At 47.9% G+C, this 245,978-nt stretch overlaps 2 protein-coding genes, 2 long non-coding RNA genes and 1 pseudogene across 5 annotated transcripts; 2 read left to right on the forward strand and 3 right to left on the reverse strand.

Annotated features, from left to right (window-relative positions):
* Nucleotides 1–16,316: 16,316 nt before the first annotated feature.
* LOC141060225 (uncharacterized) lies at nucleotides 16,317–146,145 on the reverse strand. 2 transcript variants are annotated; one of them, XR_012222683.1, is made up of 2 exons: nucleotides 146,026–146,145; nucleotides 16,317–16,377 (listed from the first exon to the last, which is right to left on the reverse strand). It is a non-coding gene; the product is annotated as an uncharacterized lncRNA (long non-coding RNA). The 2 variants fall into 2 exon arrangements; XR_012222682.1 differs by lacking the exon at nucleotides 146,026–146,145 and adding an exon at nucleotides 16,461–16,584.
* LOC141060249 (uncharacterized) lies at nucleotides 51,588–57,308 on the forward strand (annotated as a pseudogene).
* On the reverse strand, nucleotides 133,477–135,482 carry LOC141060250 (uncharacterized). The gene has a single exon (XM_073556477.1). The coding sequence runs from the start codon at nucleotides 135,480–135,482 to the stop codon at nucleotides 133,614–133,616; it is 1,869 nt and encodes a 622-aa protein (XP_073412578.1). The 3' UTR covers nucleotides 133,477–133,613.
* A 153-nt stretch (nucleotides 146,146–146,298) lies between the features above and the next one.
* Nucleotides 146,299–210,782, forward strand: LOC141060290 (uncharacterized). The gene is given in 8 exon segments (XM_073556506.1): nucleotides 146,299–146,310; nucleotides 158,170–158,319; nucleotides 158,449–158,628; nucleotides 158,711–158,834; nucleotides 158,918–159,015; nucleotides 159,214–159,304; nucleotides 169,669–171,011; nucleotides 209,271–210,782. Coding segments are annotated over 8 exon segments (3,075 nt in total). The 3' UTR covers nucleotides 210,348–210,782.
* On the reverse strand, nucleotides 205,584–206,240 carry LOC141060226 (uncharacterized). Its single transcript, XR_012222684.1, has 3 exons — nucleotides 206,143–206,240; nucleotides 205,997–206,057; nucleotides 205,584–205,635 (listed from the first exon to the last, which is right to left on the reverse strand). It is a non-coding gene; the product is annotated as an uncharacterized lncRNA (long non-coding RNA).
* Nucleotides 210,783–245,978: the final 35,196 nt, after the last annotated feature.

The raw sequence follows: 245,978 nt of genomic DNA on the forward strand, positions 1-245,978 counted from the left end.
ACAGCCCCACACACAGCCCCGCCCCAGAACACAAGAATCTCATTAACTAAAAACTACAAATAAAGATTAAACAACCACAAGATGGATTTCATCACCAGGTATCAATGTAATCAGTATAACGGCGCTGACCTGACAGTGTCTGTAGGTTACTGAGCACAATCCTGCTGACAGGTTCCCTTTAACTTTAGCCCTTAGGCATTTGGAAGAGGCGATGGAGAGATTTTTGTTAAGACTATCAGGGAGTTACAGACTTACATAAGTGAGACAAGCCGATGCCACCACAAACTATCATACAGAATGAAGAGGCAGAAAAAGACAGAGTAAAAACTTATTTCACATCCCCAACAACAATGTACAGTAAATATGAGGGGAGAACACTAAACCAGAGTTGCATTCATTTCTGTGAACTATTTGAGCTACTGTGAGTCCTGACCAAAAGAGTAGAGAAACTATTAGTTCTCCTCATTTGAGGAAAGATTGTGCAGTAATCTGAATTCTGTAGGATGGAAAACATAATGGAATTTATGATGTGCAGTGAATCCATGACACCAGGGCTGGAGCCAACACATCTCCTGCAGGAGGGAATAAATGTATATTGCAGCCATCAGCCACGCACAGCTTAGAGATCTATCATGGCACAGGTGGAATGTTTGTCCTGTAGATTATCACAATCCTCCTTGAAGTTAGTTGGTTTTAATACAAATTGAAAAGTCAGGATAAAGGGAAACTCTGCTGTTATTGTACAGAAATTCACACTTGGCCTCACTGCACATTTACTGTTGATCATAAAAGGGAAGTTTGGCCAGAAAGACTGGACCTGGTCTTGTAGGGAGTGTGGAGAAGGTGACTTGACAGACAGACTTGACTGAAGGAAGAAGGGACGGTTTGTACACTATAGACGGATATTGGCAATTACAGAAGGGAAACAGCTGGGGAAGATAGAAAAGGAGTGCAATACCTAGATTTGACCACAAGATGGCAGGGGGAGCGTAGTTCAGGACTTGACAGCAGCTTAGGGCTTTAGAAACCACTTAGTCATGAGGGCGGGGAGATAAGAACCCAGGAGGGAAATTCCCGAGGAAGGGGATAAATAGGACAGGACAGGGTTCCAGGCTAGGCTAGTCCCGGGAGGAGCTCAGGAGGAGAAGACTCAGTATGGAGGACTGACGATGGTGGAGAGCTCGACCAGGGGACTGACAGGAAGAGACAGTCAGGAGGGTGGCCCTGACACAAAGAACCGCAGGACAGACAAGGCCCAAGGGGTACAGATTGGACGACGACTTCGGACTGGTGAAGCGCTGGCGGTAGATAGGCCTAGGGCAGCCCCAGCGAAAGATCTGCGAGGAACGTCACTACGACAGAAGGTGAAGGTGCCTGGGCCTGAATACAGAGAGCTGTAAAGGAGCTGCGGTGTATGGCTACATTCGTCAGGACGGCCAATAAACTCGGACCTGTTGCAACCAAAATCTGCCTCCGTCTGGTGTCTGTGTCATCTGGTCACGGTAAGCAGTGGACCACCCCCCAATCCAGGCCATTACAACATTTGGCGTAGTCGGCAGGATCGCCGCTGCCAATACTCTACCTTCAGCGGCAGACCTGTGGCAGAAATACCTAAAAGGACTTGAATTGCTCACCTGTGGATTACAAATTTGAGATTTCGTTCCGGATCATTGCCTGTCGTCAGAACCGGGGCGGTACAAAAACCGGACAAAATGGCTGTGATATTCCAGTATCAGGAAGAGGCGCAGGTGTTTGCAGCTGTACTGGACAATCTGGGGTAACATCAAATCTGCCCCCTCATGCTGGACCCAGGAAGATGGGTAGAGAAGCCGACCACCGCCCCACCCAAGAGCGGGAGTGGCCCAGGTTGGAAGACCGGCTGCGGCTGTTTGGCGCCATTCGACTGCTGTACACCGGATGGGATGCGACGTTGCAGCTGCTGCGGTCTGGGACGCCTGGAGTGGCGGTGGCGTCAAGAGGTCAAATCTCGTCGGGAGACCTGCCCCTGGGAGCCACTGACAGCACATCGGTTGGAGAAGAGGAGCGACTGCGGGCCCTGCTGGAGCAGCCGCCGAAGACATCGCCTGGGAGCCTCCCCGCGGGACCGACGAGCCTGGAGGCTAGCCCTGCCGGATGGCGGGGTGAAGATCGGAGGCTGCGGGAGGAGCTGCGGGGTGGCCTGCTGGAGGCCACGGCAACAGGGAAGGTGAGAGAGGGCTCTGCGGCCTCTGCTGGGCCGAGCGACGCCTCTGCCCGTGTCCCCGGAACCCACCTGTGGCCATCCCTGCCACGTTCCACCGAGAGTTGGTGGCCTATCCACCGAAGCCTGCCGCCACTCCGGCTCCGTCTGCGACTCCGGTTGCGGCCTGCCCCGCGGCCGCGTCCACTTCACTCCCGGAGCTGGCTGCGGCCCACTTGTTGGGCTCTGTGGCCTATCCACCGTGACCCACGGCTGACCCTGCCTGCCGCCCGGCCCCAGCAGCTGCTGGGCCGCCGTAATCTGTGGCCGTCTCTGCCCCGCTCTCGTACCCAGCCGCGTCCCACCCACCGGACTCCACGGCCTACCACGGACCCGCCATATGGGTTGCAGAGGTCATAGAGAAGAAGGCTTGAGAGTGGGAGATCTGGAGCCTGCTCCACGAAAAAGGAGGCGGGCATGGCGGCTTCCCGATCCACTGGGCGGCTCGTGTATACCAACCTGGAGAAGGGATACGGGTTCATTCGAGACATCGCAACCGGCCAAAAGGTATATCTTAACGTGACTTCCATCCGTCACGGCCGGGCTTTGCGGGAGGGGGACTTGGTGTCATACTATAAAGAGTACTGTCCCCGCGGCTATTATGCGGTAGCCGTGATCGTCGAACCCGAAGGCCACGAGCCCCCGTAAAAAAAGGGACCCCCAAAGACACTCCCAGCATCCCGGGAGCTCCACGACTGTGGAGCCCCCTACTATCGGCATAACACCGGCTATCAGGAGATGGTCCCGACTACCGGGAATTCGATGCACCGTTGTGCAGTCCTAGAGGACAGTTTCGTGTTCCAGAGAAGGAAAATGTTTTCATGTTTTGTTGTTTATTGTTTTCTCCTGAACTAGCAGGGATGCCGGGGAGAAAGTGCTAACGTTAAAGGAAGGGAGAGTATTCCTGTTCTGTTTTAAAATGTTGTGTTGAAAGAAAAAAAGGAAAAAAAGAAAAGGGGTTACTCCCGTTGAGTAACTCAGGCTGGTTTCACACTTGTGCTTTTTTTTTTCCCTATATTTTACATGGGGTGCGCTTAAGTGCGCATACACATGCGTTTGTACGCGTTTGTATGCGCATGCATTTTTTTGTAGTGTGCGCTCAGGCGCACAAAATGCATCCTGTTGCATTTTTTGTGCGTCTGACTTGCCCCCAAAAAACGCATGCGCACGCAATGTGTTTTTTTACAGCAAAACACCCATTGTAGACTATGGGTGCGCATACGTGCGCATTGTAATGCGCAGGTATGAGCAAAAAAACGCACCGAAACCCGCGAAAAAACGCACACAACGCATGATGCGTTTTTCCATGCATTTGTGTGGGCAAAAAAACGCGCAGCAAAAAAACGCAAGTGTGAAAGTAGCCTCATACTGTTATTAACCCCTTTCCTTCATTGGATGTAATATTCCGTCCATGTAGCCTGGGCCCTAAGTACCATGGACGGAATATTACGTCATGCCCTTTAATGCGACATCGCGACTTAAGTCGCGGTGATCGCATTAAAATGCAGACGCCATCTAACCTCAGGATAGATGGCCTCAGCATCCCGGGCAGTCTCCACCCTGGCCTGCCCCTCTGTGAGCTGTGATTGGCTGTTCAATTCAGAACAGCCAATCACAGCGATTCTCTTTGTTTCAGCCAATCAGATTGGCTGAAACAGGAACCTAGGCCAGGATCGAGTACCGATGTACTCAATCCTAGGACCGGTGCCTGGAAACACCAGGCACCGGAGAAAAGCACCCAGAGTGGCGCGATCGCCGATCTAATCGATCGCGCCAATCGCAGCGCACAGCGATGCAATAGCGCCGCTGTGCCCTGCCGGTACCAGCCCGGATCGGTGCTGTAATAGCACCGATCCTAGGCCAGAGACTAGGACAGGCCCAGCAGGGCCTGCAGGAAGTGGTTGGCGCGATCGATTAGCCACAGGGCACAGCTGCGGTCACGCTGTGACCGCTCTGTGCCCTGCTGATGACCTGGCCATGACCTGCCTAGGAACGGAGCTGTGAGCTCCAATCCTAGGCAGTTACCATGGTCACCAGGCAGAGCAGGGATTGGTGGGATCGATGTAATCATTCGATCCCACCAATGACAGGTCACAGCAGCGACGTGACCGCTCTGTGACCTGCCCCTGACCTGCCTCTGACCTGTCCGACCTGTCTGCAGGGGTCCTCACTCTAGCTGAGGATTCCTGCAGAGAGGTTGGATGCAGCAAGAGCTCCTGTGCTGGGTATTGTGGTGCCACAGCTTGTAGCATCACAATCCCTGCAGAAGAAAGAAGAAAGAAAACTACAACTGTAAGTGTTAATTGATCCCTTATCCCCTGCCCAATCTATCTTCACCCCCCCAATCTATCTTCATCCCCCATACCCCCTCCTGGATGCAGTTAAAATGACGCAGTTTTGGGGCCGGGTCCTCCACATGGGTATCCTGAAGAAGCCTGAAATTCAGAAATATTGGACTGTTGATATTTTATACAACAATCCAGTGTTCCGAATGGTCATGGTCCGGACGCGTTTTCAGGCCATCCACAAGTTTCTGCATTATAACGATAATGCACAGTGTCCCGCACGAGATGACCCCAACTTTGAACGTCTGTTCAAAGTTCGGCCTGTCATCGAACACTTCAACAAAAAGTTTGCTGAAGTGTACGTGCCCCAAAGGAACATCTGCGTGGATGAGTCCTTGGTCCATTTTAAGGGCAGGCTCAGATTCCGTCAATACCTGCCCAGTAAGAGGGCCAGGTACGGAATCAAACTCTATAAGCTGTGTGAGAGTACCTCAGGGTACACCCAAAGGTTTAGAGTGTACAAAGGAAAGGACACCAGGATTGAACCCCCTGAGTGTCCTCCTGACCTGGGAATGAGTGGGAAAATTGTGTGGGATTTGGTGCACCCACTGCTGGATAAAGGTTATCACCTCTACACTGATAACTTTTATACCAGTGTCCCACTCTACAAAGCCCTCTTTGCGTGAGGTACCGCAGTTTGCAGTACTGTCCGCAAAAATCAGAGAGGCCTCCCGAAGACACTACTTGGGCAGATGCTCCGAAAAGGTGAGAGCAGGGCCCAATGTAGCGACCACCTGCTGGTGGTCAAGTACAAGGACAAGAGGGATGTCCATCTCTTGACCACCATACACAGTGATGGCAGCGCCCTCAGCACTGTACGGGGTACCTCTACACAGGTCCGCAAACCTGAATGTGTGCTGGGGTACAATAAAAACATGGGGGGCGTTGATCGCTCCGATCAACTCCTCCAACCGTACAATGCTTTGAGAAAGGCCAAGGCGTGGTACAAAAAGCTGGCCGTGCACATCGTCCAATTGGCAATGCTCAACGCATTCCTATTGTCACAATGTGCATGCCCCAGTGATACGTCGTACCTTGAGTTCCAGGAGGTAGTGGTTAAGGCCCTGATGTTTGGCACTCTGGAAGGAGCGGGCCCCAGTACTTCTGGAACTGAAGGTGCTCGTATTGTACCAGGTCAGCATTTCCCGGGGGAGGTCCCGCAAACTGGAAAAAGAGGTAAATCGCAAAAAAGGTGCCGAGTGTGTTACAAAAACGGAATACGCAAGGACACCATTTATCAATGCGTCACCTGCCCCGAAAAACCTGGCCTGTGTATGAAGGATTGCTTCAAAAAGTACCACACCTCAATGAACTACTAAATTACTTTACCGGAAACATTAGATTAGTTGGTGCACATCTAGATAAGTTCCTTGGGGGTCTAGTTTCCAAAAAAGTGTCACTTGTGGGTTTTTTTTACTGTTTAGTCACATCAGGGGCTCTGCAAATGGAAAATGACGCCCGCAGACCATTCCATCTAAGTCTGCATTCCAAAACGTCACTCCCTTCCGATCCCCGACGTGTGCCTAAACAGTTTTTTCCCACATATGGGGTACCAGCGTACTCAGGACAAATTGGACAACAACTTTTGGGGTCCAATTTCTCCTGTTACGCTTGGGAAAATTAAAAATTGGGGACTAAACGATCATTTTTGTGGGCACAAAAACGGTAATTAGACCTACCGGTAATTGTGTTTCCAGGAATCCATCCTGACAGCACGATGGAGGACGTCCTTCTTATCCACATTGGGACAGGAAACCACGAGAGCTCAAAAGGACCCTCCCCTCGCCATCCTTCAGTGATTTCTCAAAGTAACACATCTGGATAGATGCAAGAAGGTTTTTATTCAACAAATTTCCACATACACATGTTACATCACAATAGTACGGATGAATATCTTAGGGAGGGAACTAACAGTGCTGTCAGGATGGATTCCTGGAAACACAATTACCGGTAGGTCTAATTACCGTTTTCCAGGTCACCACCTGACAGCACGATGGAGTAGTACCAAAGGAGACTGATCCTAGGGTGGGACTACTGCGTGGAGTACCTTTCTGCCAAATGCCAATTGTGCGGATACCACATCTAATTTATAGTGTCTAGAGATGGTACTCAGACTGGACCAGTATGCGGCCCTACAGATTTGTTCCGCCGAGGCTCCCCCCCTCTCTGCCCATGACGTGGCCATGGCCCTGGTTGAGTGGGCTTTAAGGTTCCCTGGGGGATTCTGCCCCTGTGTGCTATAGGCTAGACTAATTGTGGACTTAATCCATCTTGCCATTGTGGATTTAGCTGCTTTCCTCCCTTTATTCGGACCACTGTACTGAATGAAGAGATTATTATCCTTTCTCCAAGGCCTGGTTGCGTCTAGGTACCTGAGAACCGACTCCCTGACGTCTAGGCTATGGTAGGCGCTCTCTTTTTTATTCTTAGGGAACTGACAGAATGAAGGGAGTACTACCTCTTGATTCATGCTTGAATCTGAGACCACCTTTGGAAGGAAAGCCGGGTCAAGTCTTAAGATTAATCTATCGTCAAACACCTGAAGATACGGGTCCTGGATAGACAGGGCCTGAAGTTCTCCTAGCCTCTTTGCTGACGTGATCGCTACCAGAAATGCTGTTCTGATCGAGAGATTACCAATCCCTATGTCTGCCACTAGCTGGAATGGGTGCTTACATAGCGCATTGAGGACTAGGTTAAGGTCCCAGGGGGGAACCGACTTCCTTATTAAGGGCTTCAGCCTCTGAACCGCCCTGGAGAAACAGGCTACCCAGGGGTGTGCTGATAGGGAGCAGTCATAGAACACACTAAGGGCCGCGATCTGTACTCTTAGCGTTCTGGGTCTAAGACCCTTTTTGAACCCTGCCTGCAAGAAGTCCAGAATCTTTGGGATATTGGGGCAGTCAGTCTCAACTGTCGTCTCTCCACAGAAGCTGCAGAATCTTTTCCAGATCTTGTTGTATATTGCGGCGGTTACCGGTTTTCTATTCGCCTGCAGGGTAGAGATGACGTCGTCTGATAGGCCTCTTGATCTTAAGACCTGCCGCTCAGGATCCAGGCCGACAATTGAAGTGCCTCTGGCTTCTGGTGCCAAACCGGGCCCTGGCGGAGGAGGTCCCTTCTTTCTGGAAGAAGAATGGGTTCTTCTTCTGCCATTTTCCTGAGCAAGGGGAACCAACTCCTCTTTGGCCAGAATGGCACTATTAGTATGACTCTGGCTTTGTCTTCGTTGATCTTCCTGAGAGTCCGCGGTATGAGAGCGAGAGGCGGGAAGGCGTATAACAGGCCCCTGCTCCATGATTGGGACAGAGCGTCGATTCCTGCCGAGTTCCCTAGAGGGTTCAGAGAGTATAAGTTCTCGCTGTTCAGCTCCCATTCCGTTGTGACTACTCTTCTCCTGCTGAGAAAGTCTGCCACCTGGTTTTTGTCGTCCTCTAGGTGCACTGCTGAGATCGAAATGGTGTTCTTTTCTGCCCATCTGAAGATCTGTTCGGCTAGGTGCTGTAGTCCTGGGTGTCTTGGACCGCCTCGGTGATGGAGGAAAGCTACTGTCGTGGTATTGTCTGATAGTACTTTGACATGCCTGTTTCTCACCAGTGACTGGGCCGACGATAATACTTTCCATACCGCATGAAGCTCCCTGAAGATGGAGGACTCCTTGCTGTCCTCTCGACCCCATCGTCACTGGTAGTATCTTCCTTGGACATGTCCGCCCCAACCCTGCTGGCTTGCGTCTGTGGTAATTATGACCTCCGGGAATTGGATCCATGAGACACCGGTGCGTAGATTCTTTGGAACAGTCCACCAGAAAAGGGAATTTCTGACCCGGTGAGACAATCGGATCTTTCTGTCCAACGAGCTTTGTCTTCTGTCCCAGGAAGATAGAACTGCCCGTTGTAGATCTCGAGAGTGGAACTGGCTCCACCTGATGCAGGGAATACAGGATGTCATCAGGCCTAGAATTTTCATGGCCTCCCTGATAGAGACCCGCTGTCCTGCGAACTGGCGAATCCTTTCCTTCATGCTGGTCTGTTTTCCCTCTGGAAGGTAAGACATTCTTTCTTCTGAGTCTAATATTACTCCCAGGAATTTTATTCTTGGCTTGGGCATTAGATCTGATTTTTGCCAGTTTATAATCCAGCCCAAGCTCTGCAGCATGGAAATCAAAGACTGACAGTCGAGCCTGAGCCGGGCCACTGAATCTGCTATGATGAGGAAATCATCTAGGTAAGGGACCACCGTGATATTTCTGATTCTTAGGTAAACCACTACCTCTGCCATCAGCTTCGTAAAGACCCTTGGGGCTGATGCTAGACCGAAGGGGAGGCAGCGGAACTGATAATGGTAGATCCTGCCCCCTTTCCTCACTGCAAACCTGAGATACTTTTGATGGTCTGGATGGATGGGGACATGGTAATATGCACTCTTTAAATCTAGAGTACACATTACCACCCCCTTCCCTAGGAGGGGAATTGTAGATTTTATTGATTCCATCTTGAATCTTTTGTATCTTAGCCACCTGTTTAGGGGTTTGAGATTTATTATAGTTCTGGATTCTCCTGACGGCTTCTTTATTGAGAAAAGGCTCGAGTAGTGCCCTCTGCCTTCCTCTCGCGCGGGTACTGGGATGACTGCAGCCGTTGTCAGGAGGTCCTGAATGTCCCGCCACATGGGGGAGGCAGAATGGAGGTGGGAGCTGGTTATCAGAAATCGGCCTGGAGAGAGGGAGTCGAACTCTATCCTGTACCCCTGCGAGATCACCTGTAGCATCCAGGGGCTGCTGGAAATTTGCTGCCACTCTCCTAGGAACCCGAGCAATCGCCCCCCTACTCTGGTGGCGTAATTTCCTTCGGGAGTTTGACCCGGAGAAGATGGAGTCCCTATTCCTGCCCCTGCTCTCTCCCCCTTTGGGGTAGCTCCATCTTCCAGTTTTCCCCTTCCCTCTGTAGTCCGTTCTTTGGTTAAAACGGGGCCTACGAAAGGGCTGATATTTTTTACGTTTCTCTTCTGGGAAACCTTTTTTCTCTTCAGAGGTTTTCTCGAAAATATCATCGAGCACAGGCCCGAACACCTTGCCTCCCGAAAATGTGATTGAGCAGAGCTTATTTTTGGATTGTATATCCCCCGACCAGCTTTTTAGCCAGATGGCTCTCCTGGCCGCGTTAGTCAGGGACTGATTCCTGGCCGTAAATCTGACGGTCTCCGCTGAGGCATCAGCTAGAAACCCGGTGGCTAATTTTAACAGGGGAAGGGATTTTAGAATAGCCTCCCTTGGGGTTCTATCTGTAAGGTGCTCCTCTAAGTCATCTATCCACAGGTGCATTGAACGCACTACAGACGCTGCTGCTATATTAGCCCGTATGACCGCGGCCAAACTTTCCCAGGCTCTCTTTAAGAGGCCGTCTGCCTTCCGGTCCATGGGCTCATTCAGATTGGAAGAGTCCTCAAAGGGAATGACTGTCTTTTTAGACACCTTTGCAACTGGGATATCTATTTTTGGGATTTCCTCCCAGACCTTGACCTCCTCTGGGTCGAATGGTAGGCGCAGTTTAAAGTCTCTAGGGACCGTGAGTCTCTTCTCCGCCTCTTCCCATTCCTCCAGGATCATCGCTCGTATATGCGTATTTACTGGGAATACCATTGAGGTTTGCGATCGCAGCCGCCCAAACATCTCGTCCTGTACCGATAGAGTCTCTGGGGGTTCCTCAATCTGCATAGTGTGTCTTACCGCACCCAGCAGTTCGTCCGTATCCCCGGATGAAAAGAGATATCTCTTCCCCTTCTCTGTGGGTTCTCTCATCTCCTCCACTTCTAGTCCTGATTCGGACGGGTCCTCCTCCGACGAGGAGTCCGACTCCCTTGGCCTTTTACCGGATACCTGGGGGATCGGCTGCGGAGTTTGGGGGCATCTCAGGCCTGATACTGAAGCCTGTACCTCTTACCTTATAATGGATCTCATGTTAGCCATGATAGTGGCTTGCTCATCCCCCACTATGCGTTTGGTGCATGCGTCACATAAGGGCTTATGCCATGTGTCCTTTAGTTTTTTGGCACAGATTGGGCACTTTTTCTCCTTTTTCATAGACTCCTTCTTCTCTGCTGGGGTCCCCTAAAATACACAGAATATGTGTCCTGTGGGATCTGCCTACTTAGGGTCCTGCAGTAACCTTTGCTGAGGTACTCACGTGACCCTGGCCATCAGACCCCGTCTCGGTTCTCGCCTGATCCTCCATCTCTGTGCAGGAACAGCTGTGTGGGCCCACCTGCCGCTAGTCAGTGCACCTGAATTGGTGCGCGCGATGTCCGACCTGCTCCGATTCCTCCTGGAGGGGCGTCGCCTGTCGGCTTCCAGCTCCGGGAGCGCGCGGTTCAGTTTGAATCGCCGTGACTGAACCGCCACCCGGAAGTACTGCAGACACCCGGGCCCGTCCCCCGGAAGTGACGCGGCCCCAGGAAGCAATCAGGCCAGCCGGAGAGACCGGAAGTGACGTGGACCCCGCGACCCGGAAGTGGCGCCAGGGCCTGTGACGCCGCCGCCCGGAGCGGCGCGGTCCCCCCCAAGCCAGCCCCCTCACCTGTGGCTCCGATGCCTCGGTGGTCTGCAAAGATGCCCTGCGGCGGTGATATGGTGTCGGGACCGCTTACTAGATGCGGCTCTGTAGAGGCGGCCCGGCAGAGGGACATCAGAGGCGACGCCTGGAGTCGAGAGCCACCTCAGGGGAAGCGACTCCGGCTCCCAGGAGCAGCGCTACGCTGGGTCTGCTGAGGGACCCTCAGGTGGGTGTCAGCCTGCAGAATTCTTGAGCCGGGAAGGGAAAGGCTGGGCCCCCCGAAATCACCATCTGCTCGGAATGGTCGGATTTCTCCCGTCGTTCCTATCCGCAGTGGGACAGGAAAAATACTGAATGATGGCGAGGGGAGGGTCCTTTTGAGCTCTCGTGGTTTCCTGTCCCAATGTGGATAAGAAGGACCTCCTCCATCGTGCTGTCAGGTGGTGACCTGAAAATAGGATTTTTTATTTTCACGCCTGGGCAGTATAAACTTTAGTGAAACACTTGGGGGTTCAAGTTCTCACCACATATCTAGATAAGTTCCTTAGGGGGTCTGGTTTCCAAAATAGGGTCACTTGAGGGGGGTTTCTACTGTTTAACCATATTAGGGGCTCTTCAAATGGAACATGACGCCCGCAGACCATTCCATCAAAGTCTGCATTCCAAAGTGTCACTACTTCCCTTCTGAGCCCCAACGTGTGCCCAAACAGTAGTTTTCTACCACATATGGGGTACCAGCATACTCAGGACAAATTGGACAACTTTTGGGGTCTAATTTCTCCTGTTACGCTCTGGAAAATTAAAAATTGGTGACTAAACAATCATTTTTGTGGGTACAAAATAGGATTTTTTATTTTCACGCCTGGGCAGTATAAACTTTAGTGAAACACTTGGGGGTTCAAAGTTCTCACCACATATCTAGATAAGTTCCTTAGGGGGTCTAGTTTCCAAAATGGGGTCACTTGTGGGGGGTTTCCACTGTTTGGGCAAATTGGACAACAACTTATGGGGTCCAATTTCCCCTGCTACCTTTGGGAGAATAAAAAATTGGGGACTAAACGATCATGTTTGTGGAAAAAATATGATTTTTTATTTTCACGCCCGGGCGTTATAAACTCCTGTGAAGCCCTAGGGGGTTCAAGGTGCTCACCACACATCTAGATAAGTTTCTTAGGGGGTCTAGTTTCCAAAATGGGGTCACTTGTGGGGAGTTTCCACTGTTTGGGCACATTGGGGGCTCGTCAAACGCAACATGGCGTCCAATCTCAATTCCAGCCAGTTTTAGGTTGAAAAAGTCAAATGGCACTGCTTTCCTTCCGAGCCCTGCCGTGCGCCCAAACAGTGGTCCTCCCCCACATATAGGGTATCAGCGTACACAGGACAAATTGGACAACAACTTATGGGGTCCAATTTCTCCTGCTACCTTTGGGAGAATAAAAAATTGGGGACTAAACGATCATGTTTGTGGAAAAATATGATGTTTTATTTTCAAACCCGGGCATTATAAACTCCTGTGAAGTCCTAGGGAGTTCAAGGTGCTCACCACACATCTAGATAAGTTCCTTAGGGGGTCTAGTTTCCAAAATGGGGTCACTTGTGGGGGGTTTCCACTGTTTGGGCACATTGGGGGGTCGTCAAATGCAACATGGCGTCCAATCTGAATTCCAGCCAATTTTAGGTTGAAAAAGTCAAATGGCACTGCTTCCCTTCCGAGCCCTGCCGTGGGCCCAAACAGTGGTCCCCCCACATATAGGGTACCAGCATAATCAGGACAAATTGGACAACAACTTTTGTGGTCCAATTTCTCCTGTTACCCTTGGGAAAATTAAAAAACTTGTTGCTAACTAATAATTTTTGTGACTAAAAAGTTAAATGTTAATTTTTTCCTTCCATGTTGCTTTTGCTCCTGTGAAGCGCCTGAAGGGTTAATAATCTTCTTGAATGTAGTTTTGAGTAGCTTGAGGGGTGCAGTTTTTAGAATGGTGTCACTTTTGGGTATTTTCTGCCATATAGACCCCTCAAAGTGACTTCAAATGTGAGGTGGTCTCTAAAAAAAATGGTTTTGTAAATTTTGTTGTAAAAATGAGAAATAGCTGGTCAACTGTTAACCCTTATAAGTTCCTGACAAAAAAAATTTTAGTTCCAAAATTGTGCTGATGTAAACTAGACACGTGGGAAATGTTATTTATTAACTATTTTGTGTCACGTAACTCTCTGGTTTAAGGGCATAAAAATTTAAAGTATGAAAATCGCAAAATTTTCGCCATATTTCCGTTTTTTTCATAAATAAACGCAAGTTATAGCAAAGAAATTTTACCACTAACATGAAGTAAAATATGTCATGAGAAAACAATGTCAGAATCGCCTAGAATTATTGAAGCGTTCCAGAGTTATTACCTCATAAAGGGACAGTGGTCAGAATTGTAAAAATTGGCCCGGGAGTTAACGTGCAAACCACCCTTGGTAGTGAAGGGGTTAAAGTAGAGGTTACGGTATGCTAACAAGTTGATTTAATGTGTAGTATTAACCCAAAAAGTCCACCAATGCTGCAATGGCACTTCCTTAACAATGTACATAAACCAAGAAGACAGTGTTTAGACTGACTCCTAATGAAGAGAACCATAAATGGATAACAAATAATTTTATTTAGCCTATTAAAATACATAAAATGCTACCTGTATTTATTGCAAACAAACATACCCCAGGGGAATGGCACAATGCAGGAACACAAAAACCTCAAAAGATGTTCATAAAATTCCCTTGAGCATACCATATATAAAGTAGAATAATAAACAGGTCAATTTACATATGGAGAGAGGGCCCAAAAAGTCTTATTATTACTTGCCAACGGCATTAAATTACTAAAGTGCCCTTTTTCCTATAATTGACCATATGTAATAAAGTTATACCGCAATAAATATATTGCAAATCGCATAAGTGCCAATGATTTAAGAGAGGTGTACTTACTAAAGGGAAAAGAGGTGATTGCAGCCCGCAGTGCTGACCCCGCGCCCCAACGTGCGTTTCGCCCGCTTGCTTCTTCTACATACTACACTTAATGTGTAGTATGTATAAAAATGTGTAACAGGTCCCGGGTACAGGGTAGGATAAAACCGCCGACCATGACTCTTTTTAATTTGATGGACAAAGAGATGGAAGATATTGAGCCAGACAGTCGTCCGTCAGTCAGGTCCCCGACACCACGGACACCCCAAAAGGATGGGCGGGCACTAGCGATGGCCTGGTAGGCAAAAGGCCTCGGTCATGGTGTTCCGGACAGTAGAGGGTAACAGAAGGGGAGAGCAGTGGGAGGTACACGCCGTAGAGTAGTCCAGGTGGACCTCGCCAACCTGAAAGAAGTTGTCACGTGGCGTGCGCGCCGGCGGGTAGCAGTAGGCTGCTCGGAGCATGGTGCTCCTGGTTTGGTTCAGCCCCCCCGCGTGTGGCGGGTTTGACCCAACAACCGGTCCGACAACAGACGGTGTACAAGCTTCAGGACAACGTAGGTAGGGAGTACGATTGTCGGGGATGACAATACACAAAGGAAGGGGGAGTGTGGGGAAGGTGACTTGACGGACAGACATGACTGAAGGAAGAAGGGACGGTTTGTGCACTATAGACGGATAATGGCAATGACAGAAGGGAAACAGCTGGGGAAGATAGGAGTGCAATACCTAGATTTGACCACAAGATGGCAGGGGGGAGCGTAGTTCAGGACTTGACAGCAGCTTAGGGCTTTAGAAACCATTTAGTCATGGGGGCGGGGAGATAGGAACCCAGGAGGGAAATTCCCGAGCAAGGGGATAAATAGGACAGGACAGGGTTCCAGGCTAGGCTAGTCCCGGGAGGAGCTCAGGAGGAGAAGACTCAGTACGGAGGACTGACGACGGTGGAGAGCTCGACCAGGGGACTGACAGGAAGAGACAGTCAGGGGGGTGGCCCTGACACAAAGAACCGCAGGACAGATGAGGACGACGACCTCGGACTGGTGAAGCGCTGGCGGTAGATAGGCCTAGGGCAGCCCCAGTGAAAGATCCGCGAGGAACGTCACTACGACAGAAGGAAGGTGAAGGTACCCGGGCCTGAATATGGAGAGCTGTAAGGCAGCTGCGGTGTATAGCTATGGTCGTCCGGAGGACGGCCAATAAACTCGGACCTATTGCAACCAAAATCTGCCTCCGTCTGGTGTCTGTGTCGTCTGGTCGCGGTAAGCAGTGGACCACCCCCCAATCCGGGCCATTACTACAGGACCATGAGACATTCAGCAGCACAGAAGGGAGAGAAGATTCAGCCGATAAGATCTCAGGGATCTAGGAAGCCAACAGCATCATTACCCTCCGCTTTCTCTTACAGGCCCATCATAATACTTTTCTTCAAGTGATTTTCTAACTTGTCAGCACATTCTACGTACGCTGTCATTTGGCTTTATAGTTACAGATCTGGGCAGGTAACGGTCAGCGTCTCCTAATCCCAGGGGGTAGGTGGATCTTCTAGGTGACAAGTTCTATAGAAAAGGGCTTTCAATGCCCAAAGTCATTTGAACAGTTTTGGGTGGAGGAGAATGTTGTGGCCTAGAGCAGAGTTCCCCAACTCCAGTCCTCAAGGCCCACCAACAGGTCATGTGTTCAGGATTTCCTTAGTATTGCCCAGGTGATAATTGCATCACCTGTACAATACAAGGGAAATCCTGAAAACATGATCTGTTGGTGGGCCTTGAGGACTGGAGTTGGGGAACCCTGGCCTAGAGGCAAAATAGTGATCATGGTAATACGGCCGGACTACACCACCGATAAAGCAGCCACAGCCGGTGACTGAGAGGAATCTGTGACTTCTCTGCATTCAGTGGTTACTACTCACCTGGGTAGTCATATGTGGGAATCTCCTCTTTACACCGCTCATCACCCCTCACATATGTCTCTGTAGTATTAATATGGGTCAGATCTTCACCCTGAAACAAATATTGTGAGTCACAGACAGATGGAGAAGTCCCATCTATGATCAGCTCTAATCCTGCCATCTCCACCGCTCTCATTACACAAGTATAAAACAGATAATACCGGTGGATAAAACAAGACTGAGCACAAGACCTTCACAGCCATCTACACATCATAGGGGAGATCTCCTGACACCTTCTCTCCATCTACCTGATGATCCTGAGGAGCACTGGGATCTTCTTGGATACAGTCCTGTGGTAGAAGAGGACGGGGACATCTCTCTGGTGTTGTCCTCTTACTGGATAGATCTGGAGGAAACACATACAGGGACTGAATTCATTCTCTACATACAGATAATTATAGGCCGTGTGTATTTAGTCCTGTCTATTACCTGGAGATGTGAGGGGCTGGGGAACCTCCATTATGACGTTCTTGTACAGTTCTCTGTGTCCTTCTAAATACTCCCACTCCTCCATGGAGAAATAGACAGCGACATCCTGACACCTTAAAGGAACCTGACACATACAATGATACCGTCATCCCCCGATCCCTTCATAGTGTTACTGTATAATGTCCCAGCATTCCCAGCAGTGTCACCTCTCCAGTCAGCAGCTCAATCATCTTGTAGATGAGTTCTAGGATCTTCTGGTCATTGATGTCCTCATGGATCAGGGGGTGAGGTGGAGGCCCCGTGATTGGGCTCAGGGGTCTTCCACATCCCTCAGACACAGGGTCCTGACAGCGATCACTAGAGGTCTTCTTCACCACTGTGTAATCCTGGTTATGGAGAGACACATTAATAAATCTCACTACAGACATTCCCAGAGTCCTCACCTCTCCAGTTCTGTCCATCCGTTATTCCCATAGATAAGAATGATGTAATGTGACGTCATCAGAATCTCTCACCTCTCCAGTGAGACGGAAGAGGATCTGTAGGGTGAGGTGTAACATCCTCTCCGCCATCTTGTCTCTGTCCATATCCATCCTTGATGGGTAAATCAGGAGAATTCTCTTCTGTAGAAGATCTTCACTGAGAGGATCCGATATTGTAGAGACCTGAATGAGAAGAAGATGATCCGATGTAACATCATAAGAATCCTGTGTAATAATACAATTACTGGAGATAATAAGGGAAACATATGAGGAGATTTATTATCTTACAGGGTTTAGTTTTCTTCCCTGACATCTACTAATAAAACCTATATATTTAGGCCACAGACAACAAGCAGTTTCCTCCTCGGAGTCGGCAGCTGAACACGTTCCTCATAGACTCATCTTCCATAACGCTAATTCTCGTCTCATTACCGACACTGGAATCGGCATTAGCAATACTGCAGGAGATATTCATTACACGCGACATGAGAAATAACTCCTTCATGATGAGAACGACATCTTCATCTCCTACTGCGGCTCTAGAGACAGATGTGGCCAGAGTCGGTCACTGCCTCCATCCCCACCGGCTGTCTATATGAAGGTTTCCCGTCTTCCCCGCACTGGAATCTTCTCTCACGTTAGATCTCAGCTCTGAGTCACACACAGAAGTTTGAGGCTTTTCTGGAAGAACAGGACAGGAGAGATCTGAGGCCGATGTCTCCATGTACAGGGTTTCCCCTCGGGATAAGAGGCTTTTCTATCCCTTTCCCCCAATTAGAGGGGACACCTGTGGATATCGGGGTCTTTACCGGCTGCAGTCCTGGGGGGATTTACTCGGTAACGTGGACGTTGGACAAACGTCACCATCAATTCCCATCAGAGTGAAGGAACATCGCTCCTCTATTCAGCTCTATGGATCCAGGATGAAATCCACTGCGGCCCCTGCAAGAAAAGAGCGAAGTCTGGTGAGACCCCCGAGGCCGGAGATTTCTACAGCTGCTCTGTGTGCACAGGACCTGTGATGAGGTCACAGGAGGGGAGGAGTCAGGGGTCACATGACCAGGGGCCTCAGTGTGTGCAGGACTCTGCTGTGCTGGTTATCACTTCTTATTTTTAGGCTATGTGCACACGGTGCGGATTCTGCTGTGGAATTTTCCGCGCAGATTTTGCTAAATCTGCCGGTAAAATGGCCTGCGTTTTACCTGCAGTTTTAGTGCAGCTTTAGTGCAGATTTCTATAATGGAGCAGGTGGAAAACTGCAATAAAACCGCACAAAAGAAGCGACATGCTGCTTCTTTTAGGCCATGTGCAGATGATGCAGATATCCAGCGGATCCGCAGTGTGATGTACAGTACAATGTAAATCAATTGAAAAAAAAACGCTGTGCAGACGCTGCGGATTTTTCCGCGCGGTTTTCTTGTGGTTCAAAATATGCAGCATGTCACTTCTTTTGTGCGGTTTTCCTGCTGCTCCATTCTCCAAATCATTTGACCTGCGGATTTCTTCAATTCTGGGCGGAAAAATCCGCAGGGCAAAAAAGTACGTGTGCACTTAGCCTTATTCCGCACCAAATCTGCGCGGAAAAACCTGCAGCATGTGCAGAGCGTTTTTTGTTTTACATAGCCTTAAATGGTACTGTACATCACGTGCAGTTCTGCAGGGCCAAATCTGCTGCAGAACTGCACCGAATCTGCACTGTGTGCACAGGGCCTTACATGGACACTCAGGGCCATTGACCGGGTAGACACTGGCCCGGCACCGAGTAACCGCACAGCCCTGAGAGGGTGTTCCAGAACAACTAAGAACTTTTTAAAGATTTCACATAGAAAAGACCGCTCTCTCTGACTGCTCCTTTACTGTATCTTTTGCTGGTTCCTCCTCTCACCAACCCCTTACTGTTGGGGTCCCCCAAGGATCGGTTCTAGGCCCCCCTCCTCTTCTCCTTGTACACTGCCCCTATTGGTCAAACAATCAGTAGATTTGGTTTCCAGTACCATCTCTATGCTGATGACACCCAATTATACGCTTCTTCTTCTGACATCACGCCAGCCTTTCTAGAAAACACCAGCGATTGTCTAAACGCTGCGTCCAATATCATGTCCTCACTATATCTGAAACTGAACCTGTCAAAGACTGAACTCCTTGTGTTTCCTCCCGCTACTAATGTACCTATACCCGACATTGCCATTTCCGTGTGTGGTTCCACTATTACTCCCCAGCAACATGCCCGCTGTCTTGGGGTCATACTTGACTCCGAGCTTTGATTCACCCCCCACATTCGATCACTGGCTCGCTTTTGTCATCTGCACCACAAAAACATTTCTAGAATTCGACCTTTTCTTACCTTTGAGTCTGCAAAAACTCTTCATTCATTCTCGTCTGGACTATTGTAACTCCCTTCTAATCTGTCTCCCTCTTACCAAACACTCCCTCCTCCAATCTGTCTTGAATGCTGCAGCCAGGATCATATTCCTCCCCATTCGTTACACCGATGCCTCTACATTGTTCCAGTCATTACACTGGCTACCCTTCCACTCCAGAATCCAGTACAAACTTATTACCCTCACCCACAAAGCCCTCCATGGCTCAGCACCACCCTACATCTCCTCCCTTATTTCAGTATACCACCCTACCCGCACCCTCTGTTCTGCTGATGACCTGAGGTTAGCATCCTCAATAATCAGAACCTCCCACATCCCAGGTCAATATGATTAGTCCCCAATCCCCACAATTTTAAGCGTGCCCTGAAAACGCATTTATTCAGACTGGCCTATCGCCTCAACACATTAAACTAATCTATCCCTATGTGGCACAGCCAAAAGTTTTACCATAACCAGGTTCCCCGCATCATATTCCCACATGCTTTATGCCTCCATCAGCCCTCTGTGTCTGTACTGTTACACACTTAACATTATGGCTGGTCCATACAATCAGAGCAACTGTTACCACCCACCTCTCGTGTCTCCCTCTTTCCTCATAGACTGTAAGCTTGCGAGCAGGGCCCTCGTTCCTCTTGGTATCTGTTATGATCTATGTGATTATTGTTATGCTGTAATGTCTATTGTCTGTACAGGTCCCGTCCGAAATGTAAAGTGCTGCGGAATATGCCGGCGCTAGAGTTGAGCGAAACGAGTCGAAAAAATTCAAAAGTCGCCGACTTTTGGCAAAGTCGGGTTTCATGAAACGAAACCCGACCCTAGGATGAGGTCGGCCACGAGGTCGGTGACTTACGCGCCAAAGTCGCGTTTCAAAAGTTTGTTTTGCGCTCTTTTTCAGCCAATCAGGATCCACGGACACTGTGGGCAACGTGATGACATAGGCACGGGTCACCACCATCTTTCAGAAGGGCATGCAAGTGATTGGCTTGCTTTGGTGGGCGTCACAGGGGGTATAAAAGGGCGTGCACGTCGACCGCCATCTTACTTCTGCCGATCTTAGTATAGGCAGAGGTTGCTGCTGATTCTGTAGGGAGAGCGTTAGGCAGGGAAGAAGACAAAAAAACTGCTTCTGCTGCTAGCGATTTGGCCTGCACAACACACAAGTCACTGTGCAGTGCAAGGGGAGGCTATATTGTGGTGTATCAGTGGTGTTGGTTGTTGGGCTGCCTTCTAAGGCTTCCTGACACGCTGGCATTGCTGTTTACCCACTGCTCCGCAAACTGCTTTTTTAAAAGCAATCCAATCTCCCTTATCCTCTCGTCACTTTGGTCACAGGCAGCTGTGCCATCGAGCGTGTCACATAGCGCTCAGATATCAGTGGGCCTCACACAATCCACAAGTGTCCAGTGTCCAAAAGTGTACGCAGAGATTCAAAATCTCCATTATCCTCTCGTCACTTTGGTCACAGGCAGCTGTGCCATCGAGCTTGTCACATAGCGCTCAGATATCAGTGGGCCGCACACAATCCACAAGTGTCCAGTGTCCAAAAGTGTACGCAGAGATTCAAAATCTCCATTATCCTCTCGTCACTTTGGTCACAGGCAGCTGTGCCATCGAGCGTGTCACATAGCGCTCAGATATCAGTGGGCCGCACACAATCCACAAGTGTCCACTGTCCACAAGTGTACGCAGAGATTCAAAATCTCCATTATCCTCTCGTCACTTTGGTCACAGGCAGCTGTGCCATCGAGCGTGTCACATAGTGCTCAGATATCAGTGGGCCGCACACAATCCACAAGTGTCCACTGTCCACAAGTGTACGCAGAGATTCAAAATCTCCATTATCCTCTCGTCACTTTGGTCACAGGCAGCTGTGCCATCGAGCGTGTCACATAGCGCTCAGATATCAGTGGGCCGCACACAATCCACAAGTGTCCAGTGTCCAAAAGTGTACGCAGAGATTCAAAATCTCCATTATCCTCTCGTCACTTTGGTCACAGGCAGCTGTGCCATCGAGCGTGTCACATAGCGCTCAGATATCAGTGGGCCGCACACAATCCACAAGTGTCCACTGTCCACAAGTGTACGCAGAGATTCAAAATCTCCATTATCCTCTCGTCACTTTGGTCACAGGCAGCTGTGCCATCGAGCGTGTCACATAGCGCTCAGATATCAGTGGGCCGCACACAATCCACAAGTGTCCACTGTCCACAAGTGTACGCAGAGATTCAAAATCTCCATTATCCTCTCGTCACTTTGGTCACAGGCAGCTGTGCCATCGAGCGTGTCACATAGCGCTCAGATATCAGTGGGCCGCACACAATCCACAAGTGTCCACTGTCCACAAGTGTGTGCAGAAATTCTAAAACTCCCCTGTCCTATAGACACCTTGTACCTTGTTTTACATTACTATATAGTTTGTTGGATTTTGTCTACATTTCTAACAAAAATGAGGAAGGCTGGTGGAAGAGGCCGTGGAATTGGGCGGGGGTTGGCAGCTGGTAATGATGGTGTTGGTGGTGGATCTGATGGTAGTGGCAAGAGCAAAATAGGACCAAATGCAGGAGGTGCTGACCCTGCGTCATCGTCTGTCTACATAAGGCCTCGAACGCTTAGTTTTCTAGGAGTTGGCAAACCGCTTTTAAAGGCAGAGCATCAGGAAAAAGTTTTGTCTTACATTGCTGACTCAGCCTCCAGCTCTATCGCCTCCTCTTCTTCAGTTGTAAAAAGTAAAAGCACTGAGTCGTCATTGGAGGCTCATGTTCATGAATCACACCTTTCCTTGTGTCCTTCACCCCAACCAAGATTGAAGGATGACGCAGGCCATACTACTGATTACTCCATGGAGCTGTTTTCACATACCATGCCTGGATTATCAAGTCAAATGGTGAATTACCCAGGCCAAGATGAATCTGACATGGAGTGCACTGATGCACAGCCGCTGATGGATGATTCTGCTGGTACATTCACTCAGAGCACTACATTGTCCTCGCAGTGTACAGAGCCAGATTTTGACCCTGATGAGACTCAGGTGCCCCTTCCCGCACACTATACCACCATACACGGTGACACAGAGAAAGGTGCACATGACATAGAAGAGGAGGTGATGGATGACCCAGTTGTTGACCCAGATTGGCATCCATTGGGGGAAGAGGGTGCTGCTTCCAATAGCTCAGATGAGGAGCATCCACAGCAGACATCGACATCGCAACAGCTGTTATCTGGCAGGCCCGGAGCACTCCAAAGACAGGTTCCAAACATCAAAAGAGTTGCTGGACAGCTTGTCCAGAGCGTCAAAAGATCACAGCGTGCTAGGCCGCAAAATGTCTGCCAAAGTAGGAAGAGTGCAGTGTGGCAGTTTTTTGAACAAAATCCTCATGATCAGGCCAAGGTTATCTGTAAGAAGTGCGCAAAGACCTTTAGCCGAGGGAAAAATCTGAAAAATTTGAATACCAGTTGCATGCTTAGACATTTAACCAGCATGCACTTGCAAGCGTGGACACAACACCAAACCTCAAGTGCCACATGTGCAACTGATCACAACGAAGGTAGTCAGCAACGCTACATTGTTTCCCCCACTGTAAGCCCACCGGTTAGCACAGCAGCAAATGTTGAGGTGTCGTTGCAAGGCCACAGCAGTCAGGGAATCCCACTGTTATATCAACGAAAGACTGATTCTAGGCCATCAGAAAGAACACCAACTCCATCACCATCATCAACCCTCTCTCAGTCCGCCCTGTCCACCGCTACTTCCACCATATGCAGCTCTCAAGTCCAGCTCACCCTCCCAGACACTATGAGTAGGTCAAGAAAGTACTCAGTCTCTCATCCGCGTACACTGGGTTTGAACGCCCACATTGCCAAACTAATCTCGTTTGAGATGATGCCCTTTCGGTTGGTGGAAAGCACAGCTTTCCGCGAACTCATGGCCTATGCAGTACCACGCTATGACCTACCCAGTCGCCACTTCTTCTCTCGCAAAGCCATCCCAGCCCTCCACCATCATGTGAAAGACCGCATTGTCCATGCACTCAAGCAGTCAGTGAGCGGAAAGGTGCACCTCACAACTGATGCATGGTCCAGTCGGCATGGCCAGGGCCGTTACGTGTCCATCACTGCGCACTGGGTTAATGTGGTGGATGCAGGGTCCACAGGGGACAGCGGTGGTGGGACAGTGCTGCCTAGCCCACGGTCTAGGAAACAGTTGGCTGTAGGCGTTCGACCCTCCTCCTCCTCCAGAAGCGACAGCTCGTCCACAGAGCGCAGTCGTACGAGCACTCCATCTGCAGCTGCCACTGTTGCACACGATGTGTCCCCCTATCGAGCAGCTAGTGGAAAGCGTCAGCAGGCTGTGTTGCAGATGATGTGTTTGGGCGACAGACACACCGCCGAGGTGCTGGCCGAGTACTTGAAGCGACAAACTGAGTCATGGCTGGGCAGTGTACATCTTGAGGCAGGCAAGGTAGTTAGTGATAACGGCCGTAATTTTGTGGCAGCCATAGCCCTTTCAAAACTCAAAACTTGCTTGGCTCACACCTTGAACCTGGTGGTGCAGTGCTTCCTCAAAAATTATCCGGAGTTAACAGCCCTGCTCCAGAAGGTGCGAAGACTGTGCGCGCACATCCGCCGGTCGCCTGTACACTCCGTTCGTATGCAGAAGCTGCAGCGATTGCTCCACCTTCCCAACCACCGCCTCATTATCGACATTGCAACAAGGTGGAACTCCACCCTGCACATGGTGGAGCGGCTGTGCGAGCAGAGGCAGGCCATAATGCATTTGTGGGAAGATACACGGCCAGGCACTTTGAGAGCAGACATGGAGTTGACAGGCGTGCAGTGGTCGAAGCTGAAAGACCTTTGTAAAGTCCTTCAGTGTTTTGAGGAATGCACACGGCTGGTAAGCGCAGACGACGCCATCCTAAGCATGAGCATCCCACTTATGCGTCTGCTCATGCAAACTTTGACGCACCTTAAGGAGCAGGCGTCTGCAGCCAATGTTGATGAGGAGGAAGAGGAGGAGGGAATCCTTGATGACATTCAGCCATTGTCTGCTCAGGGACCTCTCCTGGACGAGGTGGAGGAAGAAGAGGAGGAGGAGGAGGAGGATGATGGGGATGATTACTTAGGGGAGGAGGATGCATCTCGTGGGGCAAGTGAAAATGTTGGCGTGGCAAGGTCTGGTACAGGGTTTGTGCGTGACTGGAGGGATGTGGATTTGCCAGAAAGTGCTCCTCCACCCAGCACTCGCAGTGCATCATTGACACCGGGAACATTGGCCCACATGTCAGATTATGCCTTGCGGATCCTAAAAAGGGACCCCCGCATTGCCAAAATGATGAACGATGACGACTACTGGTTGGCCAGCATCCTGGATCCACGCTATAAAGGCAAATTACAAAACATCATGCCACAGGAGAACCTTGACCTAATATTGGCTAATAAACAAGCAACTCTGGTAAATCGGTTGCTTGAGGCAGTCCCAGCACACAGCAGCGGTGATGGTTCTCACACGAGCCGTACGGGCCGGGGGCAGCTTGGCAGAGGTGTTCGTTGTGCACACAGCAGAAGTGGCGTAGGAGACAGGGGTTTCATGACAATGTTGTGGACTGATTTTTCAAATACCGCTCACACAACTGGTAATACTGCATCGATGGAAAGTGACAGGAGACAGCAGTTGTCAACTATGGTTACAAACTACTTTTCCTCCCATATCAATGTTCTCCCACACAGGTCATTCCCCTTTGACTATTGGGCCGCTAAACTGGACACCTGGCCTGAATTGGCCCAATATGCCTTACAGGAGCTCGCTTGCCCAGCTGCAAGTGTGCTATCGGAAAGAGTCTTCAGTGCTGCTGAATCAATCCTGACAGAAAAAAGGACCCGTCTGTCAACCCAAAATGTGGATGATCTAACCTTCATTAAAATGAACCACGCATGGGTTTCCAAGGATTTTGTCCCACCTTCCCCTGATGACACATAGGGTGACAGAAAAATGGCTTGCTTTGGTCCACCTCTTCCTGGTACTTCACCTATTTCGCCTTTTGCATCAGTTGAATGTCCAACATCAACATATGCCACTTTCTAAAACTCCCTAACTGTGCTGCCTCCCCCCCCATGGCCGGGGTCACCACCTAGCTCACGACACCGTGCGAGTGCCGTTGCCCTGGACAGGTGGGTAGGCCGACTCTTGGGCGCGGGCACTGGCACAGGGTCCCTCATAGTGCAATCAAGTGTCTCTGACGGTGGTGGTGCACACCCGCCGTCAGACACACCGCTGTACTATGAGGGGCCCAGTGCCAGTACCGACGCCCACGAGTGGGCCCCCCTTGCTTGGCCAGGGCCCCAGCATTTGCAATCTTTACCTCTCCCTGCTCCTCCACTGTGTAATCTGGGCCGTCAAATCCATACTGTGCCTGACACCGTCTGAGCCTGCCTCCTGATGTATAGACATATATTTTGAATGTGTACGCTATCCATACATGTTATCCGGGGATACGTTACCCCTTCTAAACTTTGTGCAATGACGTGCAATCCATACTGGGCCTAACACCGTCTGAGCCTGCCTCATGCTGTATAGACATATATTTTGAATGTGTACGCTATCCATACATGTTATCCGGGGATACGGTACCCCTTCTAACCTTTGTGCAATGACGTGCAATCCATACTGGGCCTAACACCGTCAGAGCCTGCCTCATGCTGTATAGACATATATTTTGAATGTGTACGCTATCCATACATGTTATCCAGGGATACGGTACCCTTTCTAACCTTTGTGCAATGACGTGCAATCCATACTGGGCCTAACACCGTCTGAGCCTGCCTCATGCTGTATAGACATATATTTTGAATGTGTACGCTATCCATACATGTTATCCAGGGATACGGTACCCTTTCTAACCTTTGTGCAATGACGTGCAATCCATACTGGGCCTAACACCGTCTGAGCCTGCCTCATGCTGTATAGACATATATTTTGAATGTGTACGCTATCCATACATGTTATCCGGGGATACGGTACCCCTTCTAACCTTTGTGCAATGACGTGCAATCCATACTGGGCCTAACACCGTCTGAGCCTGCCTCATGCTGTATAGACATATATTTTGAATGTGTACGCTATCCATACATGTTATCCAGGGATACGGTACCCTTTCTAACCTTTGTGCAATGACGTGCAATCCATACTGGGCCTAACACCGTCTGAGCCTGCCTCATGCTGTATAGACATATATTTTGAATGTGTACGCTATCCATACATGTTATCCAGGGATACGGTACCCTTTCTAACCTTTGTGCAATGACGTGCAATCCATACTGGGCCTAACACCGTCTGAGCCTGCCTCATGCTGTATAGACATATATTTTGAATGTGTACGCTATCCATACATGTTATCCGGGGATACGGTACCCCTTCTAACCTTTGTGCAATGACGTGCAATCCATACTGGGCCTAACACCGTCTGAGCCTGCCTCATGCTGTATAGACATATATTTTGAATGTGTACGCTATCCATACATGTTATCCAGGGATACGGTACCCTTTCTAACCTTTGTGCAATGACGTGCAATCCATACTGGGCCTAACACCGTCTGAGCCTGCCTCATGCTGTATAGACATATATTTTGAATGTGTACGCTATCCATACATGTTATCCAGGGATACGGTACCCTTTCCAACCTTTGTGCAATGACGTGCAATCCATACTGGGCCTAACACCGTCTGAGCCTGCCTCATGCTGTATAGACATATATTTTGAATGTGTACGCTATCCATACATGTTATCCAGGGATACGGTACCCTTTCTAACCTTTGTGCAATGACGTGCAATCCATACTGGGCCTAACACCGTCTGAGCCTGCCTCATGCTGTATAGACATATATTTTGAATGTGTACGCTATCCATACATGTTATCCGGGGATACGGTACCCCTTCTAACCTTTGTGCAATGACGTGCAATCCATACTGGGCCTAACACCGTCTGAGCCTGCCTCATGCTGTATAGACATATATTTTGAATGTGTACGCTATCCATACATGTTATCCAGGGATACGGTACCCTTTCTAACCTTTGTGCAATGACGTGCAATCCATACTGGGCCTAACACCGTCTGAGCCTGCCTCATGCTGTATAGACATATATTTTGAATGTGTACGCTATCCATACATGTTATCCAGGGATACGGTACCCTTTCCAACCTTTGTGCAATGACGTGCAATCCATACTGGGCCTAACACCATCTGAGCCTGCCTCATGCTGTATAGACATATATTTTGAATGTGTACGCTATCCATACATGTTATCCGGGGATACGGTACCCCTTCTAACCTTTGTGCAATGACGTGCAATCCATACTGGGCCTAACACCGTCTGAGCCTGCCTCATGCTGTATAGACATATATTTTGAATGTGTACGCTATCCATACATGTTATCCGGGGATACGGTACCCCTTCTAACCTTTGTGCAATGACGTGCAATCCATACTGGGCCTAACACCGTCTGAGCCTGCCTCATGCTGTATAGACATATATTTTGAATGTGTACGCTATCCATACATGTTATCCGGGGATACGGTACCCCTTCTAACCTTTGTGCAATGACGTGCAATCCATACTGGGCCTAACACCGTCTGAGCCTGCCTCATGCTGTATAGACATATATTTTGAATGTGTACGCTATCCATACATGTTATCCAGGGATACGGTACCCTTTCTAACCTTTGTGCAATGACGTGCAATCCATACTGGGCCTAACACCGTCTGAGCCTGCCTCATGCTGTATAGACATATATTTTGAATGTGTACGCTATCCATACATGTTATCCAGGGATACGGTACCCTTTCTAACCTTTGTGCAATGACGTGCAATCCATACTGGGCTTAACACCGTCTGAGCCTGCCTCATGCTGTATAGACATATATTTTGAATGTGTACGCTATCCATACATGTTATCCGGGGATACGGTACCCCTTCTAACCTTTGTGCAATGACGTGCAATCCATACTGGGCCTAACACCGTCTGAGCCTGCCTCATGCTGTATAGACATATATTTTGAATGTGTACGCTATCCATACATGTTATCCGGGGATACGGTACCCCTTCTAACCTTTGTGCAATGACGTGCAATCCATACTGGGCCTAACACCGTCTGAGCCTGCCTCATGCTGTATAGACATATATTTTGAATGTGTACGCTATCCATACATGTTATCCAGGGATACGGTACCCTTTCTAACCTTTGTGCAATCACGTGCAATCCATACTGGGCCTAACACCGTCTGAGCCTGCCTCATGCTGTATAGACATATATTTTGAATGTGTACGCTATCCATACATGTTATCCGGGGATACGGTACCCCTTCTAACCTTTGTGCAATGACGTGCAATCCATACTGGGCCTAACACCGTCTGAGCCTTCCTCATGCTGTATAGACATATATTTTGAATGTGCACGCTATCCATACATGTTATCCAGGGATACGGTACCCTTTCTAACCTTTGTGCAATGACGTGCAATCCATACTGGGCCTAACACCGTCTGAGCCTGCCTCATGCTGTATAGACATATATTTTGAATGTGTACGCTATCCATACATGTTATCCAGGGATACGGTACCCTTTCTAACCTTTGTGCATTGACGTGCAATCCATACTGGGCCTAACACCGTCTGAGCCTGCCTCATGCTGTATAGACATATATTTTGAATGTGTACGCTATCCATACATGTTATCCGGGGATACGGTACCCCTTCTAACCTTTGTGCAATGACGTGCAATCCATACTGGGCCTAACACCGTCTGAGCCTGCCTCACGCTGTATAGACATATATTTTGAATGTGTACGCTATCCATACATGTTATCCGGGGATACGGTACCCCTTCTAACCTTTGTGCAATGACGTGCAATCCATACTGGGCCTAACACCGTCTGAGCCTGCCTCATGCTGTATAGACATATATTTTGAATGTGTACGCTATCCATACATGTTATCCAGGGATACGGTACCCTTTCTAACCTTTGTGCAATGACGTGCAATCCATACTGGGCCTAACACCGTCTGAGCCTGCCTCATGCTGTATAGACATATATTTTGAATGTGTACGCTATCCATACATGTTATTCAGGGATACGGTACCCTTTCTAACCTTTGTGCAATGACGTGCAACCCATACTGGGCCTAACACCATCTGAGCCTGCCTCATGCTGTATAGACATATATTTTGAATGTGTACGCTATCCATACATGTTATCCGGGGATACGGTACCCCTTCTAACCTTTGTGCAATGACGTGCAATCCATACTGGGCCTAACACCGTCTGAGCCTGCCTCATGCTGTATAGACATATATTTTGAATGTGTACGCTATCCATACATGTTATCCGGGGATACGGTACCCCTTCTAACCTTTGTGCAATGACTTGCAATCCATACTGGGCCTAACACCGTCTGAGCCTGCCTCATGCTGTATAGACATATATTTTGAATGTGTGCGCTATCCATACATGTTATCCAGGGATACGGTACCCTTTCTAACCTTTGTGCAATGACGTGCAATCCATACTGGGCCTAACACCGTCTGAGCCTGCCTCATGCTGTATAGACATATATTTTGAATGTGTACGCTATCCATACATGTTATCCAGGGATACGGTACCCTTTCTAACCTTTGTGCAATGACGTGCAATCCATACTGGGCCTAACACCGTCTGAGCCTGCCTCATGCTGTATAGACATATATTTTGAATGTGTACGCTATCCATACATGTTATCCGGGGATACGGTACCCCTTCTAACCTTTGTGCAATGACGTGCAATCCATACTGGGCCTAACACCGTCTGAGCCTGCCTCATGCTGTATAGACATATATTTTGAATGTGTACGCTATCCATACATGTTATCCGGGGATACGGTACCCCTTCTAACCTTTGTGCAATGACGTGCAATCCATACTGGGCCTAACACCGTCAGAGCCTGCCTCATGCTGTATAGACATATATTTTGAATGTGTACGCTATCCATACATGTTATCCAGGGATACGGTACCCTTTCTAACCTTTGTGCAATGACGTGCAATCCATACTGGGCCTAACACCGTCTGAGCCTGCCTCATGCTGTATAGACATATATTTTGAATGTGTACGCTATCCATACATGTTATCCAGGGATACGGTACCCTTTCTAACCTTTGTGCAATGACGTGCAATCCATACTGGGCCTAACACCGTCTGAGCCTGCCTCATGCTGTATAGACATATATTTTGAATGTGTACGCTATCCATACATGTTATCCGGGGATACGGTACCCCTTCTAACCTTTGTGCAATGACGTGCAATCCATACTGGGCCTAACACCGTCTGAGCCTGCCTCATGCTGTATAGACATATATTTTGAATGTGTACGCTATCCATACATGTTATCCAGGGATACGGTACCCTTTCTAACCTTTGTGCAATGACGTGCAATCCATACTGGGCCTAACACCGTCTGAGCCTGCCTCATGCTGTATAGACATATATTTTGAATGTGTACGCTATCCATACATGTTATCCAGGGATACGGTACCCTTTCTAACCTTTGTGCAATGACGTGCAATCCATACTGGGCCTAACACCGTCTGAGCCTGCCTCATGCTGTATAGACATATATTTTGAATGTGTACGCTATCCATACATGTTATCCGGGGATACGGTACCCCTTCTAACCTTTGTGCAATGACGTGCAATCCATACTGGGCCTAACACCGTCTGAGCCTGCCTCATGCTGTATAGACATATATTTTGAATGTGTACGCTATCCATACATGTTATCCAGGGATACGGTACCCTTTCTAACCTTTGTGCAATGACGTGCAATCCATACTGGGCCTAACACCGTCTGAGCCTGCCTCATGCTGTATAGACATATATTTTGAATGTGTACGCTATCCATACATGTTATCCAGGGATACGGTACCCTTTCCAACCTTTGTGCAATGACGTGCAATCCATACTGGGCCTAACACCGTCTGAGCCTGCCTCATGCTGTATAGACATATATTTTGAATGTGTACGCTATCCATACATGTTATCCAGGGATACGGTACCCTTTCTAACCTTTGTGCAATGACGTGCAATCCATACTGGGCCTAACACCGTCTGAGCCTGCCTCATGCTGTATAGACATATATTTTGAATGTGTACGCTATCCATACATGTTATCCGGGGATACGGTACCCCTTCTAACCTTTGTGCAATGACGTGCAATCCATACTGGGCCTAACACCGTCTGAGCCTGCCTCATGCTGTATAGACATATATTTTGAATGTGTACGCTATCCATACATGTTATCCAGGGATACGGTACCCTTTCTAACCTTTGTGCAATGACGTGCAATCCATACTGGGCCTAACACCGTCTGAGCCTGCCTCATGCTGTATAGACATATATTTTGAATGTGTACGCTATCCATACATGTTATCCAGGGATACGGTACCCTTTCCAACCTTTGTGCAATGACGTGCAATCCATACTGGGCCTAACACCATCTGAGCCTGCCTCATGCTGTATAGACATATATTTTGAATGTGTACGCTATCCATACATGTTATCCGGGGATACGGTACCCCTTCTAACCTTTGTGCAATGACGTGCAATCCATACTGGGCCTAACACCGTCTGAGCCTGCCTCATGCTGTATAGACATATATTTTGAATGTGTACGCTATCCATACATGTTATCCGGGGATACGGTACCCCTTCTAACCTTTGTGCAATGACGTGCAATCCATACTGGGCCTAACACCGTCTGAGCCTGCCTCATGCTGTATAGACATATATTTTGAATGTGTACGCTATCCATACATGTTATCCGGGGATACGGTACCCCTTCTAACCTTTGTGCAATGACGTGCAATCCATACTGGGCCTAACACCGTCTGAGCCTGCCTCATGCTGTATAGACATATATTTTGAATGTGTACGCTATCCATACATGTTATCCAGGGATACGGTACCCTTTCTAACCTTTGTGCAATGACGTGCAATCCATACTGGGCCTAACACCGTCTGAGCCTGCCTCATGCTGTATAGACATATATTTTGAATGTGTACGCTATCCATACATGTTATCCAGGGATACGGTACCCTTTCTAACCTTTGTGCAATGACGTGCAATCCATACTGGGCTTAACACCGTCTGAGCCTGCCTCATGCTGTATAGACATATATTTTGAATGTGTACGCTATCCATACATGTTATCCGGGGATACGGTACCCCTTCTAACCTTTGTGCAATGACGTGCAATCCATACTGGGCCTAACACCGTCTGAGCCTGCCTCATGCTGTATAGACATATATTTTGAATGTGTACGCTATCCATACATGTTATCCGGGGATACGGTACCCCTTCTAACCTTTGTGCAATGACGTGCAATCCATACTGGGCCTAACACCGTCTGAGCCTGCCTCATGCTGTATAGACATATATTTTGAATGTGTACGCTATCCATACATGTTATCCAGGGATACGGTACCCTTTCTAACCTTTGTGCAATCACGTGCAATCCATACTGGGCCTAACACCGTCTGAGCCTGCCTCATGCTGTATAGACATATATTTTGAATGTGTACGCTATCCATACATGTTATCCGGGGATACGGTACCCCTTCTAACCTTTGTGCAATGACGTGCAATCCATACTGGGCCTAACACCGTCTGAGCCTTCCTCATGCTGTATAGACATATATTTTGAATGTGCACGCTATCCATACATGTTATCCAGGGATACGGTACCCTTTCTAACCTTTGTGCAATGACGTGCAATCCATACTGGGCCTAACACCGTCTGAGCCTGCCTCATGCTGTATAGACATATATTTTGAATGTGTACGCTATCCATACATGTTATCCAGGGATACGGTACCCTTTCTAACCTTTGTGCATTGACGTGCAATCCATACTGGGCCTAACACCGTCTGAGCCTGCCTCATGCTGTATAGACATATATTTTGAATGTGTACGCTATCCATACATGTTATCCGGGGATACGGTACCCCTTCTAACCTTTGTGCAATGACGTGCAATCCATACTGGGCCTAACACCGTCTGAGCCTGCCTCACGCTGTATAGACATATATTTTGAATGTGTACGCTATCCATACATGTTATCCGGGGATACGGTACCCCTTCTAACCTTTGTGCAATGACGTGCAATCCATACTGGGCCTAACACTGTCTGAGCCTGCCTCATGCTGTATAGACATATATTTTGAATGTGTACGCTATCCATACATGTTATCCAGGGATACGGTACCCTTTCTAACCTTTGTGCAATGACGTGCAATCCATACTGGGCCTAACACCGTCTGAGCCTGCCTCATGCTGTATAGACATATATTTTGAATGTGTACGCTATCCATACATGTTATTCAGGGATACGGTACCCTTTCTAACCTTTGTGCAATGACGTGCAATCCATACTGGGCCTAACACCATCTGAGCCTGCCTCATGCTGTATAGACATATATTTTGAATGTGTACGCTATCCATACATGTTATCCGGGGATACGGTACCCCTTCTAACCTTTGTGCAATGACGTGCAATCCATACTGGGCCTAACACCGTCTGAGCCTGCCTCATGCTGTATAGACATATATTTTGAATGTGTACGCTATCCATACATGTTATCCGGGGATACGGTACCCCTTCTAACCTTTGTGCAATGACTTGCAATCCATACTGGGCCTAACACCGTCTGAGCCTGCCTCATGCTGTATAGACATATATTTTGAATGTGTGCGCTATCCATACATGTTATCCAGGGATACGGTACCCTTTCTAACCTTTGTGCAATGACGTGCAATCCATACTGGGCCTAACACCGTCTGAGCCTGCCTCATGCTGTATAGACATATATTTTGAATGTGTACGCTATCCATACATGTTATCCAGGGATACGGTACCCTTTCTAACCTTTGTGCAATGACGTGCAATCCATACTGGGCCTAACACCGTCTGAGCCTGCCTCATGCTGTATAGACATATATTTTGAATGTGTACGCTATCCATACATGTTATCCGGGGATACGGTACCCCTTCTAACCTTTGTGCAATGACGTGCAATCCATACTGGGCCTAACACCGTCTGAGCCTGCCTCATGCTGTATAGACATATATTTTGAATGTGTACGCTATCCATACATGTTATCCGGGGATACGGTACCCCTTCTAACCTTTGTGCAATGACGTGCAATCCATACTGGGCCTAACACCGTCTGAGCCTGCCTCATGCTGTATAGACATATATTTTGAATGTGTACGCTATCCATACATGTTATCCAGGGATACGGTACCCCTTCTAACCTTTGTGCAATGACGTGCAATCCATACTGGGCCTAACACCGTCTGAGCCTGCCTCATGCTGTATAGACATATATTTTGAATGTGTACGCTATCCATACATGTTATCCGGGGATACGGTACCCCTTCTAACCTTTGTGCAATGACGTGCAATCCATACTGGGCCTAACACCGTCTGAGCCTGCCTCATGCTGTATAGACATATATTTTGAATGTGTACACTATCCATACATGTTATCCGGGGATACGGTACCCCTTCTAACCTTTGTGCAATGACGTGCAATCCATACTGGGCCTAACACCGTCTGAGCCTGCCTCATGCTGTATAGACATATATTTTGAATGTGTACGCTATCCATACATGTTATCCGGGGATACGGTACCCCTTCTAACCTTTGTGCAATGACGTGCAATCCATACTGGGCCTAACACCGTCTGAGCCTGCCTCATGCTGTATAGACATATATTTTGAATGTGTACGCTATCCATACATGTTATCCGGGGATACGGTACCCTTTCTAACCTTTGTGCAATGACGTGCAATCCATACTGGGCCTAACACCGTCTGAGCCTGCCTCATGCTGTATAGACATATATTTTGAATGTGTACGGTATCCATACATGTTATCCAGGGATACGGTACCCTTTCTAACCTTTGTGCAATGACGTGCAATCCATACTGGGCCTAACACCATCTGAGCCTGCCTCATGCTGTATAGACATATATTTTGAATGTGTACGCTATCCATACATGTTATCCAGGGATACGGTACCCTTTCTAACCTTTGTGCAATCACGTGCAATCCATACTGGGCGTGAGAACGGCTGGCGAGCTGTTAAGCAAGCTACAGCACCTGTCCAGACAAGTACAGGGATTCCCTAGCGAGGAGACTTATTTGATTGTTTTCTATGTTGGGACAGCAATTTTTGGGGAGCACTATACTCTGGGGAATGATAGATGGGGCCCACCATACACTGGAACATTCCAAAGGTGGACATCAGACACTGGAGCAGCATTTACAGGGCCCATTATACACTAGAGCATTAGAAATGGGGCCCATAATGTTTGGAGCATTATTTGGGCCCATAAGACAGTGGAGCTTCATCCATGGGGACCAACATATACTGTAGCATTATGTGGAGCTCATCATATACTGTTTCAAACATTATATGGGACCAATGATTCTGTATGGAGAAATAGATGGGCCTCGTCATGAGATGTAAAAAGTGAGGTATTTTTCATTGTACTATACCGCTATTTCTCTGCCGTATCGGAGCATGATGAGTTGTGGTATGTGTTAAAGGGGCGCTCTTTCGCCCAGGGCACATGAAAACCTGCAGCCAGCCCTCCCCCCCACAAATTTAGCCAAATAACCCCCATTTTTCAGTGCGTAACTTGTATTATGAAGTTAATTAAGGTTGACAAGCTTAAGTAAGAAGAATTGATGCTTTTGGCATTCAAATGGGCACTGTAGGTGTGTTTCCTGTCCTCCTCTCACTGCCGACTTTTATTCCCCATTGACTTACATTGGGTTTCGTGTTTCGGGACGACCCCGACTTTTCCCTATAATCGGACGATCTTGCTCGACCCGACTTTTGGAAAAGTCGGGTTTCACGAAACGAAACGCGACCCTAAAAAAGCAAAAGTCGCTCAACTCTAGTCGGCGCTATAGAATTTTTTTTTTTTTTATTATTATTTTTTATTATTATTATTATTATTATTATTATTAAAAGAGACGATTGTTTAAAGTAGCAGAGAAACTCTTCCCTTTGATCGAGGAGAATAAGGTTAATATGAGATTTATTCACAATTTGGACAGAATAACTTAGATTTCTCAGATGTGAATAATAAAATAGAGGATGGTAGAATAATAACCAGCACCTATAAAAACCTGCAGCCATCAATATGTCCCTTCATTCTAATAATGCGCACCTGGAACATACTAACAGAGGCCGACCATACAGCCGGTATCTGAGGCTGAGAACAATGAATAGTAGAGAAGAAGGTTTCCTACAACAAGCGAATGACCTGACAGACGACTTATTACACAGAGGTTATCCGCCAACATTATTACACTGTGCTAGAGCGATGGAGGAACCCATGTGGGTCTAGTTACAAGATCCAGGAAGAAGAGCAGAAAAAAGGACGAGATAATAAAAGGTTTATTGTTACTTTTACACCTAATCCCAATATGAATGTAATAAAATCAGCGATAAACAGGAATTGGCATTTGTGAGGAGATAAAGATTTAGCCGTAGCAGCAAAGAACAACCCTCGATTGCTTCTAGAAGAAGCGGTGACTTAGATGACTTATCGCTACAGGAAAGATTCCAGGAGAAGAACAATAAAGTCACCTGGTTACATGGAAGACGCCCAAGAGGCCATTTCCATTGTGGGGATCGCTCCTTCTGTCATCTCCATCTTACAGGAGAAATCTGAGGATCGGGGCGATGACGGTAGATAAACTAATCACGGGCCGCACAGAGCAAGCGCTTTATGTCATATACTGCCCAGGACGATTCTTATATTGCCCAGACTATTAGACCGCGGCACATCAGGCTCAGAGAACATTTCCATTCAGTCACACAGGGAAAGGATCTGTGACATTAATGATATAAGAGAGGTCCATAATGCAGACCCCAATGTGCTGAGATCTGCAGGAATTGAGCCCGCTGATTATCCCGTACAAGGCGGTGACCAGAATAGATTACTACTAACAAGAGAAGCAGCATGGATTGTGGATTGCGATGCACAAGTTCCCCTTGGCCTCAGTGATACATTGAATATGTCTGTGTGGCTGTGATCTATGTTATATTTCTTTACATTTTTTGTATTAATCATCTCACTGTACTCACTGTAAATGTTTTACACTTCTCAGTTAACCATTCCCTAACCCTTGTTAAAAGGAAGTGGTGTAACCCCCTGACAAGCATGGACCGGTAGAAGCCCTAAGCAAGTGCAAAACGGCCGTAGTCCGTCAGGCTCTCCCATCTGTATAGCTCCCTGCTACCTGCACGCCGCACTCTAATATGGTTTGATGTCACGTTTCACCATGGAATAAAATTGTAAGAAGGATCTGGGTGACAATTCTTTCAATTCCTTATGATTACTCTTATACGTATACACAATGGTGATGAATGGAAGACCGCATTCAATACACCGGAGGGGCATATTGAAAATTTGGTGATGCCATTCAGATTAAACAATGCTCCGGCAGTCTTTGAAAATGTCATTTTTTTTCTCCCCGATGGGTAGATTTGCGGTAGTTTACCTGGATGATATATTGAGTTACTCACGTCCTCTGCAGGAGCATCATGAGCCTGTCAGACAGCTGGAGTGGGAAAAACATTACCCAGCAATCCCTTTTTGATATTTTGAAGACCTCCATCATTGAACAATGTCCTAGCACCAGCAAACATAAAAGAGAAGAAGGAAGATTTGCTAAAAATCGCCTGTACCGAATAAAATCATTACATGCAATCTGAAAACTTGCCTCTGTTCTCACTCGATCTGCCATGGTCTCTCTGAATTCACCCTTATTTCTACTGGTGAAATTTCCCGATCAAAACTCCCATGTCATGTTCCATCAGTTATGTCACATACGTGATTATATGCTCATACCAGAAATTATATGTGGGAAGGACGACCCGACCCCTCCACAAAAGGCTGAACTCACACCGTTCCAATACTCCATAGGGTTTTCTCCAACATGGGCTTTCACGTCACTGCACCATCAAACACAAGAAAGATTCCACACAACTGAAAATATTCCCCACAGAGGAGATTCCCCCACAGGTTCAGAATCGCATTGGACAACTACATCGGAAAGAAATCTTCTGGATTTATAAACTAAACCCCCTTACTCCAAATGGCCTCAGTGAGATTACAGATGTTACAGAGGCTCCTGCTGCACCAGCCTGGGATCAGTCAGATCATCGCCGGATCACCGAACACCTCCTGTGACCCGGCTCCACCAGCTCTGCCGATCCCCCCTGGGTTTACTGAATTCAGACTGTGGGACAGAACCCCATTTGACACATTAACTTTTGCCCTATTTTTCTTCTGAAACTTTGGGGTGCGTCTTATAGTCCGAAAGATACAGTATATCTTTATTCATTCTTTTAGGTGACCTCACTTCATTCATAGGCACTTTATAATATAATTATTGTATGCAAGTGTGTTCTGTTTTCATGAACTATAATTTATCTTTGTGTGACGGACTTTCTCATGAACTTTGACATTTTGTGCTTTGTTGGTGTTTTTTCATTCCAGAGACATACTGATAGGGAATTTAGATTGTGAGCCCCATTGGGGACAGCAATGATAATGTGTGCAAACTGTAAAGCGCTGCGGAATATGTTGGCGCTATATAAATAAAAAGATTATTGTTATTAATATTATAAAGACTGCATATAAAACGTTCCAAGCTTCACATGTTTATCCACTATCAGGTTTCGTCCTGAGGAAGACGTCCTGCGTGACTGTGAAACGCGTTGACTTTGAAAACCTATTTGAATAAACGTTTTTAATGAAAATCTCCATCTCCGATCGTCTCCATCAGCAGCGCAGGTACAGACACATTATACCCGGATGAGCTCTTCTGCTCGGTCTTTGGCCCCGGGTCCTGCAGCAGCTGATTTATGCATTGAGCATGGTGTAAAGGCACCGCTCCATTAGGTGAGTGTAATACTCCCCTACTCTCATTACATCTGGTTATCAGGTAAGACCCTATTTTTCGCTTGTTTGTTCCTCAGTATCTCGACTACAAGAAATCTCTGTAACACTTTCAGGTTACTTGGATAAAACCAATGAAGGGACTGCTGGGACCGTAACGGGGTCCATCTGAGACCCCAATGCAGAAGCCAAATGTCCTGAGAACTGGACCTGCTGGACCACAAATTGTCATTTCTCCAGGATACCAAATACATAGTTGTCACGTAGAACCTGGAGAACCTGTCTGACATGCTCAGCATGCTCCTCCAGAGGACGGGAGTAACTCACTATATCATCCAGGAAAATTACCACAAATCTACCAATCAGTGAGAAAAATATAATTACTGACATTGTCACAGACTGCCGGAGCATTGGTTACCCCGAATGGCAGCATCAGGTTGGGTTTTCTTACAACGAATATTGGATTTATGTTGGGGCCCCCTGTCCCTGACAGCCGGTGTCGTTTCCCCTACAGAGGATAATCCACAAGGGCACTGAGGAGCGAGACTCGGGCGAGTTTCTCCCAAGTGTGACCCCGGCCTCAGCCAGACTCGGAAGGGGGAAATAACCGAGATTTGGGCATTTTAGCTCCTGGTGTGGAGTCGATAGCACAATCATATGCCGCCATATAGTAGACGGCCGGTAACCGGTGATAATTCCCTCCTGTGTGGGGTCTATTTCCCTCCAGAGAAATCACACGTTACATTCCACACATAACACTGTGTAGAGAAGGCGGCGCGGGGTAATTGAGCCAGTAGTGAGGGGCGAATAATGGCGGGAATGTCACTGAGGAGAAGGCTCCATGGAGCGTCTTCACTCCGGATATCATGTGACCCCTGACTCCTCCCCTCCTGTGACCTCATCACAGGTCCTGTGTACAGAGCAGCCATATATGTGGAGTGCGGCTCTGCAGGTTAGTGATGGGCAGTCCGGCTCTTCTGGCTCCTTTCCCCACTTTTCTCCCTCCTGTCCCTTCACTATAAAGCCTGGGCCTCATTATACAGCTGTACAGGGGTCTAGTGAAGGCTTTTTAGCCCTTTCCTCAGACTGTAGCTCCTGAGCACAGGCCCTCACTCCTGTCCCTTCACTATAAAGCCTGGGCCTCATTATACAGCTGTACAGGGGTCTAGTGAAGGCTTTTTATCCCTTTCCTCAGACTGTAGCTCCTGGGAACAGGCCCTCACTCCTGTCCCTTCACTATAAAGCCTGGGCCTCGTTATACAGCTGTACAGGGGTCTAGTGAAGGCTTTTTAGCCCTTTCCTCAGACTGTAGCTCCTGGGCACAGGCCCTCACTCCTGTCCCTTCACTATAAAGCCTGGCCTCATTATACAGCTGTACAGGGGTCTAGTGAAGGCTTTTTAGCCCTTTCCTCAGACTGTAGCTCCTGGGCACAGGCCCTCACTCCTGTCCCTTCACTATAAAGCCTGGGCCTCATTATACAGCTGTACAGGGGTCTAGTGAAGGCTTTTTAGCCCTTTCCTCAGACTGTAGCTCCTGAGCACAGGCCCTCACTCCTGTCCCTTCACTATAAAGCCTGGCCTCATTATACAGCTGTACAGGGGTCTAGTGAAGGCTTTTTAGCCCTTTCCTCAGACTGTAGCTCCTGGGAACAGGCCCTCACTCCTGTCCCTTCACTATAAAGCCTGGGCCTCATTATACAGCTGTACAGGGGTCTAGTGAAGGCTTTTTAGCCCTTTCCTCAGACTGTAGCTCCTGGGCACAGGCCCTCACTCCTGTCCCTTCACTATAAAGCCTGGGCCTCATTATACAGCTGTACAGGGGTCTAGTGAAGGCTTTTTAGCCCTTTCCTCAGACTGTAGCTCCTGAGCACAGGCCCTCACTCCTGTCCCTTCACTATAAAGCCTGGCCTCATTATACAGCTGTACAGGGGTCTAGTGAAGGCTTTTTAGCCCTTTCCTCAGACTGTAGCTCCTGGGCACAGGCCCTCACTCCTGTCCCTTCACTATAAAGCCTGGGCCTCATTATACAGCTGTACAGGGGTCTAGTGAAGGGTTTTTAGCCCTTTCCTCAGACTGTAGCTCCTGGGAACAGGCCCTCACTCCTGTCCCTTCACTATAAAGCCTCGGCCTCATTATACAGCTGTACAGGGGTCTAGTGAAGGCTTTTTAGCCCTTTCCTCAGTCTGTAGCTCCTCGGTTCAGGCCCTCACTCCTGTCCCTTCACTATAAAGCCTGGGCCTCATTATACAGCTGTACAGGGGTCTAGTGAAGGCTTTGTAGCCCTTTCCTCAGACTGTAGTTCCTGGGCACAGGCCCTCACTCCTGTCCCTTCACTATAAAGCCTGGGCCTCATTATACAGCTGTACAGGGGTCTAGTGAAGGCTTTTTAGCCCTTTTCTCAGACTGTAGCTTCTGGGAACAGGCCCTCACTCCTGTCCCTTCACTATAAACCCTGGGCCTCATTATACAGCTGTACAGGGGTCTAGCGAAGGCTTTTTAGTCCTTTCCTCAGACTGTAGCTCCTGGGAACAGACCCTCACTCCTGTCCCTTCACTATAAAGCCTGGGCCTCATTATACAGCTCTACAGGGGTCTAGTGAAGGCTTTTTAGCCCTTTCCTCAGACTGTAGTTCCTGGGCACAGGCCCTCACTCCTGTCCCTTCACTATAAAGCCTGGGCCTCATTATACAGCTCTACAGGGGTCTAGTGAAGGCTTTTTAGCCCTTTCCTCAGTCTGTAGCTCCTGGGAACAGGCCCTCCTGTTATGATTGAGTCACCGTAGGAGGCAAAAAACAGAAATTCTAGCTAAGTCCAGAAAACCAGAGAGGTTGGCAGCTATCGGATTGCAGACCCCTGATCCTATCACAACAACTAGCAGTAGCCGTGGGGGGTTCCTACGATGCCCTAGACCCCTCGATCACAGCTGGAGAAATAAATAGGCCTAAAGAAAGAAAGGGGAAATCAAAACTGCCCCAGAGCAGACCCCAAAGCAGTAGGCAGCCCCCAACATATAATGACGGTGAAGCAAGATGAAAACACCAACACAGACAGAAAGATAGACTGAGCAAAGACGGGGCCCAAAACTACCTAGATAGGAAAGGACAGGAAGGCTGCTGTCTGCAAGCAGTAAAAAACCCTATGAAAATAAGAGCCAACAGACTGACAGTGAAAAAGACCCTGAAGACGCTAGGCTTCAAAAAGCTATGTCAGTACTCAGGAATATTCTGAAGACAGAGCAACAGGCAAAAGGAGATTCAGCTCATCCCAGCAGGGAATGGCAGAATCCAAAAAAGCAAGGAAAACAAACACAAAACATAAATGCAAACAGGCAAAGCAGAAACTTAGCTTTAGGGAAGCAGGAATCAGACTGGTGTCCTAGGAGTCCACAGAGAAATCACCCGCAGGGCAGGAGGGCGTCGGCAGCCTTATATCCAGTCAGTGACTCCACTCAGCCAGTCATCCTCATTAGACTCAGGTGCCTGATAATCAGGCTCATTACCTTCCTTTACCAGAATAGGGAGTTCCCCAGACCTCAGTGAAGAAGGGGAAAATGAACTCACAACACCCTCCCTCCTGTCCCTTCATTATAAAGCTTGGGCCTCATTATACAGCTGTACAGGGGTCTAGTGAAGGCTTTTTAGCCCTTTCCTCAGACTGTAGCTTCTAGGTTCAGCCCCTCACTCCTGTCCCTTCACTATAAAGCCTGGGCCTCAGTATACAGCTGTACAGGGGTCTAGAGAAGGCTTTTTAGCCCTTTCCTCAGACTGTAGCTCCTGGGAACAAGCCTCACTCCTGTCCCTTCACTATAAAGTCTGTGGGTCGCCCTCACACCCAGGGCAGCGGGGTACCCGGTACCGGGCCGGTGTCAGGGGGATGTGTCACAGCAACAGTGACCCGGTCCGTGGCCCTGGGGGCCCAATATCAATGGCGGTGATGTTAATACTATAGTTTGTATGGATAGTTTGTGACGCCACCCGTGGTGTTTGGCAAGTAAGATTTTGAGCCAACGCTGCGTGCAGATCCACTGAGACTGATGGTGTGGTGCAGCAAAGATGGTGTAGCTCCCCACAGGTGGAGCTGTAGTCCCAGGGCAGTGTAGGTGCAATGGATGAGGAGAGGCGCAGAATGGTATAGATGCTGGTACCCAGATTTAGCAGTGCTGAAGGTGTTAGCGGCGAATGAATGGAGGACACCAGGACTTGAAGTTTCAAAGCTTTACTCACAGTTCTTGGTAACCACTGGTGCCTGCCTCCGTGCCGTGTCCTCTGGGGTAGAGACTCAATCAACCTCCCGGGCAAGTCAGGGTTCTCCTCTCCAACACTCCGCCAACATGTGCCTTTCCTGAACGACTCCTCTATTGCACCTTTTAGTGTGAAGAACTCCAGTACAGTGGTTACTCTGAAGTTCCTCCTGTCAGATGTTCCTAGAACCTTACTTGTATGACAGACAACTGTAGCCTGATCAGGGACCTCCTGGATCCCGGCTCTCTATCCGTGTTGCTGTTGTGTCCCAAGTCTTAAATGGGAGTAGTGCATTTACAGCCAACTACTCCACCGGTGTCTGCTGCAGAACCATAAGTGTCCATACAACCTCGGGGACCGGGCCCCGGCCTTGCGCTGAGAACCTATAGGCAGGGTTCCTCTTCCAACCCACAACTCCTCTCTGTTCTCCTACTACTTCGTTCTGCGCTGTTCCTTCTCTCTCTTATGGATGCTTAGGTTGCAGTTCTACGTCTTTCTCCTTCTCTTCTCTTTCCCGTGCCAGCTGGCTCAGATCACTGAGGCAGCTGCAGCACTCTTTCTAAACTGAACTCAAACTGAACTCAAAACTAACTTCAGAACTGAACTCCTCTCGCCTGACCTCCTGTCAGACTGACCTGCAATTCTAAACCTTCCCACTCTTTTATATGGATCTCCACTCCACCCACCTCCCAGCACATCACGTGTTAAGAAGCAAGGAATCACCAGAGGTGCTCTGCTACCCTCTAAGCATGAGCCGCAATGTGATCAGTGCTGAACTATCCTGTGTGTGGGATGCAGGTGTGTAGTGTGGAAAGGAGTTCCCAGCTTACCTAGGCAGTGGGGCACTACAGCTTAGGAGAAGGTGCAGTACCTCTGTGGCGACTGAGCCTCAGGGGCGCCTCACCTGGACCTCATTATACAGCTGTACAGGGGTCTAGTGAAGGCTTTTAGCCCTTTCCTCAGTCTGTAGATCCTGGGCACAGGCCCTCATTTCTGTCCCTTCACTATAAAGCCTGGGCCTCATTATACAGCTGTACAGAGGTCTAGTGAAGGCTTTTTTGCCCTTTCCTCAGACTGTAGCTTCTGAGATCAGCCCCTCACTCCTGTCCCTTCACTATAAAGCCTGGGCCTCATTATACAGCTGTACAGGGGTCTAGTGAAGGCTTTTTAGCCCTTTCCTCAGACTGTAGCTCCTGGGAACAGGCCCTCACTCCTGTCCCTTCACTATAAAGCCTGGGCCTCATTATACAGCTGTACAGGGGTCTAGTGAAGGCTTTTTCGCCCTTTCCTCAGACTGTAGCTTCTGAGATCAGCCCCTCACTCCTGTCCCTTCACTATAAAGCCTGAGCCTCATTATACTGCTGTACAGGGGTCTAGTGAAGGCTTTTTAGCCCTTTCCTCAGACTGTAGCTCCTGGGCACAGGCCCTCACTCCTGTCCCTTCACTATAAAGCCTGGGCCTCATTATACAGCTGTACAGGGGTCTAGTGAAGGCTTTTTAGCCCTTTCCTCAGACTGTAGCTCCTGGTCACCATGTGATCTCACCATAACCCTAACAAGCTAATTAAGGTGTGAAATCTTGGTCAAAATTATCTCAGTACACAAATCTCCAAGGGTGCCCAAAGTTTTGCATCGCCCCTTTTTCCTTTTTAGCAATTATGAAAGTGTAAAAATGTCTATATATGTATTTTTTATTAGTATTTTTGCCTAAAATGCAAAGGTTTTGTGTCATCTTAGAGGTTCGGCCTTTTAGAGATCATTTCATCTTCATCTTACTACTGCTCACAATAACAGTCATTTCGACCAGGGGCGCCCACACTTTTACATGCCGCTGTCAATGCTTCATCCCGCTGGTGCTCAATATTTAATAGGGTCTTACTATTAAACTTAATGAAAAGTTTGGTGAATGTCTTTGAGCTGTTATTACTAGAGATGAGCGAATATCGTCGGAGAAGTTGTTATTGGCTAATATCGCTTACCGAATAGCTGCATCGGGACCCCGGATCCCTGGAGCGCTCCCGATAATCAGCTGCATGTGTTGCCCTCCATGCAGGTGCTGTGACTATCACACAGCGTGACACATGCAGCTGATTATCGGGAGCGCTCCAGCACACTGAGTCCTGGACACACTGAGGCCCCTGATCATGTGACCCCTGACTCCTCCCCTCCTGTGACCTCATCACAGGTCCTGTGTGCACACAGAGCAGTCATATATGTGGCAGACACTCCTGGATCTTCTGCTTTCTGGGCCGGTTCCTCCTGTGAGTCCTATTAACCCTTTCTCTCCCTGTATTCTCCTTTCTGACAGGACAATATCTGAATTCGGATAGTGTGACAGGAATTTAAGCAATGTGGAAGGAAAAAATGACAATTTTACTTTTTTTCTCACAAAAAAGTGACTTTAGCCCCAAAATTGGCAGCGTAACAAATCCTTATTTCCCCCACTGTAGTTTGTAGACTCCATATACAGATCCCTTAAGTGCAAAAAGAGCTGAATTCCCCACTTAAGTTATTGCATTTTGGAAATTGCACCTCACTGGGAATTTATCTACAGGTAAAGGCACATGTTGTGAACTTATTTTCTGGTCTGCCTCTGGTTTCTGGTGAAGGAGCTGGTTGTGTTGACAGAGGAGTCGTGAGTTCTCTTTCCGGGCTCCCTCTGCTAGTGGCAGGAGGTAATGAAGCTGATCTAATTAACAGAGACCTGCCACCTGATAATGAGGATGAGGATTGGACATCTGGAGTCTCAGACTGGATTTAAGACAGCCGACTCCCTCTTCCCATGCTGGTGAATTTTTCCTGCCTCCTGAGGTTCTAGTTTCCAGTTCAGTTCCTGCCTTCTCAAGCTAAGTGTTCTCTGCTATTGTTCACACTTGATTTGGTTTGGTCTGTTCAGTTTTTGTGTGGTTAGCCAGCCCCGGCTGGGGCTGTGCTGAATTTCCATTCCTATGTCACTGCATGTGCCAGTTTGCTTTTTGTCCCTTATTAGATTGGCCTTTTTTTTGCTCTGTTCTCAGAATATGCTGATATAGTGGGAGAAGTCTAATGACTTCAAGGTTTTTTGCTATCAGAAGTGTTGGACATTTTTGCATGTTTTTTTTGGCGTGATTGCAGACAGTATCTTTCCTTTCCTGTCCTGTCTAGTTAGTTTTGGCCCCATCGTTTGCTCAGTCTATTTTCCTACCTGTGTTTGTGCTTTCATCTTGTCTCACCATCAATACATGTGTGGGGGCTGTCTATTCCTTTGGGGTCTGCTCTGGGGCAGTTTAGATTTCCCCTTGTCTTGCTTTAGGCTTAATTAGTCCTCCGCCTGTGACGAGGCATCTAGAATCATCGTAGGTACGCTCCGTGGCTACTTCTAGTTGTGTGGTTAGGATCAGGGGTCTGCAATCCGCTTAGTTACCAACCTCTCTGGTTTTCTGTGACTTAGCTTGGTTTTGTTTTCCTCCTTGGTGACGCAATCATAACAGGCACAATTTTGTCTGCATGGGGGTTGTGCTCAAAGCCCAACATCGTGTGATCCTCCAAAGAAATGCCACTCCACACCATTACTGACCCACTGCCAAACCGGTCATGCTAAAGGATGTTGCAAGCAGCAGATCACTCTCCATGGCATCTCCAGACTCTGTCACGTCTGTCACATATGCTCAGTGTGAACCTGCTTTTATCTGTGAAGAGCACAGGGCACCAGTGGCAAATTTGCCAATCCTGGTGTTCTCTGGCAAATGCCAAGTGCCCTGTACGGTGTTGGGCTGTGAGCACAACCCCCATCTGTGGACGTCGGGCACTCAGACCATCCTAATGGAGTCAGTTTCTAACCGTTTGTGCAGACACATGAACATTTGTGGCCTGCTGAAGATCATTTTGCAGGGCTCTGGCAGTGCTCCTCCTCTTCCTCCTTGCACAAAGGTGGAGGTAGTGGTCCTGCTGCTGGGTTGTTGCCCTCATACGGCCCCCTCCACATCTCCTGGTGTACTGGCCTGTCTCCTGGTAGCGCCTCCAGCCTCTGGACACTGCGCTGACAGACACAGCAAACCTTCTTGCCACAGCTCGCATTGATGTGCCATCCTGGATAAGGTGCACTACCTGAGCCACTGGTGTCGGTTTTAGAGTCTGTCTCATGCTACTACGAGTATGAAAGCACAACCAACATTCAAAAGTGACCAAAACATCAGCCAGAAAGCATTGGTACTGAGATGCGGTCCCCACCTGCAGAACCACTCCTTTATTTAGGGTGTCTTGATAATTACCAATAATTTCCATCTGTTGTCTATTCCATTTGCACAACAGCATGTGAAATTGATTGTCAGTCAGTGTTGCTTCCTAAGTGGACAGTTTGATTTCACAGAAGTTTGATTTACTTGGAGTTATATTCTGTTGTTTAAGTGTTCCCTTTATTTTTTTGAACAGTGTATATAGATAGAGGGAGAGATTTTTTTTCTTTACGTTGGAGGGTCCAATTCCAGCTATTGCTGTGGGATCTGTGATTTCTATCTACTCCACTGTGTACAGGATAATAGAGTATAATAAAGTAGTTATGGACGTGACGTAACTAACATTGTGCAGTGACTCTGCTTTCCATATAGTGACGGATATTTCTTGTTGCTGAAACTGATATTTTTTTTTCACTTTAAACCTTTTTTAAACCCCTCTGATCAGTGCGATCATACAACATACAAGCCTCTGATGGCTCCGGTGATGCCCTGTACTACTGTAGTGCCGTGTATCATCACTGCCTGTCAGTGTAATACTAACGGCCCTATACACATGAGATCAGAGTTGGCTGATCGGTCATTTTGCAGACGGCGATCTCTCCCGACTCCCCCATACACACAAATATTCCAGCTTTCCTGTGGTCTGTATGAGAGAGTCGCCTCCAGACTCCTCTAGAGGAGGATTATCTACAGGAAGAACAAACGGATTATCCTCTGAAATTCAGGATGTCAGATCCTTCTCTGCCCTGACATCATCTGTCGGGAGGCCCCCAAATACATTATATGGTCGGCCAAACCCCCCGAAATCAGTGCTTTCATGGAACTTTAGCCTAATGTGTATGGGGGCGTTATAAGGTAACTTATTGGACGCTGCCTCTGGCCCGGCCTAATAGACCTTCATACATTGCAGCCCAGACCCCATTATTAGACATGTAAGTATCGGAGTAACTAGGCCGCCCCATACTATCGAGTACTTGGGGGCGGGGGGCATTCAGCCGAACTCTGTCACACCTTCTTAGATGCCATGTTTGCTTTTCACAGCAGCAAGTGGTTAAACTGCCAGGGTTTTTGTTGCAGCCTCATCTGTGCCGTCCCTGCGGTGTACATCTATGTTCTGGGGCCCAAAAAGATTAATTTATTTTTAATAAATGTTTAACATGTTAAAAATTATAAAATGTGTCTTCTGCTTTTTGCATATAAGAATTGTTGGAGCCAATTTTCTTTAGAAACATTTTAATATCGGCTTTTTCTGGAGTTTTCCTTGTAATATAGGAAAGCCTAAGGCCAGAAATAAACCCCATAAATCACTGTACATGGAGACTTTGGCATCAGATCATTTCTGTCCGTTGTGTTTTTGGAAACTAAAAATCTTTTCTAAAAACCTCAAACTTCTGTGTGTGACTCAGAGCTGAGATCTAACGTGAGAGAAGATTCCAGTGCGGGGAAGACGGGGAACCTTCATATAGACGGCCGGTGGGGATGGAGGCAGTGACCGACTCTGGCCAAATCTGTCTCTAGAGCCGCAGTAGAAGATGAAGATGTCGTCCTCATCATGAAGGAGTTATTTCTCATGTCGCGTGTAATGAATATCTCCTGCAGTATTGCTAATGCCGATTTCCGTGTCGGTAATGAGAGGAGAATTAGCGTTATGGAAGATGAGTCTATGAGGAACATGTTCAGCTGCCGACTCCGAGGAGGAAACTGCTTGTTGTCTGGGGCCTAAATATATAGGTTTTATTAGTAGATGTCAGGGAAGAAAACTAAACCCTGTAAGATAATAAATCTCCTCATATGTTTCCCTTATTATCTCCAGTAATTGTATTATTACACCGGATTCTTATGATGTTACATCGGATCATCTTCTTCTCATTCAGGTCTCTACAATATCGGATCCTCACAGTGAAGATCTTCTACAGAAGAGAATTTTCCTGATTTACCCATCAAGGATGGATATGGACAGAGACAAGATGGCGGAGAGGATGTTACACCTCACCCTAGAGATCCTCTTCCGTCTCACTGGAGAGGTGAGAGATTCTGATGACGTCACATTCCATCATTCTTATCTATGGGAATAACAGATGGACAGAACTGGAGAGGTGAGGACTCTGGAAATGTCTGGAGTGAGATTTATTAATGTGTCTCTCCATAACCAGGATTACACAGTGGTGAAGAAGACCTCTAGTGATCGCTGTCAGGACCCTGTGTCTGAGGGATGGGGAAGACCCCTGAGCCCAATCACGGGGCCTCCACGTCACCCCCTGATCCATGAGGACATCAATGACCAGAAGATCCTAGAAATCATCTACAAGATGATTGAGCTGCTGACTGGAGAGGTGACACTGCTGGGAATGCTGGGACATTATACAGTAACACTATGAAGGGATCGGGGGGATGACGGTATCATTGTATGTGTCAGGTTCCTATAAGGTGTCAGGATGTCGCTGTCTATTTCTCCATGGAGGAGTGGGAGTATTTAGAAGGACACAAAGATCTGTACAATGATGTCATAATGGAGGTTCCCCAGCCCCTCACATCACCAGGTAATAGACAGGACTAAATACACACGGCCTATAATTATCTGTATGTAGAGAATGAATTCAGTCCCTGTATGTGTTTCCCCCAGATCTATCCAGTAAGAGGACAACACCAGAGAGATGTCCCCATCCTCTTCTTCCACAGGACTGTAAACAAGAAGATCCCAGTGCTCCTCAGGATCATCAGGTAGATGGAGAGAAGGTGTCAGGAGATCTCCCCTATGATGTGTAGACGGCTGTGAAGGTCTTGTGCTCAGTCTTGTTTTATCCACCAGTATTATATGTTTTATACTTGTGTAATGAGAACGGTGGAGATGGCAGGATTAGAGCTGATCATAGATGGGACTTCTCCATCTGTCGGTGACTTTTACAATATTTGTTTCAGGGTGAAGATCTGACCCATATTAACACTACAGAGACATATGTGAGGGGTGATGAGTGGTGTAAAGAGGAGATTCCCACATATGACTACCCGGGTGAGTAGTAACCACTGAATGCAGAGAAGTCACAGATTCCTCTCAGTCACCGGCTGTGGCTGCTTTATCGGTGGTGTAGTCCGGCCGTATTACCATGATCACCATTTTGCCTCTAGACCACAACATTCTCCTCCACCCAAAACTGTTCAAATGACTTTGGGCATTGAAAGCCCTTTTCTATAGAACGTACAACCTGGAGGATCCACCTACCCCCTGGGATTAGTGTGAGGGTGATCCCTTAAGGCGAGATCTATATGATTGCTTGTACCTGACCCAATATAGGCTGAGTGTGCATTTACAGTCACAGCGAACACAGAGTTAGATGTCTACTCCTTTCTCAGTAAAGGCTTGCACACAACTGAAGTGTATTCTCAAGACAAAGAGACAGGAGATGGATGTCACACAATCTCCTGAGTAGCCAGTGTCAGTCTATGATAGGTCCATTTCAGCTTCACTTCCATATATGGTATCCAGTATCTCAGCTTCTGCATTCCAAGGATTCCTTCCAGGGTGTTGTCTGACGACATAGACGCCATCTTGGTACACCATATGTAATAATAATAATAATAATCTTTATTTATATAGCGCCAACATATTCCGCAGCGCTTTACAGTTTATCACTTTCAAAACACAAGTCATAAGTTACGTTAACAATACAATAATTAAAGCAAAATAGGACGACCCTGCTGGTGAGAGCTTACAATCTACAATGAGGTGGGGGAGATACAGTGTACAGGTGTGTATTTACAATGAAGGTCCAGCCTTCTTGAGGGAGTGAGAGATGGATGGAGATAGTGAATGGGCTACACACGCACACTTACACATAGAATGACTTTGATTAATGAACGTAATAGGCCGCTCTGAACAAATGTGTTTTGAGGAAACGCCTGAAACTATGCAAATTGTGGATAGTCCTAATTTCTTGGGGTAGAGCATTCCAGAGGATAGGAGCAGCGCGGGAGAAGTCTTGGAGTCGGGAGTGGGAGGTTAAGGATTAGTGCAGAGGTTAGTCGAAAGTCGTTTGCAGAGCGCAGCGGTCGGTTAGGCCGATGGACAGAAATAAGGGAGGAGATGTAGGGGGGTGCCGCACTGTGGAGAGCTTTGTGGGTGAGAACAAGTACTTTGAATTGGATACTATAATGAATCGGCAGCCAATGTAAGGACTGGCAAAGAGCGAACGCGTCCGAGTGCCGATTAGTCAGATAGATGACCCTGGCTGCTGCATTAAGTATGGACTGGAGAGGGGATAGTCAAGTGACGGGGAGGCCAATTAATAGAGCGTTGCAGTAATCCAGGCGGGAGTGGATCACTGCTACAGTGAGGGTTTTTGTTGTTTCCATTGTGAGAAAAGGGCGGATTCTAGAGGAAGAGGAGATGACGTGGCACCAGAGAACAAAACACTGAAGGTGTGGTCAGAGAGATAGGAAGAGAACTAGGAGAGAGCAGTGTCCTTAATGCCTAGTGACTGGAGCATAGAGAGTAGGAGATGGTGGTCAACAGTGTCGAAAGCTGCAGACAGGTCGAGAAGAATGAGCAGAGAGTGGTCACCATTACATTTTGCTGTCAGAAGGTCATTGGTCAGTTTGATGAGTACAGTTTCAGTCGAATGTAAGCGGCGGAAGCTGGACTGTGAAGGGTCTAGGAGGGAGTGAGTGGAGAGGTAATGGGTAAGGCGGCAGTAGACTAGGTGCTCCAAGAGTTTAGAGATGAAGGGGAGATTGGAGACTGGTCTGTAGTTGTTTGTGCAGGATGGGTCGAGAGTGGGTTTCTTTAATAATGGAGTAACAATGGCGTGTTTGAAGGAGGATTGGAAAATGCCCGAGGAGAGGGAGAGATTAAAGATTGTAGTTAGGTGGGTTGTGACGACTGGAGCTGTGAACTGACTTATATAAGGGTTAATAATTGATTTCATTAGCCATTCTCTCCTTCACATTAGGAGACGCTGACCGTTACCTGCCCAGATCTGTAACTATAAAGCCAAATGACAGCGTACGTAGAATGTGCTGACAAGATAGAAAATCACTTGGAGAAAAATCTTATGCTGGGCCTGTAAGAGAAAGCGGAGGGTAATGATGCTGTTGGCTTCCTAGATCCCTGAGATCTTATCGGATGAATCTTCTCTCCCTTCTGTGCTGCTGAATGTCTCATGGTCCCTACAAGACCAGGTCCAGTCTTTCTGGCCAAACTTCCCTTTTATGAGCGACACCAGTAAATGTGCAGTGAGGCCAAGTGTGAATTTCTGTCCAATAACAGCAGAGTTTCCCTTTATCCTGACTTTTCAATTTGTATTAAAACCAACTAACTTCAAGGAGGATTGTGATAATCTCCAGGACAAACATTCCACCTGTGCCATGATAGATCTCTAAGCTGTGCGTGGCTGAGGGCTGTAATATACATTTATTCCCGCCTGCAGGAGATGTGTTGGCTCCAGCCCTGGTGTCATGGAGTCACTCCACATCATAAATTACATTGTTTTCCAACCTAAGGAATTCAGATTACTGCACAATCTCTCCTGAAATGGGGAGCAATATTATTTTCTCTAATCTTCTGGTCAGGATCCATAGTAGCTCCAATGGTCCACCATAAATGAGGGCAACTCTGGTTTACTGTTGTTTAATCTGTATTTGTAGTTTGAAGTTAATGAGATTCTCGTTCTCTCAGGCGGGGCTGTGGGTGGGGCTGTGGGAGGGGCTTTATGAAGTGTGCTGATTACATATTCATCTGTATTGGCTTATGACAGGTCGCTGATCCCTCACTGACCTGCCCCCATTATTACATAATGCATATAATAGCATTGATATTATTGGTGACATGCCTATAATATTGTGGCTATTATGAGGCTTAGAAAAAAAATTACAGACAGCAAAATGACACGGCGATGGCGGCGCCTGCGCAGTAGCCTCTATCTCTTACTTATAGATGCTACTGCGCAGTTGCCGCCATCGAAGGTGACATTTTGCTGGATGTCGTTTTTTTTCTAAGCCTCACAATAACATATTGTGCCCAGCTTGTGTCTCTGGAGACCTCCCCCCACCTACCCCCGGAAATTGTTAAGTCAGCTCTACTCAAATGTGTCTGTCACTAAATAAACCAAATGCTTGAATGTCAAAACAGTTCAAAAACGTGGTTCTGTGTGGAAGATTGTAAAGCCGTCATGGAGGCATAAGGCTGGCAGTGATGGGCATTGTGGGTAATAATAGCGGGGATCATGCCTCATTCCTCTCTAGGAACATACACGACATCTTCTCTGGGGGTTCTTTCTTGTTTCAGCTACTGGGATGAGTGCAATAAAATGTCGCTCAGTGAGTCTTCTGACATCTTCACATTCTAAAGGATTGGCGGGGACAAAATTATCAAAAACAAGATTTTCAGTGACCTTTTCCTGATAATCAAGGAAAGTATCTGCATTTCCGGCTTTTTTGTATAACACAAAAGAATTATATGTGGCCACCTGAAACAAATACATGACTAACTTTTTATACCAGATATATGATTTTCTTGATACCTGGTATGGCTGTAGAACCTGATCTGCAAGGTCCACCCCCCCATATATTTGTTGTAGTCCATGACAGACACAGGTTTTGGAGTAGTGGATCCCTGTTGGTCTGCAGTGGCCCTTGTGGCATCTGTGTGGATCGAGCTCAGGATAAAAATATCTTTTTTATACTTATACTTAAGGACAAGCAGCTCTCCATTGTGTAAAGCCCCTGACTGCCCCTTTCAGAACTCTTTGCTGAGCAATGATTGTGGAAACCCCTGACGGTTTTTGTGAATGGTCCCACAAGCCCCTATGTTATGTTCAACTAGACTTTTAAATAGAGGTATGCTGGTGTAGTAGTTGTCAACATACAGATTGTAGCCTTTTTGTAGAAATGGAGTTATCAGCTCCCAAACGATTTTTCCAGATGTCTCCAGATAAGTAGGGCGTGGCTTGAACAGGGCTGTTGGACCAATAGGACTGAATGCTCATTTTTTAACAAGCCCCATAGCAAATGTAAGTCCTAAAAATGCTTTCATTTCTAGGACATTAGTTGGTTCCATAAATTTGACCTAGCATAATAGGATCGTGGATTCTGGCTGATGAATTGGGACATATATGAATTTGTAGGACAATATCCTCTAGCAAGCTATCTGTCAGAAACAAATTAAAAAAATAATTGGTCCAAAATTTTCCACCTCCACATTTATACCAGGAATGGCATTAAAATTAGGGCTGAATGGAGTAGCCGAATCCGAAGCCTCCCATCTGGGAAATGCTACAGCAAGAGGCAAAGCCCCTTGGACATTGGTGTGCGCCAATTCACGAGCACTAGGGACAGCGCTAGTACTGGGCATTGTTCCCTGAGTTGGAGACATTTCACCAGAAGCGCTATTTGTCCTTCTTGTTGTACTGGTCCTTGTGTGTGAGGATGGACCAGAATCACTGCTCATTTCTGAGCTATCACTGTCGCTGCTACTAAAGGCCTCGTAATCCACATCACCATCTGACACTGCACTTTCTTCACTGTCAGAACATAAAAGTGCATAAGCCTCCTCTGCGCTATAATACTGACCGGCCATTTTATTCGTTTTTATTTATTTATTTTTTTCCGGAAAAAGAGAACTCTGACATGACTGATGTGACATGACCCAATTATTGGGGAGACAATTGAGAAAAGCCTAATTCTTTATCCTAATCCTAACTTTAGCCTAACAGTAACCCTAACTATAGCATTAACTCTATCCTGCCTTATCTGTTTTTCTATTGACAAATGATGGACCTGAGTGGGGACTTGTTTTTTCTGAGATGAGAATTGGTATTATTTTTGCCTACATAACATTGATTGGTTTCTTTTTATTTGATATTTGGGAGGCAGAATGAACAAACAGTTGAACACCACACACTACTGGTTCATCCAACAAGGTTTTCTATTAGATGGTGAACTGTCATTGTCTTGGTAAATAATTAAAGTTTTTTACATAGCTTGCCATTTTTATGGACAGTTTAAGTAGAAATGTTCAAAAATATAAAACTCAAGGATATTTTATTAAAAAATAACAATTGTTTTTTATCTTAGCAGATGACTGTACCAGGAGATCAGAGGGACAGCTGACATCTTCAAGTTTTAAATCTGATGATCTTGAGATCCTACAAGATACAACTGAAGTGAATGCCAGTACTCCAGATATACCATCATCCATTCACAGCAAAGATCTGTCATCTGATCCTATGAAACAGGTCCCATCTTCTGATTCATTACTGACTACTAAGGAAAATCAAAGTCACAAAAGAGGCAATAAAAAACAAACTGCTCCTAAAGCAAAGAAGTCATTTTCATGTTCAGAATGTGGGAAATGTTTTAACAAGAAATCTCATTTTGTTACACACCAGAGAACTCACACAGGGGAGAAACCTTTTTCATGTTCTGAATGTGGGAAATGTTTTCACTGGAAATCACAATTGGTTTATCACCATAGAACTCACACAGGGGAGAAGCCTTTTTCCTGTTCAGAATGTGGGAAATGTTTTAACCAGAAATCAGATTTGGTTTATCACCATAGAACTCACACAGGGGAGAAGCCTTTTTCCTGTTCAGAATGTGGGAAATGTTTTGCACATAAATCACATTTTGTTAATCACCAGAGAACACACACAGGGGAGAAACCTTTTTCGTGTTCTGAATGTGGGAAATGTTTTAGCCAGAAAGCGATTCTTGTTAGACATCAGAGCATTCACATGGGGGAGAAGCTTTTTTCCTGTTCAGAATGTGGGAAATGTTTTAATCGGAAATCAGATTTGGTTAATCACCATAGAACTCACACAGGGGAGAAGCCTTTTTCTTGTTCAGAATGTGGGAAATGTTTTAACCTGAAATCACAATTGGTTAATCACCAAAGAACTCATACAGGGGAGAAACCTTTTTCATGTTCAGAATGTGGGAAAACTTTTAACCAGAAATGTCATCTTATTAGTCACCAGAGAACTCACGCAGGGGAGAAGCCTTTTTCCTGTTCAGAATGTGGGAAATGTTTTAACTGGAATTCACAATTGGTTAATCACCAAAGAACTCACACAGGAGAGAAGCCTTTTTCATGTTCAGAATGTGGGAAATGTTTTAACCAAAAAGGGAATCTTGATGAACACCAAAGAACTCACACAGGAGAGAAGCCTTTTTCATGTTCAGAATGTGGGAAATGTTTTAACCATAAAGGGAATTTTGTTAAGCACCAAAGAACTCACACAGGAGAGAAGCCTGTTTGATGTTCAGAATGTGGGAAATGTTTTAAATGGAAAATAGATCTTGATCGCCATCAAAGAACGCACACAGGGGAGAAGCCTTTTTCCTGTTCAGAATGTGAGAAATGTTTTAACCGGAAAGCTCTTCTTGTTAGACATCAGAGCAGTCACACAGAGTAGAAGCCATTTTCATTTTCTTCATGTGGGAAATATTTTCCTTTAAAATCAACTGTGAATAAACATCAGAGACGTCACATAGGGGAGAAGTCTTTTTTATGTTCATAGTGTTGGAATAGTTTTAACCAAAATTGAATCTTCTTAAATGGGTTGTCTCTTGTCATTCCTCATGTTTGCTGACAAAAGGATAAAACTAAGCTTTATTAATTCCAAATGTAAAACTGTACCCAAAATTCACCCCCTGAAGATTAGTTAATAGGTGACTAATAGAAAAAACATGTACCCCACATCTCAGTATATAGGTAGAGGTGACGTATACACACTCACTCTCCAAGCCTCTCATTTCTATGGGTTTCATCGTCCTCACCAAAGGCGACTCATCAGGAGACTATTTAATATTGACCTATATTCAAGTGAGACTAGACAAAAAAACTAAAATCATGTGTCATGTTATCCGAAACAGTCAGAAAACTAGACCCATATTGGCAGATCGCAGACCTCAAACTATATACTGTGTAAGTTTATAAGCCCCTCCAGTGTCAGGAATCGATAGTATGTGAAAATACAGTATAATTCTTGTGTTTTTCTCCTATAGGGACTGCCCTAGTTTGGTAATGTAACTGCTGTTAATTAGTAGTGCAGACAAATTGTCCTAGACTAAACTCAGTCTTCAGACGGCCCAATATGTACCACTCAGGGAAAACTTACCTGCTCCAAAGATCATTAGCAGCTTCTAACTAATGGCCATGCTGCGGTCTGTCAGGGAATGAGTGCAATATCGGTATAAAGACTAGGGATATGTGCAGTCATAATGTCTGGGAGATCTGTGCCATTATTTAGTATGAAGATGGAAATTATCTCTGACAGTTAAGTGTTCCCTGAGTGGTATATACGGTATTTTCACATACTATCTATTCCTGACACTGGAGGGGCTTATAAACTTACACAGTATATAGTCTGAGGTCTGGGGTCGCCCAATATGGGGCTAGTTTTCTGACTGTTTCGGATAACATGATACATGATTTTAGGGTTTTCTTCGTCTAGTCCCGCTTGAATATAGTTCAGTATTAAATAGTCTCCTGATGAATGAATGATGAATCCAATGAATATTTATTTCTCTTAAGTAGCGGCACACGTGACCGCTGACAGCAGCAGGAAGCCGGGGGCTGACACTGCGCGCTACTGAAGAGCAATGAATAGTCACCCCGATCTCCAATGAACAGTCCCGGTAAGTACTCCGGCAGCTGTGCTCTGCTTGTGAGCAACGCATGACGTCCCTGCCATGTGCTGCTTACAAGCATAAAGCAGTTGCTGACACCGGAGCAGGATGCAGCGAGGGAGCGCCAGGTAGGTAAGTGTAATTTTATTTTTTAAAGTTTTCTGATGGTGCCATGCATACTAGGATGGGGGCGGGGGCCAATCATACCAGGACGAGATGGGGGCCCTGCATATTAATATAGGGATGAGAGCGATCATTCCTGCCAGGATAAGGATGAGGGATCCATGCATACCAGGATAGGGATGAGGGGGCCTTGTGTATCAGGATGGGGGTGAGACGACCATATATACCAGGATAAGGGATACTAAGTACAGAATTGACCACATTTTTTTGCTTTAACCTCTTTACTCCCAAGGGTGGTTTGCATGTTAATGCCCGGGCCAATTTTTACAATTCTGACCACTGTCCCTTTATGAGGTAATAACTGTGGAATGCTTCCATGGATCCCGGTGATTCTGACATTGTTTTCTCGTGACATATTGTACTTCATGTTAGTGGTAAAATTTCATTCATATAACTTGCGTTTATTTGTGAAAAAAACAGAAATTTGACGAAAATTTTGAAAATTTCGCAATTTTCCAACTTTTAATTTTTATGCTCTTAAATCACAGAGATACGGCACTCAAAAAACTTAAGTAATATTTCCCACATGTTTACTTTACATCAACACAATTTGGGAACCAAATTTTTTTTGTTAGGAAGTTATAAGGGTTAAAAGTTGACCAGCGATTTCTCATTTTCACAACACCATTTTATTTTTACAGACCACATCACATTTTAAGTCACTTTGAGGGTCTATATGATAGAAAATACCTAAAAGTGACACCATTCTAAAAATTGCACCCCTCAAGGTGCTCAAAACCAGATTCAAGAAATTTATTAACCTTTCAGGTGCTTCACAGGAATTTTTTAAATGCTTAAAAAAAATGAACATTTAACTTTTTTCACAAAAAAAATTGCTTCAGGTTCAATTTTTTTATTTTACCAAAGGTAACAGTAGAAATTGAACTGGAAAAGTTATTTTGCAATTTGTCCTGAGTAAGCTGATACCTGATATGTGGGGGGGAACCACTCTTTTGGCTCATGGCAGAGCTCGGAAGGGAAGGAGCGCCGTTTGACTTTTTCTCTGCAAAATTGGCTGGAATTCATATCGGACGCCATATCAAGTTTGGAAAGCCCCTTATGTGCCTAAACAGTGGAAACTCCCCACAAGTGACCCTATTTTGGAAACTAGACACCCACAAGGAACTTATCTAGATATGTGGTGAGCACTTTGAACCCCCAAGGGCTTCGCATAAGTTTATAACGTACAGCCGTACAATTAAAAAATATTTTTTCCACAAAAATGATCTTTTCACCCCCAATTGTTATTTTCCCAAAAGTAACAGGACCCCAAAAGTTATTGTGCAATTTGTCGTGAGTACGCTGATACCCCAAATGTGGGGGTAAACCACTATTTGGGCGCAAGGAAGAGCTCGGAAGGGAAGCAGCGCCATTTGACTTTTTTGGCTGGAATTGAGATCAGACACCATGTTGTTTGGAGAGCATCTGATGTGTCTAAACAGTTGAAACCCCCAATTCTAACTCCAACCCTAACCCCAACACACCCCTAACCCTAATCTCAGCCTTAGCCCTAACGGGAAAATGGAAATTGTCATGATCCCACCGCTGCCACCAACATGTGACAATCCCACCGCTGACACCAATATGTCAGCAGGCAGAGTGATGCGACGCACTGCCAGCACACGGCTATCACAGGCACAGTGGGGGCTTATCTTAGTTATCCCGCCACTGGCACCATGTGACAAAAATATACAGCAAGCTAATCTTGCCCTAGAACTTTATCGCAGGGGGGTTATTTTGGATGCCCCACTGTTGTGAGTTCATTTTCCCCTTCACCGTCGATGTCTGATGAACTCCCTCTTCTGGTGAAGGAAGGTAGTGAGGCTGATTACCAAACACCTGATCTGGTAGATGATGACTGGGTAACAGGAAATTCTGACTGGATATAAGGCAGCCGACGCCCTTCTAAGTCGCTGGTGATTTCTCTGCTGGATTCTTGGAGACCAGTCTGATTCCTGCTTCCCAAAGATAAGTTTTTGCTCTGCTATTTAACTTATTAGTTTTGTTTTCCTTGTTTTTTGGAGTTCAGCCATCCCCGGTCGGGGGTGTGCCGAGTTCCATTTTTGTCTCTGATCAGTTTGTCTCTTTGCTCTGTCTTCAGAATTTACCTGAGGGCTGATATAGTCTTTTTGAAGTCCTAGCGACTTCAGGGCCTGTTTTTCCTATCAGACGGTTGGGACATTTTTTGGTAGGGTTTTTTACGGATTGCAGACAGCAGCTTTTCTTTCCTGTCCTTTTTAGTTAGCTTGGGCCCCATCGTTTGCTCAATCTATCTTTATATCTGTGTTAGTGTTTTCATCTTGCTTCACCATCATTATATGTTGGGGGCTGCCTATTGCTTTGGGGTCTGCTCTGGGGCAGTTTAGATTTCCCCTTTCTTTAGGCCTATTTAGTTCTCCGGCTGTGATCGAGGGGTCTAGGGCATCGTAGGAACCCCCCACGGCTACTGTTAGTTGTTGTGGATAGGATCAGGGGTCTGCAATCCGATAGCTACCAACCTCTCTGGTTTTCTGGACTTAGCTTGTATTTTTGTTTTTTCCTCCTTCGGTGACTCATTCATAACACACCTCTGCGGGCGCCTATCCCTTTGAGGGGTATTGATACTACTCCTTTGGCGCAGAATAAACCTCAGTTTTGGACCCAGGTGGTAATGCGTGTCGCCCCAGACCATCAAGAGAATTGCAGATTTTTGGTGTTGCATAATTTGCATGATACCATTGTTCTGGGGTTTCCCTGGTTGCAAATCCATAATCCAGTTTTGGATTGGAAATCTGTGTCTGTGGTGAGTTGGGGTTGTCGGTGTGCCCTTAGTGATGCTCCTGTTTTCTCCACCTCTCCCCAGTCGCATGATGTTCCTGACTATTTGGCTGACTTTTATGATGTATTTAGTGAGAATGAGTCTGCGTCTTTGCCTCCTCATAGGAGTTATGACTGTGCAATTGAGCTGAGCCCTGGGTGTAAATTTCCCAAGGGTCGACTTTTCAATTTATCTGTACCCGAGCACGAGGCTATGCGATCCTATATTAAGGAGTCGTTGGAGAAGGGTCATATTAGACCATCCTCTTCACCCTTAGGTGCTGGGTTTTTTTTCGTGGCTAAGAAAGATGGGTCATTAAGGCCTTGTATTGACTATCGTTCCCTCAACAAAATTATTGTTAAATATCAGTATCTGTGTAAAATAATGCGTATTCTTGTAAAATACTCAGGACTAGTTACCAGATAAAAATGTAGTAGGTTTATTTGGATTCTTCCATCAAAGAAAAGATTATTACAGAAAAACATAAAAATAGGTGAAAGAGAGATTGTCCATTAGTTCATAGCAAAAGCTTGTCACCTTCTTTCCTGGAACTCTGAAAAGACATGTGTCCTGTAGTGCGTAGCTTCTCTGGATGTGAGTTGGATTAACATACCAGCTGTTCAGTTATGTCCGTGCAGAGATGACATCTTGCGTCTGTGTTTCATGTTGGTGAGGGAAGGAACGAGCGACCGCTACAGTTAGCCATGAATTATATACGTCTCTTGAAGCACGTGATCCAGGTATATATGGAGTTGTCCTGTACCATGAGCCAAGCTTACAAAAATAGCCTATGTCGTGTCAGCTAAAGCAATGTACAGAACTGAGTCTTATATGAAATTAACGGATTATTAATATTTAACAGCCCGTAAGAGGGAATAGTGGTGACTCTGCCATCTTTCTCTGTACATTCCCGGCATGTCGTCTGTAGGATCTGTAATCTCCATCTCTTGTTAGGATGGTTCCTCCTTTACACTATATGGGCTGTGCTGTATTCCTGGGATATCCCATATAGCACTGGCGGCACTTTATATCTCCTATCTGTACTCCAGGGATGTAATGCGCTGTCAGCTCTTTATTCTCTCACTATTTATACCCTTTGCTCTGTGTCCTCTCATTATATAAGCTATTCATCTATAAGTGCACAGGATCTATTCCCCTTATACACTGATATCCAGTGATAGATCTACAATCCGTCTCCATATATCTATGTATGGATTTATCTTATCTATATATATAAAACTGAATATATATATGTATGTGTGTGTGTGTGTGTGTATCACCAACCAATCACGAAGCATCTTTCATTTCACCAGAGCTGTTAAAAAGAAGCTGAGCTGTGATTGGTTGCTATGAGCAACAGTTTTTCCACTTGACAACACCTCAGCAGACACTGACATGGTGGGAGAAATCTAGCATCCCCGGGAACATAAGCTCCAGCCATTGTCTGCCCCCAGACAGGAGCACAGAGCACATGACACAAATGAATCCCCCCCTCCCATGGATCATTGGTATGGAAGTTAGGGCAAATCCACTCAGCGTTTTGGTACTGACTCCAGGCCTTTCTTAAAGGGATCTCCTGTACGGAAGTTAGGGCAAATCCCTCAGCGCTCTGATTCTGACCCCAGGGTTCTATTAAAGGGATCATTAGTATGCAAGTCAGGGCAAATCCACTCAGCGCTATGGTTCTGACGCCAGGCCTCTCTTAAAGGGATCCCCAGTATGGAAGTTAGGATCGTTCCACTCAGAGCTCTGGCACTGACCACAGGCTGACGAGATGATGTGGGATATTAGGGGTAATAGTCCGGTGGCTCTGGCTGACGAGATGATGTGGGATATTAGGGGTAGTAGTCCGGTGGCTCTGACTGACGAGATGATGTGGGATATTAGGGGTAGTAGTCCGGTGGCTCTGGCTGATTAGGGGTAATAGTCTGGTGGCTCTGGCTGATTAGGGGTAGTAGTCCGGTGGCTCTGGCTGATTAGGGGTAGTAGTCCGGTGGCTCTGGCTGATGGGATGATGTGGGATATTAGGAGCAGTAGTCCGGTGGCTCTGGCTGACGGGATGATGTGGGATATTAGGGGTAGTAGTCCGGTGGCTCTGGCTGACGAGATGATGTGGGATATTAGTGGTAGTAGTCCGGTGGCTCTGGCTGATGGGATGATGTGGGATATTAGGGGTAGTAGTCCGGTGGCTCTGGCTGATGGGATGATGTGGGATATTAGGGGTAGTAGTCCGGTGGCTCTGGCTGACGGGATGATGTGGGATATTAGGGGTAGTAGTCCGGTGGCTGACGGGATGATGTGGGATATTAGGGGTAGTAGTCCGGTGGCTCTGGCTGACGGGATGATGGGTGATATTAGGGGTAGTAGACCGGTGGCTCTGGCTGCTGGGGTGATGTGGGATATTAGGGGTAGTAGTCCGGTGGCTCTGGCTGAGGGGATGATGTGGGATATTAGGGGTAGTAGTCCGGTGGCTCTGGCTGATGGGATGATGTGGGATATTAGGGGTAGTAGTCTGGTGGCTCTGGCTGAGGGGATAATGTGGGATATTAGGGGTAGTAGTCCGGTGGCTCTGGCTGATGGGATGATGTGGGATATTAGGGGTAGTAGTCCGGTGGCTCTGGCTGACGGGATGATGTGGGATATTAGGGGTAGTAGTCCGGTGGCTCTGGCTGACGGGATGATGTGGGATATTAGGGGTAGTAGTCCGGTGGCTCTGGCTGAGGGGATGATGTGGGATATTAGGGATAGTAGTCCGGTGGCTCTGGCTGATGGGATGATGTGGGATATTAGGGGTAGTAGTCTGGTGGCTCTGGCTGAGGGGATGATGTGGGATATTAGGGGTAGTAGTCCGGTGGCTCTGGCTGAGGGGATAATGTGGGATATTAGGGGTAGTAGTCCGGTGGCTCTGGCTGATGGGATGATGTGGGATATTAGGGGTAGTAGTCTGGTGGCTCTGGCTGACGGGATGATGTGGGATATTAGGGGTAGTAGTCCGGTGGCTCTGGCTGACAGGATGATGTGGGATATTAGTGGTAGTAGTCCGGTAGCTCTGGCTGACGGGATGATGAGGTATATTAGGGGTAGTAGTCCGGTGGCTCTGGCTGACGGGATGATGTGGGATATTAGGGGTAGTAGTCCGGTGGCTCTGGCTGACGGGATGATGTGGGACATTAGGGGTAGTAGTCCGGTGGCTCTGGCTGCTGGGGTGATGTGGGATATTAGGGGTAGTAGTCCGGTGGCTCTGGCTGAGGGGATGATGTGGGATATTAGGGGTAGTAGTCCGGTGGCTCTGGCTGATGGGATGATGTGGGATATTAGGGGTAGTAGTCTGGTGGCTCTGGCTGAGGGGATGATGTGGGATATTAGGGGTAGTAGTCCGGTGGCTCTGGCTGATGGGATGATGTGGGATATTAGGGGTAGTCCGGTGGCTCTGGCTGAGGGGATAATGTGGGATATTAGGGGTAGTAGTCCGGTGGCTCTGGCTGACGGGATGATGTGGGATATTAGGGGTAGTAGTCCGGTGGCTCTGGCTGATGGGATGATGTGGGATATTAGGGGTAGTAGTCTGGTGGCTCTGGCTGAGGGGATGATGTGGGATATTAGGGGTAGTAGTCCGGTGGCTCTGGCTGACGGGATGATGTGGGATATTAGGGGTAGTCCGGTGGCTCTGGCTGAGGGGATAATGTGGGATATTAGGGGTAGTAGTCCGGTGGCTCTGGCTGACGGGATGATGTGGGATATTAGGGGTAGTAGTCTGGTGGCTCTGGCTGACAGGATGATGTGGGATATTAGTGGTAGTAGTCCGGTAGCTCTGGCTGACGGGATGATGAGGTATATTAGGGGTAGTAGTCCGGTGGCTCTGGCTGACGGGATGATGTGGGATATTAGGGGTAGTAGTCCGGTGGCTCTGGCTGACGGGATGATGTGGGACATTAGGGGTAGTAGTCCGGTGGCTCTGGCTGCTGGGGTGATGTGGGAGATTAGGGGTAGTAGTCCGGTGGCTCTGGCTGAGGGGATGATGTGGGATATTAGGGGTAGTAGTCCGGTGGCTCTGGCTGATGGGATGATGTGGGATATTAGGGGTAGTAGTCTGGTGGCTCTGGCTGAGGGGATGATGTGGGATATTAGGGGTAGTAGTCCGGTGGCTCTGGCTGAGGGGATAATGTGGGATATTAGGGGTAGTAGTCCGGTGGCTCTGGCTGATGGGATGATGTGGGATATTAGGGGTAGTAGTATGGTGGCTCTGGCTGACGGGATGATGTGGGATATTAGGGGTAGTAGTCCGGTGGCTCTGGCTGAGGGGATAATGTGGGATATTAGGGGTAGTAGTCCGGTGGCTCTGGCTGATGGGATGATGTGGGATATTAGGGGTAGTAGTCCGGTGGCTCTGGCTGATGGAATGACGTGGGATATTAGGGGTAGTAGTCCGGTAGTTCTGGCTGATGGGATTATGTGGGATATTAGGGGTAGTAGTACGGTGGCTCTGGCTGTTGGGATGATGTGGGATATTAGGGGTAGTAGTCCGGTGGCTCTGGCTGATGGGATTATGTGGGATATTAGGGGTAGTAGTCCGGTGGCTCTGGCTGTTGGGATGATGTGGGATATTAGGGGTAGTAGTCCGGTGGCTCTGGCTGACGAGATGATGTGGGATATTAGGGGTAGTAGTCCTGTGGCTCTGGCTGACGGGATGATGAGGGATATTAGGGGTAGTAGTCCGGTGGCTCTGGCTGACGGGATGATGTGGGATATTAGGGGTAGTAGTCCGGTGGCTCTGGCTGATGGAATGACGTGGGATATTAGGGGTAGTAGTCCGGTAGTTCTGGCTGACGAGATGATGAGGGATATTAGCGGTAGCTGTCCGGTGGCTCTGGCTGACGGGATGATGTGGGATATTAGGGGTAGTAGTCCGGTGGCTCTGGCTGACGGGATGATGTGGGATATTAGGGGTAGTAGTCCGGTGGCTCTGGCTGATGGGATGATGTGGGATATTAGGGGTAGTAGTCCGGTGGCTCTGGCTGATGGGATGATGTGGGATATTAGTGGTAGTAGTCCGGTGGCTCTGGCTGACGGGATGATGTGGGATATTAGGGGTAGTAGTCTGGTGGCTCTGGCTGACGGGATGATATGGGATATTAGGGGTAGTAGTCCGATGGCTCTGGCTGATGGGATGATGTGGGATATTAGGGGTAGTAGTCTGTTAGCTCTGGCTGACGGGATGATGTGGGATATTAGGGGTAGTAGTCCGGTGGCTCTGGCTGACGGGATGACGTGGGATATTAGGGGTAGTAGTCCGGTAGCTCTGGCTGACGGGATGATGTGGGATATTAGGGGTAGTAGTCTGGTGGCTCTGGCTGACGGGATGATATGGGATATTAGGGGTAGTAGTCCGATGGCTCTGGCTGATGGGATGATGTGGGATATTAGGGGTAGTAGTCTGGTGGCTCTGGCTGACGGGATGATGTGGGATATTACGGGTAGTAGTCCGGTGGCTCTGGCTGACGAGATGATGAGGGATATTAGGAGTAGTAGTCTGGTGGCTCTGGCTGACGAGATGATGAGGGATATTAGGGGTAGCTGTCCGGTGGCTCTGGCTGACGGGATGATGTGGGATATTAGGGGTAGTAGTCCGGTAGCTCTGGCTGACGGGATGATGAGGGATATTAGGGGTAGTAGTCCGATGGCTCTGGCTGATGGGATGATGTGGGATATTAGGGGTAGTAGTCTGGTGGCTCTGGCTGACGGGATGATGTGGGATATTAGGGGTAGTAGTCCGGTGGCTCTGGCTGACGAGATGATGAGGGATATTAGGGGTAGTAGTCTGGTGGCTCTGGCTGACGGGATGATGTGGGATATTAGTGGTAGTAGTCCGGTAGCTCTGGCTGACGGGATGATGAGGTATATTAGGGGTAGTAGTCCGGTGGCTCTGGCTGACGGGATGATGTGGGATATTAGGGGTAGTAGTCTGGTGGCTCTGGCTGACGGGATGATGTGGGATATTAGGGGTAGTAGTCCGGTGGCTCTGGCTGTTGAGATGATGTGGGATATTAGGGGGAGTAGTCCGGTGGCTCTGGCTGATGGGATGATGTGGGATATTAGGGGTAATAGTCCGGTGGCTCTGGCTGACGGGATGATGTGGGATATTAGGGGTAGTAGTCCGGTGGCTCTGGCTGAGGGGATGATGTGGGATATTAGTGGTAGTAGTCCGGTGGCTCTGGCTGACGGGATGATGTGGGATATTAGTGGTAGTAGTCCGGTAGCTCTGGCTGACGGGATGATGTGGGATATTAGGGGTAGTAGTCCGGTGGCTCTGGCTGACGGGATGATGTGGGATATTAGGGGTAGTAGTCTGGTGGCTCTGGCTGACGGGATGATGTGGGATATTAGGGGGAGTAGTCCGGTGGCTCTGGCTGAGGGGATGATGTGGGATATTAGTGGTAGTAATCCGGTGGCTCTGGCTGACGGGATGATGTGGGATATTAGTGGTAGTAGTCCGGTAGCTCTGGCTGACGGGATGATGTGGGATATTAGGGGTAGTAGTCCGGTGGCTCTGGCTGACGGGATGATGTGGGATATTAGGGGTAGTAATCTGGTGGCTTTGGATGACGGGATGATGTGGGATATTAGGGGGAGTAGTCCGGTGGCTCTGGCTGATGGGATGATGTGGGATATTAGGGGTAGTAGTCCGGTGGCTCTGGCTGATGGGATGATGTGGGATATTAGGGGTAGTAGTCCGGTGGCTCTGGCTGACGGGATGATGTGGGATATTAGGGGTAGTAGTCTGGTGGCTCTGGCTGACGGGATGATGTGGGATATTAGGGGTAGTAGTCCGGTGGCTCTGGCTGACGGGATGATGTGGGATATTAGTGGTAGTAGTCTGGTGGCTCTGGCTGACGGGATGATGTGGGATATTAGGGGTAGTAGTCCGGTGGCTCTGGCTGACGGGATGATGTGGGATATTAGGGGTAGTAGTCTGGTGGCTCTGGCTGACGGGATGATGTGGGATATTAGAGGTAGTAGTTGTCCGGTGGCTCTGGCTGACGGGATGATGTGGGATATTAGGGGTAGTAGTCCGGTGGATCTGGCTGATGGGATGATGTGGGATATTAGGGGTAGTAATCTGGTGGCTCTGGCTGACGGGATGATGTGGGATATTAGTGGTAGTAGTCCGGTAGCTCTGGCTGACGGGATGATGAGGGATATTAGGGGTAGTAATCTGGTGTCTCTGGCTGACGGGATGATGTGGGATATTAGGGGTAGTAGTCCGGTGGCTCTGGCTGACGGGATGATGTGGGATATTAGGGGTAGTAGTCCGGTGGCTCTGGCTGACGGGATGATGTGGGATATTAGGGGTAGTAGTCTGGTGGCTCTGGCTGACGGGATGATGTGGGATATTAGTGGTAGTAGTCCGGTGGCTCTGGCTGACGGGATGATGTGGGATATTAGGGGTAGTAGTCCGGTGGCTCTGGCTGACGGGATGATGTGGGATATTAGGGGTAGTAGTCCGGTGGCTCTGGCTGACGGGATGATGTGGGATATTAGGGGTAGTAGTCCGGTGGCTCTGGCTGATGGGATGATGTGGGATATTAGGGGTAGTAGTCCGGTGGCTCTGGCTGACGGGATGATGTGGGATATTAGGGGTAGTAGTCTGGTGGCTCTGGCTGACGGGATGATGTGGGATATTAGTGGTAGTAGTCCGGTAGCTCTGGCTGACTGGATGATGAGGGATATTAGGGGTAGTAGTCCGGTGGCTCTGGCTGACGGGATGATGTGGGATATTAGGGGTAGTAGTCTGGTGGCTCTGGCTGACGGGATGATGTGGGATATTAGGGGTAGTAGTCCGGTGGCTCTGGCTGATGGGATGATGTGGGATATTAGGGATAGTAGTCCGGTGGCTCTGGCTGAGGGGATGATGTGGGATATTAGGGGTAGTAGTCCGGTGGCTCTGGCTGATGGGATGATGTGGGATATTAGTGGTAGTAGTCCGGTGGCTCTGGCTGATGGGATGATGTGGGATATTAGGGGTAGTAGTCTGGTGGCTCTGGCTGACGGGATGATGTGGGATATTAGGGGTAGTAGTCCGGTGGCTCTGGCTGATGGGATGATGTGGGATATTAGGGATAGTAGTCCGGTGGCTCTGGCTGAGGGGATGATGTGGGATATTAGGGGTAGTAGTCCGGTGGCTCTGGCTGATGGGATGATGTGGGATATTAGTGGTAGTAGTCCGGTGGCTCTGGCTGATGGGATGATGTGGGATATTAGGGATAGTAGTCCGGTGGCTCTGGCTGACGGGATGATGTGGGATATTAGGGGTAGTAGTCTGGTGGCTCTGGCTGATGGGATGATGTGGGATATTAGGGGGAGTAGTCCGGTGGCTCTGGCTGAGGGGATGATGTGGGATATTAGGGATAGTAGTCCGGTGGCTCTGGCTGAGGGGATGATGTGGGATATTAGGGATAGTAGTCCGGTGGCTCTGGCTGATGGGATGATGTGGGATATTAGGGATAGTAGTCTGGTGGCTCTGGCTGATGGGATGATGTGGGATATTAGGGGTAGTAGTCTGGTGGCTCTGGCTGATGGGATGATGTGGGATATTAGGGGTAGTAGTCCGGTGGCTCTGGCTGATGGGATGATGTGGGATATTAGGGATAGTAGTCCGGTGGCTCTGGCTGAGGGGATGATGTGGGATATTAGGGGTAGTAGTCCGGTGGCTCTGGCTGATGGGATGATGTGAGATATTAGTGGTAGTAGTCCGGTGGCTCTGGCTGATGGGATGATGTGGGATATTAGGGGTAGTAGTCCGGTGGCTCTGGCTGACGGGATGATGTGGGATATTAGGGGTAGTAGTCTGGTGGCTCTGGCTGACGGGATGATGTGGGATATTAGGGGTAGTAGTCCGGTGGCTCTGGCTGATGGGATGATGTGGGATATTAGGGGTAGTAGTCCGGTGGCTCTGGCTGATGGGATGATGTGGGATATTAGGGATAGTAGTCCGGTGGCTCTGGCTGAGGGGATGATGTGGGATATTAGGGGTAGTAGTCCGGTGGCTCTGGCTGATGGGATGATGTGGGATATTAGTGGTAGTAGTCCGGTGGCTCTGGCTGATGGGATGATGTGGGATATTAGGGATAGTAGTCCGGTGGCTCTGGCTGATGGGATGATGAGGGATATTAGGGGTAGTAGTCTGGTGGCTCTGGCTGACGGGATGATGTGGGATATTAGTGGTAGTAGTCCGGTGGCTCTGGCTGACGGGATGATGAGGGATATTAGGGGTAGTAATCTGGTGGCTCTGGCTGACGGGATGATGTGGGATATTAGTGGTAGTAGTCCGGTAGCTCTGGCTGACGGGATGATGTGGGATATTAGTGGTAGTAGTCCGGTAGCTCTGGCTGACGGGATGATGAGGGATATTAGGGGTAGTAATCTGGTGGCTCTGGCTGACGGGATGATGTGGGATATTAGGGGTAGTAGTCCGGTGGCTCTGGCTGACGGGATGATGTGGGATATTAGGGGTAGTAGTCCGGTGGCTCTGGCTGACGGGATGATGTGGGATATTAGGGGTAGTAGTCTGGTGGCTCTGGCTGACGGGATGATGTGGGATATTAGTGGTAGTAGTCCGGTGGCTCTGGCTGACGGGATGATGAGGGATATTAGGGGTAGTAATCTGGTGGCTCTGGCTGACGGGATGATGTGGGATATTAGGGGTAGTAGTCCGGTGGCTCTGGCTGACGGGATGATGTGGGATATTAGTGGTAGTAGTCCGGTAGCTCTGGCTGACGGGATGATGAGGGATATTAGGGGTAGTAATCTGGTGGCTCTGGCTGACGGGATGATGTGGGATATTAGGGGTAGTAGTCCGGTGGCTCTGGCTGACGGGATGATGTGGGATATTAGGGGTAGTAGTCCGGTGGCTCTGGCTGACGGGATGATGTGGGATATTAGGGGTAGTAGTCTGGTGGCTCTGGCTGACGGGATGATGTGGGATATTAGTGGTAGTAGTCTGGTGGCTCTGGCTGACGGGATGATGTGGGATATTAGGGGTAGTAGTCCGGTGGCTCTGGCTGATGGGATGATGTGGGATATTAGGGGTAGTAGTCCGGTGGCTCTGGCTGACGGGATGATGTGGGATATTAGGGGTAGTAGTCTGGTGGCTCTGGCTGACGGGATGATGTGGGATATTAGTGGTAGTAGTCCGGTAGCTCTGGCTGACTGGATGATGAGGGATATTAGGGGTAGTAGTCTGGTGGCTCTGGCTGACGGGATGATGTGGGATATTAGGGGTAGTAGTCCGGTGGCTCTGGCTGATGGGATGATGTGGGATATTAGGGATAGTAGTCCGGTGGCTCTGGCTGAGGGGATGATGTGGGATATTAGGGGTAGTAGTCCGGTGGCTCTGGCTGATGGGATGATGTGGGATATTAGTGGTAGTAGTCCGGTGGCTCTGGCTGATGGGATGATGAGGGATATTAGGGGTAGTAGTCCGGTGGCTCTGGCTGACGGGATGATGTGGGATATTAGTGGTAGTAGTCCGGTAGCTCTGGCTGACGGGATGATGAGGGATATTAGGGGTAGTAGTCTGGTGGCTCTGGCTGACGGGATGATGTGGGATATTAGGGGTAGTAGTCCGGTGGCTCTGGCTGATGGGATGATGAGGGATATTAGGGGTAGTAGTCTGGTGGCTCTGGCTGAGGGGATGATGTGGGATATTAGGGGTAGTAGTCCGGTGGCTCTGGCTGATGGGATGATGAGGGATATTAGGGGTAGTAGTCTGGTGGCTCTGGCTGACGGGATGATGTGGGATATTAGTGGTAGTAGTCCGGTAGCTCTGGCTGACGGGATGATGAGGGATATTAGGGGTAGTAGTCTGGTGGCTCTGGCTGACGGGATGATGTGGGATATTAGGGGTAGTAGTCCGGTGGCTCTGGCTGATGGGATGATGAGGGATATTAGGGGTAGTAGTCTGGTGGCTCTGGCTGAGGGGATGATGTGGGATATTAGGGGTAGTAGTCCGGTGGCTCTGGCTGACGGGATGATGTGGGATATTAGGGGTAGTAGTCCGGTGGCTCTGGCTGACGGGATGATGTGAGATATTAGTGGTAGTAGTCCGGTGGCTCTGGCTGATGGGATGATGTGGGATATTAGTGGTAGTAGTCCGGTGGCTCTGGCTGACGGGATGATGTGGGATATTAGGGGTAGTAGTCCGGTGGCTCTGGCTGACGGGATGATGTGGGATATTAGTGGTAGTAGTCCGGTGGCTCTGGCTGACAGGATGATGTGGGATATTAGGGGTAGTAGTCCGGTGGCTCTGGCTGATGGGATGATGTGGGATATTAGGGATAGCAGTCCGGTGGCTCTGGCTGATGGGATGATGTGGGATATTAGGGGTAGTAGTCCGGTAGCTCTGGCTGACGGGATGATGAGGGATATTAGGGGTAGTAGTCTGGTGGCTCTGGCTGACTGGATGATGTGGGATATTAGGGGTAGTAGTCCGGTGGCTCTGGCTGACGGGATGATGTGGGATATTAGGGGTAGTAGTCTGGTGGCTCTGGCTGATGGGATGATGTGGGATATTAGGGGTAGTAGTCAGGTGGCTCTGGCTGAGGGGATGATGTGGGATATTAGGGGTAGTAGTCCGGTGGCTCTGGCTGACAGGAGGATGTGGAGTATTAGGAGTAGTAGTCCGGTGGCTCTGGCTGACGGGATGATGTGGGATATTAGTGGTAGTAGTCCGGTGGCTCTGGCTGATGGGATGATGTGGGATATTAGGGATAGTAGTCCGGTGGCTCTGTCTGATGGGATGATGAGGGATATTAGGGGTAGTAGTCTGGTGGCTCTGGCTGACGGGATGATGTGGGATATTAGTGGTAGTAGTCCGGTGGCTCTGGCTGATGGGATAATGTGGGATATTAGGGGTAGTAGTCCGGTGGCTCTGGCTGACGGGATGATGTGGGATATTAGGGGTAGTCCGGTGGCTCTGGCTGATGGGATAATGTGGGATATTAGGGGTAGTAGTCCGGTGGCTCTGGCTGATGGGATGATGAGGGATATTAGGGGTAGTAGTCTGGTGGCTCTGGCTGAGGGGATGATGTGGGATATTAGGGGTAGTAGTCCGGTGGCTCTGGCTGACGGGATGATGTGGGATATTAGGGGTAGTAGTCCGGTGGCTCTGGCTGACGGGATGATGTGAGATATTAGTGGTAGTAGTCCGGTAGCTCTGGCTGATGGGATGATGTGGGATATTAGTGGTAGTATTCCGGTGGCTCTGGCTGAGGGGATGATGTGGGATATTAGGGGTAGTAGTCAGGTGGCTCTGGCTGACGGGATGATGAGGGATATTAGGGGTAGTAGTCCGGTGGCTCTGGCTGACGGGATGATGTGGGATATTAGGGGGAGTAGTCCGGTGGCTCTGGCTGACGGGATGATGAGGGATATTAGGGGTAGTAGTCCAGTGGCTCTGGCTGACGGTATGATGTGCGATATTAGGGGTAGTAGTCTGGTGGCTCTGGCTGACGGGATGATGTGGGATATTAGGGGTAGTAGTCCGGTGGCTCTGGCTGACGGGATGATGAGGGATATTAGGGGTAGTAGTCCGGTGGCTCTGGCTGACGGGATGATGTGGGATATTAGGGGGAGTAGTCCGGTGGCTCTGGCTGACGGGATGATGAGGGATATTAGGGGTAGTAGTCCAGTGGCTCTGGCTTGTCGGGATCCCTCAGATTACTCTTTCATCTGAAGGACCGATGTTCTTAGGTGTGAAGCATCATATGTCTCTAATTAAATCAGCTCCGTCGAGAAGAACTACACAGACACCAGCTGTATAATACCACTCGGGATGCCTGCCAAGACGCCTCTGGCTTATCAGTTAGGCTTCCGTCTTTTATAGTAAAGAATTTAAACATTTTACAGACATGCGCAGTACAAATGATTTTACAACTTGTTTTCGACAAAGAAAGTCATTTAGGCGAAAAAGCAGAGGTATTTGACCTTGGTTCACAAGGGAGATGTCTGAGACATCTCCTCGAAGAACAGATAAGGTTTTAAACAAGAGAATGCAACATAGACAGAACTCAATTTAACTCCTTCAGTTCCTATCATTCCCCCCTTTGACATCTTCATTTTCCACAATCTGGAACACTGGATCCTGCAACAACAGCGGATAGTGGCTCGTTCACCAGGTACTATCCCAGGCCGACGGGTTGCCCAAGGGAGACAGGTCTTCTACCTTCTCCATCCCCCAGATACTGAAGCCACGTCCATCATTGCAAGAGTACGCTCCTTCATGCCAGAAATGAGATGTCAATCTAGGACTCAAAGGAATAATAGTTAAATTCTTGTTGTTTACAGTCAAACTTCCTTATCTATTTCTACATCTTTTCTTGCATACAGAGATACACCAAAAAACAAGTTTCAATAGCACATATATTACGAAGATACAGACAACAATGATTTTGGACAGCAACGGTGGTGTTCAATATATCCAATATATCCCATATTTGGTCATCTAAGTAATCTGTAGCTCTAACTAATTTATCCCACATTTGAGTAATCATAGGATAAATAAAAATAGAGCTGACAATTTTATTAGCCACACTCATCTGCACTATATGTGGTCTCCCAGAGAGGCGAGGTGTATTGTCAGCAGCTCTTTTGTACAACGTGTGTTTAGGTATGCTTTGAGTATTCAACTGGTCATTCGGAATAACAAAGGTAGCTGGAGTCAAACGACCCAGAGTACAAGCACCTTTTACCCCTACTGGCAACCATTTATATGCATTGTCTCCACATACCCAGAACATGTCACTAGGTAGGTCCCATAGGGCTGAATGTTGTAATACCAGTCTATGAACTAAATCTATGAACGCAGATACATTCTGAAGCATACACCAATTTGGAAGTTGTCCTAAAGGGCTACAATACCCTACATCGGGATTTCCACAGGTGGGAGTTCCTTTCTCATATCCAGATGACTCGTTGCAAGGTATATTACCTGAAATATTAAAACAAGTTTCATTATTGCCCTGGGGAAATAAATTGGAATACTCCCAGGACGTGTTATGCAACCTTCTTTCTAGCAGTATTGGTTTGAAGGCATCAGTAGAGTGGGAAGTTACATTAAAACTAACTTGTAGGCCATACATTGGAATTTGCCCCAGGTAGGTTAATCGAGTTCTATTCCTGGGTACCCAAGCCCCCCCTTTATATGCCAGATATTGAAGGTATGTATTACTTCCTGAAAGATTACCCTGCCACCAAGGGTATCCTACCCATCCCACAATAGGTATTCCAACAGTTGTGTTCCATAACTTCACATTTTTTGTGGCATTATTAGCAAGTGTATCAGAACAACTGGTCCAGGCAAATAATTCCTCGGGTGGCACAGGAATAACAAGGAACGGAATACTAGTGGCCGATATTGGTGAATGTGTGCAGATCCAGCAATCTGCTGGAGACTGAGTGTCTTTTGACCAATCATTTAGTATTTTTTCATGATGTTGTATAAACTTATTATTCAAGGACATTGGAGAATTTAGATTGTCCCACGCAGCTACCATTATTACAGATAATGCAACAAAACCAAACCAAAACATTATGCACTCTTATGCTTTGTTAATTCCTGTGGCTAGTTTGCAATGCGATGCGTGGATCCAGGTTGGTCGTCCTTCCAACTTAACAGAAGTAGGCGTTGTCAGGAGTACTTGGTAAGGTCCTTGATATCGGGGTTCAAGGGTCTTTCTGGAGTGTTTCTTGACATATACGTAATCACCAGGTTGTAGACAATGAGTTCCTTCCACACTATCTGGATCTGGAATGGAAGAGAAAACTAGAGAATGCATTTGAGTTAAATGCTTTTGCAACTGGATTACATAACTTGTCAAATTATCCACATTGAGTGTTAAGACCTGTGGGTAGTACAACCCTGTGTTCGGTGGTCTTCCAAACAGTATCTCGAAGGGTGACAGTTTAGTTTTCCCCGTGGGTGTGTACCTTACTGAGAATAATGCTAATGGGAGACACTCTGGCCATGGTTTATGGGTTTGTTCCATGGTTTTCTGTATTTTCAATTTTAGTGTCCCGTTCATTCTCTCTACCTTCCCTGAACTCTGTGGGTGGTAGGGTGTATGAAATGCTTGTTCTACACCTATCATTTGCATTACATTTTGCATTACCTCAGCAGTGAAATGTGTGCCTCTGTCTGATTCAATTGTTTCAGGGACACCGAATCGTGGTACTAGTTCCATCACCAGTTTCTTTGCAGTGGCTCGAGCTGTAGCCGTTTTCACCGGGTAGGCCTCTGGCCATCCAGAGAAGAGATCTACACATACTAGGATATTTGCATACACTCCTACCTTGGTAGCTGTATGTCGTCAATCTGCCGTCTCTGAAACGGGTAGAGAGGCCTAGGTGTCGCTTTCTTAGGGACTTTTACTGTTTTACCTGGGTTGTGCTGTGCACAGATGAGGCATGATTGTACAAGTTTCGCGGCTGCGCAACTGAAGCCAGGAGCGATCCAGAAGGCATCTACCATGGCACACATGTGACTTTTTGAGGTGTGATTGGGGCCATGTGCTGCTTGCGCATGATTGGGAACAGGGACTTTGGTGGGCACATTTTATCCTTATTCTCCCATACTCCATTTGAGTTCAGCTCAGCTCCCAGTCTCCCTCGGTGTACCTTCTCTGTTTGGGCAGCCTTTTGCTGGAGGGATTTCAGGACATCTAGACCCAATGTGGCTGGAATACGCTGACTCCCCGCCACCGTCCACTGCTCTCTCTAGGCCGCCTTGTGCTATTTTAGCAGCCTCGTTCGCCCTTCTATTGCCCTCTACCTCCACGGAGTCACCTTTGTGTGTGCTTTTACCTTGACAATGCCAACCTGGACTGGTAACATCAATGCCTCCATCAATTGTTTCACCAGCTCTGCATTTTTAATGGGCTTCGAATCTGTGAAAATATTAGCGACTTTACCTGCAGCGGCTCTACACGCCTCAGTGAGTGCCTTCAACTCTGCCTCCTGCGCCGACATGTGAGGAGAGAGTGGTTCCGCTCGGATTACCTCATGTGAGGATACTACTGCATATCCACTGTAGAATCGTCCATCCTGGTGGTATCTGGGGCCATCTACAAAAAAGAAACTCAAAGTCTGCATTAGGAACAGGTTTTTCATGAATGTGTGCAAACCCAACTGTCTCCTGACTCATCAGTTCTATGCAGACATGTTCATGCGTCAAGTCAAAGTATCCTTCCTCACTTGCCAATACGGTCACCAATTCCCCCTTTTCTGAATCCACAGGCAGGAGGGTGGCTGGATTCAGAACGTTACATCTTTTGAGGAGTGACATACTCAGGAATTAGTAGAGCACACTCAAGTCGGAGCTGTCTGGCCATAGACAGATGTTTTGGTTGAACTTGTAGGAGTATGGCATGGATGACATGTGGGGAATAGATTGTCAAAAGAAACGTCAGTGTCATCTCACATGCCTTCCCTATTACGTCTCCACTTTTTTCCTTGTGCTCCAGCATACATGACAGGTCGTTTTATTGTCCTTGTTTGCTCAATTTCTTTAGCTACCTTAAGGAGGTCTTTCGGATCTACATGTCTCCATTCAGGTCTGGCTGTCTGTACTGCGTCTCGTAAGTCTTTGTTCATACCGTCAATGAATGCATCCACCAGTATTCTAACATCAAGTGGGTTTATGCAAATGTACCCCATGTCTGCCCATTTCAGCTGTAACCGTCCAAGGTATATCTCTACTCTCTCTCCTCTTTGCTGTGTCACATTAGTCAGGAGTACAGACTGCTCTGATTGTTCCACTGCAGCCCATTGTCTTAGTGACTCACAGTACGTCTCCCCAGATTGTGCAGATTTATCATCCATGCCCCAAGCCTGATTCTTTGTCACATCTGTGTGTCTTAATTATATGATCTAGTGCGTCACCTGCCTTTAAACTCACCAACCTCTCTAGGTCTGCCCAGGTACACTTATATGTCTGCTGTACTTCCTTTATGTGTCTGTAAAACGGGAATGGTTGGTCTTCAGGGGCAGGCAGCTGCTTCAGCAAAGCTAGCTGGTCAGAGGGGCTCCAGGGATAATACACCTGTATCTTTCTTATTCTAGTCACACTTCTAGGTCCTGATGGGGTTGGTCGTCTGATGTCTACTGTCAGCTTACTCCTCAAGGGCCAATGTCCCACTACCCACTATCCACACTATTATGTCAGCTTCTTATGATCTTGTCTGGATAGGATTTAGTGCAATTCTCTTAGGTCAGTAGCACAGGTCACACAAGTAGCTATTCAGTCTGGATTTGTCTGAGTCTGACCACAGTGTTTACAAGTCCATCTGTTTTGTCTGGGTCTCTGGTTACACTTTGTCAATCAAACATTCATAATACACCTTCCATACTGCTGCACATTCTCAAGCATCATTTATTCACTTGCTATTTTCTTCCCTTGTCTGTGCCTTTTTGTACATCCAAACATTCACACTCTGGTATTTTTGCCTTTTTCAATATTTGTCCCACTTGTTTTACTGCTTCCTTCCTTCTCTGTCTCTTGTAATTTGACACAATTTGCTATACAAATCAATCACACAACTAGAAGCAGGTTCAAACACATTAATGACCAAGCAATCACTTACAATTCCCTTCTAAATTAGGCACCATATCTTACTTTTAACTTCCAATCTTCAATTAAGTACTGTTGCTTTAAAATGCACAAATCTTTCAGCGTGTACCTTACGGATAGAATTACAGAGAATTTTGAGCACAGCTCACACTCAGCAGAGATAAGAGCGAAGGGAGAAGAAACTGCGCAGCGGTATCATTCCCCCCTCCCATCAGAATGCAGCGCCGTCCTTCACAGAATTCTGTAGTTCTTTAGACTTATCAAAATCAATTTCTACAAAGAAACTCAAAATCACGGGATTTCACTGTAAGGGCAGATAACTGTATAATGAGATTAACCATGCCTTGCCCTTTTTCTGGCCAAATGCATTCAGGAAACTTTACAATGTAATGCCACATATAACACGAACTATATCATTACTCAATTCATTCAGTCTCAGATGTAGATTTGAAATATCTATAACGCATCTGTCCGGGATTCCACCACAACTAGAAAGGTCACAAATCTCTTGACACAAAAATGATGTGTGATGATTCATTCATACGTGCTCATTCACTGATTTTTTTTTTTTTTTACTCAATTACTCATCTCTCATCTTATTCAGAGGTTCTCATAGACATATATACAAGGATTCACACAGCCTGCCTATCTTGCACTTTATCAATACAAAAATGGTGGGGGGAACAAGAGGCGCAATAGTGCCCTATCACTAGTGACACTAGAAGTATGAGCGGTATAATACAGTTCCACTCACCTATTCCAGTTGTGTAACCCACAACTGGCTTGAGAGCATATCACAGAATCAGCTGCTGCAGGACCTCCACCAACCACTCGCACATGGAAAAACCTTCAGAAAGTTGTGGGAAGCAGGGTGTGTTGCAGTCCGCGCTGCCGAGATACTACTACCTTCCTGAGGAAGGTGCCAGGAAGGGCGCCGAAACGCGTAGGAGGAAATAAAGGAGTACACTGCTACAACATCTTGCATCCCAGGTGATTTGTGAATCTCGGCAGCGCGGACTGCAACACACCCTGCTTCCCACAACTTTCTGAAGGTATCTTGCACTTTGGATTTGATTAATACTTTTTCCAGGTTCTTTGCTGCACTACTTCCATATCTATCCTCAATTATATCACATAACCGATTTCCTTCTTCAGGTGTCTTTCCCTGACTGTTCCCCATCTTATCTTTTATTCTTATCCTGTCTCTCTTGTTGTCTTCCTGTTAGTCCCCTGCCTTAGGTGGTGTATTGGGTAAGCTCAAGACTAGGCTCTACTATACCTCGTTACCTTCTTCCTAAGGTGCTAACAGGCTAAATGGAGTGTCTGTTCCTCGGTGTACTACGTGTTTCGTGTACTTATATGCTATGTAGCATCCGAACAGAAATACTCCCACAACACACAGGATTGTAAATAAAGTGTCCATCTACTGGGGTTCTTCAGTCATATCCTGTCACAGGCTCATTTCACGGTCCTGTGCTCATTCGGTCACACTCTTATCTGTCACAAGGTTTATTCGTAAAGGGTGTTGATTTAAGCTTAGGCGGTGACCTCCCCGAAAGGACGCTGTCACATGGCCCAGTTAGGCAATATCACCACTCTTTGAACGAATACCTACAGTGCAGCTTATTTTTCTACTTTCCACAACCTTTCAAATCAAAGTAGCCATTCAACAACCTCCTCTATTCCTAGTGCGGAACCGTCTATTGTGAAAAACTTGTCCGTCCGGGCTGCGCAGTATGAACTGTTCACCCAGCCTTATATTCCGTAATGTCAGACCTCTCCCATTTTGATTTGCATCAGCTCTTTTTCTAAAAATAGCTGTGCACACACAGAACCTACAGTAACCTCTCATTCGAGCAGAAATTACATATGCGTGTCACACCCGATTTCCTCAGAGTTCTTATATGGACCTGATTTTACAGCCCCCTCCTCTACTAGATTCCCCTTTATACGGACCTTAGTTATAATGATAGATTATGAAGAGCAGAGAAGAGAAAAATTGATCTCTTACCTGGCCAGGTGTTTAGGTCTGCTGTTCACAATTTCATCAGTAACTGGAGTGGTCTGTAGATCGGGTAGTCTTGGAGAGGTGCCTATATCAGGTCCCTGTTCGGGCACCAGGAAACTGTCGGGATCCCTCAGATTACTCTTTCATCTGAAGGACCGATGTTCTTAGGTGTGAAGCATCATATGTCTCTAATTAAATCAGCTCCGTCGAGAAGAACTACACAGACACCAGCTGTATAATACCACTCGGGATGCCTCCAAGACGCCTCTGGCTTATCAGTTAGGCTTCCGTCTTTTATAGTAAAGAATTTAAACATTTTACAGACATGCGCAGTACAAATGATTTTACAACTTGTTTTCGACAAAGAAAGTCATTTAGGCGAAAAAGCAGAGGTATTTGACCTTGGTTCACAAGGGAGATGTCTGAGACATCTCCTCGAAGAACAGATAAGGTTTTAAACAAGAGAATGCAACATAGACAGAACTCAATTTAACTCCTTCAGTTCCTATCAGGCTGACGGTATGATGTGCGATATTAAGGGTAGTAGTCCGGTGGCTCTGGCTGACGGGATGATGTGGGATATTAGGGGTAGTAGTCCGGTGGCTCTGGCTGACGGGATGATGAGGGATATTAGGGGTAGTAATCCGGTGGCTCTGGCTGACGGGATGATGTGGGATATTAGGGGGAGTAGTCCGGTGGCTCTGGCTGACGGGATGATGAGGGATATTAGGGGTAGTAGTCCAGTGGCTCTGGCTGACGGTATGATGTGCGATATTAGGGGTAGTAGTCTGGTGGCTCTGGCTGATGGGATGATGTGGGATATTAGGGGTAGTAGTCCGGTGGCTCTGGCTGCCGGGATGATGTGGGAAATTAGGGGTAGTAGTCTGGTGGCTCTGGCTGACGGGATGATGTGGGATATTAGGGGTAGTAGTCTGGTGGCTCTGGCTGACGGGATGATGTGGGATATTAGGGGTAGTAGTCCGGTGGCTCTGGCTGATGGGATGATGTGGGAAATTAGGGGTAGTAGTCCGGTGGCTCTGGCTGATGGGATGATGTGGGATATTAGCGGTAGTAGTCCGGTGGCTCTGGCTGTTGGGATGATGTGGGATATTAGGGGGAGTAGTCCGGTGGCTCTGGCTGATGGGATGATGTGAGATATTAGGGGTAATAGTCCGGTGGCTCTGGCTGTTGGGATGATGAGGGATATTAGGGGGAGTAGTCCGGTGGCTCTGGCTGATGGGATTATGTGGGATATTAGGGGTAATAGTCCGATGGCACTGGCTGACGGGATGATGTGGGATATTAGGGGGAGTAGTCCGGTAGCTCTGGCTGATGTGGGATATTAGTGGTAGTAGTCCGGTGGCTCTGGCTGACGGGATGATGTGGGATATTAGGGGTAGTAGTCCGGTGGCTCTGGCTAATGGGAAGATGTGGGATATTAGGGGTAGTAGTCCGATGGCTCTGGCTGATGGGATGATGTGGGATATTAGGGGTAGTAATCCGGTGGCTCTGGCTGATGGGATGATGTGGGATATTAGGGGTAGCAGTCCGGTGGCTCTGGCTGATGGGATGATGTGGGATATTAGGGGTAGCAGTCCGGTGGCTCTGGCTGACGGGATGATGTGGGATATTAGGGGTAGTAGTCCGGTAGCTCTGGCTGATGTGGGATATTAGTGGTAGTAGTCCGGTGGCTCTGGCTGACGGGATGATGTGGGATATTAGGGGTAGTAGTCCGGTGGCTCTGGCTGATGGGAAGATGTGGGATATTAGGGGGAGTAGTCCGGTGGCTCTGGCTGACGGGATGATGTGGGATATTAGGGGTAGTATTCCGGTGGCTCTGGCTGATGGGATGATGTGGGATATTAGGGTAGTAGTCCGGTGGCTCTGGCTGATGGGATGATGTGGGATATTAGGGGTAGTAGTCCGGTGGCTCTGGCTGACGAGATGATGTGGGATATTTGGCGTAGTAGTCCGGTGGCTCTGGCTGACGAGATGATGTGGGATATTAGGGGTAGTAGTCCGGTGGCTCTGGCTGACGGGATGATGAGGGATATTAGGGGTAGTAGTCCGGTGGCTCTGGCTGACGAGATGATGTGGGATATTAGGGGTAGTAGTCCGGTGGCTCTGGCTGACGGGATGATGAGGGATATTAGGGGTAGTAGTCCGGTGGCTCTGGCTGACGGGATGATGTGGGATATTAGGGGTAGTAGTCTGGTAGCTCTGGCAGACGGGATGATGAGGGATATTAGGGGTAGTAGTCCGGTAGTTCTGGCTGACGGGATGATGTGGGATATTAGGGGTAGTATTCCGGTGGCTCTGGCTGATGGGATAATGTGGGATATTAGGGGTAGTAGTCCGGTAGTTCTGGCTGACGGGATGATGTGGAATATTAGTGGTAGTAGTCCGGTGGCTCTGGCTGATGGGATGATGTGGGATATTAGGGGTAGTAGTCCGGTGGCTCTGGCTGATGGAATGACGTGGGATATTAGGGGTAGTAGTCCGGTAGTTCTGGCAGACGGGATGATGAGGGATATTAGGGGTAGCTGTCCGGGGGCTCTGGCTGACGGGTTGATGTGGGATATTAGGGGTAGTAGTCTGGTGGCTCTGGCTGACGGGATGATGTGGGATATTACGGGTAGTAGTCCGGTGGCTCTGACTGACGGGATGATGTGGGATATTAGGGGTAGTAGTCCGGTGGCTCTGGCTGATTAGGGGTAGTAGTCCGGTGGCTCTGGCTGACGAGATGATGTTGGAAATTAGGGGTAGTAGTCCGGTGGCTCTGGCTGACGGGATAATGTGGGATATTAGGGGTAGTAGTCTGGTAGCTCTGGCTGACGGGATGATGAGGGATATTAGGGGTAGTAGTCCGGTGGCTCTGGCTGATGGGATGATGTGGGATATTAGTGGTAGTAGTCCGGTAGTTCTGGCTGACGGGATGATGAGGGATATTAGGGGTAGTAGTCCGGTGGCTCTAGCTGACGGGATGATGTGGGATATTAGGGGTAGTAGTCCGGTGGCTCTGGCTGACGGAATGATGAGGGATATTAGGGGTAGTAGTCTGGTGGCTCTGGCTGATGGGATGATGTGGGATATTAGGGGTAGTAGTCTGGTGGCTCTGGCTGACGGGATAATGTGGGATATTAGGGGTAGTAGTCCGGTGGCTCTGGCTGATGGGATGATGTGGGGTATTAGGGGTAGTAGTCCGGTGGCTCTGGCTGATGGGATGTGGGATATTAGGGGTAGTAGTCTGGTGGCTCTGGCTGACGGGATGATGAGGGATATTAGGGGTAGTAGTCTGATGATTCTGGCGGACGAGATGATGAGGGATATTAGGGTAGTAGTCCGGTGGCTCTGGCTGACGAGTTGATGTGGGATATTAGGGTTAGTAGTCCGGTGGCTCTGACTGACGAGATGATGTGGGATATTAGGGGTAGTAGTCCGGTGGCTCTGACTGACGAGATGATGTGGGATATTAGGGGTAGTAGTCCAGTGGCTGTGACGGGATGATGTGGGATATTAGGGGTAGTAGTCCGGTGGCTCTGGCTGATTAGGGGTAGTAGTCTGGTGGCTCTGGCTGATTAGGGGTAGCAGTCCGGTGGCTCTGGCTGATTAGGGGTAGTAGTCCGGTGGCTCTGGCTGATGGGATGATGTGGGATATTAGGGGTAGTAGTCCGGTGGCTCTGGCTGATGGGATGATGTGGGATATTAGGGGTAGTAGTCTGGTGGCTCTGGCTGATGGGATGATGTGGGATATTAGGGGTAGTAATCTGGTGGCTCTGGCTGACGGGATGATGTGGGATATTAGAGGTAGTAGTCCGGTGGCTCTGGCTGACGGGATGATGAGGGATATTAGGGATAGTAGTCCGGTGGCTCTGGCTGACGGGATGATGTGGAATATTAGGGGTAGTAGTCCGGTGGCTCTGGCTGATGGGATGATGTGGGATATTAGGGGTAGTAGTCTGGTGGCTCTGGCTGATGGGATGATGTGGGATATTAGGGGTAGTAGTCTGGTGGCTCTGGCTGACGGGATGATGTGGGATATTAGAGGTAGTAGTCCGGTGGCTCTGGCTGACGGGATGATGAGGGATATTAGGGATAGTAGTCCGGTGGCTCTGGCTGACAGGAGGATGTGGGATATTAGAGGTAGTAGTCCGGTGGCTCTGGCTGACGGGATGATGTGGGATATTAGGGATAGTAGTCCGGTGGCTCTGACTGACAGGAGGATGTGGGATATTAGGGGTAGTAGTCCGGTGGCTCTGGCTGACGGGATGATGAGGGATATTAGGGATAGTAGTCCGGTGGCTCTGACTGACGGGAGGATGTGGGATATTAGGGGTAGTAGTCCGGTGGCTCTGGCTGACGGGATGATGAGGGATATTAGGGGTAGTAGTCCGGTGGCTCTGGCTGACGGGATGATGTGGGATATTAGGGGTAGTTGTCCGGTGGCTCTGACTGACAGGAGGATGTGGGATATTAGGGGTATTAGTCCGGTGGCTCTGGCTGACGGGATGATGTGGGATATTAGTGGTAGTCCAGTGGCTCTGGCTGACGGGATGATGAGGGATATTAGGGGTAGTAGTCCGATGGCTCTGGCTGATGGGATGATGTGGGATATTAGGGGTAGTAGTCTGGTGGCTCTGGCTGACGGGATGATGAGGGATATTAGGGGTAGTAGTCCGGTGGCTCTGGCTGACGGGATGATGAGGGATATTAGGGGTAGTAGTCCGATGGCTCTGGCTGATGGGATGATGTGGGATATTAGGGATAGTAGTCTGGTGGCTCTGGCTGACGGGATGATGTGGGATATTAGTGGTAGTAGTCCGGTAGCTCTGGCTGACGGGATGATGAGGGATATTAGGGGTAGTAGTCCGGTGGCTCTGGCTGACGAGATGATGTGGGAAATTAGGGGTAGTAGTCCGGTGGCTCTGGCTGATGGGATGATGTGAGATATTAGTGGTAGTAGTCCGGTAGTTCTGGCTGACGGGATGATGTGAGATATTAGTGGTAGTAGTCCGGTAGTTCTGGCTGACGGGATGATGTGGGATATTAGAGGTAGTCCGGTGGCTCTGGCTGACGAGATGATGTGGGATATTAGGGGTAGTTGTCCAGTGGCTCTGGCTGACGGGATGATGTGGGATATTAGGAGTAGTAGTCCGGTGGCTCTGGCTGACGGGATGATTTGGGATATTAGGGGTAGTAGTCTGGTGGCTCTGGCTGACGGGATGATGTGGGATATTAGTGGTAGTAGTCTGGTGGCTCTGGCTGACGGGATGATGTGGGATATTAGTGGTAGTAGTCCGGTAGCTCTGGCTGACGGGATGATGAGGGATATTAGGGGTAGTAGTCCGGTGGCTCTGGCTGACGGGATGATGTGCGATATTAGGGGAAATAGTCCGGTGGCTCTGGCTAATGGGATGATGAGGGATATTAGGGGTAGTAGTCTGGTGGCTCTGGCTGATGGGATGATGTGGGATATTAGGGGTAGTAGTCCGGTGGCTCTGGCTGATGGGATGATGAGGGATATTAGGGGTAGTAGTCTGGTGGCTCTGGCTGATGGGATGATGTGGGATATTAGGGGTAGTAGTCCGGTGGCTCTGGCTGAGGGGATGATGTGGGATATTAGGGGTAGTAGTCCGGTGGCTATGGCTGACGGGATGATGAGGGATATTCGGGGTAGTAGTCCGGTGCCTCTGGCTGACGGGATGATGTGGGATATTAGGGGTAGTAGTCTGGTGGCTCTGGCTGACGGGATGATGAGGGATATTCGGGGTAGTAGTCCGGTGGCTCTGGCTGACGGGATGATGTGGGATATTAGGGGGAGTAGTCCAGTGGCTCTGGCTGACGGTATGATGTGCGATATTAGGGGTAGTAGTCCGGTGGCTCTGGCTGATGGGATGATGTGGGATATTAGGGGTAGTAGTCCGGTGGCTCTGGCTGACGGGATGATGTGGGAAATTAGGGGTAGTAGTCCGGTGGCTCTGGCTGATGGGATGATGTGGGATATTAGGGGGAGTAGTCCGGTGGCTCTGGCTGATGGGATTATGTGGGATATTAGGGGTAATAGTCCGATGGCTCTGGCTGATGGGATGATGTGGGATATTATTGGGAGTAGTCCGGTAGCTCTGGCTGATGTGGGATATTAGTGGTAGTAGTCCGGTGGCTCTGGCTGATGGGATGATGTGGGATATTAGGGGGAGTAGTCCGGTGGCTCTGGCTGATGGGATGATGTGGGACATTAGGGGTAGTAGTCCGGTGGCTCTGGCTGATGTGAGATATTAGGGGTAGTAATCCGGTGGCTCTGGCTGATGGGATGATGTGGGATATTAGGGGTAGTAGTCCGGTGGCTCTGGCTGACGGGATGATGTGGGATATTAGGGGTAGTAATCCGGTAGCTCTGGCTGATGGGATGATGTGGGAAATTAGGGGTAGTAGTCCGGTGGCTCTGGCTGATGGGATGATGTGGGATATTAGGGGTAGTAGTCCGGTGGCTCTGGCTGTTGGGATGATGTGGGATATTAGGGGTAGTAGTCCGGTGGCTCTGGCTGATGGGATGATGTGAGATATTAGGGGTAATAGTCCGGTGGCTCTGGCTGTTGGGATGATGAGGGATATTAGGGGGAGTAGTCCGGTGGCTCTGGCTGATGGGATTATGTGGGATATTAGGGGTAATAGTCCGATGGCTCTGGCTGACGGGATGATGTGGGATATTATTGGGAGTAGTCCGGTAGCTCTGGCTGATGTGGGATATTAGTGGTAGTAGTCCGGTGGCTCTGGCTGATGGGATGATGTGGGACATTAGGGGTAGTAGTCCGGTGGCTGTGGCTGACGGGATGATGTGGGATATTAGGGGTAGTAGTCCGGTGGCTCTGGCTGATGGGATGATGTGGGATATTAGGGGTAGTAGTCCGGTGGCTCTGGCTGATGGGATCATGTGGGATATTAGGGGTAGTAGTCCGGTGGCTCTGGCTGTTGGGATGATGTGGGATATTAGGGGGAGTAGTCCGGTGGCTCTTGTTGATGGGATGATGTGGGATATTAGGGGTAGTAGTCCGGTGGCTCTGGCTGTTGGGATGATGTGGGATATTAGGGGTAGTAGTCTGGTAGCTCTTGCTGATGGGATGATGTGGGATATTAGGGGTAGTAGTCCGGTGGCTCTGGCTGTTGGGATGATGTGGGATATTAGTGGTAGTAGTCTGGTAGCTCTGGCTGACGGGATGATGAGGGATATTAGGGGTAGTAGTCCGGTGGCTCTGGCTGATGGGATGATGTGGGATATTAGTGGTAGTAGTCCGGTAGTTCTGGCTGACGGGATGATGAGGGATATTAGGGTTAGTAGTCCGGTGGCTCTGGCTGACGGGATGATGTGGGATATTAGGGGTAGTATTCTGGTGGCTCTGGCTGACGGGATAATGTGGGATATTAGGGGTAGTAGTCCAGTGGCTCTGGCTGATGGGATGATGTGGGGAATTAGGGGTAGTAGTCCAGTGGCTCTGGCTGATGGGATGATGTGGGGTATTAGGGGTAGTAGTCCGGTGGCTCTGGCTGATGGGATGATGAGGGATATTAGGGGTAGTAGTCCGGTGGCTCTGGCTGACGGAATGATGAGGGATATTAGGGATAGTAGTCTGGTGGCTCTGGCTGATGGGATGATGTGGGATATTAGGGGTAGTAGTCTGATGGCTCTGGCTGACGGAATGATGAGGGATATTAGGGATAGTAGTCTGGTGGCTCTGGCTGATGGGATGATGTGGGATATTAGGGGTAGTAGTCTGATGGCTCTGGCTGACGGGATAATGTGGGATATTAGGGGTAGTAGTCCAGTGGCTCTGGCTGATGGGATGATGTGGGGTATTAGGGGTAGTAGTCCGGTGGCTCTGGCTGACGGAATGATGAGGGATATTAGGGATAGTAGTCTGGTGGCTCTGGCTGACGGAATGATGAGGGATATTAGGGATAGTAGTCTGGTGGCTCTGGCTGACGGAATGATGAGGGATATTAGGGATAGTAGTCTGGTGGCTCTGGCTGATGGGATGATGTGGGATATTAGGGGTAGTAGTCTGATGGCTCTGGCTGACGGGATAATGTGGGATATTAGGGGTAGTAGTCCAGTGGCTCTGGCTGATGGGATGATGTGGGGTATTAGGGGTAGTAGTCCGGTGGCTCTGACTGACGGGATGATGTGGGATATTAGGGGTAGTAGTCCGGTGGCTCTGGCTGATTAGGGGTAGTAGTCCGGTGGCTCTGGCTGACGAGATGATGTGGGAAATTAGGGGTAGTAGTCCGGTGGCTCTGGCTGACGGGATAATGTGGGATATTAGGGGTAGTAGTCTGGTAGCTCTGGCTGACGGGATGATGAGGGATATTAGGGGTAGTAGTCCGGTGGCTCTGGCTGATTAGGGGTAGTAGTCCGGTGGCTCTGGCTGACGAGATGATGTGGGAAATTAGGGGTAGTAGTCCGGTGGCTCTGGCTGACGGGATAATGTGGGATATTAGGGGTAGTAGTCTGGTAGCTCTGGCTGACGGGATGATGAGGGATATTAGGGGTAGTAGTCCGGTGGCTCTGGCTGATGGGATGATGTGGGATATTAGTGGTAGTAGTCCGGTAGTTCTGGCTGACGGGATGATGTGGGATATTAGGGGTAGTAGTCCGGTGGCTCTGGCTGATGGGATGATGTGGGATATTAGGGGTAGTAGTCCGGTGGCTCTGGCTGACGGGATGATGTGGGATATTAGGGGTAGTAGTCCGGTGGCTCTGGCTGATGGGATGATGTGGGATATTAGTGGTAGTAGTCCGGTAGTTCTGGCTGACGGGATGATGTGGGATATTAGGGGTAGTAGTCCGGTGGCTCTGGCTGATGGGATGATGTGGGATATTAGTGGTAGTAGTCCGGTAGTTCTGGCTGACGGGATGATGAGGGATATTAGGGGTAGTAGTCCGGTGGCTCTGGCTGATGGGATGATGTGGGATATTAGGGGTAGTAGTCCGGTGGCTCTGGCTGACGGGATGATGTGGGATATTAGGGGTAGTAGTCCGGTGGCTCTGGCTGACGGGATGATGTGGGATATTAGGGGTAGTAGTCTGGTGGCTCTGGCTGATGGGATAATGTGGGATATTAGGGGTAGTAGTCCAGTGGCTCTGGCTGATGGGATGATGTGGGGTATTAGGGGTAGTAGTCCAGTGGCTCTGGCTGATGGGATGATGTGGGGTATTAGGGGTAGTAGTCCGGTGGCTCTGGCTGATGGGATGATGAGGGATATTAGGGGTAGTAGTCCGGTGGCTCTGGCTGACGGAATGATGAGGGATATTAGGGGTAGTAGTCTGGTGGCTCTGGCTGATGGGATGATGTGGGATATTAGGGGTAGTACTCTGGTGGCTCTGGCTGACGGGATAATGTGGGATATTAGGGGTAGTAGTCCAGTGGCTCTGGCTGATGGGATGATGTGGGGTATTAGGGGTAGTAGTCCAGTGGCTCTGGCTGATGGGATGATGTGGGGTATTAGGGGTAGTAGTCCGGTGGCTCTGGCTGATGGGATGATGTGGGATATTAGGGGTAGTAGTCCGGTGGCTCTGGCTGATGGGATGATGTGGGATGTTAGGGGTAGTAGTCCAGTGGCTCTGGCTGATGGGATGATGTGGGGTATTAGGGGTAGTAGTCCGGTGGCTCTGGCTGACGGAATGATGAGGGATATTAGGGGTAGTAGTCTGGTGGCTCTGGCTGATGGAATGATGTGGGATATTAGGGGTAGTAGTCCGGTGGCTCTGGCTGATGGGATGATGTGAGATATTAGGGGTAGTAGTCCGGTGGCTCTGGCTGACGGGATGATGAGGGATATTAGGGGTAGTAGTCTGGTGGCTCTGGCTGATGGGATGATGTGGGATATTAGGGGTAGTAGTCTGGTGGTTCTGGCTGATGGGATAATGTGGGATATTAGGGGTAGTAGTCCGGTATCTCTGGCTGATGGGATGTGGGATATTAGGGGTAGTAGTCTGGTGGCTGTGGCTGATGGGATGATGTGGGATATTAGTGGTAGTAGTCTGGTGGCTCTGGCTGATGGGATGATGTGGGATATTAGGGTAGTAGTCCGGTGGCTCTGGCTGACAAGATGATGTGGGATATTAGGGGTAGTAGTCCAGTGGCTGTGACGGGATGATGTGGGATATTAGGGGTAGTAGTCCGGTGGCTCTGGCTGATTAGGGGTAGTAGTCTGGTGGCTCTGGCTGATTAGGGGTAGTAGTCCGGTGGCTCTGGCTGATTAGGGGTAGTAGTCCGGTGGCTCTGGCTGATGGGATGATGTGGGATATTAGGAGCAGTAGTCCGGTGGCTCTGGCTGACGGGATGATGTGGGATATTAGGGGTAGTAGTCCGGTGGCTCTGTCTGACGAGATGATGTGGGATATTAGGGGTAGTAGTCCGGTGGCTCTGGCTGACGGGATGATGTGGGATATTAGGGGTAGAAGTCCGGTGGCTCTGGCTGATGGGATGATGTGCGATATTAGGGGTAGTAGTCCGGCGGCTCTGACTGACGGGATGATGTGGGATATTAGGGGTAGTAGTCCGGTGGCTCTGGCTGATGGGATGATGTGGGATATTAGGGGTAGTAGTCTGGTGGCTCTGGCTGACGGGATGATGTGGGATATTAGAGGTAGTAGTCCGGTGGCTCTGGCTGACGGGATGATGAGGGATATTAGGGGTAGTAGTCCGGTGGCTCTGGCTGACGGGATGATGAGGGATATTAGGGGTAGTAGTCCGATGGCTCTGGCTGATGGGATGATGTGGTATATTAGGGGTAGTAGTCTGGTGGCTCTGGCTGACGGGATGATGTGGGATATTAGTGGTAGTAGTCTGGTGGCTCTGGCTGACGGGATGATGAGGGATATTAGGGGTAGTAGTCCGGTGGCTCTGGCTGATGGGATGATGAGGGATATTAGGGGTAGTAGTCTGGTGGCTCTGGCTGATGGGATGATGTGGGATATTAGGGGTAGTAGTCCGGTGGCTCTGGCTGACGGGATGATGTGGGATATTAGTGGTAGTAGTCTGGTGGCTCTGGCTGACGGGATGATGTGGGATATTAGTGGTAGTAGTCCGGTAGCTCTGGCTGACGGGATGATGAGGGATATTAGGGGTAGTAGTCCGGTGGCTCTGGCTGATGGGATGATGAGGGATATTAGGGGTAGTAGTCTGGTGGCTCTGGCTGATGGGATGATGTGGGATATTAGGGGTAGTAGTCCGGTGGCTCTGGCTGATGGGATGATGAGGGATATTAGGGGTAGTAGTCTGGTGGCTCTGGCTGATGGGATGATGTGGGATATTAGGGGTAGTAGTCCGGTGGCTCTGGCTGAGGGGATGATGTGGGATATTAGGGGTAGTAGTCCGGTGGCTCTGGCTGACGGGATGATGAGGGATATTCGGGGTAGTAGTCCGGTGCCTCTGGCTGACGGGATGATGTGGGATATTAGGGGTAGTAGTCTGGTGGCTCTGGCTGACGGGATGATGAGGGATATTCGGGGTAGTAGTCCGGTGGCTCTGGCTGACGGGATGATGTGGGATATTAGGGGGAGTAGTCCAGTGGCTCTGGCTGACGGTATGATGTGCGATATTAGGGGTAGTAGTCCGGTGGCTCTGGCTGATGGGATGATGTGGGATATTAGGGGTAGTAGTCCGGTGGCTCTGGCTGACGGGATGATGTGGGAAATTAGGGGTAGTAGTCCGGTGGCTCTGGCTGATGGGATGATGTGGGATATTAGGGGGAGTAGTCCGGTGGCTCTGGCTGATGGGATTATGTGGGATATTAGGGGTAATAGTCCGGTGGCTCTGGCTGACGGGATGATGTGGGATATTAGGGATAGTAGTCCGGTGGCTCTGGCTGACGGGATGATGTGGGATATTATTGGGAGTAGTCCGGTAGCTCTGGCTGATGTGGGATATTAGTGGTAGTAGTCCGGTGGCTCTGGCTGATGGGATGATGTGGGACATTAGGGGTAGTAGTCCGGTGGCTGTGGCTGACGGGATGATGTGGGAAATTAGGGGTAGTAGTCCGGTGGCTCTGGCTGATGGGATGATGTGGGATATTAGGGGTAGTAGTCCGGTGGCTCTGGCTGATGGGATGATGTGGGATATTAGGGGTAGTAGTCCGGTGGCTCTGGCTGTTGGGATGATGTGGGATATTAGGGGGAGTAGTCCGGTGGCTCTGGCTGTTGGGATGATGTGGGATATTAGGGGTAGTAGTCTGGTAGCTCTTGCTGATGGGATGATGTGGGATATTAGGGGTAGTAGTCCGGTGGCTCTGGCTGTTGGGATGATGTGGGATATTAGTGGTAGTAGTCTGGTAGCTCTGGCTGACGGGATGATGAGGGATATTAGGGGTAGTAGTCCGGTGGCTCTGGCTGATGGGATGATGTGGGATATTAGTGGTAGTAGTCCGGTAGTTCTGGCTGACGGGATGATGAGGGATATTAGGGTTAGTAGTCCGGTGGCTCTGGCTGACGGGATGATGTGGGATATTAGGGGTAGTATTCTGGTGGCTCTGGCTGACGGGATAATGTGGGATATTAGGGGTAGTAGTCCAGTGGCTCTGGCTGATGGGATGATGTGGGGTATTAGGGGTAGTAGTCCGGTGGCTCTGGCTGATGGGATGATGAGGGATATTAGGGGTAGTAGTCCGGTGGCTCTGGCTGACGGAATGATGAGGGATATTAGGGATAGTAGTCTGGTGGCTCTGGCTGATGGGATGATGTGGGATATTAGGGGTAGTAGTCTGGTGGCTCTGGCTGACGGGATAATGTGGGATATTAGGGGTAGTAGTCCAGTGGCTCTGGCTGATGGGATGATGTGGGGTATTAGGGGTAGTAGTCCGGTGGCTCTGACTGACGGGATGATGTGGGATATTAGGGGTAGTAGTCCGGTGGCTCTGGCTGATTAGGGGTAGTAGTCCGGTGGCTCTGGCTGACGAGATGATGTGGGAAATTAGGGGTAGTAGTCCGGTGGCTCTGGCTGACGGGATAATGTGGGATATTAGGGGTAGTAGTCTGGTAGCTCTGGCTGACGGGATGATGAGGGATATTAGGGGTAGTAGTCCGGTGGCTCTGGCTGATTAGGGGTAGTAGTCCGGTGGCTCTGGCTGACGAGATGATGTGGGAAATTAGGGGTAGTAGTCCGGTGGCTCTGGCTGACGGGATAATGTGGGATATTAGGGGTAGTAGTCTGGTAGCTCTGGATGACGGGATGATGAGGGATATTAGGGGTAGTAGTCCGGTGGCTCTGGCTGATGGGATGATGTGGGATATTAGTGGTAGTAGTCCGGTAGTTCTGGCTGACGGGATGATGAGGGATATTAGGGGTAGTAGTCCGGTGGCTCTGGCTGACGGGATGATGTGGGATATTAGGGGTAGTAGTCTGGTGGCTCTGGCTGATGGGATAATGTGGGATATTAGGGGTAGTAGTCCAGTGGCTCTGGCTGATGGGATGATGTGGGGTATTAGGGGTAGTAGTCCAGTGGCTCTGGCTGATGGGATGATGTGGGGTATTAGGGGTAGTAGTCCGGTGGCTCTGGCTGATGGGATGATGAGGGATATTAGGGGTAGTAGTCCGGTGGCTCTGGCTGACGGAATGATGAGGGATATTAGGGGTAGTAGTCTGGTGGCTCTGGCTGATGGGATGATGTGGGATATTAGGGGTAGTACTCTGGTGGCTCTGGCTGACGGGATAATGTGGGATATTAGGGGTAGTAGTCCAGTGGCTCTGGCTGATGGGATGATGTGGGGTATTAGGGGTAGTAGTCCAGTGGCTCTGGCTGATGGGATGATGTGGGGTATTAGGGGTAGTAGTCCGGTGGCTCTGGCTGATGGGATGATGTGGGATATTAGGGGTAGTAGTCCGGTGGCTCTGGCTGATGGGATGATGTGGGATGTTAGGGGTAGTAGTCCAGTGGCTCTGGCTGATGGGATGATGTGGGGTATTAGGGGTAGTAGTCCGGTGGCTCTGGCTGACGGAATGATGAGGGATATTAGGGGTAGTAGTCTGGTGGCTCTGGCTGATGGAATGATGTGGGATATTAGGGGTAGTAGTCCGGTGGCTCTGGCTGATGGGATGATGTGAGATATTAGGGGTAGTAGTCCGGTGGCTCTGGCTGACGGGATGATGAGGGATATTAGGGGTAGTAGTCTGGTGGCTCTGGCTGATGGGATGATGTGGGATATTAGGGGTAGTAGTCTGGTGGTTCTGGCTGATGGGATAATGTGGGATATTAGGGGTAGTAGTCCGGTATCTCTGGCTGATGGGATGTGGGATATTAGGGGTAGTAGTCTGGTGGCTGTGGCTGATGGGATGATGTGGGATATTAGTGGTAGTAGTCTGGTGGCTCTGGCTGATGGGATGATGTGGGATATTAGGGTAGTAGTCCGGTGGCTCTGGCTGACAAGATGATGTGGGATATTAGGGGTAGTAGTCCAGTGGCTGTGACGGGATGATGTGGGATATTAGGGGTAGTAGTCCGGTGGCTCTGGCTGATTAGGGGTAGTAGTCTGGTGGCTCTGGCTGATTAGGGGTAGTAGTCCGGTGGCTCTGGCTGATTAGGGGTAGTAGTCCGGTGGCTCTGGCTGATGGGATGAAGTGGGATATTAGGAGCAGTAGTCCGGTGGCTCTGGCTGACGGGATGATGTGGGATATTAGGGGTAGTAGTCCGGTGGCTCTGTCTGACGAGATGATGTGGGATATTAGGGGTAGTAGTCCGGTGGCTCTGGCTGACGGGATGATGTGGGATATTAGGGGTAGAAGTCCGGTGGCTCTGGCTGATGGGATGATGTGCGATATTAGGGGTAGTAGTCCGGCGGCTCTGACTGACGGGATGATGTGGGATATTAGGGGTAGTAGTCCGGTGGCTCTGGCTGATGGGATGATGTGGGATATTAGGGGTAGTAGTCTGGTGGCTCTGGCTGACGGGATGATGTGGGATATTAGAGGTAGTAGTCCGGTGGCTCTGGCTGACGGGATGATGAGGGATATTAGGGGTAGTAGTCCGGTGGCTCTGGCTGACGGGATGATGAGGGATATTAGGGGTAGTAGTCCGATGGCTCTGGCTGATGGGATGATGTGGGATATTAGGGGTAGTAGTCTGGTGGCTCTGGCTGACGGGATGATGTGGGATATTAGTGGTAGTAGTCTGGTGGCTCTGGCTGACGGGATGATGTGGGATATTAGTGGTAGTAGTCTGGTGGCTCTGGCTGACGGGATGATGTGGGATATTAGTGGTAGTAGTCCGGTAGCTCTGGCTGACGGGATGATGAGGGATATTAGGGGTAGTAGTCCGGTGGCTCTGGCTGACGGGATGATGTGCGATATTAGGGGTAATAGTCCGGTGGCTCTGGCTGATGGGATGATGAGGGATATTAGGGGTAGTAGTCTGGTGGCTCTGGCTGATGGGATGATGTGGGATATTAGGGGTAGTAGTCCGGTGGCTCTGGCTGATGGGATGATGAGGGATATTAGGGGTAGTAGTCTGGTGGCTCTGGCTGATGGGATGATGTGGGATATTAGGGGTAGTAGTCCGGTGGCTCTGGCTGAGGGGATGATGTGGGATATTAGGGGTAGTAGTCCGGTGGCTCTGGCTGACGGGATGATGAGGGATATTCGGGGTAGTAGTCCGGTGCCTCTGGCTGACGGGATGATGTGGGATATTAGGGGTAGTAGTCTGGTGGCTCTGGCTGACGGGATGATGAGGGATATTCGGGGTAGTAGTCCGGTGGCTCTGGCTGACGGGATGATGTGGGATATTAGGGGGAGTAGTCCAGTGGCTCTGGCTGACGGTATGATGTGCGATATTAGGGGTAGTAGTCCGGTGGCTCTGGCTGATGGGATGATGTGGGATATTAGGGGTAGTAGTCCGGTGGCTCTGGCTGACGGGATGATGTGGGAAATTAGGGGTAGTAGTCCGGTGGCTCTGGCTGATGGGATGATGTGGGATATTAGGGGGAGTAGTCCGGTGGCTCTGGCTGATGGGATTATGTGGGATATTAGGGGTAATAGTCCGATGGCTCTGGCTGACGGGATGATGTGGGATATTATTGGGAGTAGTCCGGTAGCTCTGGCTGATGTGGGATATTAGTGGTAGTAGTCCGGTGGCTCTGGCTGATGGGATGATGTGGGATATTAGGGGGAGTAGTCCGGTGGCTCTGGCTGATGGGATGATGTGGGACATTAGGGGTAGTAGTCCGGTGGCTCTGGCTGTTGGGATGATGTGGGATATTAGTGGTAGTAGTCTGGTAGCTCTGGCTGACGGGATGATGAGGGATATTAGGGGTAGTAGTCCGGTGGCTCTGGCTGATGGGATGATGTGGGATATTAGTGGTAGTAGTCCGGTAGTTCTGGCTGACGGGATGATGAGGGATATTAGGGTTAGTAGTCCGGTGGCTCTGGCTGACGGGATGATGTGGGATATTAGGGGTAGTATTCTGGTGGCTCTGGCTGACGGGATAATGTGGGATATTAGGGGTAGTAGTCCAGTGGATCTGGCTGATGGGATGATGTGGGGTATTAGGGGTAGTAGTCCAGTGGCTCTGGCTGATGGGATGATGTGGGGTATTAGGGGTAGTAGTCCGGTGGCTCTGGCTGATGGGATGATGAGGGATATTAGGGGTAGTAGTCCGGTGGCTCTGGCTGACGGAATGATGAGGGATATTAGGGATAGTAGTCTGGTGGCTCTGGCTGATGGGATGATGTGGGATATTAGGGGTAGTAGTCTGGTGGCTCTGGCTGACGGGATAATGTGGGATATTAGGGGTAGTAGTCCAGTGGCTCTGGCTGATGGGATGATGTGGGGTATTAGGGGTAGTAGTCCGGTGGCTCTGACTGACGGGATGATGTGGGATATTAGGGGTAGTAGTCCGGTGGCTCTGGCTGATTAGGGGTAGTAGTCCGGTGGCTCTGGCTGACGAGATGATGTGGGAAATTAGGGGTAGTAGTCCGGTGGCTCTGGCTGACGGGATAATGTGGGATATTAGGGGTAGTAGTCTGGTAGCTCTGGCTGACGGGATGATGAGGGATATTAGGGGTAGTAGTCCGGTGGCTCTGGCTGATTAGGGGTAGTAGTCCGGTGGCTCTGGCTGACGAGATGATGTGGGAAATTAGGGGTAGTAGTCCGGTGGCTCTGGCTGACGGGATAATGTGGGATATTAGGGGTAGTAGTCTGGTAGCTCTGGCTGACGGGATGATGAGGGATATTAGGGGTAGTAGTCCGGTGGCTCTGGCTGATGGGATGATGTGGGATATTAGTGGTAGTAGTCCGGTAGTTCTGGCTGACGGGATGATGAGGGATATTAGGGGTAGTAGTCCGGTGGCTCTGGCTGACGGGATGATGTGGGATATTAGGGGTAGTAGTCTGGTGGCTCTGGCTGATGGGATAATGTGGGATATTAGGGGTAGTAGTCCAGTGGCTCTGGCTGATGGGATGATGTGGGGTATTAGGGGTAGTAGTCCAGTGGCTCTGGCTGATGGGATGATGTGGGGTATTAGGGGTAGTAGTCCGGTGGCTCTGGCTGATGGGATGATGAGGGATATTAGGGGTAGTAGTCCGGTGGCTCTGGCTGACGGAATGATGAGGGATATTAGGGGTAGTAGTCTGGTGGCTCTGGCTGATGGGATGATGTGGGATATTAGGGGTAGTACTCTGGTGGCTCTGGCTGACGGGATAATGTGGGATATTAGGGGTAGTAGTCCAGTGGCTCTGGCTGATGGGATGATGTGGGGTATTAGGGGTAGTAGTCCAGTGGCTCTGGCTGATGGGATGATGTGGGATACTAGGGGTAGTAGTCCGGTGGCTCTGGCTGATGGGATGATGTGGGGTATTAGGGGTAGTACTCTGGTGGCTCTGGCTGACGGGATAATGTGGGATATTAGGGGTAGTAGTCCAGTGGCTCTGGCTGATGGGATGATGTGGGGTATTAGGGGTAGTAGTCCGGTGGCTCTGGCTGATGGGATGATGTGGGGTATTAGGGGTAGTAGTCCGGTGGCTCTGGCTGATGGGATGATGTGGGATATTAGGGGTAGTACTCTGGTGGCTCTGGCTGACGGGATAATGTGGGATATTAGGGGTAGTAGTCCAGTGGCTCTGGCTGATGGGATGATGTGGGGTATTAGGGGTAGTAGTCCGGTGGCTCTGGCTGATGGGATGATGTGGGATACTAGGGGTAGTAGTCCGGTGGCTCTGGCTGATGGGATGATGTGGGGTATTAGGGGTAGTAGTCCGGTGGCTCTGGCTGATGGGATGATGTGGGGTATTAGGGGTAGCAGTCCGGTGGCTCTGGCTGACGGAATGATGAGGGATATTAGGGGTAGTAGTCTGGTGGCTCTGGCTGATGGAATGATGTGGGATATTAGGGGTAGTAGTCCGGTGGCTCTGGCTGATGGGATGATGTGGGGTATTAGGGGTAGTAGTCCAGTGGCTCTGGCTGATGGGATGATGTGGGGTATTAGGGGTAGTAGTCCGGTGGCTCTGGCTGATGGGATGATGTGGGATATTAGGGGTAGTAGTCCGGTGGCTCTGGCTGATGGGATGATGTGGGGTATTAGGGGTAGTAGTCCGGTGGCTCTGGCTGATGGGATGATGTGGGATGTTAGGGGTAGTAGTCCAGTGGCTCTGGCTGATGGGATGATGTGGGGTATTAGGGGTAGTAGTCTGGTGGCTCTGGCTGATGGAATGATGTGGGATATTAGGGGTAGTAGTCCGGTGGCTCTGGCTGATGGGATGATGTGAGATATTAGGGGTAGTAGTCCGGTGGCTCTGGCTGACGGGATGATGAGGGATATTAGGGGTAGTAGTCTGGTGGCTCTGGCTGATGGGATGATGTGGGATATTAGGGGTAGTAGTCTGGTGGTTCTGGCTGATGGGATAATGTGGGATATTAGGGGTAGTAGTCCGGTATCTCTGGCTGATGGGATGTGGGATATTAGGGGTAGTAGTCTGGTGGCTGTGGCTGATGGGATGATGTGGGATATTAGTGGTAGTAGTCTGGTGGCTCTGGCTAATGGGATGATGTGGGATATTAGGGTAGTAGTCCGGTGGCTCTGGCTGACAAGATGATGTGGGATATTAGGGGTAGTAGTCCAGTGGCTGTGACGGGATGATGTGGGATATTAGGGGTAGTAGTCCGGTGGCTCTGGCTGATTAGGGGTAGTAGTCTGGTGGCTCTGGCTGATTAGGGGTAGTAGTCCGGTGGCTCTGGCTGATTAGGGGTAGTAGTCCGGTGGCTCTGGCTGATGGGATGATGTGGGATATTAGGAGCAGTAGTCCGGTGGCTCTGGCTGACGGGATGATGTGGGATATTAGGGGTAGTAGTCCGGTGGCTCTGTCTGACGAGATGATGTGGGATATTAGGGGTAGTAGTCCGGTGGCTCTGGCTGACGGGATGATGTGGGATATTAGGGGTAGAAGTCCGGTGGCTCTGGCTGATGGGATGATGTGCGATATTAGGGGTAGTAGTCCGGCGGCTCTGACTGACGGGATGATGTGGGATATTAGGGGTAGTAGTCCGGTGGCTCTGGCTGATGGGATGATGTGGGATATTAGGGGTAGTAGTCTGGTGGCTCTGGCTGACGGGATGATGTGGGATATTAGAGGTAGTAGTCCGGTGGCTCTGGCTGACGGGATGATGAGGGATATTAGGGGTAGTAGTCCGGTGGCTCTGGCTGACGGGATGATGAGGGATATTAGGGGTAGTAGTCCGATGGCTCTGGCTGATGGGATGATGTGGGATATTAGGGGTAGTAGTCTGGTGGCTCTGGCTGACGGGATGATGTGGGATATTAGTGGTAGTAGTCTGGTGGCTCTGGCTGACGGGATGATGTGGGATATTAGTGGTAGTAGTCTGGTGGCTCTGGCTGACGGGATGATGTGGGATATTAGTGGTAGTAGTCCGGTAGCTCTGGCTGACGGGATGATGAGGGATATTAGGGGTAGTAGTCCGGTGGCTCTGGCTGACGGGATGATGTGCGATATTAGGGGTAATAGTCCGGTGGCTCTGGCTGATGGGATGATGAGGGATATTAGGGGTAGTAGTCTGGTGGCTCTGGCTGATGGGATGATGTGGGATATTAGGGGTAGTAGTCCGGTGGCTCTGGCTGATGGGATGATGAGGGATATTAGGGGTAGTAGTCTGGTGGCTCTGGCTGATGGGATGATGTGGGATATTAGGGGTAGTAGTCCGGTGGCTCTGGCTGAGGGGATGATGTGGGATATTAGGGGTAGTAGTCCGGTGGCTCTGGCTGACGGGATGATGAGGGATATTCGGGGTAGTAGTCCGGTGCCTCTGGCTGACGGGATGATGTGGGATATTAGGGGTAGTAGTCTGGTGGCTCTGGCTGACGGGATGATGAGGGATATTCGGGGTAGTAGTCCGGTGGCTCTGGCTGACGGGATGATGTGGGATATTAGGGGGAGTAGTCCAGTGGCTCTGGCTGACGGTATGATGTGCGATATTAGGGGTAGTAGTCCGGTGGCTCTGGCTGATGGGATGATGTGGGATATTAGGGGTAGTAGTCCGGTGGCTCTGGCTGACGGGATGATGTGGGAAATTAGGGGTAGTAGTCCGGTGGCTCTGGCTGATGGGATGATGTGGGATATTAGGGGGAGTAGTCCGGTGGCTCTGGCTGATGGGATTATGTGGGATATTAGGGGTAATAGTCCGATGGCTCTGGCTGACGGGATGATGTGGGATATTATTGGGAGTAGTCCGGTAGCTCTGGCTGATGTGGGATATTAGGGGTAGTAGTCCGGTGGCTCTGGCTGATGGGATGATGTGGGATATTAGGGGTAGTAATCCGGTAGCTCTGGCTGATGGGATGATGTGGGAAATTAGGGGTAGTAGTCCGGTGGCTCTGGCTGTTGGGATGATGTGGGATATTAGGGGTAGTAGTCCGGTGGCTCTGGCTGTTGGGATGATGTGGGATATTAGGGGTAGTAGTCCGGTGGCTCTGGCTGATGGGATGATGTGATATATTTTGGGTAATAGTCCGGTGGCTCTGGCTGTTGGGATGATGAGGGATATTAGGGGGAGTAGTCCGGTGGCTCTGGCTGATGGGATTATGTGGGATATTAGGGGTAATAGTCCGATGGCTCTGGCTGACGGGATGATGTGGGATATTAGGGGGAGTAGTCCGGTGGCTCTGGCTGATGGGATGATGTGGGATATTAGGGGGAGTAGTCCGGTGGCTCTGGCTGATGGGATGATGTGGGACATTATGGGTAGTAGTCCGGTGGCTGTGGCTGACGGGATGATGTGGGAAATTAGGGGTAGTAGTCCGGTGGCTCTGGCTGATGGGATGATGTGGGATATTAGGGGTAGTAGTCCGGTGGCTCTGGCTGTTGGGATGATGTGGGATATTAGGGGGTGTAGTCCGGTGGCTCTGGCTGTTGGGATGATGTGGGATATTAGGGGTAGTAGTCTGGTAGCTCTTGCTGATGGGATGATGTGGGATATTAGGGGTAGTAGTCCGGTGGCTCTGGCTGTTGGGATGATGTGGGATATTAGTGGTAGTAGTCTGGTAGCTCTGGCTGACGGGATGATGAGGGATATTAGGGGTAGTAGTCCGGTGGCTCTGGCTGATGGGATGATGTGGGATATTAGTGGTAGTAGTCCGGTAGTTCTGGCTGACGGGATGATGAGGGATATTAGGGTTAGTAGTCCGGTGGCTCTGGCTGACGGGATGATGTGGGATATTAGGGGTAGTATTCTGGTGGCTCTGGCTGACGGGATAATGTGGGATATTAGGGGTAGTAGTCCAGTGGCTCTGGCTGATGGGATGATGTGGGGTATTAGGGGTAGTAGTCCAGTGGCTCTGGCTGATGGGATGATGTGGGGTATTAGGGGTAGTAGTCCGGTGGCTCTGGCTGATGGGATGATGAGGGATATTAGGGGTAGTAGTCCGGTGGCTCTGGCTGACGGAATGATGAGGGATATTAGGGATAGTAGTCTGGTGGCTCTGGCTGATGGGATGATGTGGGATATTAGGGGTAGTAGTCTGGTGGCTCTGGCTGACGGGATAATGTGGGATATTAGGGGTAGTAGTCCAGTGGCTCTGGCTGATGGGATGATGTGGGGTATTAGGGGTAGTAGTCCGGTGGCTCTGACTGACGGGATGATGTGGGATATTAGGGGTAGTAGTCCGGTGGCTCTGGCTGATTAGGGGTAGTAGTCCGGTGGCTCTGGCTGACGAGATGATGTGGGAAATTAGGGGTAGTAGTCCGGTGGCTCTGGCTGACGGGATAATGTGGGATATTAGGGGTAGTAGTCTGGTAGCTCTGGCTGACGGGATGATGAGGGATATTAGGGGTAGTAGTCCGGTGGCTCTGGCTGATTAGGGGTAGTAGTCCGGTGGCTCTGGCTGACGAGATGATGTGGGAAATTAGGGGTAGTAGTCCGGTGGCTCTGGCTGACGGGATAATGTGGGATATTAGGGGTAGTAGTCTGGTAGCTCTGGCTGACGGGATGATGTGGGATATTAGGGGTAGTAGTCCGGTGGCTCTGGCTGATGGGATGATGTGGGATATTAGTGGTAGTAGTCCGGTAGTTCTGGCTGACGGGATGATGAGGGATATTAGGGGTAGTAGTCCGGTGGCTCTGGCTGACGGGATGATGTGGGATATTAGGGGTAGTAGTCTGGTGGCTCTGGCTGATGGGATAATGTGGGATATTAGGGGTAGTAGTCCAGTGGCTCTGGCTGATGGGATGATGTGGGGTATTAGGGGTAGTAGTCCAGTGGCTCTGGCTGATGGGATGATGTGGGGTATTAGGGGTAGTAGTCCGGTGGCTCTGGCTGATGGGATGATGAGGGATATTAGGGGTAGTAGTCCGGTGGCTCTGGCTGACGGAATGATGAGGGATATTAGTGGTAGTAGTCTGGTGGCTCTGGCTGATGGGATGATGTGGGATATTAGGGGTAGTACTCTGGTGGCTCTGGCTGACGGGATAATGTGGGATATTAGGGGTAGTAGTCCAGTGGCTCTGGCTGATGGGATGATGTGGGGTATTAGGGGTAGTAGTCCAGTGGCTCTGGCTGATGGGATGATGTGGGGTATTAGGGGTAGTAGTCCGGTGGCTCTGGCTGATGGGATGATGTGGGATATTAGGGGTAGTAGTCCGGTGGCTCTGGCTGATGGGATGATGTGGGATGTTAGGGGTAGTAGTCCAGTGGCTCTGGCTGATGGGATGATGTGGGGTATTAGGGGTAGTAGTCCGGTGGCTCTGGCTGACGGAATGATGAGGGATATTAGGGGTAGTAGTCTGGTGGCTCTGGCTGATGGAATGATGTGGGATATTAGGGGTAGTAGTCCGGTGGCTCTGGCTGATGGGATGATGTGAGATATTAGGGGTAGTAGTCCGGTGGCTCTGGCTGACGGGATGATGAGGGATATTAGGGGTAGTAGTCTGGTGGCTCTGGCTGATGGGATGATGTGGGATATTAGGGGTAGTAGTCTGGTGGTTCTGGCTGATGGGATAATGTGGGATATTAGGGGTAGTAGTCCGGTATCTCTGGCTGATGGGATGTGGGATATTAGGGGTAGTAGTCTGGTGGCTCTGGCTGATGGGATGATGTGGGATATTAGTGGTAGTAGTCTGGTGGCTCTGGCTGATGGGATGATGTGGGATATTAGGGTAGTAGTCCGGTGGCTCTGGCTGACAAGATGATGTGGGATATTAGGGGTAGTAGTCCAGTGGCTGTGATGGGATGATGTGGGATATTAGGGGTAGTAGTCCGGTGGCTCTGGCTGATTAGGGGTAGTAGTCTGGTGGCTCTGGCTGATTAGGGGTAGTAGTCCGGTGGCTCTGGCTGATTAGGGGTAGTAGTCCGGTGGCTCTGGCTGATGGGATGAAGTGGGATATTAGGAGCAGTAGTCCGGTGGCTCTGGCTGACGGGATGATGTGGGATATTAGGGGTAGTAGTCCGGTGGCTCTGTCTGACGAGATGATGTGGGATATTAGGGGTAGTAGTCCGGTGGCTCTGGCTGACGGGATGATGTGGGATATTAGGGGTAGAAGTCCGGTGGCTCTGGCTGATGGGATGATGTGCGATATTAGGGGTAGTAGTCCGGCGGCTCTGACTGACGGGATGATGTGGGATATTAGGGGTAGTAGTCCGGTGGCTCTGGCTGATGGGATGATGTGGGATATTAGGGGTAGTAGTCTGGTGGCTCTGGCTGACGGGATGATGTGGGATATTAGAGGTAGTAGTCCGGTGGCTCTGGCTGACGGGATGATGAGGGATATTAGGGGTAGTAGTCCGGTGGCTCTGGCTGACGGGATGATGAGGGATATTAGGGGTAGTAGTCCGATGGCTCTGGCTGATGGGATGATGTGGGATATTAGGGGTAGTAGTCTGGTGGCTCTGGCTGACGGGATGATGTGGGATATTACGGGTAGTAGTCCGGTAGCTCTGGCTGACGGGATGATGAGGGATATTAGGGGTAGTAGTCCGGTGGCTCTGGCTGATTAGGGGTAGTAGTCCGGTGGCTCTGGCTGACGAGATGATGTGGGATATTAGGGGTAGTAGTCCGGTGGCTCTGGCTGACGAGATGATGTGGGATATTAGGGGTAGTAGTCCGGTGGCTCTGGCTGACGGGATGATGTGGGATATTAGGGGTAGTAGTCCGGTGGCTCTGGCTGACGAGATGATGTGGGATATTAGGGGTAGTAGTCTGGTAGCTCTGGCTGACGGGATGATGAGGGATATTAGTGGTAGTAGTCCGGTAGTTCTGGCTGACGGGATGATGACGGATATTAGGGGTAATAGTCCGGTGGCTCTGGCTGACGGGATGATGTGGGATATTAGGGGTAGTAGTCCGGTGGCTCTGGCTGACGGGATGATGTGGGATATTAGGGGTAGTAGTCTGGTGGCTCTGGCTGACGGGATGATGAGGGATATTAGGGGTAGTAGTCCGGTGGCTCTGGCTGATGGGATGATGTGGGATATTAGTGGTAGTAGTCCGGTAGTTCTGGCTGACGGGATGATGTGGGATATTAGGGGGAGTAGTCCGGTGGCTCTGGCTGACGGGATGGTGTGGGATATTAGGGGTAGTAGTCTGGTGGCTCTGGGTGACGGGATGATGAGGGATATTAGGGGTAGTAGTCCGGTGGCTCTGGCTGATGGGATGATGAGGGATATTAGTGGTAGTAGTCCGGTAGTTCTGGCTGACGGGATGATGTGGGATATTAGGGGGAGTAGTCCGGTGGCTCTGGCTGACGGGATGATGTGGGATATTAGGGGTAGTAGTCCGGTGGCTCTGGCTGACGGGATGATGTGGGATATTAGGGGTAGTAGTCTGGTGGCTCTGGCTGACGGGATGATGAGGGATATTAGGGGTAGTAGTCCGGTGGCTCTGGCTGATGGGATGATGTGGGATATTAGGGGTAGTAGTCCGGTGGCTCTGGCTGATGGGATGATGTGGGATATTAGGGGTAGTAGTCCGGTGGCTCTGGCTGACTGGATGATGAGGGATATTAGGGGTAGTAGTCTGGTGGCTCTTGCTGATGGGATGATGTGGGATATTAGGGGTAGTAGTCCGGTGGCTCTGGCTGATGGGATGATGTGGGATATTAGGGGTAGTAGTCCGGTGGCTCTGGCTGACGGGATAATGTGGGATATTAGGGGTAGTAGTCCGGTGGCTCTGGCTGATGGGATGATGTGGGATATTAGGGGTAGTAGTCCGGTGGCTCTGGCTGACTGGTTGATGTGGGATATTAGGGGTAGTAGTCCGGTGGTTCTGGCTGATGGGATGATGTGGGATATTAGGGGTAGTAGTCTGGTGGCTCTGGCTGACGGGATGATGTGGGATATTAGGGGTAGAAGTCCGGTGGCTCTGGCTGACGGTATGATGTGCGATATTAGGGGTAGTAGTCCGGCGGCTCTGACTGACGGGATGATGTGGGATATTAGGGGTAGTAGTCCGGTGGCTCTGACTGACGGGATGATGTGGGATATTAGGGGTAGAAGTCCGGTGGCTCTGGCTGATGGGATGATGAGGGATATTAGGGGTAGTAGTCCGATGGCTCTGGCTGATGGGATGATGTGGGATATTAGGGGTAGAAGTCCGGTGGCTCTGGCTGATGGGATGATGTGGGATATTAGGGGTAGTAGTCCGGTGGCTCTGGCTGATGGGATGATGTGGGATATTAGGGGTAGTAGTCTGGTGGCTCTGGCTGACGGGATGATGTGGGATATTACGGGTAGTAGTCCGGTAGCTCTGGCTGACGGGATGATGAGGGATATTAGGGGTAGTAGTCCGGTTGCTCTGGCTGACGGGATGATGTGGGATATTAGGGGTAGTAGTCTGGTGGCTCTGGCTGATGGGATGATGTGGGATATTAGGGGTAGTAGTCTGGTGGCTCTGGCTGACGGGATGATGTGGGATATTACGGGTAGTAGTCCGGTAGCTCTGGCTGACGGGATGATGAGGGATATTAGGGGTAGTAGTCCGGTTGCTCTGGCTGACGGGATGATGTGGGATATTAGGGGTAGTAGTCCGGCGGATCTGACTGACGGGATGATGTGGGATATTAGGGGTAGTAGTCCGGTGGCTCTGGCTGATGGGATGATGTGGGATATTAGTGGTAGTAGTCTGGTGGCTCTGGCTGACGGGATGATGTGGGATATTAGAGGTAGTAGTCCAGTGGCTCTGGCTGACGGGATGATGAGGGATATTAGGGGTAGTAGTCCGATGGCTCTGGCTGATGGGATGATGTGGGATATTAGGGGTAGTAGTCTGGTGGCTCTGGCTGACGGGATGATGTGGGATATTACGGGTAGTAGTCCGGTAGCTCTGGCTGACGGGATGATGAGGGATATTAGGGGTAGTAGTCCGGTTGCTCTGGCTGACGGGATGATGTGGGATATTAGGGGGTAGTAGTCCGGTGGCTCTGGCTGATTAGGGGTAGTAGTCCGGTGGCTCTGACTGACGAGATGATGTGGGAAATTAGGGGTAGTAGTCCGGTTGCTCTGGCTGACGGGATGATGTGGGATATTAGGGGTAGTAGTCTGGTAGCTCTGGCTGATGGGATGATGAGGGATATTAGGGGTAGTAGTCTGGTGGCTCTGGCTGATGGGATGATGTGGGATATTAGGGGTAGTAGTCTGGTGGCTCTGGCTGATGGGATGATGTGGGATATTAGGGGTAGTAGTCCGGTGGCTCTGGCTGACGGGATGATGTGGGATATTAGGGGTAGTAGTCTGGTGGCTCTGGCTGACGGGATAATGTGGGATATTAGGGGTAGTAGTCCGGTTGCTCTGGCTGACGGGATGATGTGAGATATTAGGGGTAGTAGTCTGGTAGCTCTGGCTGATGGGATGATGAGGGATATTAGGGGTAGTAGTCTGGTGGCTCTGGCTGATGGGATGATGTGGGATATTAGGGGTAGTAGTCTGGTGGCTCTGGCTGATGGGATGATGAGGGATATTAGGGGTAGTAGTCTGGTGGCTCTGGCTGATGGGATGATGAGGGATATTAGGGGTAGTAGTCCGGTGGCTCTGGCTGATGGGATGATGTGGGATATTAGGGGTAGTAGTCTGGTGGCTCTGGCTGACGGGATAATGTGGGATATTAGGGGTAGTAGTCCGGTGGCTCTGACGGGATGATGTGGGATATTAGGGGTAGTAGTCCGGATGCTCTTGCTGACGGGATGATGTGGGATATTAGTGGTAGTAGTCCGGTGGCTCTGGCTGATGGGATGATGTGGGATATTAGGGGTAGTAGTCCGGTGGCTCTGGCTGACGGGATGATGTGGGATATTAGGGGTAGTAGTCCGGTGGCTCTGGCTGATGGGATGATGTGGGATATTAGGGGTAGTAGTCCGGTGGCTCTAGCTGACGGGATGATATGGGATATTAGGGGTAGTAGTCCGGTGGCTCTGGCTGATGGGATGATGTGGGATATTAGGGGTAGTATTTCGGTAGCTCTGGCTGACGGGATGATGTGGGATATTAGGGGTAGTAGTCCGGTGGCTCTGACGGGATGATGTGGGATATTAGGGGTAGTAGTACGGTGGCTCTGGCTGATGGGATGATGTGGGATATTAGGGGTAGTATTTCGGTAGCTCTGGCTGATGGGATGATGTGGGATATTAGGGGAAGTAGTCCGGTGGCTCTGACGGGATGATGTGGGATATTAGGGGTAGTAGTACGGTGGCTCTGGCTGACGGGTTGATGTGAGATATTAGGGGTAGTATTCTGATGGCTCTGGTTGACGGGATGATGTGGGATATTAGGGGTAGTAGTCCGGTGGTTCTGGCTGACGGGACGATGTGGGATATTAGGGGTAGTAGTCCGGTGGCTCTGGCTGATGGGATGATGAGGGATATTAGGGGTAGTAGTCCGGTGGTTCTGGCTGACGGGACGATGTGGGATATTAGGGGTAGTAGTCCGGTGGCTCTGGCTGACGGGATGATGTGGGATATTAGAGGTAGTAGTTGTCCGGTGGCTCTGGCTGACGGTATGATGTGGGATATTAGCGGTAGTAGTTGTTCGGTGGCTCTGGCTGACGGGATGATGTGGGATATTAGAGGTAGTAGAACGGTGGCGCTGGCTGACGGGATGATGTGGGATATTAGGGGTAGTAGTCCGGTGGCTCTGGCTGATGGGATGATGTGGGATATTAGGGGTAGTAGTACGGTGGCTCTGGCTGACGGGATGATGTGGGATATTAGGGGTAGTAGTACGGTGGCTCTGGCTGATGGGATGATGTGGGATATTAGTAGTAGTAGTCCGGCGGCTCTGGCTGACAGGATGATGTGGGATATTAGGGGTAGTAGTCCGGTGGCTCTGGCTGATGGGATGATGTGGGATATTAGTGGTAGTAGTCCGGTGGCTCTGGCTGACGGGATGATGTGGGATATTAGTGGTAGTAGTCCGGTGGCTCTGGCTGATGGGATGATGTGGGATATTAGGGGTAGTAGTCCGGTGGCTCTGGCTGATGGGATGATGTGGGATATTAGGGGTAGTAGTCCGGTGGCTCTGGCTCACGGGATGATGTGGGATATTAGTGGTAGTAGTCCGGTGGCTCTGGCTGATGGGATGATGTGGGATATTAGGGGTAGTAGTCCGGTGGTTCTGGCTGACGGGACGATGTGGGATATTAGGGGTAGTTGTCCGGTGGCTCTGGCTGATGGGATGATGTGGGATATTAGGGGTAGTAGTCCGGTGGCTCTGGCTCACGGGATGATGTGGGATATTAGTGGTAGTAGTCCGGTGGCTCTGGCTGATGGGATGATGTGGGATATTAGGGGTAGTAGTCCGGTGGTTCTGGCTGACGGGACGATGTGGGATATTAGGGGTAGTAGTCCGGTGGCTCTGGCTGACGGTATGATGTGGGATATTAGGGTAGTTGTCCGGTGGCTCTGGCTGACGGGATGATGTTGGATATTAGAGGTAGTAGAACGGTGGCTCTGGCTGACGGGATGATGTGGGATATTAGGGGTAGTAGTCCGGTGGCTCTGGCTGACGGGATGATGTGGGATATTAGGGGTAGTAGTCCGGTGGCTCTGGCTGACGGGATGATGTGGGATATTAGGGGTAGTAGTCCGGTGGCTCTGGCTGACGGGATGATGTGGGATATTAGGGGTAGTAGTCCGGTGGCTCTGGCTGACGGGATGATGTGGGATATTAGGGGTAGTAGTCCGGTGGCTCTGGCTGATGGGATGATGTGGGATATTAGGGGTAGTAGTCCGGCGGCTCTGGCTGACAGGATGATGTGGGATATTAGGGGTAGTAGTCCGGTGGCTCTGGCTGACGGGATGATGTGGGATATTAGGGGTAGTAGTCCAGTGGCTCTGGCTAATGGGATGATGTGGGATATTAGTGGTAGTAGTCTGGTGGCTCTGGCTGACGGGATGATGTGGGATATTAGTGGTAGTAGTCCAGTGGCTCTGGCTGATGGGATGATGTGGGATATTAGGGGTAGTTGTCCGGTGGCTCTGGCTGACGGTATGATGTGCGATATTAGGGGTAGTAGTCCGTCGGCTCTGACTGACTAGATGATGTGGGATATTAGGGGTAGTAGTCCGGTGGCTCTGGCTGACGGGATGATGTGGGATATTAGTGGAAGTCCGGTGGCTCTGGCTGACGGGATGATGTGGGATATTAGGGGTAGTAGTCTGGTGGCTCTGGCTGACGGGATGATGTGGGATATTAGTGGAAGTCCGGTGGCTCTGGCTGACGAGATGATGTGGGATATTAGTGGTAGTCCGGTGGCTCTGGCTGACGAGATGATGTGGGATATTAGTGGTAGCCCGGTGGCTCTGGCTGACGGGATGATGTGGGATATTAGGGTAGTAGTCTGGTGGCTCTGGCTGACGGTATGATGTGCGATATTAGGGGTAGTAGTCCGGTGGCTGTGGCTGACGGGATGATGTGGGATATTAGGAGTAGTAGTCCGGTGGCTCTGGCTGATGCGATGATGTGGGATATTAGTGGTAGTAGTCCGGTGGCTCTGGCTGACGGGATGATGTGGGATATTAGGAGTAGTAGTCCGGTGGCTCTGGCTGATGGGATGATGTGGGATATTAGTGGTAGTAGTCCGGTGGCTCTGGCTGACGGGATGATGTGGGATATTAGGAGTAGTAGTCCGGTGGCTCTGGCTGATGCGATGATGTGGGATATTAGTGGTAGTAGTCTGGTGGCTCTGGCTGACAGGATGATGTGGGATATTAGAGGTAGTCCGGTGGCTCTGGCTGACGAGATGATGTGGGATATTAGGGGTAGTTGTCCGGTGGCTCTGGCTGACGGGATGATGTGGGATATTAGGAGTAGTAGTCCGGTGGATCTGGCTGACGGGATGATGTGGGATATTAGAGGTAGTAGAACGGTGGCTCTGGCTGACGGGATGATGTGGGATATTATTGGGAGTAGTCCGGTAGCTCTGGCTGATGTGGGATATTAGTGGTAGTAGTCCGGTGGCTCTGGCTGATGGGATGATGTGGGATATTAGGGGGAGTAGTCCGGTGGCTCTGGCTGATGGGATGATGTGGGACCTTAGGGGTAGTAGTCCGGTGGCTCTGGCTGATGTGAGATATTAGGGGTAGTAATCCCGTGGCTCTGGCTGATGGGATGATGTGGGATATTAGGGGTAGTAATCCGGTAGCTCTGGCTGATGGGATGATGTGGGAAATTAGGGGTAGTAGTCCGGTGGCTCTGGCTGTTGGGATGATGTGGGATATTAGGGGTAGTAGTCCGGTGGCTCTGACTGATGGGATGATGTGAGATATTAGGGGTAATAGTCCGGTGGCTCTGGCTGTTGGGATGATGAGGGATATTAGGGGGAGTAGTCCGGTGGCTCTGGCTGATGGGATTATGTGGGATATTAGGGGTAATAGTCCGATGGCTCTGGCTGACGGGATGATGTGGGATATTATTGGGAGTAGTCCGGTAGCTCTGGCTGATGTGGGATATTAGTGGTAGTAGTCCGGTGGCTCTGGCTGATGGGATGATGTGGGATATTAGGGGGAGTAGTCCGGTGGCTCTGGCTGATGGGATGATGTGGGACATTAGGGGTAGTAGTCCGGTGGCTGTGGCTGACGGGATGATGTGGGAAATTAGGGGTAGTAGTCCGGTGGCTCTGGCTGATGGGATGATGTGGGATATTAGGGGTAGTAGTCCGGTGGCTCTGGCTGATGGGATGATGTGGGATATTAGGGGTAGTAGTCCGGTGGCTCTGGCTGTTGGGATGATGTGGGATATTAGGGGGAGTAGTCCGGTGGCTCTGGCTGTTGGGATGATGTGGGATATTAGGGGTAGTAGTCTGGTAGCTCTTGCTGATGGGATGATGTGGGATATTAGGGGTAGTAGTCCGGTGGCTCTGGCTGTTGGGATGATGTGGGATATTAGTGGTAGTAGTCTGGTAGCTCTGGCTGACGGGATGATGAGGGATATTAGGGGTAGTAGTCCGGTGGCTCTGGCTGATGGGATGATGTGGGATATTAGTGGTAGTAGTCCGGTAGTTCTGGCTGACGGGATGATGAGGGATATTAGGGTTAGTAGTCCGGTGGCTCTGGCTGACGGGATGATGTGGGATATTAGGGGTAGTATTCTGGTGGCTCTGGCTGACGGGATAATGTGGGATATTAGGGGTAGTAGTCCAGTGGCTCTGGCTGATGGGATGATGTGGGGTATTAGGGGTAGTAGTCCAGTGGCTCTGGCTGATGGGATGATGTGGGGTATTAGGGGTAGTAGTCCGGTGGCTCTGGCTGATGGGATGATGAGGGATATTAGGGGTAGTAGTCCGGTGGCTCTGGCTGACGGAATGATGAGGGATATTAGGGATAGTAGTCTGGTGGCTCTGGCTGATGGGATGATGTGGGATATTAGGGGTAGTAGTCTGGTGGCTCTGGCTGACGGGATAATGTGGGATATTAGGGGTAGTAGTCCAGTGGCTCTGGCTGATGGGATGATGTGGGGTATTAGGGGTAGTAGTCCGGTGGCTCTGACTGACGGGATGATGTGGGATATTAGGGGTAGTAGTCCGGTGGCTCTGGCTGATTAGGGGTAGTAGTCCGGTGGCTCTGGCTGACGAGATGATGTGGGAAATTAGGGGTAGTAGTCCGGTGGCTCTGGCTGACGGGATAATGTGGGATATTAGGGGTAGTAGTCTGGTAGCTCTGGCTGACGAGATGATGTGGGATATTAGGGGTAGTAGTCCGGTGGCTCTGGCTGATGGGATGATGTGGGATATTAGTGGTAGTAGTCCGGTAGTTCTGGCTGACGGGATGATGAGGGATATTAGGGGTAGTAGTCCGGTGGCTCTGGCTGACGGGATGATGTGGGATATTAGGGGTAGTAGTCTGGTGGCTCTGGCTGATGGGATAATGTGGGATATTAGGGGTAGTAGTCCAGTGGCTCTGGCTGATGGGATGATGTGGGGTATTAGGGGTAGTAGTCCAGTGGCTCTGGCTGATGGGATGATGTGGGGTATTAGGGGTAGTAGTCCGGTGGCTCTGGCTGATGGGATGATGAGGGATATTAGGGGTAGTAGTCCGGTGGCTCTGGCTGACGGAATGATGAGGGATATTAGGGGGAGTAGTCTGGTGGCTCTGGCTGATGGGATGATGTGGGATATTAGGGGTAGTACTCTGGTGGCTCTGGCTGACGGGATAATGTGGGATATTAGGGGTAGTAGTCCAGTGGCTCTGGCTGATGGGATGATGTGGGGTATTAGGGGTAGTAGTCCAGTGGCTCTGGCTGATGGGATGATGTGGGGTATTAGGGGTAGTAGTCCGGTGGCTCTGGCTGATGGGATGATGTGGGATATTAGGGGTAGTAGTCCGGTGGCTCTGGCTGATGGGATGATGTGGGATGTTAGGGGTAGTAGTCCAGTGGCTCTGGCTGATGGGATGATGTGGGGTATTAGGGGTAGTAGTCCGGTGGCTCTGGCTGACGGAATGATGAGGGATATTAGGGGTAGTAGTCTGGTGGCTCTGGCTGATGGAATGATGTGGGATATTAGGGGTAGTAGTCCGGTGGCTCTGGCTGATGGGATGATGTGAGATATTAGGGGTAGTAGTCCGGTGGCTCTGGCTGATTAGGGGTAGTAGTCCGGTGGCTCTGGCTGACGAGATGATGTGGGAAATTAGGGGTAGTAGTCCGGTGGCTCTGGCTGACGGGATAATGTGGGATATTAGGGGTAGTAGTCTGGTAGCTCTGGCTGACGGGATGATGAGGGATATTAGGGGTAGTAGTCCGGTGGCTCTGGCTGATTAGGGGTAGTAGTCCGGTGGCTCTGGCTGACGAGATGATGTGGGAAATTAGGGGTAGTAGTCCGGTGGCTCTGGCTGACGGGATAATGTGGGATATTAGGGGTAGTAGTCTGGTAGCTCTGGCTGACGAGATGATGTGGGATATTAGGGGTAGTAGTCCGGTGGCTCTGGCTGATGGGATGATGTGGGATATTAGTGGTAGTAGTCCGGTAGTTCTGGCTGACGGGATGATGAGGGATATTAGGGGTAGTAGTCCGGTGGCTCTGGCTGACGGGATGATGTGGGATATTAGGGGTAGTAGTCTGGTGGCTCTGGCTGATGGGATAATGTGGGATATTAGGGGTAGTAGTCCAGTGGCTCTGGCTGATGGGATGATGTGGGGTATTAGGGGTAGTAGTCCAGTGGCTCTGGCTGATGGGATGATGTGGGGTATTAGGGGTAGTAGTCCGGTGGCTCTGGCTGATGGGATGATGAGGGATATTAGGGGTAGTAGTCCGGTGGCTCTGGCTGACGGAATGATGAGGGATATTAGGGGGAGTAGTCTGGTGGCTCTGGCTGATGGGATGATGTGGGATATTAGGGGTAGTACTCTGGTGGCTCTGGCTGACGGGATAATGTGGGATATTAGGGGTAGTAGTCCAGTGGCTCTGGCTGATGGGATGATGTGGGGTATTAGGGGTAGTAGTCCAGTGGCTCTGGCTGATGGGATGATGTGGGGTATTAGGGGTAGTAGTCCGGTGGCTCTGGCTGATGGGATGATGTGGGATATTAGGGGTAGTAGTCCGGTGGCTCTGGCTGATGGGATGATGTGGGATGTTAGGGGTAGTAGTCCAGTGGCTCTGGCTGATGGGATGATGTGGGGTATTAGGGGTAGTAGTCCGGTGGCTCTGGCTGACGGAATGATGAGGGATATTAGGGGTAGTAGTCTGGTGGCTCTGGCTGATGGAATGATGTGGGATATTAGGGGTAGTAGTCCGGTGGCTCTGGCTGATGGGATGATGTGAGATATTAGGGGTAGTAGTCCGGTGGCTCTGGCTGACGGGATGATGAGGGATATTAGGGGTAGTAGTCTGGTGGCTCTGGCTGATGGGATGATGTGGGATATTAGGGGTAGTAGTCTGGTGGTTCTGGCTGATGGGATAATGTGGGATATTAGGGGTAGTAGTCCGGTATCTCTGGCTGATGGGATGTGGGATATTAGGGGTAGTAGTCTGGTGGCTCTGGCTGATGGGATGATGTGGGATATTAGTGGTAGTAGTCTGGTGGCTCTGGCTGATGGGATGATGTGGGATATTAGGGTAGTAGTCCGGTGGCTCTGGCTGACAAGATGATGTGGGATATTAGGGGTAGTAGTCCAGTGGCTGTGACGGGATGATGTGGGATATTAGGGGTAGTAGTCCGGTGGCTCTGGCTGATTAGGGGTAGTAGTCTGGTGGCTCTGGCTGATTAGGGGTAGTAGTCCGGTGGCTCTGGCTGATTAGGGGTAGTAGTCCGGTGGCTCTGGCTGATGGGATGATGTGGGATATTAGGAGCAGTAGTCCGGTGGCTCTGGCTGACGGGATGATGTGGGATATTAGGGGTAGTAGTCCGGTGGCTCTGTCTGACGAGATGATGTGGGATATTAGGGGTAGTAGTCCGGTGGCTCTGGCTGACGGGATGATGTGGGATATTAGGGGTAGAAGTCCGGTGGCTCTGGCTGACGGGATGATGTGCGATATTAGGGGTAGTAGTCCGGCGGCTCTGACTGACGGGATGATGTGGGATATTAGGGGTAGTAGTCCGGTGGCTCTGGCTGATGGGATGATGTGGGATATTAGGGGTAGTAGTCTGGTGGCTCTGGCTGATGGGATGATGTGGGATATTATGGGTAGTAGTACGGTGGCTCTGGCTGACAGGATGATGTGGGATATTAGGGGTAGTAGTCCGGTGGCTCTGGCTGACGGGATGATGAGGGATATTAGGGGTAGTAGTCCGGTGGCTCTGGCTGACGGGATGATGAGGGATATTAGGGGTAGTAGTCCGATGGCTCTGGCTGATGGGATGATGTGGGATATTAGGGGTAGTAGTCTGGTGGCTCTGGCTGACGGGATGATGTGGGATATTACGGGTAGTAGTCCGGTAGCTCTGGCTGACGGGATGATGAGGGATATTAGGGGTAGTAGTCCGGTGGCTCTGGCTGATTAGGGGTAGTAGTCCGGTGGCTCTGGCTGACGAGATGATGTGGGATATTAGGGGTAGTAGTCCGGTGGCTCTGGCTGACGAGATGATGTGGGATATTAGGGGTAGTAGTCCGGTGGCTCTGGCTGACGGGATGATGTGGGATATTAGGGGTAGTAGTCCGGTGGCTCTGGCTGACGAGATGATGTGGGATATTAGGGGTAGTAGTCTGGTAGCTCTGGCTGACGGGATGATGAGGGATATTAGTGGTAGTAGTCCGGTAGTTCTGGCTGACGGGATGATGACGGATATTAGGGGTAATAGTCCGGTGGCTCTGGCTGACGGGATGATGTGGGATATTAGGGGTAGTAGTCCGGTGGCTCTGGCTGACGGGATGATGTGGGATATTAGGGGTAGTAGTCTGGTGGCTCTGGCTGACGGGATGATGAGGGATATTAGGGGTAGTAGTCCGGTGGCTCTGGCTGATGGGATGATGTGGGATATTAGTGGTAGTAGTCCGGTAGTTCTGGCTGACGGAATGATGTGGGATATTAGGGGGAGTAGTCCGGTGGCTCTGGCTGACGGGATGGTGTGGGATATTAGGGGTAGTAGTCTGGTGGCTCTGGGTGACGGGATGATGAGGGATATTAGGGGTAGTAGTCCGGTGGCTCTGGCTGATGGGATGATGAGGGATATTAGTGGTAGTAGTCCAGTAGCTCTGGCTGACGGGATGATGTGGGATATTAGGGGGAGTAGTCCGGTGGCTCTGGCTGACGGGATGATGTGGGATATTAGGGGTAGTAGTCCGGTGGCTCTGGCTGACGGGATGATGTGGGATATTAGGGGTAGTAGTCTGGTGGCTCTGGCTGACGGGATGATGAGGGATATTAGGGGTAGTAGTCCGGTGGCTCTGGCTGATGGGATGATGTGGGATATTAGGGGTAGTAGTCCGGTGGCTCTGGCTGATGGGATGATGTGGGATATTAGGGGTAGTAGTCCGGTGGCTCTGGCTGACTGGATGATGAGGGATATTAGGGGTAGTAGTCTGGTGGCTCTGGCTGATGGGATGATGTGGGATATTAGGGGTAGTAGTCCGGTGGCTCTGGCTGACTGGATGATGTGGGATATTAGGGGTAGTAGTCTGGTGGCTCTGGCTGACGGGATGATGTGGGATATTAGGGGTAGAAGTCCGGTGGCTCTGGCTGACGGTATGATGTGCGATATTAGGGGTAGTAGTCCGGCGGCTCTGACTGACGGGATGATGTGGGATATTAGGGGTAGTAGTCCGGTGGCTCTGGCTGATGGGATGATGTGGGATATTAGTGGTAGTAGTCCGGTGGCTCTGACTGACGGGATGATGTGGGATATTAGGGGTAGTAGTCCGGTGGCTCTGGCTGATGGGATGATGAGGGATATTAGGGGTAGTAGTCCGGTGGCTCTGGCTGACGGGATGATGTGGGATATTAGGGGTAGTAGTCCGATGGCTCTGGCTGATGGGATGATGTGGGATATTAGGGGTAGAAGTCCGGTGGCTCTGGCTGATGGGATGATGTGGGATATTAGGGGTAGTAGTCCGGTGGCTCTGGCTGATGGGATGATGTGGGATATTAGGGGTAGTAGTCTGGTGGCTCTGGCTGACGGGATGATGTGGGATATTACGGGTAGTAGTCCGGTAGCTCTGGCTGACGGGATGATGAGGGATATTAGGGGTAGTAGTCCGGTGGCTCTGGCTGACGGGATGATGTGAGATATTAGGGGTAGTAGTCCGGTTGCTCTGGCTGACGGGATGATGTGGGATATTAGGGGTAGTAGTCTGGTGGCTCTGGCTGATGGGATGATGTGGGATATTAGGGGTAGTAGTCTGGTGGCTCTGGCTGACGGGATGATGTGGGATATTACGGGTAGTAGTCCGGTAGCTCTGGCTGACGGGATGATGAGGGATATTAGGGGTAGTAGTCCGGTTGCTCTGGCTGATGGGATGATGTGGGATATTAGGGGTAGTAGTCCGGCGGCTCTGACTGACGGGATGATGTGGGATATTAGGGGTAGTAGTCCGGTGGCTCTGGCTGATGGGATGATGTGGGATATTAGTGGTAGTAGTCTGGTGGCTCTGGCTGACGGGATGATGTGGGATATTAGAGGTAGTAGTCCAGTGGCTCTGGCTGACGGGATGATGAGGGATATTAGGGGTAGTAGTCCGATGGCTCTGGCTGATGGGATGATGTGGGATATTAGGGGTAGTAGTCCGGTTGCTCTGGCTGACGGGATGATGTGGGATATTAGGGGTAGTAGTCTGGTAGCTCTGGCTGATGGGATGATGAGGGATATTAGGGGTAGTAGTCTGGTGGCTCTGGCTGATGGGATGATGTGGGATATTAGGGGTAGTAGTCTGGTGGCTCTGGCTGATGGGATGATGTGGGATATTAGGGGTAGTAGTCCGGTGGCTCTGGCTGACGGGATGATGTGGGATATTAGGGGTAGTAGTCTGGTGGCTCTGGCTGACGGGATAATGTGGGATATTAGGGGTAGTAGTCCGGTTGCTCTGGCTGACGGGATGATGTGGGATATTAGGGGTAGTAGTCTGGTAGCTCTGGCTGATGGGATGATGAGGGATATTAGGGGTAGTAGTCTGGTGGCTCTGGCTGATGGGATGATGTGGGATATTAGGGGTAGTAGTCTGGTGGCTCTGGCTGATGGGATGATGTGGGATATTAGGGGTAGTAGTCCGGTGGCTCTGGCTGACGGGATGATGTGGGATATTAGGGGTAGTAGTCTGGTGGCTCTGGCTGACGGGATAATGTGGGATATTAGGGGTAGTAGTCCGGTTGCTCTGGCTGACGGGATGATGTGAGATATTAGTGGTAGTAGTCTGGTAGCTCTGGCTGATGGGATGATGAGGGATATTAGGGGTAGTAGTCTGGTGGCTCTGGCTGATGGGATGATGTGGGATATTAGGGGTAGTAGTCTGGTGGCTCTGGCTGATGGGATGATGAGGGATATTAGGGGTAGTAGTCTGGTGGCTCTGGCTGATGGGATGATGAGGGATATTAGGGGTAGTAGTCCGGTGGCTCTGGCTGATGGGATGATGTGGGATATTAGGGGTAGTAGTCTGGTGGCTCTGGCTGACGGGATAATGTGGGATATTAGGGGTAGTAGTCCGGTGGCTCTGACGGGATGATGTGGGATATTAGGGGTAGTAGTCCGGATGCTCTTGCTGACGGGATGATGTGGGATATTAGTGGTAGTAGTCCGGTGGCTCTGGCTGATGGGATGATGTGGGATATTAGGGGTAGTAGTCCGGTGGCTCTGGCTGACGGGATGATGTGGGATATTAGGGGTAGTAGTCCGGTGGCTCTGGCTGATGGGATGATGTGGGATATTAGGGGTAGTAGTCCGGTGGCTCTGGCTGACGGGATGATATGGGATATTAGGGGTAGTAGTCCGGTGGCTCTGGCTGATGGGATGATGTGGGATATTAGGGGTAGTATTTCGGTAGCTCTGGCTGACGGGATGATGTGGGATATTAGGGGTAGTAGTCCGGTGGCTCTGACGGGATGATGTGGGATATTAGGGGTAGTAGTACGGTGGCTCTGGCTGATGGGATGATGTGGGATATTAGGGGTAGTATTTCGGTAGCTCTGGCTGATGGGATGATGTGGGATATTAGGGGAAGTAGTCCGGTGGCTCTGACGGGATGATGTGGGATATTAGGGGTAGTAGTACGGTGGCTCTGGCTGACGGGTTGATGTGAGATATTAGGGGTAGTATTCTGATGGCTCTGGTTGATGGGATGATGTGGGATATTAGTGGTAGTATTCCGGTGGCTCTGGCTGATGGGATGATGAGGGATATTAGGGGTAGTAGTCCGGTGGTTCTGGCTGACGGGACGATGTGGGATATTAGGGGTAGTAGTCCGGTGGCTCTGGCTGACGGGATGATGTGGGATATTAGAGGTAGTAGTTGTCCGGTGGCTCTGGCTGACGGTATGATGTGGGATATTAGCGGTAGTAGTTGTTCGGTGGCTCTGGCTGACGGGATGATGTGGGATATTAGAGGTAGTAGAACGGTGGCGCTGGCTGACGGGATGATGTGGGATATTAGGGGTAGTAGTCCGGTGGCTCTGGCTGATGGGATGATGTGGGATATTAGGGGTAGTAGTACGGTGGCTCTGGCTGATGGGATGATGTGGGATATTAGGAGTAGTAGTCCGGCGGCTCTGGCTGACAGGATGATGTGGGATATTAGGGGTAGTAGTCCGGTGGCTCTGGCTGATGGGATGATGTGGGATATTAGTGGTAGTAGTCCGGTGGCTCTGGCTGACGGGATGATGTGGGATATTAGTGGTAGTAGTCCGGTGGCTCTGGCTGATGGGATGATGTGGGATATTAGGGGTAGTAGTCCGGTGGCTCTGGCTGATGGGATGATGTGGGATATTAGGGGTAGTAGTCCGGTGGCTCTGGCTCACGGGATGATGTGGGATATTAGTGGTAGTAGTCCGGTGGCTCTGGCTGATGGGATGATGTGGGATATTAGGGGTAGTAGTCCGGTGGTTCTGGCTGACGGGACGATGTGGGATATTAGGGGTAGTTGTCCGGTGGCTCTGGCTGATGGGATGATGTGGGATATTAGGGGTAGTAGTCCGGTGGCTCTGGCTCACGGGATGATGTGGGATATTAGTGGTAGTAGTCCGGTGGCTCTGGCTGATGGGATGATGTGGGATATTAGGGGTAGTAGTCCGGTGGTTCTGGCTGACGGGACGATGTGGGATATTAGGGGTAGTAGTCCGGTGGCTCTGGCTGACGGTATGATGTGGGATATTAGGGTAGTTGTCCGGTGGCTCTGGCTGACGGGATGATGTTGGATATTAGAGGTAGTAGAACGGTGGCTCTGGCTGACGGGATGATGTGGGATATTAGGGGTAGTAGTCCGGTGGCTCTGGCTGACGGGATGATGTGGGATATTAGGGGTAGTAGTCCGGTGGCTCTGGCTGACGGGATGATGTGGGATATTAGGGGTAGTAGTCCGGTGGCTCTGGCTGATGGGATGATGTGGGATATTAGGGGTAGTAGTCCGGCGGCTCTGGCTGACAGGATGATGTGGGATATTAGGGGTAGTAGTCCAGTGGCTCTGGCTAATGGGATGATGTGGGATATTAGTGGTAGTAGTCTGGTGGCTCTGGCTGACGGGATGATGTGGGATATTAGTGGTAGTAGTCCAGTGGCTCTGGCTGATGGGATGATGTGGGATATTAGGGGTAGTTGTCCGGTGGCTCTGGCTGACGGTATGATGTGCGATATTAGGGGTAGTAGTCCGTCGGCTCTGACTGACTAGATGATGTGGGATATTAGGGGTAGTAGTCCGGTGGCTCTGGCTGACGGGATGATGTGGGATATTAGTGGAAGTCCGGTGGCTCTGGCTGACGGGATGATGTGGGATATTAGGGGTAGTAGTCTGGTGGCTCTGGCTGACGGGATGATGTGGGATATTAGTGGAAGTCCGGTGGCTCTGGCTGACGAGATGATGTGGGATATTAGTGGTAGCCCGGTGGCTCTGGCTGACGGGATGATGTGGGATATTAGGGTAGTAGTCTGGTGGCTCTGGCTGACGGTATGATGTGCGATATTAGGGGTAGTAGTCCGGTGGCTCTGGCTGACGGGATGATGTGGGATATTAGGAGTAGTAGTCCGGTGGCTCTGGCTGATGCGATGATGTGGGATATTAGTGGTAGTAGTCCGGTGGCTCTGGCTGATGGGATGATGTGGGATATTAGTGGTAGTAGTCCGGTGGCTCTGGCTGACGGGATGATGTGGGATATTAGGAGTAGTAGTCCGGTGGCTCTGGCTGATGCGATGATGTGGGATATTAGTGGTAGTAGTCTGGTGGCTCTGGCTGATAGGATGATGTGGGATATTAGAGGTAGTCCGGTGGCTCTGGCTGACGAGATGATGTGGGATATTAGGGGTAGTTGTCCGGTGGCTCTGGCTGACGGGATGATGTGGGATATTAGGAGTAGTAGTCCGGTGGATCTGGCTGACGGGATGATGTGGGATATTAGAGGTAGTAGAACGGTGGCTCTGGCTGACGGGATGACGTGGGATATTAGGCATAGTAGTCCGGCGGCTCTGGCTGACAGGATGATGTGGGATATTACGGGTAGTAGTCCGGTGGCTCTGGCTGATGGGATAATGTGGTATATTAGGGGTAGTAGTCCGGTGGCTCTGGCTGACGGGATGATGTGGGATATTAGGGGTAGTAGTCCAGTGGCTCTGGCTGACGGGATGATGTGAGATATTAGGGGTAGTAGTCCGGTGGCTCTGGCTGATGGGATGATGAGGGATATTAGGGGTAGTAGTCCGGTGGCTCTGGCTGATGGGAAGATGTGGGATATTAGGGGTAGTAGTCCGGTGGCTCTGGCTGACGGGATGATGTGGGATATTAGTGGTAGTAGTCTGGTGGGTCTGGCTGACGGGATGATGTGGGATATTAGGGGTAGTAGTCCGGTGGCTCTGGCTGACGGGATGATGTGGGATATTAGTGGTAGTAGTCTGGTGGCTCTGGCTGACGGGATGATGTGGGATATTAGGGGTAGTAGTCCGGTGGCTCTGGCTGATGGGATGATGTGGGATATTAGGGGTAGTAGTCCAGTGGCTCTGGCTGATGGGATGATGTGGGATATTAGGGGTAGTTGTCCGGTGGCTCTGGCTGACGGTATGATGTGCGATATTAGGGGTAGTAGTCCGTCGGCTCTGACTGACTAGATGATGTGGGATATTAGGGGTAGTAGTCCGGTGGCTCTGGCTGACGGGATGATGTGGGATATTAGTGGAAGTCCGGTGGCTCTGGCTGACGGGATGATGTGGGATATTAGGGGTAGTAGTCTGGTGGCTCTGGCTGACGGGATGATGTGGGATATTAGTGGAAGTCCGGTGGCTCTGGCTGACGAGATGATGTGGGATATTAGTGGTGGTCCGGTGGCTCTGGCTGACGGGATGATGTGGGATATTAGGGTAGTAGTCTGGTGGCTCTGGCTGACGGTATGATGTGCGATATTAGGGGTAGTAGTCCGGTGGCTCTGGCTGACGGGATGATGTGGGATATTAGGGTAGTAGTCTGGTGGCTCTGGCTGACGGTATGATGTGCGATATTAGGGGTAGTAGTCCGGTGGCTCTGGCTGACGGGATGATGTGGGATATTAGGAGTAGTAGTCCGGTGGCTCTGGCTGATGCGATGATGTGGGATATTAGGGGTAGTAGTCTGGTGGCTCTGGCTGACAGGATGATGTGGGATATTAGGGGTAGTAGTCTGGTGGCTCTGGCTGACAGGATGATGTGGGATATTAGGGGTAGTAGTCCGGTGGCTCTGGCTGACGGGATGATGTGGGATATTAGGAGTAGTAGTCCGGTGGCTCTGGCTGACGGGATGATGTGGGATATTAGGGGTAGTAGTCCGGTGGCTCTGGCTGACGGGATGATGTGGGATATTAGGAGTAGTAGTCCGGTGGCTCTGGCTGACGGGATGATGTGGGATATTAGTGGTAGTAGTCTGGTGGCTCTGGCTGACAGGATGATGTGGGATATTAGTGGTAGTAGTCTGGTGGCTCTGGCTGACAGGATGATGTGGGATATTAGTGGTAGTAGTCCGGTGGCTCTGGCTGACGGGATGATGTGGGATATTAGGGGTAGTAGTCCGGTGGCTCTGGCTGACGGGATGATGTGGGATATTAGGAGTAGTAGTCCGGTGGCTCTGGCTGACGCGATGATGTGGGATATTAGTGGTAGTAGTCTGGTGGCTCTGGCTGACAGGATGATGTGGGATATTAGGGGTAGTAGTCCGGTGGCTCTGGCTGACAGGATGATGTGGGATATTAGAGGTAGTCCGGTGGCTCTGGCTGACGAGATGATGTGGGATATTAGGGGTAGTAGTCCGGTGGCTCTGGCTGACGGTATGATGTGCGATATTAGGGGTAGTAGTCCGTCGGCTCTGACTGACTAGATGATGTGGGATATTAGGGGTAGTAGTCCGGTGGCTCTGGCTGACGGGATGATGTGGGATATTAGTGGAAGTCCGGTGGCTCTGGCTGACGGGATGATGTGGGATATTAGGGGTAGTAGTCTGGTGGCTCTGGCTGACGGTATGATGTGCGATATTAGGGGTAGTAGTCCGTCGGCTCTGACTGACTAGATGATGTGGGATATTAGGGGTAGTAGTCCGGTGGCTCTGGCTGACGGGATGATGTGGGATATTAGGGGTAGTAGTCCGGTGGCTCTGGCTGACGGGATGATGTGGGATATTAGGGGTAGTAGTCTGGTGGCTCTGGCTGACGGGATGATGTGGGATATTAGGGGTAGTAGTCTGGTGGCTCTGGCTGACGGTATGATGTGCGATATTAGGGGTAGTAGTCCGTCGGCTCTGACTGACTAGATGATGTGGGATATTAGGGGTAGTAGTCCGGTGGCTCTGGCTGACGGGATGATGTGGGATATTAGGGGTAGTAGTCCGGTGGCTCTGGCTGACGGGATGATGTGGGATATTAGGGGTAGTAGTCTGGTGGCTCTGGCTGACGGGATGATGTGGGATATTAGTGGAAGTCCGGTGGCTCTGGCTGACGAGATGATGTGGGATATTAGTGGTGGTCCGGTGGCTCTGGCTGACGGGATGATGTGGGATATTAGGGTAGTAGTCTGGTGGCTCTGGCTGACGGTATGATGTGCGATATTAGGGGTAGTAGTCCGGTGGCTCTGGCTGACGGGATGATGTGGGATATTAGGAGTAGTAGTCCGGTGGCTCTGGCTGATGCGATGATGTGGGATATTAGTGGTAGTAGTCTGGTGGCTCTGGCTGACAGGATGATGTGGGATATTAGGGGTAGTAGTCTGGTGGCTCTGGCTGACAGGATGATGTGGGATATTAGGGGTAGTAGTCCGGTGGCTCTGGCTGACGGGATGATGTGGGATATTAGGAGTAGTAGTCCGGTGGCTCTGGCTGACGGGATGATGTGGGATATTAGTGGTAGTAGTCTGGTGGCTCTGGCTGACGGGATGATGTGGGATATTAGGGGTAGTAGTCCGGTGGCTCTGGCTGACGGGATGATGTGGGATATTAGGAGTAGTAGTCCGGTGGCTCTGGCTGACGGGATGATGTGGGATATTAGTGGTAGTAGTCTGGTGGCTCTGGCTGACAGGATGATGTGGGATATTAGGGGTAGTAGTCTGGTGGCTCTGGCTGACAGGATGATGTGGGATATTAGGGGTAGTAGTCCGGTGGCTCTGGCTGATGCGATGATGTGGGATATTAGTGGTAGTAGTCTGGTGGCTCTGGCTGACAGGATGATGTGGGATATTAGGAGTAGTAGTCCGGTGGCTCTGGCTGACGCGATGATGTGGGATATTAGTGGTAGTAGTCTGGTGGCTCTGGCTGACAGGATGATGTGGGATATTAGGGGTAGTAGTCTGGTGGCTCTGGCTGACAGGATGATGTGGGATATTAGAGGTAGTCCGGTGGCTCTGGCTGACGAGATGATGTGGGATATTAGGGGTAGTTGTCCGGTGGCTCTGGCTGACGGGATGATGTGGGATATTAGGAGTAGTAGTCCGGTGGATCTGGCTGACGGGATGATGTGGGATATTACGGGTAGTAGTCCGGTGGCTCTGGCTGATGGGATAATGTGGTATATTAGGGGTAGTAGTCCGGTGGCTCTGGCTGACGGGATGATGTGGGATATTAGGGGTAGTAGTCCAGTGGCTCTGGCTGACGGGATGATGTGAGATATTAGGGGTAGTAGTCCGGTGGCTCTGGCTGATGGGATGATGAGGGATATTAGGGGTAGTAGTCCGGTGGCTCTGGCTGATGGGAAGATGTGGGATATTAGGGGTAGTAGTCCGGTGGCTCTGGCTGACGGGATGATGTGGGATATTAGTGGTAGTAGTCTGGTGGCTCTGGCTGACGGGATGATGTGGGATATTAGGGGTAGTAGTCCGGTGGCTCTGGCTGACGGGATGATGTGGGATATTAGTGGTAGTAGTCTGGTGGCTCTGGCTGACGGGATGATGTGGGATATTAGGGGTAGTAGTCCGGTGGCTCTGGCTGATGGGATGATGTGGGATATTAGGGGTAGTAGTCTGGTGGCTCTGGCTGACGGGATGATGTGGGATATTAGGGGTAGTAGTCCGGTGGCTCTGGCTGACGGGATGATGTGGGATATTAGGGGTAGTAGTCCAGTGGCTCTGGCTGACGGGATGATGTGAGATATTAGGGGTAGTAGTCCGGTGGCTCTGGCTGATGGGATGATGAGGGATATTAGGGGTAGTAGTCCGGTGGCTCTGGCTGATGGGAAGATGTGGGATATTAGGGGTAGTAGTCCGGTGGCTCTGGCTGACGGGATGATGTGGGATATTAGTGGTAGTAGTCTGGTGGCTCTGGCTGACGGGATGATGTGGGATATTAGGGGTAGTAGTCCGGTGGCTCTGGCTGACGGGATGATGTGGGATATTAGTGGTAGTAGTCTGGTGGCTCTGGCTGACGGGATGATGTGGGATATTAGGGGTAGTAGTCCGGTGGCTCTGGCTGACGGGATGATGTGGGATATTAGTGGTAGTAGTCTGGTGGCTCTGGCTGACGGGATGATGTGGGATATTAGGGGTAGTAGTCCGGTGGCTCTGGCTGACGGGATGATGTGGGATATTAGGGGGAGTAGTCCGGTGGCTCTGGCTGATGGGATGATGTGGGATATTAGGGGTAGTAGTCCGGTGGCTCTGGCTGATGGGATGATGTGGGATATAAGGGGTAGTAGTCCGGTGGCTCTGGCTGACGGGATGATGTGGGATATTAGGGGTAGTAGTCCGATGGCTCTGGCTGACGGGATGATGTGGGATATTAGGGGTAGTAGTTGGCTCTGGCTGATGGGATGATGTGGGATATTAGGGGTAGTAGTCCGGTGGCTCTGGCTGACAGGATGATGAGGGATATTAGGGGTAGTAGTCCGGTGGCTCTGACTGATGGGATGATGTTGGATATTAGGGGTAGTAGTCCGGTGGCTCTGGCTGACGGGATGATGTGGGATATAAGGGGTAGTAGTCCGGTGGCTCTGGCTGACGGGATGATGTGGGATATTAGGGGTAGTAGTCTGGTGGCTCTGGGTGATGGGATGATGTGGGATATTAGGGGTAGTAGTCCGATGGCTCTGGCTGATGGGATGATGTGGGATATTAGTGGTAGTAGTCCGGTAGCTCTGGCTGACGGGATGATGTGGGATATTAGGGGTAGTAGTCCGGTGGCTCTGGCTGACGGGATGATGTGGGATATTAGTGGTAGTAGTCCGGTGGCTCTGGCTGATGGGATGATGTGGGATATTAGGGGTAGTAGTCCGGTGGCTCTGGCTGACGGGATGATGTGGGATATTAGGGGTAGTAGTCCGATGGCTCTGGCTGACGGGATGATGTGGGATATTAGGGGTAGTAGTCCGGTGGCTCTGGCTGATGGGATGATGTGGGATATTAGGGGTAGGAGTCCGGTGGCTCTGGCTGATGGGATGATGTGGGATATTAGGGGTAGTAGTCCGGTGGCTCTGGCTGACAGGATGATGAGGGATATTAGGGGTAGTAGTCCGGTGGCTCTGACTGATGGGATGATGTGGGATATTAGGGGTAGTAGTCCGGTGGCTCTGGTTGATGGGATGATGTGGGATATAAGTGGTAGTAGTCCGGTGGCTCTGGCTGACGGGATGATGTGGGATATTAGGGGTAGTAGTCTGGTGGCTCTGGCTGACAGGATGATGTGGGATATTAGGGGTAGTAGTCCGGTGGCTCTGGCTGATGGGATGATGTGGGATATAAGGGGTAGTAGTCCGGTGGCTCTGGCTGACGGGATGATGTGGGATATTAGGGGTAGTAGTCTGGTGGCTCTGGCTGACAGGATGATGTGGTATATTAGGGGTAGTAGTCCGGTGGCTCTGGCTGATGGGATGATGTGGGATATTAGGGGTAGTAGTCCGGTGGCTCTGGCTGATGGGATGATGTGGGATATTAGGGGTAGTAGTCCGGTGGCTCTGGCTGACGGGATGATGTGGGATATTAGGGGTAGTAGTCCGGTGGCTCTGGCTGACGGGATGATGTGGGATATTAGGGGTAGAAGTCCGGTGGCTCTGGCTGATGGGATGATGTGCGATATTAGGGGTAGTAGTCCGGCGGCTCTGACTGACGGGATGATGTGGGATATTAGGGGTAGTAGTCCGGTGGCTCTGGCTGATGGGATGATGTGGGATATTAGGGGTAGTAGTCTGGTGGCTCTGACTGATGGGATGGTGTGGGATATTAGGGGTAGTAGTCCGGTGGCTCTGGCTGACAGGATGATGTGGGATATTAGGGGTAGTAGTCCGGTGGCTCTGGCTGATGGGATGATGTGGGATATTAGGGGTAGTAGTCCGGTGGCTCTGGCTGATGGGATGATGTGGGATATTAGGGGTAGTAGTCCGGTGGCTCTGGCTGACGGGATGATGTGGGATATTAGGGGTAGTAGTCCGGTGGCTCTGGCTGACGGGATGATGTGGGATATTAGGGGTAGTAGTCCGGTGGCTCTGGCTGACGGGATGATGTGGGATATTAGGGGTAGTAGTCCGGTGGCTCTGGTTGACGGGATGATGTGGGATATTAGGGGTTAGGATTAGATACGCAGCTCAGCAGTCAGTATCACACAGGATAGGATTAGATACACAGCTGAGCAGTCAGTATCACACAGGATAGGATTAGATACACGGCTCAGCAGTCAGTATCACACAGGAAGGGATTAGATACACAGCTCAGCAGTCAGTATCACACAGGATAGGATTAGATACAGAGCTCAACAGTCAGTATCACACAGGAGAGGATTAGACACATGGCTCAGCAGTCAGTATCACACAGGATAGGATTAGATACACAGCTCAGCAGTCAGTATCACACAGGAGAGGATTAGATACACAGCTCAGCAGTCAGTATCACACAGGATAGGATTAGATACACGGCTCAGCAGTCAGTATCACACAGGAGAGGATTAGATACACAGCTCAGCAGTCAGTATCACACAGGATAGGATTAGACACACGGCTCAGCAGTCAGTATCACACAGGATAGGATTAGATGCACGGCTCAGCACAGTATCACACAGGATAGGATTAGATGCACAGCTCAGCAGTCAGTATCACACAGAATTGGATTAGACACACGGCTCAGCAGACAGTATGACACAGGATAGGATTAGATACACGGCTCAGCAGTCAGTATCACACAGGATGGGATTAGATGCACGGCTCAGCGCACAGTATCACACAGGATAGGATTAGATGCACGGCTCAGCACACAGTATCACACAGGAGAGGATTAGATACACGGCTCAGCAGTCAGTATCACACAGGATAGGATTAGATGCACGGCTCAGCACACAGTATCACACAGGATAGCATTAGATACACGGCTCAGCAGTCAGTATCACACAGGATAGGATTAGATACACGGCTCTGCAGTCAGTATCACACAGGAGAGGATTAGATACATGGCTCAGCAGTCAGTATCACACAAGATAGGATTAGACACATGGCTCAGCAGTCAGTATCACACAGGATAGGATTAGATGCACGGCTCAGCAGTCAGTATCACACAGGATAGGATTAGATACACAGCTCAGCAGTCAGTATCACACAGGATAGGATTAGATACACAGCTCAGCAGTCAGTATCACACAGGATAGGATTAGATACATGGCTCAGCAGTCAGTATCACACAGGATAGGATTAGATGCACGGTTTTTATGTGTAATATAATCATTATAATTTGTTATAACTAACCACAGTTGGTTACTATGCCCGGGCAGCGCCGCGCTTTTCAGCTAGTACTCAATAAATATGGTGCACTTAATCTCATTTGCACCTTTAGGCTGTGCCCACGTTGCGTTTTTGAAGTGTTGTTGCCGGATCAGACACTTCACAAACACTTAAAATAAGCATCCCATTCATTTTAATGCATTTTGGCCTTTTTGTGCCAATTGATGCATTTTTTTCCGCATAGGAAACGCTTAGCGGCTAAAAACGCAGCATGCACATTATTTTCCACATAAGTCCGCGTTTTTAGCCATTTCCTGAGTCCAGAAGACGTGCGGAAAAAACTGCATCAAAAACGTGCGTTTTCTGGGAAGGAGTCCAGTTTTGTGTCAGGTTTTAAATGCTAATGTGGGCACACAGCCTGATACTGACACTGTCTTAGGATACATGTTACTGTATGATGGCACTTCTGCACATAGCCACTAGGTGGAGCTACATTTGACATTTGCATGAATTTTTATATCTACACATGGTTTACACAAATTATATTTTCTTGTGGTAACGCTATACTATTTACCATTAGAAGCTGAGTATTTCTGTAATTGTATGTATACTGTACATGATTGATTACCACTTCTGTCTCTGTAAAAACAATCCCCTTTCTGACATTGGGTGTAAATGTACTTCCTCCCTTCGATGTGGGCTCCGGCGGTGAGCCGACATCTTTTCCGGCACATGTCAGCTGTTTTGAACAGCTGCCATTTGCCCCTAACAGCCTCTGACAGCGGCACTTCCAGCAAGATTTCCGGAAATGCCGCCCATCGGTGACCCCATCACATGATCATAGGTCACCGATGGGTTGGCATGATAACCAGAGGTCTCCAGCAGACCTCTATGCTTGTCACTGCTGGAATGCTATGAGCGCCGCCCGCTAGCCAAAACCACATGGATCAGAGATCGTCCTGCTGAACTCCTGCTCTCCTTTTAACATGTTCAAAACACTACTCAGACAACGCAGGGTGAGGGTAAAACAGTGTGGGCAATGCTTTATTGTACAACAAAACAAGCAGATAACACATAGAACAGTCCCAGGAAAATACCCAAGATGGGGCACATTACAGAGTCTCATGCTTCTGCTGACTCGCTGCGATAATGGCAGCTGTGACTTCAGATCTTCCAGGGTCGCTACTCCACCTGTGGCACACACAGAGAGGAGGTAACAACAAGCGTAGGAAGATGACAGTCCATTGAGTCCATACAAGGTGCAAAGCCACTTGATCTAAAGATCACAATCTGGCTTCTCCGAACATATCCATGGTTCAGTGATGGTGAATGGAGCAGATCTGTATTCTTCCAACCGAGGCTGAAAACCCCTAGGTTGTTTCCCATAGAATGATAGATCCGTGTCCCTTGTGATGATGTTGTGGCTGCTGTCCTGTCTCTTGTCCTTTGGATGTATAGATGTCTTGGCAGAATCTCTCTGGCTGTTTCTCTCTCAGTCTCTTTATACAGAGGCATGCAACCTATTTTTAGACTTAACAAGTGTCCCTCATTCAGTGTTTACATAAAGGGTAAGAATGGAGATGAGATTATTGCATTACTTGATTATTTAAGCTATTTGCATAGTTTTTCCCTCTCTGCTTTATAAGTCAACAAACTGGCTCCATAACACAAGGCATAATTAGCATATCAGCAAACATCACTAGTGATCAAGGATAAGCGCACAATAAAAGTCAATATTACCGGCTTACACAAGCAAAAGTCTGTTTTGTTGACCAACCAGAAATCAACACTTAAATTTAAAGCCAACATACAGATAACATTCTATTATTCTTCATTTGCTAAAAAATAGTCATCTGGTTAATTAAGATACAATGGTGTATGTCTTCACAATGCCAAAAGTAAAAAAGTTTTTAAAAATATTAAAAGAATATAAAAGTTCAAATCACCCCCCTTTCAAAATAAAACAATTAAAAAAATCAAACATACACATATTTGTTATAGCAGCGTTCAGAATCGCCCGACCTATCACTATAAAAAAGAATTAACCCGATCGCTAAATGGCGTAATGAGAAAAAAGGTCAAAACGCCAGAATTACTTTTCTTGGTCACAACAACATTAAAATTCAGTAAAGGACGACCAAAAGATCGTATCTGCACCAAAATGGTATCCATTAAAAAATTCAGCTTGACACGAAAAATAAGCCTTCACCCAACCCGAGATCATGAAAAATGGAGAAGCGATGGATATCGGAAAATGGCGCAATTCTTTCATACTTTACCTAATAAAGAGGAGTTATTTTTACTGATACAGTGGGTATGGAAAGTATTCAGACCCCTTTAAATTTTTCACTCTTTGTTTCATTGCAGCCATTTGGTAAATTCAAAATCATATTACCTATTCCTGACACTGGAGTGGCTTATAAACTTCCAAAGTATCGCTTGAATATAGGTCAATATTAAATAGTCTCTTGATGAGTCGCCTTTGGTGAGGACGATGAAACCCATACAAATGAAACGCTTGGAGAGTGAGTGTGTATAAGTCACCTCACCCTATATACTGAGATGTGGGGTACATGTTTTTTCTATTAGTCACCTTCTGACTAATCTTCAAGGGGTGAATTATGGGTATAGCTTTATATTTGGAATTAATAAGGTTTAGTTTTATCCTTTTGTCAGCAAACATGAGGAATGACAAGAGACAACCCATTTAAGAAGATTCAATTTTGGTTAAAACTATTCCAACATTATGAATATAAAAAAAGTCTTCTCCCCTATGTGACGTCTCTGATGTTTATTAACAGTTGATTTCCAAGTAAAATATTTCCCACATTAAGAAAATGAAAATGGCTTCTCCTCTGTGTGACTGCTCTGATGGCGATCAAGAAGCGCTTTCTGGTTAAAAAATTTCCCACATTAACAGGAAAAAGGCTTCTCCTCTGTGTGGGTTCTCTGGTGCTTAACATAATTTGATTTCCTGCTAAAACATTTCCCACATTCTGAACATGAAAAAGGCTTCTCTCCTGTGTGAGTTCTTTGGTGTTCATCAAGATTACCTTTCTGGTTAAAACATTTCCCACATTCTAAACATGAAAAAGGCTTCTCCCCTGTGTGGATTCTCTGGTGCTTAACACAATCTGATTTACTGTTAAAACATTTCCCACATTCTAAACATGAAAAAGGCTTCTCTCCTGTGTGAGTTCTATGGTGTTCATCAAGACTCCCTTTCTGGTTAAAACATTTCCCACATTCTAAACATGAAAAAGGCTTCTCCCCTGTGTGGATTCTCTGGTGCTTAGCACAATCTGATTTACTGTTAAAACATTTCCCACATTCTAAACATGAAAAAGGCTTCTCCCCTGTGTGAGTTCTCTGGTGCTTAACACAATCTGATTTCCTGCTAAAACATTTCCCACATTCTGAACATGAAAAAGGCTTCTCCCCTGTGTGAGTTTTATGGTGTTTATCCAGACTCCCTTTCTGGTTAAAACATTTCCCACATTCTAAACATGAAAAAGGCTTCTCTCCTGTGTGGATTCTCTGGTGCGTAACACAATCTGATTTATTGTTAAAACATTTCCCACATTCTAAACATGAAAAAGGCTTTTCTCCTGTGTGGATTTTCTGGTGCTTAACACAAGCTGATTTACTGATAAAACATTTCCCACATTCTGAACATGAAACAGGCTTCTCCCCTGTGTGAGTTCTATGGTGTTTATCCAGACTCCCTTTCTGGTTAAAACATTTCCCACATTCTGAACAGGAAAAAGGCTTCTCCCCTGTGTGAGTTCTCTGGTGCTTAACACAAACTGATTTATTGATAAAACATTTCCCACATTCTGAACATGAAAAAGGCTTCTCTCCTGTGTGAGTTCTCTGGTGCGTAACACAATCTGATTTAATGTTAAAACATTTCCCACATTCTGAACAGGAAAAAGGCTTCTCTCCTGTGTGAGTTCTTTGGTGGGTTACAAAATATGATTTATGTGCAAAACATTTCCCACATTCTGAACAGGAAAACGGCTTCTCCCCTGTGTGAGTTCTCTGGTGCTTAACACAAACTGATTTATTGATAAAACATTTCCCACATTCTGAACAGGAAAAAGGCTTCTCTCCTGTGTGAGTTCTTTGGTGGGTTACAAAATATGATTTATGTGCAAAACATTTCCCACATTCTGAACAGGAAAAAGGCTTCTCCCCTGTGTGAGTTCTTTGGTGGGTAACAAAATGTGATTTATGTGCAAAACATTTCCCACATTCTAAACATGAAAAAGGCTTCTTCTCTCCTGTGTGGATTCTCTGGTGCTTAACACAAGCTGATTTATTGATAAAACATTTCCCATATTCTGAACATGAAACAGGCTTCTCCCCTGTGTGAGTTCTATGGTGTTCATCAAGACTCCCTTTACGATTAAAACATTTCCCACATTCTGAACATGAAAAAGGCTTCTCCCCTGTGTGAATTCTCTGGTGGTTAACAAAATGTGATTTCCATGTAAAATATTTACCACATTCTGAACATGAAAATGACTTCTTTGCTTTAGGAGCAGTTTGTTTTGTAATGTCTCTTTTGTGACTTTGGTTTCCCTTAGTAGTCAGTAATGAATCAGAAGATGGGACCTGTTTCATAGGATCAGATGACAGATCTTTGCTGTGAATGGATGATGATGTGTCTGGAGTAACAGCAATCACTTCAGTTGTATCTTGTAGGATCTCAAGATCATCAGATTTAAAAATTGAAGATGTCAGCTGTCCCTCTGATCTCCTTGTACAGTCATCTAACATAAAAAGCAATTTTTTTAAATAAAATATCCTTGAGTTTTATATTTTTCAACACTTCTACTTAAAAAATGGCAAGCAATGTAAAAAAATTTATTTACCAAGACAATGACAGTTCACAGTCTAATTGAAAACCTTGTTGGATGAACCAGTAGTGTGTGGTGTTCAACTGTTTATTCATTCTGCCTCCCAAATCTTCTATAATAATAAATGCGCTAAGCAGCTTCCGGGTTGTAACAACTTCCGTCCAGTTGTAACTGGTGACGTCACAGCACACCTCTTGCCATGTTAACCCTCAACACACCACTCCTCCTCAACACACACTCCTCTCACCTTTCACCATCTCCACTCACGTCCACTCACTTTTTCACTCCACATACGACCCTTTCTCTAACTCCGTCTCTCATACTCACGCCGTCATCGCCGCTGCTCCACGATCCCCGACATCATCTTCCGCCGGCACCATCCTGGATCCAGACGTCGTCCACGCCGGCGACATGTTCTTGCGGCGACGCCATCTTGAGTATCGCGAAATCCCGCAATCCAGACAGATTTATTATTACCTCTCAGTGTCTTCGGGACAGCAGTGGTTTTATCTTTAAATTGGATTAATTTGTAATTTAATCTTTTCTAGATGTTTCTTGGCTTCGGATAGTGTTTGAGAATGATTTGGTACAATATTTGTGGTATGTCCTGATGAAGGGGTCACCTGAACCCCCCAAACACGTAGAACCACGTTAACACCTCTACAATTTCTGGAATTCTTCTTGCGGCAGCGCGGGGATGATCCTTCCTTCCAATCTAAGTATATAAGCACTGACAGTGTAGCAGGCATAGCCCAATGGGACTTGTAGTACACACAGCCCCGCAGACCGCCCAATGACCCCCGCACAGCCCCGACATATGCCTAATGACCCCCGCACAGCCCGGCAGACCGCCCAATGACCCCCCACACACACACACAGGCCCATACACGCACACAGTCACCACCCACACACATACACAAGCACACAGTCACCGCCCACACACCGCCCACACTCCGCCCCCACTCTTCCCCCCTCCCGATCTGCAACGTTTCATCCACAGCAAAAACGCAGATCTTTTTTAGATCTGCGGTTGTGCTCCGGATATGCCCGACTTAATGCAAGTCAATGGGTGCAGAAACGCTGCAGATCCGCACAAAGAATTGACATTAATCCGCAGCGTTTCCACGCAGATTTTTCTGCAGCATGTGCACAGCGCTTTTCAATTTATTCACTTTCATGGTACTGTACAACGCAGCTTATTCTGCTGCGCACCCGCAGGGCCAAATCTACTGCAGAATCCGCAACGTGTGCACACACCCTTAGCATGCCTGTACTTAGCAATATTATAGTGAGAAGAACCCACTTAATTTGCGGTGTCTCCTGGAACACAATCTGGGCACTATGTGCTGGGTAATAAAATGGCAAATGTGTAATTTTCACTCTCCAACATCCACTGTGTGTTAATTTCTGGAAAGTGGCTGTGGAGTCAAAATATTCACTCCTCCTAAGGATTATAACCCTCAGTGAATTAATTAATAACATGGAATCACTTTATGGGGATTTCTACTATTCTGGTTTTCTGTTATTTAGTCATATTAGGGCTTCTGCATATGGTGTGTCCAATCTCATCTGGGATCTGTTCCTGCTGTCCAGCTGGAGTAATCTGCTCCCTACTTCAGCCAATTGGAAAGTACCACACCCTACTAAAGCGCAAAGCACATGGCCGGAATCTGCCAGATACAGCGCTGTTCTCCTCTGGTTCAGTCCTCTGTGCTCAACTTGTGGCTTGTGTATTTATCCCCTGCTGTGACCGTGGCCCGTTTACTGACTACTCTTGTGTCTTCTGATTCTGTATTCTGTCCTTCTGGTTCTGACCCAGCTACCTGACTATTCTTCTTGCCACCTAACACCACAGAATAGCAGGTAACACCATGGTCCAAGCCTAGGGGTCCCAGTGTAAGTCCAGATCCATGTAATGGTGTTAAAGGGCGATGAGCAAGGCAATCCTTGGGATATGGAAAGCAGAGAAGATAGAGCCAAGCATGTTCATGGTGGACATCTTTTGAGCTGCCAGTTGACCATGAACAGTGCTCCCAATACATTGTGTCTGCAAACTATTCCAGCTAGATCTGCATTCAAATAGCTAAATGGCGCTCCTTCCCTTCTGAACACTGCCATGTGCCCAGACAGTAGTGTACAACCGTATATAGGGTATAGTGCGAAGCTGGAAAATAATTTGTAAGATCCATTTGTTTTCTATTATCCTCTGTGAATAATTTATCACCACATAAAGTGACACACGTCAGATATTAATAATGGGGCCTGATTAGGAACACAAAACTGGGTGCGGGAAGAGGTTAAATCAGATGATTTTGGACACTACTGTAATCAAACACTGTGACTATAGACAATAACATCTACTGAAATGATCCAACTCCACAGTCTCCATCAGTAATAAATGAGCAGCTAGTGGTGAAACCTCTCTGGGGTAATTAGAGTATGGGGCTCGGAGACTTCACAATCTAAACTATCGTAAGCTCCAATATTTTCTGTCAGATGAGATTCAAGAAGAAATAATATATATTTATAGAGAACTGTGTATAAGGCCGGTTTCACACGTCCTGATATTTCCGGTACCGGAGATGTCCATGTGTGTAATACTTGTGGCACACATGTGACAACCATGTGCAGCATCAGTGCAATAAGCGCTGTTCCCCGGCGGCGGGTGCTGAAGACGCTCGGGGAGAATGATGAGAGTTATACAAAAGTCAGAATGATGACAGCAGGTGGCGGCTTTTGGGACTATTACTCCCATCAACCTACACCTGCTGCTAAGAACAGTGACAGCAGGAGCGGATGATGGGAGTATTCCTCACCCGCCGCCTGCGCTATAACTAAATAAATGAATGAAACAAATGGCGTGGGTTCCCCTGTATTTTCTATAACCAAAGAAAAAAATGAATGATGCTTTGAGAAAGAACAAGATACTGTTCGAAACGCGTTGCTTGTTACACACAACCATGTGATTCTCTTTTACTGGATCTTTTGGACTTGCTTTTATTCACAATAAATTGGAATTTTGGAAGCTGGATTTTTTTTCCCTCTTTTTTGCTTATTTTCTATAACCAGTCTTTCAAAACTCACATCTGGGGCCTGCAACCCTCAGCTGTCAGCTTCAGCAAGGCTGGCTATCAAGAATAGAGGGGTCCCCACTCTGTTTTTTAATCATTTAAATAATTTAAAAAAAAAAACAGCATGGGGACCCCCCATTTTTGACAACCAGCCTTGCTAAAGCTGACAACTGGGGGCTGGTATTCTCAGGCTAGTAAGGGGCCATGGATATTGACCCCCCAGCCTAAAAATAGCAGCCCGCAGCTGCCCAGAAAAGGCACATCTATTAGATGCTCCAATTCTGGCGCTTTGCCCGGCTTTTCTCACTTGCCCTTTAGTGACGGCAAGTGGGGTTCATATTTGTGGGGTTGATGTCACCCTTGTATTGTCAGGTGACATAAAAAAAAACTTTATTCTGGCTGTGTCTTTATTTACCATATAACTATAGAATTAGTAATGTATGGGTGTCTTAAAGACAGCGCTCCATTACGTGGGATTAGTAATGGAGAGGTGTCTATAAGACCCCTATCCATTCCTAATCCTATAGTTATATGGTAAATAAAGACACAGCCAGAATAAAGTCTTTTATTAGAAATAAAACAAAACACAGGGCAAGTGTGAAGAGCCGGGCAGAGCGTTGGAATTGGCGCATCTAATAGGTGTGCCATTTTTGGGCAGCTGTGGGCTGGTTATTGTTTAACCCCTTTGGTGACAATCCGACCAGTGACGCCTATGTGGCATCATAAATAGATCTCCCTCCTGTGGGTCGGGTGACCGGGTTCAATCAAAGGTCACCCGACCCGCCGTTACAGGGAGACCTAGACTCGGGGATACGATCACTCCTGGTGACCTTTTAGTCACCCCCCTCACATCTGATTGGAGCTAGCGTCCATGTGACGCTAGCTGTCCAATCAGATATGGAGGGGCAGAGTAAAACGATGGCCTCAGCTTCATCCCGTTTGTGGAAGCTGAGGAGTGAGGTGACTGACAGCTGCCCTGCCCCGTGATCAGCGCCGCCGCCACTGACATACAATACACACCTCTTCTTCCCCACTGCCTGTTTCCATCCCCTCAACCTCCGCTAACTACACCCTGCACTCCTGATTAACCCCTGCCCCCTGATCAACCCCTGCACCCCTGATCATCTCCCCTGCTGCTGCAGGCTCCTCAGCCCCTTCTTCCTGTGCCTGACAGCCCCCTCCTGGCCCCCCCCGTGATCACCCCTCAGCCCCCGATTAACCCCTGCCCCCCTGATCAACCCCTGCACCCCTGATCATCTCCCCTGCTGCTGCAGGCTCCTCAGACTCTTCCTCCTGTGCCTGACAGCCCCCTCCTGGCCCCCCCCGTGATCACCCCTCAGCCCCCGATTAACCCCTGCCCCCCTGATCAACCCCTGCCCCCATGATCAACCCCTGCTGCTACATATCCACTTCAATCTCATCAGCCCCTTTCTGCCCCCGGTGATCATCCCCCTGCTGCTGCTGCAGCTCCCTCCTGCCCCCCCGCGCTCCTGACAGCTCCTTCCTGCCCCCCCACGTGCCTGACAGCCCCCTCCTGACAGCCCCCTCCTGATAGCCGCCTCCTGCAGTTAAGTTTCAACAAACACTCGCAAATACACACGTGCACTATAATAAACCTTTTTTTTACGCACGCACACACACATAATGTCCCGCTCATCCCAGTCATCAAGGGTCTACTCAATTGAGGAGTCATATGACATTATTGCCTCCGAAACTGATAGTGAGGGACATGACCCCACTTTTCTCTATTCCTCCCACTCTTCCTCCTCCAGCGACACAGACTTACCACCACCAAGATGTCACAGGACAAAAAATCGTCTGGAGCCCAGGGAGGAAGAGACGGAGGCCGGGGTAGGAGACCCACAGCCAAATGTGAGTTTCCCCCAACCTAGTGCTAGTCAGGCCCAACCTAGCACTAGTGCCCCCTCCTGGACCCCTGTCCCTGAGAATTTTGCTCCACGGATTCCTGATTTCATTCCCCAATCAGGAATCCAGTTTGAGACTGCCAACTTCAGGGAAATAGACTTTTTCAAAGTCTATTTCTCGGAGTCAATCGTCAGTCTCATGGTGGAGCAAACAAACTTGTATGCCCAGCAATTTTTGGCGGAACACCCAATTTTTTCATTCTCTACTTGGAGTCCCATTGACTCTGTAGAAATGATGAAATATTGGGTACTGGTCCTGAACATGGGGATTGTGAAGAAACCAGAAATTCGTTAATACTGGAGTACTGATATTTTATATCAAACTCCAGTATTTGGCATGGTTATGAGTCGCAGACGTTCTGAGGCGATTCCTAAATTTCTTCATTTCAGGGACAATACTCACAGCCTTCCCCGCGATGACCCAAATTTTGAAAGACTGTTCAAAATTTGGCCGGTCATCGAACACTTCAGCAACAAGTTTGCTGAAGTGTACATTCCCCAAAGGGAAATTTCTGTGGCTGAATCCCTCATCCACTTCAAATGGAGGCTTCAGTTCTGTCAGTACCTGCCCAGCAAAAGGGCGAGGTACGGGATAAAACTCTACAAGCTGTGCGAGAGTACCTCAGGGTACACGCTCAGCTTTAGAGTTTACCAAGGGAAGGACACCAGGATCCAGCCCCCAGAATGTCCACCTGCTCTGGGGGTGAGTGGGAAAATAGTGTGGGATTTGGGCCACCCTCTGCTTGATAAAGGTGGCCATCTGTACGTTGATAACTTTTATACAAGCATCGCACTATTTCAATCCCTCTCTGCCAGAGCCACCGTCGCTTGCGGTACCGTGCGCAGAAGCCGGAGGGGTCTCCCTTTGTCACTAATTGAGCAGCCTCTCCCAAAGGGTGAGAGCTGAGCCCAATGTAGCGGCAACATGCTTGTGGTCAAGTTCAAAGACAAAAGAGAGGTCTTTCTCTTGAAATTCCATGGTCCCGGCACCACGGCCACCACCGTTCGAGGTACCACAGACCAGGTCCACAAACCGGACTGTGCCCTGGGGTACAACAAACACATGGGGGGAGTTGATCTTTCTGATAAAGTCCTCCAGCCCTATCGTGCCATGAGGAGCGCAAAAGTGTGGTATAAAAAACTGGCTGTGCACATCGTACAAACGGCACTGTATAACGCATGCGTGCTATCACGATGTGCAGGCCAGACCAACAACACCTTCCTTCAGTTCCAGGAGGCGGTGATAAAGGCCATGATTTTTGGAGAGGAGGACGGAGCGTGCCCCAGCACCCCTGGAACTCAAGTTTCCCGTGTGGTACCAGGACAACATGCTCCCACTAAGGGGAGAACAAAAATAAAGGTGCCGGGTGTGCTATAAAAGGGGGATAAGAAGGGAAACTCGTTTCCAATGTGAAACGTGTCCTGACAAACCTGGACTGTGTTCGAATGAATGCTTCAGAATTCATCACACGTCCGGGGACTAAACACATCCTGACACTCCACTACAGAACTCACCCACACCAGGCTGACATACACTACACCACACACCACAACCTGACATACACTACACCACACACCAACCTGACATACACTACACCACACACCAACCTGACATACACTACACCACACACCGACCTGACGTACACTACACCACACACCCAACCTGACATACACTACACCACACACCAACCTGACATACACTACACCACACACCAACCTGACATACACTACACCACACACCAACCTGACATACACTACCCAACACACCAACCTGACATACACTACACCACACACCGACCTGACGTACACTACACCACACACCCAACCTGACGTACACTACACCACACACCCAACCTGACGTACACTACACTACACACCGACCTGACATACACTACACCACACACAGACCTGACATACACACCACATACAGACCTGACATACAAAACACCATACACACAGACCTGACATACACAACACCACACACACCAACCTGACGTACAATACATCACACACCGACCTGACATACACTACACCACACACAGACCTGACATACACACCACATACAGACCTGACATACACAACACCATACACACAGACCTGACATACACTACAACACACACAGACCTGACATACACTACACCACACACACCAACCTGACATACACTACACCACACACAGACCTGACATACACACCACATACAGACCTGACATACACAACACCATACACACAGACCTGACATACACAACACCACACACACCGACCTGACATACACTACACCACACACAGACCTGACATACACAACACCACACACCGACCTGACATACACTACACCACACACAGACCTGACATACACAACACCATACACACAGACCTGACATACACAACACCACACACCAACCTGACATACACAACACCACACACCCCAACCTGACATACACTACACCACACACACCAACCTGACATACACAACACCACACACAGACCTGACATACACTACACCACACACCCCAACCTGACGTACACTACACCACACACCGACCTGACATACACTACACCACACACACCATCCTGACGTACACTACACCACACACAGACTTGACATACACAACACCATTCACACCAACCGGACAAAGTGTGTCAGGTTGTTGTGTGAGGCGTAGTGTACGTCAGGTTGGTGTGTGTGGTGTAGTGTATGTCAGGTTGATGTGGGTGGTGTAATAAACACCACACACCAATCTGACATATACTACACTACACACACTAATCTGACGTACACTACATACTTTCCATACGCGACACGTTGTCCGCTAACGATTGGAGCTAATTTTCCCTTCAAAAAGTCAAATGGCGCTCCTTCCCTTCCGAGCCCTGCCGTGCGCCCAAACAGTGGTTTATGACCACATATGAGGTATCGGTGTACTCAGGAGAAATTGCCCAACAAATTTTAGGATCCATTTTATCCTGCTGCCCATGTGAAAATGAAAAAATGAGGCTAAAAGAACATTTTTGTTGGAAAAATTAAAATGTCCATTTTTTCCTTCCACATTGCTTTAGTTCCTGTGAGGCACCTGAAGGGTTAATAATCTACTTGAATGTGGTTTTGAGCACCTTGAGGGGTGCAGTTTTTGGAATGGTGTCACTTTTGGGTGTTTTCTGTCATATTGACCCCTCAAAGTGACTTCAAATGTGAGGTGGTCATCACTAAGAAAAAATGGTGATGTAAAAATGAGAAATCGCTGGTCAACTTTTAAACCTTATAACTTCCTAACAAAATTTTTTTTTTCCCAAAATTGTGCTGATGTAAAGTAAACATTTGGAAAATGTTATTTATTAACTATTTTATGTCACATAACTCTCTGGTTTAATAGAAAATTCAAAATTTGAAAATTGTGAAACTTTCAAAATTTTCACCAAATATCCAATTTTTTCACAAATAACCGCAAAAATTATTGACCTAAATTTACCACTAACATGAAGCCCAATAGGTGATGAAAAAAATCTCAGAATCGCTAGGATCTGTTGAAGCGTTCCTGAGTTATTACCTCATACAGGGACACTGGTCAGAATTGCTAAAAAAAGGCCCGGTCATTAAGGTCAAAATAGGCTGGGTCAGACTTATATAAGTCAGTTCACATATGGTGTACCAAGATGGCGTCTGTGTCTTCAGACAACACCCTGGAAGAAATCCTTGGAATGCAGAAGCTGAGATACTGGATACCATATATGGAAGTGAAGCTGAAATGGACCTATCATAGACTGACACTGGCTACTCAGAAGATTGTGTGACACCCATTTTCTGTCACTTTGTCTTGAGAATAAACATCAGTTGTGTGCAAGCCTTTGCTGAGAAAGGAGTAGACATCTAACTCTGTGCTCGGTGTGACTCTTTAAGCGTGCACTCGGCCTATATTGGGTCAGGTACAAGCAATCATATAGATCTCGCTTTAAGGGATCACCCTCACACTAATCCCAGGGGGTAGGTGGATCCTCCAGGTTGTAAGTTATATAGAAAAGGGCTTTCAATGCCCAAAGTCATTTGAACAGTATTGGGTGGAGGAGAATGTTGTGTGTTGTGAGTTCATTTTTCCCTTCGTCACTGAGGTCTGGTGAACTCCCTATTCTGGTAAAGGAAGGTAATGAGCCTGATTATCAGGCACCTGAGCCTAATGAGGATGACTGGCTGAGTGGAGTCACGGACTGGATATAAGGCTGCCGACGCCCTTCTGCCCTGCGGGTGATTTCTCTGTGGACTTCTAGGACACCAGTCTGATTCCTGCTCCTCTAAAGCTAAGTTTTCTGCTTTGCCTGTTAGCATTTGTGTTTTGTTTTTGTTTGCCTTGCTTTTCTGGATTCTGCCATTCCCTGCTGGGGTGAGCTGAATCTCCTTTTGCCGGTTGCTCTGTCTTCAGAATATTCCTGAGTACTGACATAGCTTTTTTGAAGCCTAGCGTCTTCAGGGCCTTTTTCACTGTCAGTCTGTTGGCTCTTATTTTCATAGGGTTTTTCACAGATTGCAGACAGCAGCCTTCCTGTCCTTTCCTATCTAGTTAGCTTGGGCCCCGTCTTTGCTCAGTCTATCTTTCTGTCTGTGTTAGTGTTTTCATCTTGCTTCACCGTCATTATATGTTGGGGGCTGCCTATTGCTTTGGGGTCTGCTCTGGGGCAGTTTAGATTTCCCCTTTCTTTCTTTAGGCCTATTTAATTCTCCGACTGTGATCGAGGGGTCTAGGGCATTGTAGGAACCCCCCACGGCTACTGTTAGTTGTTGTGGATAGGATCAGGGGTCTGTAATCCGATAGCTGCCAACCTCTCTGGTTTTCTGTACTTAGCTAGCATTTCTGTTTTTGCCTCCTACGGTGACTCAATCATAACAGTTGTGGTCTAGAGGCAAAATGGTGATCATGGTTTTACGGCCGGACTACACCACCGATAAAGCATCCACAGCCGGTGACTGAGAGGAATCTGTGACTTCTCTGCATTCAGTGGTTACTACTCACCTGGGTAGTCATATGTGGGAATCTCCTCTTTACACCGCTCATCATCTCTCACATATGTCTCTGTAGTATTAATATGGGTCAGATCTTCACCCTGAAACACATATTGTAAAAGTCACAGACAGATGGAGAAGTCCCATCTATGATCAGCTCTAATCCTGCCATCTCCACCGCTCTCATTACACAAGTATAAAACACATAATACTGGTGGATAAAACAAGACTGAGCACAAGACCTTCACAGCCGTCTACACATCATAGGGGGATCTCCTGACACCTTCTCTCCATCTACCTGATGATCCTGAGGAGCACTGGGATCTTCTTGGTTACAGTCCTGTGGGAGAAGAGGACGGGGACATCTCTCTGGTGTAGTCCTCTTACTGGATAGATCTGGAGGAAACACATACAGGGACTGAATTCATTCTCTACATACAGATAATTATAGGCCGTGTGTATTTAGTCCTGTCTATTACCTGGTGATGTGAGGGGCTGGGGAACCTCCATTATGACGTTCTTGTACAGATCTCTGTGTCCTTCTAAATACTCCCACTACTCCATGGAGAAATAGACAGCGACATCCTGACACCTTATAGGAACCTGACACATACAATGATACCGTCATCCCCCCGATCCCTTCATAGTGTTACTGTATAATGTCCCAGCATTCCCAGCAGTGTCACCTCTCCTGTCAGCAGCTCAATCATCTTGTAGATGAGTTCTAGGATCTTGTGCTCATTGATGTCCTCATGGATCAGGGGGTAAGGTGGAGGCCCCTTGATTGGGCTCAGGGGTCTTCCACATCCCTCAGACACAGGGTCCTGACAGCGATCACTAGAGGTCTTCTTCACCACTGTGTAATCCTGGTTATGGAGAGACACATTAATAAATCTCACTCCAGACATTTCCAGAGTCCTCACCTCTCCAGTTCTGTCCATCTGTTATTCCCATAGATAAGAATGATGTAATGTGACGTCATCAGAATCTCTCACCTCTCCAGTGAGACGGAAGAGGATCTCTAGGGTGAGGTGTAACATCCTCTCCGCCATCTTGTCTCTGTCCATATCCATCCTTGATGGGTAAATCAGGAAAATTCTCTTCTGTAGAAGATCTTCACTGAGAGGATCCGATATTGTAGACACCTGAATGAGAAGAAGATGATCCGATGTAACATCATAAGAATCCTGTGTAATAATACAATTACTGGAGATAATAAGGGAAACATATGAGATTTATTATCTTACAGGGTTTAGTTTTCTTCCCTGACATCTACTAATAAAACCTATATATTTAGGCCACAGACAACAAGCAGTTTCCTCCTCAGAGTCGGCAGCTGAACACGTTCCTCATAGACTCATCTTCCATAACGCTAATTCTCGTCTCATTACCGACACTGGAATCGGCATTAGCAATACTGCAGGAGATATTCATTACACGCGACATGAGAAATAACTCCTTCATGATGAGGACGACATCTTCATCTTCTACTGCGGCTCTAGAGACAGATTTGGCCAGAGTCGGTCACTGCCTCCATCCCCACCGGCCGTCTATATGAAGGTTTCCCGTCTTCCCCGCACTGGAATCTTCTATCACGTTAGATCTCAGCTCTGAGTCACACACAGAAGTTTGAGGCTTTTATAGAAGATTTTTTGTTTCCACAAACACAACGGACAGAAATGATCTGATCCCAAAGTCTCCATGTACAGTGATTTATGGGGTTTATTTCTGGCCTTAGGCTTTCCTATATTACAAGAAAAACTCCAGAAAAAGCCGATATTAAAATGTTTCTAAAGAAAATTGGCTCCAACAATTCTTGCAAGAAGAAAGAAAATATACAAAAAGCAGAAGACACATTTTATAATTTTTAACATGTTGAACATTTATTAAAAAGAAATGAATCTTTTTGTGCCCCAGAACATAGATGTACACCGCAGGGACGGCACAGATGAGGCTTCAACAAAAACCCTGACAGTTTAACCACTTGCTGCTGTGAAAAGCAAACATGACATCTAAGAAGGTGTGACAGAGTTTGGCTGAATGCCCCCCGCCCCCAAGTACTCGATAGTATGGGGCGGCCTAGTTACTCTGATACTTACATGCCTAATAATGGTGTCTGGGCTGCAATGTATGAAGGTCTATTAGGCCGGGCCAGAGGCAGCGTCCAATAAGTTACCTTATAACGCCCCCATACACATTACACTAAAGTTCCATGAAAGCACTGATTTCGGGGGGTTTGGCCGACCATATAATGCATTTGGGGGCCTCCCAACAGATGATGTCAGGGCAGAGAAGGATCTGACATCCTGAATTTCAGAGGATAATCCGTTTGTTCTTCCTGTAGATAATCCTCCTCTAGAGGAGTCTGGAGGCGACTCTCTCATACAGACCACAGGAAAGCTGGAATATTTGTGTGTATGGGTGAGTCGGGAGAGATCGCCGTCTGCCAAATGACCGTTCAGCCAACTCTGATCTCATGTGTATGGGGCGTTAGTATTACACTGACAGGCAGTGATGATACACGGCACTACAGTAGTACAGGGCATCACCGGAGCCATCAGAGGCTTGTATGTTGTGTGATCGCACTGATCAGAGGGGTTTAAAAAAGGTTTAAAGTGAAAAAAAAATCACAGTTTCAGCAACAAGAAATATCCATCACTATATGGAAAGCAGAGTCACTGCACAATGTTAGTTACATCACGTCCATAACTACTTTATTATACTCGATCATCCAAAAAGCAACAGGAAGCCATGTCTAAAATATAGCAATCTTTATTGAAATATAGTTAAAAAAGTTTTATGTAAAACTGACAATACGGGTATTAAAGTGCGGGCACTACAAAAAATCACCACATCAAGAGGAAAACCGCACAAAAATATCCAAAATTTACATATGCAAAAAATGCTTGAATGGTTGCAAAATAAACAAGTGTTTATACATGGGACTTGTGACTTATTTCAATAAATTCCAGTGCATCTCAAAACAAATTTTTTATAAGTCAAAAAACTGCAAATGTGCAAAAATATAAAAAGGATTGAAGCATTGTATAATCAGCATATGAGTGTCTTTAAAAATGTGACAAAATAAGCAATCCAAAAGTATGCAGATTTGCATGAATGAGAATATACAATTAGGGGATCATATAGCCAGTGTGTGCCTGTGCAAAGTAAGGCAGCAAAAAACCCCTAAGAAGCATTTCCAAGCAGAAGGTAAGTATAAAATAAGACAATATGATCAGTGCATTTTACCTCAGGGTGCGGGCAGGAGGACCCCGACGCGCGTTTCGTGGCAGCTTTATCAAGGCACCCTCAATAAAGGAGTGGTTTTGCAGATGGGGACCACAGACCACATCTCAGTACCAATGCTTTCTGGCTGATGTTTTGGTCACTTTTGAATGTTGGCTGTGCTTTCATACTCGTGGTAACATGAGACGGACTCTACAACCCACACAAGTGGCTCAGGTAGTGCAGCTCATCCAGGATGGCACATCAATGCGAGCTGTGGCAAGAAGGTTTGCTGTGTCTGTCAGCGTAGTGTCCAGAGGCTGGAGGCGCTACCAGGAGACAGGCCAGTACACAAGGAGATGTGGAGGGGGTCGTATGAAGGCATCAACCCAGCTGCAGGACCGCTACCTCCACCTTTGTGCAAGGAGGAACAGGAGGAGCACTGCCAGAGACCTGCAAAATAACCTCCAGCAGGCCACAAATGTTCATGTGTCTGCACAAACGGGTAGAAACTGACTCCATTAGGATGGTCTGAGGGCCCGACGTCCACAGATGGGGGTTGCGCTCGCAGCCCAACACCGTACACGACGCTTGGCATTTGCCACAGAACACCAGGATTGGCAAATTCACCACTGGCGCCCTGTGCTCTTCACAGATGGAAGCAGGTTCACACTGAGCACATGTGACAGACGTGACAGAGTCTGGAGACGCCGTGGAGAGCGATCTGCTGCCTGCAACATCCTTCAGCATGACCGGTTTGGCAGTGGTCAGTAATGGTGTGGGGTGGCATTTCTTTGGAGGCCACACGATGTTGGGCTGTGAGCACAACCCCCATGGAGACACAATTGTGCTTTACCTGGAGATAAATTCCCAGTGGGGGCAATTTCCAAAATGCAATAACTTAAGTGGGGAATTCAGCTCTTTTCACACTTAAGGGATCTGTATATGGAGTCTACAAACTACAGTGGGGAAATAAGGATTTGTTACGCTGACAATTTTGGGGTAAAGTCACATTTTTGTGAGGAAATAAAGTAAAATTGTCATTTTTTCCTTCCACATTGCTTATATTCCTGTCACACTATCCGAATTCAGATATTGTCCTGTCAGAAAGGAGAATACAGGGAGCGAAAGGGTTAATAGGACTCAAAGGAGGAAGCGGCCCAGAAAGCAGAAGATCCAGGAGTGTCTGCCACATATATGACTGCTCTGTGTGCACAGGACCTGTGATGAGGTCACAGGAGGGGAGGAGTCAGGGGTCACATGATCAGGGGCCTCAGTGTGTGCAGGACTCAGTGTGCTGGAGCGCTCCCGATAATCAGCTGCGTGTGTCGCGCTGTGTGATAGTCACAGCACCTGCATGGAGGGCGACACATGCAGCTGATTATCGGGAGCGCTCCAGGGATCCGGGGTCCCGATGCAGCTATTCGGTAAGTGATATTAGCCAATAACAACTTCTCCGACGATATTCGCTCATCTCTAGTAATAACAGCTCAAAGAAATTCACCGAACTTTTCATTAAGTTTAATAGTAAGACCCTATTAAATATTGAGCACCAGCGGGACGAAGCATTGACAGCGGCATGTAAAAGTGTGGGCGCCCCTGGTCAAAATGACCGTTATTGTGAGCAGTAGTAAGATGAAGATGAAATGATCTCTAAAAGGCCGAACCTCTAAGATCACACATGGCCTTTGTATTTTAGGCAAAAATAATAAAATATTTATATATAGACTATTTTACAATTTCATAATTGCAAAAAGGAAAAAGGGGCGATGCAAAACTTTGGGCACCCTGGGAGATTTGTGTACTGAGATAATTTTGATCAAGATTTTACATCTTAATTAGCTTGTTAGGGTTATGGTGAGATCACATGGTGACCAGGAGCTACAGTCTGAGGAAAGGGCTAAAAAGCCTTCACTACACCCCTGTACAGCTGTATAATGAGGCCCAGGCTTTATAGTGAAGGGACAGGAGTGAGGGCCTGTTCCCAGGAGCTACAGTCTGAGGAAAGGGCTAAAAAGCCTTCACTAGACCCCTGTACAGCTGTATAATGAGGCCCAGGATTTATAGTGAAGGGACAGGAGTGAGGGCCTGTGCCCAGGAGCTACAGTCTGAGGAAAGAGTTAAAAAGCCTTCACTAGACCCCTGTACAGCTGTATGATGAGGCAAAGGCTTTATAGTGAAGGGACAGGAGTGAGGGCCTGTGCCCAGGAGCTACAGTCTGAGGAAAGGGCTAAAAAGCCTTCACTAGACCCCTGTACAGCTGTATAATGAGGCAAAGGCTTTATAGTGAAGGGACAGGAGTGAGGGCCTGTTCCCAGGAGCTACAGTCTGAGGAAAGGGCTAAAAAGCCTTCACTAGACCCCTGTACAGCTGTATAATGAGGCCCAGGATTTATAGTGAAGGGACAGGAGTGAGGGCCTGTGCCCAGGAGCTACAGTCTGAGGAAAGAGTTAAAAAGCCTTCACTAGACCCCTGTACAGCTGTATAATGAGGCAAAGGCTTTATAGTGAAGGGACAGGAGTGAGGGCCTGTGCCCAGGAGCTACAGTCTGAGGAAAGGGCTAAAATGCCTTCACTAGACCCCTGTACAGCTGTATAATGAGGCAAAGGCTTTATAGTAAAGGGACAGGAGTGAGGGCCTGTTCCCAGGAGCTACTGTTTGAGGAAAGGGCTAAAAAGCCTTCACTAGACCCCTGTACAGCTGTATAATGAGGCCCAGGATTTATAGTGAAGGGACAGGAGGGAGGGCCTGTGCCCAGGAGCTACAGTCTGAGGAAAGGGCTAAAAAGCCTTCACTAGACCCCTGTACAGCTGTATAATGAGGCCCAGGCTTTATAGTGAAGGGACAGGAGGGAGGGCCTGTGCCCAGGAGCTACAGTCTGAGGAAAGGGCTAAAAAGCCATCACTAGACCCCTGTACAGCTGTATAATGAGGCCCAGGCTTTATAGTGAAGGGACAGGAGTGAGGGTCTGTGCCCAGGAGCTACAGTCTGAGGAAAGGGCTAAAAAGCCTTCACTAGACCCCTGTACAGCTGTATAATGAGGCCCAGGCTTTATAGTGAAGGGACAGGAGTGAGAAAAGTGGGGAAAGGAGGAAGAAGAGCCGGACTGCCCATCACTAACCTGCAGAGCCGCACTCCACATATATGGCTGCTCTGTGCACAGGACCTGTGATGGGGTCACAGGAGGGAGGAGTCAGGGGTCACATGATCTCCGGAGTGCAGACCTCCATGGAGCCTTCTCCTCAGTCAGTGACATTCCCGCCATTATTCGCCCCTCACTACTGGCACAATTACCCCGCGCCGCCTTCTCTACACAGTGTTATGTGTGGAATGTGACGTGTGATTTCTCTGGAGGGAAATAGACCCCACACAGGAGGGAATTCTCACCAGTTACCGGCCATCTACTATATGGCGGCATATGATTGTGCTATCGACTCCACACCAGGAGCTAAAATGCCCAAATCTCTAATGTAACCGCTATAAGAGAAGATATAACAAATTTCCCCTAAACTCACACAGCGGAGGAGGCCTCACTTGGAGCAATGTGACTCGCGCACAGAAAATCTATTCCCGGTTCTGTGATAAGTTATCGGCCGACAGGAAGAAGAAAGGTCTGAATTACAGCCCAGACTGGAGGAGAAACTGCAGGAGTGAGAATTGGCCAATCAGCGCTCTTCACCCCTATACTTATCTACACAAATACAAGATATGAAATGACAACTAGACGCCATTCTCACCACCAGAACGGAGAGGCGCTAACTTGGAGTAAAGCCGCGTTTTATCACCATGCCAATAAGCCTAATAAGATGCCGCTCGTAAGCTCAGAATGAGAGAGTCACTGCATATAATCTCCTCTATAAAAGACCCTAAGGGTCAGACCTCAGCCCACCCCGATGTCATGTATAGCACTTATAATGAATACCCCCAGAGTTTGTATTCCCCCCACAATCACCCCCCTCACTACTGGAGTCATTCCTTCACACACTACATCTACCTAACCTGACTGAGTCCGCGGCACAACAACTCCATTTACACATCTCTGAGGAGGAAATAGTTTCATCAATCAAAAAACTAAAAAGAGGAAAGGCCCCGGGGCCGGATGGTCTTACAGCAATATATGATAAAAAATGCAGCGATGTGCTGACACCACATATAAAAACCTCTGTAATTCACTACTAAATGGCTCACAGCTGCCCCCTGAGTTCTACGTGGCGCATGTAACCGTAATCCCTAATCCTAAGAAAGATCATCTCACCACAAATTATAGACCTATATCCCTCTTATACATTGACTTCAAAATCTTTACATCCATTGTGACTAACAGGATCAATAAAATCCTCCCTCACCTCATCCATCGGGGTCAGGTTGGTTTTATACCAGCGCGACAGGCCCCAGATAATATTAGGAGAGCGTTAAATATTATTCATACAACTAATGTACAGCGAAAGCGACTTCTCCTGCTTGCATTAGATATTGAGATGGCTTTCGATTCGGCGTCCTGGACATATCTCTTTACGGTTCTATCGGAAGTCGGATTCTCCCCTAAACTTATAAAGTGCCTCCAATTGTTATATGATAGCCCTATCGCTTATGTAAAACTCCCGTCACCACATCCCCCTCCAATTAATATTCAGAGGGTACCAGGCAGGGCGGTCCTCTATCTCCGGATCTTTTTGCACTTGCAATGGAACCCATTGTGGAAGCAATAAGGAGAGATCAGAATATCCTGGGCCCTGAGAATATGGGAGACCAATATAAAGTCAGCCTCTTTGCGGATGATCTCCTGCTAACATTAATAAGTCCCCACACTACACTCCCTCACTTGTTTTCCCTCCTTCACAAATTTGAGAAGATCTCAGGGTTAAAGATTAACATTGATAAATCCGAAGCATTATTTGTAAATTTTCCTAAGAGCAAACTAATATAGCCTCCCATTTTGGGTTTATACACAAAGAACATTATCTAACATATCTGGGTATCAACTTAACAGCCAACAGGTCACCTCTGTTTAGGTGGAATTACACTCCACTGATCCAAAACTTCCAGAGGGACCTGGATAGATGGGCTTCCTCAAAGTTATCCTGGCTCGGCAGAACACATGCACTAAAAATGGTGTCACTGCCTCGCTTCTTATATCTATTTAGGTCCCTCCCAATTATGGTACCAGCCAGAACGTTCACTCATCTACACTCTGTGATGTCTAAGTTTCTTTGGCTAGGAAAACAACCCAGAATTGTGCAAAAACTTATGTTCCATCACAGAAAAGAAGGGGGTTTATCCCTCCCTAATTTTACACTTTATTACAAGTCGGCACAGATTGCTCCATTAATAAGTGCGTGTTCATATCCCAATAGTCCGAGATGGGTTATTCTGGAATCATTTCTCTCCAAACCATTCTCTTTATCAGGCCTAATGTGGACCACAGACCGACTTCCACGGGGGGTTAATGAATGTGGCTCTTTTTACTGTCCACTCGTTGCTTCTTTGGAGGAAAGTTTAAATATAACTTACAATCAAGCCCTTCTCCCCTGACAGCTATATTACAAAACCCCATGTTCCCGCCAGGCCTTGAGACACAAATGTTTTCTTGGTGGAAGCTGAAAGGTATTCATATACTTAAACATTTGTGTTCCCCATTTAATATCTTACTTGACAGACAGGAATTTGTTCAAAAATTTGAACCTCCAGTTAGGGAGGTAATGCGACTGAACCAGATCTTCCACTTTGCAAAGCAGATCCTCCCGAGCGGTACTACTCTCAGGGCAACCAGTTTTGAAAATAAATGTCTAAATGACCCTTTGGGCAGGGGAACGATCTCATTGATCTACTGTGCTAGAAATTCTCCACAAAATGATAAAAAATTGAAGTATATGTTACAATGGGAGGAGGATTTGGGGTTTGAACAGTCAATTGATGAATGGTATCGTAGCTGTGACACCCTATCAGAAGGTAGTCACCAGACTTCCCTTGTGGAGACCTCCTTAAAACTATTGCACAGAGTCTATTATGTACAGGAAAAAATTCACAGCATTTTTCCTAAAATCTCGGGAGACTGTTTTGGGGCTGTGGAATATCTGGTGACATGAGACATATTTGATGGTCTTGTACGGTGGTTTCTGAGCTTTGGGAGAAGGTGAAGTGTCTGATAGCACAGATGTATGGTGGACCGGTTGTTCTGGAATCTTCTACCCTTTTACTGGGAACCAGGCCTTCCCGGCTTCCAAAAAGCTTTCAGAACCTGGTAAACTACTTATGTAGTAGTTTACCCTGTTCCCTCCTTCCAAATATTATTCTGAATCTGCACCCTACTATTCATTTGTCTCCACATCCTTCATGCACATGATAACTGTACTTGATACTTGTCTATTGCACTTAAACACACGGGCTGATGACCGGATCATGCAGCTTTATATGAAAATCCCTATTATAATTGCCAGACCTGAATTAACAAGCATTTCTCACCTACTGTGTCCCCCCATTTCCTTGTAGATTGTAAGCTTGCGAGCAGGGACCTCACTCCTAATGTCACTGTTTGAATTGTCTTAACTTGTATTGAATTTTTTGTCTGTACATGTCCCCGCTTAATTGTAAAATGCTGCGGAATATGTTGGCACTATATAAATAAAAATTATTATTATTATTATTATTATTATTATTATTATTATATGTATGGCCACTAAAATCCACATTGCGGCAAAGTGGAAGTCGCCCTCACTGTCAATATCTATGGTGAAAGAGAAGATGAACGACATTATGTTATTCTCATTTGTGGCCCCAGCGTTTCTTGTAGAATAAATCCCTTTCTCACACAGTCCTGTAGTAATGACTTTGTTCTCACATTTTGTAGGAGGGTTCGTCTGACTCCATCTTATGTTATCAGTATAAGTGCGAGAGATGAGAGACCGACGACCGCAGTTTTACCGTGTGTGTCCAGCGTCAGTTCTACAGTGTGAGATATGTGGGGTCTGTGACCGAAGCTGGGGTTATACGGGTGTATACAGCATACACAGAGGGGTCTGTGACCAAAGCTGGGGGTATACGGGTGTATACAGCATACACAGAGGGGTCTGCGACTAAAGCTGGGAGTACACAGAGGGGTCCACACAAACGCGGCTCCGCTCCGTACACCTCGTACACACACAGCGCTGATCGGTACATCTCGTACACACACGGCTCCACAACTCCGTACACCTCGCGCACACGCGGCTCCACCACTCCGTACACCTCGCGCACACGCGGCTCCGCTCCGTACACCTCGTACACACATGGCTCCGCTCCGTACACCTCGCACACACAGAGCTTCGCTCCGTACACCTCGCACACACAGAGCTCTGCTCCGTATACCTCGCACACACAGAGCTCCGCTCCGTACACCTCGTACACACAGAGCTCCGCTCCGTTCACCTCGTACACACGCGGCTCCGCTCCGTTCACCTCGTACACACGCGGCTCCGCTCCGTACACCTCGTACACACGCGGCTTCGCTCCGTACACCTCGTACACACGCGACTCCGCTCTGTACACCTCGTACACACACGGCTCCGCTCCGTACACCTCGTACACATGCGGCTCCGCTCCGTACACCTCGTACACACGCGGCTCCGCTCTGTACACCTCGTACACACACGGCTCCGCTCCGTACACCTCGTACACACAGGGCTCCGCTCCGTACACCTCGTACACAGACGGCTCCGCTCCGTACACCTCGTACACGCGCGGCTCCGCTCCGTACATCTCATACACGCGCGGCTCTGCTCCGTACACCTCGTACACAGACGGCTCCGCTACGTACACCTCGTACACACACGGCTCCGCTACGTACACCTCGTACACACACGGCTCCGCTACGTACACCTCGTACACACATTGCTCCGCTCCGTACACCTCGTACACACACGGCTCCGCTCCGTAGACCTTGTACACACACGGCTCCGCTCCGTACACCTCGTACACACACGGCTCCGCTCCGTAGACCTTGTACACACGCGGCTCCTCTCCGTACACCTCGTACACACACGGCTCCGCTCCGTAGACCTTGTACACACACAGCTCCGCTCCGTACACCTCGTACACACACGGCTCCTCTCCGTACACCTCGTACACACACGGCTCCGCTCCGTACACCTCGTACACACACGGCTCCGCTCCGTAGACCTTGTACACACGCGGCTCCGCTCCGTACACCTCGTACACACACGGCTCCGCTCCGTACACCTCGTACACACACGGCTCCGCTCCGTACACCTCGTACACACACGGCTCCGCTCCGTAGACCTCGTACACACGCAGCTCCGCTCCGTACACCTCGTACACACACAGCTCCGCTCCGTAGACCTCGTACACACACGCGGCTCCGCTCCGTACACCTCGTACACACACGGCTCCTCTCCGTACACCTCGTACACACACGCGGCTCCGCTCCGTTCACCTCGTACACACGCGGCTCTGCTACATCCACCCTGTAAACCCCTCCTGACCCCACACAGAAACTTCCCCTCATCCAGCACCATGACAACCAGCACAGCAGAGTCCTGCACACACTGAGGCCCCTGATCATGTGACCCCTGACTCCTCCCCTCCTGTGACCTCATCACAGGTCCTGTGCGCACAGAGCAGTCATATATGTGGTGGACACTCCTGGACCTTCTGCTTTCTGGGCCGGTTCCTCCTGTGAGTCCTATTAACCCTTTCGCCCCCTTTGTTATTCTTTCCTTAGTTTCCCTGTCTCTGTGTTTCGGGTCGTTGTTCTGTTCGAAGACCCAGCCTCAACCCATCTTCAATGCTGTTACTGAGAGAAGGAGGTTGTTGGCCAAAATCTCCCGGTACATGACCCCATCCATCCTTTCTTCAATACATTGCAGTTGTCCTGTCCCCTTTACAGAAAATCCCCCCCAAAGTATGATGTTTCCCCCACTGTGTTCTTGGGGTTGTACCCATATATTACATATAGATAGAAGATTCCAGTGCGGGGAAGACGGGAAACCTTCATATAGACGGCCGGTGGGGATGGAGGCAGTGACCGACTCTGGCCACATCTGTCTCTAGAGCCGCAGTAGAAGATGAAGATGTCGTCCTCATCATGAAGGAGTTATTTCTCATGTCGCGTGTAATGAATATCTCCTGCAGTATTGCTAATGCCGATTCCAGTGTCGGTAATGAGACGAGAATTAGCGTTATGGAAGATGAGTCTATGAGGAACGTGTTCAGCTGCCGACTCCGAGGAGGAAACTGCTTGTTGTCTGGGGCCTAAATATATAGGTTTTATTAGTAGATGTCAGGGAAGAAAACTAAACCCTGTAAGATAATAAATCTCCTCATATGTTTCCCTTATTATCTCCAGTAAGTGTATTATTACACAGGATTCTTATGATGTTACATCGGATCATCTTCTCATTCAGGTCTCTACAATATCGGATCCTCTCAGTGAAGATCTTCTACAGAAGAGAATTTTCCTGATTTACCCATCAAGGATGGATATGGACAGAGACAAGATGGCGGAGAGGATGTTACACCTCACCCTAGAGATCCTCTTCCGTCTCACTGGAGAGGTGAGAGATTCTGATGACATCACATTACATCATTCTTATCTATGGGAATAACAGATGGACAGAACTGGAGAGGTGAGGACTCTGGGAATGTCTGGAGTGAGATTTATTAATGTGTCTCTCCATAACCAGGATTACACAGTGGTGAAGAAGACCTCTAGTGATCGCTGTCAGGACCCTGTGTCTGAGGGATGGGGAAGACCCCTGAGCCCAATCACGGGGCCTCCACCTTACCCCCTGATCCATGAGGACATCAATGACCAGAAGATCCTAGAACTCATCTACAAGATGATTGAGCTGCTGACTGGAGAGGTGACACTGCTGGGAATGCTGGGAAATTATACAGTAATGCTATGAAGGGATCAGGGGATGACGGTATCATTGTATGTGTCAGGTTCCTATAAGGTGTCAGGATGTCGCTGTCTATTTCTCCATGGAGGAGTGGGAGTATGTAGAAGGACACAGAGAGCTGTACAAGAACGTCATAATGGAGGTTCCCCAGCCCCTCACATCACCAGGTAATAGACAGGACTAAATACACACGGCCTATAATTATCTGTATGTAGAGAATGAATTCAGTCCCTGTATGTGTTTCCTCCAGATCTATCCAGTAAGAGGACAACACCAGAGAGATGTCCCCGTCCTCTTCTTCTACAGGACTGTAACCAAGAAGATCCCAGTGCTCCTCAGGATCTTCAGGTAGATGGAGAGAAGGTGTCAGGAGATCTCCCCTATGATGTGTAGATGGCTGTGAAGGTCTTGTGCTCAGTCTTGTTTTATCCCCCAGTATTATATGTTTTATACTTGTGTGATGAGAACGGTGGAGATGGCAGGATTAGAGCTGATCATAGATGGGACTTCTCCATCTGTCGGTGACTTTTACAATATTTGTTTCAGGGTGAAAATCTGACCCATATTAATACTACAGAGACATATGTGAGGGGTGATGAGCGGTGTAAAGAGGAGATTCCCACATATGACTACCCAGGTGAGTAGTAACCACTGAATGCAGAGAAGTCACAGATTCCTCTCAGTCACCGGCTGTGGCTGCTTTATCGGTGGTGTAGTCCGGCCGTATTACCATGATCACCATTTTGCCTCTAGATCACAACATTCTCCTCCACCCAAAACTGTTCAAATGACTTTGGGCATTGAAAGCCCTTTTCTATAGAACTTACAACCTGGAGGATCCACATACCCCCTGGGATTAGTGTGAGGGTGATCCCTTAAAGCAAGATCTATATGATTGTTTGTACCTGACCCAATATAGGCCGAGTGCGCGCTTCAAGAGTCACAGCGAACACAGAGTTAGATGTCTACTCTTTTCTCAGCAAAGGCTTGCACACAACTGAAGTTTATTCTCAAGACAAAGAGACAGGAAATGGGTGTCACACAATCTTCTGAGTAGCCAGTGTCAGTCTATGATAGGTCCATTTCAGCTTCACTTCCATATATGGTATCCAGTATCTCAGCTTCTGCATTCCAAGGATTCCTTCCAGGGTGTTGCCTGAAGACACGGACGCCATCTTGGTATAGAACTGACTTAGGCTAGTTTCACACTAGCGTTTCACTGACCTGCGTCGGTCTGCGCACGGCCGCCGCTAAGCTCCAACCCAGGCCGCGCCTCCTCCCGGCCGCTCCACCTATGGGCGCAAGACGCTGCATGTGACCTGCGTACCCTATCTTTAGCATTGGGTACGCAGGCCGTGCGCAGGTATGCGTTTGCTGGCGCATGCGTCCTTTTAAGGGTGCGCCGCGCGCACCAAAATGCCACATGATCCAGGATAGGGCCAAGTCTGTGATGCCAAGAAATGAGAGAATCTGTAGCAGAAGGGACTGGTCCATGGTGTCGAAGGCAGAGGACAGAGTAGTGTCGCTTGCTCTTGGCAGTTAGTAAGTCGTAAGTGACTTTAGTTAGGGCAGTTTCAGTTGAGTGATGCGGTCGGAAGCCAGATTGTAACCGGTCAAAGAGGGAAAAGGAGGAGAGGTGGGAAGACAGTTCAAGATATACATGCTGTTCCAGTAGTTTTGAGGCGTAAGGGAGGAGAGATGTTGGGCGATAGTTAGACACAGAGGATGGGTCAAGGAGGGGCTTTTTGAGGATGGGTGTGATTGAGGCATGTTTGAAGGATGAGGGAAAGACACCGTTTCTGTCCAATAACAGCAGAGTTTCCCTTTATCCTGACTTTTCAATTTGTATTAAAACCAACTAACTTCAAGGAGGATTGTGATAATCTCCAGGACAAACATTCCACCTGTGCCCTGATAGATCTCTAAGCTGTGCGTGGCTGAGGGCTGTAATATACATTTATTCCCGCCTGCAGGAGATGTGTTGGCTCCAGCCCTGGTGTCATGGATTCACTCCATGTCATGAATTACATTGTTTCTGATCCTAAGGAATTCAGATTACTGCACAATCTCTCCTGAAATGGGGAGCAATATTATTTTCTCTAATCTTCTGCTCAGGATCCATAGTAGCTCCAATGGTCCACCATAAATGAGGGCAACTCTGGTTTACTGTTGTGTAATCTGTATTTGTAGTTTTCAGTTAATGAGATTCTCGTGCTCTGGGGCGGGACTGTGGGTGGGGCTGTGGGCGGGGCTTTATGTGGTGCGCTGATTACATATTCCTCTGTATCGGCCTATGACTGGTCGCTGATCCCTCACTGACCTGCCCCCATTATTACATAATGCATATAATAGCATTGATATTATTGGTGATAATGCCTATAATATTGTGGCTATTGTGAGGCTTAGAAAAAAAATCACATCCAGCAAAATGTCACCAGCGGCCCCTGTGCAGTAGCCTCTATCTCTTACTTATAGATGCTACTGTGCAGGAGCCGCCATCGCCGGTGACATTTTGCTGGATTTCATTTTTTTCTAAATCTCAAAATAGCCACGAGTCTAAACAGTGGAAATCCCCCAACAAGTGACCCCATTTTGAAATCTAACCCCCCCCCCCAAGGAAATGTGTGGTGGGCACTTTGAACAACCAAGTTCTTCACAGAAGTTAATTACGTAGAGCCATGAAAATAAAAAATCATATTTTTTCCACAAAAAATGATCTTTTTGCCCTCCATTTTTTTTTCAAAGTGTATCAGGAGAAATCGGATCCCAAAAGTTGTTGTGAAATTCAGCCTGAGTATGCTGACACCCCATATGTGGGGGTAAACCACTGTTTGGGTGCATGGCAGAGCTCCGAAGGGAATGAGAGCAATATTGGAGGCAGATTTTGCTGGAAGTGTTTGTGGGTGACATGTCACATTGTCAGAGCCCTTGAGGTGCCAGAACAGCATAAGCCCCAAAAGTGACTGCATTTTACCAAATACTTCCCTGAATGAATTCTTCTCGTGGTGCAGTGAGCATACTGACCCCACAGCTGTTCCATAGAAAATTATACCATTGGGCAGTGAAGAAGAAATAATTACATTTTTACCACTAAAATATTGTTTTACCCCAGATTTTACATTGGAAAATAGGTAGATAGGTAAATGGTCACTACACCCATAGATGAATTCACAGAGGGGGGTCATTTCCCAAATGGGGTCACTTCAGGGGGGATTCTGCTGTTATGGTACTTTGGAGAGCCGCTAAGTGCCAGAACAACAGAATCCCCCCTAAAGTGACCCCGTTTTGGAAATGACACCCCTCTGGGAATTCATCTATGGACAGGGGGTGGCACGGTGGCTCACCAAGGACAACATCTGTAAGGAGTTTGTATGTTCTCCCCGTGTTTGCGTGGGTTTCCTCCTGGTCTCCGGTTTCCTCCCACATTCTAAAGACATACTGATAGGGAATTTAGATTGTGAGCCCCATCGGGGACAGTGATGATAATGTGTGCAAACTGTAAAGCGCTGCGGAATATGTTAGCACTATATAAAAATAAAGATTATTATTATAGTGACCACTTTCACTACATGGATGATTTCCAGAAACACATAGTGGAAGTTTCAGAGCAAAAATTGCAAAAATGTCATTGTAGTGCCCAATATATTGTGCCCAGCTTGTGTCTCTGGAGACCTCCCCCCACCTACCCCCGGAAATTGTTAAGTCAGCTCTACTCAAATGTGTCTGTCACTAAATAATCCAAATGCTTGAATGTCAAAAGAGTTCAAAAACGCGGTTCTGTGTGGAAGATTGTAAAGCCGTCATGGAGGCATAAGGCTGGCAGTGATGGGCATTGTGGGTAATAATAGCGGGTATCATGCCTCATTCCTCTCTAGGAGCATACACGACATCTTCTCTGGGGTTCTTTCTTGTCTCAGTTACTGGGATGAGTGCAATAAAATGTCGCTCAGTGAGTCTTCTGATATCTTCACATTCTAAAGGATTGGTGGGGACAACATTGTCAGAAACAAGATTTTCAGTGACCTTTTCCTGATAATCAAGGAAAGTATCTGCATTTCCGGCTTTGTTGTATAACACAAAAGAATTATATGTGGCCACCTGAAACAAATACATGACTAACTTTTTATACCAGATCTATGATTTTCTTGATACCTGGTATGGCTGTAGATCCTGATCTGCAAGGTCCACACCCCATATATTTGTTGTAGTCAGTGACAGACACAGGTTTTGGAGTAGTGGATCCCTGTTGGTCTGCAGTGGCCCTTGTGGCATCTGTGGGGATCGAGCTCAGGATAAAAATACTAAAGCCCTCGAAATCCGCATCTCCATCTGACCCTGCACTTTCTTCGCTGTCAGAACATAAAAGTGCATAAGGCTACTTTCACACTTGCGTTTTTTTGCTGCGCGTTTTTTGCGCACACAAACGCATGAAAAAATGCATCATGCGTTTGAGTGCGTTTTTTTGCAGGTTTTGGTGCATTTTATAGAAAAAAAACGCATGAGTTTTTTTGCGCATAGGTGCGCATTGCAATGAGCACGTATACGCACCCATAGACTTTAATAGATGTTTTGCTGTAAAAAAGCGCATTGCGTGCGTATGCGTTTTTTGGGGGCAAGTCGGACGCACAAAAAAATGTAACAGGATGCATTTTGTGCGCCCGAGCGCACACTGCAAAAAAACGCGTGCGCATATGTATGCACACCCATGTTAAAGTATAGGGGAAAAAACATATGCGTTTTTTTTGGGCTAAAAAGCAACGCAGCAATGCAAGTGTGAAACCAGCCTGAGCCTCCTCTGCACTATAATACTGACGGGCCATTTTATTCATTTTTATTTTTTTTTACCGGAAATAGAAAACTACGACGTGATTGACGTGACCAAATTATTGGGGAAGCAATTGAGAAAAGCCTAATTCTTTAGCCCCAACACTGACCCTAACTCTAGCACTAACCCTAACCTGCCTTATCTGTATTGTTACTTTATAGCACAATCGCTGACTGACACAGCTGTTCCCAGCAGCACTTGTAACACTGTTTCTCCTCTAATCTCTCACTGACAGGAGATCTGAGGAGAAGCAGCGGTTTTTATGGGGTAGATCGCCCGGGAAAGTTCACTGCTACAACAAACTCTCCAATGATTTGTCTCATTGGCTGGTGTGACGCTGACATCATCAGGACCTGAACCAATCAGGTCTCGATGAGGTCAGGGGTCACAGGAAGCGTTGTGCGCCAGAATCCCCTCTTTATAAGCAGGGCCAGTTTTAGGCAAAGTGGGGCCCTAGGCAAAGTGTAAAATGGGGCCCAAATGCTGACAGATGGCACATCACAGAGAAGCATTTTGGTTGTAGTTACATTCGCTGAGTTCAGGACGCTAAATGAGTGTGATCGTCAATATAGAAATCGTTCCACACTTGTTTCCCGGCCTCTTTCCACCATCTGAGAAAGAATGATGGGGACAGAACAATCACTATTAGATCAATCTGTCCCCAGACAGTATCATGTATGGCATCAAGCCGCACATCTACAGTTTACACCGGCGATTTGCTGCTGAGAACAATGGTTTTTGTTCCGGCTTAAACAATCCAATCACTCGATGAATATGCAGCATTTTGCTTGTTTAGTATAATACACCCCATAGTCCGCCATATATTATAATGTGCACCACAGTCTTCCATATTGTAAAATGCACACCCCATAGTCCTCCATATAGTATAATACACTCCCCATAGTCCTCCATATAGTATAATACACTCCCCATAGTCCTCCATATAGTATAATACACTCCCCATAGTCCTCCATATAGTATAATACACTCCTCATAGTCCTCCATATAGTATAATACACTCCCCATAGTCCTCCATATAGTATAATACACTCCCCATAGTCCTCCATATAGTATAATACACTCCCCATAGTCCTCCATATAGTATAATACACTCCCCATAGTCCTCCATATAGTATAATACACTCCCCATAGTCCTCCATATAGTATAATACACTCCCCATAGTCCTCCATATAGTATAATACACTCCTCATAGTCCTCCATATAGTATAATACACTCCTCATAGTCCTCCATATAGTATAATACACTGCTCAGTCCTCCTCAGTCCTCATAGTGCCCCATATAGTATAATACACCACCATAGTCATCTATGTAGTACAATTCACTTCCATAGTATAATGCACCCCATAGTTCTTCATATAGCATAATGTATTCCCCATAGTCCTTGATACAGTGTAATGCAGCCCACATATAGTATAATGCAGCCACCCCATAGAGCATAATGCAGCCACCCCACAGAGTATAATGTAACCCCCCATAGAAAAAAAATGCAATCACCCCTCATAGAATATAAATAGAATACAGCACCCCATAGAATATAATGTAGCCCCAAATAGAATATAATACAGCCCACCTCCCCATAGAATATAATGTAGGTCCTTCAAAGAGTATGATGCCATCCTCCCTCATAAAATCTAATACAACCCCAATAGAATATAATGTAGCCCCCCATAGAATATAAAACAGCCCTCCTCCATATAGTATATAATGTAGCCCCCCATAGTATATAACACAGCTTCCCCATAGATTAAAATATACCGCCCATAGTATATAACACAGCCTCCCCCCATAGAATATAATATACCCCCAATAGTATATAACCCAGTCCACATATATAACCCAGCCCACATATATAACCCAGCCCACATAGTGTATAGCATAGGCCTCATAGTATATAGCACAGCCCGCATAGTATATAGCACAGCCCGCATAGTATATAGCACTGCCCATATAGCACAGCCCTCATAGTATATAGAACAGCCTGCATAGTATATAGCAAATCCCCCATAGTATATAGCACAGCCAGCATAGTATATAGCACAGCCCGCATAGTATGTAACAGCCCGCATAGTATATAGCACAGCCCACATCTTCCCCCCCCGAGAATGGCCCCAAAGTCCAGTAGTCACTGTTATAGTAAAAAAAACACTATCCTCACCTCTCATGCCTGCGCTGCTCCTGGCTCTTGTCTCAGCAGCTGCCGATGCGCTGCCTGGCACACAGTGAGTGCGCGATGACATCATCGCGCACCCGCAGTGTGAGGCAGAGCGGGGAATGATGGGAGAGGGAGCATCAGCTAACACTCTCTCCTCCAGCATTGCTTAGAACTGTACCAACAGATGCCGGTATAGTTCAGTGTGGTGGTGGAGGGGGGTCAGTGCTGGCAGCTGGCGGGCTCCCCTGCCTCACAGGCCCCATTGCGTCTGTGTGATGTGCTGCTAGCTGGGGGCCCCTGGGGGAACGGGGGCCCTAGGCAGATGCCTGGTCTGCCTGCCCCTAACGCCAGCCCTGGCTATAAGGTGCGTGGGGTTCCCGATCAGCAAGAAAGGCAACTGTTAGGTGGATTCATAACTGGCTTAGTGATCGGACCCAAAGAGTGGTCCTAAATGACTGCACATCCAGTTGGAAGAATGTCTCAAGTGGGGTACCACAGGGCTCTGTCCTGGGCCCTGTATTGTTCAACATCTTTATCAACTATTTAGATGAAGGAATTGAGGGTAAACTGATTAAATTTGCTGATGACACAAAGCTAGGAGGGATAGCTAATACTAGAGAAGATTCAAGGAAGGAATTTTTATGGATTAAACGTGCGCTACCAGACCATCACTCCTCACAAGTTGTGTAGTTAATACATTTATTTGCCTACGCGTTTCAAAGTTAAAAACTTCTTCCTCAGGGGATGATATGTACAGACAGGTATAGACAACGCCGGATTTATACATACACAATTCAAAAATTGGCGCCAAGAGTCACATGTTGCGAGGGAGAAAAAAAAAATCAGCGGTCATCAGTGTTACGATATCAAGGGATATTAAAAACTTATTCTTTTCAACAAATTAATTATTTTAATATATTTTCAGATGACTGTATAAAGGAAAAAGAAAAAAAGAAGAAAAAAGGAAAAAATTATGAACAAAAAAGGAAAAGAACCAGAAATAACGAGGTCCGAAAGAGAGCAAAAGTCAGTGCATAGACCACCACTCTGAATGAGACGATAACGTGTCACAAAGAAGAAAAGGGGGGGATGGATGGACATCTTTCTATAAAGTATATAAATATTTATTGAAGTTTATAAAATTAATAAAAAGGAATTTATCAAAAACTTTATTGCATGTAAAAAGAATAATTAAAATTATAAAAAGCATGTGTGTAAAATGTGAAAAAAAGTGTCTATTTGATAAACCCGCAGCAGAAGAAGTATTGCATAAAAATTAGCACCTTTATGGTGACAAGAGTTAAAAATGCGTGTCTAAATCCAGAATAAAGGAGTATGTCTGGTAACAGATTTATCCTTTATTCTGGATTTAGACACGCATTTTTAACTCTTGTCACCATAAAGGTGCTAATTTTTATGCAATACTTCTTCTGCTGCGGGTTTATCAAATAGACACTTTTTTTCACATTTTACACACATGCTTTTTATAATTTTAATTATTCTTTTTACATGCAATAAAGTTTTTGATAAATTCCTTTTTATTAATTTTATAAACTTCAATAAATATTTATATATTTTATAGAAAGATGTCCATCCATCCCCCCCTTTTCTTCTTTGTGACACGTTATCGTCTCATTCAGAGTGGTGGTCTATGCACTGACTTTTGCTCTCTTTCGGACCTCGTTATTTCTGGTTCTTTTCCTTTTTTGTTCATAATTTTTTCCTTTTTTCTTCTTTTTTTCTTTTTCCTTTATACAGTCATCTGAAAATATATTAAAATAATTAATTTGTTGAAAAGAATAAGTTTTTAATATCCCTTGATATCGTAACACTGATGACCGCTGATTTTTTTTTTTCTCCCTCGCAACATGTGACTCTTGGCGCCAATTTTTGAATTGTGTATGTATAAATCCGGCGTTGTCTATACCTGTCTGTACATATCATCCCCTGAGGAAGACGTTTTTAACTTTGAAACGCGTAGGGAAATAAATGTATTAACTACACAACTTGTGAGGAGTGATGGTCTGGTAGCGCACGTTTAATCCATAAAAATTCCTTCCTTGAATCTGAAGATTTATGGCCACGGCGTGGTCATTTGGATGTGCAGCAAGCTGACCTTGTTCCTTTATGCCTGTTACTCTCCTGCAGAGGGTGAGTATAAACCATTGACTTATATCTGTGTTTTCTCGGGTAAGACCCTATTGCGCTCTTTTTCTTTCAGTTTCTACAATACTAGAGAAGAGAGAGAGAGGATTCAAAAAAATATAAATAAATTGGAGCAGTGGGCAGCAACTAACAGAATGGTTTTTAACAGGGAAAAATGCAAAGTACTACATCTGGGCAATAAAAATAAAAAAGCATATACAGAATGGGAGGAATAGGGCTAAGCAACAGCTCATGTGAAAAAGTCTTGGGTATACTAATAGATCACAGACTGAATATGAGTCAACAGTGTGATGCAGCAGCAAAAAAGGCAAATGCAATTCTAGGATGTATTAACAGAAGCATACAGTCTAGATCACGTGAAGTCATTATTTCCCTCTACTCCTCTTTGGTCAGACCTCATCTGGAATATTGTGTCCAGTTTTGGGCACCACATTTTAAAAAAGACATCAACAAACTGGAGCAAGTTCAGAAAAGAGCGACCAGAATGGTGACCGGTCTGCAAACCCTGTCTTATGAGGAAAGGTTGCAGGATTTGGGAATGTTTAGCTTGCAAAAGAGAAGACTGAGAGGAGACTTAATAACTCTACAAATATCTCAAGGGCTGTCACATTGTAGAAGGATCAACTTTATTCTCATTTGCACAAGGAAAGACTAAAAGCAATGGGATGAAACTGAATGGGAGGAGACACAGATTAGATATTAGAAAAAACTTTTTGACAGAGTGATCAATGAGTGGAACAGGCTGCCACGAGAGGTGGTGAGTTCTCCTTCAATAGAAATCTTTAAACAGAGGCTGGACAGACATCTGTCTGGAATGATTTAGCGAATCCTGCTTTGAGCAGGGGGTTGGACCAGATGACCCAGGAGGTCCCTTCCAACTCTACGATTCTATGATTCTATGAAACCTCCGACCATAGGCAAATGTCGGCTCTGCACAAAGCCCTGCTAGTGCTGACGTTTATCTACCGTTGGCAGTCATGAAGCGGTTAAGTTAAGGGTACCATCATTTCTGTCCAGGCCTATTTCATGAGTTTAATTTTTTTCATTCTGTGGAAGCATGGCTGGAAAGCAATGTCTGACTTTCATTTGTTCATTTTCATAGATTTTTGATTTATTATTACTTTTGTAAGATTCAAGTTATTTCTGTGACCATTGTGGGTTTTTCTGTAACTAAATGAGGGGTACCAGCAATTTAGACCACGTGTGTAGGAGGAGTGAATATTTTGACTCCACAGCCACTTCCCGGAAATTAACACTTAGTGGATGTTGGAGAGGGAAAATTACACATTTGCCATTTTATTACCCAGCACATAGTGCCCAGATTATGCTCCAGGAGACACCGCAAATTAAGTGGATTCTTCTCACTATAATATTGCTAAATACAGGGATCCTAAATGTTGTTTGCGCACACTGCAAGACTCCGAAGTGAGAGCGGATTTTGCCGGATTGGGTTATAGAAACCTTGTTGCTTTTCAACAGCCTTTGAGCCACTAATAGTGTGGGAACCTCTGTTTCTCCATTGACAGATGATGGACCTGAGTGGGGACTTGTTGTTTGTGAGATGAGAATTGGTATTATTTTCGCCTACATAACATTGATTGGATTCTTTTTATTCGATATTTGGGAGGCAGAATGAACAAACAGTTGAACACCACACACTACTGGTTCATCCAACAAGGTTTTCTATTAGACTGTGAACTGTCATTGTCTTGGTAAATAATTAAAGTTTTTTACATAAACTGTCTGTAAAAATGGCAAGCTAAGTAGAAATGTTCAAAAATATAAAACTCAAGGATATTTTATTAGAAAATAATAATTGTTTTTTATCTTAGCAGATGACTGTACCAGGAGATCAGAGGGACAGCTGACATCTTCAATTTTCAAATCTGATGATCTTGAGATCTTACAAGATACAACTGAAGTGATTGCTGTTACTCCAGATATACCATCATCCATTCACAGGAAAGATCTCTTATCTGATCCTATGAAACAGGTCCCATCTTCTGATTCATTACTGACTACTAAGGAAAATCAAAGTCACAAAAGAGGCATTAAAAAACAAACTGCTCCTAAAGCAAAGAAGTCATATTCATGTTCAGAATGTGGGAAATGTTTTACATGGAAATCACATTTTGTTAGGCACCAGAGAACTCACACAGGGGAGAAGCCTTTTTACTGTTCAGAATGTGGGAAATGTTTTACACATAAATCATATTTTGTGACCCATCAGAGAGCTCACACAGGAGACAAGCCTTTTTCATGTTCAGAATGTGGGAAATGTTTTACATGGAAATCACATTTTGTTAGGCACCAAAGAACTCACACAGGGGAGAAGTCTTTTTACTGTTCAGAATGTGGGAAATGTTTTACACATAAATCATATTTTGTGAACCATCAGAGAACCCACACAGGGGAAAAGTCTTTTTCATGTTCAGAATGTGGGAAATGTTTTAACTATAAGAGGGATCTTGAGCAACATCAAAGAATTCACACAGGGGAGAAGCCTTTTTTATGTTCAGTATGTGGGAAATGTTTTAGCCGAAAAGTGCTTCTTGTTACACACCAGAGAACTCACACAGGGGAAAAGCCTTTTTCATGTTCAGAATGTGGGAAATGTTTTAACTATAAGAGGGATCTTGAGCAACATCAAAGAATTCACACAGGGGAGAAGCCTTTTTTATGTTCAGTATGTGGGAAATGTTTTAGCCGAAAAGTGCTTCTTGTTACACACCAGAGAACTCACACAGGGGAAAAGCCTTTTTCATGTTCAGAATGTGGGAAATGTTTTAACTATAAGAGGGATCTTGAGCAACATCAAAGAAATCACACAGGGGAGAAGCCTTTTTTATGTTCAGTATGTGGGAAATGTTTTAGCCGGAAAGTGCTTCTTGTTACACACCAGAGAATTCACACAGGGGAGAAGCCTTTTTCATGTTCAGAATGTGGGAAATGTTTTAACCAGAAATCACATTTGGTTAAGCACCAGAGAACTCACACAGGGGAAAAGCCTTTTTCATGTTCAGAATGTGGGAAATATTTTAACCGGAAAGCGCTTCTTGTTAGACATCAGAGCAGTCACATAGAGGAGAAGCCTTTTTCATTTTCTTAATGTGGGAAATATTTTACTTGGAAATCAGTTGTTAATAAACATCAGAGACGTCACATAGGGGAGAAGCCTTTTTTATATTCATAATGTTGGAATAGTTTTAACCAAAACTGAATCTTCTTAAATGGGTTGTCTCTTGTCATTCCTCATGTTTGCTGACAAAAGGATAAAACTAAACTTTATTAATTCCAAATGTAAAACTACACCCATAATTCACCCCCTGAAAGTTAATCAGTAGGTGACTAAGAGAAAAAATATGTACCCCACAGTTCAGTGTATAGGGTGAGGTGACGTATACACACTCACTCTCCAAGCCTCTCATCTCTGAGGGTTTCATCGTCCTCTCCAAAGGCGACTCATCAGGAGACTCTTTAATATTGACCTATATTCAAGCGAGACTAGACAAAAAAACCCTGAAACTATATACTGTGTAAGTTTATAAGCCAGTCCAGTGTCAGGAATAGATAGTATGTGACAATACCGTATAATTCTTGTGTTTTTCTCCTATAGGGACTGCCCTAGTTTGGTAATGTAACAGCTGATAATTAGTAGTGCAGACAAATTGTCCTAGACTAAACTCAGTCTTCAGACGGCCCAATATGTACCACTCAGGGAAAACTTACCTGCTCCAAAGATCATTAGCAGCTTCTAACTAATGGCCATGCTGCGGTCTGTCAGGGAATGAGTGCAATATCGGTATAAAGACTAGGGATATGTGCAATCATAATGTCTGGGGGATCTGTGCCATTATTTAGTATGAATATGGAAATTATCTCTGAAAGGTAAGTGTTCCCTGAGCGGTATATACTGTATTGTCACATACTATCTATTCCTGACACTGGAGTGGCTTATAAACTTACACAGTATATAGTCTGGGGTCTGGGGTCACCCAATATGGCGCTAGTTTTCTGACTGTTTCGGTTAACATGATACATGATTTTAGGGTTTTCTTCGTCTAGCCTCGCTTGAATATAGTTCAATATTAAATAGTCTCCTGATGAATGAATGAATCCAGTGAATATTCATGCCAGCAGGAAGCCGGTGGCTGACACTGCGCGCTACTGAAGAATGAATGCTCACTGCTCTCTGTGCGCACAGTCCCAGAGAGTACTCCGGCAGCTGTGCTCTGCTTGAGAACAACGCATGACGTCCCTGCCATGTGCTGCTTACAGGCATAAAGCAGTTGCTGGCATTGGAGCAGACGCTGTGAGGGAGCGCAAGGATAGGTAAGTGTAATGGGTTTTTTTTAATGTCTTCTGATGGGGCCATGCATACCCGGATGGGGGTGGTGGCCAATTATAAGGATTGGGCCATACATACCAGGACCACAATGGGGGCCAATCATACCATAATAGGGATGGGGCCCTGCATATCAGGATAGGGATGGGGCCATGCATAATAGTATAGGGATGAGGGCGATAATTACTGCCAGGATAGGGATGAGGAGGCATGCATAATAGGATGGGAATGAGGAGTCATGCATACCAGGGTAGGGATGAGGGGGCCATGCATACCAGGATAGGGATGAGGGGGTCATGTATACCAGGATAGGGAAGAGGGGGTCATGCATACCAGGGTAGAGATGAGGGGGCCATGCATACCAGGGTAGGGATGAGGGGTCCATGCATAACAGGGTAGAGATGAGGGGGCCATGCATACCAGGATAGGGAAGAGGGGGTCATGCATACCAGGGTAGGGATGAGGGGGCAATGCATACCAGGATAGAGATGAGGGGGCCATGCATACCAGGATAGGGAAGAGGGGGTCATGCATACCAGGGTAGGGATGAGGGGGCAATGCATACCAGGATAGGGATGAGGGGGCCATGCATACCAGGATAGGGATGAGGGGTCCATGCATACCAGGATAGAGATGAGGGGGCCATGCATACCAGGATAGGGAAGAGGGGGTCATGCATACCAGGGTAGGGATGAGGGGGCAATGCATACCAGGATAGAGATGAGGGGGCCATTTATACCAGGATAGAGATGAGGGGGCCATGCATACCAGGGTAGAGATGAGGGGGCCATGCATACCACAGTAGGGATGAGGGATCCATGCATGCCAGGAAAAGGATGAGGGGGCATGCATGCCAGGGTAGGGATGAGGGGGCCATGCATACCACAGTAGGGATGAGGGATCCATGCATGCCAGGATAGGGATGAGGGGGCATGCATGCCAGGGTAGGGATGAGTGAGGGATCCATGCATACCAGGGTAGGGATGAGGGGGCCATGCATGCCAGGATAGGGATGAGGGGGCCACGCATGCCAGGATAGGGATGAGGGGGCATGTATGCCAGGATAGGGATGAGGGGGCATGCATGCCAGGGTAGGGATGAGTGAGGGATCCATGCATGCCAGGGTAGGGATGAGGGATCCATGCATACCAGGATAGTGATGAGGGGGCATGCATACCAGGGTAGGGATGAGGGATCCATGCATACCAGGGTAGGGATGAAGGGGCCATGCATGCCAGGATAGGGATGAGGGATCCATGCATACCAGGATAGGGATGAGGGATCCATGCATGCCAGGATAGGGATGAGGGGGCATGTATACCAGGGTAGGGAAGAGGGGACCGTATATACCAGGATAGGGGATATTAAGTAAAGAATTTACTACATTTTTTACCTAATTTCCTCCTCTAAAACCTAGGTGCATCCTATAGTCCAAAAAATACAGTATATATATTTTTTTTTCTCAGCTCATTCCTCGTGTTTGGCCTCAATAAAATAAAAACACACATACTCCACTGGCGTGCCAGTGGCTGACACTGCGTGCTACTGAAGAGCAATGAATACTTACTGCTCTCTGCAATGAACCGTCCCGGTGAGTACTCTGGCAGCTGTGCTCTGCTTGTGAGCATTGCATGACGTCCCTGCCATGTGCTGCTTACAAGCATAAAGCAGTTGCTGGCACCGCAGCAGACGCTGTGAGGGAGCGCAGGATAGGTAAGTGTAATATTTTGTTGTTTTTTTTAATGTTTTCTGATGGGGCCATGCATACCAGGATGGGGGTGGTGGCCAATTATAAGGATTAGGCCATGCATGCCAGAACCGAGATGGGTGCCAATCATACCAGAATAGGGATGGGGGCCCTGCGTACCAGGACGAGATGAGGGCCCTGTATACCAGGATAGGGATGGGGCCATGCATACTAGTATAGGATGAGAGTGATAATTCCAGCCAGGATAGGGATGAGGGATCCATGCATACCTGGGTAGGGATGAGGGGGCCATGCATACCAGGGTAGGGATGAGGGGGCCATGCATACCAGGGTAGGGATGAGGGGGCCATGCATACCAGGGTAGGGATGAGGGGGGCATATATACCAGGATATGGGATATTAAGTACAGAATTAACATTTTTTGCTTCAATTTTTTTCCTAATTTCCTCCTCTAAAACCTAGGTGCGTCCTATAGTCCCAAAAATACGGTATATATATCTTTTTTTCTCAGTGAGCTCAGTCCTCATGTTTGGCCTCATTAAAATAAAAACACTCATACTCCGCTGGTATGCCGGCTCCACTTCAGTGATGTCGAGACTCACTGTCCCGGGGCTTATGTGAGGTTGTTACATCACACGAGCCCTGCACCCAATCAGCGGCAGTATTCTGACTCTTCCTGCTGGCTGTGAATCCCAAGGGTTCTAACTATCAGCTTCTTAGATAATTGTATAACTCATACTCACACCACCAGGCGTTTTCAGGTCGTTTTAACTCCACCGGCAATGCAACTGTAGAAAGACCAAGAGTACCTCTTTGTGGCATTTTGACTTTTTTTTCTCATTACGCCATTTAGCAATCAGGTTAATTTTTTTTTTATATTGATAGATCAAGAAATTCTGAACGTGTTGATACCAAATATGTGTATGTTTTTTTTAATTGTTTTATTTTGAATGGGGAGAAATGGGGTTAATTTGAACTTTTATATTTTTTTATTATTTTTAAAAACATTTTTTACTTTTGGGATTGTGAAGACATACAGCATTGTATCTTAATTAACCAGATGACTATTTTTATCAAACGAAGAATAATAGCAGTATGATGCAGCAACCGTGTCCACAACATAGTATCATGCTCCCACAACCACTAATGCAGTATGAGGCAGCAACTGTGTCCACAACATAGTATCATGCCCCCTCAACCATTAGCGCAGTATGATGCAGCAACCGTGTCCACAACATAGTATCATGCTCCCACAACCACTAATGCAGTATGATGCTGCAACCGTGTCCACAACATCGTATCATGCCCCCACTAACACAGTATGATGCAGCAACAATGTCCACAACATAGTATCATGCCCCCACAACCATTAGCGCAGTATGATGCAGCAACCGTGTCCACAACATAGTATCATGCCCCCACTAACACAGTATGATGCAGCAACAATGTCCACAACATAGTATCATGCCCCCAAAACCATTAGCGCAGTATGATGCAGCAACCGTGTCCACAACATCGTATCATGCCCCCACTAACACAGTATGAGGCAGCAACTGTGTCCACAACATAGTATCATGCCCCCACAACCATTAGCGCAGTATGATGCAGCAACCGTGTCCACAACATAGTATCATGCCCCCTCAACCATTAGCGCAGTATGATGCAGCAACCGTGTCCACAACATGGTATCATGCTCCCACAACCACTAATGCAGTATAAGGCAGCAACTGTGTCCACAACATAGTATCATGCCCCCTCAACCATTAGCGCAGTATGATGCAGCAACCGTGTCCACAACATAGTATCATGCTCCCACAACCACTAATGCAGTATGATGCTGCAACCGTGTCCACAACATCGTATCATGCCCCCACTAACACAGTATGATGCAGCAACAATGTCCACAACATAGTATCATGCCCCCACTAACACAGTATGATGCAGCAACAATGTCCACAACATAGTATCATGCCCCCACAACCACTAACACAGTATGATGCAGCAACATTGTCCACAACATAGTATCATGCCCCCACAACCATTAGCGCAGTATGATGCTGCAACCGTGTCCACACCATGTTATGATGCCCCCAGAACCATTAGCGCAGTATGATGCAGCAACCGTGTCCACAACATAGTATCATGCCCCCACAACCACTAATGCAGTATGATGCTGCAACCGTGTCCACAACAGAGTATCATGCTCCCACAACCACTAATGCAGTATGATGCTGCAACCGTGTCCACAACATAGTATCATGCCCCCACTAACACAGTATGATGCAGCAACAATGTCCACAACAGAGTATCATGCCCCCACAACCATTAGCACAGTATGATGCAGCAACAATGTCCATAACATAGTATCATGCTCCCACAACCATTAGCACAGTATGATGCAGCAACTGTGTCCACAACATAGTATCATGCCCACACAACCATTAGCACAGTATGATGCAGCAACCATGTCCACAACATAGTATCATGCCCCCACAACCACTAACACAGTATGATGCTGCAACAATGTCCATAACATAGTATCATGCCCCCACAACCATTAGCACAGTATGATGCAGCAACAATGTCCACAACATAGTATCATGCCCCACAACCATTAGCACAGTATGATGCTGCAACAATGTCCATAACATAGTATCATGCCCCCACAACCACTAACACAGTATGATGCTGCAACAATGTCCATAACATAGTATCATGCCCCCACAACCATTAGCACAGTATGATGCAGCAACAATGTCCACAACATAGTATCATGCCCCACAACCATTAGCACAGTATGATGCTGCAACAATGTCCACAACATAGTATCATGCCCCCACAACCATTAGCGCAGTATGAGGCAGCAACCGTGTCCACACCATATTATGATGCCCCCAGAACCATTAGCACAGTATGATGCTGCAATCGTGTATACAGCATAGTATCATGCCCCCACAACCACTAACATAGTATGATGTGACCATTGCACACCCCATTCATTATGATACTGCAACAGCCCCTCCAATGCAGTATGTTGTCCCCACAGTGCCCCCAACACCGTATGATGCCAACATTCTTCCCCCACATACATTATGAGGCCCCTACACTGTAAGAATCTTCTACATCCCCCCACACAGTATGATGCCTCCACAGCCCCACAAAACAGTATGATGGCCCCACAGTACCCCATACACAATGTGATGGCCCCCAAAGTCTCACACACCGTATGATGGTCCCAGCTGCCTCCAATATAAAGTATGATTTCCCCCACAGTTCCCTACATAGTTTGATTACCCATACAGTCCCCTCACACAAAATTGAGGCCCCCACACATAGCATGATGTCCTCATAACTATGTCCAAGAAGTATCATTTCTCCTTGCGGAGAATGACATGCTAAGCATGTCGAGGTGAGGAGACTTAAAGCCGCAATGCTCCTCTGGGAAATATGCTAATTATGCAAATTGTCTCTTCAGAGAGGAAGAGGACTAGAACTCTAGTGCCACCTATTGAAGGTAGCAATCCTAAAAGTCAATGTTGACCCTTTAACGAGCCTAGTTACATGACTTAGGATAAAAGCCAAGCCAGAATCTCCATTTGCAGACACTGTGTTTTGGGGTACTGCCCCTCATCAGTGCAAAGTGGGAGAAGATCTGGTTTGGCTGTGAGAGAGGCGTCTGACCGATATCCAAGAAGTATCATTTCTCCTTGCGGAGAATGACATGCTAAGCATGTCGAGGTGAGGAGACTTAAAGCCGCAATGCTCCTCTGGGAAATATGCTAATTATGCAAATTGTCTCTTCAGAGAGGAAGAGGACTAGAACTCTAGTGCCACCTATTGAAGGTAGCAATCCTAAAAGTCAATGTTGACCCTTTAACGAGCCTAGTTACATGACTTAGGATAAAAGCCAAGCCAGAATCTCCATTTGCAGACACTGTGTTTCGGGGTACTGCCCCTCATCAGTGCAAAGTGGGAGAAGATCTGGTTTGGCTGTGAGAGAGGCGTCTGACCGATATCCAAGAAGTATCATTTCTCCTTGCGGAGAATGACATGCTAAGCATGTCGAGGTGAGGAGACTTAAAGCCGCAATGCTCCTCTGGGAAATATGCTAATTATGCAAATTGTCTCTTCAGAGAGGAAGAGGACTAGAACTCTAGTGCCACCTATTGGAGGTAGCAATCCTAAAAGTCAATGTTGACCCTTTAACGAGCCTAGTTACATGACTTAGGATAAAAGCCAAGCCAGAATCTCCATTTGCAGACACTGTGTTTCGGGGTACTGCCCCTCATCAGTGCAAAGTGGGAGAAGATCTGGTTTGGCTGTGAGAGAGGCGTCTGACCGATATCCAAGAAGTATCATTTCTCCTTGCGGAGAATGACATGCTAAGCATGTACCCCGAAGCACAGTGTCTGCAAATGGAGATTCTGGCTTGGCTTTTATCCTAAGTCATGTAACTAGGCTCGTTAAAGGGTCAACATTGCCTTTTAGGATTGATACCTCCAATAGGTGGCACTAGAGTTCTAGTCCCATAACTATGTACACAGTATGGTGACCCCCACAATTCCATCCACAGCACACAGTATGATTGCTCCTACTCAGCATGCTGGCTCCATTCCAAAAGAATTGACTGACAAAATTGTTTAAAAATGTTCTCACGCAGCCCAATTCCTCCAGTGCCCTTCACCCGTCTGTGCAGGCTCGATCTAGTCTCATCATTGTGCCTTCTGGCTGACACTCAGATCTACAGACTGAATACAGTTCTACCATTGAATTCCACTGTATTGGCCTCGGAAGCAGATACTGGTGAAATGTAGCCACCAGCACAGGGAGGGCAATGTTGCTTGACACCACGCCCCCCACACACTCACGGCTCCCATCATGGCTGCATGGTTTGCCGCTGTTAGCTTGAAGCGGGTGGCATACTGCTATCATTTAGACACTTTTGTCTATGAATGATTACTTTGTGATCGGTGGGGGTCCAACTACTAAAAGCAGGGTTCTGCAATGAGCCATCAGAATGGAGCGGTGGCGGCACATGCGTTCCACCGCTTCTTGTATTGTCTATAGGATTGCTAGAGAGAATCAAGTAGAGCTGTACGCATGTGACGGCCATCCAGGCAAAAAATTGAGTGATGGAGGCCACAACTGTTTCATCGTCCTGTTCTCTGGATCTATGGGGATCCAATCTGTCCGACTCCCACCAATCACAATGACCAATCCTGTGGAAAATGTGAAGCTAAAGACTGTTTATAGATGGACGGTAGTTTGCTGCGAGGTCAGGTGGATCTTCTGCATTGTCTCTAATGGGCCATCCAGTTGTTAGCGAAGGTAGAAATGACCATTCTCGACCAATAATAACTTTACAGCATACTAGACTTCTATTGTAGAAAAATAAAAGTCTAGTTGTTATGCTTCTCCATTGCTTTTCTGTACAAGTTAAAAGAAAGTATACCAATGCGTATACATCAAACGTGATGATAACACAGCCCTAAACCTGAACTCCAATGCAGTTTCACATTGAAGAGCAGTTTTATAGTTACACGTAGCTAGAATTTACAGGAAACATTGGAAATTTATTGAGGCTTTTGTTTCAGTTTTCGCGCATAAAAAAAAATCACCAAGTTTGTACCGTTTCGTGCAGCACTGAAAATTTGGTGCAAAGTACAATAATGCAGCCCGAAAAGCAACTGACTTCAAGCTTCAATTCATCTCATTAATATTATTATTATTATACATTTTATAGCGCCATTTATTCCATGGCACTTTACATGTGAAATGGGCAAATATGGACAAGTATAATAAACATGAGCAAAACAAGGTGCACACAAGTACAGAAGGAGAGAGGACCCTGCCCGCGAGGGCTCCCCATCTACAGGACACGGGTGAGGGTACAGTAGGAGAGAGTAGAGCTGGTCGTGTGGCGGTTCAGTAGACTGAGGATCACCGCAGGTTGCAGGCTTGTCGGAAGAGGTGGGTCTTCAGGTTCTTTTTGAAGGTTTCCGTCGTAGGGGAAAGTCTGATGTGTTGAGGTAGAAAGTTCCAGAGTATGGGGGAAGCACGGGAGAAGTCTTGTATGCGGTTGTGCGTAGAAGAGATAAGAGGGGAGTAGAGAAGGAGATCTTGAGAGGATCGAAGGTTGCGTGTGGGTAAGTACCGGGAGACCATGTCACAGATGTATAGAGGAGACAGATTGTGGATGGCTTTGTATGTTATAGGGTTTTGAACTGGAGCCTCTGGACAATAGGAAACCAGTGAAGGGCTTGGCATAGAGAGGCTAAAGAATAACAGGGAGATAGGTGGATTAGTTGGGCAGCAGAGTGTAGGATGGATTAGATTGGTGCTAGAGGGGAGGCCAGAGAGTAGGAGGTAGCAGTAGTCGAGGCGGGAGATGGTAAGGGCATGCGCTAGTGGTTTTGTGGCTTCATAGTCAAGGATTGTATGGATCCGGGAAATATTTTTGAGTTTGTGTCAGTAGGAGGAGGCAAGGACTTGGATATGTGGCTTGAAAGAGAGGGCAGAGTCGAGGATCACCCCGAGGCATTGAGCATGCGGGACTGGGGAAAGTTTATCTCATGATAAATTCCCTCTTGTAAGTCACTTTGTAAGGACATTATTTTGTCATGTGCATATCTTATATATACTCTCCTTAGCTCAGATTTGCTTGTCTTGTGTCAAAAGCGAGCTCCTTCTGATAAGTTTTATATATGTCCTAGTTTAGTCTTTATCCCGTGACATAATCTCTCCCAGAATGCAGAGCAGAAGACATTAGATTAGCCCACCAAGGGATGTGTCTGTCTACAGATGGTAAGCTGTTTTAGGGGCAATCAGCAGAAATGTACTACAAGCAGACTTTCTGTAGTTCAGGATCATTAGACCCTTAATTACTGCTGTAGAAACCTTATGGGTTCTTCTAATGAGTGCACCAGTGTTACAGGACGATGCTTCAGAAGAAGACTACAGCGCTGTGTCCTGCACTGTACAGATGCTCAGGCTGATGCTTGCAGCCTTGAGCATTAACAATGATCGGAGTCCAAATTGGTCTAGCATTATGTAACCCCTTAGATGCCAAAATGAATGGTGACTGCCAAAAAGTATAATAAAAAAACACAAGTTCTCATAAAGCTATGTCGAAAGAAAGATGAAAAAATTGTGGATCTTGACATGCAATGATAAAAAATGGAGAAAATGGTTGGTTCTTGGAGCCATATTCTTGGTATCAGAAGGCACAGATCCTACTGACAGCTGTCAGTGACGGTAATTCATACATGTCTATGAGGCAGACAGAGAAGCTGCATAATGTGCCGTGTAGAGGACAGGCAGTCACCTGCGTCCTCCAAGTTTGTGAAGTCGACTCATTTGTATTGATGTCAGAGGAGAATGCAACTTTTGTTTTATTTCATTTTGGCAGTGATCCCACCGGCTTTGTCTTTTTGGTGGTAATGGCTATTTTCTGAGGCTTCAAATGCTTTGGCTTCCTATTTAAAAAAAAACACTTAAGTGTGAACAGCAATGTATAAATTATGTCATGTCTAAGCTCCAGTAACAGAGGCGTATCTAGGCTTTCTGGCACCCGGGGCAAGAATTTGGTTCGGCGCCCCCCCCAGTACATATGCGACTTGCAAGTACCCACGAGCTGCTCTCCCTAATGCTCTCAATGTTCAGTAAAAAACTGAAAGCAGGAAGAGAAGCTCGTTGTCACAGGACCATAACTATGAAAATCGCGTATGAGTGAAGTGTCCATGTGATGACTACTGGAACCTGCAGAGCTGAATCCTGACATTGCAGCTTCTGAATTCTCACAATGAATGCACTGCACACTTTTAGGATCCTCCCTTGCCGATGTACAGTCATGTCAGCACAAGTATGCGAGTTATATACTTCTGGCCACATTCCTACTAGACGTGCCCGGCCCCGCTCTGTTCATTTTCATTGAGTGAGGCCACACATGTCTAGTCAGCATGTGACCGCATGGATGTAAATTACCGGCACGAGAGAATCCTGACAGCGTTCAGTGAGCACTGTGAGAATTCAGAAGTCTGCAGTCACATAGAATGACTGCAGACTCAGCACAAACCTGGACAACCCCTGTAATGCTCCTAACAAATAAAAACATTAGAATAAGTCAGTATCACAGATAATATATACATCCAGGTACCTTATTGATGACGGCGTCTCTGGAGTCGTTCTCCTTCTTTTCTTCTTCTTGTCCAGACCCCATGATGAGTTTTCTCATCCACAGCTGTCTCTGTAGACTTCCATCTTCTCCGTTCTTCTGCACCAATTCTCCACGCGATGCCTTAAAGATTGAAGTGTCATTATAATGCCCCTAAATACAAATATCTGCAATATACTGTCACCTCACACTATTCCCCTCCCTCCTCATACTGTCTCCTCATATATTTACCCCCTCACTCTCTATACTGTCTGCTCACACATACCCCTGACTCCCCATACTGTGTCTGCACACATCCCATCACCCTCACTCCCCATACTGTGTCCACATACATTTTTCCCATCACTCCCCATACTGTGTCCACATACATTCACCCGTTCGCACCCCTTACTGTCTGCACCCATCCCCCATACTGTTTCCTCATACATGCCTCGGCACACAAAATTTATGAAATATAATGCTCAACTTTATAAGACTAAAGCAATTCTGATCAAGTTACTTCAATACATATACTGTATGCTGATACGAAGAAAGTACCTCAGATTACCACCACCGAGATAAGCAATACTGTGGTAATCTGAGGTACTTTCTTTGTATCAGCATATATGTATTGAAATAACTTTATCAGAATTGCTTTAGTCTTATAAAGTTGAGCATTATATTTCATAAATTTTGTGTGCCGAAGTTTTTCTACTGTACAATATATGTCTTTTAACTCTGAGCACCTAAATTGGCAGTGAGCACCCCATTCTCTACAGTATTCCTCATAAATACTCTTCATTTTGTGTCCTCAAATCACCCCACACACATTAAATCCCATCCCCACTCCAAATCCCCCCACATTAAGTATTCCCCATCCCCACTCAATAACCCCCGTCCCAACACCCAAATCCCCACACACACTCATTATGTAGCCCCCACTCATTATGTACCCCCACTCATTATGTACCCCCACACATTAACCCCCATCCCCACTCATTAACCCCACCACACATTAACCCCCATCCCCACTCATTAACCCCCCCACACATTAACCCCCATCCCCACTCATTAACCCCCCCACACATTAACCCCCATCCCCACTCATTAACCCCCCCCACACATTAACCCCCATCCCCACTCATTAACCCCCCACACATTAACCCCCATCCCCACTCATTAACCCCCCTCACATATTAACCCTCATCCCCACTCATTAACCCCCCCACAATAACCCCCATTCCCACTCATTAACCCTCCACACATAAACCCCCATCCCCACTCATTAACCCCCCACACATTAACCCCCATCCCCACTCATTAACCCCCCACACATTAACCCCCATCTCCACTCATTAACCCCCACACATTAACCCCCATCTCCACTCATTAGCCCCTCAACTCATTTACCCCCATCCCCACTCATTAACCCCCATCTCCACTTATTAACCCCCATCCCCACTCATTAACCCCCATCCCCACTCATTAACCCCCCACTCATTAAACCCCATCCCCACATTAACCCCCATCTCCACTCATTAACCCCAAACATTATCCCCCATCCCCACTCATTAACCCCCCACACATTAACCCCCATCCCCACTCATTAACCCCCCCACTCATTAAACCCCATCCCCACATTAACCCCCATCTCCACTCATTAACCCCCAAACATTAACCCCCATCCCCACTCATTAACCCCCATCTCCACTCATTAACCCCCCACACAGTAACCCCCATCCCCACTCATTAACCCTCCCACTCATTAACCCCCATCCCCACTCATTAACCCCCACACATTAACCCTCATCCCCACTCACTAACCCCCCACACAATAACTCCCATCCCCACTCATTAACCCTCCACACATTAACCCCCATCCCCACTCATTAATCCCCCACACATTAACCTCCATCCCCACTCATTAACCCCCCACACATTAACCCCATCTCCACTCATTAACCCCCACACATTAACCCCCATCTCCACTCATTAACCCATCAACTCATTTACCCCCAATCCCACTCATTAACCCCCATATCCACTTATTAACCCCATCTCCACTCATTAACCCCCCCACTCATTAAACCCCATCCCCACATTAACCCCCATCTCCACTCATTAACCCCCAAACATTAACCCCCATCCCCACTCATTAACCCCCCACACACTAACCCCCATCCCCACTCATTAACTCCCATCCCCACTCATTAACCCCCCACACATTAACCCCCATCTCCACTCATTAACCCCCACACATTAACCCCCCACACATTAACCCCCATCTCCACTCATTAACCCCCACACATTAACCCCCATCTCTACTCATTAGCCCCCCACACATTAACCCCCATCCCCACTCATTAACCCCCCACACATTAACCACCATCTCCACTCATTAATCCCCACACATTAACCCCCATCCCCACAATAACCCCCATCTCCACTCATTAACCCCCAAACATTAACCCCCATCCCCACTCATTAACCCCCATCTCCACTCATTAACCCCCCACACAGTAACCCCCATCCCCACTCATTAACCCTCCCACTCATTAACCCCCATCCCCACTCATTAACCCCCACACATTAACCCTCATCCCCACTCACTAACCCCCCACACAATAACCCCCATCCCCACTCATTAACCCTCCACACATTAACCCCCATCCCCACTCATTAATCCCCCACACATTAACCTCCATCCCCACTCATTAACCCCCCACACATTAACCCCATCTCCACTCATTAACCCCCACACATTAACCCCCATCTCCACTCATTAACCCATCAACTCATTTACCCCCAATCCCACTCATTAACCCCCATATCCACTTATTAACCCCATCTCCACTCATTAACCCCCCCACTCATTAAACCCCATCCCCACATTAACCCCCATCTCCACTCATTAACCCCCAAACATTAACCCCCATCCCCACTCATTAACCCCCCACACACTAACCCCCATCCCCACTCATTAACTCCCATCCCCACTCATTAACCCCCATCTCCACTCATTAACCCCCACACATTAACCCCCCACACATTAACCCCCATCTCCACTCATTAGCCCCCACACATTAACCCCCATCTCTACTCATTAGCCCCCCACACATTAACCCCCATCCCCACTCATTAACCCCCCACACATTAACCACCATCTCCACTCATTAATCCCCACACATTAACCCCCATCCCCACAATAACCCCCATCTCCACTCATTAATTCCCCCCATCTCTCATCTTCAGTGGTTCTTCAGCTCCACAGTGGAGCACACATACCACCTCCATCAGCGTTTGCTCTGGGCGCCGGGGAGTGACGTCAGCAGTGTGATCACATGACCTGATCACGCTGCTGACGTTGCTCTGACCTGGCGGTCAGAGCTTCAATTGTACTGGCGTCTGTGTAGACGCCAGTACAATTGCTGCCTGGGAGCCGGCGCGGCCTCCTTCTCTGCTGTCAGAGAGAACAGCCGACTCAAAGGACAGGAAGCGGCAGAACGCAGCCGCCGGGAAGGAGACACTGCAGACCGCTGCATTAGGTGGCCCGACTGCACCCCCCTGCTGGCTGCGCCTGAGGCAACTGCCCTGGCTCCCCCCCAGGATACGCCTCTGTCCAGTAAGACGGATCAATGTAGCAAGTCATAGCAATATCCAACACATCCACATCTCATAGACAGGACTCACCTGTCGTGATGAGCAAGCATGCTCGCCACGTGAGCGATCACCGGGTGCTCGGGTGCGCATCGAATATCACTGGTGCTCAAGAGTCCTGCTCAAGTCCCACCCTCGCATGTTTTGTGGCTGTTAGGCAGCCAATAATCATGTAGGGATTGCCCATGTATGGCAGACAATCCCTGCGTGTTTTCTGACTTTTTATCAGTCCCCGGGGTGGGGACTTGAGCACGGCTCTTGAGCACCAGCAATATTCGATGGGTACTCAAGTGGCGAGCATGCTCGCTCATCACTACTCACCATACATATTCATTCACATTACTAAAAAGGACCCTTCACCGGATCAAAAGCAGACAGTTTTGCTCTTATTTTATTGAATGGTCCATTTTTTTGGTTTTGCTTAAATCTGCCATACGGTTCCAAATGGAGGGGCCTCTTCATTTACTGCTAATTTTTGTATCTTTCCCAAGGGTGCGTGTCTCACAGGATTCTCTAGGGACGTGTCTTTAGGCTGCTATGGAATGTTACCCTGTGAGCCATACCCATTTGATAAAGACCATATTTTGCACTGAATAAAAACACCAAAATCTCTGGAACCATTTTGGCGAATTAAAAAAATAAAAATAAAAAACCCTGCATATTCAAGGGAGCAGCGGAAGTAAAATAGGAGCAAAAACTGTCCACCTTTGACCTGGTGGAGGTCTTCTGTAATTAGTCTAGTACTCAGTTATGGAGAAACATTCAGCATTTCTGTGAGTTCTCTGAAGACGTATGTATCTAAATGTCTGAGTTCTCGTACAACTCACAAGGTTGGTGCGGCATACATGGCCCCTTCTGTGCATTATTCTAGTAGAAGATCTGGATCATATTTATGGGTGAGGAGCTTTGGTAAGATGGTTTTGATTTTTGACAGTGGGATGTGTTAATAGGTATGATGCTTATGTAATACCATGGCCGCCGGGGGATAGCTTCTGCGGCCGCTCCAGTACTTACTGTGCTGGAGGCTGTTACATCACCCATATGCTGTTCACTTTGGGGACCCGATTGACTGCAGACAGAGGCTGGAAGCAACTTTAACAACTCAGCTTTATTCTCTTCAGGGCACAGCATATCCACTATGGCTACAGGACTCTTTACTCGGTAACAGCAATACATCTTCATCTACAGCAGTACGTCACTTCTTACTTCACACATAAGCACCACACAGGCAAGCTGACACGTCACATGGAGCACGATGAACACGGAACTCTTCCCTTCTTCCAGAGCCCGACTTCAGCCCACAAAGGTACCCGACTTTTCTGTTACAGCTCACACCCTAAAGGCACTGTTGCTCCTGTTCGTGTCCTAGATTCACAGCTCACTAAACTCTCCACAAAGCTCCCGTACTCCAGCTGCTACTCCCACAGACCTCCCTGGCTTGCAATTCTCCAGACACGGGCTGGACTCAATAGACTGGCTTGGGTTGTCACTTCAGCTCTTCCTTGCTAGCTGACTTGACCGACGAGACTCCTTCTTCTGTCTCGCTAGCCTTACAGTCCCCAGTCCCTGACTGCAAGGCCTCCAACACCACAACGTGCCAGGTAATGCTGTAGGCACTCTGCTGTTCTTCACTCTCCTCCTGTCCTGTTCGCTACCCCCAGCTCAACTAACTCTTGGAGGGAAATCTATCTCCTTTCCTCCTGTCTAGCCACTCCTCTAAGTTAACCCCTAAGCAGTCTTCTCACTAGTTGAGCTCAGTGCCCCCATCTAGTGGCCCTTTTCTAATATTCTAATATAACACCCTATCTAACTATTGTTGTGTGGACGCAAACACACACACACACAACATACATACATACAGATAATACACATTAGGCCGGGGTCACACTGGCGAGGAATACGGCCGAGTGAGAGGCGCTAAAAGCATGCATTACACACGGACCAATGATTCTCTATGGGGTTCCTCGCACCAGCCGTATATTTCTCATCCGTATTCTACGCTCCGTGCCACTCGCAGCATGCTGCGATTGTCAGCGTACTACGCCTGTAATACGCCAATGCAAGTCTATGGGCACGCAAAAAATACGGATTACACACGGACCACACATGTGACTTGTGAGAAATACGCACCCGGTGTCTTTTAGCAAAGCCAGCAATTCAGTGCGCTATACAGTAAACTCACACTGACAGGTTTAATAAAGAAACAAAAGAATAGATATAGACACATAGAATACATATATCTATATATACATACATTCTATGTGTATATATCTATTCTTTGGTTTATGTTATAAACCCTGTCATAGGGCTCCATTATATGTCCATTTTACAAGGCGGCGAGAAAATCTCACCATACGGATGCCATACGGATTACATACGGATGCTGACATGCGCAAAATACGCGACCACACCTTGATTACGGATGACATACGGAGCACTATTTAGGGGTCATTCATCCGTATTACGCCTGTAAACTACTGACCGTATTTTGCGTCGGTTAGTGTTACCCCGGCCTTAATGTTACTATTTACAGGGCGAGGCCCTTGACCTCATTACAATTAATGCATCAACCCCCATGCACATTAGAGCAAAATCGGCCAAAACCATCTTTTTTTTTTTTTACGGTCCTGACCTGAGGCCCACTGACATCCTCAAATAGATAGTGTACGGAGAAAGAAGGATCGGGCATGTTGTGTCTTAACACCTGATCTATTTGCTCTTAGAAAAGTTTGTCCACCAGTGGCCAAACTACGTATATATGTGTAAGGGAGGTCAGTAGGAATAAAGGTATATGGCAACCTTTAGCCATAAATGAAGGATGGACCAAATAAGTGGTCATAAACTTGTAAATAACTCATGAAAGAATAAAGTTACATTAAAACCAAGCACACCATTGTTTTTCTTGTGAAATTCTCAATAAGTTTGATGTGTCACATGACCCTCTTCCCATTGGAAAAAATAAAGTTGGATCCAAAATGACCGACTTCAAAATTGCCGCCATGGTCAACACCCATCTTGAAAAGTTTCCCCCTTCCCATATACTAATGTGCCCCAGAAAGGAAGTTGATATCACCAACCATTCCCATTTTATTTAGGTGTATCCATATCAATGGCCCACCCTGTACAAGCCAGGAGAACGGATGGTTCCAAAATGGCATTCTGTCTATCTGCAGTCACCACTAGAGGGAGCTTAGGAGCTCACGGCATCAATACTATACAGTGAGCTCCTTCCAGTGGTGGCGGCAGGGGATTTGGAACTTTGCATCAGGTAAAAAAAGAAGCCACCTAAAAAGGCGCAACTATATACAAGAAAGTTTGTGATGCATTCCAAGTTCATGATCACTGCAGTTCAATTTTTCATAATAAATGCTGCCAACGCAACTAGGCAAACTGAAGAAAACTGGAAGAAAACATGATGAACAAAACAAACAGGCACAATGGTGCTAATACCCTCCTGGGTAACAGTTATTTATCTGGGGACTGTTCTTTAATGTGGGTCTCCTCCTGGGATGGTGGAAGCTGGTTTCTTGGGCTGCTTCCAGGGGAGAACTTCTGATTTTCCTGTTCCTGCTGGTTGTTCACAAATTGCATGTATTCCTTCTCCCAAGGAGTGAGGTTAGTGGTTGCCTGTGTAGATGGAGTGGCAGCTGATGTAACCGCTGAAACTGTTGCCTGAGGTTCTGCAGGGGTTGCAGGCGATACCAGTGACTGGTGCACTTCAACTTCTACAATAACTAGCGGTACTGCTACCTGTCGTTGCTGGCATGGTGCAACTTGAATGTTGCCACTTGGGTTCAGAACAAGCATAGGACTATTTCTGTCCACAGGCACAGTTCCTAGCACCAGGATCATGGCAGGAGCGGTGATCATACTTGGCGCCTCCCAGTGATATTCTGGCTCCGGTGTAGGTACAGGTTGGCGAACAGTGGCAGCTGCAACCTCCGAGGCTGCCTGGTGAGCTGGCGGCAGCTGGGTCCGAGCTGGTACAGGATTGGGGCACGCCGGTAGGAGCCTGCGCTGCCACGTCAGGTCCAGGCTGGGACTCAGCCCCGGTCCCACTGTCTGCTCCAGGACTCTCATGTACCTTCTCCAGACAGGTCGCATCCAGTGACAGTACCGGCTTGGAGGTGGTGGCGGGCGCTGTAAAGGGTATCTCAGCGGCCGTATGCTCCGCAGGTGCTGTCTGGGGGAGAGTGGTTTCTCCCCACTGTTTTCTCCTGGCCTCTGTCTTTCTTCCATCATGGCGTTCTGGCGTTCTCTCTCCTTCCCGGGCTCCTTTCCCGCCACAGGATCTCGCTCCTCCTTCTGGGGGCGGCGTCTTCTTCCTACTCCATACAAAGCCAGTATACGAACCCCTCTGGGGGTGGGCCATGTTGCTGTAGCATAGAAGTTTAGGCAGGGGAGGCCCAGGACAGTTTGCGCTCTTTTCTTAGGTCCACCTATGTTGTCACGCCCTTCTTCACCGCTCCGGCAGCTATTTTGAGAGTCCATTTTACAGTCTATCAATTTGGTTATTCTGCACATTCTCAGCAATGTTTAAGTCCAATAAATCTTCGGCACACAGAACCCGGTGGCACCGGGCTTCGTCATTCTGTTCGTGACGCCAAAAATGGAACACTTGCCAGGGCCGGTGGGGGTTCTCGGTACCGGGTCCGTCAATCTCAATGGGAGTTGTCACGGCAGCCGTGGCCCTGGGCATCCATTGTAAAAGGGGAATGTTAAGTGTGCTAGTAATGATGATTAAAGTTTATGAGTGAATGATTCGTGACGCCACCTGTGGTGTTCGGCAAGGGAGGTGTTAAGCCGACGCTGCAAGCAGATCCTCTGGGACAGATGGTGTGGTGCAGCAATGATGTTGTGGCCCTCCACAGGTAGGGCTCTAGTCCCAGGGCAGTGTAGATGAAGAGATAGTCAAGCGATAGGGGAGAGATATAGATGGTGCAGTGCCAGGCACAGAGATGTAGCAGTGCTGAGCATGTTGGCGCAGGAATAACTGCAGGACACCAGGGCATGTAGTTCCAAAGCTTTACTCACAGTCTGTTGGGCATACAGGTACCCGCATCCATGACGTGTCCTCCGGGTCAGGGGCTCAGTCAACCTCCAAGATAGGTGAAGCACTCTGTTCCAACACTCCGCCAACATGTGCCTTTTCTGAACGTCCCCCTCTTAGGGCCTAGGTGAAGTACTCACAGTACTGAGTTACACTGGAGTTCCTCCTTTCAGATGTTCCTATGAACTCTACTTGTACGGCAGACAGCTGTAGCCTGCTTCAGGGACTCCTGGCTACTAAGTCCCGGCTCACTCACGATGCTGTTGTTCCCCCAAGTCTTGTGTGGGAATAAAGTGGTCACTACTTCTATTCCTCCGGTGTCTGCTGCAGGACCATTAGTATCCATACAACCTCGGGGACCGGACCCCTGCCTTGCGCTCAGAACTTGGGGAAGGTTTCTCTTCTAACCCTAATCCTTAGTCCTCTCCTTCCGTTCAAAACTATCTTTCTTATGGAGAATCAGGCTTTCTGAATATGTCTCTTTCCACAGTTTCTTCCTCAAACGTGGATTCACACTTTATTCAGGTGCAAGGCATAACAGGGAATCAGGTGCAGGGCACAAACAGTGAAACACGGCAGGATGCGTGCAAGGGGACGCCAAATGTTTCAGGCATAACACGTGCACGAAAACATACCAGGGTCCAGGACAGGATACGTGATAGGGATCACACAAGAGTTCCTAGAAGGGATGCATGCTAGGACACGCTAGGATCCAAGACGGGGTGCGATGGCATCGGACTCCGGACTACTGGCAACGACCGACAGGGTCCAGGCATCGGGCTGCGGACATCAGCTCGCAGTCATCTGGTTCCGGACCTCTGGCAACGGTCGGCAGGTTACGGGAATCCGGCAGGCAAGCCAAGGTTCAAGGCAGGGTGCGTGCTTGGAGCCACGCCAGGGTTCAAGGCAGGGTGCGTGCTTGGAGACACGCCAGGGTTCAAGGCAGGGTGCGTGCTTGGAGACACGCCAGGGTTCAAGGCAGGGTGCGTGCTTGGAGACACGCCAGGGTTCAAGGCAGGGTGCGTGCTTGGAGACACGCCAGGGTTCAAGGCAGGGTGGGTGCTTGGAGACACGCCAGGGTACAAGGCAGTGTGTAGAGACACGCCAAGGCACGAGGCTCAAGATAGAGTGCGTGTGTAGAGACACGCCAAGGTCAGGGTTCCAGGACAGGGTTAGGGCCTGTGCGTACAAGAGGGCACGACAGGGAACATGGCAAAGCCTGCGCGTACTTTTACAAAAGCACGGGGAGGTATGCCATGGGCAGGCGAGGGCCTGCGCGTGCTTTAGAGAGCACGCAGAGCACAGTGCGGAAACAGCGTGAAGTGCAAGGGAGCACAGAGGGCACGGCTGGGGCACTGGCTAGCTGATCGGGCTGCGGCACTGACAGACGGGCAAGACTCCAGCGAACCCGGCTGAGGCATGGCAGGTGACACAGCTGTCACTGACCGACGAGCACGGCTGAGGAACAAGCAGGCGGGCACGGCTAGGGCAGGCACATGCAAAGAGCATACGAAGAAACAGAGCAAGGGAAGACAAGAAGAGAAAAAAGGCAGGGCTTAAGCAGAGTACAGAACCAGGAAAGTAAGCATAGGCAGAAACACAGAACAAGAACAGAGCAAGAACAGAGCTAGCAGTGGAGCGTAGGCAGAAGCCCAGAGCCGGGCCAAGGGAGAACCTTGGGACTAGCCTAGAAACGTGCAAGAGAGCATAATAGGAAAGAGTCTAGCAGCGGAGCGTAGGCTGAAACCCAGAGCCGGGCCAAGGCAGAGCCTTGGGACTAGACATGGAAAAGAGCACAAACGGAAAGAGAGGAGGAATGGTGCGTGTGCCAGGGAGCACTACAGAGCACCATAGGAGAGAGCGAGGCAGAGCAAGCAAAGACAGAGACCATAGGGAGGAACAAGGCAGAACAAGGCAAGGTACGAAACAAGGCATAGCGAAAACAGGCAAGGCAGAGAATAACAGAAGGACTACAAGTCCAAGCAGGACAAGGACAAACATGGCACAACGGACAAACATAAGACAAAGCACGGAACAAGAGATGGAGTACGAGCACAGAGCGTGTGCAGAGACGCACGACAGAGCAGAGTGCAAGGGCACAGAATAGAGGCAGCACCCCACAGACCAAGCAGCCATGCAGGGACACCACACAATACTCAGGCCCTGAGCATAGGAAGGGGCGGTCTAATAGAGGGCATAGCACCTCCTCTTCCGGGTCAGGACCAGGGGAGAACTTCCTAGTTCAGATGCTCCAGGATCACAGAGTGCAGTCACATGATCAGGGTTTCAGACATGACGAGATGATCACAGAACCAGACAGTGCAGGATCTTAGGAAACGTCACATGATCAAGGTTTCAGACATGACGAGGTGATTGCAGAACCAGACAGTGCAGGATCCTAGGAAACGTCACATGATCAAGGTTTCAGACATGACGAGATGATTGCAGGACCAGACAGTGCAGGATCTTAGGAAACGTCACATGATCAAGGCTTCAGACATGACGAGATGATCACATAAGGCAAAGCAGAAACACAGGCATCTTGCAGCTCAGCAGACATAAGGCGAGTGTGCACACTGCTCTAGGGTCATGAGGTAAAATAGACATGGCGGACATAACAGACATGGCGAGCATGACAGTACCCCCCTCCTTAAGCCCTCTCTTACCGGGGCTGGAAAGAAGAAAAAAAAATTCTTCGGCAGAATCCAGAGTTAGTACAAACCACTCCAACAACGTTGATCCGACATCTGAAACGGACACCTGCACCTGTCAAGACACAGGAGCCGCGGACGAGACACAGGGATCCAGTGGGGAGGACTGCGGGTAGACAAGCAAGTCTTCTTACTCTGGCTGCCATCATTTCCAAACAAGTTCAGAGGTCAAGGGCCGGGTCTGATTTGCATCAGAAGAGTGGCCGGGGTACCGCCATTATCAAGCGAGTTCAGGAGACAGGGCAGATTCTTCATCAGACGGGTGGCCGAGGTACCAGCGGAGTCCATGGCCTGAGTATTCTGTTACGGACTCGGCTTCTGCTGAGCCCATCTTCCTTTTTAGAGTGGACCCTCTGGGCCGTGGCACCCACCCACCTAGGGCGAGCTGACCTAGTGAGAACCCACCCCCTGTACAGGGAGTGTCAGGGGCAAGACCAAGGGGGTGAGCCACCACGACTGCTGGGACCAGACGGCCGGCTCAAGGAGACACTATTGAGTGTCTGACAACAGGACGGACAGGATACCAAAGATAAAGCAAAGTCACACAGTTTCTTCCTCAAACGTGGATTCACACTTTATTCAGGTGCAAGGCATAACAGGGAATCAGGTGCAGGGCACAAACAGTGAAACACGGCAGGATGCGTGCAAGGGGACGCCAAATGTTCCAGGCATAACACGTGCACGAAAACATACCAGGGTCCAGGACAGGATACGTGATAGGGATCACACAAGAGTTCCTAGAAGGGATGCATGCTAGGACACGCCAGGATCCAAGACGGGGTGCGATGGCATTGGACTCCGGACTACTGGCAACGACCGACAGGGTCCAGGCATCGGGCTGCGGACATCAGCTCCGGACATCAGGCCGCAGTCATCTGGTTCCGGACCTCTGGCAACGGTCGGCAGGTTACGGGAAACCGGCAGGCAAGCCAAGGTTCAAGGCAGGGTGCATGCTTGGAGCCACGCCAGGGTTCAAGGCAGGGTGCGTGCTTGGAGACACGCCAGGGTTCAAGGCAGGGTGCGTGCTTGGAGACACGCCAGGGTTCAAGGCAGGGTGCGTGCTTGGAGACACGCCAGGGTTCAAGGCAGGGTGCGTGCTTGGAGACACGCCAGGGTTCAAGGCAGGGTGCGTGCTTGGAGACACGCCAGGGTTCAAGGCAGGGTGCGTGCTTGGAGACACGCCAGGGTTCAAGGCAGGGTGCGTGCTTGGAGACACGCCAGGGTTCAAGGCAGGGTGCGTGCTTGGAGACACGCCAGGGTTCAAGGCAGGGTGCGTGCTTGGAGACACGCCAGGGTTCAAGGCAGGGTGCGTGCTTGGAGACACGCCAGGGTTCAAGGCAGGGTGCGTGCTTGGAGACATGCCAGGGTTCAAGGCAGGGTGCGTGCTTGGAGACACGCCAAGGCACAAGGCTCAAGACAGAGTGCGTGTGTAGAGAAACGCCAAGGTCAGGGTTCCAGGACAGGGTTAGGGCCTGTGCGTGCAAGAGGGCACGACAGGGAACATGGCAAAGCCTGCGCGTACTTTTACAAAAGCACGGGGAGGTATGCCATGGGCAGGCGATGGCCTGCGCGTGCTTTAGAGAGCACAGTGCGGAAACAGCGTGAAGTGCAAGGGAGCACAGAGGGTACGGCTGGGGCACTGGCTAGCTGATCGGGCTGCGGCACTGACAGAGAGGCAAGACTCCAGCGAACCCGACTGAGGCATGGCAGGCGACACAGCTGTCACTGACCGACGAGCACGGCTGAGGCACAAGCAGGCGGGCACGGCTAGGGCAGGCGCATGCAAAGAGCATACAAAGAAACAGAGCAAGGGAAGACAAGACGAGAAAAAAGACAGGGCTTAAGCAGAGTACAGAACCAGGAAAGTAAGCATAGGCAGAAACACAGAACAAGAACAGAGCTAGCAGCGGAGCGTAGGCAGAAGCCCAGAGCCGGGCCAAGGGAGAACCTTGGGACTAGCCTAGAAACGTGCAAGAGAGCATAATAGGAAAGAGTCTAGCAGCGGAGCATAGGCCAAAGCCCAGAGCCGGGCGAAGGCAGAGCCTTGGGACTAGACATGGAAAAGAGCACAAACGGAAAGAGAGGAGGAATGGTGCGTGTGCCAGGGAGCACTACAGAGCACCATAGGAGAGAGCGAGGCAGAGCAAGTAAAGACTGAGACCATAGGGAGGAACAAGGCAGAGCAAGGCAAGGTACGGAACAAGGCATAGCGAAAACAGGCAAGGCAGAGAATAACAGAAGGACTACAAGTCCAAGCAGGACAAGGACAAACATGGCACAACGGACAAACATAAGACAAAGCACGGAACAAGAGATGGAGTACGAGCACAGAGCGTGTGCAGAAATGCACCACAGAGCAGAGTGCAAGGGCACAGAATAGAGGGAGCGCCCCACAGACCAAGCAGCCATGCAGAGACGCAACACAATACTCAGGCCCTGAGCATAGGAAGGGGCGGTCTAATAGAGGGCATAGCACCTCCTCTTCCGGGTCAGGACCAGGGGAGAACTTCCTAGTTCAGATGCTCCAGGATCACAGAGTGCAGTCACATGATCAAGGTTTCAGACATGACGAGGTGATTGCAGAACCAGACAGTGCAGGATCCTAGGAAACGTCACATGATGAAGGTTTCAGACATGACGAGATGATTGCAGAACCAGACAGTGCAGGATCCTAGGAAAGGTCACATGATCAGAGTTTCAGACATGACGAGATGATTGCAGGACCAGACAGTGCAGGATCTTATGAAACGTCACATGATCAAGGCTTCAGACAAGACGAGATGATTGCAGAACCAGACAGTGCAGGATCCTAGGAAAGACATGATCAGGGATTCTAGACATGACGAGAAGATCACAGAAGGCAAAGCAGAAACGCAGGCATCTTGCAGCTCAGCAGACATAAGGTGAGTGTGCACACTGCTCTAGGGTCATGAGGTAAAACAGACATGGCAGACATAACAGACATGGCGAGCATGACAGATGGAGGATATGTATGATGGGTATATGGTCACTGGACTATGGGATAGAGGATATAATGGGTATATGGGCACTGGACTATGGGATGGAGGATATGTATGACGGGTATATGGGCACTGGACTATGGGATGGAGGATATGCATGACGGGTATATGGGCACGGGACTATGGGATGGAGGATATGTATGAATATTGTGTCCAGTTTTGGGCACCACATTTTAAAAAAGACATCAACAAACTGGAGCAAGTTCAGAAAAGAGCAACCAGAATGGTGACCGGTCTGCAAACCCTGTCTTATGAGGAAAGGTTGCAGGATTTGGGAATGTTTAGTTTGCAAAAGAGAAGACTGAGAGGAGACTTAATAGCTGTCTACAAATATCTCAAGGGCTGTCACATTGTAGAAGGATCAACTTTATTCTCATTTGCACAAGGAAAGACTAGAAGCAATGGGATGAAACTGAATGGGAGGAGACACAGATTAGATATTAGAAAAAACTTTTTGACAGTTAGAGTGATCAATGAGTGGAACAGGCTGCCACGAGAAGCGGTGAGTTCTCCTTCAATGGAAGTCTTCAAACAGAGGCTGGACAGACATCTGACTGGGATGATTTAGCGAATCCTGCTTTGAGCAAGGGGTTGGACCAGATGGCCCAGGAGGTCCCTTCCAACTCTACGATTCTATGATTCTATGATTCTATGACGGGTATATGGGCACTGGACTATGGGATGGAGGATATGTATGATGGGTATATGGGCACTGGACTAAGGGATGGAGGATATGTATGATGGGTATATGGGCACTGGACTATGGGATGGAGGATGCGTGATGGGTATATGGGCACTGGACTATTGGATGGAGGATACTGTATATATGATGGGTATATGGGCACAGGACTTTGGGATGGAAGATATGTATGATGGGTATATGGGCACAGGACTATGGGATGGAGGATATGTATGATGGATATATGGGCACTGGACTATGGGATGGCGGATATGTATGGTGGGTATATGGGCACTGGACTATGGGATGGAGGATATGTATGATGGGTATATGGGCACTGGACTATGGGATGGAGGATAATCATTACAATTTGTTATAACTAACCACAGTTAGTTACTATGCCTGGGCAACGCCGGGCTCTTCAGCTAGTGACATGATAATGAGGGGCAGGGCTTGATACACACACATACACACACACATACATACATTTGTTTTTATATATATATGGATTAACCATTGGGTTACGTATTTGTCTTATAGTTCAATGGTTTCTTTTCCAATAATCCTATGTTTTCAGTCCGATGCTGATCCATCAAGCTCACTAGTGGTGCACAGCTTTACACCACTATACCTGTGACTTCAGAAACTTACAGAACACCAGCTCACATCTCATATAGGAAACTACTGACACAACTAAATAACACCATTTATAAATGATTTATTTACGGGCAAGAACTTATTCATTCATTTCACATTCATGTTTATTCATTCTTTTACGTGACCTCACTTAATACTTAGTGCTTTTTAATATAATTAATGTATGTAAATATTTTTTGTTTTTTCATGAACCATAATTTATCTTTGTGTGACAAACTTTCTCATGAACTTTGACATATCGTGCTTTGTTGGAGTTTTTTTTTTTTTTTCAAAAAGACTGTATATAAAACGTTCCAAGCTTGACATGTTTATCCGCTATCAGGTTTTGTCCTGAGGAAGACGTCCTGCGTGACTGTGAAATGCGTTGACTCTGAAAACCTATTTGAATAAATGTTTTTAAGGAAAATCTCCATCTCCGATCGTCTCCATCAGCAGCGCAGGTACAGACACATTATACCCGGATCAGCTCTTCTGCTCAGTCTTTGGCCCCGGGTCCTGCAGCAGCTGATTTATGCATTGAGCATGGTGTAAAGGCGCCACTCCATCAGCTGAGTGTAATACTCCCCTACTCTCATTACATCTGGTTATCAGGTAAGACCCTATTTTTCGCTTGTTTGTTCCTCAGTATCATGACTAAAAGAAATCTCTTTAACACTTTCAGGTCACTTGGATAAAACCAATGAAGGAACTGCTGGGACCGTAACGGGGTCCATCTGAGACCCCAATGCAGAAGCCACATGTCCTGAGAACTGGACCTGCTGGACCATAAATTGTAATTTCTCCAGGGTACCAAATAAATAGTTGTCACGTAGAACCTGGAGAACCTGTCTGACATGCTCAGCATGCTCCTCCAGAGGACGGGAGTAACTCACTATATCATCCAGGAAAATTACCACAAATCTACCAATCAGTGAGAAAAATATAATTACTGACATTGTCACAGACTGCCGGAGCATTGGTTACCCCGAATGGCAGCATCAGGTTTTATATCTGCCCCTCAGGTATATTGAATGTGGTCTTCCATTCGTCCCCCTGACGTACACTTATAAGGTTATATTCCCCTCTCACGTTAAGTTTGTAAAACCATTTAGCTCCAGATAATTGGATAAACAGGTCGGGTATAAGGGGTAAAGGATAGGGAAGGTGAACCGTGACTCACAGGCACAACCCTCCATCCTTCTACCAAACCCCCCACGGTGACTGAAGAGGAGCATGGCCGTATATGAGCTTCAGCCAGACTCTGGAAGGGAGGAAATAAATGAGATTTGGGCATTTTAGCTCCTGGTGTGGAGTCGACAGCACAATCATATGCCGCCATATAGTAGACGGCCGGTAACCGGTGATAATTCCCTCCTGTGTGGGGTCTATTTCCCTCCAGAGAAATCACACGTTACATTCCACACATAACACTGAGTAGAAAAGGCGGCGCGGGGTAATTGTGCCAGTAGTGAGGGGCGAATAATGGCGGGAATGTCACTGACTGAGAAGTCTCCATGGAGCCTCTTCACTCCGGAGATCATGTGACCCCTGACTCCTCCCCTCCTGTGGCCTCATCACAGGTCCTGTGCACAGAGCAGCCATATATGTGGAGTGCGGCTCTGCAGGTGGAGGTATGTGGAGATTCCCCCCCATTACTGAGCGCTTTAATGCTAGAAATATATTGCACAGGGGATATCACAGCCAATTCCCACAAGAAGAATCCTGGAAACATCGGCTCATCTTCTTCTCATTCAGGTCTCTACAATATCGGATCCTCTCAGTGAAGATCATCCACAAAAGAGAATTTTCCTGATTTACCCATCAAGGATGGATATGGACAGAGACAAGATGGCGGAGAGGATATTACACCTCACCCTAGAGATCCTCTTCCGTCTCACTGGAGAGGTGAGAGATTCTGATGACGTCACATTACATCATTCTTATCTATGGGAATAACGGATGGACAGAACTGGAGAGGTGAGGACTCTGGAAATGTCTGTAGTGAGATTTATTAATGTGTTTCTCCATAACCAGGATTACACAGTGGTGAAGAAGACCTCTAGTGATCGCTGTCAGGACCCTGTGTCTGAGGGATGTGGAAGACTCCTGAGCCCAATCACGGGACCTCCACCTCACCCCCTGATCCATGAGGACATCAATGACCAGAAGATCCTAGAACTCATCTACAAGATGATTGAGCTGCTGACTGGAGAGGTGACACTGCTGGGAATGCTGGGACATTATACAGTAACACTATGAAGGGATCGGGGGATGACGGTATCATTGTATGTGTCAGGTTCCTATAAGGTGTCAGGATGTCGCTGTCTATTTCTCCATGGAGGAGTGGGTGTATATAGAAGGACACAGAGATCTGTACAAGAACGTCATAATGGAGGTTCCCCAGCTCCTCACATCTCCAGGTAATAGACAGGACTAAATACACACGGCCTATAATTATCTGTATGTAGAAAATGAATTCAGTCCCTGTGTGTGTTTCCTCCAGATCTATCCAGTAAGAGGACAACACCAGAGAGATGTCCCCGTCCTCTTCTTCCACAGGACTGTAACCAAGAAGATCCCAGTGCTCCTCAGGATCATCAGGTAGATGGAGAGAAGGTGTCAGGAGATCTCCCCTATGATGTGTAGATGGCTGTGAAGGTCTTGTGCTCAGTCTTGTTTTATCCACCAGTATTATATGTTTTATACTTGTGTAATGAGAACGGTGGAGATGGCAGGATTAGAGCTGATCATAGATGGGACTTCTCCATCTGTCTGTGACTTTTACAATATTTGTTTCCGGTTGAAGATATGACCTATATTAATAGTACCAGGGAATACAGGTATGTATAAAATAATAAATCTCATATGTTTCCCTTATTATCTCCAGTAATTGTATTATTACACAGGATTCTTATGATGTTACATCGGATCATCTTCTCATTCAGGTCTCTACAATATCGGATCCTCTCAGTGAAGATCTTCTACAAAAGAAAATATTCCTGATTTACCCATCAAGGATGGATATGGACAGAGACAAGATGGCGGAGAGGATGTTACACCTCACCCTAGAGATCCTCTTCCGTCTCACTGGAGAGGTGAGAGATTCTGATGACATCACATTACATCATTCTTATCTATGGGAATAACAGATGGACAGAACTGGAGAGGTGAGGACTCTGGGAATGTCTGTAGTGAGATTTATTTATGTGTCTCTCCATAACCAGGATTACACAGTGGTGAAGAAGACCTCTAGTGATCGCTGTCAGGACCCTGTGTCTGAGGGATGTGGGAGACCCCTGAGCCCAAACATGGGGCCTCCACCTCACCCCCTGTTCCATGAGGACATCAATGACCAGAAGATCCTAGAACTTATCTTCAAGATGATTGAGCTGCTGACTGGAGAGGTGACACTGCTGGAAATGCTGGGATATTATACAGTAACACTATGAAGGGATTGGGGGGATGACGGTATCATTGTATGTGTCAGGTTCCTATAAGGTGTCAGGATGTCGCCGTCTATTTCTCCATGGAGGAATGGGAGTATTTAGAAGGACACAGGGATCTGTACAAGGACGTCATAATGGAGGTTCCCCAGCCCCTCACATCACCAGGTAATAGACAGGACTAAATACACACGGCCTATAATTATCTGTATGTAGAGAATGAATTCAGTCCCTGTATGTGTTTCCTCCAGATCTATCCAGTAAGAGGACAACACCAGAGAGATGTCCCCGTCCTCTTCTTCCACAGGACTGTAACCAAGAAGATCCCAGTGCTCCTCAGGATCATCAGGTAGATGGAGTGAAGGTGTCAGGAGATCTCCCCTATGATGTGTAGACGGCTGTGAAGGTCTTGTGCTCAGTCTTGTTTTATCCACCAGTATTAGATGTTTTATACTTGTGTAATGAGAACGGTGGAGATGGCAGGATTAGAGCTGATCATAGATGGGACTTCTCCATCTGTCAGTGACTTACAATATTTGTTTCAGGGTGAAGATCTGACCCATATTAATCCTACAGAGACATATGTGAGGGGTGATGAGTGGTGTAAAGAGGAGATTCCCACATATGACTACCCAGGTGAGTAGTGACCACTGAATGCAGAGAAGTCACAGATTCCTCTCAGTCACCGGCTGTGGCTGCTTTATCGGTGGTGTAGTCCGGCCGTATTGCCATGGTCACCATTTTGCCTCTAGACCACAACATTCTCCTCCACCCAAAACTGTTGAAATGACTTTGGGCATTGAAAGCCCTTTTCTATAGAACTTACAACCTGGAGGATCCACCTACTCCCTGGGTTGAGGAGACGCTGACCGTTACCTGCCCAGATCTGTAACTATAAAGCCAATTGACAGTGTACATAGAATGTGCTGACAGGTTAGAAAATCAGTTGAAGAAAAATCTTATGCTGGGCCTGTAAGAGAAAGCGGAGGGTAATGATGCTGTTCGCTTCCTAGAACCCTGAGATCTTATCGGATGAATCTTCTCTCCCTTCTGTGCTGCTGAATGTCTCATGGTCCCTACAAGACCAGGTCCAGTCTTTCTGGCCAAACTTCACTTATATGATCGACAACATTAAGTGTACAGTGACACCTGCGCTGACTGGGCGCTGGGCATCACTTGTCATTCCACCGCATCGCAGTCTCAATGCAGCGAGTGCCAACATCGCTGGAAGGGAGCCAGATGGGCAGGTGAGTATAAGCTTTATCATTTTATCGGGGACGAACATTTAGTTTAAGAAATGCTTGTCCTAGTACTGGACAACCTCTTTAACCCCTTTACCCCCAAGGGTTATTTGCATGTTAGTGACAGGGATAATTTTACAATTCTGACCACTGTCCCTTTATGAGGAGGTAACTCTGAAACGCTTCCATGGATCCCGGTGATTCTGACATTGTTTTCTCGTGACATATTGTACTTCATGTTAGTGGTAAAATTTAATTCATATAACTTGCGTTTATTTGTGAAAAATGGAAATTTGACGAAAATTTAGAAAATTTCACAATTTTCCAACTTTGAATTTTCGCGCCCTTAAATCACAGATATGTCACACAAAATACTTAAGAAGTAACATTTCCCACATGTTTACTTTACATCAGCACAATTTTGGAACCAATATTTTTTTTTGTTAGGAAGTTATAAGGGTTAAAAGTTGATCAGCGATTTCTCATTATTACAACACCATTTTTTTTCAGGGGCCACATCACATTTGAAGTCACTTTGAGGGGTCTATATGATAGAAAATACCCAAAAGTGACACCATTCTAAAAACTGCACCCATGAAGGTGCTCAAAACCACATTCAAGAAGTTTATTAACCCTTCAGGTGCTTCACAGGAATTTTTTGAATCTTTAAAAAATGAACATTTAACTTTTTTCACAATAAAATTACTTCAGGTCCATTTTTTTTATTTTAACAAGGGTAACAAGGAGAAATTGGACCATAAAAGTTATTGTGCAATTTGTCTTGAGTAGGCTGTTACCTGATATGTTGGGTGGAACCACTGTTTCGGCGCATGGCAGAGCTCAGAAGGGAAGGAGCGCCGTTTAACTTTTTCAGAGCAAAATTGGCTGGAATTGAGATCAGACGCCATGTTGCGTTTGGAGAGCCCCTGATGTGCCCAAACAGTGGAAACCCCCCACAAGTGACCCCATTTTGGAAACTAGACCCCCAAGGGACTTATATAGATGCGTGGTGAGATCTTTGAACCCCCAAGCGCTTCACAAAAGTGTATAACGTACAGCCGTAAAATTATAAAATCATATTTTTTCCACAAAAATGATCTTTTCACCCCAATATTTATCTTCCTAAGGGAAACAGGACCACAATAGTTATTGTGTAATTTGTCCTGAGTACGCAGATACCCCATATGTGGGGGTAAACCACTGTGTGGGTGCATGGCAGAGCTTTTGGCGCTTTTATACAATAAAAACAATTTTATATAAATAATTGTTTCTGCATCTGCGAGCTATAACTTTTTACTTTTTTCGCTGATGATGCTGTATGGTGGCTCATTTTTTGCGGAACAAGATGACTTTTCAGCGGTACCATTTTTATTTATATCCGTCTTTTTGATTGCGCGTTATTGCACTTTTTGTTCGGTGGTATGATGATAAAGCATTGTTTTTTGCCTTTTTTTGAAGGGGTTCACTAAAGGGGTTAACTAGTGGGACAGTTTTATAGGGCGGGTCGTTACGGACGCGGCAATACTAAATATATGTACTTTTGTTTTTTGTTATTTACAAAAAAAAGAAATTATTAGGAAATTTTTTTAAAATTTATTTAGGAATTTTCTAAAAATTATTTTTACGCGTTTTTTTTTCTTTATTACGTTGTCCCAGGGGGGGACATCACTATACAGTGTCAGATCGCTGATCTGACATTTTGCAATGCACTGTGTCATCAGCGATCTGACAGGCAGTGCAGGTGGCTTCTCAGCGCCTGCTCTCAGCAGGCACTGAGAAGCCACCTCCCTTCAGGACCCAGAACGCCCCCGTGGCCATCTTGGATCCAGGGGCCTGAAGTGAGGAGGCCCTCAGAACAACACGAGCACATTGCTTTGTTCTGAGGGTCTCAGGGAAGCGCACAGGGAGCCCGCTCCCTGCACGATTCTCCCTGATGCTCCGGGAAAATCTGCGATCATATTTGATCGCAGTGTGATGGGGGTTATTGTGCTGGGAGCGGTCTGTGACCGCTCCTGGCACTTAGTGCCGGTTGACATCTGTGATAATCGCCCCGTGGGCACAGCTGATCGCAATGGCGTACTATCCCAATCGGTCATACGGGTCCGGGTTACCTGGATGGGATAGTACGTCATATGTCAGGAAGGGGTTAAGAAATACTATAGATATGTGCTAAATACACTAAATGACACTGATATATGCATTACTAAACGTCTATGTGTATGGCTGGGCAGAGTAGTCAGGGGCACCCATACACTTAAGGAGATGATTAAATCGATAATGAAGCCATACTGTGTCATGGATATATACTGTGTAGGATGATGCCGAGTCAGCAGCGTTCAGGCCGGCTGCGCTGATCCTGCCACCTGCTTGAAAAGGAAAGAGCTGCCGCCCTATGTCTGCGTGATGTCACTACACTGCCGGCGCTCTTCTATTGCAGAAAAGAGTGATATTATCCAATGCGTTTCTGAGGCTTCGGTGTCCTTCATCAGGGATCCCTTCTTTTTTGCAATAGACGAGCCGGCAGTGTAGTGACATCACGCAGACATAGGGCGGCAGCTTTTTCCTTTTCAAGCAGGTGGCAGGAACATAGTGCAAATCCAGGACACAGTACGGCTTCATAATCATGATCACCTCCTTAAGTGTACGTGTGCCCCAGCCTGCTCTACCCAGCCATACATGGAGACGTTCAGTAATTCATAGATCAGGGTCATCTGTGTATGTAGGGCATATCTGCTGTATATATTTACTGCATTTCTACACGTTAAGCCATAGAGCAGGCAGGTGCTGTATGCAGATTCTTGACCCTGTCACGCAGTGGTAATGCCAGTGCATTCATCAAATTTACGTCCCTGTAATATACATTTATTCCCGCCTGCAGGAGATGTGTTCAATAGAAAAAATAAAGACGCGCACTCGTGCTGTAGGAGGAGGTGCTGACTGAACGTGGATATACCACAGGTAAAAGTCAACGGGTAGACAGTCGCACTCAAAATTGAATGTCACTTGCATCAGAGTCATTAAAGGAATTATTATGATTTTTATTAATTTTTTTTCAATAAATCAAGAAAAGTGAAAAAACACCGCAAACAGAGATCAGATTCCAAACAGGAGTATTACACGGTTACGTTTCGACCTATACCTAGGTCTTTCTCAAACCATACTGCAAGATAAAAATGCAAAGAAAAATTATTTACCACACTAAACAAAGTGATCAAGATAATGTACAAAAGGCTAGAGACATAGTGGACATAAATATATACAAAATTAATGAAATTTAAAAAGGGTGTATGCTGAAAAACCCTATAGATACAAAATATATAAACATCTATATGTGCACACATAGGACTACACATGGATCTGCGCAATAACAGGAATGCAGTGTAAGACAAGAAGATGGTCATAGGAGATATTGCAGACTATTGGCAAACAAATATACAGTACTAATCATAATGTGCTTGGATAAATGGAAAACGAAGCTGGGTGGTGGAGAAAGGAAAGTATAGCAAACATGAGATACTAACCTCAATAGGAGTGTCAAGGTATATGGAAAGAGGACAATTTTTCAGAGTCCCAAAGTAAGGGCTGTGGGGAAAAAAAAAAAAGGAGAGATAATAAGAAAAAAGGAACAGAGGGTAAGCAAGGCGCCAGGGGGTGCTGCTGTACTGACCTGTGGCAAGAGAGCGGCAGGGATCTGCAGTGTTGTGGGTGGAGGCAAGAATGCCTCGGTTTATATATGTTGAGAGTCACTATGAGGCTGGGAGGAGGCCGCTCTCTTGCCACAGGTCAGTACAGCAGCACCCCCTGGCGCCTTGCTTACCCTCTGTTCCTTTTTTCTTAGGATCTCTCCTTTTTTTTTTTTCCCCACAGCCCTTACTTTGGGACTCTGAAAAATTGTCCTCTTTCCATATACCTTGACACTCCTATTGAGGTTAGTATCTCATGTTTGCTATACTTTCCTTTCTCCACCACCCAGCTTCGTTTTCCATTTATCCAAGCACATTCTGATTAGTACTGTATATTTGTTTGCCAATAGTCTGCAATATCTCCTATGACCATCTTGTCTTACACTGCATTCCTGTTATTGCGCAGATCCATGTGTAGTCCTATGTGTGCACATATAGATGTTTATATATTTTGTATCTATAGGGTTTTTCAGCATACACCCTTTTTAAATTTTATTAATTTTGTATATATTTATGTCCACTATGTCTCTAGCCTTTTGTACATTATCTTGATCACTTTGTTTAGTGTGGTAAATAATTTTTCTTTGCATTTTTATCTTGCAGTATGGTTTGAGAAAGACCTAGGTATAGGTCGAAACGTAACCGTGTAATACTCATGTTTGGAATCTGATCTCTGTTTGCGGTGTTTTTTCACTTTTCTTGATTTATTGAAAAAAAATTAATAAAAATCATAATAATTCCTTTAATGACTCTGATGCAAGTGACATTCAATTTTGAGTGCGACTGTCTACCCGTTGACTTTCACCTGTAGGAAATGTCTTGGCATGGCTCCAGCCCTGGTGTCATGGAGTCACTCCACGTCATAAATTACATTATTTTTGATCCTAAGGAATTCAGATTACTGCACAATCTCTCCTGAAATGGGGAGCAATATTATTTTCTCTAATCTTCTGGTCAGGATCCATAGTAGCTCCAATGGTCCACCATAAATGAGGGCAACTCTGGTTTACTGTTGTTGGGGATGCAAATTTTTTTTTATTCTTTGCTGATTGGGTTACAGTTCTTCGCTTTGTATGATTTGTGGAGGGATCGGCCTGTCCCACTTATGTGAGTCTGTAACTCCCTCATAGTCTTTAACATAAGGTCTCCATTACCTCTTCCAAATGCCCGAGATCTAAATTCAAGACATCTCAGCTTTGCACTATTATACACAGTTCTCTATAAATGTGTAATATTTCTTCTTGAAACTCATCTGACAGAAAATATTGGAGCTTACGATAGTTTAGATTGTGACGTCACCGAGCCCCATACTCTAATTACCCCAGAGAGGTTTCACCACTAGCTGCTCATTTATTACTGATGGAGACTGTGGAGTTAGGCAATAATACATCTACTGAAATGATCAATCTTCAGTTTTCGACTACAGTAGTTAGTGCCCAAAATGCTGATTTAACCACTTCTCGCAGCCAGTTTTGTCTTCCTAATCAGACCCCAATTTTCAAATCTGACATGTATCAATTTATGTGGTGATAACTGTGAAATTCTTCACAAAGGATAATAGGAAACAAATTGACATTACAAGTTATTTTCCAACTTCTCTTGAATGCGACAAAACCCTATATACGGTTGTACACTACTGTCTTGGCACATGGCAGGGTTAAGAAGGGAAAGAGCGCCATTAAGCTGTATGAAGGCAAATTTTGCAGGAATAGTTTGCCGACAAAATTTATTGGGGGCATTGTTCGTGGTCAATTGGCAGCTCAAAAGATGTCCACCATGAAGAGGCTTGGCGCTATCTACTCCATTTTCCAGATCCAAGGGATTGTCTTGCTCATCACCCTTTAACCCTTCTACATGGATCTGGACTTACACAAAGACCCCTAGGCTTGGGCGATGATGTTACCTGCTGTTTTGTGGTGTGAAATAGCAAGAAGAATAGATAGTCGAGTCAGGACCAGGAGAGGAGAGAAAATAAAAAGTTATACGATGCAAGAGTAGTCCGTAAACAGAGCGGCTTCATAACAGGAAGCAAATGCACAAGCCGGGAGCTGAGCACCGAGGACCGAACCGGAGCAGGCCAACGCTGTATCTGACAGCCTTCGGTAATATGCTTCAAGCTTTAGTAGGGTGCGGTGCTTTCCAATTGGCTGAAGCAGGGAGCAGATAACTTCACCTGGACAGCACCCACACATACTGCCAGACTGGCCGGTACTACTGGTCCCAGGCACCCTCATCTTAGTGGCTGAACAGTGCCTGTGCCGCCTACAGCTTCTGTTTCTAATGTCGCATCCATCACCGGTGCTGCCTGCAGAATGAATAAGATGGCACCTGGTGACAGAAGCAGACGTCACAGGAGCAGATCCTGGAGAAAATGGCACATACCGTTTGCGGAAGTCTCAATATGACAAAATGTCAGAAATCCAGAGCAGTAGAAATCCTCATAAAGTGACTACATTTTGGAAATTATAACCCTCGGTCAAGTAATCTATAGGAGTAGTGACTATTTTGACTTCACAGGGACTTTGCGGAAATTAGCACACAGGGGATGTTGGAGAGTGAAGATTACAAATATGCCATATTATTGCCCAGCACATAATGTCCGGATTGTGCTCCACTAGACACGCACATAGGAAACTAAGTGGGTCCTTCTCATTGCAGTGATGCCAAATACATGGATGGTAAATGTGGTTTAGGTACACTGCAAAGCTCAGAAGCGAGGGGGAGATTTGACTTGGAAAGAGTGCATTTTGCTGGCTTTGTTTATGGAAGCCATGTTGCTTTTCAAGAGTCTTTGAGCCGCTAATAATGTGGACATCTGTTTTTTCAATGACAGATGATGGACCTGAGTGGGAACTTGTTTTATGTGAGATGAGTAGGAGTTGTTATTGGTGGTATTTTCGCCTACATATCATTGATGGGTTGCTTTTTATTTATTATATTTGGGAGGCAGAATGAACAAACAGTTGAACACCACACACTACTGGTTCATCCTCTAACTTTTTGTATTAGACTGTGAACTGTCATTGACTTAGACAGTCATTCAATAATTTTACATAACTTGCCATTTTTACAGACAGTTTAAGTAGCCATTTTCAAAAATATAAAATTCTAGGATATTATATTCAAAATAATTGTTTTTTTCTTAGCAGATGACTCTACCAGGAGATCAGGACAGCTGACATCTTCAATTTTTAAATCAGATGATCGCAAAATCCCACAGGATGCAACTGAAGTCATTGCCATTGCTCCAGATATACCAGCATCCCTTTACAGTAAAGATCTGTCATCTGATCCTATGAAACAGGTCCCATCTTCTGATTCATTACTGACTACTAAGGAAAATCAAAGTCACAAAAGAGGCAATAAAAAACAAACTGCTCCTAAAGCAAAGAAGTCATTTTCACATTCAGAATATAGAAATAGTTTTCCCCTCGAAAAGTCGTTTCTTAAACATCAAAAAAATCACACAACGGAGAAGAGATTTTCTTGCTCCAAGTGTGGGAAATGCTTTAACTGGGTTTCAGAACTTGTTAGGCATGAGAGAACTCACACAGAGGAGAAACATTTTTCCTGTTCAGAATGTGGGAAATATTTTAAACATAAACCTAATCTTGTTAGACACCAGAGAACTCACACAGGGGAGAAGCCTTATTCCTGTTCAGAATGTGGGAAGTATTTTAACCAGAGATCATCTTTAGTTAAGCACCAGAGAATTCACACAGGGGAGAAGCCTTTTTCCTGTTCAGAATGTGGGAAATGTTTTATACAGAAATCAGATTTTGTTAATCACCAGAGAAGTCACACACGGGAGAAGCCTTTTTGCTGTTCAGAATGTGGGATGTGTTTTCACCAGAAATCAAGTCTAGTTATTCACCAGCGAACCCACATAGGGGAGATGCCTTTTTCCTGTTCAGAATGTGGGAAGTGTTTTAACCAGAAATCAGATTTGGTTAATCACCATAGAACTCACACAAGGGAGAAGCCTTTTTCCTGTTCAGAATGTGGGAAATGGTTTACACATAAATCAAATGTTGTTGGCACCAGAGAACTCACACAAGGGAGTAGCCATTTTCCTGTTCATAATAATAATAATAATCGTTATTTATATAGCGCCAACATATTCCACAGCGTTGACAGTTTAACAGTTTCAAACACAACAGTCGTAACAACGTTAACAATAATACAATAATTAAAGCAAAATAAAACGACCCTGCTCATGAGAGCTTACAATCTACAGGGTGTGCCATTTATATGGATACACCTAAATAAAATGGGAATGCTTGGTGACCCAGAGCGGCTCACTGAATTTGCAGAATGGGCAAAGCAAAAATTGGAACAGGACCCTCAGTTTACACAGAACATTATGTTCAGTGATGAGGCAAACTTTTTTGGGTGGGCCATTTATATGGATACACCTAAATAAAACAGGAATGGTGACAGTTTTCTTGCTTATGGTGTCTTGCATTGAAATCTGCTGCAATGACCCCGGTACTGCGTTCAACAGACATCAACACAATTTCTATCAGCTCCTCACGTGTTAACCTGTGCAACATGTCAATGGCTGTAAACAAAGAGAAACTTGAAAATAACTCATGAAAGAATAAAGTTATGTTAAAACCAAGAACACTATTGTTTTTCTTGTGAAATTCTCAATAAGTTTGATGTGTCACATGACCCTCTTCCCATTGAAAAAAATAAAGTTGGATCCAAAATGGCCACCATGGTCACCACCAGCGTCAGACTGGAACACCTTGGGCCCACCAGAGAAAATCATTCTTGGGGCCCACTATGTAGCTGCATAGAGTTGCTGCATAGAGTTAAATACCAGACCACCAATTATGCGGTAAAACACGCTAATATCCGGGTATAATATAAGGTTGTACATGTCTTAATTATGTAGCAGGAGTTGGGGTAGCCCCCTCATAGAATATAAAGCAGCCCCCTCACATAGTATAATGCAGCCATCTCATAGAATATAATGCAGCCATCTCATAGAATATAATACTGCCCCCCTCATAGGGTATAATACTGCCCCCCTCATAGGGAATAATGCACCCCCTCATAGGGTATAATGCACCCCCTCATAGGGTATAATGCACCCCCTCATAGGGTATAATACTGCCCCCCTCATAGGGTATAATACTGCCCCCCTCATAGGGAATAATGCACCCCCTCATAGGGTGTAATGCACCCCCTCATAGGGAATAATGCTGCACCCTCATAGGGTATAATACTGCCCCCCTCATAGGGTATAATACTGCCCCCCTCATAGGGTATAATACTGCCCCCCTCATAGGGAATAATGCACCCCCTCATAGGGTATAATGCTGCCTCCTCATAGGGTATAATACTGCCCCCCTCATAGGGTATAATACTGCCCCCCTCATAGGGAATAATGCACCCCCTCATAGAATATAATACTGCCCCCCTCATAGGGTATAATACTGCCCCCCTCATAGGGAATAATGCACCCCCTCATAGGGAATAATGCACCCCCTCATAGGGTATAATGCTGCCCCCTCATAGGGTATAATACTGCCCCCCTCATAGGGTATAATACTGCCCCCCTCAGGGTATAATACTGCCCCCCTCATAGGGTATAATACTGCCCCCCTCATAGGGAATAATACTGCCCCCCTCATAGGGTATAATGCTGCCTCCTCATAGGGTATAATGCTGCCCTCCTCATAGGGTATAATGCACCCCCTCATAGGGTATAATGCTGCCTCCTCATAGGGTATAATACTGCCCCCCTCATAGGGAATAATGCATCCCCTCATAGGGAATAATGCTGCCCCCTCATAGGGTATAATACTGCCCCCCTCATAGGGTATAATACTGCCCCCCTCATAGGGTATAATACTGCCCCCCTCATAGGGTATAATACTGCCCCCCCTCATAGGGTATAATACTGCCCCCCTCATAGGGTATAATACTGCCCCCTCATAGGGTATAATGCTGCCTCCTCATAGGGTATAATGCTGCCCCCTCATAGGGTATAGTACTGCCCCCCTCATAGGGTATAATACTGCCCCCATCATAGGGAATAATGCATCCCCTCATAGGGTATAATGCTGCCCCCCTCATAGGGTATAATACTGCCCCCCTCATAGGGTATAATACTGCCCCCTCATAGGGAATAATGCATCCCCTCATAGGGAATAATGCTGCCTCGTCCTCATAGGATATAATGCTGCCTCCTCATAGGGTATAATACTGCCCCCCTCATAGGGAATAATGCATCCCCTCATAGGGAATAATGCTGCCTCGTCCTCATAGGATATAATGCTGCCTCCTCATAGGGTATAATACTGCCCCCTCATAGGGTATAATACTGCCCTCCTCATAGGGTATAATGCTGCCTCCTCATAGGGTATAATGCTGCCCCCCTCATAGGGTATAATGCTGCCCCCCTCATAGGGTATAATGCTGCCTCCTCATAGGGTATAATGCACCCCCTCCTCATAGGGAATAATGCTGCCTCCTCATAGGGTATAATGCTGCCCCCCTCATAGGGTATAATGCTGCCCTCCTCATAGGGTATAATGCTGCCTCCTCATAGGGTATAATGCTGCCCTCCTCATAGGGTATAATGCTGCCCCCTCATAGGGAATAATGCTGCCCTCCTCATAGGGTATAATACTGCCCCCTCATAGGGTATAATGCTGCCCCCTCATAGGGAATAATGCTGCCCTCCTCATAGGGTATAATGCTGCCTCCTCATAGGGTATAATGCTGCCCCCCTCATAGGGTATAATACTGCCTCCTCATAGGGTATAATGCTGCCTCCTCATAGGGTATAATACTGCCCCCCTCATAGGGTATAATACTGCCCCCCTCATAGGGTATAATACTGCCCCCCTCATAGGGAATAATACTGCCCCCCTCATAGGGTATAATGCTGCCTCCTCATAGGGTATAATGCTGCCCTCCTCATAGGGTATAATGCACCCCCTCATAGGGTATAATGCTGCCTCCTCATAGGGTATAATACTGCCCCCCTCATAGGGAATAATGCATCCCCTCATAGGGAATAATGCTGCCCCCTCATAGGGTATAATACTGCCCCCCTCATAGGGTATAATACTGCCCCCCCTCATAGGGTATAATACTGCCCCCCTCATAGGGTATAATACTGCCCCCCCTCATAGGGTATAATACTGCCCCCCTCATAGGGTATAATACTGCCCCCTCATAGGGTATAATGCTGCCTCCTCATAGGGTATAATGCTGCCCCCTCATAGGGTATAATACTGCCCCCCTCATAGGGTATAATACTGCCCCCATCATAGGGAATAATGCATCCCCTCATAGGGTATAATGCTGCCCCCCTCATAGGGTATAATACTGCCCCCCTCATAGGGTATAATACTGCCCCCTCATAGGGAATAATGCATCCCCTCATAGGGAATAATGCTGCCTCGTCCTCATAGGATATAATGCTGCCTCCTCATAGGGTATAATACTGCCCCCTCATAGGGTATAATACTGCCCTCCTCATAGTGTATAATGCTGCCTCCTCATAGGGTATAATGCTGCCCCCCTCATAGGGTATAATGCTGCCCCCCTCATAGGGTATAATGCACCCCCTCATAGGGTATAATGCTGCCTCCTCATAGGGTATAATGCTGCCTCCTCATAGGGTATAATGCTGCCCCCCTCATAGGGTATAATGCTGCCCCCTCATAGGGTATAATGCACCCCCTCATAGGGTATAATGCTGCCTCCTCATAGGGTATAATGCTGCCTCCTCATAGGGTATAATACTGCCCCTCCTCATAGGGAATAATGCTGCCTCCTCATAGGGTATAATGCTGCCCCCCTCATAGGGTATAATGCTGCCCTCCTCATAGGGTATAATGCTGCCTCCTCATAGGGTATAATGCTGCCCTCCTCATAGGGTATAATGCTGCCCCCTCATAGGGAATAATGCTGCCCTCCTCATAGGGTATAATACTGCCCCCTCATAGGGTATAATGCTGCCCCCTCATAGGGAATAATGCTGCCCCCCTCATAGGGTATAATGCTGCCCCCTCATAGGGTATAATGCTGCCCCCCTCATAGGGTATAATACTGCCCCCCTCATAGGGTATAATACTGCCTCCTCATAGGGTATAATGCTGCCCCCCTCATAGGGTATAATACTGCCCCCCTCATAGGGTATAATACTGCCCCCCCTCATAGGGTATAATACTGCCCCCCTCATAGGGTATAACGCTGCCTCCTCATAGGGTATAATACTGCCCCCCTCATAGGGTATAATACTGCCCCCCTCATAGGGTATAATACTGCCCCCCTCATAGGGTATAATACTGCCCCCCTCATAGGGAATAATACTGCCCCCCTCATAGGGTATAATGCTGCCTCCTCATAGGGTATAATGCTGCCCTCCTCATAGGGTATAATGCACCCCCTCATAGGGTATAATACTGCCCCCCTCATAGGGAATAATGCATCCCCTCATAGGGAATAATGCTGCCCCCTCATAGGGTATAATACTGCCCCCCTCATAGGGTATAATACTGCCCCCCCTCATAGGGTATAATACTGCCCCCCTCATAGGGTATAATACTGCCCCCCCTCATAGGGTATAATACTGCCCCCCTCATAGGGTATAATACTGCCCCCTCATAGGGTATAATGCTGCCTCCTCATAGGGTATAATGCTGCCCCCTCATAGGGTATAATACTGCCCCCCTCATAGGGTATAATACTGCCCCCATCATAGGGAATAATGCATCCCCTCATAGGGTATAATGCTGCCCCCCTCATAGGGTATAATACTGCCCCCCTCATAGGGTATAATACTGCCCCCTCATAGGGAATAATGCATCCCCTCATAGGGAATAATGCTGCCTCGTCCTCATAGGATATAATGCTGCCCCCTCATAGGGTATAATACTGCCCTCCTCATAGGGTATAATGCTGCCTCCTCATAGGGTATAATGCTGCCCCCCTCATAGGGTATAATGCTGCCCCCCTCATAGGGTATAATGCACCCCCTCATAGGGTATAATGCTGCCTCCTCATAGGGTATAATGCTGCCTCCTCATAGGGTATAATGCTGCCCCCCTCATAGGGTATAATGCTGCCCCCTCATAGGGTATAATGCACCCCCTCATAGGGTATAATGCTGCCTCCTCATAGGGTATAATGCTGCCTCCTCATAGGGTATAATACTGCCCCCCTCATAGGGTATAATACTGCCCCCCTCATAGGGTATAATACTGCCCCCCTCATAGGGTATAATGCTGCCCTCCTCATAGGGAATAATGCTGCCTCCTCATAGGGTATAATGCTGCCCCCCTCATAGGGTATAATGCTGCCCTCCTCATAGGGTATAATGCTGCCTCCTCATAGGGTATAATGCTGCCCTCCTCATAGGGTATAATGCTGCCCCCTCATAGGGAATAATGCTGCCCTCCTCATAGGGTATAATACTGCCCCCTCATAGGGTATAATGCTGCCCCCTCATAGGGAATAATGCTGCCCCCCTCATAGGGTATAATGCTGCCCCCTCATAGGGTATAATGCTGCCCCCTCATAGGGTATAATGCTGCCCCCCTCATAGGGTATAATACTGCCCCCCTCATAGGGTATAATACTGCCTCCTCATAGGGTATAATGCTGCCCCCCTCATAGGGTATAATACTGCCCCCCTCATAGGGTATAATACTGCCCCCCCTCATAGGGTATAATACTGCCCCCCTCATAGGGTATAACGCTGCCTCCTCATAGGGTATAATACTGCCCCCCTCATAGGGTATAATGCTGCCTCCCTCATAGGGTATAATGCTGCCTCCCTCATAGGGTATAATGCTGCCCCCCTCATAGGGTATAATGCTGCCTCCCTCATAGGATATAATACTGCCCCCCTCAGAGGGTATAATGCTATATAGATATAGAGTTAGATAGTAATAGATAGAAAGATAGATGTAGAAATAGATAGATATAGAGATAGATAGTAGATAATGGATAGAAAGTAGATAATGGATAGATGTAGATAGAAAGATTCATAGAGATAGATAGAGATAGATATAGAAAGAAATATAGATAGATAGATCGATAGGTAGATAGATATAGAGATAGATAGAAAATAGATAATGGATAGATAGATAGATAGATATAGAGATAGATAGCTATAGATAGAAAGATATAGAGATAGATAGATATATAGATAGAGATAGATAATAGATAGAGATATACAGATATAATAATAATAATACTAATAATTATAATAATAATATAGACATATATAGATAGATATAGAGATAAATATATATAGATAGATGGCTATAAATAAAAATAGATATAGAGATAGATAGAGATAGATAGATATAGAGATAGATAGATAGATATAGAGATAGATATAGAGACAGATAGATATAGAAAGATAGATATAGAGATAGATATAGAGATAATAGCTAGATATAGAGATATGTATAGAGATAGACAGATATAGAGTTAGAAAGATAGATATAGAGAGATATAGAGATAGATAGAGATAGCTAGATAGATGGATAGATATGGATAATAGAGATAATAGATAGATATAATAGATAGATATAGATATATAGAGATAGATGGATAGATCAAGAGATAGATAAAGAGAGAGCTAGAGATTGATAGATAATGAGATATAGAGATAGATATAGAGATATAGTGTTAGATAGAAAGATAGATATAGAGATAGACAGATATAGAGATAGATATGGATATAGAGATAGATATGGATATAGAGATAACAGATATAGAGATAGATAGATAGATATAGAGATAGATAGATATAGAGATAATATATAGATAGATAGATATAGAGATAATATATAGATAGCTATAGAGAGAGAGATATAGAGATAGATATAGAGAGAAACAGATATATATATATATATAGAGATAGATATAGAGATAGATAGGTAGATAGATATAGAGATAATAGATATAGAGATAATAGATATAGAGATAGATAGATAGATATAGATATAAAGATAGATAGAGATAGAGAGAGATAGATATAGAGAGAGATAGATACATAGATCGATAAATAGATAGAGAGCTAGATATAGATAATAGATAGAGATAGATAGATAAAGATAGATAATAAATATAGAGATAACATAGATATACACTCACTGGCCACTTTATTAGGTACACCATGCTAGTAAGGGGTTGGACCCCCTTTTGCCTTCAGAACTGCCTCAATTCTTCGTGGCAGAGATTCAACAAGGTGCTGGAAGCATTCCTCAGAGATTTTGGACCATATTGACATGATGGCATCACACAGTTGGCGCAGATTTGTCGGCTGCACATCCCTGATGCGAATCTCCCGTTCCACCACATCCCAAAGATGCTCTATTGGATTGAGATCTGGTGACTGAGGAGGCCATTTGAGTACAGTGAACTCATTGTCATGTTCAAGAAACCAATCTGAGATGATTCGAGCTTTATGACATGGTGCATTATCCTGCTGAAAGTAGCCATCAGATGTTGGGTACATTGTGGTCATAAAGGGATGGACATGGTCAGCAACAATACTCAGGTAGGCTGTGGCGTTGCAACGATGCTCAATTGGTACCAAGGGGCCCAAAGAGTGCCCAGAAAAAATTCCCCACACCATGACACCACCACCACCAGCCTGAACCGTTGATACAAGGCAGGATGGATCCATGCTTTCATGTTGTTTACGCCAAATTCTGACCCTACCATCCGAATGTCGCAGCAGAAATCGAGACTCATCAGACCAGGCAACGTTTTTCCAATCTTCTACTGTCCAATTTCGATGAGCTTGTGCAAATTGTAGCCTCAGTTTCCTGTTCTTAGCTGAGAGGAGTGGTACCCGGTGTGGTCTTCTGCTGCTGTAGCCCATCTGCCTCAAAGTTCGACGCACTGTGCGTTCAGAGATGCTCTTCTGCCTACCTTGGTTGTAACGGGTGGCAATTTGAGTCACTGTTGCCTTTCTATCAGCTCGAACCAGTCTGCCCATTCTCCTCTGACCTCTGGCATCAACAAGGCATTTCCGGCCACAGAACTGCCGCTCACTGGATTTTTTTTCTTTTTCGGACCATTCTCTGTAAACCCTAGAGATGGTTGTGCGTGAAAATCCCAGTAGATCAGCAGTTTCTGAAATTCTCAGACCAGCCCTTCTGGCACCAACAATCATGCCACGTTCAAAGGCACTCATATCACCTTTCTTCCCCATACTGATGCTCGGTTTGAACTGCAGGAGATTGTCTTGACCATGTCTACATGCCTAAATGCACTGAGTTGCCGCCATGTGATTGGCTGATTAGAAATTAAGTCTTAACACACAGTTGGACAGGTGTACCTAATAAAGTGGCCAGTGAGTGTAGAGATAGAGTAAGATAGAAAGATATAGAGATAGGTAGATATAGATAATAGAGATAGCTAGATAGACATAATAGATAGATATAGATAGATATAGATAGATATAGATAGAAAGATAGATATAGAGATAGATGTAGAGATAGAAAGATGGATATAGAGATAGAGCGATAGATAGAGATAGATATAGATAATAGATAGAGATAGATAGATAGATAGAGAAAGATAGATAGATATAGAGATAGATATAGAGATAGAAAGATAGATAGATATACAGAGAGATAGATATAGAGATAGAGATAAATAGATAGATAGATAGATAGATATAGAGAGATATAGAGAGAAATAGATATAGATATAGAGATAATAGATATATATAGAGATAGATAGATATAGATATAGAGAGATAGATACAGAGAAAAGATATAGAGATAAATAGATAAAGATAGATATATAGAGATATAGAGATAGATAGAGATATATAGATAGATAGCTATAGAGATATAGAGATAGATATAGAGATAGATAGACATAGATATATAGATATAGATATAAAGATAGATATAGATATAGAGATAGAGCGATAGATAGCGAGAGATATAGATATAGAGATAGATAGATACAGAGAAAAGATATAGAGATAGATAACGGATAGATAAATAGATAGATAGGTATAGAGATAGATATAGATATTAGATAGAGATATATATAGATAAAGATAGATAGATAGATAGATATAGATGGTAGCTAGATAGATAATAAATATAGAGATAATAGATATAGAGATAGATAGAGTAAGATAGATAGATATAGAGATAGATAGATAGACATAATAGATAGATATAGAGATATATATAGAAAGATATAGAGATAGATAGATATAGAGATAGATGTAGAGATATAAAGATAGAGATATATATAGATAATAGATAGAGATAGATATAGAGATAGATAGATATAGATAATAGATAGAGATAGAAAGATAGATAGATATAAGAGAGATAGAGAGATATATAGAGATATATTGAGAAATAGAGATAGATAGAGAGAGACAGATAGAGAGAGTGAGAGAGATATAAAAAAACAAAACAAAACACAATACTCACCTCTCCTCCTCGCTCCCACGCTGATCCCGGCTTCAGTGTCAGGAGCTGCCCCCTCTGCCAGACACACAGCGGGTGCGCGATGTAGTGACGTCATCGCCCACTGGCTGTGAGCCAGGAGCAGAGAGGACTGAGGGCGGCGCCGGCCCTGATGCAGAGCGGCTTACTGGGCTGGGGGCGGGGCCTCTGGGGGTGGAGACCTGAAATGATATGCTTCGCAGTGAATATTCATTTCTCTTTAGCAGCGGGGACAGGGGCTCCTGCCTCCTGACACCCGCTGCTGCTCCGCTGGCAGGGGCCCCCATAGCAGCTGCATGGTGTGCGACACACCACTGGCTGGGGGCCCCTGGAGCAGCGGGGGCCCTAGGCAACTGCTGGCCCTGTATGCCTGCAGGTGCCAGGGCCCACCAGATGCCAGGGCCCACCGGAGAATCCACCGGTTCCCCGGTGGGCCAGTCCGACGCTGGTCACCACCCATCTTGAAAAGTTTTCCACCTCCCATATACTAATGTTCCACAAACAGGAAGCTGATATCACCAACCATTCCCATTTTATTTAGGTGTATCCATATAAATGGCCCACCCTGTACAATGAGGTGAGGGAGATACAAAGTACAGGTGTATATTTACAATGATAGTCCAGTCATCTTGAGGGAGTGGCGGTTAGATAGAGATAGTGAATTGGCTACATATGCACACTTACAAATAAAATGGTTTTTGATTAGGGAATGTGATAGGCTGCTCTGAACAAATGTGGTTTGAGGGAATGCCTAAAACTGGGCAAGTTGTGGCTGGTCCAAATTTCTTGTGGTAGAGCATTCTAGAGGATTGGCGCAACAAGGGAGAAATCTTGGAGTTGGGAGTGGGAGGTACGGATTAGTGCAGAGGTTAGTCAAAAGTCATTTAAAGAGCACAGCGATCAGCTAGGCCGATAGACAGAAATGAAGCAGGAGATGTAAGGGGGTGCCGCACTGTGGAGAGCTTTGTGGGTGAGAACAAGTATTTTGAATTGGATCCTATAATGAATGGGCAGCCAGTATAACGACTGGCGAAGAGCGGACGCGTCCGAGTACCTATTAGCCAGATGGACAACCCTGGCTTCTGCATTAAGGATGGATTGGAGAGGGGAAAGTCAAGTGAGGGGGAGGCCAATTAATAGAGCATTACAGTAGACCAGGCGGGAGTGTATCAGGGCGACAGTGAGGGTTTCTATTGTTTCCATGTTGAGAAAAGTGCGGATTCTAGAGATGCTCTTTAGGTGTAAGCGGCAAGAGCGGGCAAGAGATTGTATATGGGAGGTGACGGAGAGATTGGTGTCAAACATAACACCCAGACAGCACGCCTGCTGCTGGGGTATAATTATAGTGCCACCCACGGAGAGGGAAATGTCAGATTTAAGGAGTTTAGTAGACAGTGGGAGCGGAAGAGTTCAGTTTTGGAAAGGTTGAGTTTCAGATAGAGAGCGGACATGATGTTGGAGACTGTGGACAGACAGTCACTGGCGTTCTGTAGTACAGCGGGGGTAAGGTCAGGGGATGACATGTATAGTTGTGTGTCATCAGCATAAAGATGGTACTGAAACCCAAATCTGCTTATAGTCTATCCAATTGGGGCCGTGTAGCGAGAGAAGCAAAGGGGGCCAAGTACTGAGCCCTGAGGTACCCCAACAGTGAGAGGAAGAGGAGATAAAGTGGAGCCAGCGAACAAAACACTGAAGGAGCGGTCAGAGAGATAGGAAGAGAACCAGGAGAGAGCAGTGTCATTAATGCCTTGTGACTGGAGTCTAGAGAGTAGGAGATGGTGGTCAACAGTGTCGAAAGTTGCAGAAAGGTAAAGAAAAATGAGCAGAGAGTGGTCACCGTTACATTTTGCCATCAGAAGGTCATTGGTCACTTTAATGAGTGCAGTTTCTGTCGAATGTAGGGGGCAGAAGCCGGACTGTGAAGGGTCTAGAAGGGAGTGAATGGAGAGGTAACAGGTTAGGTGGGAGTAGACCATGCGCTTCAAGAGTTTAGAGATGAAGGGGAGATTGGAGACTGGTCTGTAGTTGTTTGTGGAGGATGGGTCGAGAGCGGGTTTCTTTAATAATGGAATAATGATAGTGTGTTTGAAAGAGGAAGGGAAAATGTCCGAGGAGAGGGAGAGATTAAAGATTGTAGTTGGGTGGCTTGTGACGTCTAGAGAGAGAGACTGGAGTAGATGTGAGGGAATGGGGTCAGTAGTTCACGTAGTTGCACAAGAAGAGAGGAGCCTGGAGACGACTTCTTCTGTGATGGGATCAAATGTGGAGAGTGAGCCAGGGGAAATGCAGGGAGGGATGAGACTCACAGCACCTGGTGTCTGGGAGCGGATTTCCTGATGTATTATCTATTTTCTCTGTAAAGTGGGAGGCCAGGTCATCAGCACAAATGTCTGTGATAAGGGCTTGTGCTTTCGGCCTGAGGAGGGAGTGAAAGGGGTCAAAAAGTTTCTTGGGGTTGTCGGATAGTGAGGAGATCTGGGTGGTGAAGTAGGGCTGATTGGCGAGGTGAAGGTCAGAGCTATAGGTTCTTAACATAAATTTGAAGTGGATGAAGTCTTCTGGTGGGAGAGTTTTCCTCCATAAGGGATGGTGGACCAGGGTTGGAGAAGATGTCCCCTAAAATCAGTAGGAGTAGGAAGATAAAGAGCAAGTAGTTATTGGAATTGTCAGAAGTTTTTTTGTGCGATGTGTTTAGGCAAGATGGGCTGAGGTTTTTCAGGAAGTTGAGAATTGCATGGGAGCTGTACATGCAGTGGCGGATTATAATGAGGTCAATTTGGGCAGTTGCCCCGGGCCCAGTGGGGTTAAGGGGCCCACAGCCCAGGCCAGTAAATTGCCCCATTATAATCCGCCACCGGGCAGGGCCAGATTATAGGCAGGGCAGGCGGGGTTTCAGCCCCGGGGCCCCCACCACAAGAGCTTCTAAGGGGGCCCCCACCACATTCCTGCTGGCTGCTGCAATGGCACTCCATCTTTCTCCCCACCTAAAAGTGAGTGACCGTGGGGGCGGCATTATGTGCTCTGCTACCAGCAGCATCTACAAGTAGCGTGAACGCTGATGCTGCTGGTAGCGTGCAAAGGCTTGTGATGAGATCACAGGCGGGAAGGTGTCAGGGCCCCCGATCATGTGACCCCTGTCTCCTCCCCTCCTGTGACCTCATCACAGGTCCTGTGCGCACAGCACAGAGCACTGAGAGCAGCCATGTATGTGGAGTGTGGCTCTGCGGGTGGAGGTCGGTGCTGGAGGCCCCATTATTCTCTATGTGGAGTGCGGCTCTGCGGGTGGAGGTCGGTGCTGGAGGCTCCATTATTCTCTATGTGGAGTGTGGCTCTGCGGGTGGAGGTCGGTGCTGGAGGCTCCATTATTCTCTATGTGGAGTGTGGCTCTGCGGGTGGAGGTCGGTGCCGGAGGCTCCATTATTCTCTATGTGGAGTGCGGCTCTGCGGGTGGAGGTCGGTGCTGGAGGCTCCATTATTCTCTATGTGGAGTGCGGCTCTGCGGGTGGAGGTCAGTGCCGGAGGCTCCATTATTCTCTATGTGGAGTGTGGCTCTGCGGGTGGAGGTCGGTGCTGGAGGCTCCATTATTCTCTATATGGAGTGCGGCTCTGCGGGTGGAGGTCGGTGCTGGAGGCCCCATTATTCTCTATGTGGAGTGCGGCTCTGCGGGTGGAGGTCGGTGCTGGAGGCTCCATTATTCTCTATGTGGAGTGTGGCTCTGCGGGTGGAGGTCGGTGCTGGAGGCTCCATTATTCTCTATGTGGAGTGCGGCTCTGCGGGTGGAGGTCGGTGCTGGAGGCTCCATTCTCTATGTGGAGTGCGGCTCTGCGGGTGGAGGTCGGTGCTAGAGGCTCCATTATTCTCTATGTGGAGTGCGGCTCTGCGGGTGGAGGTCGGTGCTGGAGGCTCCATTATTCTCTATGTGGAGTGCGGCTCTGCGGGTGGAGGTCGGTGCTGGAGGCTCCATTATTCTCTATGTGGAGTGCGGCTCTGCGGGTGGAGGTCGGTGCTGGAGGCCCCATTATTCTCTATGTGGAGTGCGGCTCTGCGGGTGGAGGTCGGTGCTGGAGGCTCCATTCTCTATGTGGAGTGCGGCTCTGCGGGTGGAGGTCGGTGCTAGAGGCTCCATTATTCTCTATGTGGAGTGTGGCTCTGCGGGTGGAGGTCGGTGCTGGAGGCTCCATTATTCTCTATGTGGAGTGTGGCTCTGCGGGTGGAGGTCGGTGCTGGAGGCTCCATTATTCTCTATGTGGAGTGCGGCTCTGCGGGTGGAGGTCGGTGCTGGAGGCTCCATTCTCTATGTGGAGTGCGGCTCTGCGGGTGGAGGTCGGTGCTAGAGGCTCCATTATTCTCTATGTGGAGTGCGGCTCTGCGGGTGGAGGTCGGTGCTGGAGGCTCCATTATTCTCTATGTGGAGTGCGGCTCTGCGGGTGGAGGTCGGTGCTGGAGGCTCCATTATTCTCTATGTGGAGTGCGGCTCTGCGGGTGGAGGTCGGTGCTGGAGGCCCCATTATTCTCTATGTGGAGTGCGGCTCTGCGGGTGGAGGTCGGTGCTGGAGGCTCCATTCTCTATGTGGAGTGCGGCTCTGCGGGTGGAGGTCGGTGCTAGAGGCTCCATTATTCTCTATGTGGAGTGCGGCTCTGCGGGTGGAGGTCGGTGCTGGAGGCTCCATTATTCTCTATGTGGAGTGCGGCTCTGCGGGTGGAGGTCGGTGCTGGAGGCTCCATTATTCTCTATGTGGAGTGCGGCTCTGCGGGTGGAGGTCGGTGCTGGAGGCTCCATTCTCTATGTGGAGTGCGGCTCTGCGGGTGGAGGTCGGTGCTAGAGGCTCCATTATTCTCTATGTGGAGTGCGGCTCTGCGGGTGGAGGTCGGTGCTGGAGGCTCCATTATTCTCTATGTGGAGTGCGGCTCTGCGGGTGGAGGTCGGTGCTGGAGGCTCCATTATTCTCTATGTGGAGTGCGGCTCTGCGGGTGGAGGTCGGTGCTGGAGGCCCCATTATTCTCTATGTGGAGTGTGGCTCTGCAGGTGGAGGTCGGTGCTGGAGGCTCCATTATTCTCTATGTGGAGTGGGGCTCTGCAGGTGGAGGTCGGTGCTGGAGGCTCCATTATTCTCTATGTGGAGTGCGGCTCTGCGGGTGGAGGTCGGTGCTGGAGGCCCCATTATCCTCTATGTGGAGTGTGGCTCTGCGGGTGGAGGTCGGTGCTGGAGGCTCCATTATTCTCTATGTGGAGTGCGGCTCTGCGGGTGGAGGTCGGTGCTGGAGGCCCCATTATCCTCTATGTGGAGTGTGGCTCTGCGGGTGGAGGTCGGTGCTGGAGGCTCCATTATTCTCTATGTGGAGTGGGGCTCTGCGGGTGGAGGTCGGTGCTGGAGGCTCCATTATTCTCTATGTGGAGTGGGGCTCTGCGGGTGGAGGTCGGTGCTGGAGGCCCCATTATTCTCTATGTGGAGTGGGGCTCTGCAGGTGGAGGTCGGTGCTGGAGGCTCCATTATTCTCTATGTGGAGTGCGGCTCTGTGGGTGGAGGTCGGTGCTGGAGGCTCCATTATTCTCTATGTGGAGTGCGGCTCTGCGGGTGGAGGTCGGTGCTGGAGGCCCCATTATTCTCTATGTAGAGTGTGGCTCTGCGGGTGGAGGTCGGTGCTGGAGGCCCCATTATTCTCTATGTAGAGTGTGGCTCTACGATTCGTGACCCCCGTCACGTGACGAGGGGGGCCCACAGAGTCTGAACTGCCCCGGGCCCTGGCTACCCTTAATCCACCCCTGTGTACATGGGAGAGGGAAGTATATAGGGGCTGATGTGTATGAGTCTTGATGGAGGGGGATGGGGCAATGAATGTGGATGGCAAGGGAACACAGGGGGATAGAAATAAAGCACATGGCTAAAAGGGAGAGCAAAGTGTGAGTTACCTGGCTCCTGCCCTGACTAACTGCCATGGATTAACTGCTTCATCTAGAGGCTTAGCTGCTGGGATGCTTTGCTGAGGAGATGCGTGCACCCCACACTGCGTGCACACCTTAGAATGCTTCTAAATTTATAGGCCACACTACAGGGTCAGGAGAGAGGGATTGTGGGAGCTCATTTGGGATAATTTAGCAGCTGTTTCAACACCAGGGGGTGGATAGATGATAAAAACACTTGTCCTGGCACCATCTCTATGCTATAACACCTTTCCCAAGATAATATCTACAATGACCCCAGCCATGGATGTACAGCAGTGAGTATTGAGTACAATGTAACAGATGAATTATAGAAATAATTCAGCAAGCAAAGTTCTATGTTATATGCCATTAAAGTTGTTACAGGATAACTTGGCAGTAATTGATAGCAGAGTTCTATGTTCTATACCATTAAAAGAAATGTTGCAGGATGATAAACAGCAGAGGACAGCAAGCAGAGGTTGTACCATTAAAAGAAATGTTGCAGGATGATAAACAGCAGAGGACAGCAAGCAGAGGTTGTACCTGTGTGAAGAGAGAAGATGGATGTTAATTCCCTACCATGGATTAATTGCTTCTTCTAGATGTTTAGCTGCTGGAATGCTTTGCTGAGGGAATGCGTGCACCCACAGAATGTGGGAAATGTTTTACACAGAAATTAAATTTTGTTAAGCACCAGAGAACTCACACAGGGGAGAAGCCATTTCTCCTGTTTAGAATGCGGGAAATGTTTTAGCCAAAAACCAGATTTTGTTATGCAGCAGAGAACCCACACAGGATAGAAGCCTTTTTCATGTTCAGAATGTGGGAAATGTTTTAACCGGAAAGCGCATCTGGATGGCCACTAGAGAACTCACACAGGGGAGAAGCCTTTTTCATGTTCAGAATGTGGGAAATTTTTCTTTTATTTTTTATATGTATTTAACTGTTTTTATTGATTTGGAAGTTTTAATAAGGGGAGGAGTGAGGAGAGAAATGTAAGGTTTTAGGAAAAGGGGGAGGGGGTACAATAAGGAGAGGGGGAGGAAAGGGAAGGGAAATGGGGTGACAATAAAAGCTAGAAAACTCCAAATATACATTTCCATAGCTTTGCATATGAAATTTATGCAGATGTAAACTGTATAAGCTTTATCTAACATAAGTTTATATCATGAAAAGACTGTTGGCACTTAATGATCAGTATAAAAAAAAAAAAAGGTTATATGTTGACCAGATCTGTTGGAGTATTCCATCAGCCGTACCGTAGCGCAGATGTTTATTATTTGGACAATAAAGTATATCTTTGGTTTAAGCCGTAACAGGAATTGATTTCCATTTGTCCCATTTCTTTGCGTGCTTCTTTAAGTTATCATTAATAATAGCGAAGCGTAGTTCCAAAGAGTAGTGCGAAGAGATTTTCTCCAAAATGTCTGAAAACTTTGGCACATCCACTCTTTTCCAGTACAATGCCCGGGAATTCCTAACCACCAGGAAAATATGTATTATAACAAACCTTATTGAAGGGTCGAACTCTTCAAGGTCAATAGAGAGAAGAGCGGCCTTTGGAGTTAACGGGTAATGCCTCTTGAGAAGGGAGTCCATATATCGATACCTGTTCCACAGGCTTTTAACTTTAGAAGATTACCATGTAGTCCGCGATTTCTCCAATATAAGGGTGAGTTCTTTTGGTCAATATGAGCTAGGTGAGAAGGGGTGTAACGCCATCTAACGAGGGTTTTATAGGAAGCCTCGTGAAGGATCATAGAAATATTGGACGAATATGAGTTTCTGATAGCGTTTTCCCATTGTTCGTGGTTAATAGAATATTTAGTTCTGATTCCCACTTTACCATATACGAGTTTTTATGGAAGGTATTATCTTTATTTAAAAAACTATAAAGATTTTTGGTGCTCCATAAAAATGTATTATTAGATTTTCTAATAATATGGCAATAATTTCTGCCTTCGGATTTTTGTTGCTTATAAATTTACCATTGCTATCTTTTAAAGTTAAAAAGAACATAAAGGGACACTTATAAATCACAAGACTCACCGCGTGCAGAGAAACACAGGGGAAGAGCTCAGGGCGCTGGGGGGCAACAGGGTGAAGACACTGACAACAGATCAGCAGGCAAGGCTGAGATACAAAGGAAACCATTGCCACCCGCTCTCCAGACACCAGTCTAAAGGCACGGAGCTGCAGCAGCTATAACAGAAGGAATGAAGTGCACGGCAGTCCTGTACTCGAGCTGTCCTCGCTGAGACAGTAAGACAACAAACGCTGTGCTATCTAAATAATCGCACATTGGCCTTAAGAGAAATACAGCATCAAACATAATCCCCTCAAGATATTAACCAAAACCCATCTCTAGTTGTATAACTTTCATGTAATTCTCGTTACTTTTACTGAACTCTCGATATATAATTTTGCTGAAATCTCGTCACATAATTCTTTATATAACCCTTACTGATCGCCCGGACATTTAAAGGGCAGGTGTCTGTTAAGTAAAACTTGACTCTCGGGGCCTTCGGGAGGTGGAGCTTGAAGATGGCCGCATTTTAATAGAGCTCCCTGACAGCAGATTGAATCCGCTGCCATCACACCGCAGCACTGAGCGGGGCAGCAGGGATAAGGCCCGGGCAAGGTTCCCCTGATAGCGGGACCAGCTCTCCGGGAATCCCAGAGGTCCTAGGCGCAGGCGTCGCTGACATCCACGCGAAACGTGGATTCCAATACATGGGGCACACGCTGGAGTGCTCACCGCAGCATCACCGGACTGCATGGTAACCGGGGCAGTTACATGTGAGGCAGATATTCAATAGCGACGCCACTGCCAAACCTACACAAGCTCATCAGGTCTCTTTTTCACTATGGAAAAATTCATAGCCAAATCTGGAAAATCCAATAGATCCTCGACTAGGGACCAGAATACTACCTCCCCACCTAAGATGACCGCTGATGCAAAAAGAAGGTGTTTGCTATAATTTAGTAAATATTTATGCACCTAATGGTCCAGACTCGCAGTTTCAGACTCAGTTACTCTCTAAGTTGGCAGGTTGGGACACAACCAATTTGATAATTGGGGGGGACTTTAATGAAGCACATGATATGTCTATAGATAGATCAGGATTACACAACTATGGAGCTACAATACATGAAGGTTCCACCCGTTGTTGGAACTAGTTAAAGCTAAGTTTGCGTCTTGGAGTAGGCTCCCATTATCTGTGGCTGGACGCATTAACCTGACTAAAATGATATTACTCCCTAAATTTAGCTACTCCCTTCAGCACAGTGCGGTAGCCGTGCCCAAGTCCTTTTTTGTTACTCTTAATTCTCTAGTCACGTCCTTTGTTTGGGGGAAAACTAGGCCCAAACTTAAATTGTCAACTCTACAAAGACCAAAGAGGGGAGGTGGGGCGGCGTTACCAGATTTTTTCCTATACTACGTAGCTGGGCAGGCTAAAGCTTTAAATAACTGGATGCTGGGTAATTGCCTCTCTAACTCTGAAAGCCACCTGCTTCACGCTGCATAAGCGGATTGCCTATTAGGTTTCCTTGAGTTGGAAAAAACTAATGCCCCACGTCTATTACCCCTGCTCCGGCTGGCTCGATTGATATGGAGACAAATCAAGAATGTAATAGGGTTTAAAGATGTTATAGCTGAAATGCCCCTGTGGAGTAATAACTATTTTCCAGGGCTACTGAATCACCCATCCGCCATTTTTTGGACCCAGTGTGGCGTCTCTTCAGTGGGAGACTTGTATGACCAGGGGACCTTAAAGTCTTTTGAACAATTGCAGGCTACACATGATATTCCGAGGTCTCAATGTTTTCGCTATCTGCAGCTGAGATCTGCTCTTTAGTCACACATGAGGGATGGGGGTGTGGACCGTACTATTTCATCGTTACCTCTAATAGGAATTCTTAAGTCACAGGGTCCCCAGGGTCTCATATCCTCCTTGTACACATATATGCTGTCAGTAGGGGCAGATTCGGCCATAAGCTCTTTAAAGATGACGTGGGAACGACTCATTCCTGAAGTGCAAGGAGAGGAGTTGGAGGAGATTCTGAAATCTCCGATTGGAGTATCACCATCTGTTAACAACAGAATGATACAACTGTATATAATTAATCAATCATATTTAACGCCGTTGCGACTTTTTAGGATGGGTCGGCTTCAATCATCAGAATGTTTGCAATGTCACTCGCCAGATGCTGATTTTATCCATATGGTGTGGCAATGTCCCACTATCCTACATTACTGGAAAGAGGTGACTACACTACTGACATCACCGGTGCAAGCCCCTTTCCCTCTAGAGCCATTGGTCTGCTTGTTTGGGGTGTGGGAGGAGGAGATTTGGGATCGCTATACTGGGGTCTTCCTGCGCGAGACACTGTTTATGGCATGAAAGGTGTTGGCACTGCGGTGGATGGGGGGCTCATGTCCTTCCCTTAGGTTTTGGATCGAGCTGGTGAACTCAATTGTCCCATATGAGCGCTCGTTATACCAAAACAGGGGATACCCGGGTAAATTTGAAAAGATCTGGGAGAGGTGGAATTCCTCTCACCTCACGTTGCAAGACTGAGACATCACAGGCGACACAATATGATATAGGAAACCAGGCTGCGGAAATAGTAGATATTAGTTGATGTAGCGGTAGTTGTAGTTTAGGAGTTTTAGTTAATTCCTACGGTTGCATGATATGACAAGGTTTGTGAAATTGGATTGATACACATGTGGGAAAATACATAAAGCATTGTCCTTTACATATGCTAGAAGGAAATATACATGTTACCTTGTTTATCTATAAGAATGTGCAATTTCTTTGTATTACATTTTATTATGGACGGAGACGTGTGCTTTATATAATGCCTGTTATCATTAGTCATTGTGTATGTTGTACATTCTTTGTATCCTGGTGCTTAACAAACAAATTTTAAAATAAAACAATACATGAAGGTCTCATCCAGAGGCTGATGGATCATTTGGGGTTGACGTATATTTGGAGGTGGCAGCATCCCACTGATAAAGATTTCTCGCACTGCACTCATGTTCATAATACACATGCAAGATTAGACTATTGGTTATTGGGATTATTGATGGTGTCCCTTGTTCTATCGACAGATATCTTGGATGTTCAGATATCTGATCATGCCCCGGTGGTTTTCAAATCTAGATTGGTAAATCTGGCATGCAAGGAAAAGAGGTGGAGGTTTCCCTCTTAACTATACTCGTCTGATGAGTTTAAGGCTTATTTGCAGATGTCGTGGAACACATACAAAGAAGACAATAGGGAGCACTGTGCTGATCCTCATTTATTTTGGGCCGCCTCTAAGGCAGTTTTAAGGGGACAAGTCATCTCTTATGTTGGGAATAAATGGAAAAAATTATTAGAGGCCATGTTGGCAGCTCAGGAAGAATTAACCCAGGCTTATAAAAATTTAAAATGTTCTAATACCCCCACAAATAAACAAAAATTCATAGAGGCTAAAGAGACTGCCGAAAATATTGAGCACGAGAGAGCGCTGTACAGTCTAGATTATCAAAAACACAAATACTTTAAATGGGGGAACAGGCCGGGAAGGTTACTGGCCTCTCTCACTAAACTTTTTAGACAAGCAACTAGGATTGCCAGAATTCGTAATCAAAGTGGCACGGTCACAGCGGACAATGAACAAATAATAGAGGAATCTAGATTTTTTTTTTATCTTTGTATGCAGGAGGGGGAGAGGAGATTTTGGAGGCATCATGTTTCTTTGGGGATGGGGTGGCTCCTAGTATTACGGAGGATCAGAGAAACCTCCTTAATTCACCCATTACCATTACGGAAGTTCTGTCGGCCATCTCTACTCTTAAGATTTCTAAGGCACTGGGTCCAGATGGGTTTAGTAGAGAATATTATAAGATCTTAGGCCCATGGGTAGGTCCATACCTAGGTGAGTTATTTAATGGAATCATAGAAAAGGGTTATATTCCAGATAGATTTAATGAGGCTTGCATCAATATGCTTCCTAAGCCTGGGAAGGATCCACTGCAAGTGGAGGGATACCGCCCAATCTCACTGCTCAATGCAGATTTTAAACTCTTGACAAAAATATTGGCAACCAGGGTTCAGCAGATTATTCCCAAGTTAATTTCACCACATTAGATGGAGTTTGTACATGGGAAATCGATAACCTATAATATAAGAACAGCAATAGGTACTATATCTAGTTGTAGAGTCAATAAGGGCAAAAGGAACATAGTGGTGGGTCTTGATGCATATAAGGCCTTTGACAGGGTCTACTGGAATTATTTACATAAGTTGTTGGAGCTCAGAGGGTTTGGGTCATGGTTCTGCAATGCTATTAAATTGTTATATAGGGACCCCACATCTAGGCTTTTTATAAACAACACCCTGTCGGTGCCCTTTGCCATTTGGAGGGGCACGAGGCAGGGATGCCCATTGTCTCCATTATTGTTTAATTTAGCATTAGATCCCTTGTTGATAACTCTTCAAAATATGCCAGATTTTCATGGGATTCCTACAGGGAACACGGAAACAAAATTATTGGCACTCTGCGGAAGGAATGGTCTTGGGATGCTAAAACCTCGGGTCCGGCGAGATGGATAAAGGATATGGAGGGGTTGGAAGTTGGAGATATATTAGAAGCTACTGAGACACAAAGGAAAGTTATTCCACATAATAGTTATACCAATATGGCCATATTATTACTACATAGAGCTTATATTACCCAGTACGTCCAATCCAGAATGTCTCCTACAAATTCTTATCAATGTGTTAAATGTGGTTTACATAATACTGACATCTACCATCATATGTGGGGTTGCCCCAAAATTCAAAAGTTATGGCGTGATATTCATTCTGAGTTACAACAATTGAGTGGTTTTGAGTTCCCTCTTACCCCGCAATGGGATATTTTTAATATTCTAGCAGAGATCCCAAGAGTATTACCAAAGCACACCACTGTTGTGAGTTCATTTTTCCCTTCACCATTGAGGTCTGATGAACTCCCTCCTCTGGTGAAGGAAGGTAGTGAGGCTGATTACCAAACACCTGGGCAGCTAGATGATGACTGGGTGGCTGGAATTGAGGACTGGATATAAGGCTGCCGACACCCTTCTTCCTGGCTGGTGATTTTCCTGCTGGATTCTTGGAGACCAGTCTGATTCCTGCATCTCAAAGCTAAGTTTTTCTGCTCTGCTTTGCACTCTTCAGTTTTGTTTTTGTTTTGCCTTGTTCTTTGGGAGTTCTGCCATCCCCGGCGGGGGTGAGCTGAATTCCATTTTTGTCTCTGATCTGTTGATCTTTTGCTCTGTCTTCAGAATATACCTGAGTGCTGATATAGTCTTTTGAAGCCTAGCGACTTCAGGGCCTGTTTTTCCTATCAGTCGGTTGGCTCATTTTGATAGTGTTTTTGCGGATGGCAGACAGCAGCTTTCCTATCCTGTCCTGTGTAGTTAGCTTGGGCCCCATCATTTGCTCAGCCTATCTTTCTATCTGTGTTGGTGTTTTCATCTTGCTTCACCGTCATTATATGTTGGGGGCTGCCTATTGCTTTGGGGTCTGCTCTGGGGCAGTTTAGTTTTTCCCTCTTTCTGTCTTTAGGCTATGTAGCTCTCCGGCTGTGATCGAGGGGTCTAGGGCACCGTAGGAACCCCCCACGGCTACTGCTAGTTGTTGTGGATAGGTTCAGGGGTCTGCAATCTGATAGCTGCCAACCTCTCTGGTTTTTCTGGACTTTTTTTTTTGGGGAATTTTTCTCTCAATGGAGATGAAGCAATTGTCTGATCGTGTGGAGCAGCTCGCTGCTGAAGTGCGGGGAATTTCCGCCTATCTTGCTCATTCACATGCTGCTGAACCAAAGATTCCTACTCCTGATGTGTTTTTGGGGATCGGTCTAAATTCTTGAATTTCAAGAATAATTGTAAATTATTTTTTGCCTTGAAGCCTAACTCGTCGGGGAACTCCACGCAGCAGGTTAAAATTGTCATCTCTTTGCTGCGCGGCGATCCCCAGGATTGGGCGTTTTCTTTGAAACCTGATGATCCTATTCTGAATAATGTGAACGCATTTTTTCAAGCCTTGGGGTTGTTGTACGATGAACCTAATGCTATTGATCAGGCTGAAAAGACCCTGTTGGCATTAAGCCAGGGTCGGGATTCGGCAGAGTTGTACTGTCAAAAATTCCGAAAGTGGACGGTCCTTACTACCTGGAATGATGGTGCCTTGGCAGCCCTCTTTCGGAAGGGTTTGTCAGAAACTGTAAAAGATACTATGGTGGGATTTCCTGTTCCCTCTGGTCTTGACGATTCTATGTCATTAGCCATTCAGGTGGATCTGCGTTTACGTGAACGCAAAACTACACGAGAGATGTTGCCACCTGTTGAACAAATGTCTGAACCTATGCAATGTGATAGAGTTTTATCTAGGGTGCAACGTCAGGAGTTCAGAAGGCGTAATAAGCTGTGTTTTTTTTGTGGAGATGCCTCGCATATTATTTCTGTCTGCCCTAAACGAGAGAAACGTTGTGCACACACGTTTTCTGTGGGTGGTGTTCAACCTAAGTTTCTTCTGGCAATTACTCTGATCTGCTCCCTGTCCACATTTTCCGCCAAGGCTTTTGTGGATTCAGGAGCAGCTCTGAACCTGATGGACTTGGATTTTGCTAAACGCTGTGGATTTCCTGTGACACCTCTGCGGACGCCTATCCCTTTGAGGGGTATTGATGCTACTCCTTTGGCGAAGAATAAACCTCAGCTTTGGACCCAGGTGGTAATGTGGGTTGCCCCAGACCATCAAGAAAATTGCATATTTTTGGTGTTGCATAATTTGAATGATACCATTGTTCTGGGGTTTCCCTGGTTGCAAATCCATAATCCAGTTCTGGATTGGAAATCTTTCTCTGGGGTGAGTTGGGGTTGTCGGTGTGCCCTTAGTGATGCTCCTGTTTTCTCCACCTCTCCCCAGTCGCATGATGTTCCTGACTATTTGGCTGACTTTTATGATGTATTTAGTGAGAATGAGTCTGCGTCTTTGCCTCCTCATAGGAGTTATGACTGTGCAATTGAGCTGAACCCGGGGTGCAAATTCCCCAAGGGTCGGCTTTTCAATTTATCTGTACCCGAGCACGAGGCTATGCGATCCTATATTAAGGAGGCATTGGAGAAGGGTCATATTAGACCATCCTCTTCACCCTTAGGTGCTGGGTTTTTTTCGTGGCTAAAAAGGATGGTTCATTAAGGCCTTGTATTGACTATCGTGCCCTCAACAAAATTGCTGTTAAATATCAGTATCCGTTACCCCTGATTTCTGATCTATTCTCCAGAGTTAAAGGTGCTTGCTGGTTTACCAAGCTTGACCTCAGGGGGCGTATAATCTTATTCGCATTAAGCATGGGGATGAATGGAAGACGGCGTTTAATGCTCCGGAGGGACATTTTGAGTACCTGGTGATGCCTTTTGGGCTCACTAATGCCCCTTCTGTCTTCCAGTGCTTCATGAACGATATATTCCGAGACTTTGTGGATAAATTTTTGATTATCTATCTGGATGATATTTTGATCTTCTCCAAGAATTGGGACTCTCATGTGGAACATGTTCGGACTGTGTTCCGGATTTTGAGGGAGAATTCCCTGTATGTCAAGGGATCGAAATGCCTTTTTGGGGTACAGAGGGTTTCATTTTTGGGATTTATTTTGTCTCCGTCAACTATTGAAATGGACCCGGCCAAGGTACAGGCCATTTATGATTGGGTTCAGCCCACTTCTTTGAAGGCCCTCCAGAAGTTTTTGGGTTTTGCTAATTTTTATCGGAAATTTATAGCTATTTTTTCTGGTATTGCCAAGCCATTGACGGATTTGACTAGGAAGGGTGCTGATGTGCTGAATTGGTCTCCGGAGACTGTTTCTTCCTTTCAGGAGCTGAAGCGAAGATTCACTTCTGCTCCGGTTTTGCGGCAACCTGATGACTCACTCCCGTTTCAGGTGGAGGTGGATGCTTCTGAGATTGGTGCAGGAGCGGTGTTGTCCCAAAACGATCCTGTGACATCTAAAATGAATCCTTGTGCTTTCTTTTCCCGAAAGTTCTCCCCATCCGAACGTAACTATGATGTGGGGAATCGGGAACTGTTGGCCATGAAATGGGCATTTGAGGAGTGGAGACATTGGTTGGAGGGAGCCAAACACCAAGTCGTGGTCCTTACTGACTACAAGAATTTGATTTACCTGGAGTCGGCCAAGCGCTTGAATCCTAGACAGGCTAGGTGGGCCTTGTTTTTCACACGTTTTGATTTTGTGGTCTCTTTTCTTCCGGGCACTAAGAATGTCAAGGCAGACGCCCTCTCTAGGAGTTTCCTTGCTGATTCTCCTGTTGTGACTAAGCCTGCTACCATTGCTACCATCTTAGGCGAGGGGGTAGTTCTTTCTGCCATCTCGCCCGATTTGAGACGTGCTCTGGAAGAGTTTCAGGAGGACAAACCTAAGCGTTGTCCCAGTGGAAAGTTGTATGTTCCTGACCAGTGGAGGAAGAGAGTGATGTCTGAAGTTCATTGCTCTGCATTGGCTGGTCATCCAGGTATTTTTGGTACTAGAGATCTGGTGAGTCGGTCTTTTTGGTGGCCCGCCTTGTCTCATGATGTCAGGAATTTTGTGCAGTCCTGTGGGACTTGCTCCCGGTCTAAACCTTGTTCTCGCTCTAGTGGCTTGTTGATGCCTTTGCCGGTGCCCAGGAGGCCATGGACCCATATTTCAATGGATTTTATCTCTGATATGCCTGTCTCTCAGAGAATGACTGTTATTTGGGTGATTTGTGATAGATTCTCTAAGATGGTCCATCTTGTACCACTCCCTAAGTTGCCATCTTCCTCTGAGTTGGTGCCCTTGTTTTTGCAACAGGTGGTTCGCTTGCACGGGATTCCTGAGAACATTGTATCTGACAGAGGAGTTCAGTTTGTGTCTAGATTTTGGAGGACTTTCTGTTCTAAGCTGGGAATTCAGTTGTCCTTCTCCTCTGCATTTCACCCTCAGACCAATGGGCAGACGGAGAGAACAAGCCAGACTTTGGAGTCGTATTTGAGATGTTTTATTTCTGCCGATCAGGATGATTGGGTTTCATTTTTGCCCTTGGCCGAATTTGCTTTAAATAATAGAGCTAGTTCTGCCACTTTGATGTCACCTTTTTTTGTAACTTTGGTTTTCACCCTCGATTTTCTTCAGGGCAGGTGGAGCTTTCTGCCTGCCCAGGTGTTGACACTGTGGTGGAGAGAATGCACCTGATCTGGGACCAAGTAGTGGATAAGTTGTCTCTCTCCCAGGAAAAGGCCCAGCGGTTTTCCAACCGGCGTAGGACCGTTGGTCTCCTGTTTAAGGTGGGTGATATGGTTTGGTTGTCATCAAAAAATATCGCTATGAAGGTGGCTTCTCCTAAATTTAAGCCTAGATTTATTGGACCTTACAAGATTTTGGAGATTATTAATCCAGTCTCTTTTCGGTTGGCTCTTCCTGTCACATTTAAAATTCATAATGTGTTTCATAAGTCCTTGTTGAAGAGGTTTGTTGAACCAGTAGTTCCTGTGGTGGCACCTCCTGACCCTATATTGGTTGAAGGTAACATGGAATATGAGGTAGAGAAGATACTGGATTCCCGTCTGGCTAGACAAAGACTCCAGTATTTGGTTAAGTGGAAGGGTTATGGTCAGGAGGATAATTCCTGGGTCTCTGCCTCTGATATTCATGCCGAAAGATTGGTGCGTGCCTTTCATCGGGCTCACCCGGATCGCCCTGGTGGCATGGATGAGGGTTCAGTGACCCCTCCTCAAGGGGGAGGTACTGTTGTGAGTTCATTTTTCCCTTCACCATTGAGGTCTGATGAACTCCCTCCTCTGGTGAAGGAAGGTAGTGAGACTGATTACCAAACACCTGGGTAGCTAGATGATAACTGGGTGGCTGGAATTTAGGACTGGATATAAGGCTGCCGACGCCCTTCTTCCTGGCTGGTGATTTTCCTGCTGGATTCTTGGAGACCAGTCTGATTCCTGCGTCTCAAAGCTAAGTTTTTCTGCTCTGCTTTGTAATCTTCAGTTTTGTTTTTGTTTTACCTTGTTTTTTGGGAGTTCTGCCATCCCCGGCCGGGGGTGAGCTGAATTCCATTTTTGTCTCTGATCTGTTGATCTTTTGCTCTGTCTTCAGAATATACCTGAGTTCTGATATAGTCTTTTGAAGCCTAGCGACTTCAGGGCCTGTTTTTCCTATCAGTCGGTTGGCTCATTTTGATAGGGTTGTTGCGGATGGCAGACAGCAGCTTTCCTATCCTGTCCTGTGTAGTTAGCTTGGGCCCCATCATTTGCTCAGCCTATCTTTCTATCTGTGTTGGTGTTTTCATCTTGCTTCACCGTCATTGTATGTTGGGGGCTGCCTATTGCTTTGGGGTCTGCTCTGGGGCAGTTTAGTTTTTCCCTCTTTCTGTCTTTAGGCTATGTAGCTCTCCGGCTGTGATCAAGGGGTCTAGGGCAGCGTAGGAACCCCCCACGGCTACTGCTAGTTGTTGTGGATAGGTTCAGGGGTCTGCAATCCGATAGCTGCCAACCTCTCTGGTTTTTCTGGACTTCGCTGGTATTTTGTTTTTTCCTCCTTCGGTGACTCATCATAACACACCAAGGCCATGTTAGTGATTTGGGCCTCAGCAGTAAGAAAAAGTATAGTACATCAATGGTTAAACTCAAATGTTCCTTTGAAATCATTATTGACAAAAATTCATTTTCTGTTTAAAATGGACTGGTTGGAAACCTTGACTAACAAAGAAAAGTTAACATAGAAGTTTTTCACCAGATGGTCGTTTCTTATTACCTCCTTGGATCCAGAGTCTAGGAACAGACTTAGGAAACAATTCGAGAGCACAAAATGGTACTTGCTACAAAGCATTGGAGGACATGCACCAATCCTTACATAATTTGTTTCCAACAGAATCAGAACAGGAAGCAGTAAGAATCTTGGGAGAATTAGCTCATGGTAATAATACAGAGGAAGGATGTGAGATTCCATCCAGTATTGCCACTAGATCAAAAAAAGTCTACCTCCATCTACCTGTCCTAATGAGGGTTTATTCCTTCCGTTGGTCAGCGCAGGCTTCGAAAAATTTCTTATACAATTAAGGACAATTTAAGCAGAGTTGAACGTAACAGTCTAAATAATGTCAAAATATTAGACATTGCTATTTTTTAAACCTGCGAACAAAGGCGGCAAAATGGTGATATTGCCAAAAACTCTGTATGAGTCTGAGGCATTCCATCATCTAAGAATAAGGATTGTTATAGAAAGCAGACATATAATCCCCAGCGTTCATATTCAACAAAATTTTGTCATATGATAAAAGGAGCCAAAGATAATGGAATCATTACAAAATAATTGGTATTGGCCCTGCAATATGACAAACCAACTTATACAGTCCCTACTTTTTACCAAAAATCTATAAAAATGAGATAACACCACTTGGAAGACCAATCATTTCTGGTAGCGGTAATAATTTGGAGACCACAAGTAAATTCATTGATGCCAAACTACAGCCTCTACTTGAATGTTACCATCTTTTATTCGTGAGACTGGTGACTCATTCAAAAAAATTGATGAACTTCACATTGAAGCAAATACAAGGAGAAAAAGTATTTTGGCGCACCGCATTATATAAATAAAAATATGTATGATATAGGGATGCAACCAAGTTGTCATCTAAGACTGTAACTAAAGAAGAAAAAAAAAGGCACTACCGGAATAATGCACAACACAAACAACTATATATGAAAAATATAAATCACAACAATTTTATTGGCACACAATTACAATTAAAACACACTTAAAAACCATAGAGCTGTGTCCACAGAGACAAATTAATTCAATAATGACTCCCATATGTGGCGCCCCTGAGGCTTCAGTCGCCACAGAGGTATTGCACCTTCTCCTAAGGTGTGGTGCCCCACCATCCAGGTAGGGTGGGAACTCCCTTTCACATTCCACACCTGCACCCCACACACAGGATAGTTCAGCAGGGACCCATCCATGTTTTATGCTGGAAAGGTCATGGGATGCCTTTTGTGGTCCCTGGCTTCGTAACACGGGAGGAGTTAGATATAAAAGAGAGGGAAGGTGTAGGATTTCAGGGCAGTCTGACAGAGGGTGAGGGAGAAAGGAAGTCACTCAGATAGGAGTGGGGATCCCTGGAAGAGGGATGGAGGAAGGAGTGCTGCAGCTGCCTCAGTGACCTGAGCCAGCTGGCATGGGAAAGGAACAGAAGGAAGGAGACGTAGACTGGAGACTACAGATTCCATAAGAGAGACAGAACGGATCGGAACGAAGGAGAATAGAAGGACGGTGGGAAGCAGGTTGAGAAAGAGAGAGAGAGAACCCTTCCAGTCCAGAGCACAAAGGCCAGGGCCCGGTCCCCGAGGTTGATTGGATCTTTATGTCCAGCAACAGACACCGGAGGAGTAGTGAGCCACTAACGCCTTACTCCCATCATAGACTTGGGACACAACAGCAACTGGATAGTGAGCCGGGACGCAGAGAGGAGTCCCTGAAGCAGGCTACAGCTGTCTGTCATACAAGTAGAGACTAGGAACACCTAGAGAGAGGCATTCCAGGGTAACTAAGTACTGGAGTGCTTCGCACCTAAAGGCGCATTGGAGAAGTCGTTCAGTAAGGTACATATTGGCGGAGTGTGGAGGGGAGAATCCTATCCTGCCTGGAGGTTGGCTGGGGCCCTGACCTGAAGAACACAGTGCGGAGGCAGGCATTTGTGTGAGCTGCAAACAGTGAGTAAAGCTTTGGAACCGCATACTCTGGTGTCCTCCAGTTATTCCAGCACCGCTACACCTTGGTACCAGCATCTATACCATTCTGCGCCTCTCCTCATCTATTGCACCTACACTGCCCTGGGACTACAGCTCCACCTGTGGGGAACTACACCATCTTTGCTGCACCACACTATCAGTGCCAGTGGATCTGCATGCAGTGTTGGCTAAACATCTCACTTGCCAAACACCACGGGTGGCATCACGAACTATCCAAATAAACTATTACACCATTAACATCACTGCCATTGATATTGGGCGCCCATGGCCACGGACCAGGTCACTGCTGCTGTGACACATATTCCCCCTGACACCGGCCCGGTACCGAGTACCCCACTGCCCTGGGTGTGAGGGGCAACCCAATATTGGCATCACGAACAGGATGACTAGACCCGATGCCATCGGGTTCTTTGTGCCTTGGATTTACAACTTTTGAAAATGTGCAAAAGACCAAATTTAATAGACTGTGACATGAATCTAAAAAATGGCCGCTGGCGCGGAGAAGAAGGGCGTGAAGAGATGGGAGGTCCTAAGAAAAGACCGCGAAAAGTATTGGGCCTTCCCTGCCTGAATTACTATGTGACAGATGCATGGACCAACCCCCGAGGGGTTCGTATACTGGCTTGGTATGGAGGCGCTGGAAGAAGACTCCGCCCCGGAAGGAGGGGCAGAGGAAGCCAGTGGCGAGCAGAAGGGCAGAGCAAGAAGGAGAACGCGAGAACGCCATTTTGGAGAGTGAGGGAAGGAGGCCTGAGGAGCGAGGGGAAACGAATCTCCCTGGCGCCATGGCTGACGGCTCCAACCCGAACTCCGGAATGAACCGCCAGCAACTAGAAGCTGAAATAGCTGAATTGACAGCCAGTCTGCAGCTGAGAAAGGAAGCTTTGGAGAAGCTGAGAAGGCAGCGCGCCCCGGCGGGGCCTACACCAGCGGTACCCCCTCCAACGGTACCTGCCGCTACCACACCGGACTGTCCCCGGGCAGCGCTGATCTATACTTCCACCCTGACTTTAAGGCTAGGTGCCGCCTGCCCGAAGGAGTTACCGGAGGACCCGGGAGTGGAAGCGGAGCTCCCGCCCGGCCCTGTCGCGGCTGCGCAGGTCCCCGCAGAGACCCCTGCGTATCCGAGCCACCATCTGCTCCATCACCGCCTGCACCGGAGCAGAGGCTGCACCGCCAGGAGGCCCCAGGTATGTCGGATGTTTCTCCACCTGGGAAGGCCCTGGGGTGTACCGCAGTTGCAGCGGCTGGCCCGGTCGTCCTGGATCTGGTCTGGGACCGGGATGCTGGTGCCATGGGTGAGAGCAGGTCCCGGGAAGAGCGGGAGAAAGAAGAGAGTTGGGCAGGATGTCGGGACACCATTCGACAGCTGGCAGCGGAATATCGGGAGAGGGAGCAGAGAAAGCAGGCTGTGCTGGGCCCGGATCTGGCCCGGAAGGAGAGGGCCCGTGCTGGGCATCATGGTCCCCAGGATGCAGCTGGATGGGGGCAGGTGCTGAATGTAAACCAAGAGAGGGGTTCGGATTTATTGCAGACCCCAAAAGAATCAGCGACCTGTTCTTCAACCGGCGGGACGTGGAGTCCCATCTGAGGAGGGGGCATCCTGATAGAGACCTGCAGCATGGGGAGTATGTGACCTTCACCCGGCATGAAGGACTACGGGGATGGTACGCCCTGAATGTACGACGTATCCCTACAGAGTTCATTGAGAGGTACCTGCCATCGAAACTAGTCAACGCTCCTCCACCTACGGTCAACACCCAAGATACCCAGGTACCTGCTACCAGGATTTCAGCTACGCCAAAGTCGACTCAAACCCAGCAGCCTAAGAAGATCTCTGGTCTGACACCGTGGGAAGAGGAGTACTTACGGATTGCCAATGACTACCTTGAATCTGGTAGCCGCTAAATATTTAAATCTCGTTACCCAGGAGGGTTTGTTTGCATCAGTTGTGCCTTTTTCTGCTTTTTTTGCTATCATGCTTTGTTTTGCTGGTAGCACTTTTGTTGCCTAGTTTTTGCAATGGCAGCGTTTTCACAATTTGAACTAGCGATCATGAACTTGGAGTGATCCAAAAACTTTTATTGTAAATAGTTGCACCTCTTTAGGTGCCCTTTCTTGGTTTTACATATAGGACCCTTTTGTGAAGATAATGGTTACACAAAGACACTTTGCAAAGATGATGTTTTTGAATGGACACTTTTCGAAGAATGATGTCTACCTCAAGGGACACTGCAAGAAATCCCGGCTGGGAGCAGTGTTCAGCACTTTGCAAGAATCTTTGAATGTTTTACGATGCTGTGTCTTATGAAAAGTAAATGTCTTTTATAGCATGTTTGACACAGAAAATTAGAAAAGTTTTGAGATAGAATGTGAGAATTGAATAAAGAATGAAGAATTGAACGTGACAGGTGACAGGCCAAGCACAGATGGTCAGTGTCTTGCGTCCAGTAGAAAGAGAGAGAAAGAATAATTGCACTTTGAACTAGGAATTGCACTTAAAGAAATTTTTGATACTAAGATAGGAAGTTTGTAACGTTTAAGAAATGTGCCTCCTACATTAGGAAGATTAGATAAGTATTGTTAAACAGCATTTAAAATTTTTGTGTTTCTGTATTGTACTTTTGTTGTCTTGCAGCCCGCGGACGCGCTGTGTTTAACGGGGGGTATGTGGCGCCCCTATGGCTTCAGTCGCCACAGAGGTACTGCACCTTCTCCTAAGGTGTGGTGCTCCACCATCCAGGTAGGGTGGGAACTCCCTTTCACATTCCAACACCTGCACCCCACACACAGGATAGTTCAGCAGGGACCCATCCATGCTTTATGCCTTTTGTGGTCCCTGGCTTCGTAACACGGGAGGTGCTGGGGAGGCAGGTGGAGTTAGATATAAAAGAAAGGGAAGGTGTAGGATTTCAGGGCAGTCTGACAGAGGGTGAGGGAGAAAGGAAGTCACTCAGACAGGAGTGAGGATCCCTGGAAGAGGGATGGAGGAAGGAGTGCTGCAGCTGCCTCAGTGACCTGTGCCAGCTGGCACGGGAAAGGAACAGAAGGAAGGAGACGTAGACTGGAGACTACAGATTCCATAAGAGAGACAGAACGGATCGGAACGAAGGAGAATAGAAGGACGGTGGGAAGCAGGTTGAGAAAGAGAGAGAGAGAACCCTTCCAGTCCAGAGCACAAAGGCCAGGGCCCGGTCCCCGAGGTTGATTGGATCTTTATGTCCAGCAACAGACACCGGAGGAGTAGTGAGCCACTAACGCCTTACTCCCATCATAGACTTGGGACACAACAGCAACTGGATAGTGAGCCGGGACGCAGAGAGGAGTCCCTGAAGCAGGCTACAGCTGTCTGTCATACAAGTAGAGACTAGGAACACCTAGAGAGAGGCATTCCAGGGTAACTAAGTACTGGAGTGCTTCGCACCTAAAGGCGCATTGGAGGAGTCGTTCAGTAAGGTACATATTGGTGGAGTGTGGAGGGGAGAATCCTATCCTGCCTGAAGGTTGGCTGGGGCCCTGACCTGAAGAACACAGTGCGGAGGCAGGCATTTGTGTGAACTGCAAACAGTGAGTAAAGCTTTGGAACCACATACTCTGGTGTCCTCCAGTTACTCCAGCACCGCTACACCTGGGTACCAGCATCTATACCATTCTGCGCCTCTCCTCATCCATTGCACCTACACTTCCCTGGGACTACAGCTCCACCTGTGAGGAGCTACACGATCTTTGCTGCATCACACCATCAGTCCCAGTGGATCTGCATGCAGCGTTGGCTCAACGTCTCACTTGCCAAACACCACGGGTGGCGTCACGAACTATCCAAATAAACTATTACACCATTAACATCACCCCCATTGATATTGGGCGCCCAGGGCCACGGACCAGGTCACCGCTGCTGTGACACACAGAACAACTGCCCATAATTATATATGCTATTCACAATAAATGCTGGACGTGAAGCACCATGTATCTTATCAATGGTATCTAGTGGAGCAGAAGCTATCCTCCAGGAACACAGACCAATATAGTATATCATTAATCTGCACAGGGGCGGACCTACCACCCGTGCAGACCGAGCATTGCACGGGGCCCCGGGGGAGAGGGGGCCCCTCCAGCCTCCAGCACCGCATGGCTAATTATGTCAAAATTCAAATTAGCCATGTGTAGTGCAATGAGGAGAGCAGCGCTGCGGGAGGCAAAGGGGCCCCCGTGAGGCAGGGGGGCCCACCTGCCCCCAGCACCGACTTCACCCCCCCCCCCAAAATTGAAGAAGGCAATGATGGAGCCTGGAGGAGAGAGCACCAGCTGACGCTCCCTCTCCCATCATTCCCCGCTCTGCCTCTGACACAGCGGGTGCGCGATGATGTCATCGCGCTCTCACTGTGTACCAGGCAGAGCAGGAGAGGAGACAGGAGCCGGGAGCAACACAGGCACGAGGAGAAGGTGAGGCGTGGGTTTTTTTTTTTTTCTTTAAATCAGTGTGAATACTGGACTGTGGGGCCATGATGGGGGGGCTATATACCATGCTTGGGGGCTATATACCATGCTGGGGGCTATATACCATGCTGGGGGGACTATAGACCATGCTGGGGGGGCTATATACCATGCTGGGGGGACTATATACCATGCTGGGCTGTATTATACCATGCTGGGGGGGCTATATACCATGCTGGGCTGTATCATACTATGCTGGGGGGGCTATATACCATGCTGGGGGAGCTATATACCATGCTGGGGGGAGCTATATACCATGCTGGGGGGACTATAGACCATGTTGGGGGGCTATATACCATGCTGGGGGGCTATATACCATGCTGGGGGGACTATATACCATGCTGGGGGGCTATATACCATGCTGGGCTGTATCATACTATGCTGGGGGGGCTATATACCATGCTGGGCTGTGTCATACCATGCTGGGGGGGCTATATACCATACTGGGGGGCTATATACCATGCTGGGCTGTATTATACCATGCTGGGGGGGCTGTATACCATGCTGGGCTGTATTATACCATGCTGGGGCGCTATATACCATGCTGGGCTGTATTATACCATGCTGGGGGGCTATATACAATGCTGGGCTGTATCATACCATGCTGGGGGGGCTATATACCATTCTGGGCTGTATTATACCATGCTGGGGGGGCTATATACCATGCTGGGCTGTATCATACCATGCTGGGGGGGCTATATACCATTCTGGGCTGTATTATACCATGCTGGGTGGGGCTATATACCATGCTGGGCTGTATCATACCATGCTGGGGGGGCTATATACCATGCTGGGGGGCTATATACCATGCTGGGCTGTATCATACCATGCTGGGGGGCTATATACCATGCTGGGGGGCTATATACCATGCTGGGCTGTATTATACCATGCTGGGTGGGCTATATACCATGCTGGGCTGTATCATACCATGCTGGGGGGGCTATATACCCTGCTGGGCTGTATTATACCATGCTGGGGGGCTATATACCATGTTGGGCTGTATAATATTCTGGGGGGGCTATATACCATGCTGGGCTGTATTATACCATGCTGGGGGGGCTACATACCATGCTGGGCTGTATTATACCATGCTGGG

Source organism: Dendrobates tinctorius, unplaced genomic scaffold (genome assembly GCF_039654945.1).
Source record: "Dendrobates tinctorius isolate UK_male_01 unplaced genomic scaffold, ASM3965494v1 ptg000233l, whole genome shotgun sequence".
Taxonomy (NCBI): Eukaryota; Metazoa; Chordata; class Amphibia; order Anura; family Dendrobatidae; genus Dendrobates; species Dendrobates tinctorius.

Excerpts from the sequence above, each read along its gene's own strand:
- LOC141060250 (XM_073556477.1), bottom strand. The coding sequence starts at position 135,482 with ATGTTAGATGACTGTACAAGGAGATCAGAGGGACAGCTGACATCTTCA.